General features: G+C 44.8%; 3 protein-coding genes and 2 long non-coding RNA genes across 11 annotated transcripts; 3 read left to right on the top strand and 2 right to left on the bottom strand.

Moving 5' to 3' along the window:
* Window positions 1-48,098: 48,098 nt before the first annotated feature.
* LOC121140460 lies at window positions 48,099-53,985 on the bottom strand. The gene is made up of 3 exons (XR_005877300.1): window positions 52,161-53,985; window positions 51,474-51,647; window positions 48,099-48,157 (listed from the first exon to the last, which is right to left on the bottom strand). It is a non-coding gene; the product is annotated as an uncharacterized LOC121140460 (long non-coding RNA).
* Window positions 53,986-54,105: 120 nt separating this feature from the next.
* Window positions 54,106-211,940, top strand: LOC101841231. 6 transcript variants are annotated; one of them, XM_013122672.3, is made up of 6 exons: window positions 54,111-54,208; window positions 88,409-88,460; window positions 126,699-126,941; window positions 149,584-149,695; window positions 151,054-151,148; window positions 210,087-211,940. In XM_013122672.3, the coding sequence occupies exons 3-6, from the start codon at window positions 126,721-126,723 to the stop codon at window positions 210,463-210,465; spliced, it is 807 nt and encodes a 268-aa protein (XP_012978126.1). In that variant the 5' UTR covers window positions 54,111-54,208; window positions 88,409-88,460; window positions 126,699-126,720; the 3' UTR covers window positions 210,466-211,940. The 6 variants fall into 6 exon arrangements, with proteins under 6 accessions (XP_012978120.1, XP_012978126.1, XP_040601884.1 ...); XM_013122666.3 differs by lacking the exon at window positions 88,409-88,460 and having other exon boundaries at window positions 54,106-54,208; XM_040745949.1 differs by lacking the exons at window positions 54,111-54,208; window positions 88,409-88,460 and adding an exon at window positions 56,018-56,261.
* Window positions 211,941-217,330: 5,390 nt separating this feature from the next.
* On the bottom strand, window positions 217,331-230,288 carry Rcn1 (reticulocalbin 1). 2 transcript variants are annotated; one of them, XM_005064819.4, is made up of 6 exons: window positions 229,862-230,288; window positions 225,515-225,708; window positions 224,442-224,620; window positions 222,987-223,047; window positions 219,202-219,401; window positions 217,331-218,445 (listed from the first exon to the last, which is right to left on the bottom strand). In XM_005064819.4, exons 1-6 carry the CDS (start codon window positions 230,095-230,097, stop codon window positions 218,338-218,340), a joined length of 978 nt encoding a protein of 325 aa, XP_005064876.1. In that variant the 5' UTR covers window positions 230,098-230,288; the 3' UTR covers window positions 217,331-218,337. The 2 variants fall into 2 exon arrangements, with proteins under 2 accessions (XP_005064876.1, XP_040601886.1); XM_040745952.1 differs by lacking the exon at window positions 229,862-230,288 and adding an exon at window positions 229,237-229,645.
* LOC121140461 (ATP synthase subunit f, mitochondrial-like) lies at window positions 220,729-221,162 on the top strand. The gene has a single exon (XM_040745953.1). It carries the CDS (start codon window positions 220,729-220,731, stop codon window positions 220,981-220,983), a length of 255 nt encoding a protein of 84 aa, XP_040601887.1. The 3' UTR covers window positions 220,984-221,162.
* A 10,317-nt stretch (window positions 230,289-240,605) lies between the features above and the next one.
* LOC110342854 lies at window positions 240,606-257,150 on the top strand. The gene is made up of 4 exons (XR_005877301.1): window positions 240,606-240,650; window positions 252,354-252,523; window positions 253,675-253,759; window positions 256,122-257,150. It is a non-coding gene; the product is annotated as an uncharacterized LOC110342854 (long non-coding RNA).
* Window positions 257,151-288,358: the final 31,208 nt, after the last annotated feature.

The raw sequence follows: 288,358 nt of genomic DNA on the forward strand, positions 1-288,358 counted from the left end.
GCAGGTGGGAAACTGCTTAGACTCCCCAGGGCAGCTGAGCGCTAAAGCCGAGAGCTCCACTCTCTGTGACCTGAAAACCCTCTTTCTGGTTCTGGTGGATGGTTTTCGATGTCAGGACATGCATTTGTTCAGCCTCTCTCAGCTCCATTATCTTAGATCTTGCATGCATTCCAGGTCTCACTTCTTCATTTAGAAGGATCTTGAGCACAAAGGAGCTTAGCCTCGGAGACTCTTTGCAGCTCAAAGTCAGAACGGCCTAAAAGCAGGGTCTGGAGGCCCCTCTTCTTCTGCATCTGGCTCTTGCATCACTGTTAATTATAGCGAGTGTGGTGACTCACATGTATCAGCCGTTTTTATCTTTTCCTGCCAGAAGACAGCGTTTCTCTGGAGAAGCTCAGGACAAGCATGGCAGACATAAGTGAGTCAGAGAGCGAGTTTCACAACAAAAATCCAACCACATTGTTCCTACTGCGCAGGGCAGGCCAGAGGCTCAATGACTGCAGAATGATCTGGGTTCAAATCCTATGTCTGCAAGTTTTTTTTTTATGAGAAAGCAATAGCCCCTTCCTGACATGAGCACGGGACAAATGAAAACACAATCTAGCACATACAAAGGCTTCTGTGAATTTTCCAGAACTATGGCCCATGAACTCACCTGTTGATTTCCTACATCTCCCATTCTTTGCATGCAGTCTCTGGGCATGCCCACAGGTCAGCCCTGAAAAATGACAGAATGTCATTTCCCCTATACCTCGAACCGCAGTGATGATTTGCAACAACTGGGCTTTCTGCCAGCTTCACCACACAGACCACATCTGCTGGTTTTGTGTCTTTTGCAAAGCACCCCGTTGACACTGTGTTTCTGAGACCTGTGGTGCTGACATACTGCAGGCTGTCAGGAGGTAGCTGGTGGGTGGTGGTCAATGGGTGCTCCCTGGGGTCAGATCTGGGGGCTGGTCAAAGTGCACATTTTTCCATCTTGTTTTCCTCTAGTGAGTGGCTCCACACTTCTAGCCTCCCCGGTCCTCTTGGCTGGATCTTTCAACACCGTTCCAAGTGTCCTGAACTCTCTCATCTCTGAATTTCTCTAGAATTCAGAGTATTCATCATTAAAGAGTGTCCTGTGGAGTTGTGGTACTTTCCCGTATTCTGTTTTGATCTGTATAGGGCAATCTTGTAAGGTAGACAGGAAATACGCCCTCATTTTGTAGATGAAGACACAGAGTGACCGTGCATAGCTGAGGGATGATTTAATCTTGCCTCTTAATATCCATTTCCCATTGGAACATTCTTGGTGACCATAAGCCTCATTCTGCCCCTTTGGTCATGTCTGTCGGTTGTATCTTCCCAACTAGGATGTGACCTTCTAAGTGGTTGCCCCTTCCCCTTCCCTGTTCTACTCCTGTGATGGATTCCCAGCTTTAACATTCGTAGAGCCACCTGACCAGTTTGCTGAGGTACAGGCTGTGTTGTCGAAGCTCTAGCAGACAGCATGAGCATCTACATTCTGACTGTCTCTTGGGATGACCCCTGCCATGGAGGACTCTGGACAGTATGCATGTAACAAAGACCTATAAGGTGGGATCAACGAATACTTATTGAAAGGGACTCAAAACTGACTGGTGAGACCCACACTTGACAATACTAAGGTCCACTGAACCGTGCTAACCCTTGGTCATGGTGGTGGTCCACGGTGCCATTTTGGTAGTATGTAGGGTTGAGGGTCAGAAGAATCCTCCAGAAGGCACCAGAGAAGCTGCCCACACTAGCCCAGGAAAACACCTTCCACCAGGAAGTTACTTTTCATGCCTAGTCACTCCATGGCATCTAGTTGACAGTCCCAGCATCTTCTACATTCATCCAAAACTGACATGTCAGCTCTGTCACAGCAATGGCCAACTCCTTGGTACCAACCTCTGTGTTAGTCACTTTTCAATAGTTGGGATAAAATACTCTGACCAAGGCAACTTACAAAAGAAAGTTCTGGGTAGACTACCCCTGGCCTCGAGGAGGAAGCATGGTCCGGCCCAGCACCTTGATGGACTGAATGTGACACGGAGACCCACACACAAATAGCCCAGGGCCCTGAGGAGGAAACACGGCCTGCCTGGTGCCTTGTGGTGCGGAGTAGATGGACACTATTACATGCTGAGCAAAAGAATGGGGTGGCGTGGTAGAGGAAGACAGAATGGTTCATGTCCTGTGGACCAGGGGTGTCTGAAGAGATGAAAGCACTGGGTGTAAGGATTCCGGCATTACGCTGGCCTGCCCCTGTCACCTGGCAGAATGCACCCAGCCCAGGGTTCCATGAGTACTAGTCTGCACCAGGTGCAAAGGACCCCTTTAAAAGGCAGACCCCTGCCCACTTATGCTCCCTTGCTCTCTTTCTGGCTCTTCTCTCTCTCTTACTGCTCTGGTCTCCCTCTTCTCTTCTGTCCTCCCTCTGTATCTCTGTCTCTTTACCTTTTCTCTCTTTCCTTCCCCCTCCCTTCCTTTTGTAACACAGCTTCTCACTCAGTCTCTGTCTGCTTGGCCTGTTTGTCGATCCCCCCCACCCCTTGGTCACCCTCCCCAGCCATGGAATCCGCCATGGCGCCACCCCCAAAACAGGACCACCTGCCAGCTTCACCACACAGACCACATCTGCTGGTTTTGTGTCTTTTGCAAAGCACCCCGTTGACACTGTGTTTCTGAGACCTGTGGTGCTGACATACTGCAGGCTGTCAGGAGGTAGCTGGTGGGTGGTGGTCAATGGGTGCTCCCTGGGGTCAGATCTGGGGGCTGGTCAAAGTGCACATTTTTCCATCTTGTTTTCCTCTAGTGAGTGGCTCCACACTTCTAGCCTCCCCGGTCCTCTTGGCTGGATCTTTCAACACCGTTCCAAGTGCTGCAAGGAAGCATCATGGCCAATAAACAAGTTGGGGAGACAGGGTCTACTTGGCTTACACTTCCAGATCACTGTTCATCATTGAAGGAAGTCAGGACAGAAACTCAAACAAGGCAGGAACTGGAGGCAGGAGCTGATGAAGAGGTTGTAGGGGAATGCTGCTTACTGGCTTACTCAGCCTGCCTTTTTTTTTGACAAGATTTCTCTGTGTAGACCCAGGTGTCCTGGAACTCATTCTGCAGACTAGGCTGGCCTCGAACTCACAGAGATTTTCCTGCCTCTGTCCCCTGGGTGCTGGGATTAAAAGGATGTGCCACCACCATCAGGCCAACAGCCCACTTCTTTATAGCATCCAAGATTACCAACTCAGGGATGGCACCACACACAATAGACTGGGCCCTCCCCCCTCAATAACTAATTAAGAAAATGCCTTACAGCTGGATCTTATGGAGGCATTTTCTCAATTAAGGTCCTGTCCATTCAGATAACTCTAGTTTTTGTGTCAAGTTGACCTAAGACTAGCCGGCACAAGGGCTTTCAAATAAGGAATGGCTTTGCTCCTCCAGGAGCTTATTAGCCATGCCTTGGGTAATCAAAGGTAAACTGGCGGACTAACACCAGAGATGCAGCCAAACAGCCCGCCATGCCCAAGACACCCATCTGCTCTGCCAAAGAACTTTCTATCCCTGAACGCCAGTGCTCTCCAGCTTTGAGGCAGCCTGGTATAGGAGAAGGGAGCCACTTTCACCAGAGAGAGTTGTCACCGGCTAAGAGTGGAGAATGGGTACAGAGCTGTAGAACTTCTGTGTCCATCCGCCTTACGGAATTAGCTACCTGAGGAGGCCTTTCTCTTGGAAGTATCTGAGCTTGTAGGAATCTGAGATGAATGCAAACAAACTACGGGAAAAACAAAGCTTGAAGACAAAGTAAAGGTCTCTGCTCTTTTCACTGATGTCTGTTCTTCTGGTAATCACTTATCAAGGGATTGGAATCTGTATAAATATTTATTTGACAGAATCTTGCTGAGGTCGACATATGAAGACAAATTTAAGAGGAGGCGGCTCAGTCGGTAAGATACCTGTTGTATATGCATAAGGATCTGAATTCAGATCCCAGAGCCCACATAAAAAGCCAGGAGTGGGGAGGGGGACTGTGATTAGTAAGTAAAATGACTAAAAAATTAAAATAAAAGGAAAGGGATGGAAAGGCTAAATTTGATATCTGAAATTAGGCTGTGTCAGCACCTTACACACACACACACACACACACACATACACACACACAGAGTCAGAAGTGTCAGCACACCTCTGCACTCAGTACTAGAGGCAGAGGCAGGAGGATTCTCAGAGCTCTCTGGTGAATCAGGCTACTCGGTTGATGAGCACCGGGCTTAATGAGAGATCATGACTCAAACATAAGGTAGAGAACCACAGGGACAGACACTCACCATCGACCTCTGGCTCCTCATGCATCTATACTCACATGCACAGGGCACACACAAAAACACATATAATGAAAACACATTTTATGATGATGGTCTCAAGCCTGCTAGGATTTTCCATCGACACAGAAGCTGTGCTGAGAAAAGTAGCTACTTCTGTGGAAGGTGCTGGGTTTTTCTGTTTTGGGGTCAGAATCTTGGTTGTTAGTTCTTAGATGGGTTTCAAGAGAGAGAGAGACAGAACAAAGGAAGGGTGGAGTCTCAGAAGGCTGGAAATCCCCAGAACAGCTCACAGGAGGCCTTACATAGCAATTCTGGAGGTCAGGGTTTCCATAGATTCCCAGATAGGGGCAGGTTGCAAGGGTTAGGGAGTGGGAGACAAGGGAGCCCCTGAAGTTAGGGCTCTGCAGGGTAAGGCTGGTAAATACAGGCTGAAAATCAGGCCGTCATCAGGAAGCTTTGGGCAGATCCTGTAGACAGGCATAAGCGGTGAGAGCAGACCAGACACCGAATGTGCACCGAGGAGACACTGACTGATTTTCATGGAGCAGGGGAGGGTTGAAGGGTGGCCCAGGGGGAACGGGGCTGAGATAAATGTCAGGGGGTGATGGTTGGAACAAGTGGATTTCCTTTCTTGCATCATCCCAGGAGTACTGGTGAGGCTGACAGTGGTGGAGAAGGATGGTCTGACATGAGGGACTCTGAGGTCCACTGAGAGGACAGGCGGACTCCTGGGGGAGGGATGGAGGGGGTAGAAAGAGGAAGATGAGACCAGGAGGAAAGATGAGACAGATGAGGAATGAAGTGTGGATGTCAGGGCGGTCTGACAAGGCCCGACCCCTGTATGAACCTGGACCTGCACCGCTAGCACCACCCCCAGGACTCGAGTAGGGGATGCTTAAGGGACACAGGGGAACAACTTCACACATCCACAGCCGAAACTCCGTGCACACCAGTGCCATTGCACGAGCATGCTCTAAGAGTGATTGCCATTTTCTACAGGAAGAAACTGAGGTTTTAAGCACCTCACCCCAAGGCATTCAGCTTTGCCCATGGTACAGTGGAGACTTTAGCCTAACTGACCCATGACTGGCTCTTACCTCTTACCCTGCTCTTTCCCCTGACCTCAGGGCTTTCTGGACATCCGGCCATAGGAGTTGGACTGTGCCTTGCCCACTTACACTGGAGACACCCATTACTTTCCCAGAGACAGCAGGCATAGCTGACAAAATGTTCATAGAGCCTGTTTGCTTAAGACGTTTATTCAGTATCAGAGCTCATGAACTAACAAGAGTATGATGTTACCTAGGTATTGAGAAAGGGAGGAAACTGAGAAACACAATGGAAAAGTTCAGGGTCCATGATCACTTTTAGAGCATCTGACTTTCCTGGAGAGATCTACATCAGATGGAGATGACTGGGAGGAAGCTGTTTGTAACTAGTGATGGCTGGGGGGTGGGTTGGGGTGGTAGGATCACCTGGGTGTGTCACCAAGGGTAGAATTGCCCCTCTTTTTAGAAGGCAACCTCCATTTTTGTAAGGTTTAGCTAAGTTTTTACATTCCATACCAGAAAGGCTGGGTTTGGAGAATAATTAATGAAGACAATTAAAGTTGGTCTCTGGCTTCCACTCACAACTGCACACACATGCATCCCACCCACATGCACACATGTGTACAGGCATGCACAAGAACACATCCAAATAAATAGTGAAGGTCTGGAGCCTTCAGAGATATATCCTGCCCTTGCTTCTGAGCTCTTTTGATGTAATAGCCTATAGTGTACTTTATCTTTCAATGAGGGCACAGCTTTCCTTCTATCTTGCACCCCAACAAACCTCTGCCCTAGCAAGGGAAGAAGCAGAGAATCGTCTGGTAAAAACGTCATGGTGATGTTGTGGCAAGAGAGAGGACAGCAAGTCAATCTAGAAGAATCTGCACTTGCCTCCGCCCCAAAACCAGCTGTGAGGAGGAGTTTATTTCTTCTTATGGATGATAAACATGCTCTGAATTCACTGGTGTTGAGCGGGCTGTGGTGGTCTTATCAGGGAAGGCCAAGTTTGGTTATTGACAAGCTTGCCCTGCCAAAAAGTAATCTCCCATGAATAGGGAGTTGTTTGTAGAAACCTGGGAAACTTATGGGCAACTACACCACTGATACCCACCCCCAGCAATTGTTAACCACTCATATATCCTCAGGGAGGAGCCTCATATGCCTCATAAGGCACCTTATGGTCTGTCTCACTGTCCTTGTGATCCTTCCCCTCTTCCACAGAGGACCATTATTGGGCCCTGTTTTGTGAAGTTCTGGTGTGAGTGCTCGTAACTGCTTTGTTTCTAAGATAGCAACAGCCATGCCGTGTTTCCAGAATAGAGTTACACAGCACTCAACCCTTTCCTCTGGCTCTTACATCCTGTCCCCTCCTTTCAAGATAATTCCTGAACTTTGGAGGGGTGCTAAGATATATAATTATACTTATTTTCTCTCATTATTTTTACTATTGGACTGCTATGTCACAGCAACAGAACTTTGATTAGTTGAGTCTGCGGTAACAATCACCCACTGCAAAAGAAGCTTCTCTAACCAAGGCCAACATCAGCCCATAACCTACAGGCATAAATGTAAGTAGTTAGAAGGCAATTCGACAGTCGTATTATATCTAATTAATAAAACAAAAGCAGTGGTTTCCATACTAGTGCCTATGACCTTCACAATCACAAGTTTTTGTTTATCTCACAATACTAAATGTGAGTTCCTTTATGTGACTTGGGCCTTAAACCCAATTAGAAAACATTTGTACCCATAACAGTCATACCACTATTACACCAGTGGACACATCTTGCTTGTCATGCTGTTGACATTAGCAGGCTATCTTCATAGCTTAACAGTAAATCCATAGATAGCCTTAGATGCAATAACCTATGATAGTGGTCTTTATCATTCAACGAGTAGCTTTTAGGAGCCTGCATAGTTCCTTTGGCAGGAAGGGTGAATCCTTTTTCCAATTTCTTTATGTACTCCAACCAGAGTATGTGGTGACTTCAGCAATAGGAATAAGTAATAGGGTCTTAGCATTTAGTTTTGGCATGCAACTAACAGTGGTGGCACTAGCTTTCATTGTGTCAGGGGCTTTAGAGGCATTCCTGGACCACAGCTTATAGGGATGTAACTTGCCCTTGACATGATTTCTGGGAGGATCTTTTTCCTTCCAATGCTATCATGCTATCTTCATTTAAACTCTTAAAGTGTTGTTGTAACAGTTAAGGTATAGACTGTTGCAAGCTTTTTTCTCAATAACTTTATTAAGTGTCATAATCTGCCTCACCCAAAAATAAAACTCCCAAAAGACTTCATAGTTGTGCCTGGCTTTTCACCCTGTGCACACAGCCATCTTTGCTCCTTTTGGTACACGCAAACATCTTTCTCATGTGTCTCTGCATCTGTAAGACACTCAAAAGTCAGCACTATATAATGAGACCTCTTGAGTGTAGGTAGGAGCTCTGAAAGCATATTCAAGTTGGTTTGGGGAGTGGTAGACAAAAAGATATTTTCTGAAAGTTAACAAGGAATTGGTTTAGGGCTTTGGGAGCTAAAATATATTTTCTGAAAGTTAACAAGGTCTACTAAAGCATGAAAAGATCCTACCACTTGTATCAATTATTTCCTCAAAGGGTAATGTCCGCTAAACGTGTAGCTAGAAGGTACTACCCTACTTAATTCTATGATCCATGGTCATTGTACGTGAGCCATCCAACTCCCTCATCCTGGCATGCTACTTTGGGCTATCATGTATCTCCCCACTCAAGGGCTAGGGGGTGCACCTTGTTTTGCTTTTCCCAGTCTGGGGCCAATGGGAATAGGGCCATGCTTTCTCCTGCACCTGCTGCTCGAATCTCTAGGACTAAGAGGCTCTCAGACTCTGCTGCAGCCATTACTTCTCAGTCAGTCAAATCTGGGTGCTGAAAATGCCTGGGGCTGAGTGAACCAACTCAGTGCACTTAGTAGTCAGTGTGCTTCTTGCCAGCAGAAATGTACGCAGTATACTACCTGGGATGATTGTTGCCTATCCTGGGACAAGCCAAATTCCCTTCTCTTGCACCATCCTAGCTCCATTCCACTGATGAAGCTGTCTCTGAAGCTTCTAAGGGCTGCCTGGACCCAACATACCCATACACTAGAGGGATCAGTAGATTGCTGGGTTTGGTTGCCCTGCACTGCCCTCAAGTGCAGACAACCCTCACTATCCAGTTAGGGAAAGTGGCTTGGGTGGTTCTCACTGATGAGAAACACAGGGACCATCACCTGTGCCTCTTGCACCCTTCTTGCGAATTGCTGTTCAGGCTTTATTACCTTTCCACATCTCCCAAATACTTGGCTTCTTATCATTTGTTTTCCCTCCGAGCTCTAGCTATACCCAAATATTGCCATGTTTGCTTTTTCATAGCCAGGTAGGCCCCCTTATCTCTTCTTGATTACTGTAGCATTTTATAAACCCGATTGACATTCTGGTTCAAGTCATTCCAGACCCTCTCCTACCTCATAAAGATTATGACCCTCTGAGGAGCTTGGCAAAGTCACCAAAGCCCCTGTCAGTTCCCAGGGTCCCTGCTGAATTAACTTCCCTTTTAACTGTCGAGTGAACACAGTCCTATCCAACCTGGTTAGTGGGGTATCAAACACTGCCTCCCTCAATCCCAGGTCCCTCATTGTATTAGCTACCTTTTCTCATTGACTTGACAAACTACATGACAAAGGCAACTTAAGAAAGGGAGGGGGAGCTCTTGGACCCCAGACTGATGGGTGTGTGGAAAGCATAGGACTGACCCAGACCCCCTGAATGTGGGTGTCAGTGAGGAGCCCTAGGCAATCTATGGGGCCTTGGGTGGTATTTATCCCTAGCGTACAAATAGACTTTGAGTGCCCATCCCACAATGAGGTATGCTCTCTCAGCCTGGACTCTGGAAGGAGGGCCTAGTACCTGCTCTGGATGAAATGACAGACTCTGGAGATCCACCATAGAGGGCTTCACCCTTCCTGGGGATCGGAGTGGAGATTGGGTAGGAGACTGGGGGTCCTGGTGAGGAGGGATGGGAAGGAGGGTAGGGAGAGGGAGCTGGGATTGACATGTGAAACAAACTTGTTTCTAACTTAAATAAAAAAAAAGTGGGGGAAGGAAAGGGAGGACTTATGTTGGCTTTAGTTAGAGAGGATCCAGGTCAGCAAGGTGAGAAAGACATAGTGCTCAGAGTGTGAGGTTAAATGGGGGCAAAGTGCCTCTCATTGTCTTTGACACAAAAGGGAAAGTTAGGTATACACCAGGACTTTCACTTGTTACCACCCCAAATATAGGTGTAATCCAGTATGGTGTGCTGTGGGAGCCTCTTGACCTTTCCTGGGCACCTTCCACCATAGCTGGAGGGCAAAAGGACCAGGCAGGATGGCTCAGGCAGGACAAGTACTTGGCCCTGGTGGGGCTCATGTTCCTTTCCTGCCTTCCTTCTGCATTCCTTGATGATCCTGTGGGGCAGAACACGCACCCCCGTGCATGTTTGGTACCATGCCCCAAAGCCCCGGATGCTCTCCCAGAAGCAGATATGTGTCGGTTCCAACCACTTGGAGGAATTCATTAGGACATTCTGTGATACGGTGCTGAAACCAGGGGCTTGCTCTGCTGGGCAAATCTCATCCCTGTTGAACTTCTGCAGCTGATAAAGGCAGGGTCTGCTGGCAGAATTCATTTTTCACTGGGCCATCTGCATCCAGTCAAGCATAACTTGTCTTTCTGAAAAAGCTACTCGGCAGCCTCAACCCAGTACAACCTCTTCCCGACGGATCGGGCACTGCTCCTGGTGCAGGGTCAGGAGGGCTTTACGGTGTCAACAAACCGGAGTCATCGTAATATACATGGGAGCATTGAAGTGGCTGGGTGTTTATGTGGCTGATGCCCTGTTGCTTTTTATCAGCTCGAGTTATTGTCAACGAAGCTCCGTGTTAGCTCGTCTATAAATCTTGTGAGCAGTGTTTTTATTTTCTGAATTTTGCCATTGCGGTTATCAGCTTTTATCACCTGTTTATGTAGAGCCCATTACTACTCTTTTCAGCTGTCTTGTTTCCCTCCTTTCTCATCCACTGTTCTCTTTCCCCTGGTCCTCCACTTCTCTCTTGCAGGTTAGAATTCCCCAGTTGAGGCCACTGGTGTGGAGTTTTACATTGTTATCCAGGAAGTCCATGATTGAGGACCATACAACATTGCCATCGACAAAGTTCTTGCTTGAGAACCATACAATCTAGTTGCAAAACATAAACAAAACCAAAACCAAACAAAACCCCAAAAGCTTTGCAACCTGTTCCCTCATAATGTTTAAAGTAAGCTTATGAGTTTGTCTTGGACCACATTCATAGCTGTTCTTGGGGAGCATGAGGTCCATGGGCTACAGGTTGAAACTATCATAGTCTGCTCTCAAACCCAGAGCTTGGGGCATGCTAAGCAAGTACTTAGTCTTTAACCTGCACCCTCAGCTCTGAGTCCTGTCCTTCTGATGCGCAAGTTCTCTTGGCAGATCCTGAGGGACATCCCACAGGACACTCTCTTTGCTTGCAGCCCTACATACAGAGGCTTTAGGAGGATACAGAAGATGAACCAACTATTGGTCATAAAATCCACCTCTGCCACCTGGTTGGATGGCCATAAAGTCAATACCTAGAACAGTGCTCCAGGTGCTCATAGGACATGCTGTCCAAGTTGAGAGTGACTGAGAAGCCTCTGTCCCTTGATGTGATCAGCTGCTGTCCATAACACCCATGGTATCATTGACTAGGGCCCCCATCTTTATGGCCATGTGTAGCCCCTTAGTCCCATGTACAAATGCGGTAGCCAGAGTCGTTTCAGCTCCTCAGTTCTTCTAGTGGGGCTCGGACCATGTGGACCTTTAAGCCATGTCCTCTGCCTACATTTCTTTGTTGAATCCTATATAGAGCACATTTGTCAGGTGAAGGCACTAGTCAGTGACCATGTGGGGAGAGGACACACACTGTATCTGTACTACCACAGGCTCTAGGCTCTTTGCATCTGAAAAGAGAAGGCTGTAAAAGAGCTGACTTCATAGCTTTCTGGGGGAATGCATTTAAGGTGTTGAGCAAATGGAAGTGCTGACTCTCATTTTGAACTCATTCTCATCTTAGGAAAGGTGGGGAACCAATCCTCAGGAAAGATCATTAATATTGGGAGATGGTTTGGACCTTATTAGGGATTCACATGGCTGTGTTCCCCCAGGGATTGGCCTTGAGTCAGGGCAGGGCTTGTTTCTGGGAATATGGAAGCTGCTACATGCTGCCTTCACCACAACCTCCAGGGGATTGGAGCCCTCAGAGTCGATGGGGTGCATATACATCATGCACAAAACTGGCTGCCTTGAGCCAAAAACAAATACAAGACAAGACTCAAAGCTGAGATTTCAGGTCCTTCTAAAGTGAAATGAAGCATTTTAGCAGATAAGACAAAGCTGGGGAAGTTGGCAAAAATCAAACAGCCTCAAAATGAATGTGTTTGGAACACAGTATTGACCATATGTAAAGTATATAAAAACACTGAAAAAATTTATGGGGTGATTTTTCTCCCTTGGTTTTTCCCTGTGTTTATCTTGGCCATTGTCTCAATGACGTTTGACAGTTCTTGACCATTGAAAATCTTCCTGTAGGTGCTGGCCTCATTTTTTTTGTTTGTTTGGTTTTTGTCCTTAATTTTATCTGAACCATGCAGAATGAGAAGAGTGAGTAGAAGCAGTCTTGACCACTCCTCTGTCTTCAGTGGTATCTTTACACTCACTCCTAGTTAGTGAAACAGAAGAGTGAAAAAGAAAATTCTTTGAGCCAAGCAGTCCTGGTTTGTGTCCAGATCTGCCACAGTCATGCAATCCTCAGTAAGTCACTTAGCCTCTTGAAATCTCATCCAAAACGGAAATAATCATAGTACCTGTCTGCATCCATCTGGATCCAATCAGGAGACAGAAGCCACACAGAGAAGGCTTGATCCAAAGCTATATTAAAATATAACAGGTGATTAACCATAAGATGTGAGGATAACTTGTCCCAAGAAGGACAACTGGAATGTGGAGGACTCCCTTCAAGCTAGGGTTCATACTGGGCTGTAAAAGGCATGATCACAGCTCACTTGGCGGACAAATTTTTGGGGTTGTCTGGGCCAGCGCTGATCCAGGGTCCTGGGCACAGGAAGCAAAAGTGAGTGGATTCAGGCAGTTGCAATGTTGAGAATCTGCTTCCTGGCAGGGAGACACCTGGTCTAGGATCATAGCACTAGTGTAAAGGGCATCATGGGAGGTGGTTCAGTTGATAGAGTCAGAAGCATGAGGACCATTGATTTTGATCTCGAACCCGTATTTTCAGAATAAGCCAAGCATAGTGACACACATTTGCAACCCCAGCTTTGAGGAGATGAGGTAGGCCTGGGCCTCAGTGGTCAGCCAGTCTAGTGTAATTGGTGAGATTCAAGTCAGTGTGTGTGTGTGTGTGTGTGTGTGTGTGTGTGTGTGTGTGTGTGTGTGTGTGTGTGTGTGTGTGTGTGAAGTGTACTGCTGTACCAGACAGGCAGCAATGTGGTCTCTGGGTTTCAGCCAACACTGAGAGGTTGCTCAGTGCCTGGGCATTCTGGGAGTCTGGATGGCCTCACTTAAGCAGAGGGAGGTTCATAAAGTGACAGAAGGAAGCAAGCACATCAAAAACCATGCCCTCTTTCTCTAGCGCCCTCTGTTGACATAGTGTAGCATTGCCTGCTCCTTTGTGACGAAAGTGTAATTCAGAACCGGTTCGGAAGCAACAGCCCACAGATGAGAGGCTGTGAATTGACTGACTGAGCCATGGCTTCATAGAACTCTGTGGGAGACTAGGTGGAGGATTCCAGATAGAGTCTTTAGCACAATGCCCACTAATATTCCAGACATGGAGTCTGTTCTCTTGACTACTTCTAGGGTATATCAATCCACATTTCTAAAGGGTGTACTGAGGTTTTTAACTCAGGTGCATTTTATATGGAATAATGAGAAAGACTTCATCCCCAAATTGTGAGAATAATTAAGTTATAGGAGCCCATTCAAAGCTACCTGCTCCATCCTCAGTTTTCAGATAAAGTCCAGGAAGGCAAAAGACATTAGCCATGGTCATCAGTGACCTTGGTACATCTGACAGTGACTCAGCAACACCTTTATCCTACTCTTTCCATCACCAAATAATTTAAATTAATCCTACCCAACTGGGGGGGCTGTATAACAAGTTGAACCAATTAAAGTAAAATAACATAGATTCAATAAATTACCCACTATAACAATATTGGTTTATTTTGGGGATAACAGCTATAACTTTTAGGGACACTGTTTCCTACTCTACAGGAAAAATAATTCTCTTTGTAAACTTAAAACACCTTTCACAAAACAATTGTAACATTTTCCCTGATGAAATATAAAATAGAATGTTTCCACACGTTTGTGTTTGCATTTTAGTCTTTTCAGACATGTTAGAGAGCACGCTGGGTTGGTGGCTTATAAGTACTGCAAGTTTATTTCCCATGATTCCAGGGGAATTCAAGTCCAAGATCAAGATTTAGCCAGATTTGGCACCTGGAGAGCGGCAAAATAATTTTCATAACAAAAAATTCTTTTTTCCTTTTCTTTTTTTTTCATTAAAAATTTTTGGTTTCATTTTATATTCTAACCACAGTTCTTGCTCCCACCCCTCCTCCTGCCCCTTTACCTCCTTCCACCACCACCCCCAACTCCCCCAGCCCTTCCCCAGTCCACTCCTCCTCACAGGTGAGGGCTCCCATGAAGAGTCAACACAGTCTGGCACAGTAGGTTGGGGCAGGGTCAGGCCCCTCTCCCACGCGTTATGACTGAGCATGCCATCCCACCATGGGGCATGGACTCCAACAAGCTAGCTCATGTGCAGGTTTGTGTCTTGGTCCTACTGTCAGGGGCCCTCAGCTTCACCACTGCCTCCCACATACGGAGGGCCTAGTTCAGTCCCCTGGAGTCTCCACAGTTGTCAATCTAGAGTTCATGAGTTCCCACGAGCTTGGTTCAGCTGTCTCTGCAGATTTCTCCATCATGATTTTGCCCTCCCTTGCCCATGTATTCCCTCCTCCCTCTCCTTGACTGGATTTTCAGAGCTAGGCCTGGTTCTTGGTTGTGGACCTCTGTGTCTGGTTCCATCAATTACTGGATGAAGGCTCTATGATGACAGTTGGGATATTCATGAATCTGATTACAGGAGCAGTTTGGGCACCCTCTCCACTATTGCGAGGAGTCTTAGCTGGAGTCCTCCTTGTGGATTCTTGTGAGTTACCTCAGCACCACATTTCTCCCTAAGCCCACAGTGTCTCTCTCTATTAAGATGTCTCTCTTCCACTGCATCCCTCCCTGCCCCGGCAATCCTGTTCCCTCCTGTTCTTATCTCCCCTCCCCTCCCCCTTACTCTCCCCGGTCCCCAGTTTGACCCATAGATCTCATCTAATTTCCCTTCCCAGGATGATCCATATGTCCCTCTTAGGGTCCTCCTTGTTATATAGCTTCTCTGGAGCTGTGGATTGTAGTCTGGTTATCCTTTGTTTTACCTCTAATAGCCACTTATGAGTGAATTTCCTTTCCTTTCATTTCCTTTCCTTTCTTTTCTTTAAGACAGGATTTCTCTGTGTAGCCTTGGCTGTCCTGAAACTTGCTCTGTAGATCAGGCTGGCCTTGAACTCATAGATTTGTCTGCCTCTGCCTCCTGAATACTGAGATTAAATGCATTTACCACCACCTCCCTGCCATAATAAGAAATTTCTAAAAGTCAAATACAAACTTCAGAAGCACTCTTTCCCCCATTTGAGATAATTAGTTTATGAACTAATATATTGTTCATAAAACTCACAGTCCTCTTTCCCCAGCCTTCCAAGTGTGGGCATCACAGGCATGTGCCACCACCACCTGCTGCCAGTAGCATTCTCTGTCTGTCTGTCTGTCTATCTAAAACTAATTACATTTTTCTTGTATGTATATATATGTTTTGCTTGTGTATATTTCTGTATACCACATGCTTGTCTAGTGCCCAATGAAACCAGAAGAGGGCATCAGGTTCCCTGTAACAGGAGTTTCAGACAGTTGTGAGGCACCATGTGGTGCTGGGAATCAAACTCTGGTGTTTTGGAAGAGCAGCCAGTGTTCTTAACTGCTTAGCCATTTCTCTAGCCTCTAATACTGTCAACTATTTATTGACTACTGCTCAACATTATTTACAACAAAATAAGACACACACAGTCAGATATTAGATAACATTCTAATATAATAAAGTTATTTTCCTGGCTTCTGTTGACCTAGTAACCCAAATGTTGAAAAGATGCAGCCTATCAGTAAGGTGAGACAGGGCAAATCAGAAACATTCAGACTGATAATTTACAATACCAAATTTCACTTAATAGCACTCTTAATGTAATAGACATGAAGCAGTTCTCCAGGTGGAGGCATACTAGGATGTCACTTGTCACCATTGCTATTTAAAAAAGGTAGTTAGGAGTGCTGGTGACAACTCCTCAGAAAATTAGAAACAAGAGATGCTGTTGTAATAGAAGATGCAAACCTACCAAAGTTCTCAGACAGACCAAAGAAGGCAAGAGAAACACATCTGGAATGTCAGCCCTTTGTAGTTCTCATAGTAGACATCTGGTTGATCTAAGGAAGGGACCTAAGAGGGTCTAGTGAAAAAAACGCGTCTTATACCCTCAAATACAAGAAGATCCATTAGAATGGGTGTTGCCTTATGTATTATTTCTGAAACAGTATATACACACATGAAGGTATGCATTTCATATGCTGATATAGTTTCCATTTTAACAGATGCACATGTACATATATGTGCAAAATAATTTTACACGAGAAAAAGCTAACATTGCCTCAGTGTTCAAAAGTATGCTCATCTATACTAATAATTGTGTTTATTATTATATTTTTATCTTCAAGAGCACACTTACACAAACACAAAGTGTCCCAAAGTTTGCTTTAGTTTTTAAAAACAAATATCCAATTTAGTGCAGTGAAAAAAATCAATACATCATCTAAAATTGAGGGGTCATTTCAGAAGAGGGGAAGAAAGATTTTAAGAGTCAGAGAGACAGGGAATTTGTTGTGAGACTGTCTTCTAGGACTATCAGAAGCTGTACCCATAAAGTTTCACCAACATAACTCCTTAGATACAGGCTGAATAAGGACAATAATAGACATGATAAAGTCGATGAGGGAAATCCATGGGGCCTCAACCCTACACAAAGAACCACAAGCAACTAAAGAATTCTGAGGCAGGGGAATTGTCTTTTACGGAGAAGAGCATACCAAGTGGTTATCCAATACAAAGTGGTCAGCACTGAAAACACACATACAAGTAATACAATACAGATTGATCAGGTCATATTTACGTATTTAGGAGTATATATGTATATATATAATAACAATTAAAGAAAAAAGAAACTATGAATTTGAAAGAGAGAAAGGAGGGATATGTGGAAAGGTTTGGAAGGAAAAAAGGGAAAAGGGATATAACTATATTAGAATCTCAAAAAATGAAATAGATATTTTTTAAAGCCCATTATGTTAGGGGCTAGAGAGATGGTTCCATGGTTAAGAGCACTTACTCCTCTTGCAGAGGACCCACATTAGTTCCTGACACCCACGTGGTAGCTCACAACTGTCTGTAACTCCAGTGCCAAGGGCTCTGATGCCCTCCTCTGGTCTATGTGGGCACTGCAGTGTGTGCTGCACATACATAAATGCAGGCAAAACACTCATACACAAATAGAAATAAATACATCTAAAAAACCCAATACGTTAGTTTTCCATGAGCTTCCAAATAATTCTTGTAAGTTATTTATAGAGCTAGCACAGTGCATAAATTTTTGACTAGTGTTTGATTTTATTTAAAAATGGATTTTACTCTCTTTAACATTTAAAGGCATATTTATACACAACACATTCACATTGCTTTTAACACTCTACTTATCTGATTCAACAAAGAAAAACTTTCTGAGGACTGCAATAATTCTTTTCAACCCAGTAAACTCATAAATATGCTGTCTCAAGCCTTCTTCAAGCTTGTATATAAATTTAATCAGAGTCCAACTTAAATACTACTGTGAGCATTAGCCATTCATTATATTTTTTAAAAGAGTTGTAAGATTTGCCTGCCAATTCTAATGAGATAAATTCTTTGAATGCTATACTCAACATGACAAATGGGTACAGACACCATGGCCTGCAAATAGTAATATTTGTGTTTAATTTTCCTACCATTCTTTTATTTCTGTATTAAAAAGTCCTCTAGGTTGTAGGACTAGGGGCATGCAGGACATTTCTTTAGGAGATGATTCCACTATCTAATACTTTGGGGTCACCTTTGACTCCAGTTGCTCTGGGTGCTGGGGGACCCATTGAGTTATACTTCTGGCTGGTATTTCAGGCTGTCCAGATGCACAGTAGCCTTACAGTCAAGTCTTCACACTGTCAACTCTGCATTTACTTGACGCTAAAGAAAATTTGATGTTTCTGGTGTAGTTCTGAAGGTGTAGTTACCATGATTTAAATCCTACATCTTTTTCAGATTTCCCAGTCTACTTACCAACAGATAAAAGGTGTCAAAATAACACAGGACCGACTGCATTTTGGAGAGTTCTCATTTCATTGTCTGAGCTTATTCTCACTGATTCCTGTGAGATCCTATCCTCAGTGGAGACCAGAAGGGCTTTGAAATACTGTGAATACTTAGAGGCTTATCTTCCTTGAATCCCCCTTTTCTCTTATGACATTTCTACCCTCAGGATGATCATATTTAAAAGAAATGAATGGCCTCTGGTACTTCACAAGTCATAAAACTTTCTTCTACCAAATGGTACTTCTCCCCAGGAAAATTAGTTCTCTCTCAAGGCACACGTATTAATATTAGAGCATGAGCAGAAATTGCCCTGGGTTCATAGGTACCACATTCCCTCTTGAGGAGGCATGGGGCCTCTCTTTAATGACAGGGAGAGGCTGAGATCAGAAGGAAGAGAAGACTCATGTGGTTGCTGTTGAGGAAGATTTTTCCCCACCTGCCACACTCTCTCTGCTTCCTTTCAAAATGTACAGACTTAGAGCTGGAGAGATGGAGCGGTGGCTAAGAACACACCGCTGCTTCAAAAGACAAGTTCAGTTCCCAGCCCATGCCGGGCAGCTTACCACTGCCGGCAACTCCAGTTTGTGTGTGCACACATGCACAAATAATAATATTTTAAAAATACTAGTTTGGAGCTAACTCCAGAAGCCAGCCAAATTTCCCTCCTGATTCTCGCAGAGACATTGGGGAGTCTGTCTAGAAGTGCCTCGATGCTTCCTGGAACTGTAGAAGCAACTGGACTTAGGGTAGCTCCCTGCCATCCCTCTCCCCTGACATGATTTTAATCTAAAATATCTCCAACAGTTCCATGTTTTGAAAGCTCAGTTCCCAGTATGTGGTGCCCTTAGGATGTGGGGTTTGGTTCGCAGAAATGGATCTCTAGAGGCCTGTCTTTGAGGGTTATACCAACTCTGGGTTCTGGTGTAGCTCTCTCTGCTTCCTGGTCTGCCATGGTGTGTAGAGTCATTGCCTCTTGTTTTTGCTAATGGAGCAATTGTATCACCATGCCTTCCTTACACGATAAACTGAAACATAAATCAGAATAAATATTACTTCACTTAAGTCTTTTCTGTCAGATATTTGGTCACAGTAATGCAGAGTAACTAACTGGTGTCCCCAGAGCCACAGGGAAACAAGAGAGTCTATAGAGAAGTAACAGTACTGGCCCTCTTTTGAACAGGCTGACTTGTTACCCATAGGAGACTGAAGTGGAGATGCCCAGGAGTCATTGGCTCATTATCCATGTCTGGTGTTTTTGTGTATTGTGGGGTAATCTTTTTGTACACTGTGAAGATGTAATGGGAGAGGGGTAAAATCCACATGGAAGAATGTAGATTAATAGAAGCAGGCTAAGTTGTAAGACCTAGATGGGACAAGCCTAAGCTAAAGACCAAGTTTCATAATGAATAATAAGTCTCCATGTCATTATTTGGGGACTGGCAACTGACAAGAACATCTAACAACACATGACACCCAACTTCTTGCCTTGTGTATCCACAAAAGTCCTGAGAAAGATGGAAAAAAGATTCTGGGGCTGGGCGCGCAGGTGTGGGGAGAGCTGCGGGTTGGCTCTGTGAGGACTGACATCTTTCCTGTGTAGGCAGGTCCTCTCAATGCCTGGAGCAGCCTCAGGAAGATTGATCAAGTCGGTGATGGGTGGGGAAGGAGTCCCTAGGAAGACCCAAGTTCACCTGAAGCTGGGCACGCCAAAGGGTGGGGTCTGGAAGGACTGATGCCTTTCCTGTGTGGGCGGTTCCTCTGGATGCCAGGAGCGCCCCCGGAAGATTGAGGGAATGGGTGGTGGGTTGGGGAAGTGTCCCCGGAGGACCCAAGTTCACCTGAAGCTGGGCATGCCAAAGGGTGGGGTCTGGAAGGACTGATTCCTTTCCTGTGTGGCGGATCATCTGGATGCCAGGAGCCGGCCAATGGAAGATTCGGAAAAAAAATTCTGAATATACAGTAATATGAGGTTTCTTGACCTTGGTCTCTCAGGTAGGCCCTATGCTTGATGCCTTTTACCTGATCAAACAGAGAACAGAAAACAATCTTTAGATGACTTGTGCACATCATACATTCTATACTTGTATTAATGCAGATGTGTGTGTGTGTGTATGTGCGTGTGTGTTACCTTTAAAAGTTTATGTGTTTTCAGAAAAAAAAAGACCAGACACAAATGAAGACAAGTAACCCAGGTGATCCAGCCTCTCAGAACACCTCTGTTACAGTTTTGTCAACAATCTGTATCTTGAACAACTTCAAAGCTGCTAGCTGAGATGGTTCAGACTTATAGACTACTCTAGCCAAGACTTTAGATAACTTCTACACTGACCCATCATACAGAGACTGAACAAATAATAATACAGCTAGCTCTCCCAGGACTTGACCATTATCCCAATTTTCTCAGGGTTCCCTAAAGATTCCATTTCCCCCAAGACAACAGGAAGCGCTGTAGAGAACATGATGCTCGAATTTCCACGAGGTGGAGTAGTAGTCTTTGGTCATTTGGCGAGTTATGGATGTTTGTCATTGTTTAGGAGGATTGGTTGCAAGTTGTTATTGGTCATGGTCAGTGAAAAAACCTAAACAAAGGAGATTAGATTCAGAGATCTCATTCTGAAAAGAAAAAAGGGAGGATATAGGATTGATAAGAAAAGAGTAGATAATTTAATCTACTTTTAATCTAGAAAGCAGCTACTAGTCTTAAATATTTTACATTGCTATAGGTTTTTGTATATTCATACAAATTTGAGGTTATTTTTCAATTATATATATGTGTGTGTGTGTGTGTGTGTGTGTGTGTGTGTATGTGCGTGTTTCTACTCTTGTTAAATGTGCTGCATAGGTACAATACCTTAAACAAGAGTAGAAACACACACACATATTTATGGCCCTTGAAAACTATTATTATAAACTAGGATAATTAAGAAATGCAGTTTAGTAGTCATCTATGCCGCGGGCAGACCCAGTCAGGGCCCCTCAACCCAGGGAGAATCAGGGATCCAGTACTCAGGTGGGCAAAGAGTCGGCAAGTGGCAAATACACAAACACAAGAGAGTGCTGAATCTGAGTGTAATTTCTCAACGCATGTATCAGACATTTATAATCATTACATGAGGAAGTAAAAAAGTTAATTTTGCACATATATCAAGGTACATTGAAGTCAGCAAAATCGACACATAAGGTATACCATAAGACTAAAAGTTCAAAATAAAAAAGTTAATTTTGTATACATGTCAAGATACAATGAAACCAGCAAAATCTGCACATAAGGCACATCGTGAGACTAGAAATTTAAAATAGAAAATCAAATACATAAGAACTGGCAGTAGCCAGATAGTGGTTATAACATAATAACATTAGCTTTGTCTGAGATCAACCTAGTTTTAGAATTACTTCCCCTGTCTTATGGGCATATGCCCCAGCCATAGTCCCAATTCTTGGTCCAGTGCTTAACCCACCATTGGCATGTCTTTTTTTTTTTTTTTGGTTTTTTGAGACAGGATTTCTCTGAGGCTTTGGAGGCTGTCCTGGAACTAGCTCTTGTAGACCAGGCTGGCCTCGAACTCACAGAGATCCGCCTGCCTCTGCCTCCCAAGTGCTGGGATTAAAGGCGTGCGCCACCAACGCCCGGCTTGGCATGTCTTTTTTAAAAAGATTTATTATTTATTATGAATACAACATACTGCCTCCATGTCTGTCTGCATGCCAAGAGGGCACCAGATCTCATTATAGATGGCTCTGAGCCACTATGTGCATGCTAGGAATTGAACTCAGGACCTCTGGAAGAGCCATCAGTGCTCTTAACCTCTGAGCCATCTCTCCAGCCCTGGCCTGTCTTTTCTAACTTTTTGATTATACTATTTTGTTGTGTCTTGGATAATAGACACCAGGGGGGTCTCATTCTAGCAAGCCTTTCCATGAAATTCAGGGTGTAGTAGAGCACATGTTCTCCTCCTATATTTATCCACATATTATCTTTTTCATCATAGATTTTAGTATAAGGAAGGGGAGCTACTGTTGTCCTAAACATTTGGAGAAATTCCCTACTTACTAGAGGAGCCCACCATTGGCCCCTGATTTTGTCAGTTCTGTTTCTGGCAAGGAAGTTGGAACATCAGTGGTGGCCAGAGGAGGAATATTCAATTTTACTGGCCCTTTAATCAAATTGGACCCTTGAGCCATACTTATTCCTACAAAAATAATTAATACCAAAAAGATAAGGTACAGAAGCATCCACTGGTTATTGTTAGAACAAATCTGGAACACATCCTTGATATGGGACACTAGGGACCTCCAGGAGACCAGTTTCCATGAACCTTTTGTCTCAGGCCTGCAACCAAGTTTTTAGGCTTGGAGTGGTTGTGGCACATCTATAACAATCAAACTTGTAGTCATGTTAGGTATGTTTTCAAGGTTAAACAGATATATTTTAGAAAGATGGGTGGTCTTCAAACACTTCAGAGATCTACAGAATATGGCATTTAAGATGTTTTTAATAGCAGAAGGCTTTTCATGACAGTAAGACATGTCTGCTCCTGACAGAACCAATTAACTTCAAAAAAGGATTATGGGCATTGAAGAACCTGGATATGGAGTTTGCTTTCAAAGTGGCAAAGCTAGCCATTTGGGCAAGAAACTGCCCTTGCCTCAGCTGCTTACAGTATGCTATCTAAACTGAATAAGCAGGACACAAAAGAAAGTGACTGCTGAACTTTGCTAAGACAAGGTATAACAGTTCTTCAAACTTCCTGCTTCACAAAAAGTCTATCAAATATTATAGGCCAAAGATGGATATGCCAACATTGCAGGGAAACCTTGGGTGACTGCCCAGGAAGCCAGCTGTTCCTGTCATTTCTATAGTTTCAGAAGTTGCTTTCTCTGCACTTCCTGTTTACTCAGGTAATATTATATCCTTGGATCTCTGATGGGGGTGAAGACTAGATACTTATAGTCACAGATTTCATTAATTATGATAGAAGTAAATTAGGAGTAACGCGTTGGTTTCACAAAGATAGGATAAATAATAGAGTAGGTTCTCTGAATTTGCCAAATACAAATGGACTGGGCATTGTGAATGTAATTCTTACCTGCTAACTATTTTGTTGTATTTAGTTTTACGATGTTAGAGGTAAAAACCCTTTTAATTAGACAAAAAGGGGGAAATGTTGTGGGATAATCTTTTTGCACACTGTAAAGCTATGTCTGTGCCTAAGATGCCTTCTGATTGGCTTAATAAAGAGCTGAATTACCATTAGCGAGGCAGGAGAGAATAGGGTCTTCTGGGGAAAGAAAGGACACTAGAAGAGAGGTGAAGATGCCAGTGAGATGCAGAACAGTATAGAGTGGGAGAGAGGTAAAAACCACATGGTAGAACGTAGATTAATAGAAACAGGTTAATTTGAGTTATAAGAGCTAGATGGGACAAGCCTAAACTAAAGGCCAAGCTTTCATAATGAATAAGAAGTTTCTATGTCATTATTTAGAGATTGGCAGCTAACAAGAAGTCCCTGCAACACTTGTTAGTATGAAATCCATGGGGAATTTTTAATCTAGTGATTGGTGCATAGTAAATGCTTATAAAATCTGAGCATATTCAGCATAGCAGTCACCCTGTTCCCCGCCCCTATTTTCTCATCCCCTCACCCAACATCTAAACAATAACCCACTCCTGATTATCATAACTCTAAATCTAAATCCCTTACCAGCACCTCTACCTGTGTGCAGTCATCGAACCCTATTATCTTTCTCTGGATCATTGTCATAACTCATGACTGTTCCCTTTATCACCAGTCTTACCCCATCAAAGCTATGTTGGCCCAGAAGCCAAGAGTGACTTTTCCAAAATGCAAAATATTCCACTAGATACCCACAGTTCTCAGAATAAAGGCACAGTTCCCCAGGTTTATGGGGTCCCTGCCACCCAACCCTTTCCTTGTAGCCTTTCTCAACCACTCTCAGCTCCAGACCTGAATCTGCTTCCTGTAACCTTTAAGCTTTGGTCTAGCCTCCATCTGAATCCCTTTTTCTATAGCCTCCACCACCAGCCTGCTTGCTGTCAGCCCAGTGAGAAACATTTTGGACTGCTGATTTCTAAAATTACAGCATGACAAATTTTTGTTTGTTTTATATCACATGGTTATTGGTTGTAGTAGCAATAGGAAGCTCATACATCCCTTGTGGGTTTTGCTCATCTCTCTTATTACCCAGAACAGTTATTGGCTCAATAATATGTGACAGGCTAAACTTCTTTGAAAGATTAACCTATTTTCCACTTAGAAGTCTGTTTTACCCATTCTCACTCCCATAGCTAGTCTCTGAAATTTTTACTCAGAAGAGATACGGTGAGAATAAGTGGTAACATAGTCTTTCTTTGGGGTTTTTAGACATTTCAGGGTATAGTTATTTGCTATGTGTCCATGGTTGGGTCAATGGAAGATTGCACATATATGACACAGACCTTCTAAGTTTACAATGAGGCTGAAAACTTCCTGTTGCCTAGTGATGTCATAGACATTCTAAAGTCACAGCAAAGTGCATTGGTCCTGTGTTCTTGATGATGTTGGTGTAAACGAAGCTACTAGGCTTCAAGCTGTGTAAAAGTCTACTACATATAACAGTACTTAGTGCTTGATAATGATCATAAAGTGACAGTGTTGATGGGTTATGTAACTTACTATAATTAGGATATTTTATAATGTATTTTTTATGCTTAGAAACTAATATTGAATAAAACAGTGTTGTTTTACCAGCAGGATGTCTACATTGTGTTCACCACATCTCTTGATGATCAAGTAGTCATGTTGAGCAACTGATTGCACCGTTTGTGTAAGTGTGCCCTCTAGAATATTCCTCAGTCACCAAGTTGCCTAGTATGTTTCTCAAAAAGTATCTGTGATCTTAAGCAACCTGTGACTATACTTCTTTGCCATTGAGTGAAGTATAGCTGTCAAAGATTCTGTATCATTCCCTAGGCAGCCTGTCTGCTCTGTTGATTATTTCCTTGCTGTAAAACTTTCATGCCATTTAGTGTTTGTTTTACGAAATTATTGGTTGATAATTCCCTTTCCTAATATGAGTGTCTTTCTTTATCTCTTCTGACTGATTTGAGGTCTACTTTATCAAGTATGGACCTTTTTATTCATGGTCTGTTTCCTTGGCAGTAGATCTTTGGCATGCAGATTTTGGGCACCTTTGCTAGTTAAGTGTGTTTCTTGGAGACAAGCATATTTCCTTTTTTCTTAAGTATTTATTTGTTTTTGTGAGTGTTTTACCTCGATGTATGTGTGTGTGTGTGCTATGTGTATCCAGGCCTGCAAAGGACAGAATTAGAACTGGAGTTACAGATGGTTGTGAACTATCTTTTGGATAGTGGGAACTGAATCTAGGTCCTCTGCAAGTACAGAAAATGATCTTAACTGCTGAGTCATTGCTGCAGCCCTGGTTTTTGGGTTTACTTGCTTGTTTTTATTAGTTTTAACTAAGATAATTTGTGTCTTTAATAGTGATGTAAGTGCTTTTTACAGTTAAGGCTACTATTTTTTTTTTTTTCGAGACAGGGTTTCTCTGTGGCTTTGGAGGCTGTCCTGGAACTAGCTCTTGTAGACCAGGCTGGCCTCGAACTCACAGAGATCCGCCTGCCTCTGCCTCCCAAGTGCTGGGATTAAAGGCGTGCGCCACCGAAAGAGACTATTTCCTATGACTTTGTCAGGAGATTAGGTGGATTGTTGACACTTCCTCCCCTCACTCTCTCTTTGGGGTGTTTTCAGATTTGGTGCGTTGGACACCATTGATTCTTTCCCAGCTCTTCTTTGTTTATCTGTTCCTTTCATGGAGTGTACTCTCTCAAGTGTTCGCTTGGATGCATTCTTTTATTTTTTTCTCCCTTGATAATATTCCCTTAATATTTTTTCTGGTCATCATGAGTTGCTGAAATTTGGGTTTATCTTTAAATAATCCTTATTGCTTCACCAATTCTGAAAGATTGCTTTGCTGGGTATAGCAATCTTGGTTGGAAATAATTTACTTTCAGGGCTTCAAATGCATAATTCCATGATTTTTCTGGCATTAGACATTGTTGGTAGAAGATCTTAAGCTAATCTGATATTCCTGCTTCTTTCTATGAGTTGGCATTCTTCCCCTCACAGACTTTAATTAAATATACATATATATGTATATATATATATATCTTAATTATGCTGTCTCATGGAGAAATTCTTCCCTGGTAATGTCTATTTAATATTCTAAATGCTGTTTGTGTTTGAACGTCAACCTGCTTCTCTAGGTTTGGGAAATTTTCTGCTATAATTTCATTGAGTAATTTGTCTATTCCTCTTGGCTTTTATCTCAGCTCCCTCGACCCAACGGATTCTAAGTTTTGGTCTTGAATGTATCCCAGGCTTCTTGGGAGTACTGATGGTATTCACATCTGATAATACTATTGTCTTGATTTTGTCCTCCATTTTGGAAATGTGCTCTTCTGTGTGGCTTTGTCTGTTGATGATGCTTTCTGGTACAGTTTTGTTGGGCTGATGATTTCTTTCATCTACAGAATTTCTGTTTGGTTATTTTTCAGGGTTTCAATTTCTTTACTTATCTTTTCTTCATATCTTGGATTGCTCCATTCACTTGGGAAATTGTCTTGCTGAGCTTTTGAATAGATTTTCTTTGTTTATATGTTTATTTTGTCATTATTTTTTTTCAAAAGCAGTATTCTGAATTCTTTCTTGGACATTTTGACTGTCTGGCTTTGGTTTTCATTTTCAGGGAGCTGGGTTATGTTAAGGAGTTATGGTGATTCTTAACTTTTTTGTGTTTTGCTATTTTTTTACAGAACTATGTTGGGATGAGTGTGTTGTCCAGGTTTAACTTCCCATTTTTCCACCTCTGTTTGGTATTTGTCCTGTTTTCTATAGGTCTTTCCAGAGAGTTATCTTCATTAGGAATTTTGCTTCACACAGCCACTAAAGAGAAATGAAATGATGCTTCCTGGGTTTTCCCTAGTTGTAGGAGACTCTTTGCTTCCCTTGTGTCTTGTTATGGTTTAGAGACTGGCATTGGGACACTGGTTGGAGAAGGTGTGATTTATATATTTTTCAGAGGAAATGGTATCAGTGGTTAAGTAGGGAAACAAAGAAGGAACAGTGAAAGGAAAGAAGAGTGGTATAGTGTGAGTGAGAAGGTATGAAGGTTGGGGTTTGACACGCAGGAAGGTTATGATCGTTTTTTGTGGGTGTAAAAAACTGGAGGGCAGTCATCAAGGTCTATTCTTTTGAGATAGAGATTAAGGTACTGTGTCTTAGCAATAAATGAACAAAATTGCAAATAGTTATAAAAAATAACCAGTTAGAAAGAAAAACTAGAAAACACTAGAAAAAAGACTAAGCATTTGAAAATATATAGAATGAAAGTATGCATGCAAACCCACCAACCAATAAACAAAAATGGGTGGTGCCCTGACAAATGACATATTGGTTTAATTTTTTTTACCTGAGTGGGATGTTGAGGTTCCTCCTTCAGCGGGGTTGTTATTTGTATTAGTTTTAACAGGAGGAGAAAGGACCACCAATGATGTAAGTCATTCAGCCAGATTAGACCTGCATGTCATTTGAAATTAGGACCTTCTAGTGGAGTTTCCTGGCTTGGATTCCTTGCCCTCTTGGCCATATGCAGACCAACTCCTTGTGAGTGAGGGACTGAACTTTCCACAGGCAAGCTTGCTTTGGTCTACACTCTGACTGGACGCAAAGTCCTGTGCACCTGAGCGCCTTCTTGTGCTGACAGAGAGCTGTATTTTAGCCCACTGTGCTCCCTTTTAGCAACCCAGGGATGGTGGAGAGGGGAGGGTTGCTTTCTTTGGCTGGCAAGCTAGTGTTTGCTTTTTGTAGCCTTAATTCTAGTGTAGCTCAATAGCTCACATGCTTCCTTGTTCTGGGGTTTTCAATAGTCAAGGGTTCCCTCTGAGACCCCAGGAGTGGTGACTGTGTGAAATTCAGTCACAGAGCTTCATGGCCAAAGGGTGGCCGAGGTGATGCCTCCTGGGCTCAGGGACAGCTGCTGCTATAAAAACATGGATAGTGTGTCTGGGGTGCTGGTGTGCAACTCCATCACCTTAGCTAACTGTCCCTGAGACAGGGGTTCCTTAAAGGAAGAAACTCTCTTCGATGACACCCAAGGCTGCTCTGGAGAGCTCCTAAGCCTGCAGGCAATGTCGAGGGTAGCTGAAGTGGTGGGTGCTGAGTCACATAACAGAGGAAGGCCACTGTTCACAGACATTTTATCAGTGAGTGTGGCCATAGTGACGAAGCTTGGCTGGACAGTGCAGCGATCCCAGACCCTCTGCTAGGCTCAGTGTGATCCAGTTGCTCACATGTGGTTTCTAACTATCATCGTATCTGCAAATCCTAATTTTTATAAAAATTATTTAAATTCATAAATACAGAATACTATGGTTTGAGTTGCTGCCTGCTTTACTCTGTGTAGCAGTGTGTGTGGGTTTGTAAAATTTTTATTAGTAGTATGTGTGTGTGTGAATGGGTGTGGGTATGTCAGAGGTCAACTTTGCAGGATCTGTTCTCTTCTACCTTTGCAAAGGTCAAACTCAGGTCATCAAGTCTGCATCATTGGACTGACTGCAAGCACCTTCACCCTCTGAGCCGTCTCTCCTGTGTGTGTGTGTGTGTGTGTTTTCAAAATTTTTATACACGGGGACTTGCACTACTGTTCTTTACCATAGTAAGTGGTAAAAGCAGAAATGATAGGCTGGTCCTAAGAGTGCCCCTGTGGAGTCAAGCATGTATGTAAATGTCAGGTTTCATGTAGATTTTTTTCTGTGTTGGGAATAGCAATATAGAAATACAAATAGAAAAAAAAACCCTAACAAATTTGAGAAGGTGGAAGGCAGATTTTTTTGTTTGTTTTCCCAAGGGTCAGGGAACAAGAAAGTCTGGGACTGGTTGCTTAATGGGTTTAGATTTCTTTTAGTGTTTACAACGTTGCCTTGGTCATAGATAAAGGTGAAGGTTTTCCAACATTACAAGCTAACTAACAGCCCACTAAACTATATACCTACTTTATTGTGTATGTGGTTATTTGCCGTGCTAGGGAATGAATCGAAGAACTTGCTAATGTTGGGCAGACACACCACCACTGAGCTACACCCCCAATCCCACTTACATTCTGTTGATTGCTGAATTTTATGTTACAGAGATTTTACTTCATCAAGAGAAATCCAGAAGACTGAATGGAAAAGGGGTAGAGCCAGAAGATGAGTGAAGAGCTTCTTACAATGAGCCAGTGGTAGGGATGGTGACCAGGTAAAGTCTAGAGACAACTTAAAACAGACAAGGAGGTCCTCTGGGTCCTTTCCGAGGCTCAAAGACCCAGTGAGCTTGCTTTGTGCTTCTTGGGGCCCTGGAAGTTACTTTCAGCTCTGGGTGGGACTAACTTTGGTAACCTGGGAATTCCCTATCTTAAGGCCAATGTTGAGGCTGAGAATGGCCACATTGACCAGGGTGCTATGGGCCATAGACTTCATGCCTGGGACAGTGTGCTGGGAGTCACATTTTCCCTGATGAAGGATTACACCCCACTTAAGAGTGAATAGCTTGCTAAGTCTCTCTATAAACTGTTTTCTTCTCTCCCATCAATAAACACTGCTTTTCAAGAGAGTTGAAGGCTCTTAACAGGTCTTAATTGTTCACAACAGTTACTAAGACCCACTTGGTCAAGCTTTCCCTGACTTAGCAGCTGTCCAAAAAGTGAGAAATTTATGATTTGAGAGCAATTTCATTTTTTCTGCCTGAACCACACAATAATTTGTGGGAATTAGCTACCTGATAAGATAAGGGCTCAGGGTGGGGTGACGTGGCCGGGGAGAGGAGAGGGCATTCAATGCCCTTCAGTGTTCCAAGGAGGGCTGTGGAATTTTTGGAGCCTCTCTAGACACACTGCAGGGACCATTAAAGGATTAACCGGCCCTGCCAGAGCGGTTATGCGCTGTGAGGTTAGTAAATCACCGGGGCCAGGTCATTATCCTGGGAATTAGCTCAAGCTGTATCCGCAGAGACACCAGCTATCAATCGGAGTCACAAGAGAGAGGCCAAAACCGGAGGCTGAACTCGGGTCTTTGCAGGCCCGAGACTTCCAGGTCACAGGCAACAGTCTTGTTTTCCTCTTTTTTTGGCACCAGCTACCTCCAGCATCTTAACTGCCCTGTTTTTATCAGCACATTTTTGTAGGGGCCAACCACTGTAAGTTTGTTCCTTCTCACCAAATTGTGCCTGGTTCCTTTAGAGGAACAAATTGCCCAAACAAAAGAGACAACAAGCATTTGTTGGATAAAAAGAAAGTTTTCTTCTCTGGCATTTGTTAATGCAGGGTGTGTGTGTGTGTGTGTGTGTGTGTGTGTGTGTGTGTGTGTGTGTGTGTGTTCCTTTTTGTTTTCTTTGTGTGTGGTTTTCCTGTTCTATTTGGTAGAGGTAGGGAGGGGGAGTGTTATTTCAATGAAGCATAAAACTATTTTAAAAAAACCCAACTAATCCATCTGGCCTATGGAATATAGGGGTTCTTGACAAAGGCAATAAGTGGAAATAAAAAATGCATTTGAATTGCTCGTGTTTCATTCCCAGATGCCCAGGCAAACAGCAGCAAACCTTTCCCCCACGACCTTCTTGGAGACATTTATTAATTATGCTGCCGAGTGAGGCTCCATTTGAGAAATCTGTCTGTAAGTCCTCATGGAGTTTGATCGCCATCTGAAAGAGAGATTCTGCAGAAAGAGAGGATTTTGTGTTCCCGGTTTAAGGGCCCTAAGGCTCCAGTGTGGTAGGAGTGCTAACAGATGAGGTGGAGGTACTCAGCTTGATTCAATCAAGTGAGCTGCTACCAAGCCACGGTCCTGAGGGCCTCAGGACCAGCAGCTTGCCTGATAAATGAGATGATGAACAAGCCCACAGGGAGGGGGAGTTGAGTCTGGTGGTTAAGAGTCAGGACCTCCACAGACCCACAGCCTGTATGAAATCCATTTTTCCTCTGTAATTGTGCACGAGCCACTTGGTGTCTGGAGCCTCTAATCCCACCATCATAAATGAGGACAATAATGGTCTTTTCTCTTTAGGGTGGCAATGTGGTTTGATTCTGAAATGCCCCTCATAGACTCAGGTGTTGAATGGTTGGTCTCTAGCTTGTAGTGCTAGTTAGTGCTTGTGTGTGCTTGTGTGTGTGTGTGTGTGTGTGTGTGTGTGTGTGTGTGTGTGTGTGTGTGTGTGTGCATGGGTGTGGATTAATGTTGGAGCCAAAGGTCAGCATCAGGTGTTGTTACTCAGACACCCTTCATCTACTTTTTTGTTGTTGTTGTTTTGTTTTCAGGCAGGGTCACCAGCCTGGAGCTCACTAGGTAGGCTAAGCTGTCTAACTAGGAAGCCCATGAGCCTCTATTCCCTAGGGTTGGGATTATAGCTTGCCCCACTAAGTCTGGCTTTTTTAGATGGCCTTTAGAGATTGAACTGAGGGTCTCATGCTCAGGTGTCAAGCGCCTCATGGAGTGAGCCATTTCGAAGGCTGTGGAATACTTAGGATACAGGACCTGACTGGCCAGGGTAAGTCACTAGAGGTAGGAGTTGGAAGGTCATGTCTTTCCCTAGCTCCAGAATCCCCAATTTTGCTTTCTGATCCTCCAGAATGTGAGCCAGCTGCTGCATCCTCTTTCCTCTATGAAGTAAGATATTCCCAGTATCCCTTCTGCTCCATGATGAACTGAAACCTCTTTGAAAGCATGAGCTTTCAAAGGGTCAGAGGGTCACTCCAGTTTGTGGGAGTCAGAAGAAAGAGTGTTTGTAAGGCATTTGCAGAAGAACTTGGCACAGGGCCTTCTGCATCAAGACCATGCCAATTGGTTACTGTTATTTTTGTTTTCTTGAAAGGAATGTCCCAGATAAACCCTGAATTCTGCTTGGAGACACCTTCTTGTGTATTGGTGGATTGTACTTTGTTATGGGGAAGAACATGGGACTTGGGCTCAGAAGACCTATTTTTTAGTATCTTTTCCTCCATGGATGCACTGAGTGAGCTTGTCCTCCTGGAGCTTCAGTTTCTTTAACTATGGAGAGGAGACATTCATCAAGAGCTTACTAACGCATCAGGAAGTTCAAATGAGATGAGTGGTTCATGACTTGGGAGACTGTCCTGAGTAGACTAAGAAGGACTCTGTTAACTCACATGGGCTTGGATCTTAAGAACTGCATCATAAGTTTGGAACACAGTAAGTTGTGGAGACGTTTGATACACCTGATCAACCATACATTGTAACTTCTCTACACATGGTGCAATAGAGGAAACAGTTGTTTCCTTCCTTGATCACATGACTACCTAGAGCCCACATTCACCAGAAAGGATCACACTTCATGTTGCCAGCCTTGGAAGAGATTCAAACTCAAAAGTGGCTTCCCCTGAGTAGGAACTGCTTTTGTGGGATCATCAAGTCAAAACCCCACAATTCTAGTGGTAGTCAAAGCATGTAATAATGAAGTAGCATGGACTATTGATTTCATGACTTGCCCCATACGCCCTGACAGACTTGGTCCCAAGGAGAAACTAGGAACAAAAGATGGGAAAGATAGGAGGATTCTTTTTTTTTTTTTTGGTTTTATGAGAGAGGGTTTCTTTGTATTGTTTTGGAGGCTGTCGGTCCAGCCTGGCCTCGAACTCACAGAGATCTGCCTGCCTCTGCATCCCGAGTGCTGGGATTAAAGGCGTGCGCCACCACCGCCCGGCCCAGATAGGAGGATTCTTAACTCCATCAATGCCTTTTACTTTCTGATGGTGGGATAAATGTATAACCCCCACTCACAGACATAAACTAGATTTTTGCAGATTATTCTTGTGTGGCAACAGATCTTTTCATGCCACTGCAATCTCACTAATAATAATAAACATCATTCCTTCTTCTGTCTCCCTTAGAATAGCAGTTCTGAAGAGTGAGGATTAACCTGCAAACACTTGGATCTCAAGAGGATGGGCTACGTCTACAGTGGATGGACGGTTCCCCAAATCTAGAGGGAAATAAAGCAGTAGCTGGCCCAGGCCTTCTCTCAGCTCATCCCAAACTTTCAGACACCCTTGTTAAATTGCTAATGTGAAATATTAGTCTAATGAGGACTTTTATGAAATGGTTTTTAAATGCTAAGTACCTTGAACATAGCAACTCACGATAATGCAATAACCTGGTCAGTAGATCTCATTGTCCCTCTCTCTGCTCTGTAAATGTTGCAGCAGCTTTGGAGCAGAAAGGAAACAAAGAAAACTGGCAAAGGCAGTCCAGGATGTACCTCAGAAGAGTTACATCACAGTTGAGCCTTCCTTAATGAACTATGTAATGTGCTAAGTTGTGTATTCTACCCCAAATCCCATCTTTAAGGCAGCAAGTGATTTCTAAATGGAAAATGCTTTATTTACTGCATTTTCAAGGTTCTTTCACCACATCAGCAGGAAGCAACTTTGGGTCAGAAAGAGATCTTTGTTTGGCATATAATATACCCAATTTATCTTCCTTCTGTGAGGATTCGTATACATATGAACAGAAATACCCTAACATAATACTTTCCCATTAAAGTAGGCCCAGGTGTGGGACAATCAAGTCTGTGTTCATTATTACTATTTTCTGTCTCAGCTCTATTTCTTTATGAAAAGGGGGTGATCTGGGCTGGTACTATTACTAGTCTGCAAGCAGAGTTTGCTTAAAGTGTGTCCTGTAGTTGAGCTAGTCAGGATGGATTCCAATTTGACCCAAAAATCAGAGGAGACCACCTGATATGGCCAATGTGGTCTCTTCTCATTATAGACAGACTTTATCAGAAATATATTTCCAGATTCTTCCTGGTCTATAGATAATCTCTTATAAATTCATCAGCTTTATGTCTACTGAGCCCCTAGCTGTATCCCATGTGACATTTTTCTGCCCTTTCTTTTCTATATCCTCCTTAAAGTAGCTGGTCTCTGTCAAGAACAAGTGTCTGTCCAGAAATGACAAATACATTCTCTGATTCATATGTTACCATTACTTGTAATTTTTTAAAGATTTAATTTCTTAAGAAAATCACTATTACACAAATAACGAGTTTGCTAGGTAAAATAATGATAGAACTGGGGAGCTGGCTCAGTGGCAGAGAGTGCCTGCTGCTCTGAGAGAGGAGTCTGGTTCAGTTTCCATCATCCACATGATGGCTCACAGCTGCCTGAAACCACAGTTTTAAGGGGTCCAATGTCCTCTTCTGGCCTTGCCCGGCTCCTGTACACATGTGTACACTTAAACCCATTCGGGCACACATGTATACACATTAAAAACACATCAATCTTTTTATAAAAAGTCTAACATAATTTAAAACTATATATAAGATAAAAGGTAAACACTACTCTTACCCTTTCAGATATCAAATGTTCATTTCTAGGTAACATTTCAAAGCCAAGACAAATCATGCTCTATAGACTATCTGCTATTTTTTTCATTTAAAAGTACCTTGGATAAATTTCCACAAACATAAATTTTAAAGCAGGAAACTGGGGTCCAAGAATCCCTAGGGGGACCCATCGATGGACTTGAGTTCATGCACCCTGGAATTTTATGTGAATACACATGTGAGCATTTTCTAATGTTCATGGCATGTGTCGAGCTCAGAGGGCTCCATCAACCCCAAAGCACATAAGCAAAATTCCCCCAACTTTGTGTGCAAGGCTTTTGGGACTGACAGCTCTGAAATCATAGCTCAAACCATCAGTTGGATTGCTACCATGATATATTAGTCTAATGATGGCTTTTATGAAATTGCCTCTAAACACTAAGTACCTTTGAGCATAGAAACTCACCCTAACTCAGTGATTTGTTCAGTAGACCACATTGTACCTCTCTTTGCTCTGTAAATTTTGCAGCAACCTTGGGCCAAAAGCAGTAAAATCTGACCTGGGAAAATCTTTGGAGTAACAGCCCTGCTTGCTATTCCTGGGCTCTCTGGGCCATGAGGCTGTGTGAGCTTACATTCAAAGCAAATGGGGAGAGGGAAAGAGTGAGAAAAGAGTAAGAGATTGCCCTTAGATAAGAGCCCTCTGCAGAGGAGTGGTTAGAAGCCTTAAAAATCTATGCATTTGTGTGTGAGGGCATGGAGGACACCCTCAGGTGTCAGTCCTCCATTCCACCTTGTCTGAGGCAGGATCTTTTTGTCACTCACTGATGTTGTGTGTGCCAGGCTATCTGTTACATGAGCATTAGTGGGTTCTGCTGTCTCTGCCTCCCCATGGGAATGCTGTGACTGCAGGTGCACACTACTGGGCCAACTCTGGGTTCTGGGGACTCAATTCAGGTCCTCACATTTGTGCAGCAAGCACTTTACCCACTGAGACATCTCCCCAGACCTGCTATTCAAATGTAAAGTCTCAGCTTTTGGGTATTTGTCTCCTGTACCCAAAGCCCAGTTGATGATCTTTCCAAGCTGTCTCAGCACTCTCCTCTTCAACTTCATCACCACTAGATGTGATCTTGCTAATTCTGGTGTCTCCATCCATATAGTCCCCACCAGTACTTCTCATAATGTTGAAATCCACCACTGGTTTTGGCTGTCATCGGAGAGATGAGTGGCTAAAAGCAAGACACTGGAGTCAGTTAATAGAACACAGGGATGTTGTACTGAACAACTGGGACCTAGGGTTGGACTTTCTCCATGCTTTTTTGTTATTGTTGTTTCTAAACGCCCTCGATTAACCACAAGTCCAAGGCAGAGAGACAGAACAATTCCTGCTTGGAAGCTGCAAGTCAGGCCTGCAGCATCTCAGCCCATAACCAGCCACTCACCCCGGCATTTAAGATGATAACAATGACAAACATTTTCTCCATGCCCTGATTACAGAATGGGACAAGGCTGCTTTTAATTTTTAATCTCACCCGCATTTTAAGATGACAACATGCATCAGCATGGGCTATGATGTGATTTTAGCCTCTGACAGAGTGGAAGAAATTGAGACGAGACACAAAACAGCTGCTATGATGTTCCTTGGTCTACTGACCCTGCTCCTACCCCAAACAAGCAGCAGCCTGTCCTTTTGGCCTGTCCCGAAGCCTGAAGCTAGGTAAGGAGCCAAGGCTCTCGAGGGAGAAGGACCCCCATCCCCGCCCCATCCCCTCCTGAACACAGCCATGTTGTTTCTTGGACTCATAAATCCTGAGCTAGTATTTGATCCCACAAAGTAAGATTGTGGTTATCTGAGTGGATGGCCCTGTCATGGGGCCTGTAGACAAACCGCAGCCAGGCTGGGCTAGGCTGGATCATTAGTCACTGGGACAGAAGTTCTGCACCGGGTCAACCCAAGGGCCAGTCGTGCTCTGGCCTCAGACAGGGCCCCAGGAGGACAGCTCATTACTGTCCTCAGGAACTCAAAGTCAAGCCTTCTCATTCTTTGGGGAAGTGGTGGTGGGGGAGGTAGGTGAATAAATAAATCTCTTGAATCTGCCTGCGGTATTGCTCAAACTCTTATACGCATAGAATTATTCTAGAAGAAGTGTGATAAATGCAGATTATCAACCCCATCTCCAGAGATCCTCATTCCTGGATCTTGTTCCAAGTTGACCCTTCAACAGTCTTAAAACTGTCTGTGCCATCTCCTAACATTGGTTTCATGCTGTCTAGCCAGCTCTTCTCTCGGCTCCAACTCTACCTACCAGCCCTGACTCTTTGTAGGAGGCTGGGAGACAGGGAGAAAAGAGGAGGTTTGTAGAGACCTGGCCTAATTCAGTGTCTACATTCCTGCTTTAGGGGACAGAAGACAAAATGTACCAGGCTGAGAAGGGCAAGCCTAGAACCCCTGGGCCTGCCACTAAGAAACAGGTCAGTTCATCTGGTGACTTATGACCAGCAACAGCGGCTGCCATTAACTGAGCACTCGTGTGAGGGGTTATGAGGATGAGTGTCTTCTACCAAAGGCAATGGTCCTTCGTGGAATTTTCAGATGACGTAGTAAGTGGCTAATGACGCGAGCCTGTCCTCACTGTCAGGAGAGCCATGGATACTGTATTCCCTGTCTTGGGCTGGGTTGATGGTTTAGTCAGAAAGAACTTGCTGTGTAAGCATGAGGTTTGGAGTTGGATTCCCAGAACTCACATGAAAGCTGAGAATGGTGGTGTGTACACTGTGGAGGCGGAGACAGGAGGATCCCTGGGCTTGCTAGCCCGCTAGACTTTCCCATTTGCTAAGCTCTAGGCGCTGAGACCTGATGTTAAAAAGCAAAGTGGGACTGTGTGTACTGATGATTTTAATTCCCAGTCTGGGGGGACAGAGGCAGACAGCTTCATGAGTTTAAGGCTAGCCTGGTCTGCTGTTCCAGGTGAGTCAGAATAGAGTGAGATCTTGCTTCAAAACAAAACAAAATAACAAAAGCAAAGTGGGTGATGCTTGAGGAATGATGTCTGAGGTTGTCCTATGGTTGTCACACATATGTGTACACACACATGCGCACCATGTGCCTGAACACATACGTGTACACACTGAAAAATAAATAAAATATCCTGCTTCCTGTAGTGAGGTCCAGTACTAATGGTATCTGTGATGGATTCTGTGTCATCTTTTCAAAGTGGAGCTTACTTCTCTCCTGAGGAGACTAAAGTTAGTGACTTCTTCCTGGTGAAGAGAGCACAGCAGAGGGGACAGCATGTTAATTCTAAGATTCCATGTAAAAGTCACTATAGTGGGCTGGACAGTGGTGGGGCACACCTTTATTTTCTGCACTTGGGAGGCAGAGGCAGGGAGATCTCTGTGTTTGAGGTCAGTCTGGTCTACAGAGTGAGTCCTAGAACAGCCAGAGCTATACAGAGAAACCTTGTCTTGGTAGGGGTGGGGGGTGACACTCGCTGTATCTTCCATTTTCTGAGCAGCCCTGAAGAGGCCCACACAGTCAGGAGTGAGGTCCTTGCCAAGTGAAGCATGACAGAATTTGATAGTTCATAGCTCTGCTGACAGGTTCCTGTTACACAGTAAGAATACCGGTGTTTCAGTTAAACTGCTCAAAAACCACACAAAATAATAAACATTGGTTGTTTGATAATGCCAAGTTTAGGGCAATTTTCCAGGCAGTGATAGATGGCAAACACGGCCATGTCTGGGAGCTTAGACCTGCAGATCTCAAGCCTTGTCTGCATGCATGGGATCAGCACTGGGGCAAGCTCTCAAGATGGCTTCATTGTGTGTACGTTTCTTAAAGGAATGCTATAAACCACTCTACTCACAGTCAAGGATAGAGACATAAACTCTTGCATCTCCTGGGTAGAGCCTTTTAGACTAGCTTATGTGTGCCGCCCCTCTTTCTCACTCTGCAAGAGAAGCCTGCAGCCTCTGCCTAGGCTCTCCTTCCTGGCTACCATGTTGTTTGAGCATCCCTTCCTCCATCCAGGTCTCCTTGCAGTAACATTTGCTGTTGCTCACTTTCTAGGTCCTGGGATGCCTGATAGGGTCTATTCCTGGCTCAGTCATCCTCTTTTTGGCCTGTTCTCTCCAGCTACAGACTAGAGTCCTGGGGGTGACTGGGGAACAACACAGGATAGTGAACATGTGGGCAGGAGGAAGTTCCAGTAGACATTTCCAAGTTCTGTTTCTGATTAATCTCCATTGTGTGGGGTGGAAATTTTTTTTTGCAACCAAATGAACTATTCTGCTTTGCAAGACATAGCATGGGTTTTATACCTAGACCATTGACACGCTGCTGCATCTGCATTCTACTCTCTTTGCAGAAGGCTGACTTCTATGTATCCCGTCTTTCTGGCTGAAGCATCACCTCCTCTGGAGAGCCACCCTAGATGCCACACATTAGCACTCTTCCTCATACTCTACCATTCAGTAAGTACTGGTTTGTTTCTCTTCCCCTCTAGACTACAGACACTGCTGAGTGGGGACACTCATTCATTGTTCCGTTTGCCTGAGAGTCTGAATGAATGGGTAAATAATGAACCGATGATTTCTGAACCCTCAACAGCACCCAGTCCTGGAGTGTGTCCAGTATAGGGTTTTGGAGTGAACCAGTGTCTGGGGCTTATTTCCCTGGAGAGGTGCTGAAGGTGATAAGGTTCTTGAAAGAGGAAGGAAGACCCTTGGGTGTTTCTCGATACCCTGAGACCCTACTGTGTGTGTCTCTGTCCCTCCCTCTTACATCAGCTCAGCACACACCCACTGGCAGCAGCTCATTGCTTCTCTCGCTTGATAAATAGAACTGAACTTTCTGGCCTGAGAGGTACTGCCTTGTTGATTCAAAAGCTAGTAACAGTGACCCCAGCCCAGAAACATTTCCTGGGATCAAATGACCAGCTCCTCTCGTCACTCATCAATCTGCACCCGGCCAAATGTCCAAACGTCCACTTACTCTAGGACTTACTACCTGAGCCCTAACCCGAAGGCCCCCAGGCCAGGGGATGCCTGAGTAATTTACTATCAACCTCATTTCCCAAGGCTGTAATTTAGAATGGCTCGCTGTTTGAGGCAAAACAAAGCAGTATTTTGGTTCACTAAGGGTTTAGAGTAGTGCTGCTTTCCTGAAATAAAAATAATAATCTCATACTGAAACTTTTTTAACATTCATTTCTTACCCAGGGGACATTTAAAAAACCTATATAACCATTAATATCTCTAGACTTACAAATACAACCTCAAAAAAAGGTGAATAACCGAGTCTGCATTGTCCTCAAGCGGGGAATGCAGTGTCCCTAGGAATGTTAATAAATATAACAGCAGTGGAATTTACTATCACTGATTATTTCAGCCATAATTGTTTTAGTCAATTATTTACTACTAATTATCATGTTAATATGAAATATAAATTAACATCTCATTACTGAGTGTTTAGGTTCAGTGTTTTGTTAGTGTTTATTTGAGTGTTTGATACTGGAGCTTAGTTGTTTACGAAGATAATTTGATTAAATTGTCACAGCAGGGGTAGAGATGTGGCTCAGGGGTGGAACACTTGCCTATCATATGCAAGGTCTTGGGTTCTGTTCTCAAGACAAACAAACAAAAACGCAAGCAAACAAACCATCATACTAATTTTGTAGGTTATGTGTCATGGTCATGAGTTGCTCAGTGACATGAATTCATTTTGAGACCTAGGTCTTCAGTCAGTTTTGACATACAGTGAACACGATGGATCCAAGCTTGCATGGTATAGCCTATTGTATCCCTAGGTGTTGTAGTGTGTGCTCCGCTACATGTTATGTGGCACAGCTGTACTAGCACACTCATTGGATGAGTGCAGATGTTGAATTTTAGAGAAGAGAAATGACATGCCCAGGGTTGTAAAGCAGGTGCACAGTAGGGTCCTCAGTCTATTCTTGATCAACATGCCTGCTAAGCTAACATTCTTACTGGCTAATCTCTGAAGGCTAGGACCACAGCCATGAGCCACTGCCAGTGAGAGCATTTCCCAGCTCAGTTCCAGCATGCAACAGAGTGAGTTGCTACAAGAGGACAGTCCTGCTAGGCCACTCAACCTAATGCTCTTTCTTGTTCTCTGTTCTGCCTCAAACATGAAGAAAAGACACCATGAGTTCTACAGCAGAATCGATTTCCCCGTCTTTCCCAAGGCTTCTCATTTCCCGGAGCCTGTTTTCCGCAGCCCCTTCGCAATCACAGCGTCCCTTTACCGAGTAGGAAATACAAGTGAAGTGTACATTGAGCCTCAGACTCTCTACACACCCCGGTGAGAAAGACACTGTTTCCTCTGGTTTCAGGAGAACCGGATGGGACCGAGAAGATTGGTGCAATTTGGTTAGGGAATATAATGTGAGTTTGGAACTTACATCCAATACTGAGTTTAACCACCATGATGTTTCACAGCTGCAATGTGACATAAGAAATACACTATTCATCCACTTCATACATTCAATTCACTCATGTCTCAGAGTTGTATATAAGTCACCACAATCAAATTTAGAGACACTCATTGCCCAGAAATCCTAAATACCTTGTCATGTCTAGTTCAATTTCACCACCTTCTTCAGTCCCAAGTTGATTAGGTAAGCTACCTTCTGTTTCTATAGATTTTAATATTCTGGGATGTTCACATACATGGAATCATGTCACATGTAGTTTTTGTTGTTGGCTTTTTATGTTTTGTTCTTGACATTTGTGTGTGTGTGTGTGTGTGTGTGTGTGTGTGTGTGTGTGTGTGTGTGTGTGTGAAGAGTCTCATGTAGCCCGGGTGGCTTTGAATTTGGTGTATAGTAGAGGACAATTTAGAATTTCTGATCCTTCTGCCTCCATTTCCTGAGTGCTGGGATTACAGACATGTTCACACAGATTCAGATGGTGCTGAAGATTGATTGAGTGAAGGGCTTTGTGTAGGTTAGAGAATCTCTGTACCAACCCCGCCACATGCCCAGCTTCTTTCACTTAGCACAAGAACTCCAGAGGTGATCCGTGTGAAGCATCTACCGGCACTTTATTCCTTCTTCTTTCCCAACTTATGCCACACCTCCAATTACACATTTTATGTATTTGTGCATCTGTTGGTAGACCTTTGGATTGTTTCTGATGCTACTTCCCGTACACAATTGACCTCAAGGGGAAGTTCTGAAAAGCACACAGAAATCAGTCAAGAAGTGTCCTCAGGCTGTAAAGTGCTCTACAAGTAGGAGGTAGCAGTTTTCATTGAGCTGATAGCTGCAGCTAGGGCAAGGTGGTTTGTGTTTGTTTGCTTGTTTCCAATGAGGACGGCACATCACAGAGCAGTAGCTGGAAATGTAACTCTGGGATAAGCTGTGCGTGTTCTGCATGTTCTTATCTCCCCAGTGCCTCCTTGGCCTGCCATTCTGTGATAAAAGTTTCTATCCCGACCTTTATTTTATTTTACTTTATTATTATTATTTTTCTTTGCTGTAAAACAAATGATAGCAAGTGACTCTTTAAGGGAATGTTTTTATTCAGAGTGATTCAAAAGTCTGGCATTTGGCTTTTATGGAAAACAGGCCCATCTTCTACCACTAAACTAGGAAATTGTTGACTGGAAATAATCTTACTAAACCAATTAAAAAACTCTTCATGGAGCTTTCTGCTCAGCAGTCCAGCAGTCCATATATCTTTTGGATAGCAAAGGAGGCTAATCCTGCATGTTACTAAGGCGCCCACTGTGTCTATTTGGTAAACACACATAGATGAATTTGAGAAGAAAGCCAGGGCAGCTAGTGAACTCACATCCTCTTTTCTGTCTTACCCTGAGATGAAATGAACCAGAAGTGGGAGATTATGTTCTTTCCCCCTCTTAATTTAGCTAAGTAGGAACCGTGTCAAGTAAGTCCCCGTAAAGAGCTACGTGTTGCATGAACATCCCTCATCCAGGATGAACTGTGGGTCACGTTCTTCTGAAGCCAGCCTGAAGGCAATGCAAAAACACCTCTGTAAAATCCTGCATGGTTTTTTAGCAAAAGGCAGCCTCCACCTTCTGCCAGGGCCTCTCCGCAGTTCAGCAGATTTCCGAGTGTCAGCTTAACTCCCATTGGACATGGAGACAGTCACACTGAGACTGTGTAGGAGACTGGGAGAGGACTCCAGCGGGTGGCCGCTGAGCAGAAAGGGGCATTGCCTTAGGTCAAGCAAGCAGAAAAGCTAAGAGGACCAGGAAATAGTAATTGCTAATGTGTTTCACACTTACTGCATGCTACAAGCATGCTATCACTCTATACATACTTTGTCACACTAGTTTAAGCTACGTTTCTATTTTGAAATGTAAAGTCCTTTAAGATGGACTTTATTTCCTTAAGTCACATCTTTTGCTAGTGACAGAATCTAAGCTAAGTTCTGTGCTAGACCACGTCTCATAATCAAATGGAAATCACTCTATCCAGGATGACCTATAACTAAAAACAGGTATGGTTTTCCAAAAGGAAAATAAAGGCTAATTTTCTCTTCATGTGTTAGATAATTGAGCTCTGAAACATGAGTGCTGACTGTGAGAGGACAAGAATGTTACATTTTTGTAACATTCTGAAATGTCCTTGGGATGAGCATGTGCCTTACTGGGGCCTTGGAGAGGCTGAATGCGAGAGACTTCTGTCTTCCACACCCTTACCCCAGTCACAGCTAGTACCCCTTTCTCTATCCCTTTCCAATGGCTCACTCTGGTTACAATTGTGTCCTACACTGTGTCCTGGATCTGATGTGGGTTGACTTAGAAGTTACAGAGGTAAGTGTTTCTCACGCTGATAAAATGACTACAGACATTATCTAGTCTGACTCCCTGTACTGACTGGTTTTGTATATCAACTAGACATAAACTGGAAGGAGCCTCAGTTGAGGAAACGCCTCCATGAGGTCCAACTGGAAGGCATTGTCTCAATTAGTGATCAGTAGGGGAGGGCGCAGCCCATGGTGGGGGGTGCCATCACTGTGCTGGTGGTCCTGGGTTCTATAAGAAAGCAGACTGAGACAAGCAGGGGGAGAATGCCAGTAGCAGCTCCCCTACATGCCCTCTGCATCAGCTCCTGCCTCCAGGTTCCGGCCCAGCTTACGTTCCTGTTTGGATTTCTACAATGATGACCATGATCCGGAAGTGTAGGCCCAAGAAACGCTTTCCTCCCCAACTTGCTTTTTGGTCATGGTGTTTCATCGCAGCAATAGAAACCCTAAGACACTACCAATTTACAGGTGAGGGAAGCAGCCCCTGAGAAGTGATCACCCAGACTCACAGAACCGGCCTTCCTGGGTGTGACTGTTCTGTTACTTGAGGACCCATGAAGGAAGTTGAAGTCGATAGAGTCTCCCAAAGCCAGGGAAGACAGCCAGTCAATAATGGGAATTCCATAGTGCTGCTGTTTTTACTGTTTTGTTGTTAGGCTTCCATTCATTGGAGACTTTCAACTTAACACTATTGATTCAAATTTCTTCCTTAAATACATCTACATTTATTTCTAACATGTAGACCTGAGCTGTTAAGAAAATGACAGTACAGATGATTCATAAAAGTGACAAAAATCTTGATTGTGGTCAACAAATAGCTAAAAGCAGGAGACATGGCTATCACTCATTTGCATGCTAGAGAGTGGGCCCTTCTCTACTTTAAGAAGGGTCACCTTAAGGTAAGCATCTTCTTATGCCCCTTATCTCCCCCACTCCCACACTTGCTGTTTTCTCTGGACCATGCCCTTTTTTCTGTCCCTGTCACTCCTATAGTGACCTCTGAGTTTCCCTCTCTTTGCCCCGTGGATGCTGACACTAAAGGAAGGTTCCAGATAACTCTTGGGGAATTCCTTCATCCCAAAGGGTGATGACTCACCCTGACTTCAGTGAGTGAGTGAAAAACGCTCCATGGTTCCGTGGGCGAGGCTGGCATGGATGCTTTGCATCTTGGGAGCCTACTGGCGTTTGTGCCTGGAAGGAATCCTTTCCTTTCCTTTCCCTTACTCTCAGCATCTCCATTGTTAAAATCGTTGTCCCTGCAGCCCCCAAATCTAGTCCAACTTGTCTGTTTTCTATAGATCTCCACTTATCTCCCCTCTGAGGGGAGATGGGCTGAAGAAAACAGGCAGAAGGGGAACGGAAACTGCCTGGGAAGTGGGAGTTTCCTGGTTTGAGAAGAGAAAAAGATGCGTGCAGACAATGGATTCCCCACCTCGTAGGACTGCTGTGTGTTTGAATTAAGATAAATATGCACTCACATCTGACCACAGTACCCAGCATGCAGTGTGTGCCTGAGCAAGCAGCTCACCTTATCGTCTGCAGAAGAGACACTAGCTTCTGCCGACAGGAGACCCCGTGGGAGGCTCAGGCTTCATCTGGGTCAGTGGTGGCGGTGGCGGAGTCATTCCTCAGACTGGCCTTTCTCTGGGTCAGACTGGACAGCAGTCCTTTCCTTTCCTCTGGGACTGACTGGGGATAGAGAGAGCAGTCAGAAAAATAACACCAAGAAGAGAGTGATGGGGCTGGGGGCCCTTGGGTGGAGGGGAAAAAATGATGAGGGACCGGTCAAAGGTCAGGAAATCAATTTCTTTCTCCTTACAGATCTATAAGTTTAAAGGCTTGTAAAGGTCACTGTTGTCCTTTTAAAGTACCTCCAGGATTTACATCCTGAATAGCACTTGCTCTCCTCCATGGTAAACATGAAGATCCAATTAGTTTTCCCTATAATTCAAAGAGATCGGAGCAACAGGGGCCTTTCCGGTTGGGAGTGACTTTGGCTATAAAGTTTCTTGCTCTGCTATCCTGAGGATGAACTTTAATCCGTATCTTATCTCCTGCTTGAAAATGAACATCCCTTCTCTTCTTATCAGAGTGGTTCTGCTTTCTTTTTCAGCCCCCGCCCCCTTTCCTTTGGAGTCTTGGCCATAGTCCTTTTGGCAATTAGGACAAATTCTTTTTGCTCGCTTATTTACTGCACTCAGTTACCTTAAGAATTTTCTCTCTGACTTGCCTCCAGGAGGCATTTTAAGGTCCTGTCATCTCAGAATGTTGCTGGAACAGTTTTCTGGGCCCTGCCGTTAAGTCTTCTACAGTGATGGGAAATAGTGATCAGTAAATAGTTCTTTTAAATAGTACCCTTGACCTGAGATGAAGTCACCTACCCAGCGGATTCATGAATCCTGGGGAGTGGGGGTCTCCTCTGTCTCACTGCTTCTTCCTCCACATTGTCTAATCTGACCTGGCCTTTCCAGGGAGATGGAGGATGGAGGTTAGCTTTCTCCTGTTGCGGGCATTGGAGCTGATGCACTGTCACAAACAGGGTTGGTTCTAGATTCCTGGGATGGAGATCCTTCACTCCCTTTACTGGGAGATCTTTCACACCTTTACTGGGAAAGCCTGAGAACCTGGATGTTTCTGAAAGGCAGGGTGGGTGTAGCAGGCCATCTCTATGTGGATTAAGGTGTTCTGGGGGCTATCTTGGAAATCTGGAGAGATTTTTTTTTCTTCTATCTCTTTACCAAAAGAAGAGGGATGGGCTTTCACCAGATGGCACTTCAGCCATTATTTGGAAGATTTAGCAGGGTGAGGGACAATTAAGGGGGGGTCTTAGAAATAAAAACCAGCATTATTTGCTAAATGTTTCCCATGAACAAGTCATGTTAGCTATATAGACATCCCATTTGATTTCAGAGCCTCCTTATGAGACAGACACTTTAGTGGCCTCTATTTTGTGTATATACACAGGTCATCTTGTTCCAAGTCCAAGCAAGCAGAGGTAGGGCACATTACATATGACAGTTTTGCACATGTGTTGTGTCCAGCTTAGATGAGAAGAGGATGCATACACAATCACACACATCCCCAACATGGCTGAGATAGTGAGAGAAAAGCGTTTATGTTTCTTTCTGCCTCTTAAAGATCTCCATTCACTTTTCCTCTTAGCGTATTGCCTACCTGTCCAGAAGGAAAGTGTCTTATAAAGTCAGATCAACTTCTGAAGTTGCGAATAACAGAAAACCTAAGTCAAACTGACTTTACTACAGGACACGTATGCGCTGGGGAAAGGGCTCAACGGGGAAGGAACTTTCCATGCAAGTGTAACGACCCATGTTTGCATCCCTAAAACTCATGTAAAGAGTTGGGAGCAGTGGCTCATGCCTGTGTATGTTTGTGTGTGAGGAGGGTGTGGAGATAGGTGGATCCCTAAACTTTGTTTACTGGCCAGCCAGTCTAGCCAGTCTGTGGGCTCCAGGCATAGTGAAGAGATTCTGCCCTAAAAATAAGGTTAACGGGAAAAGGTGAAGAGCTATAGAGGAAGACACCTAACATCATTCTCTGGTTACCACATGTGCTCACAAACACACATGAACACCACACACCAAAAGAGGAAAAAAATAAAGGGGTTTTACAGGTTCATCCACTGCAAGAACAAAGCTAAGCTGACCCAGCATCTCAGAGATTTCATCACTCTTCTTTAACTTTCCTGTAGCCTCGTGGTATCAACTTGGTCTAAAGGCTAACTCGCCTGCTTGTGGAAAAATGGCTACAGTTGTTCTAGGATTCACGTTTGCATCATCAAAAATGGTGAGAGAGGGACCAGAGGGGAGGCTCAGGGATTAAGAGTGCTTCCTGCTCTCCCAGAGGATCTGAGTTTTGTTTCCAATACCCAGGCGACTCACAACTGCTTGTAACTCCAGCTCCCTGGAATCCAGTGCTACCTTCTGATCTCCAGTCACTGTGTACATGCACACACACCCACACATATAAAAAAAACCTTAAAAATGGTGAGAGAACATTTCTTTCCCAGCATTCATAAAAGAATCCAAAGATTTACTCTTGCTGGACAACTTGAGTTGGAGACAACCCAATCCACATTCAAGGTCAGGGAAATAGAATTTATTGACTGTCTTAAACCAACCAGTGATTGTCTCTGAAAATATGGGCAGGATATATTTCCATTGGCTACACTGGATGTATCAGGATACCCTACTGAAAATCTGAGTGGTCAGGAAGGAGAAAGTATAGCAGTGCTTACTGGGCACATAATTTACATCTTTGAATTATTTATGCATAAAATATATGTTTGACTAAAAGTAATAGAATGCTTAGTGACTGTAATACAAGGGTTTATTAGCCTCCCAACAAGAAATGTGAAGACAGACCATTCCAGTTGGTGCATTAGTTTCTTGATGCCTGACTTTTTTTATTTAGAAACAATGTTATTTTACATATCAATCCCCCTTCCCTCTCCCTCCCATCCTCCCTTGCCCCCCATTGAATCCCCCAACCCACCCTCCACCCACTCCCCAAGGATAATGAGGCCTTCCATGGGGGATCATCAAAGTCTGTTACATCATTTGGGGGAGGTCCTAGACCCTTCTCTGGTATCTGGGCTGAAATAGTATTCCTCCATAGGGAATAGGCTCCCAAAGTCCATTTGTGCACTAGGGATAAATACTGGTTCCACTATTAGATGTCCCATAGACTGCCCAGGCCTCCTAACTGGGACCCACATTCAGAGGGCTTGGTTTGGTCCAATGATGGTTCCCCAGCTTTACAACTGGGGTCCCTGTGCTCTCACTAGGTCAGGTCAGTTGTTTCTGTGGGTTTCTCCATCACAATCTTGACTCCTTTGCTCATTCCTCCTCCCTCTCTACAACTGGATTTCAGGAGTATGGCTTAGCTGTGGGTGCCTGCTTCTGTTTCTGCTTCCATCGGCTACTGGATGAAGGCTCTAGGATGGAAATTAAGGTAGTCATCAATCTCATTATAGGGAAAGGGCGTCAAAGGCGGCCTCTCTACTACTGCCTACATTCTTAGTTGGGGTATTGTTTATAGATCTCTGAACATTTCCCTAGTGCCAGATTTCTCTTTAAACCTATACTGGCTCCCTCTATTAAGGTATCTCTTTTCTTGTTCTCCTCTATCCCTCCCGACTCAGTCTTCCTGATCCTTCTCATTCTCCTCCCCCTCCTCTTCTCCCCTTCTCTTTTTCCTACCCCCTCCCCTCCATGCTCCCAATTTTCTCAGGAGTTCTTGTCCCTTTCCCCTTCTTCAGGGGACCGTGTATTTTTCTCTTAGGGTCTCACTTTGGAAATCAGTATGGTAGTTTCTCAGGAAAATGGGAATCAGTCAACCTCAAGACCCAGCAATTCCTTGCCGGGTGTTGGTGGCGCACGCCTTTAGTCCCAGCACTCGGGAGGCAGAGGCAGGCGGATCTCTGTGAGTTCGAGGCCAGGCTGGACCGACAGCCTCCAAAACAGAGAAACCCTGTCTCATAAAACCAAAAAAAAAAAAAAAGATCCAGCAATTCCACTCTTGGGCATATACCCAAAGGATGCACATTCATACAACAAGGACATATGTTCAACTATGTTCATAGCAGCGTTGTTTGTAATAGCCAGAACCTGTAAGCAACCTAGATGCCCTTAAAACGAAGAATGGATGGGGGAAAATGTGGTAGTTTACACATGAAGTATTACTCAGTGGAAAAAAAACAATGAAATCTTGAAATTTGCAGGCAAATGGATGGAACTGGAAGAAACAATCCTGAGTGAGGTAATCCAACCACAGAAAGACAAGGATGATGTGTACTCACTCATATGGATATTGGACATAGAGCAAAGGACTACCCGCCTACAATCCTCACCACCAGATGCCTGACTTCTTATACTCAGAACCTCAGAAATAGTCACAAATGGCCACAAGAGATCCAGATACAATCTGTTCAAATGAAGTTTAAACAAGAAGGAGGCAGGGAGGCTAGAAACAAAATAGCTCTCTTCCTATACATCCTCCAGCTCATGAGGGTGGGGGAATCTTTTCCCCAAAAGCCATAGATAATATGACAGTTACTAGCTGCAGAGGATAGTGGGAAAATTAATACTGAAAATTTTTGGGTGTACTAGAAATTGGCAGGGAAACAGTGGGTTGAGAATGGCCTTGTGTAGCCGTCAACGAGGTCATGCTTTTATAATTTTGTGCTAAAGATTTAGAAACTAATGTGTTGAGATTTTGCTAATGTCTATTGAAGACAATTTACAGGGTGTGACTGAAAGTCTTTTTAGCAAACATCAGACTCATGAATAGCCTTCATCCACGTATTACTAACTTTTCTATTGTGATAAAATGCTGCAACCAGAAGAGTATTATGGAAGAAACTTATGCTAACTTTTGGTTCTAGAGGGGTAAGGAGTCCATCATGTTGGGGAAGCATGGCAGCAAGCTGCAGACATATTGTGGCAGGGAAGCTGAGAGATTACATCTTTAAATGCAAACAGGAAGGAGAGAGAGAGAGAGGATAAGTAGAAGTGGAGTGATGCTATAAACCTCACAGGCTACCCCAGAAACATTATTCTTTCAGCAAGATCACATCTCCTAGATCTCACCAAACAGGGCCACCATCTGGGGACCAAGTGTTCAGGTACCAAAGCCTTCCCATTCAAACTCCCACAACCCGCGTTCTTTTGTGCTGCAATAGACATACGTCTGTGTTTGTGCAGGTGCATGAGGAAGCGTGGGGAAATCAGGTGCTCTCCTCTATGGCGTTCCATCCTGTTTTTTGAGACAAGGTCTTTTGCTGAACCCAGAGCTCTTTGATTTGGCAAGATTAACTGGCCAGTGAGCTCCAGGAGTCCTCCTGTCTCTGTGTCCCCCGAGCTAGGATTAGAGGCAAGTGCCGCCACATCCAGCTTTATATGAGTGTTCCAGGGATTTGAACTCAGGTCCTCATGCTTGAGCAGTGAGCACTTTACTGATGGATCCATTTCCCCAGCCCCCATGCTGTCTTTAATACATGCTCAGTGCAGTATTGTATGAGTGTTGACATCAGTGAGAAGTTTATCAAAGGCAACCTCAGCAATCAGCCTGCTTCCCATTTTCAGCACTAGCTGAACACCTCCCACTTAATTAAAACTCAGATGTCTAAAAGAGGCCTTAGGAAAAAATGGAAATTCCAATAAGGACTGTCAATTAATCAGAATTTTTTTTCTAGATGGTAAAAAAATATTTCCCTACCAATTAATTGCCTAATCCTCAGGGCTCTAAACTCAGTCTCTAATACACCATCACTCAATAAATTGCAGCAAATATCAGCAAAATATCTCTGGCTTATTTGAAGACTGGGGCAATGAGGCCAAGAAAGTGACTCAGTAGATTAGGGGGATCTCAGAGTGACGGATGCTGAGAACAATCTGATCTCTCTCTCTCTCTCTCTCTCTCTCTCTCTCTCTCTCTCTCACACACACACACACACACACACACACACACACGTGTTTAGTTTTGAGCTATTGCAACTTTGAGAATTTTTTTCCCTCTCCATTCTGACTGCCTTTGAAAAATCACATAAGCCAAGTTTTCACTACAGTTGGAAGCAGACTCTGTTAGAAGAAAGAGGCCAATGGCTGGGGAAACTGTGACAAATGAAGCTGCTGGGAGAAAATGAAAACTTCAGCCCCTTGGAGAGCAGAGATACCGGAGGACTTGTGCAGTTTGGCCAGGCTGGGATGGTGCAGACTTACATCTTGGTACTGACTCACAACCAACATTTCATGGCGTGTTAGCATTTACGAGGCATTTTTGCTCACATTGCCAATTGGCCTGGGTTCTCATAAATCTCCACTAGAGTGCATTTGCTATGTACAATTGTAGTGGGATGTAATATGTATTATTTTTGGCAGTCCGGCAGTTTCTCCCCCATCTTCCCTTTTCTGGAAGGTGACTCAGGCCCGGCCAATAATAGTACCCGTTCACCTGAACGCACAGGGACCTGCTGGCATGTCTCCCCGGAACTGTGATATATAGTCGTGTAGTTACCCACCCACCTCATCACCACTCCGGCATGTAAAACTGTAATTAAAGAGCAGTGCTGTAGAGCATCATAGAGCAGGAGAACTCAGTGACTCTTTTAGGACCAGGATCAATCTTTGCCTAAAACCAGATTAATAGGCCAGCCTGTAAATTCTGCCGCTGTCTTAGGCTGCTTGAGTAGAGCATCTGTCGTTTGCATGGAAGAACCCTCACTGATACCTGGCACACAAGCTAGAACTCACCTTCCCAGCTTCTGCTTGGATTGAGTCTTGCTGGAGGCTCCCTGAAGACTCTTTCCAACAGCTGTGCCCCTCACTGACGGGAGCTAACAGCACGGTGAGGAAAACAAATCCAAGTGTATCTCCTAGCCTTTCAGGAAGAGTTTGGCTTTTCTTCTTACAATTTGAAATACATTCCTGTAGACAAGTAATGTAAGCAGTGGCCCCATAAGCAACCTCACAAAATGTGAGAATGAGAGCAGAGTTTAAGAGTGGCGGCATGCAGGAAACTGGTTCAAGAGAGGAGAAAGCAAGTTTGATCGAGGGAGTGGACATTGAAGTAGGTTGTTTTCGGGGCTACTTGGAAGAGGAGTATGTTTCTAAAAATTTTTTTAAGAATATAATACCAAATCTTTGTGCATCCCCATGGTGATACCAAACTTACCCATCCACATGGCAATACCAAATATATGTACCCACATGGGTCAGATTGCTTTGGAAGGTTTATCCAAAAAAAAAAAAAAAAAAAAAAGCAAGTTTGGAACTGCCTGCTCAACATCCTGTTTCCAGGAGGCAATGATTTTGAAGTATTCTGGGGTGTTTGTTTGTTTGTTTTTTTAATACATCTATCTAACCCACATCTTGACTTTTCCCTTGAGTTTTGTCTTAAGAATTCCCATTAAGTGACACAGAGTTCCCCATTGATCTTACCTGCTCACCTTGGTGCCCAGTGCTCGCCCTGTCTTCTTGTTCAAACTTCGGGTTGCATTGACTGATTGTGTGTGTGTTTGAGCATGTACCCACTTGTGTACCATGGGCTGTCTTCAGGAGCAGGGGTTCTTTCTTTCACATGTGGGTTCCAGCTTGCACGGACGTCTTTCTTTGTCTGCTGGGCCATCTTTCCAGCTCCCACTTCTTTAAAAAGTGACTGGTTATGTTAATCGTATAGGTTTTATTTCCCTATGACATTTCCACACAGGTACATAATGTGTTTTGAGCATATTTCTTCCCATCCCCCCTTTTATGTCCCTTCTTCTTGATGCAATTTTGTTATAAAATTGGTGGGATCACTAGTTACTATCTCACTATCATGACTAGGTGTATTAAATTAATCACTGAGGGTGCAATGTTAAAGATGACCAAGATGGCCCTTCCTGTCCCAAGTCTAGTCTGCCCAGGAATAGCATACTTAGGTTCCATTTACTTGCTTAGGCTTTTATGCAACTGTTCTTTTTAGCCCTATGTTCCCTCTCAGTTGGCTGCCGGGCTTAGGCCAAACCACTATGCTTTTATTTGGTTGGAGATGCATTTCCCCAAACCCTCATCATGGCAGTCTGGGAGGGCTGCTGTCCATTTCCACTGCACAGCTGCCCCATGGTGTCCAATCTCACCATTGTCCTGAGAATCCTTTCTGCATTGTGGTTGAGCTGGGCTTCATTCTTCCCAAGCCCCAAGTTCCCTCTTTCTTGGTTCACTCTCACAGGTAGTCAAATTACTTCTCCTCTAGTATTTTTCTTCGTTTTGGTGAAATACAGTAAAACATTTGCCATTTAACCATTCTTAAGAAACTCATTGATTCTGAGATGCCCCACAAACCAGACATCCTGTAGAGATGCCTTGGGGATTCTTTGTGAATTTGGAAGTTTAATAAAAGCTCACCAGATTTTTCTGTGTAGTTTGGGAGTCACCATATTCCTAGAGTAAGCACCCATTATACTTATAAAAGCTGTGTTGACTGAGAGAAAAGGAGAAGGAAAATAGACCAGGCCGGAATGTCTGTCTCAGAATGACAGACAGCTTAAGATTAGTGGAAAGTACACCATATAATCCACCTACTTAACCGTGAAGATGTGCTTAGAGTATTATACAGTGGGAAATAACACTAGCATAAATTTGTATGAAGGAATTCATGACTCTGAAATGAGGCACGTTCATTCGGGGGCCAAACTTAATAGATAGCGTCCCTCCATCCTCTTTTTTTAAAAAAATACATCTTTACACTGCTGAGAGCTTTCTTGGAGGACCCCACAAGGAAAAACAGGCGCTATGTCAGCAAAGCCAAATAGTGGGTCAGGCCTAGTGATTTTCAAAGCACAGTGAAATTTCACAAAGCAAGTGGATTTCTGCACCTCATTTCTCTTAATCCAGTGTGTCAGCTTTAGTGTAGGTTTTAAATCCTGACCCGATTCCAAGGACTCCTAGGAAGCCTGATGCCATAGGTGATCCATGGACCACAGTTTGAGAATCTTGTTTAAACAGAGTTTTGTCCCAGATCGCTGGGGTTGTGTGGATCTGAAATTTCTACCGTTACAGTTCACTAGATATAGGCATAAAGGCTGAAAACAGTTTTTATTCGGCAGTCAGAGCACCAAATCCGGAAGGTGCTTGGTGACTGCTTGTGGTGGTTTCTATGGTTAGATTTTACGGATGCTGGAGCTTTCTAACCTTGATTGGCCTGCTGCCTTTTTCTGAGGACATTAGAAATCCATGTGCCTCCTTCGGAAAGCAAGTGCTGTCAGGGGTAGAATGTTACATAGAGCCTGGGAATTAAAACCTGAAGTTAGGGAAAATGAAAAACAAAAACCAAACACAGGCCGACCTTGCTCTTTGACCCAAGCAGTAGAAATCGGTTCAGAATCCCCAGAGGCAGTCGGGAAGAAGGCAGGGCAACGCCGCCCAGGCCGCCACGTCACCTGCAACCTGACCCCACCGGGGCCAGCCCCAGTCCTCTGAGGAGCGAGCGACGAGGGGCGCTGAGGGTAAGCGGTGTAGACCCGGGTGGTGATGTCCCTGGCGGTGTAGATCCGGGCTCTGCAGAGCCAGAACCGTTGTGTCGCTGCTAACTCCCCGGGGAGTCCGGCTCCTGCCGCGTCCCTCCAGGGCGCTTGCCTCGTGACCCGCCTGGACTGGGGTTCAGGTTGGGCTGGGCACCTTCCCTTCTGCATTTTCTCTTCCACTTCGGCAAGCGCTGTGGCTTTGGGTCCTTGCACTGTGCATGGATGCCGCCGGTGCGTGGGTAGTGGGCGCTTGCCCCTTGTCTCCAGAAGGCCATTCGCCAGCGTCAGCAGTCACCCTTGTTTGGCCTGCTCTCCCATAGCCAGGCCAGGATGGCTGTCTGCTTCTCCCAGACCCAGCTCAGGGATCGCCTCTAGGAAACACACCGGAAGGGGGAGCTCTGGGTCACATGAAGGTTTTTGTGTCCCTAAAGGCCCGCCTTCCGTGCACCTGGTTTTAATAAGTGCCTAGGGAGAAATATGGCCAGGGTCCTGAAGCATCCCCAAGAAATTCTGTCCACAGGAAGAAAGAGACTTGAACCGGACTGAACGTGTGCAGACTCACGCACGGAGATGGTGCACTTTTCAACTTTAAGTGTTGCCTAGAATGAGTGTAGATTGCAGCGGTGTTCGATTCGTTAACGTAGAAGACGAGGAGACTGCACAATTGTGCACGACGTATCTCCCCCTTTCCAGTTCTATCATACAAAAAAGGCACATGGGGGGGGGCAACTACCTCTTCCTATACTCCCCCTCCTTAACCACAGGCACGTTTACACAGTTGCTACTAGAGATACTTTGCATTTCCTTTTCAAATCTGGAACTGGGGGCTTAAATTACAGCCCCAAAGAAGAGAAGCCTTCTTAGAAGTTCTGAGGAAAAGATCGCTCCATGCAGATCTGACGGGAAGTCAGAGAGGCTTTCTGGCTTTTAGCCTATGTCATAAAAAGTTTAAAGGAGACAGGACATGAAAGGCTTTCAGGAAGAGCCTTATGTGTAAATATAAGATGTATAAATATGAGTTCCATATATGTCCACACATTTCTGTTGCACCGTGCTTAAATTCACACTCTGATCATTGCAATCATAAGAAAGTAACTCTTAACCCTACTATGTCCTAGAATTTTGAGACCATTCAATTTCCATACAAATTTTCCTAAACCCTTAGTCGACATTTTCCCTTACTCGGTCTTGCACTTCTGTTCGCGCTGTCTTGAATATCTTTCCCTTGTTTTCCTACCCTTAGCCCCTCCCTTTTCAGACCCGGCTCACATACTCATTTCCCTGACCTCATGAAATAACATTGCAGCTCCGTCCACCGTTTGGAGATTATTGACTATCTCCTCAAAATGAATAAATACATAGATAGATAAATAATAACTGTAGAGGGTTCCAGAGTAGGGGCCAGTTTTCTTTGCCATTCCGTTGGAGACCATCTGTACTCCCACTGCCTACCAGGGTGAAGGGTTTACAACGTGGAGTGCAGCCGGGAGGAAGCCTTTCTGTTCCCTGTCTGTGTTTCTTGCCCTTTTCCCCAGCGTAGTTCGGGCACAATTGCTCTCTCATCTGTTGGCCTTTCTTAGGGTCTCATCTACAACATTCCGTTCTCACCCCAGGACCTGGAGGCCGTTGGGGATTCGCGTGACTTCTGCTGGTTCTGGACTAGAGAGTAACTGAGGCTCTCTCCCACAGGCTTGGGGACAGCCAGCCACTCACCAGCACTGTGACCCTTTAGCACCTCCTGCATTTGGCCGTTCATGGGAGGCTCCGAGGCTGGTGCATGGTGGGAGCTGCTTGTGAAAGATGTTCTGTTTGTGTTGGATTCCAGGCGCAGGGAATAATTAGGGGAGTGACATGCTGTTGAAGCCGAGGCTTTTCCTTGTGGGTTGGGCTACACGGCTGCAGTCTGGCCTGCCTGCTGGCAGAGACCATGGATTCCTTCGTGGCTCTGAGGAACCGAGGGCTGGAGGTAGGGGAAGAAACCTTGGAATTTCCCATGGTTCCTTTTGGACCGATGGCTGTTGAGAACCCCTAGAAGGTACTGATGCAAAGTGTCTGATCCTCCAGGCGGCTCAGGGCTGCGAGGGTCTTCCGGGGCCCCTAGCCAAAGCCTTATTTCAAGTCAGTGTTTAGAGATAACAGCGCTGAAAGAACCAGATGTTCTGGGAAATGCCAGTAGCCAGCTAAGGAAAAAGCTGTTTCTTAGACTGTCCAGCCCAGCACCCGGCGTATGGTGGCTGTTTAATAAATGCTCTTTGAAGCAGGAAGCGTGTTTCCAGCCTGGCTGTGTCAGTGTTCTGCTCACATCAGGTTTCATAATACAGACCCAGGAGGCTAACTGCCTGGATCCACAGCCCGTTGGCGTCACTTCCAAGCTGCGCCTGTGGGTGGGTATCAGTGGTGGCGCTGAGGTCCACAGGGTGCATCGCACATATCAGAAAGCTGTGTCTTACACAAAACACTTGGAGCAGGGCATGGCATGTGGTAACAGGGTAAGTCACAAAGAATAAGCACAAAACAGAGACAGTGAAGGTTACCTCATGAGGGAGAGGGCATGGGATCAGGAAGGTCTCATTAGATATTTAACAGACAAGTATTTTCATAAACAGATTGAGTATGAGGCTTCATTGCGTTATTATTTATTCATATATAAACCTTATCTATGTTTGTAAACATTTTAGCATTTGCTTGATATGTAGTAAAAACATGGAAACTGCACTCCCCATCTCATATGCTCCCTTTGAGTACTCTTAAGACCATGGAGGCATTAACTTGTGCCACCGGTTTTATTCTTGCCTGACCTCATAATGAAGTGCTATTATTACTTCCGGTTAACAGGTGGGAAAACAGGCTTAATAGTTTGTCCAATCACAGGATTTCTCTGAGCCTCTAAAGAGAATGTATCCTCCTCTGGCATTTCCTAGGGTGACAATGGAAACCCATCTCTCTTCCTCATACATTCTCAAGACACAGGTGGGAAATGTCCTCACAGATGAGGTCTACTGGTAAGGAGAAAGCCCAGAGCTCTGCATTTGAAGCCATTCTCTTCAGCAACTGTAGCCAGGATGCCCCCCCACCCCCAAGGACAAGCCCAGGATGCTGGTTTTGAGTGTCAAGGTTGGAGTCTGCCTTTGTCTTCCTGTTGTTATGCTAGGTCCCAGGTCATCGTAGATTTGTAGTCTATGGAAGCATAGTTCCCACTTTGAAAGGGGGATGAGTGAGAGCTTCACATGTGTGCTTGAAGAGCTGGGACATTACTGGGACTTCTTTCTAAAGGATACATGCTACTCTTTTAAAGGCCTGGAGAAGGCTGCTGAGGCCCTCTTTCTGTTTATTCTTGGTGCTCTGCTACTACTCCTGTTGGAACATTGTTTCTTTAAAGTAGAGTCTTTGTGTTTAGAGATATCATGTATGATATTTAACACTAGATCATCCAAACGAACTCATCTCCAGCACTCTAGGGAACATTCAAGGACACGATTCTAGTAAAATCAAAGGCTCCCCATATCAAAAAGACGTTCCTGTGATTTTTAAAACCTAACATAATATAACATTTGTCATTTAAAACAATCGTGGGTGTTCAGTGGTAATAAGGAAACAAGCATTGTTGTGCTACAATCACCGTCAGGACTGTCCATCTCACAGACTCCCTCCGCCTTGCAAAGCCGAAACTCCGAACTCATTAACCAGCAACTTCCTGTTGCTTCCTTCCGCCAGTCATGGTCATTCTATCTCTCTGCATAACTTGACTGATCTGTATATGGTATATGAACCTTACAAACACACACGCTTCTGCACCTGGCTGGTTTCCTCTAGCTCGTTGTCGTCATGGTTCAGCTGTGTTACATATCAGAGCCTCCTTTTTCAGGCTGTGCTGTGCTCCATTCTGTAGATACACCATCCATTACTCATTCACCTCCCATAGACACTTGGGCTTCAGCCTCCCTGTGATCCTAAGTGCTCCAGCTCCTGCCTGGACCAGCCTTCCACACATGATGAGGATTCCTCATGGATCTGTGCTAATTGGGTCTGAGTTGATAGAAAAATGACAAACGCTTTCTCTGAACCAAGAGGTAAAACTGAGTGTTTAATTCCACTTTGAAGTGGCCATGGGTGGCTGCAGAGACTCTGTGGGAGGAGCTAGGCAGTGACTCCTGGCAGAACTCCCGTTTAGTTCTGCAGGGAAAAGGGCTATCTTAGGGGGCAGCAGTTCCACGCTGGGGCCCTGTGCAGTCCAGGTCTTGGCAAGGCCTCAGGTATTTGGGTCCAGAGGTTGAAGAGTCAGTTAGACTAGTTGGAAATCCAGGCCTGGATTACACAGAGGAGGATTTTATTTGCTTCCCAGAAACATCCTGATTTGGGGCTACTGTCAGGCCATAACTGAAGAGAGCACAGATTAGGAAAAGGGTTTAGTGGAAGGGTACCTTCCCATCCAGTTGCTTTTGAAGCTCATATTTGATATTTGATACCTTCAAGGCTGTTTTATAAGTAGACACTTGCTACTTTCTGTTCCAGGAGACTAGTTTTGTCTTCTGTTCTCATGGGTTCCCACACTGTACAGAGGCTCTACAGGCCCCGCAGGAAACACCCAGACGTGCCGACAGGTCTTTACAATGTTGGAGGAAAACAGCTGTACTCGACATCTCCATGTGGGATGCCCATGAACTATTGGCCCCGAGCAGTTCATAGTTTCAAAGTGAGGTTGTGCTGCATGCCTGTCTGCGACATCATGTCTTTGGGATGCTTGGTTTTCAGTGGTTGCCTGATAAGCATCGAGTTCCTTGTAAAAATCAGTGGAATAAGAAACAGAGGGGACATGGGGGAGTTTCCTGTACTTTGATTGGCACAGTGGTGATATGGGTATGTGTGAGTATATTAAGGTTCCTTGGGTTATAAAAGAAAGAAAAATTGGAGTAGTAGTATTATTGATTGTTCAGTGCCCAGGAAGTAATTGTGGTCAGTGAAGAACAGAATAAAAACACTACTTGGGAACTTTTATATGTACTAATTTTCAAGCAGCTCCTAAATTGTTAAGACACTGATACTTAATTCGTTGACTTAACAAATAGAACCAATAGTATTCTTTTATCCCAGAGCTGTCATGCAATTACTGACATAGTAAAGATACTATGTACAAAGAACATTTGGGAATCTGCTTTAGTCTATCAGAAAATACTCCAAATATTGTATTTACTTTTAAGTGCATCCATCCTGGGATTGGAGATGGGATGGCAAGAGAAACACTTTGCTTGAAGACTTTCTAAAGTAAATAGCTGTGGTGGCTGTGTTAACGATAAACTTGACACACGTTAGAATTGCCAGGAAGAGAGGGCGGCTCAGTGAGGGATTGTTGGGTTGTGCCTGTGAGCATGTGGGTGGAATCTGGATTCTGTTAGTTGTGGAGGAAGACACACCCACTGTGAGTGTTACCTCCTCGGGCAGGGGCATCCCACGCTGTCTAGAGGAAGCCAGCTGAGCATCAGCTGCAGTCCTCTTCATCAGCCAAGAACATAATAACTGCTATAACTTGGTGGATATTTCTCAGAATCTTAGATTAGATACTTTATCAAACTTGGTTAATACATACTTCACTTGGTTTGTTGATTTTAAAATTTTGCTGTTTTAGAGTTGACTTCCCTGTCAGTGTGTATACATAGTCATATGTAACAAATATTCGTACTTAACTTTAAATAAACATCTTGTAGGAAGAAAAGACTCAACTCAAACCTTTGTTACTAGTTGTAGATTGTACCAACAGTGGCCCAACTCTGCCCTCTTGTGGCAAAATGTGATAATTAATTAACCTTTTTCTGCAATGTGTGAGGAAGAATGTAGAATGGGATCATTTTTAGGAGCTTGTAGTTGATGAGGAGATGCGAGGCATCCATAAATATGTGAATAAATAAAAGAAAATGAACGTAGTTAGTGTCATGAGAGCCACAGTTAAAATCCCGTGTTGTCCTGATGATTTAAGGGCAGGTCACATGGCAGCAGCAGCAGTGGCATCAGACATTATTGATTGTTTATGACCCAGGAAGTGCTCTTTGCATTTTTCACTGGAAGAATTTACCTCTTGTGGGTCTTTAAGCACTGGTAGGATTTGGTCCTAGAGGGTTGAGAGATGGAAGAATGGAGGGAAGGGACAATGCTGGACAGACTTAACTGCTTGCAAGAGCGAGGGTGTAAGCATCTGCACAGAAAGGAGCAGGCCTTACAAATTGCTGCGGGGTGGAGTGGCAATGGCATCAATTCCCACGCCGAAAACCTGACCTTAATTCTGTTGTCAGGCAGTGAGAATCGGAGATCAAGCTTTTTGACGGGCAGTAATTAGATCAGAGCTGGACTTTCAGAATATTGCTTAAGCAGCGTGAAAGATGGGAGTGTCAAATAGAGGGACTGGGTAGGAGTATACAGCAGTAGTCCAGCTGGGCTATAATACAGCTCTGAAGGGGAAAGCGAGATGAATCTGAACGTAGGATGTCAGTGACGACAGCTTTATTGCTCTTGGAAAGCCACATTAATGTTTAGTGAGCTTGAGTGGGGATCTGATAGCCCCACAGGCTTGAGTTACCTCAGCTCTACAGAACTTTCACCCATGGTCACGTGCTGTCTTCCCGTCATCTCTAAGAAAATCGCTGTCTTAAGGGCACCATGTAGCACACATTATTTAGCCTCCTGTGTGGGATGTTTCCCCAGGGATCTGGAACCTTGGCAGCTACTCTAATCTGTAAAAACAGGCAGGACATTTGATCCCTGTTGAAAGGCCAAGGAGTGATCCAGTTACAATTCTCTTCTCTTCCCTGAGATGGTAGCTGGAAAACGGAGTAATATGTTTCTCCTTTCCCAGTATGAATAGCAGCAGGGCTTTCACTGGCCAGGAACATGTGACAGGATTTGGATCCCACGGGTGGCAGGGAACTGACCGTGTGTGGTGGCGGTTTTAAAAGGGGCGTAGTTTTATGAGACAATTGGAGTTCAGTGTGCCTTCCCAAACAGTCACGTTCCAGGGTTAATTTACAGATGCTTCTTAGTATACTGAACACCTAGAGTAGTGACACACAAAGCTAGACCTGCTGTTCTCCAGAACCTTCTTGATGGCGTCAACCAGGCCCCAAGGATGCGGTAGGCACTGCTGGATTGCAAACAGGAAACCTAAGTCTCCGTGAAGCTTGTAATGAACGCTGTCTTCCTCCCAGCTCCTGTGGTCTGCCTTACCAGGCCTCAGAGTGGAGCCACAATGGCGTGGGTAGAAGTAACTCCATGCATTGTGTCTTTCTCAGGAACCATCACATTCTCTGCCCCAATGGTGCTTTCAGGGACTGCTCCTGGAGAAGTTGCCTTGGGTTATAATGCATTCAAAAGATAACTAGCTAGGACAAGAAAGGATACATCTAGAGCATCTAGGATTTGGGAGGATTTTCACGGCTTTTTACCTCTGAATGTCAGAGAATGTTTTCCTGCTCATGGGCAAAGAGGTGTGACTGAATACCATATATAATAAAGTGAGTTTTGAGTTTGTGGATCACTAATTAACATGCTTGAGTTATCTCCGACTTCACTGGAACCATAATTCAAAGCTGATTTGGCATTAGTACACGGCGGTGTCATATTTCAAGCCCTATCAGATCTGAGTTATGTACTTTATCACTTTTTAACTGTTTAAACGATGCCCCTGTTAATAGGTTCTATGCTATTACATCAACAGGCAGATGGCTGGGATGGTTCACGTCTAGTTGAGTTTTCATGGCTAACTGGGCACACATGTACTACATTTCCCCCTCTACTTGGAAGTAAAGTGTTTTACTAAACATGAGAAGTTTTTTTTTCAATACAAGGCATCCCATTTTCATCTGCTTAAGCAGTTTTAAAAACATGCATCATTTTTCAACGTTATATCTTAACATGTTAACTGTTCCTGCTTTTAAAGAACAGATTTCTTTCAGTGGCTTAAATGAGAATTCACAGAAATCATAGCCTTTTAATTAAAAGCAATATGTTTCCATGCCATATACTCTGAATAATTTCCAGTGACCCAAAGAAGAACACATTTCTGGGCTGGAAGTGTGCTTGTGGGACCCGACCCTTCAGAAGTCTGGTAGAAATGCCTTAACGGAGAATCTGAAACAGGAAAAAAATAAATAAAAAGACTGTCAGGACAGTTTTCAGCTTAAATAGTGTGGGCAGTAAAATCGTGGGATGCCAGGGTTGGTTGCTGCACCTCCAAACGCTAGCATGTACATCCGACTTTCACTTTGAAGTTGTAAAGACAGCCCAGGAAGGTTGGATATTTTGAACCTGAAACTAGCACAAGTCATTATGTTTCAAAACAAGTACTAGGGGTCTGAGTAGCAAACTAAACAAAAGTCTCAAATGTTTTCAACTGGAAGGACCCTTGACAATCTTTGTTGTCCAGTCATTACAGAGGCAGCTGTTGGGAAACAGAAACCAAAGACTCATTGGGCAGAAAAAAAAAAGACTTAGGGCACCGGAAGGAAGACAATTTGTATTTTTAATCACGGCCCGGCTCTTCGCTAGCTAGTCACCAGGCACACCAGCTAATCTCTCCCTGTTTCTGTTTCCTCAGTTATTCTGACGGTGACCGTATGGACTTTAACCAACTCACAAAGCTTTCGTGAGGACCCTAATGACTGCATTCGTGTGTATAGATGGCTCTCTTTTCATGATTTGCATCCTTTTAATTATCCATTTTTGCAGTTAAAAAACATTAAGGCATCACACAAATCAAAGTGTGTGTGTGTGTGTGTGTGTGCACGTGCGCGCACAAGCTCGTGCGTGTAGCTATGCGTGTGCCTGTGCGTATGAGTGTAGAGGCCAGAGGTCTTGTTGTTGTTTTGGAATTGATTTTTTTTAATTTTTAAATTTAAATTAGAAACAAGGTTGCTTCACATGTCTATCCCAGGTCCCTCCCTTCCTTCCCCTCATCCCCCCACCCTCTCAACAACCCCATCATCCCCCCTCCCCCAATCCCCACTCCTTTCCCCAGGGAGGGTGAGACCCTCCATGGGAGTGTCCATAGTCTGTCATTTATTTCATCCAAGGCAGGGCGTAGGCCCTCCCCCAAGAGTTCAGGATGAGAGTGCATCTCTCATTGTGGGATGGGCACCCAAAGTCCATTTGTATGCCAGGGATAAATACTGATCTACTACCCAAGGCCCATAGATTGCCTAGGCCTCCTCACTGACACCCACATTCAGGGGGTCTTGATCAGTCCCATGCTGGATTCCCAGCCATCAGTCTGAGGTTCAAGGGCTACCCCTTGTTCATGTTTCTGTGGGTTAAACAAGCCTGTCTTGACCCCTATGCTCATCAGTCCTCTCTCTATGTCACTGGGTTCCTTGAGTTCAACTCAGTGTTTAGCTGTGGGTGTCTGCCTCTGCGTCTATCAGCCATTGAATGAAGGTTCTGTTTCCCAGGCTCTCTGGCAGTGGGATTGTAGGCTGGCACTCCCCGGCTCCATGTCTAAAATCCATATATGAGTGAGTACATACCATGTTTGTCTTTTTGTGATTGGGTTACCTCACTCAGGATGGCTTCTTCTGGTGCCTTCCATTTGCCTGCAAATTAGTTGGCTCTCTGCCTTACCTTTGCAAGACAGGGTCCACCACTAACTCCGCAGTTTACCAATCTGTCTAGACCAGCCTGTAAGCAGGCTGTGGGGATCTACCTGTCTTAGTCACTCAGTGCTGGGGTCCCAGGGTGGACAGCCACATTCAGCTTTTATGTGAGTGCCACGGATCCCAAAGGGTCGTGACCCAGGTTAAGAACCATTGCCAAACAGCCTGTTCCACTAGTTAGATAGCACTGTCCCCCAGGGAAGGAAACACCGTGGGTAGTGCTGACTGACCGATGGACTGGCTGACTAAATGAATGGTCCTCTTTGCTCTACTTTCCCTTTCTCCCCCAGAGAATTGGGCCAAAAATAAAACTGAACTTGTGGCTTGTGATTGTTTAGGGATTTTAACCAAGTGCAGTGTGCTGGAACCCCTCCAAGTCTGAGCTGTGTGCATGAACACAGTCTATTCTGATAAGGGTCCCAGCTCTGCGTGTGTGCGCAAGGTGTTGGTGGGATTTCTCCTGTGATGGTTGGATTGGCCGCTAGAACCCCCTTGTAAACACATCTCAAAGCCAAAGACACTTCCTTTCTTCCCATCTCTGCTTCCCACCGCCCAGGGTCTCATTCTGCCACCTCCCTGACACATCTCCAATATCCGATGAAGGGTAATCCAGGAAGCCAAGAGGGGAGGCTTCCTGTGCAGGGAGGGGGAGAAATTGCTAAATTCTCCCTTTCTTTCAAGAAAGGAAGGTGGATTTTAGGTTCCTGTCCTCTACATCTGCTGGTTAGTGGGCTCCGATATGACCTGACTATCAGAGCTTAGATGAGAATGGCTTGGCATGCAGGGGAGAGAGGTGGTGACTTGTAACTCAGCTGAGACTGACAAACCATGAGCTAACAAGCAATAAATGGTGGTGACCTGGTGGAGAGAGTGCCTGAGACCCACTGTTGCAGAGGATGGGACATTTGGCATTATACTGTCAAAAGTAGTGTAGTTGAGGATGGAGCAGGGGACAGATGCTGAGGTAGGATTTCTGACCCCATTTTCTTTAGCCACAAATAAGTTAGGTTTTACCCAGAGATACCAGACTTCAAGGTGTGATTACTTGAGGCCAAAAGAGGGTTTCCTCCTAATTCACCCCCTTATCCCCTGAGATAGGTAAACTGAAGTTCATCCTGGAGAAGTGATGAGTCCCAGGTCACTGAACTATGAGTGGCAAGGTTAGGACCCAGGCTATTTAGTTCCGCACCTCGTTCTAAAGAGGTGGGTAGAGCTAGCTTCATCAATCTGACATTCACTTATTGAGCACCTACTGGATACAGTGGTGCAGCCCGTTTCCTCCCCTCCCTCATCCCCCTCCCCTCCCCTCCCCTCTCCTCTCCGTTCCCTTCTTTTTCTCTCTTTCCTCTTCCTGAAAGGTTGATGCAGCCATGATACCCATTTGGTGCCTTAATGGCCGGAAAACCTAACAGCCAGCAAGGGCTTTCTTGGGTTACCCTAGCAAGAGATCTCTGCAAGTCAAACACTATTAACTTTAATGAAGCAGCTTTGATGACCGGGAAGAGACAGCTGACACCGTATTTCCTTAACAATAAACCACTTTGACAGATGAAAACAAACAGGCTCAAGATAACATATAGCGTTTCAGGGACCAGGCAGAACAGCACCAATAATGAGCAAAGACGGATGTGAGCACGCTTCACTCGAAAGCAGTGTTTCTCCATCTGTCCTGGAAACTTGTAAATGGTGGGGCTGTCCCAGACCTGCTGCCGGGAGGGATTTCTAAAGAATTCCAGTTTCATGAAGGGGCTCCTGGGAGACTCTAATGTAGCCATTGGATCTGAGTGTTGCCCGTGTCCTTTCCCAGTTTTGGATCTCTGGCTGCATTTCCTGCCAGAGTGTGACCCTGCCTGCTGCTGCTCCGTTGTGGACTGAACTTCTCAACTCCCAGAACCATCCAGGGGCTTGTGATTGCTGGGCAATGGAGTTGCTGGGGTTTAGCTCTGTCTTTACAATTCCTAATCTGTAACTCGGCCTAACCCAGACATGAAAACAGCAGAGCCAGTCAGGGCTAGGCTAGGTTTAGTGCTAACGTCCCTTGGAGGCTGCAGAGTAGAGACAGTGTGTGGATTCGCCTTACTTGGGCACCATCAATTAAATGCATACTTCAGCTACACAATGATGACTGACAATTAAAAAAAATTATTTCAGTTCTTTATCAAGCCAGGTCAATTACAAAAGCCCTGTGTTATATGCTTTCCTTGGGGGTTGCTCTTGTGTGTGTGGTGGGAGGCGGGGGAAAGGATTGTACAAACTGTGCTTTTGAACTCTTGAAGAAGTTTGTACATGCATTTTGCTTCTGAACTCCACAGCCTTCTTACAGAGCTAGTTTTTCTATGGTGCTACTGGTTAGTTAACCTGGGATCACATGTGTATTAGACATCAATCGTGACTGAATGGATTTCAAGGCCCTGAAGGTGGGGGGGGGGGGGCAGACACAGAGACAGGGAGTGGGGGGGTAATGGGTAGTGACTACAGAGCAGGATCCCACCCTAAATTGCTTGCAGAAATGCATTAGTAATTCCAGGGTCCTTGTTCAATCAAAATGCCATGGTTTTGACTCAGAGGGGTCTTTTTTTTTTTTTAGCAAGATGCTTAGTAAGTTATCCACTCTCCTGCTTTCATAGGTGTAAACTTATTTATATTACGTAGGCACTTGTGCAAACATTTCTTTCGAATGTTATCCTTTAGAAATGTATTGACTGCGTATGCATGTGTGCAGGCACCCGAGTGCCACGGTGTACATGTGCATCTCAGAGAACATCCAAGAGTCAGTCCTTGCCTTCCACTGTGAGTTCTCAGGCTCGGACTCAGGTCACCGTGGCTGTGCGGCCAGCACCTTTACCCAGGGAGCTCTCTCACTGCCTCTTATTTTATCCTTAAAAGACACACTAGGCTAGGATCGTGGGTGCTTTTGTTACCGTGTGACAAGTCAGGTAACGAGGCATTGAAACATTCACTCACATTTCCTTCCCCAAGGTCACACGGCTAGTTAACTGTCATCCCAGAGTCCTGCTGTACCCCGCTGCTCTGGGTTTTGTTGTGAGCAGTGATCCCAGAGAAATAGCAGGACGAAGAGAGCCCTTGAGTTGACCAGCCCCATGGACAACAAGAAGACAGTAGCAGTACTTACTCTGCATCCCAGCTCTGTCCTGGTGTCTATCCACGTGATCTCCTGCCGCCGCGACAGCCATATTGTCAGGCTCAAGGAGTTCTAATCTGCATGCCGTCACTGACACATGTTTAGAAAGAGCTGTTTAACATCTCTGGGCCTCAGTTTCCTTATCAGTAAAAAGTGGCAGTCATAATTCCTTCGAAAGCAGGTTGTGAAGATGAACAAGATAATGCAGGGAGAAGGTCTGTTCTTTAGAGGGGACTCCAGCAAAATGACTATTTTATTATGATGAGGTAAGCTATTGCTATCTTTGCTTTACAGACAAGAAAACAGAGCTCAGAAATTGGCCAGAACCACATACTAAATGGATAAACTGGATTCACTCACATACCCCAGTCATCACTATTTTCAATCCCTGGAACCTCGTTCTTAGCCAGGAGCAGTGAGCTCCTCCCCATCTGGGTCATGGATAGACACTGACTAAAAAGTCCAGGCAGTCCAAACCCCCAATTGAGATAAAGAGATGTCGAAAACACACGGAGCATCAGAAACTGCATTGTGAATTTTGACATTGGATCTTTCCCAGGGATAGTCATTGGCAAGATGTCTGTCCCAATGCTGGGCAGTGGCAGGAAGCCACCACACCCAGTAAGCCAGGCCATCCCAAGACTGAAGAGCAGGCAGGCAGCTACAGTGTGCTGCGCAGCATTTAATCAATCCCACGAGAGCGCCAGCATCTGAGGATGAAGCTGGCTTTGCATTGGTTGGTTTTGCCCTGCTGCAGCCTGAGAGGCAGATGGTTCTGAACTCACACAAAGTAGGCTGGGCTAAGCTAGGGGGCTAGGCAGGTCGTGTGTGTTAATTGCATCTTTGGCTGGTGTTTTCGCCTGTGACAGATTTATCGGGCTGTAACCTCACAGCGAGCTGAGGGACTTCTATAACTAAACTCAGAGCTCTTAAACGGGTCACCCCACGATTTCATCCCAGCCTCTTAGTGACTCTTGGAGGCAGTTTAACCCTCCTAGTCTCACCTTTGAGCAGGTTGGGAACTCGGGGCCTCGTGGAGCTTTAGCTGAGGCTGTGTGAAAGCTCTTGTTGCACTCTGCCTGGAACTCTCAACTCCCACGCATGAAATGAAGGTAGACATTCCCATTGGCCTTTCCCACACCTTTGGCTGACATCAGATCTCTGTCTGATGTGACTTGTAATTAGCTGCAGCCTTGTATGCAGGTCACCGGATGGGGGACAGGGGCGGGTGACGACTCAGGGGCACTCTCTCAAGAACACACTCTCTTATTGCAATATGAGAAAGTCTTTAGAGACCTGGCAGCCCAGGACCAGCTCCCAGGGACCCATTTGGATTTCCACACTATCGTAGTTGTCCTCAAGATGCTTTCGCCCTGGCTGCCCCGGACTGACAACAGACATTACACCGAGCATTATGAGTGTGGGTGGAGAAGGAGGGATGCGTTAGATCCAGAGCTGCTGCTCCGGGTTTCCTGTGTTTTCTCATCTTCCATCTGTACATGCAGGTGACGTCACAGAACAGCCAACAGCAGAGCTGTAAGAGAAAACATTCACTGACTGAGAGCAGAGCATGCCCTGTGCAGAAGGGAAGTCCTCCTGGGGTTGTTTTTGAGGCAGGAGGATGCTGGGAGTGCTTGATATCTCTGAGCGCCACTCTGCGCCATGGAGCAGCCCCTTTGTGGTGTGCCTTTTATCAACAGTGACGTGCGCCTGGCTTTCACATTTCATATCCTTCGAAGGCCTTGGCTAATTCGCTTTATATGGATTTTGGTGCAGGGGACAATCACGGGCTTTCTACTCTTCTGTCACGGTAATTACTGTTTGCTACTCCAAGTGTCCTGGAAGCTGGGCTGAGTTAGCAGTTATGAATTGCAAAGCATCTCAAAGCACTGCCCTCTAGTGGTGCACTGGAAAACATACACATTACAGGGTTGGGCTGAGAGGTGTTTAAGTGCAAACCGATTTAAACAGAATGGGTAAATGACTAGGATGAAGGCTGAGGAGTTAGGTAGTGCTTGCTATGCAAGCATGAGGACCTGAGTTCAAATCTCTAGAACCCACATAAAAAACCAGGTGTGGTCATATGTACCTGTAACCCCAGCACTGTGGGGGCAGAGACAGGAGGGTCACTAGATCTTGATGGATGGTAGTCTAGCTCCAGGTTTGGTGAGTATGCCACACATATCCCCCCCCCCCCCCACACACTAAAATTTATTTTAGAGAGAGCAGGATGACTTGGGAAAACAGAGCTCCTAATCCTTATAGCAGAGTGTCCCCCTTTTAAATAATATCTTGTATTTGTTCTTTGACAATTTCGTATGTGTATACAATGTACCCTGAACACACCCACTCCAACCCCTCCCTCTGAAACTCTTCAGTTCACTCCCTCCCGCTCTCCTATTCCTCCCTCTTCTTTTCGTAACCCACTGAGCCCAGTTACTCTGCTGGAATGTTGGCTTACCTTGTTGGAGTGCCTCATCTCTACCTCTGTCCCGTCTCCCTGGTCACTTGGGCACCATCTAGAGTCCAATTCAGACTGTTCTCATAAAAAGTGAATCAACACAGGTCCCCCAAAAGCAAACTGAATTCTGGGCTTTGCGTTCTTCCTCAGACTGTGCCTTTAGACCCCTCAACTGTCGAGATGTTTGTTCTGCTGGCTCACTGCTAGCTCACAAGTGACCTGAGGCCTGCTACCAAGCCTCTTTGCTGTACAACGCGTCCCACTGGCATTTCTCACTCTGTAGCTAGTATTCTATGTGGGGAAGAAAAACACCCAAGTGATGTGGAGGTGAAATTGCTGTTCATAGCACACGCACCTAAAGATCTGGCTTCCCCATTTCTTCAAAGTGAGGACCAGTCTTAATTTAATACGGTAAGTTGAACTGTGTGCTCTCTCCCGTAAGACTTTAACTTTACCCTTAAGTTGACTCTTGCCTACCCTGTGACCTTGCACCCTAATTTTTCCGTTTACTTCCTGGACTGCATTTGAAGTGTCTATAAATCACCTCTTAGGTCAGCCCTTTCCTTGAGATGAATAATATTTGTATTCTTGTCGTGCAACACGGTTTTTACAATGATGCCAATTTATTATTTTTTGGCAGTCTAGACTTTCACTGTGTTTTGCTTTCATTTTTCTTTTTCAGCTCAGCCTTGTACGCACAGAGAGTCTCTTAGCCTTGGTGATGATGATCCCTTTAAAGAACAAACTTTTCGCTTCCTAAGGCATACTCAAAAAATGGCAAGCGTGAAGGTCTAGGTGGGATGACTCAGTCTGATGTGGTCTCGGAGCAGAACTGGGTCCAGTCAGGGACTGCTACGTGGAGGAACAGCCAAAAGGGAGACAGGAGCCCTTTGAATAGATTGTCACCTGGTTCTTAGGGTGGCCGTGAGCAGGTTTATTGCCCCCACCCCCAATGGAGGGCCCTGCTTTAATTCAGATCACACACTCTAATGATCTCATGGTCTTTGATTCCTTTCCAGGGACTTTCAGGTTGCTTGTGGAAAAGTCAGCGAAGCAGAAACCAGGTCTGATGACCTTGTCCCTGAGGGAGGGAATTCAGCATTGAGAAGGAGGGAGAACAGATAGGACTTTTACTTCAATGTTATCTTCTAAGAACTTAGCTTTTCATAAGAGCCCAGTTCCCGTGGTACCATTCCTCCCCCTTATGGAAAACCACGCAGCTGTTGCTTGTACCCACAGTTTGCTTGTATCTTTATGGTATCACTCTGTGTCTAGTGTTCTCTGTTGGAGGTCTTGGAGTTCATTGACTTATGCCCTTCATCCAGCGCTTGCCCGGGGACTCAGCAGAATTTACACATTAGGGTCTTCAGAATGTTGAGTAACTCATGAAATGTCCACCACATGGCCCATGTTGACTGTGGGTAGGCTCAACAAGTGACAGAGGCAGGCCCCTGAAACCAGGTGACTTCCTTGGGTGACTGAACAAGTCAGATATGCTTTTGAAGCCTTGCAGTTATTTCAAAATAAGAAGTGTAGACTGAGGATTGAGGCCATGCCCACAAAGTCTTTAGCAATAGTGTTCGATGAATGTCAGTTATTCCAGGGGACTGAAGGTCCATTTAGAGGACCAGTGTGGGTCATGCAGACTGAGTCAGAAAAGACTGAGCTGGGTCCCCTACTTCATGCAAAGCTGAGTGGTTCCGGAAACCTCACAGGACTGTCTCAGCTCAAATTCAAGGTTGTTGGGAGGCTTGTATTAGATACAAGGTGTCCTAGATGTGGCACCTGGAACTCAACATGTTAGCTGATTCCCCATGCTCTAGATCTCCTACAGTGTTAGATCTTGACTCCAGGAAGCCTCTCAATCAAGTTTCCGTGGCAAAGGTAAACAAAGAAAAGAAGTCCTCTTAGATGGACACCCTCCCTCCAAGTGCACGCCAAACATGTAAGGCTTCCCTTCAAGACTGAGGAAATGGCTAAGTTATTAGTTATTTTTTTCTGATTGCTGTGATAAAATACACTGACAAAAGGAACTTAAGGCAGAGAAGGCTTATTTTGATTCACACTTCATGGTAAATGGTTGAGAAGTCGTAGGGGAGTGTGAGGTAGCTGGTCTCATTTGCATTCAGTCAGCAAGCAAAGAATGATTGACATTAGAACTCAGCTCACTCTCTACAGTTGCAGTCCAGGATCCTAGCCCAGGGAATGGTGCCACCCATGGTGGTTCCAGCTTCAATTAACCTAATTAAGATTACCCTTTGCAGGCACGCCCAGAGGCTTGTCTCCCTGTGATTCTAGATCTCATCAAGTTGATCACTAAGATTAATCCTTACAGTAGGTAGAGTACTTGCAGTGTAAGCTTTGGGACCTGAGTTCAAATCCCCAGAACCCACATAAAGCCAGGTGCAATAATGTGCGTTTGTATCCCCAGTGTTCTATGTGAGAGGGAAGTGGAGACAGGGGACTGTTGGGAAGCTCAGGGACCATCAGGAGACTGTCTCAAACAGGTGGGCATAAGGAGAGAAGTGACACCTGAATTGTCCTACGACATCCACAAAGTCCCATGTCATACAGGGTCCACCCAAGTATTGCGACACTCGGGCACCAGCTCACATTCTTTACCTTTCTCTCTCCTCTCCTCTCCCCTCCTCTCCTGTCCTCCCCTTCCTCCTCCCCTTCCCCCTCCCCTCATCTCTCTTCTCTCCTCCTGCTTCCCCCAACAAAATTTAAAACAAAACCTCAAACAAAAAATGTGCATTTCCTTTCAGAAATCAAAACTCCAGAAGCCTTTGGTTCAACAGTGTAAATATGCTGTGTTTCAAAGTTTTAAAAAATGCACTCATTGTTGCAAAATAATAAATGGAAAGTTCTCCTAATCTGTTCCAGTAGAATAAAATACCCGGATTGGGAAGTGGTGCATATTGCTGGTGCAGTTCTTTTGGGACACCAAGTGCTTTGGATGTCAGCAATGCTGTAGACTTTCCCGCTGTCTTTGCCTCACAGCCTATGCCCATTAGACTGCTGGGAAGACCTCTCCTCAATCTCTCTCTCTCTCTCTCTCTCTCACCCCCTCTCTCTCTCTCTCTCTCTCACCCCCTCTCTCTCTCCTCTCTCTCTCACCCCCTCTCTCTCCTCTCTCTCTCTCTCCTCTCTCTCACCCCCTCTCTCTCCTCTCTCTCTCTCTCCTCTCTCTCACCCCCTCTCTCCTCTCTCTCTCACCCCCTCTCTCTTTTCTCTCCCTCTCCCTCTCCCTCTCTCTCTCTCTCTCCCCTCTCTCCTTTCTCTCCCCCTCTCTCCTCTCTCTTCTCTCTTTCTCTCTCCTCTCTCCCCCTCTCTCCTCTCTCTCTCTCTCTCTCTCTCTCTCTCTCTCTCTCTCTCTCTCTCTCTCTCTCTCTCTCTCTCTCTCTCCTCTTTCTCTTTCTCTCAGCTTGAATTCCCTAGAGGATTATGTTTCTTTTGTAAATGAAGAAGGAGGAAGCTTCTGACTGTTGCTTTCTGATGGGTGGTGAGGCAGGAAAAGGAGCCCAGTGTCCTAGCAGCCCTGTGGGGGCTCATTGAGCCCCGGCAAGTCTCTGAGGAGCAGTGACACCCTTCCCGGTGTGAGCGGCCTGCTAGCTGCTTATACATGCAAGCTTGATTTATAATCACAGTCGGACAGCATCTGAGTCTAATTACCTGGGTATATGAAAGTTCAGGAGATCTCAACCAAGTTAGCCATTCAGGGATGCATTTTACCAGAAGCAGATGGGAAAAATAAAACACTTTAGTTTATGAGTATTTTTCTATTCGGGGGAAGGAGAAAGAACAAAAAGAGTTGCCAAATTGATCCTTGTCAAGCGCTAATTAAATATTATTCATGATTAATTTTGATGTTGATGTATTCAGTGTTTTAACAGTGTCATAAATATCTGGAAGAATGAAATAACTCACTTTGTGTAGTGTAATAAATCATACACACTTCTGTCCCCATGTGGTCTCCTGAGCCAGCCGGATTATTGTTTTTAAAAATAATACACTTGTTAGTGACTTTTCTGGAATGTTCTTCGTGGATGTGAGGAAATACTTTCCTAGTCGTACTTTGAAGTTGCCATTTCATCTGCTTAAAACACTTTTATAATTATAAAAAAATCATAAACCTATTGATTGTTGCTGTGTCATTAACGGGTAAAGGTGAGAGAGGATCTACTTTTGGAAATCCGGGTGGGTGTGAGGAGAGGCAGGTGGGCAAGGACATAAACGAACCAGGACCAGCCTTGAATGATTGATTCTTGAAGCATGGTGATAGACCCATGGGAACTTACTGTAAGATCCCCAACTTTGGGGCATTTTTTGTGATTTTCTATAATTCGTATTTGAATAGTATTTTGTGAGAAGGAGCTCAGGGCTATTCCTTGAAAAAAAATATGCTAGCTAGCCCTCATTGTAAGCATGTATTATTAATCATGATAGAATACATAGTGAGTCCAGTTTGGGGTTAATGACTAATGGTGGTGATGAAAATTATGATAGTAGCTCTTATTTAATTGAATGTCACCAGTAGGCACTACCTAAGGCTTATCTTTTACATTCTCATGTTTTCTCTAAGGCCTGTGTGTAGCTCAGGGGTAGGGTACTTGCCTGGCATGACCAAGGCCCTGGGTTCAATACCTAGTACTGGGACAATGAAAGATTGTTTGTTATATAGGCTATAGATAAGTTAAATATTTTGTTCTTAGTTTGAAGATGAGGAAACAGAAATTTAGGAAGATAAAATTATTTGATAAAATCAGCCACTCAATGGCAAAATGAGGTCTCTGATGTTCCAAGGTAAATCCTCTAATTTTCACTTAAAAAGAGACAACATGTACTTACATGGTTGGGCTGGAGTCACACATTTAAGTAATTTGAACAGGAAGGAGACTTAGAGATGTTGTAGTCCAAAGATGCTAAGTAGATGATCTGCCTGCTTTTGCCTATATGCCTATGGAGGCAGACATTACTTGTTAAAATGTGGCATTTAGACTGATCCAAAATTCTATTCAACATAGTGTCTGACATAGCTCACATGGCTAAGAGTTGGCATCTGGCAAAAATCAACCCATTATTTCTCTCTAATTTTCTTCCTATCAAGACAACCACATCCCAGAGAAATCCACAGTTTACTCAGCGTCTCATCGATGGTCTTGAACTAAGTTCTCATGGCTCTTGATATAGGTTCTAGGCTTCTTCTGTCCGATCTTCTTCCATGTGTTCATATACATTGACAGAAGCTTTTTGGAACTATGCAGTATCAATATTGGGTATTTATGAGATGGGTAACAACATTGCCAGCTCTCAGATATTCTAGATCAAACCAGGTCAGTTCTCAGAAGCATCTGTTAGTTTCCTAAAGCAGCAGCAAAGCCCTAGGCTGAATTTAGTCAAACAGCTACATCCACAGGCCCCGCAGCCCCTAGCAACAGAAGTCTACAGTCCCCAGTTTTTTCCCTCAGGGACGCATGTGGAAGGCTCTGTTCTGTCCAGCCTAGAAGGATGACATAAAGCAGGCAGACAAAGCTGCCCCTCACCAGCCTCACTGTCCCCCACTTGGTGGACTTGGAAACCACTCAGCTGACCCCCGGCATTCCTTCTCCCAAAGGACATCTAGATTCAGACTTCTCACAGGATCTTAGGTCCCTGTCTCCTTTTCGGGAGATGTTTGGGTTCTTACATGACTATGACCCACATTATTTACCTTGGTGTCAGAAATCCTACCTACAGAATGTGTGCTTTCTCTGAATCTTAAGTTCTTTGGAGACTTTGTGGATGGGTTTCTGTCTTCCCCAAGAGACCAAGAAACAAGGCAGGAATTTCTAGTGGAATTTGTGTCTTTAAAAAAAATATCTGTGAATTAAGCAGATAATAGAAAGCTATGTAATTTGTGTGACAAGTGACAGCTAGTGTGAAAATAACTCACCCATGTCCTGTTACGAATCTGCATCATTATGCTGGGTACAGTCGTGTGTCACCAATAGACCATTAAGATGGAGTTGCCAGTATTTTCGTAGGTAAAGGGGTAATTATTTTTGCTGTTTGTTTCTAATGTCTTAATTGTCAGTGAAGAACATTAGGGCAAAGGATTATTTCACACAAAGACACAGATCAAATGCGTGGGAGGCAGAGTGGCCTAGACCAGGGGCTGATAAAAAACTGTTAATGTGAAGAAACTGCTAGTGTGAGTGAGCTTCAGGTTGGGAGCTGCATAAGCTTCCTTTGATTGGCACTTCAAATAGAATACTTGCATGGGGAGAGTGGATGGAGACAAGGGAGCAGCAGTGGACAGTTTGCCTTTGGAGGAACTCAATTCCCTGAGATGCTGTGCGTGTACCAGTGACTTCAAGTGATTTACATCTTGTTTTGGTTTCTTTTCTAAGCTATGTAGCAGTGGGAAGATGGCAGAGTACCTGCCACACAAGCATGAGTACCCAAGTTAAGGTCTGTGTGGATCCCTGAACTGACCTGCCATCCAGTCTAACCAAGTGGTGGGCTCTTGTTTGGGTAAAAGATCCATTTCAAAAATCAAAGTGGAGAGCAATGGAAGGACTCACCTAGTGTCACTTACGGAATCTGTACATGTATTTGCATGAATGTATGCACATGCACACACACCACACACACACAAACACACACCACACATACCACACACATACACATACCACATACACTACACACACACCATATACAGTCCACATACACACCCCACATACACACACACCACACATACAATACACACACCATACACACCACACACATATACCACACATACCACACACATATATCACACATACCACACACACATACCACACACTACACACACCATACACCATGTACACACACACACATACCACACACTACACACACCATACACCATGCAGACACACGCACACACACACACACACATACCACACGCGCACACACACACACACATACCACACGCACACACACTCACTCGCATGCATACATGCACATCAGTTAAACATTCCTATTAAGGTTGCTAAGGAAAGGCTATGATGGCATACTAAATCCATTACTAAATCCATTTAGCTTCAATTGTGATTAAACTAGATATTTGTGCTTATGAACAGTAAGTTAAGAAAAAAAGAGATAAGGAAATAAAGGTAGCAGTGAAACAGGGCAAAAGGAGACAGTGCTACACATATGAACGATGTTCAGAGGACATGGGCTGAAGGTTCCCCCAAGGCCTCCTGGAGATGGCTGGAGATGGCCCATGTCTATACAAAGCGTGGACTGTAAGTCATCACAGCAATGGGAGAACTTCAGTGAGTTTAGAGATAAGCTCCATCCACTTATGGGCAGAACCTGCCATCCACTTCCTCTCTCTCTTTTGATAGGAACCCTTGCCTTTCACATCTGTAAATGGTGATCTGAGTTACTTTCCAGCCTTGATTCCAGGAGATTGGAACTGGCTTGCTTTAAGTGGGATGCAGTTCTGATTCTCTTAGGAAGGTCATTAATAATGTAAACCTCCTACCTGTGAGTGTGTGTATGCTTGTCAGTGTGTTCATATGTGTGGGGGCAGAGAACAAGCCCAGCTACCATTTCTCAGATACTATTCACTTATTTACCTTTTCTTTTTTTTGACACAGGACCTCTCATCAGGCCGAAACTTGCCCAGTATGCTAGCTAACCACTATCTCCTCCCCAGCACTAGAATTGTAAGCACAGGTCACCATGTCAGCTTTTGTATGTTGGTTTGAGGATTGATCACAAGTCCCCTCTTACAAGCACTTTCCTTATAGAACTATCCCAACTTTCTCTCTTAGCATGGACAAAGTGGCTTCTATAGAAGAACCACACTCATTCAGAATGACAATTTGACTGTGAAAGCAAACCCAAGTGTCATTTCTCCTCCATCCTACTTAGGATCTTTGGGGCAGTGTGATATCCTGTATGCAGCATGGGGAGAGGGTCACATGATGAGGTGAAGAGAACTCTGGAGTCAACTCTTAGAAAAAGAGAAGGGACTGGCCAATAAGACAGGATGGGGAGTCAGAGACTGCGGCTTAAGTGTAGACCCAGAGAGGAAAAGAGCATGACTGATGTCTCGGAAGTGGTCGTGGTGCTGCCAGATACACAGCTGTGCAGTCAGGGTTCAGTGCTGAGTGAGGGCTGAAGTCGGAGAGCAGGGCCAGCCCATGAAGGGTTTGGTAGGCCTCACTGGAGTGCACTTTTGGCAAGTCTTTGCCCACTAGGATGAAGCAAACTTTGATATTGAGAATTGTGGCAAACACTGGCTTTGGGGTGTATTTGCCTCATGTAAAGGGATGGCCTCTCAATCTCTAATTGCTCAGTCAGCTTTCTCTTGAGTCTTCCTGAATTTCCTGACCAGAAGAACCTCCACAGTCTGAGATGATGGTAATGATGACAGTGATGGTGATTTTGTTTTGTTTCTGAGACAAGGTTTCCTGTGGTCCAGGTTGGCCTCAAACTCTCTATGTAGCCAGGGATGACCTCAAGCTCCGGATCCTCCTGTCTCCATTTTCCAGGTGCTGTGATTACAGGCACAGCTACAGCCCGTGATTATAAACACAGTGTGCCCTGACTCTGGGAGTGGGGAGTGATGGATGACTAACCTTGGATGACCTCTGATGCTGAGTCACAGTTAGGCTGGCGTGAAAGCTGAATCCCCACTCTGAACTTTTCTCCTTGGAATTGGATGCAGGCATCCCAAAAGACTGTCTTCCTAGATTTAAAAATATGTGTGCTTCTTCCTGCAAAAACCCGTCACTTTGTAGCTGTTTACCCAGAGCTTGAGAACTACAGTGTGTAAGCAAGCTGTTTGTTCTTTATGATCACTGTAGACACAGCCACTGCCAGTCTGTGAAAGCGCAACGTTAGCACAAGAAGCAGGGTTGAGCCAGCAGCCAGAGGCCGGCTCAAGGCTTTCTGGAAGAGTTGATACTTTATGGGTAGAAGATAAAGAGAGCCCAAGAGCACACACAGTATCTTTCCTGATAAATACAGCTATTTAAAACTATGGTAACAAAACCCTGCCATCTGCTCCAGCCTTGAAACAAAACAAAGGCCACTTCTTTTGCCCCTTCTAGACATCAACCACTTCTCATTTTATTTATCTGTTTTACGTATGTGGATGTTTTGTCTGCATGTACATTTGCACACTAAAAGAGGGCATCTGGTCCTATGGAGCTACAATTATAGACAGTTGTGAGCCACCAAGTGGGTGCTGAGAATCGAACCCAGGGCCTCTGGGAGAGCAGCCAGTGCTCTTAACCACTGAGCCATCTCCCGAGTAGTCCCATTTTAAACTTTGCATTTGGTGCTGCCCACTAGAAGAGTTAAAAATGAAAATAGACTATCTGGTAGAACCTTCTTGGGCTGTCCAAAGTCATGATGTAGCATCCTTGCTAGCTGAAGACTGTGTGTCTTTCTCTGCTGTAAGTGGAGTGATAATACACCTCCTTAGAAGAATTTTCTGGGGGAAGGGGCTAAATTGAAAGAAGGTAGCAGCACTCTTGGCAAGTATTCGATGAACAACGACTATAGATATCATCAGATGGATGTGTTTGGGGTCAGTATGGCTGCCCTCCCTAAACATAGTGATGCTCACAGCTTACACAGAAGAGTTTAGTGAAGCTGATGCATTTTGCTGGAAGGAGAGTGAGTGGGGATGTGGAGCTGAGTGTCAGAACAGTTGCCTGGTTTGGCTGAGGTCTTGGTGTTACCCAGTGGGACAGGCCCACAGACACCAGTCTTCGTCCACTGCCTGGTTGCTTCGTTTTTACACCAGGGACACCTCTGAGAGACATCCTCAGAAAGAGTGCACCTTCTTCCCACGAGAGAACTGCCTCTTTCAGTGAACCCACTTACTGTCAACAACCTGTGTCCTGACACGAGACTGCTAGGATACACTTGGTTTCCTGGTATAGGACTTAGCAGGCAGGGAACTACTGATGGGAACAGCCAGGAGGGGCTGTCACTGATTTCTGACAGTTCCCGGAAATCCCAAAGCCAGTAGCTGTCTCGTGTGAGCTTCTTGCTGAATTGAAAAGATTGTTACTATCAGCTTGGAAAGTGGGGATAGCAAGAACTTTGGGGATGTCCTGCCACCTTCTGTGTGGTTAACAGTTGGTGTGTGGAGTGGGCTTGGTACCATTGATGTTCCCACCTTCCTGACCATTCCTCCTCAGGGCACAACCTCTGGCAGGTTTGTGGGGTCCCTCTAGTTTATAGGACCAGGTTACCCCTGCAAAGACTCTGACCTCATGACTTTCAGCTCCCTTCTTGTTAGAATGGGCCTCAAGTCCCACTTTGCATTACAGCTTAAATGCCACCCATTTGAGTCCTCAGAGCTCTTTTACAGCAGCTGAAGGCCTCTAGTGTAAGCTGCTTTCCCAAGTGTCCTGGGGCAGGAAACTTGCTCTCATAGTACTAACATCTCCTACCTGTGACGAAGTGGCCACCACAAGTCACAGCCAACGTGTCATGTGGTTTAAACAGAAGCTTAGGCACAAGTTAGAAGAACTGAGAGGACCATTCAACATGAAACGAAATTTGCTAGGTTGTGGAAAAATGCATGCACGTTTTTCCTCCTTTGTAAGCATTACTTTCTTGGCAATATTAGGGATTATAAATCTTATATAAGTGGTTTCTGGGGCTGGGAATGTGGTTTGGTGATTTAAAGGATTGCCGTGCAAACCTGACTAACTCAGATCCCAGCACCCATATTAAGAACAAGTTGGAGATGGTGGCATGCCCCTGAAATTCCAGTGCTCTAACGTGAGGTTGGATGTGGACACAGCCAAGGCTATAGCAGTGAGATGGGTGTGCACACAGGAGACACAGCTAGCCTGGAGTGTGCAGTGCAGGAGCAGAACCAGGAAGAGAGACCCTGCCTCAAACAACTGGAAGGTGAGAACAGACTCCTGAAAGTTGTCTCTGACAGCCACACATACACGGCCACACACGTATACACCACACACACACACACACACACACACTACACACACACCACACATACCACACCACACACACACACATACCACACCACACACACTACACACACACACACACACTACACACACACTACACACACCACACACACACATGCACACACACCGCGTATACCACATACACTACACATGCACCACACACACACACACAGACCATACACCCACAATATACCATACACACACACAGACATCACACACCACATACAAACACCACCCACACCACACACATATCACACATATACCATACACACCACACACACTACAGATCACACACAGCACGTGCACCACATACACCACACACACACCACACATGCACCACACACTTCAAACCATACACACACAAAATAACAAAAATTTAAAAATGCCCCAAAACAAATGAGTGAAAAAACCAGTTTTGATAGATTGTCTTTTCATGAAGGCAAAAATTCTTATTGAAAAGTATGATTTAAAAATTTTTTTCAAGAACTATTTTCAAGTGGATGGTTTCTAAGAGGTCAGAGTTCTTAGGTCTGGTTTGAGGGCAGAAACTGAAGGAGACAAAAAACAACGCACAGCAAAAAGGTAGAATCCTGGCGTGACTTAAAGTCTGTGTCTAGGTCGTAGACCCAGCGGCCTCCATTACAGAGTGAGGCAAGAGTTAGCTCTTGGGTGAGTCTTGGCTTGGCAAATTCTCTTAAGTCAGCTGCCTGTGTGGGGTGATTTTTCTGGAACTTACCCTAGTGTGGGAGATGAGCCAGGGTGGGGGGTGCGGTGGAGGATAATCTGCTATTATGAAATGAGAGGAAGTCCAGGTCCTTGCCAAGGCTTAGTTATTCCAGTCTGGCAGGGTCATCATCAACTGGGCTGTCTTTGGTGCCCTCTGATGTCATCTTGCTGGCTTCTTTCTCTCCAGAGGCTGGTGGCTCACTCTAGTCATGCTCCTTGACCAAAGCCATTCCCTCTTTGTGCAAGTTCAAACTCCCTTCCCATTCAAATTGCTCTCTTCCGTGTGTGTGGTGTGTGTGTGGGGGTGTATAACGGTTTTATCAAAATTCAATCTGCGTGCCAGTCAAATTGTTCCTCATACCCACATGAAATATACGATTATGTGGTCTTTAGTATGTTCATGTCTTTAGTGTAGCCAGTCAGCTTAGAACATTTTCACCCTGAAAAGAAACCCTGGTTGCTTTACTTCTTCTAGATAATCTATATAAACGGAGTCGGGAACTATATTATCTTGTGGTTGCTTCTTTTCACTCTGCATGGAGTTGCCAAGGTTCTTCTGCATCGTAACATGTTTCAGCGCCTCGTTCCTTTTTGTGGTCAAAGTAATATTTCACTGTGCTGGAATCCCGCATTAGAACTGGCAGGACCAGTTTGGAATGGCGTTGCCAGGCATTTGTGTATGGATTTTGTGCACCTTTTTTGATTTCATCTCTTTTGGGAGCACACCTAGTTGTGGAATCGTGCTGGATCACATGCTAACTTTCTGAGGAACTCTTAGACCATTTTTGCAAAGCGGGCACACCAGCAGTGAAGCATCGTCTGTCTTCTCTCTCTTGTCAACACTTGTTGCTCTCATTGGCAAAACTTAGGCCCACCCTACTGAGAGTGTAAAGGAATCTCACTTCCTTCTCAGGGAATATTCTTCCATTGTTAATTTTAAGTTGGCTTCCAAAATATGTAATCTGTCTTATTTCATCCTCCTAGGGAATATTTTTTTAAAGATTAAGATACATTACTAATTTTTTGCTATAGAAAGATGAGATATGCTGTTCAGTAAATCCCTAAGAATCCTTTCCATACAATTGCTTTGTCAATGAGAACTTTATAGACATAGTGGAACCACTGAATGGATTCAGGAAGAAGTTACCTTTACACAAGAGGAGCCCTGACAGCTCCCTCCTCTTAGAGGTGAGGTCAGGGTTTAACATCTGTTTATCCTCAGATTTTCTCTTTTATGACACCAGCAGCCCACTGAAAATGACTGCAACAGAATGAAGATCTCTGCCACCAATTAGACATAGACTGTGGCCCTGGGGTTGGCGTATAAGATGACCCTAGGGTTGGCATATAAGATGGCCCTGAGATTGAGGTATAAGATGGTCTTGGGTCCCTCACACTGGGACCTAAGGAGTTCTTGACATGGTGCTGAAAGAGGTATGCATTTAAAATCTTGCTTAAGAACATTGACTTCCATTATTAGACTTAGGAAATGAGGAAAATTACAGTACATGGTGTGGAGTCATCTCTGTAAGAGGCCCAATATATTTTTTAAACACTTTTTGAACATAACCAGCTGATTAAGGGTTGACAACTTCTTTTCAAATTGTCACAAAACTCATTGGAAACCATTGCTTTGTGGATGAAATATGAACTATCTTAATAATGCTGGCATCTGTGGCATCCTTATTGGTGGCTGTGTTCAACAGTCCTTGTTTTTATTCAATAATAGGAGATAATGATTTCATATTGGTTCTTTTACATGGATTATTCCCTTTAATTCCCACAGCTACCTTACAGGGTATGATTACCACTACCCATGTCTTACAGATCAAACAAACGACAGCTCCCAGACTTAGCCGTAAGGGGGTGAATGAACCATCTGCCCAGGGTTTGAATGCACCAGTCTGGCCAAGGAGTCTGGACTACCGACATGATAATTAGGGGCCAGGGAGTTGGCTCAGCTGATAAACTGTTTTCTGTCCAAGCCTGAGGACCTGAGTTCAGATTCCTCTCCTATAATCCCAGAGCTGGGAGAGTGGAGACAGGAGGATTCCCAACGCTTGGAGTTAGCCTGTCTAGTCATATTGTTGAGTTCCAGACTCAGTGAGAGAGCTTGTCACCCAAAATAAGATGGAGAGTGATTGAACAAGACCAAAGACACCCAATGCCAACCTCTAGCCTCTACATACATGTGTACATGCATGTACACAGATGAACATATACACATATATACACACAGACTAAACACAGACCCCCCACCCCACCTCCAAACACCAAACAAAAACCCCTGGCAGTTATGGAGATCAGGGGCCCAGTAAGATTGAGGATAGGCTTGTTGATCTGGCCCCCTGTACTTGAGGATGCAAGGCAAGCCTTATGTCCTTATGTCCCTTATCCTAGATCGCTGGTTCTGTTTTCTTTTAGTTGCACAGGCTTGCCTCGGGTCAGGTTACCCTCTCTATCCTTCCATCCTCACCATTTTGGGGAGGGTGTTCAGAATGAAGTGAGACACCTCACGTGTGCAATACTTTCTCAGCCAGTGCACTGGAATCCCAAAGCCAAGCTCACTTTTCAGAATGAAGTGAGACGCCTCACGTGTGCAATACCTTCTCAGCGAGTGCACTGGAATCCAAGTTTACTTTTCCCCACTCCCCTTTCTCTGCACCTCAGGAAAAGGCCGTGAAAGCCATTCAGGACTGCAGAGAGCGCAGTGGGCTCCTGAGGAGAGTGGGGCTGCTACCTCTGGCATGGGAACCCCTGGGGAGGTGAGGAACAGATCTGTGGGTGGTCCAGAACACCAGCGGGGCACAGCTTTCTGTTGCCACAGATGGCCCAGCTCTATACCAGCTTTCTTCTAGAAATTCTCTTAGGGCAAATGCTATTGTCGTAAGCCGGTAATTAATTACATTCTGTTCTGATTACCTTTCAGTGATGTGGGCGTTAGGGGCTGCCTTGAGTCCCTTTAGAACAAGGCTGGCATCCCTATTAAACAGATGATTTTGCAGGCTTAGAGAGGTGAGAGAAAACAGTTGGCCTCATGACCCAAAAGTCAGAGTCATGACTGAGTGCAAGGATTATTTTCTTTATACTCTGAAGCTTAGCATCCCAGGTCCAGCACTTGCCTGTGTGTGGGTCCCTGGGGCCTGGGGTGGCAGCTCTGCAGATGAAGGAAGAAGGCCACGCTGCAGTCGGGGTGGTTGGAACTCTAGGAGAAGGTCTGTTTTAGGTGATGGCTTCCCTACGGAGACTCGTCAGTGTCATACTTGCTGACTTTGTGCCGCAACTCTGGTCCCTCCCCCGGCCCCCCAGGGACTGAAGTGAGAGAGTAAACATGTCTAAGCAGTGTTCCTACAGACGTATAATGTCTTTAGTGGCTAGGACTCCGTCTTAGGGCCAGAGCCTTTCACCTACTGCACGCGTAAGAGGCCCGCCTTCGTTTATAGCAAGGAAGCTTCTCCGCCTGTTTTCCAGGCTCGGAGGGAGGATGGTGCCCAGTCTGGTAAACACTGCAGTAGTGGCTGCAGCCCTTCTCCTGCCTCTTCCCTTCCTATGCAGCCCTATGCCCTGCTTGCCATCTACCCTTCTTGAGACCCTGGCATTTTAAGGAAAACACATTCAGAAAGTGCACGGATTCTTTCACTGTTTGTTTGAGGGTCTTCAGGCTCCAGATTCTCTTCGGGACAGGGTCTCCCAAGGCTGTGTTCACGAACCTCTCTGGGGCCAGAGTTGCCCTATCAATTCTTTATTAAGAACAGTCATTTTTTATTTATAATGCCTGTGGGTTCATTAAAAATTCCTATAGGGGATACCAGCAAAGCTTTTATCCAGTTTTTTAAAAATCTGGTTGTTAGAGTAGACATGAATATTTTAAAAGTGAGAAAGAACAGAGCCTTCAGTGAATTTAATTTGTTCTGGAATCTAAGTGACAGGCTTAACAGGGGTGCCCAGTAATTCAGTAATTCAGTCCTGATAGTGAAGTAAGGGATACAATTAAATGGACCAGGGAGCTTTCTGGAAGGGCCACAGGGGGATTCTTTTGGCTCCAGGACCTTTTTTTTCCTTGTAAGATCTAGCATAGCCACAGGCAGCGTCCAGACCCAGTTATGCTCCCAGGAAGCCAAGAGAGTGTATTTACAGGATCTATTTTTAACATTTATGGAATTCTTCCCCCCCAGCTGCTGGTCTTGTTAGATTATGTACAAAACCATGGATAAGCCAGCTCACTGCAGTCCATCACCTGTGTGCCTTTAATGTTGATTACAAGTGTACAGTTCCTCAATGTAGTTTAAACAATGTCCACTTGGGGGAGCTTTATGATTAAAGTTAAAATCCACAATCCACACCCCCCTCTCTCTCGTTCTCTCTCTCTTTCACATTCCTTCCTCCCTCTAGATTCTGAGGTTGTTCTTGCCTTTTTAAAAAGCTCCTTCCCTCCCAACTGAAGTAGTTTATAGGCGAAAATAAAGAGCGGTGCTGACTCCCTGGTGTTTCTTGCAAGAGAGTTTGGCACACAGATGCAGACTGCAGCACAAAGTTAGATAAATGCACATCCCAAAGCATCAGAAAAAGAAACCCACCCTTGAAATTTTATAAATACGGCCAATGTCAGGCAAAGATAAAAACCATAAAATCAGATGTGCGCGCAGGGAATTAGAGGATAACATTTCCCAGGGTGCCCGGCGTGGAGCTCTCCATCACCTTCTCTCTCTGAAGTAGGTGGGACACAGAGGTCTAATGAAGGACAGTCCACTGCTGCCTGGGCACAAGTCCAGGTTCCAGATGGTCTTTGGGGTCTACCACATTTGGACAGTTTTGACATCATAGGAAGCTAGTTTGGGTTCCTAATTAGAACATTTGCTAGGGAGTATTGCCACACTATGGATGCATTATTAACCTATTCTACTATGGGATAAAATGAAACCAATTATGATCCCACTTACACAAGATCATCTATGGGTGTACACCTGCCCTCAGAGAGAGGAGAGAGAGGAGAGAGAGAGAGAGAGAGAGAGAGAGAGAGAGAGAGAGAGAGGGAGAGGGAGAGAGAGAGAGAGAGAAAGAGAGAAAGAGAGAGAGAGAGGGAGAGGGAGAGGGAGAGAGAGAGAGAGAGGGAGAGAGAGAGAGAGAGAGAGAGAGAGGGAGAGAGAGAGAGAGGGAGAGAGGGGGAGGGAGGGAGGGAGGGAGAGGGAGAGAGGGAGGAAGGGAGGGAGGGAAAGCACTTGCTGATGCCCACCTACCCTCAGAGAGTAATTTACACAGAAGAATGGCCTGGCTGTTGTCAACAACTCAACCCCCTTCTGTTTACTTGACCTGTGACTGGCAGGAATTTTCTTTTAACATCTTTATATCATTATGGCTCTGCCATCTCATCCAAACATCCTTCTCATTTTCTCTTAGCCTAGGAAGGGAAGAACAGCTCCCTGCTCTGTGGGCATAGGGCGTGCCTGTGTGAGTAGCTGCTGGTGTCCTCTTGCACACCAAGCCCTCCACTGAGCATGCTTAGTTCTACCTGGCTCCATTTCTCACTGATGGCTGACCCATGTCTACACAGCATCACACTCCCTGTTACTATCTGTTCCACGGGGGTGAGTCTCAGGAATCCCCTCCAGTGCAGACTAACCCCTTGCTCCAGCCCTTGGTCACTGCTGTCGTTAGTCTTGCACTGTCTGTCCAATGGAGGAGAGACACTGCTTCCTCCAGAGCCATGCTGCTTTTACTGTGGAGACAATGTTTCCAAGAGAAAACTCTCTCTCTGTGCTTCTCTCTGTCTGTCTTTGTCTTTCTCTGTCTGTCTCTCTGTCTGTCTCTCTGTCTGTCTCTGTCTGTCTGTCTCTCTCCCCTGTTCCCATTTTCACATTATTTTCTGTCCTTGTGCTTTAGTTATTTTTCAACCTTTTTCTTTTAGCTATGCACTTTTTTTTAAAGAACCCTATTGTATGCCCAGCCCAATTGCACCTGGATCCAAAGAGTTGTACACATCTCATTTTCTACTATGGCCACCAGAGTCTGTCCCAGTCCACTTGGCGATTGCACTGGCTGCTTTCCCACCGACAGGTGGGGTCTGTCTCAGCTTGGGGCCTGAGAGTCTACCTCAGTCCATTTGGGCTTTCACCTAAGGCCTCCACATGCAGAAGTTGCTTGGCTTCCTCAAGGGTGAGAGACATGGGAGCTCAGGGACACACTGAAGGCCACCTGCTCCACTGGCAGCAGGGGTTACTCCCCCCAGGTGCTCGGGTGAACCCCAGAATTGCGGGTGCAAAGGCTGATACTTTTCTATGTTCTGATGTCTGCTAGAAAACTCCCAGTCACCAGTGTTATCCAGAGTGGCCGGTCGTACGTAATGGAGTCATTCCTCTCTTGTCCTTCAGGCAGGCCAATGTCAGCTTTTAAAACTTCTGTAGCAAGGCAACATCGCCCAGGATTGCTGCTGCACAAGAACACTGGAATGATGCCTCGTTTCCAATTACTGTGCTCACACTCCATACTCTGACTGGCTTTGTGCTGGGCACTTAAGACACACTGTCTCTTCCAATAGTCCGGAAGTCCTCACTGGCCAGGTTAGATTGCCCTCTTGAAGGAATGAGAACTTCAGGAGGTTGACGTTTGTTCATCAGAGCCAACACCAGGGGGCGCCATTCACACTGTGTGTTGGGCAGTTCAAGTGGTGTCCTCAGCCACAGTAGTACTCACTGTAGGAGGTGGCAGAGCTGAGGTTTTGAACTCCAGAGCCTGAGTATTTTACTTTATGAGGCTCGACGTGGCCCTCGGCTTCCCTAGTCTGATGCTGACCTGTCCACCCTGCTCTGTCCTTATTCCCCCACCTTCCTAACTTGCCCTGCCATCCACTTCAAGGAACGTACTAACTGTTCTAGAAAAGATCTTGGAATATACCGGAGACATTTTTTTTCTGGAATGCTTGCTCTTACTTTGTAAGTCCATTCTCTGTGTGAGATCTAATTGTGGGGTGCTTGTAGCATTATCAGGAAAAAATACATTTCTACAAACATGCAGCCACAATTTGGATTTCATACTTCACATTTGCTTCAAATGCCCCTTTACCTCTTAAAACTTTTATTTATGTAGTGTGCATATGTACGCGTGTGTGCATGAACGTGTGTGTGTGTGTGTCTGTCTGTCTATCTGTCTGTCTGTCTCTGTGTAGTGGGAAGCAGGGGTGTATGCAGAGGCTGGAGGATGGCTGATAAGACTCAGTTCTCTCCTTCCACCGTGTAGGTTCCGTTACCGGACTCAGGTCTCCTGGCTTGACAGCAAGTGCTCTCGCATGGTAAGCCATCTTGCTAGCCCTCTTCTGTCTCCCTTGTAAACAAAGAGGATGGACTCGAAGCCTTGCCACCTCCCTTCTTTCTTCTGCCTGAAGATGTATTTTGCATGTGCCCCCATGCCGTCTGTGCTTGTCTGCTCTCTCTGTGTGACAGGGTCTCCTTTCAGCTTGGCCTTCAGTCTTGGTCTGCTGTTGCAATGCGTCTTTCTCCTTCCACAGATTGCTTTTCTAGATGCACACATTTTGACATATGTAAACATGTGTCATAAGCCTGGAGAGATACACACTGCTGGGGGCAGGGATGCTTGGGTGGGAAGGGCGTTGTGGCCTTTTCAGCCAAGAGGAAAAGAATATGGGCTTAAAGATAGGAGTGAGGTGTGCAAATAGAATGGGGATGAGTGCATGCAAGTGTGTGTGTGCGCGCGCGCATGCCTGTGTGTGCGTATGTGTGCGTGCGTGTGTGTATGTGTGCGCGCACACACACGCATGAGTGTGTTCTCTCTACGGAGGGGAGAAGGGCAGAGGGAGTGACCTGTCTGTAGACTGGAGAACACGCTGCATGTTGTGGGCACTGTAAGAGGCACAGTATACTTGGAAGGTGGAAATGGAGGGGTGGGGTGATTAGAAACGAGGCCGGGAACAGTGCCGGGCATTTGGCTGTCATGATTATTTGTTGAATCAATGAATGAATAAAAGCTTTTAGTGTTACAAATGCAATCATGAGGCAAGCCTTTAATTAACTGGAATGCTCAAGGCATTGTTGCTTGTAATTAGTAGGGCTCCCCAAACCTCTGGTTCCAGGAGTTGTCCCCAAGCATTTGAGGGAATATGGGAGTCACACTTCATCTCAGCACTCAGTTCAGTCTTTGCAAAGGGAGGCGCTTTCGTGGCTCTTAAGCAAAAAGCGAGAATGTCAGAGGTTATTCCTGAAGACTAGGCAGCTGTTGGGGCTGGTGTAGAATGAGCCAAATGGAATTGAGTCGAAGACATGGTGTTGTAATGTAAGCTGTTCTTAGGTGGGTTTACTTTCATAGAGGTTCTATTACTAATTCAGTTTTTCATTGTTCCAACTCAGTAGCTTCATGTTTTCTTTACCAAATGGATCTGTGCTGGTTCAGGAGATCTGGGCATTTGGCTCCTTATGCTGCCCCAGTGCTAGCGTGCACACGGTGCAGTGGAGGTTGAGGGAGGAGCAATGGAATCTGACAAACAGAATAATTAGTAGTACCTTAATATATACTGTGTGTGTGTGTGTGTGTGTGTGCGCGCGCGCGTGCGCACAAGCTCCTATGTGACTATGTCTGCTTGGGATGTTGTAGTTATGAGGCTGAGGACAAGGTCTGCCTTAATCATGTCCAAGGCTAGTTCCACAAACGCTGGTGCTACCAGGCTAGCTCATTCCCTGGTAATTATTGCTAATTTCCCCCTGGCTGACCTGACGATCCATAGCTAACTTCTCAAAGCAAACATGCAATCTGATGCGGCCTAAGTAGTCGCCGTTCTTCATGTGTCACAAACTCAACTGGCACTGCTGGTACAGCCTCTTGTGAACCCTCAAGGTTCTTTTCCTCTCCCAAACGCCGGCCTTTGTGGTACTGCAGGGGTGGAGCTGGAAGAAGGCAGAAATGGGGTCCCTCTGTAGCAATGGGGACAGTTTCCTTTATCCCAGTCTGGGAGCTGCTGTGGTTTTGGGGGTGGAAGAGAGGACATTAAGTGAAGACAGGGCAATTCTATCTTTGAATCAACCAGGGGGATTTGCTGGGGCTGGGCAGAGATGTATTTTACCATCCTGGATTCAGATTCATGAAGTGTCTTTCTGTGGAATCCCTGTTGCAAATGATATTTATATTTTCAGAGTCACCCACAAAATTGTATTTGACTAAGATTGTAATAGAGGGAGAAACAGATTATAAATCTGCAAAGGGCGATATGTGTCAAATTATCTTTCCTCCCAGTGGGCCTTTTCCCCATCAGACAAATGCACAAGGAAGACTAAACGGGCCCACCCGGCTGAAGCTGGATCTGGCTTCACATCTGAGTCTTGACCCTCAAAATTCGCCTTAGGTTTGCGCCTGTAACCATGCTACTATGCTGTCACCAACCCCTCACCTGAGGAGCTGCTATTCATTCGTACTGCTCAATCAGGGATGGACTACTGTCAATTAGAGGGGGTTCAGCAACACGAAGGAAGGAAAAGAATAGTTGTGAAAACAGGTTGGTCATATCAGGGTTACTGAGGAAGTGTAAAACCCAGTTAAAAAACAAACAACCCCCCCAAGAAAAACCCAATCTAGAACTATTCAGGGGCCCTTGGGTGGTTCACCTGAGGTGTGAATATTCAAAAGCCATTTCAGAGGTCCGTGACCTGAGCAGTACGGCAAAGCTCTGAACTGGGTCATCTGGCTTGGACACCACTCTGGCTGCAGCTGGGGGCTGCCGACTGTGCAGACAGTATCATTTTTCTAGCACAAGGCTGGAAGCAGATCCAGACGTGGAGGGGATTTCCAAAGAGAAGCTTGCTCTCCACACACTGTTTCGTATCTTTTTAAAAATGTGTCTCGTTTAACGTAGATGTCTCCACAGTTCCCTTCTCCCAGCGCTTCAGCCTCACTTCCGGTCTCAGTGGAAGGAGCAGATATGAGGCAGTGAGGCATGTGTGTTTTCCTTGTGGAAAGATGTGCTCTAAAGTTAAATGATCCTCGTACAGGAACGGCCACAGCCGGCTTCCTCGGGATGGAACCGTAGCGTGGCTGAGCTGTGTGCTTTGGTGACGCTGACACGTGGTCCTCTGCCCTCAGGGGATATTGGTTTCTTGTTAACAGTAAGAGCAGTAGTTTCTAGGTCACGAAGGAAATAGTGGTGAGGGAGAAGATGGAATGTGACTGGGAGAAAAAAAGATTTTGAGGGAGAGGGAGAGAGAGAGATTCTAAGGATTGCTGATGGCATTCTATTCTAAGTCACATGAATGAGGACATTGAGTGTGAACTCCACAGCTTGTCTCAGAAGTTGAGAGCATTTAAAAAAATTTTTTTCTTCAAAATGACATCATTATCATGCAATCATTTGAATAAATTAAACTGGCCAAAATAATAATCCCTGGGTAAGGTAAGTAAGCCAAGTGACAAAGGAAGCTACAACGAGTGACAATAGCATAGCCACTTTAACCTCAGGGTGTCCCTTTGCTGTGTCACTGTAATAATGTTGGATTACTTTCTCCAGATCTCATTTTGGTATTTATTTCCAGTCTTTTATGCAACTGGTTTACAAAGACAACCCAAAGTCCCCTGATTGCTCCCTTTTGCCTCCGGGGATGCTTCCAAGGTTCCAATAGGACCACAGGAACATGTGCTCTTTGCTGTCCTTTGCCCAGAGTTGACACGCTGCTTGACTGCACTGGTGTGCTGTGGTAAGCACTGTGGCATTCAGTCTGGCTCCCATGGGGTACAATGAGGGGGTATGCACGCCTCTTTCAAACCTGAGACCCCATCAGACAGCCCTCACCTTTTGTCTGAAACCATTAGAGGTGTAGCCTTGAGGTCCTGCTCATTTAGAGAAACTGTGGGGTGGCCCCTTTCTTTGCCACCCTCCCCACCCTCGCACTGGCTGCTGGAGTTTCGCATGAAGTAATTGAGCAAGTGAAATACCAAGTGTATAAAGGGTGGCATTATCAAAGTGAATGAACGAACGCTTACCTAGCAGAACTATAAGACATGGAAAAATAGGGAGACAAGTTAATGATCTAGAAATTGTATAGCTTTGCTGTCTTAGAATCACGGCAAATGGAACACATGGCATTGGGTCATTTTTGCATTGATATGAAAAGAAAATGAGTTGATTTTTACAAATAAATGGAGTTTGTGTTTCTATTTGTTATTCATGACTGTAATGTTTACTTCTCCTGGAATAGAAATATGTCACCTAAATATTAAATATGGGGAAAGATTTTTTTCTGCTATTAATGAAGATTTTTTTTCTTCACATGCTGGGCCCTCATCTACATTAATACATATGTTCTGCTTCTCATTTAATTTGCTGTGACTTTGTCTGATGAGGCAGTGAATAGAGATTTGGGAAGGAGGAGGACGAGGAGGAAGAATTGTGAAAGACAAACATGAAAAGATTATTTGTGGGAGAGTTAAAAGTTTAGATCAAGGCCTTGCATCAAAAATGCTTTATTTTCCCATAGGTTTGCAGCAGTGGTATTCCCAATCCACTATTTTGAGAATTAGAGTAACTCAGAGATTCTATAACTTGCTATTAAAAATTTACCCTGTTGATTGTTGGCATCATAGTGGATCTTCCTTCCTTCCTTCCTTCCTTCCTCCCTTCCTCCCTCCCTTCCTCCCTTCCTTCCTTCCTTCCCTCCCTCCCTCCTCCTTTCCTCCCTCCCTCCCTCCTTCCCCCCCTCCCATAGTCCCTTCTCACAACAGAAGTCCTCTTTTCCTTCTAGACACCCCACACCCACTCTCAGCTCATGTCACCCAAGGCTGGCTTTTCAGAGTTCCCAGCTGTTAAGTGAGCAGTGAGCTTGTGTCTGAGGTTAAGACAGTGCATGTCAATCATAAGACTTTTGAGACAAAGGATTCTTAAAATGGTGGTAATTGCTTCCATGTGGCAATGGTCTAAATCTGGAGTCAGGGTGTGGGGGTATAGCTCAGGAGTAGAGTACTTACCCAGCAATGCACAAGGCCCTAGGTTCAATCCCCAGTACCAGAAAACAGGACAGACCAAAACAAAAACTGCAGATCACTCAGAAGATCTGAACAAGGAATGTGGGGAGATTCCTGACCATGCTGCCTGAACGACCATGCCCAAAGTCATATTAGCTCTATATTTGAGGTTCTTACTTTCTCCTTCAAGTTACCCTAACTCATTTCTTCTTCCCATGGTTGAAGGAATTCTGGCTAATATGAGCATCCTTATCTTTCCCAGGAAGCATTTGTTCAACACTTGGAACATTCATAATAACTGCTTCAAAGGTGTTTCATGCATACCTATACCAGATACAAAGACTTAGCTAAAGCACCTAACCCTGAGGGAAGCTTCATGCCCAGCAGAAAACTGGTGTTCATGGAAAGTTAGATGTGAAAGGATGCCCTGTATCAGTCTCCCATCCAGTAAAGGGCTACCACTCGCCCCACACGCCAGTGATCACTCTGTGCTCAAGGATTTCAAGCTGTAGTGATGCTTCCATTTCCTAGTCTGACTCTCAGAATAGACTTCGAGTTCCTGTATAGTTCTCCACCATGCCAGGGAGCTCACGGTTTCCTAAACCAGTGCACTCTAGATTAAGGAGGTCCTGAGGCCCTGGAGCACTGCCGTTTCATTGTGCTAGAATGTGATTTAGTTTTACCTTGGGTGTTGACCCGAATTCAGTGCAGAGTCCTGTAGATCAGAGCATCTTCTACATTACAGAGCTTCTGAAAGCCCAGTGTCAGCAGTTTCTCCCCCTTCTCTGCTCTCAGGGGAACAGCATAGCCCCTCTTCTCATCCTTTACAGAATGGGGGTATTTAGGTGACAGTGGTGGCTCTCACTTCATATACTTTCTTAGAAAATGCCCCCTTTTAGCTGTAGGAACACTGACTTGCCTTCTTTTGCTCTCCCTGAATACTTAAACTGAATTATATCGTAGGACTCTCATTGCCCACATTTCTGATTTGTGAAGTGATAAATACTTGCTGTGAACCAGTATTATCCTTTTCTTTCTCTTATACTTTTATTCTTCCCAAATAATTCTTAAGCCAGGCCTGGGCTTGAGTTTTGATGGCCTGAATCTGGGTTAGGATTTCATGTGTATCCACGACGTGTTATTTTGCCCATGTGTTTTGTGCCTCATTAGGATATTCATTATGTAGAAGGATGAAAGAAGAAGCTAAAAAAACAAAAATGGAAAACGAGTCACCTTTGCCTGGGCCACTGAAAGAGCCCATTGACTAAATAAGAAGTCCCGTTTTATCAGGTGAAAATGGCATCTGCTGTTGATAAGATGAAAAGAGCGACAGAAATAGACATAAAGAAGTGTGGAGAGAGGTAGGACTGGTATTAGATCTCCATAAAACCAGAGCAGATTTACATCTGCATTTACTTCAGGGTCTCCTTGCCTAGCGGCTGCTCTCTATGGTGCCTCTCTGTCTAGGTGTCTACCTTCCAGGCAGAAAGCAGGAAGGACACCTACTGTTCATCCCAGCCAAGTGGGCTCCCTGGGTGCTACTCCCTGTCCCTGCCTGCAAGGATCATTGGATGGAACTAGCCATGAGGAGTTCTGGGGTGTGTCATTTTGTTCTGGATACCAGTGTAACCAGCCAGAAATGGAATTTCTAAGAAAGCAGGGAATATGGAGAAGCCACCAGCCATGTTTGTGGAAGGCATTACTGGAATATTGTCTTTCTGACCTTGGAGTAATCCTAAGACTTACTTAGCTTGGACATCATCTCTCCCCACTTTTAGATGGCCTTTGGTTCCAGTTACGCTCTGCATGCCAGAGTTAAAATGCAGTTGTCAGTCCTGCTTGTACCCTCCTGGCTGTTGACATTATGAGTTCATCTGATGGGTTTTGCAGGAACAAAGAGGAGAACTACTGGACTCCAGCATATTTGTGAGTTCAACTGAACCTCCTTGTTAACTGGCAGAAATGAGTTCTGGTATTTCCCTGCTTAACAGAAACTGTGAGGAAAATTAAACTTTGTACAACTTTTATATGGACAGTTCTTGATTTGTGGATTTCGGATAAGCACAAATTTCAGTTAAATAAAACAGATCTTCTACAATACATTTTAAATTTCAGTCTCCATGAGTGTCAAACATGAAAATGCTACTGCTAGCTTTACAGGTCACAGCAACTATGTAAATAGGAAATGCATGTATCCAGTTACTGAATGGGTCACTTCCTCTGAAGTTTTTGGAAATGGTCACTGTGCATCTGTTACTCAGTTGATAAGCAGGGAACAAAATGTGCCCTTGTTTCTCTATGATAGATTCAAGTGGCACTATATGTACATGGAAAATTGGATAAGGTAATGGGGTGGAGAAAGAGGAGATGGAAAGAAAGTACAAAAAGGAAATGAAAATCACAATGTGCTCTTAACTTAAAATAAAACAAAGCAGACTGAGCTGAACTCAAGAAAGCCAGTATCAGAGAGGGAGGACTGATGATCAAAGGGATTAAGACTGGGCTGGTTGAACCCCCAGAAACAGCTGACCAGACAAAGGTTAACTCTTGAATCCCAGGCATCAGCCTGGGAATCCAGCATGGGACTGATCAAGACCCCCTGAATCTGGGTGTCAGTGAGGAGGCCTAGGTAATCTATTGAGCCTTGGACAGCAGATCAGTACCCATCCCAAGTATACACACGGTCTCTGGACTCCCATAGAACAATGTGAGGTGCACTCTCACCCTGAACTCTTGGGGAAGGGTCTAGGCCCTGCCCTATATGAAATGACAGACTATGGACACCCCCATGGAGGGCCTCACCCTCCCTGGGGGAATGAGGGGATAACGGGGGGGGGATGGGGGGAGGGCACGGGAGGAGGGGAGGGAAAGGGAGAGGGACTTGTGAAGCAACCTTGTTTCTTATCTAAATTTAAAATGGAAAATAAAAAATATTAATAAAAAAACTGAAAAAAAATAAAACAAAGCAGAAGGAGAGAAAATGTTGAAAATGAAGTAATAATTGAACATGAATGGAGTTCTGGAGTGTTGTGGAGAAGTTTTCTTCAATCTGAAACATTCTACCCTGGAGGGAACTTCTTTAAGCCTCAAGAGATAAACAATATTTAAAAGGTTAGGACATAACACTCATAAGTCTCAGGAAGTTCCTGAAACTTAGAAAATTCACAAGACCTTCCATCACCTCCTTACCACCAGCAGCAGCAACACCACCAGGTTATATATATAAGCAGTAAAAATTTCTGGAGAGAAGAGACTCTCCAATGAGCTGAGATGTCTGAAAGTCATGTAGGGAGCTCCAGGGATGCGGCTTCCATGAGTTGTCCACCATCTTGGGTGGGTTATTTTTTTAATGACTCATCATGATCTATAAGTAACTCCTCAACCATAATCCTGTAGTTAACTCCAATAAACTCTGAGTCACTAAGATAGACTTTGGTGGAATTTTTGCTTTGGTTTGGTGAACATACATTTGTTCATGACTCCCCTGGAGAAATCACACAACCTAGAAGAAATTGCAGGTCATGGGAATATTGACACAACTGCCTTTTGGGAGCCCTGTAGTCATTAGAGAATAGTCAAGGCAAATTTATTGACACCAAGAAGAAAGTGGTTGTAATGAAAGAGTAAGATTATTATAGTTGAAAGCAACTTTGGCAAAATTCTTCGCATTAAAGGAATTTTTGGAGATATCTTGACTTTGAAAGGAATATGACCCAAACTTAGGCCTGTGACAAGCTGCCAAGTCATGGGAGAAAGGTGCCTTGCTCCATGTTGCAAGTTATATGAGGGCAACAAGAAAATTACTCTCCAAGCTAGATAAAAACATTTACAAGTGACTCAAGCATTCCATTCACAATGCTTATAATATTAAACAAGTAAACATTAGTTGTAATTTTTATTTTTCTATATATTTAAGAGCAAGGAAAAATTTTAATGTTTTGATCTTTCTAAGAGTCAATGAATAATTACAGTATTTCCCATTAGTTATTAAGATAGTTTTACAGTTTCTACCAATGTGGCCATTTTTTTGTAGTTTGGAACACAGCAGAGTTCCTGAATCCTGCTTTCATTAGAAAATGGAGACTGTTCTTCTCCCTCTTGATGACTCTAGGCTGGCATTAACCCTATCCCTAATCAATATAATGTGGTAGAAGGGAGGTGACAGATTTTGTATTCTTCCTCTTGGGACATTTTTCCTCTGGGTGAGTTCAAGTCTCCACTTCACTGTGCTTTGGAATGGATTCTTAAGTAGTGAACTGCCCACTTCAGTAGGAAAGGTATTCACTGGACAAATATGGGATTGCTTGTAAGATCTGAGGCAAAGCAGAAGGTCTCTAGCAGGAGCTGCTCAACAGTCTTAGCTGGTGCCACCTCCACAGGGAGAATCTCAGGGCTGATTTCTGTTCTTAGGCTGGTTGGCTAGTGGTGTCCTAAGGGGAGAAAATGTAGATAGGTTGAATGTCTATCCTGAGATTCATGAGATGAGACTCGGGTAGAAGAAAGCTTCAGGTTCCCCACAAATTTTGTATTTTGGGGAACTTATTTCCACTACCAGATCATATACAGATACACTCCCTGAGGAAAGCAAGATGCTGAGAAAGAGAAGACAGTGACTGTGGATTGTCTCCAAAATAACAGCTGTGCACCAGAGTAGCTTCTCTTCTCTGATGAAGATTTTAGAATGCACACACACACACACTACACACACACCACATACCCTGCCCACAAATTTCATAGTAAATAAATTGTAGGAAATAAATGGAGTTTTATAATCACAGATGAGGCATATAATCCAATGTATAAGAGACATTGAGTCTTTGACTCAGGGAAGGATAAAGGTTAAAAGGACTTTAGGTCTAAGTCCTCATTTTACAGATTAGATGAACAGGAAAAGGGTAAATTGAAATCATGACAAAACCCAATACTAGAACATGGATCATTGTGAGAAAAACAATCGAACCAAGTTAGCTGGATCTGGAAGGGATGAAGAAATGGACGTAGTGCGTTGGAAATGTAATTTTTCTTTTTGGGGTATTCTGTCATATTCTGGTAAGGAAGATTCTTTATGGTTCCTCCCCAACTGTGCACATTGACCTCCTTGCCTTCTCTTCAGACTCCAGTATAGCATCTCTTTTCCAGTTCTAAATGCATCCAAGGTTACGTGCCAGACAGTACTACTGTGGAACAGCCGAACACTGAGAAAATGCAGGTATCTCTCTGAAGTCTAGAGCAAGACTCAGTCAACACTCAAACTCTCTGAAGTCTCCAGTAGACTGCTTAGACTTCATTCTGAGTGGTCATGGCACCTGAGAAGATATAGCCAGTTAGAGAAGCTGGAGCTCTGTTGGAATATGGCTATACCCCAGAGATAACACGTTGTTATTAATGAAAATCCATTACAAGAGATGAAAAGGGGAGCAATGGGAAAGGACACATTACACTAAAACAGCCAGCGGGGCTGCGGAGACGGCTCTGGGGGTAAGAGCACTAGCAGAGGACCCAGTGTCTGTCCCCAGAACCCTCATCAGGAGACTCCCAGGAACTTCACTTCCAGGGAATTTGAGTCCCTCTTCTGACCTCCAAAGGCACATGTATCACCCCCCCATATATATATATATATATATATATATATATATATATATATATAATTAAAAAATAAACCTTTACAAAGCAACAAAGTCAGTAGGGGGTACTATGGTTTACCAGATGCATGTTTGTTTTTGTTTTTGTTGTTGTTGTTTTTTTTGGTTTTTCAAGATAGGGTTTCTCTGTATTGTTTTTTGGAAGCTGTCCTGGAACTTGCTCTGTAGACCAGGCTGGCCTCGAACTCACAGAGATCCGCCTGCCTCTGCCTCCCGAGTGCTGGGATTAAAGGCGTGTGCCACCAACGCCCGGCTCAGATGTAGGTTTGTTTTAATGCTACAAGCAAGTTTTCCAAAGAGCACTGGGAAAGATGTAGGCATCTTTCCCTTAGCTCTGTTCTCTTTAGTCACTCAGTTCCGTGGGGTTAGCTGTTGACACCCTAAGGGTTTTCTTGTTTCCACTCCTCACATCTCAGAATTTTCTGTCCTAGTAGTAAATTTTTTTTTTGTCATCCTTGAAGACACTTTGGCAAGTAAATTATTTTTCTCTCTCTAGTTGTTTTACACATTATCCGTTATTTTAAAATTGCTAATGACCTAGTTTTTTGTTTCTTATGTATTCCTTATATTAAAATGTGGGTGAACAGAGATGACAGAGGGCTGGGGCATGGGGGAGGGCAGAGAAACTCTTGGCTCAAATATGTTACAGTGGTATCTAACACAGGATATATTGATTTAAAAAATAAAAATACTTAAAAAGTGACCCTTGTACTGAAGATGCCAACTTTGCTCACTCTAAGGCTTGCTGTATGTAGGCTGTTTGATGTGAATGAATAAAATCAGGATTTGTGACTTTAAAGGTTCCATCCTGGGAAATGTGGGAATCACAGTTGTCAGGGACTGCTTTGTGGAGGTTTTTTTCCTATGTTTTTTGAAAGACATGGGTTTTGATGTCTCTGCCATGGTTTTGCCTTCTCTAGGAATAATAGCCAGGGTTGCCGTTATTTGTGATAGTAGAGGCTGCAGAATGGGTTTTGGCTTCAAGGTAAAGGTTTTGGCAGATCCGACTCCATCTCATTGGTTACAAAGCTCTCTTGGAAGGCATGCAATTATTCAGCTTGCACAGCACAATTAAGTAAACAATTCATCTGGCTCTCCATTGATCCTCCCGTGCAGAGGGATGGGGTGGCTTGGGAGATTGCAAATGGGAGCAGTAGCCTTTTCCCTGGACGTAGGTGGTTTGGAGCCATTTGTTAGGGTAGTGACCACATAGTGCCTCCATCCGATGGCTGGGCGGTGACCCATGGGAAACAGACCGGGATTTTGAGGCCCATGGAGAGGCAGTTACATCTCTGCATCCAGGATCCCAGCTGTCAGAAATATGTGAGGATTATACTGATATGATTCCATTCAGCAGGTGCTTTAGTGAACGTCTGTCTTAACCCTCTTCATGGCAAAGTGAGCTCCCGTGTCTCTTCAGGGCTCTGAGGGAAGTTCTGCTCCGTGCCGGGGCTTTAGCACACCTAGCCTGCTTACAGGTTTTAGGTATCTTTAGCTTAGTGTTCTCTCCATTCTTGCTCACATTTGTGACTGTCAGCTACACTGTATTTGTTCATTGCAAATGGCTTGAGGAAATCTAGAACTTGATTTCGGGATTCTATCTACTATAAATCATGGCACAGTCTGTTGTCTCAGGTTGGATGGGGTTTCTTATAAATAAAACACTTGTGCTTATAAACAGAAAAGCTGTTTAGCAGCCTGGAGAGAACGTTCAGTGGCTAAGAGCACTGGTTGCTTTTCTAGAGTGCCTAGTTTCAGTTACTAGCACCCGCAAAGTGGCTCACAACCACCTGTAACTCCAGTTCCAGGGAATCTAATGCCCTCTTCTGGCCCCCACTGGCACTAGGCATGTAAGTGGTACATAGACATACATGCAGGCAAAACACCCATATGCAAAAATAAAAATAAAGAAATCTTTTTAAAAGAGTGCTTTTCAGGCTATGACATTTCTTGACCTGAGTACGGCATGCTGCATTGACTGGTCCACTGAGATCCTTCCAACACTTGTTTTTTTTTTATCTTAAAACAGGATTGAACAATCATTTCCTCTATGTACTCTTTCACACACACACTCACAAATTTAATAATTTGCTCTTTTTCTAGTTGGAAAAAGTAATCTGGACCCAAATTTATTTAAGATAGATACCTTTTCAGAACTTATTAAAGGTGTATGTGAGGATACACACACACATTCCTAAGCTGTCATAGTTAATTATGAACTTATAATATTTTAGTAAGTTGCCACTTGGCTAGGAATTCTTTGAAGATTCAACACTATTACTATTTGGGAATGTAAAAAAAATCTTAGTAAAATGGCTAATATAGGGCTTGGAAGATGGCTTAATGGATATATAGTTTGTTGTGTAGAGTGAGGAGTGTAATCTACAGCCTAGCACCAAGACAGATGATACCTGGAGAAAGCTAACTAGCTAGACCCTGCCTCAGTAAACAAAATGGAGATGGCTTGAATAAGACACCTAACATCAACACACATGGGAACATGCAGACACATATAGACATACCACACACACACATGTGTGGCTTGAAAGAAAATAGCCCCTAAAGAGAGTGGCACTCTAGGAGGCGTGGTCTTGTGGGAGGAAGTATGTCACTGTGGAGGTGGGCTTTGAGGTCTCATATATGCTCAAGATGCTGCCCTGTGTGTCAGACCACTTACTGTTGCCCACACAAGATATGGAACTTTCAACTCTCTCTCCAGTACCATGCCTGCCTGCATGCCACCATGTCCTACCATGATGATAATGGATTGAACCTCTGACTGTGAGCAAGCCACCACAATTAAATGTTTTCCTTTATAAGAATTGCCATGGTCGTGGTGTCTCTTCACAGCAATAGAAACCCTATCTGAGACACATATGCAATGGGTAGTAAGTTCCTCTTTAGAAACTGAAAAGCTGTAGCAAGCCCAGGCTTTGGGAAGTCTAGGTTCTTCTTTGCACCAACCCATATATCTCTAATACTTAGCTTAGGTCTAAGGGTTTTCCTGAAGATTGGATATTGCCATCGTTTATATCTGAAATGTCCCTCAAAGACTCGTGTATTAAAGGTTCAGCCCTCAGGATGGCACTGTTAGGAGGTGGCAGAAAATCCCAAAGTGAGGCCTAGTAGAAGTTTTAGAACGCCGGGGGCATGGCTTTGAAGGGAACTGGGAGATGGCAGTTGCTTTCTCTTTGTTTTTTGTTCCTGAGGCAAGCATATCTGTTTACCCAGATGCATGCACTACCTCAACCCGGCCCAAGGGTAATAGAGCCCTTTGTCTAGGTTCTCCAAACTGATCTCAAACAACGTTTTCCCTGTTCATGTTGACTACGGCAGGTGTGTGACCTAGAAACTACTAACATGCATGCCTCTTGGTAAGGACACCACCTGGGTCTGAGATCCCTGGATTCTGATTTGCTGATGTTAAGCAATGTCTTCAGTGGCTGCTACGTCTGATTTTTATATGGATCCTAGGGTTCTGAACTTTGGACCTCATATTTTCATGGCAACTCCCCAGCCTGGCACCACTGCTCTTCCTTTTATACTTATGTGCTGCTGGGCAGGTGAACCTGTTAGCTGATCAGTGTGGTAGAAGCTGGGAGGGTGCGATGCTCTATAGCTCCAGCTGTGCTGCACGTGCCTATGTTTGTGGAGGACTAAAGAGGTGGCGGCCCTCTAGGGAAGCCCGTGATTGGCTGATTTGAACAATGCGCTAGAGTATCACCTTGGAGCACCTCAGGTCAGCGTGAGCCCACCAGTTGAGTCAGTCCAGGGGCTGGCGTGGGCTGTGAAGGCAATGCTGGAAGAAGTGTTGGCAGGTGAACTGGTAGAGGATACAGGTGGCTTTTTAGGAGCGAGGGCAATTTCTGTAAAAGCAATACTCACCTACTTGGAGTTGGTCATGATGACTTTTTTTTTAATTCTAAAGCTGATCATTCTGAGCTGGAGAGATGGATGGATCTGTGGATAAAAGTGCTTTGTACTGAAGCTGACCACTTGAGTTCATGGATTCACACAGTGGAAAAAGGGAACTAATTCTTGTGTGTCCTCTGACCTTCATATGCGCCTGTGCATACACACACTCACACACACACACCCTCAATATGATCATGCACTTTTATTTTCTTAGGGGTTCACATAGTAGTAGAACATTATGTTAAAAATACTTTAAAATCCCTTTGATTTCTTTGTAGCGAAGTCAGATGCCCTGGAGAAAGACAATAGTGAAATGGTAGGCTTGACTTTCCATCTTTTTCCGTTCCCTCTTCTGTCCAGCCTGCCAGTTCCTTGTCTGTGGACAAAGTCCCCACATGCAAATCCAGAGGTGATTTGGGAAGGTAGAGATGGTGAATGCCTTCCTTTACTTGAGACATAATGAAATGCCAAGGGTTTCCTTATGTTGTCACTCAATTAAGGTTTATTACATAAACTGTAAGGTGTCACTTGAATAGCAAACTGAATAGAAGAGTTAAGTCGGATCTTTCTGTTGACAAGAAAATTATCCATTCCCTCTTAGAAACTCACCAGTGGATTACAGAAACCTAGTGGGACGTTACTTCAGCTCTTTTGGAGCAGGCTATGCTAATTCTTTTTGCAAATTATTTTAGAAGAATCTTGTCGGGGATTATAGACTGATTCACTGACTCATGGGGCAGCTGATTTGACTTTTATCTTCCAATATTGGCAGTAAATGTTTTTTATTTCACTTAGTGGACAAAGCCCTTGTAAACTTAGTTTCTGTGGCACACAACTTTCTGAACAGTCATGTATTTTACAATGAGGGGTGCAATGAGTGTTTGGGAAAAGTATTATCCAAATTGAACTAGTCTGGATGTGAGAATGTGAAATCAAAGAAGAGGAGTAATTAGTCTCTCCAAACTTCACATTTGCAAGTGCCCCGGACCCCAGGAACTGCCTTGCTGTTAAGAAGAAAGCATTTGGGACTAGAGAGATGGCTCAGCAGGTAAAGGCACACGCTTCCAATCTCTAGGCCTTGGGTTCAGACCCCAGGACCCACATTAGAAGGACAGAACAGACTTCCCAAAGTTGCCCTGTAATCACAAATTCAGCATGGCGTGCCTCTGGGTGTGTGTCATTTTGGTGGCTATCCATGGCATGCCCCCCAGGGGGTAAGGAGTGGGAGGTGGGGAGAAAGCATTTTGATGGTTATCTTAAAGCAACCAAAATTAATCCTGGCTTTAAAGCTCACAGACTGGCATCTTCAACTAGCACAGGCTGCCCATAAGTTTAGGAAGAAGTGGTTCGTTTTCAAGCCAGATTGTTTTCTTTGTCTGAATATGTGTGAAAGCCATTTCTAGCTTATATAAAATTGGCCTTCTGACATAAGCAAATGTATTTATAAAGCATGGAGATAGACGTCTATAAGAAAGTCTTCAAAGCTGTGTCTTCCTGGAAAATGGAATGCAGTCTAACGTGTTTCTGTGAGATGAGTACCAATTTGAAAGAAATATTTTACATAGATTTCTTTCTGAATTTGTGTCAAAACGGCTTTGTAAAGGAGAGTTAAAGGTAAATGTTAGTAGATGGAGGAGCAGGCAGCTTCTGGTACTGAAATGTCATTTGAAATGGGAACATTAGGACTAAAATATGATGTTTTACATTTCTCTTTTCACCTGTTACCTCTTTCTGAATTCATAGTCTATACATTTCTTTTTAATGTTGAAAGGGAGCTGGGATTGGATTTCTAGTATGCAGTGGAGAGGCTTATGCAATGAGATCTATAACCATAAAATGGGAATATTTACATTTTAATACAGATTTCATTGTTATTTACAGCTTAGGAAAGTGGTGCCACTATGAACTAAATAATGGTATTATTTGAACTGAATTAAAGCTTATTTTGAGTAGTCCAAGTTTGTTTATCTTCAACAACATAATTTGAGATTAAAATTCCCTCCCCTCGTTGTCCTCCCCACCCCTATCTCCCTTTGTCCCTCTCTCCATCGCTATCAGGCTCTCTCGAAATAATTCATACAAAATGTGTTCTTCAGTTTGCATTAGACTGCCACTCATCTTCTCCAGGGGATGCAGGGAGGAGGGGAAGAAAATACTAAAATAGCCATTGATGCACGCATTCTCTCTGCCCAGTTGTCACGCCGCTTCACGCGCATCTATGTCAGTTGGCAGAACCGCCTTCGAACCAGGGAACCCTTGCCTCCGTTTGGCCAGTGACTAGCTGTTTGATTTCAGCTGGCTAGCTTTTCTGAGTCACACCATCCTTATGTATCCATTTGGTCGGAGGTGACCAACAAGACCTTCTCTTGGTCCTCTCTATACGATACGGTTTCTTGGGCCTCTTTGTGGGAACAGCTTACCACAGTTTACTTCCTACACAGCTTACTATTAGTGAGCAGTTCCATCTATATCTGACAGAATTAAAAAAAGTAGAAACTAGGCTGTGAAGAATTTTCCTCTAGGAAACTGAGAAGCTGCTTCCACAGTCTTGGAGAAGTCACAGTGAAGTCCACTGCCTTCCAGGGTCTTAATCCAGGCTCACAGAGGCTGTGTCTGTCTGTCTCTCTGCTTCCCTCCTTCTATTACTACCCCAGCCGGTCTCACTTGTCATTTACTCAGTTGTTCTTGTCTCTGTTGACAGTGACATGACCACGCAGGCCATCACCATGCACGAGTGACGTTCCCCTTATAATGGCTCCCCACCTGCTGTCAAGCCCTCTCCATGGTTTTCAGAATAGCTTTCTACTTCTATGATAGAAACAGACGTCTTCTGATGACTCTCCCCACCTCACACTGTATTCCAGTTATAGCCGCCTCCTTCAGATCCCTCTGGCATACCAAACTGTCCCTCTTGCCAGGAAACACCCTGATCTCTATCTAGAACAGGTCCTCTCTTGCTTTCATGTGCATAAACTTTCTCCTCCTGCACAGCTCTTCCCATCGCCTCTCCAGATCATCCCGATCAAGAAATTCTCCCTCTTGTTCTCTTTCCCTTTATCTATTTCTATTTCCTTGGCACCCACTGAAGGTTGTCAAGTATGAAGACAAACCTTTCTAAGATTTAGTTGTGCGGAGATGGAGCCCCATGTCGATGTAACTGGGCTTCACTCAGCTCATGGATCCTTGGGGCTGAGTGACGACTAGGTTAAACTGCTTTCAAGCTAATTGACACAGGGGCTGGAGGAAAAGTGTCACAAGTTCATAATGAATCCAGATATCTCTGGGTTTTTCAAATCCCTGTTGGATACATGTCCTGATAACAGAAATGCTCCCCATACTTCTCCTCGGCTTTTTCCTCAGGGAAATTAAAATTGAGCTGAGGGGCTCATGCTGGTTAGTTTTTGTCAACTTGATACAAGCTAGGCTCATCTGGGAAAAGAGACTCAACTGAGAAACTGCCTCTGTAAAATTGACCTGCAGGCAAGTTTGGGGAGCCATTTTCTTGATTAATGGTTGATGTGGGAGGGCCCAGACCACTGTGGGTGGTACTATCCTTAGGCAGGTGGTCCTAGGAGGAATAGGAAAGCCTCGGGAACATACCTGTAAACAGCTTTCCTCCTTGCCTTCTGCTTTAGTTCCTGCCCCCAGGTATCTTCCTTGAATTCTTGCCAGGACTACTTTCACGATGGACCATAAGCTGTAGGATCAGATAAACCCTTTCCTCCCTAGTTGCTTTAGGTCATGGTGTTTAGCATAGAAATGGAAAGCTAACTAAGACAGTGCTGGTGCATATTCTGAGCATCAGGAGAGGGGTGTCTAATTTGTGCCATTGTCTGTCATCAGTGGTCCTGGTTGAAGTGTATTGGGTTTGAAAAGCCTTCCTCTCCCAAATTCTGACTTATTGAAATCTAAGACAAAGGATGAAGGCACATGAAGACCAAAATAGCTTGACTCTCATTAGTAAAGCTGATATTAGACAATGCGTGTTATATCTGCAGGCAAGTGGATTTGCTCATCACTGCTCCAACCTGCAAAAATGTTCCTAAAATAGTCTCTCCAACAGCAAATGCTGAAATTGTTCTAATTAGAAAAGAACAATGGCTGTCTTAATCTTTATTCTCCATGTGTCTCCAGTTGAGGCAGAGGAGCTTGGGCCTAGCTTTGGTGAAATTTTCCAATACAATTTAGTTATCTATCTATCTATCTAGTTATTATTACTATATAAAATACTCTTATCATCTGTGTACTTAGGAGACTGAAGCAAGAGGAGAGCATCCTGGGCTGTACAGCAAGACCCTGTCACAATAAAGAAGCCAACAAATAAATTAAATGTATGCCATGGAATTTGGCATATAATGAAATGTTAGCTATTATTAAGCATTCAGTTATAACACAAATACTGGATGTTCTGCACACACATAGCAATATCCAAGGTAATAAATACTTCTTTGCAACTGTTCTCCAACTCTTTAAAATCTAGCCCCTTGTATTTTTCTGAGTTTTTTTTTATAGCTCAGTAGGCAACATGGCTAGGAGAGTGTGCCTTTTGCTCATACTTGTTGCTTGTGGAGACTTGATTTTTAGCAGATTTCACCCAAGATCCTTCTCCACACCCTCCATGTTTGGAGCAGCCATGCTCACATCCTCATAGCATGGGGAAGGAATAGAAGTTCAGTGTGACCAGGAAGATTTGCAGTGTCGTCAAAATGGTCGTGGAGCCAGCTGTTGGGCAAAGGGGGCCTTCTTGCTCTCTTGATCCTCTACTTCGTGGAAAGACAAGGAAGTGGTGAATGTGGGCATTCAACTAGGTTCTTCTGAGAACACTGTAACAAATCTAACTGATCCAAAAGTAGAGAAAGCCTGCCATTTTGGGAATTATACATCAAAAATATATTAGGGCAGAGCAAAAAAAAAATCCATGCAAAGTAATGGACGCACTGGGTACTTTAATTTTTCAGTGGCCCCGAGGCACCATTATCTACTTTTTTTCTGGGAAATCACTCATCATGCAGCTATTGGGGGAAAGGGAGCACTCTGGCCCCCTTTCTGGGAGCAGTCCAATGCAGTATGGATATTAATTAAATTTATTAAACAAATAACACACCGACTCGGGGAAGCAGGGGTCCATCTGCCAGCGCCGCAGACAGATCTCTGTGGAGACGTGGACTGAATGGTAGTTACAGTGAAGTTGCCTAGCTCAGCAGATGGGCTCTTGTCTCCAGTGGGGGAGATTTGGTGGCGGTCCAACAACTCTTTTCCCCCTCCAGGTTTTTGTTCCTTGCAACTGTGATTGAAGAAGCCCTTCTCTGTCTTTTCCCAGCCTGAGCCTTCCTCCCACCCACCCCTCCCCTCTTCGTTTATGTGAGCAATGTTCAAATCTGAGTGATTTGTTCAAGAACCAAGTCCCGGCTGACCTCATTTTGTGTATGTGCCACAAAGCTCATGCAGAAAATAATTAGGAAGATGTAATCCCATTGACTTTACATCCACTTGTGTACACTGCTGCAGTCCAGCCTCATGTCCTGGAATAAACGCTCTGGGTCACTTTGAATTTGTCCTGAGTCCCCATCCTCTGCCCTGGGAAGTTTATGTAATTCTGAGGTGTAGACGTGCATTAGTCTTATTATGTTCCTTTTTGACCTCTGTGACTTTTAAACTGTACGTGTGTGGGTGCGTGCGTGTGTGCATGCGTGCGTGCGTGCGTGCGTGCGTGCGTGTGTGTGTGTGTGTGTGTGTAAGGGTTACTCATCAGATTCTGATGGCAAAGTGTCTGTCTAGTGCTGTCCTTCCGCTGCCAACGACGGTGGTTTGCTCTGTGTTGTAGAAATGCACTCTCCCACCTTCTGTCCACGTCTCTGTAGAAAAGATGGTGAACTCATCTATACTGCCTTTAGTTCTTAGTGCTTCTCAGAATTTGGTATAGTTTTAACCCAGAGTCCATTCAGGTAGAATTTAGGTTAATATAAACCTTACAATCACTCTGCCTCCCTCCTCAAACTACTGCCAAGAGCATTTTGCAGAAGATCCCTCGTCTCTGGCAATGTTGTTTTACCTGGGACCATTGCCTCCCACAGGGAGCCTCACAACCTTTCGATGAATCTGTGTGTTCTATTGATGGCAAAAAAACTGGACTAAATAGATACCCACCTTGGGATGAGTCCTGAAATATCCTTGCCTTAGAGAGATAGGTCTGTTTCTGGCCAACCTACCAGTGGACATATTTGCCAGGCATAAAGAAAGTCTTCCAATCCAAATGGTCTCCCTCCCTCTCCAGCAAACCCACTGTGCTCTGCCAGCAGAGGCCTCAGCTGCTACAGAACCCAGAGATAAGAATGGATGGATCCAGAATTATGACTTTTCCCAAGGTGTTGAGCTTTAGGGAAATAGAGGCCAAACCTATAATCCTGGTTCTAAGCACTAACAGATGAACCCATTTATTGAAACATAGCAGAGTCTTAGCTGGCAAGCCTGTACAGAGTCTGGGCTGGCAAGATGGTTCAGTGGTTACAGCTCCTGCTGTGGAAGTGTGAGGACCCTAGGAACCCAGATCCCTAGGAACCCAGAAAAATCTCCGTGGCTGTAGGACTAGTCTATAATTCCAGCCTCAGAAGGCAGAGACAGGATTTTCAGAAATACTAAACGTATCGGCTAGCTCTGGGTTTGATTGTGAGACCCTGACTCAATGCAAAAGATGGAAAATCCATTGAGGATGATTCTTAACATCAACCTGGGGTCTCCACATGCACACTCACACGCATGCAAAAATACACACACACACAGAGAGAGAGAGAGAGAGAGAGAGAGAGAGAGAGAGAGAGAGAGAGAGAGAGAGAGAGAGAGAGAGAGAGGAGAATGATCAGCTCATTTTTGCTGTAACGAACATCATCAGCCAAACCTTTCCTTGAAGTTGGTCTGTGCTTTTGGAACCCAACTGAAAACGGAATCTCACTGGGTTTTAGCTGCTGTTGTCAGTGCCTCCCTGGCCATACAGCAACCCCACTTCCCTGAAAGTCACACAGATGTTAATACCATGGCGAACTTTCAGAACCCAGGGCTGGTTCTCCCATGGGAGCCCTGCCATAGGTTATTGTTACTAAGTCAACATTGTTCCACAGTTTTTGATGGAACTGAAAGGGTCTCTGCTCAAAAGATGGCCGTGGATAGTTGCTGAAAAATATCTGTTTACCTTTGAAACATAGGTGAGCTGCCAATTTATTTCCCTAATTTGTTGGAAGTCAGGGTCTCCAGTAGGCGGAGGGTAAACTGCATTTGGAATTCATAGGCTATTTACTACACTGTCTACACTGTGCTTCTTCCACCCTGGTGTACCTGCCTTAATTTTGCTCTCTGATTTAAATCACAGTCTAGTTGCTCTGGCATCTCAATTTAGGGGAAGATTGGGCGTTGTTTTTCAAAGGGAATTTGCAAGCATTTCACTCTTGTCTGAAAACAGAGTGTGGCTTCTTTTCCAAAGAAAAGCTCAGAAGTTACACATAAATCCTGAGGTTTTTATTCGTAGCAGAATGTTTCCAAGCTGCGTGTTCACACATTAGTGTAAAAGGGTGAAACAGAGAAGGCAGGAAACAACCCACCAGACAGTGCGCATATTTCAGACCGGCTCCCAGTGCTTGCCTGTCTGCTTGAACACATTGTGTTGACTCTACAGCTTCAAATTCGTGACAGTGTGGGACTAAAAGATCCAAAAAAGCTTTTGATCTCAAACAAAAGTTAATACTATTTTGTAGGAAACCAGAGAATACTTTGGAAAATTCAGTGTATTTTTAAATTTGCTCAAAGAGGTAAGGTGCATTTTTAGATGTTGTCTTTCCTTTTGCTTCAAGGACTTGGGTGCAAACTCTCTCTCTCTCTCTCTCCCTCACTGTGTGTGTGTGTGTGTGTGTGTGTGTGTGTGTGTGTGTGTGTGTGAGTGTGTGTGTGGTGTTTGTGCTTCAGCTTCAGACTGAGGAATCTCATAGTTTGTTTCTGGAGGTGCAGATAATGACACGGTAGTTCATCTTACTGCTATCACTGTCTCCATTTCTATCTAGCGTCTCTTCAGACTCACAGAGTTAATGATAACTAGTTGCTACTGCTTGAGCTCTTACAATCTGCCAACCCTCAAGTTAAGCATTTTATATACACCATGACATTTAGTTTTCACAGCATATTAATATTCTCATTTTAAAGATGAAGAAATTTATGCTCAGGCATGTTAAATAACTTGCTGGAAAATCCCATCTAATTAATTGAAACTAATCTAATCTAAAGTCATATCTAACCGTCAGGCTTGGATTTGAAGCCCAGACAGCTAACTCTAGAATGCTTTCCTTAAGTTTCCCTACTCTTAAGTCATCCTATATACACTTATTTGTGATTTATAACTTACTTAGATCTGAGTGGAAGCTATAGACTCTTCAAGTAAAAGTGAACATAAAATAGCATAGTTTAAAACCAAATAAAAAGATAACCATGTGGGGCTTTCCAGTTTTTGAAAACTGCCCTGATGACTTCTCTAATTTTTCACTCTAAGTCAGACTTGCCAGTTTCATTCACTGTTGCAGGAATGCTGGGCCTTGACAATGAAAGAGCCTTTCTTATTACTGTTGTGTTTCTGGTGCTGAGTAGCTGTTAGTGTCAAGGATGTATTGAATAACCGAGCCAGAGAAGATGCAGCTGAATGTATGGGCTGTAGGAGGTGGAGCAGGCTCATGCAGGTCTAATATGGGGTCCTCCTGGATGACATTTACAACTTACTACTTTGCAAGAGGCAGAGAAGTGATAGAAAGAGAGAATAATTAGTTTCCTTATCCTTACTCCCTGGTATAATACTTTGCAATTGTTAGCATACCATTGTAAGCCACCTGGAATGCCTTTGGGGGCTGGCATTCCATATGAATAGACTTACTATATATTTATATAGATGCATATGCATATGTGTCTAAAATTATAGATTAATTTGCTCCTTTTCTTTCTGCTGACACTGAGCTTAGATGGGAAGAGGCCTGGGCTTCCTCTTCCTGTGTGCCATGGAAGCTGACATGGGCAGAGTGTTGGGACTCTTGTGTACCATTGGGGCTGAGATGGACAGAGTGTTGGGACTCTTGTGTACCATTGGACCTGAGATGGGGAGAGTGTTGGGACTCTTGTGTACCATTGGGGCTGAGATGGGGAGAGTGTTGGGACTCTTGTGTACCATTGCAGCTGAGATGGGCTGAGTGTTGGGACTCTTGTGTACCATTGGGGCTGAGATGGGGAGAGTGTTGGGACTCTTGTGTACCATTGCAGCTGAGATGGGGAGAGTGTTGGGACTCTTGTGTACCATTGGACCTGAGATGGGCAGAGTGTTGGGACTCTTGTGTACCATTGCAGCTGAGATGGGGAGAGTGTTGGGACTCTTGTATACCATTGCAGCTGAGATGGGGAGAGTGTTGGGACTCTTGTGTACCATTGGGGCTCAGATGGGGAGATGGTTAGGCCTCCTGTGTGCCATGGGAACCATCTTTGATGCAATTGGATGCTCTTTATTGTCCCAGGGACTGTAGTTTCTATGCCCTTACCGTGCTGACCATTTGAAGTTTAAAGCATTGCAACTGTCCTGGTGTGTCTCCAAGTGAGGCAGGAAGAACAGAAACAACCTTGCCATGTTTATGGCAAAGACTTTCACATGCACTCACAGCTAAAGAGTCGCATGTATCACAATGCATGTAGTATTTCTCTCATCAGTGAAGACTTTTGGTTTTTATCAGACATTCCCCATCCTGCTTTTGTACAGTTGACAATGCAATTTGCACCTGAATTAAAAATTGTACATTAACCACTCCTGTTTACAGCAGGGAAGCAGGTTCAGGGTGACTAAGTGACTTTCCCTTCTTTTATTTACTTCTCCTGTAGTCTCTTCATTTTGTGTTTGTTTCTAAGTCTCAGGGTTTTGTCTTTTCTTTTACTAGTTGATCCCACTGTGTTCTGATTAGATGACCCTGGGTGACTTATACTAAAAAAGTAATTTGTTTCTCAATGTCCTGGAGGTTGAGAACTCAAAGATCAAAGTACCAGGTTAGGAGTCTGCTAAGGGTCTGATTTCTGCTTCCCAAGATGGTGTCCTACATGCTACATCTTCTAGAAGAGTAATGTGGACATTGCTCCTAATTTGATTAAAAATGGAAAAGAAAAGATAAGGAGCCCACATATAGGAGCCAGGCATTAAAGTCACTCCCTAGGATGGAACTTCTGTGACTTAAACATCTCTTCTAGGTCCCAAAAATCACCTCCCCAGGAACCAGTTTACTTAACACCAACAAAGTCCACTTATTATAATAATTATGATAACCACTTAAAATGCACACATTCCAAAGATTCCCATATTCCATTTAATAGCAACGGCAGTTTATAAAGCAATTCATTTTCTTCTTATGACAAATAAGCTGAATGGGAAATGTCAGGGAGGAAACTAAGTTAGAAAAGCTAGACACTCAAAGACGAAAGTAAAAACAAACAAACAAACAAACCGAACTCCAAACTAAAAGGCTCAACATGCTTTCTCCCTTACATGCCGTCATCAAAAGAGTAATTAACAGGCATCCATGGTCTTTCTAGCACTTGGGAGGCAGAGGCAGGGGGATTAGAAGCTTAAGGTCATCCTTGGCTACACAGCAAGTTTGAGGTCAGCCTGGGCAACATGAAGCCCTGTCCCAAATAAACAAAGAACAACTGATGCATGTCAACAATTCCCTGGGTAGAGCCCTTCAGATAGGGAATCACAGTGGGTCCAAGGGTCATTGTGCTCTCTGGACCATGCTCCTAGCCTCTTTTGTGTGTGATGGTGGCAGAGTTGGAACCCAGGACCTAGAGCCTGCTAGGCAATATTCCAACACAGAGCACCAAGCCCTCTTCTGCTTTGCTTTAATTTTTTACAAATTTATACAATTATTGTTCATTATTATATCTAGATATAATGCACTTTGATCATATTGCCCCATTATCTGCTCTCATTTCTTTCCCTTCCCGCTGTAACCATTTTTTCCCAACAAGTCCTCCTCCTCCTTGGATGTCTTTTTTGTGTATCCTATTACATTTAATTATGGTTGCCTATGCAAGCATGCGTGGGAGGTTATGTGCTGGATCAAGTGTAATTTACCATATTGAGGAGTATGACCCACACTCTCTACTACTATTAACTGCTTCTTTGAAGAGCAGGCCTCGGGAACACTACTTCATGGCAGAATGCTGGTAGGCCCAGCCTTGTGCAATCTTACATAGATTGTCACTGCTGCTGTGAGCTCAAGTGAGCAACAGCCACATCATGCCCAGAAACTGGCATTCCTCAGGACTCCTCTCCAGTTCATACCTTCTTTCTGCCCCTTCTTCTGTGATGTTCCATTGGATTAAGAGGCCTTAGTTACTTTGTTGTTACTGCTGTGATAAAATACTTGACAGGAACAGCTTAAGAAGGAAGAGTTTATTTTGCATCACAGTGAAATCCTAACAGCAGCATCTTAAGGCAGCTGGTCATATTGCACCCACAGTCAAGAAAAAGGGATCCATGAACTTATTCTCAGATCACTTTTTCTTTAGGCACAATTGAGGATCTCAGCCCAGGGCATGGTGCTGCCCACTGTGGGCTGGCCTTCTGACTTCAGTCAACCTAACCAAGGTAATTCTCCACAGGCATGCCAAGAGACCCTTCTTCCAGGTAATCCTAGATCTCAACCAGATGCCGATTGAGACTGACGATTGCAGGGGTGATGGAGTGGTCCCATTTAGGGCTGAGCACTGAAGAGTCACTTCTTGTCTCTGCAGTTATAACTCTGAAGAGCCAGACCAGTTATGAGTCTGAAAAAGAGGTTGAAGGCCTCACTTCTTGACTCTAAATAGTGCCACTGCTATAGAAAACAGCTCCTCAGAAAGTACAAGCAGAGCTGCCATGGCACCAGGTATATGTCCATAGGAGGTGAAATCCATTTGTTGGAGAGATAGCTTGATAAAAGCTAGAGCTTTCTTGGAAGAGGGAACTTCAGTTGAGAAAAAGCCTAAATCTGGCCTGTAAGCAAGTCTGTGGAGGGTTTTCTTGATTCATGGTTGGTGTAGAAGAACTTGGTACACTGTGAGAGGTGCCAGCCCTGGGCATGTGGTCTTGGGTTGTATAAGAAATCAGCCTGAGCAAGTCATGAGGAGTGAGTCAGTAATCAGTACTCTTCCATGACCTCTTTTTCAGTTTCTGCCACCAAGTTCCTGCCTTGAGTTCCTGTCCTTATTACCCTTAGAGACAGGTTAGAAAGTGTAAGCTAAAGTAAACCCTTCCCCCCTCAGTCTAGTTTCGGTCAGTGTTTTATCAACAGAAATGTAACTAGGACAATGAATATATATTTGTGTGTGTGTTATACACATGCATGTATACATGTGTATATTATACATGTATGTATATATTCATGTATGTTTATGTATTCTTTGTATATATTCATTGTTCTAGTTATGTTTCTGTTGATAAAACACCTACTAAAATGAGATTATATATGTATGTGGTTAATATTTATATATGAATATTATTCAACTATAAAGGAAATACATTTTGTCATATGCAGCTACACAGTTGTAACTTAATATTACATTAAGTGAAGTGAAATATGTAAAGAAATACATTCTTAGATATGGAAGCTAAAATGTTGGTCTGATAGAGCAGAGCCTGGTTAGTGTAGGCAGAGACAGAAAGAGGCTGATGATGATTACAGTTAGTAGAGAGGATCTTGATTGTTCCTAACACAAAGACATGCATTCAGTAATACATATGCCATCTGCCATCTAATTACTACATAGTGCATACCTGTATCAAGGTGTAACACTGGGCCTCATAAGTATGTATAAGTATGTGCCATTGAAATGCGATTTTAAGAAAGGTCCCAGCTCTTAATACTTCTTGAATGGCAATTGAATTTCCATGGGAGTATGGCAAGGGTAAGCATTCAGACCATAGCAGAGGGGAGTTTACAATCCTTTACCGTGGGTAGGGGTTGTTGTAAAATACCACAAACTTTAATGGATATCTCCTATAAAACCTTTACACTGAAATTATTTCCTTTTCCATCATCTTGGTGGACTATGTGGACAACAGGGAAAAGATCCCATCTGAAGCACCATCCAGAAGCTCAGTTGTCTTCTTTCTTGTTTTGAGTCATTGGCAGCCTAAGAAAACCATGAAAAGAGATATGACACGTGTAATACTTATACATAGGTGCAAGAGCACTATGCATGACTCTGCCATCAGGAACGAGGAACCATGCCTTGCAAGGCATCAGCAATCCCTTCTGCTGTTGTCTGTCCTGAAATTCTAAGCAACTTCTTTAAAAATGTCTATTTCTTTTGTCCCAAGATTCCAGGCGACTGCTTAAAAATGTCTGGGGATTATCATCCTTGTACTCAGTGGTCTAGTTCTTTATACAACATAGGACAGGACAATGGACCTTGTTGGACTGAGCATCCTGGATCAAGTGTTGTAGCACTGTGGGAAAAGGCTAATTTCTGTGCACCGTGCAGCAAGGTGTAAGAAAAGTGGGTTGATTCTTGGCTGGCCCTCCCCTGCCCTGGTCAGGCTTTGCAACACAAGAAGTTTCTTGTGCCTTCTGTCTAGGAAGATAAAAACCCGAGGGAGCAATCAGCAGGCAAATGTCTACCTTCGACCAGGGCATTGTTTCACCTTTCCTGTAAGCTCATGTGGATCAGAGCTGCTGTCCCTAGGTAGGGGTGACTTTCCGAGCAAGAAAGAAGTCCTGACTCGCATCATAGCTGTGGCCTTTTTTGGTCTCACAACTGTGTCCTTGTCCTTGCTTTGAACTGAAGTACCACCACATGTTCTGGTTCAATACTCTAGAATTTTATTCCTTCAACTTGCTTGTTTAAATTGAATTAAATTTTGGATATGTTTACTGTATGTAACATATCTTGATGTCTAATACTTTATTCTAAAACTCAACAATACACTCACTCACTCATCACATACCTTTGAATGCCTGGTAGGACCAAAGAATGCTGTATGTAGTCTTTTGGTAAACCTTCCTAATTCTGGGGCCACAGAACCCACCAGACCAACATCTCCTAAGAAGGCTATTCTTTATGGGGTAGACAGACAGTAAAATAAATGCAGCAAATAAGTGGACTTTGTAGATTATACAATTAACAGGGACATTGGAGGAGTAAGATGGGCACCTTTCTGTGAAGAGTTGGCCATTAAACACGGAGGTCCAGATTAGAACCAATTGAGGAGGCCAAGGGCAAGTCCAAGGTGAGGGTGTACCAGCTTTCTCCACATGGCATCTTGCAATTCCTCATTTGTATTTCAGTCTTCCTCCTTAAGCTGGGTGTTCCCCGGGGAAACAATGAAGTGAATTGCTTGTTTTTCTCATTTTGTACTACTATAGGACCTGGCAGAAATAGTACGATTGTTTTGTTTGTTAGGGGAAAAAAAAAAAAGAAGAATCTCTTCACAGTCCCTGGAGTCACACAATCAGTCACTTCAGTGTCCTCCCATTTTCAATAGTGGTTTTCTTTATTTGCCACAGATAATTGGTGATTTTCGAAGTGTGGGATGTATCAAAAAACTATTCACAATAATTTGGTGATGAAAACTTGGGAGGCAAAAAGAAAATGCTTGCAGTCCCAACCAGCATATCACTTAATTCAAAACTGGCAAATTGGGCTGGAGAGATTATTGAGCAAGTTAAGAGTGCATATGGCTTTTCAGAGGACCCAAGTTTGATTCCCAGCTTACAACCTCCTGAAACCCTGGCTTCGGGGGATCAGGTACATCTTCCCTCTGTAGACTCACTCTCTCTCTCTCTCTCTCTCTCTCTCTCTCTCTCTCTCTCTCTCTCTCTCTCTCTCTCTCTCTGTCTCTCTCTTGCTCCCTCCCTCCCTCTCTCTCACACATACACAGGAATAATTTAAAATACAACAAATCTATAATTTAAAAATATTGGCAATTTATGTATTAGTATCTATAACATGTGGCTTAACACTGACACAATCACAAAGGAGAAATCTGGATGTCCTATCAGAAGAGAATTATATCCCAGATAGCAGTGTTTTAATTGGACATGACCTCAGGAAATAAGTTTACCCATTATATATTACCCACTCCTAAATACATAGATAAATGCCTTTAAAATGAAGCTTAAAAAAACAAAATCCAGCCAGGCATTGGTGGTGCACTCCTTTAATCCCAACACTCAAGAGGCAGAGGTAGGTGGATCTCTGTGAGTTCAAGGCCAGCCTGGTCTACAAGAGCTAGTTCCAGGACAACCTCCAAAGACACAGAGAAACCCTGTCTTGAAAAACCAATAAAAAATCCTTAGACTGAGAACACCAAGCACAGTAGAATCCACTAGGAAGTGAGCAACCTAGCAGACTGAATTTTCTCCTCTTCCTTCACAATTCCTTTGTCTGCTACACTGTGAGTACAGAAGGATGATGAGATTATCAGCAGCTTGGTCAAGAAATTGACCCAAACAATTGAATTTATTTGGAAGACTTTTAACTATGGACTCCAACACGAACACTTTTTCTTACTGCAATTGTAAACTTTAGCTGAACTTTCGAATGCACTCATGGTAGATACTGCTTACTGCCTGCGCAATACCCACTCATTTCTCTGTGTTCAGATATCACAGAATAAAATGGAAGAAGAGCAGGTCCTCAAAACGCCTGTATGTCTAGGGTGTCATTCATGCCAGCCTTGGTTCTGAATCCTGGTAATGGGCTAGGTATTGTGCTAGCTGCTTTCCACACATCATCTCACAGTGCGTTCATGACAGCAGAGCCGGTGTTACTTCCCCCATGACTGACTCATTTACAAAATCTAAAGACATGGAGACTTCCATCCCTGTTCCCTTAGAGACGAGGAGGTGGGGTTAGGATTTGTACTTCTGATACTTCTCCACCCTAAGAGAGATGGTTCAGTGCTTAGGAGCACTTGCTGCTGCTCTTCCAGAGGTCCTAGTTCAGTTCCCAACACACACACCAGGTACCTCACAATCATCTGCAACCCCAGTGCCAGGGGGATCTGATGTGCATGCTCCAACACACACACACACACACACACACACACACACACACATACACACACACACACACAAGTGCACACGCGTACACACACACATGGTACATATACATAGGCACACATGTATAGGTTCTTAACTTCCAAGCTTTGCATGCTGTTTCAGGGTGCAACTGTGCTATGCTTACAGTTTGGTTAATGAAAGACAGCCATTTTCCTATTCAACAAAGCTAAGGGCAGTTTGAGTTACCAGAAGACACAGGTAGATGTTTTCCTTTAGTGCCTGTGTTAGATGAAATGCTTAACAAAAACAACTTCAATGGGGAGGGATATGTGGTTTTGAGGGTGTCGTTCCATTGTGCTGGGTAGGGAGTGGTGAGGCAAGCAGGTCATATCATGCCTGACCCTGGAGCAGAGAAAAAGGATGCTGGCACTCAAGATGCTGGCTTTCTTGTATCTTCCTCTTCAATTTGGTGGGATCCCAACCCATGGGATGGTGTTGCTCACACCTACAGTCAGTCTTCCTCTGGAGTTAAACTTTTCTGGAAACATCCTTCCAGATATATATGGTACCAGTCTTCTAAGTGATTCTAAGCCCATTAGATAGACAGCAAGGATTAAACATCACAGTATCTAAGGACTGTTGACATCATCTGTGAGCTTGCTCAGGCAGCACCCACCAAATGAACTCAGTCGGTAGCAGACTTCTGTCTTGTTATTTTGCTGTTCATTCAAATGAACCTTAATAAAACTCCATGTACTCACTTAAATACTGGCTTCTCAGGGAAAGCAAGAAATGGGTTATGTTTAATTAATTTTCTCTGCTCCTCTGTGGTGGGAATTTGGGTCACGAGGAGCATAATTTGTGCACCAAAGATCCAGAGTAATTTCCTAAAGTTCTAGTTTCAAGTAAATGCATTTGATAGTAAAAATGGGCAGAGAGATTTGAGAGCCAGAGGATCAGGGAGTGTGCGGTGAGACTGTCTCCTAGGAATGTCAGAAGCTACACCCATAAAGTGTCACCAACATGGCTGTGTGAGCAGGAGCAGAGCAAGGACAACAGTAGGCATGCTAGCACGGATGCTGGGCAGGGCGGCAGGGGTGTGGGAGGGAAGGCCAGCGTTGGAGGCCTAACTCTAACAAAGGACTATAGGGAATGATGGAATGCTAAGAGTTGGAGGGAAGGGAAGGTGAAAATAATGTATTTGTATGATAATCTCAAGAAACAAAATAAATGACTTCCAAAGTGAATTTATAAAATAAATCAATGAAATGACTAACCCTTTGAGTCATAATCGCATTTAGGGTAGCTAAAAGTTCAGACTATGCTTGTTAACATCTTTTTTCCTGGAGCTGAAATCAGATATTTTGGGGGCATGGTATTAGTTAGTTCAGGCTCCTTCAGGATACACTTATAGTAGATCAATGCTGTAAATCAAAAGCCCAAACCAGCTGGTAGTTCTAAAAGTACCAGACCTTTAGCCTGGCTGACTAAGCTGAACTCTAGCAGGAATCACTTGGCCACTCACTTTTCTCTGGTCCTAGTCTGGCTCCCTTGTTGACAAGACGACATCTGCATCTTGGTTTCTGTCTTCACAAGGGACTGAGTGACGTAGTTACATTGTATATGCACATTCATTATTGCTTCTAAAAAGGGGGTACCCCCTCACCCCATAATCCGTCTTCACCCCATTAGCAAACAGACAGCAGTTGGCATTGAAAACTTCTATTGTGAGCTGAACGTGGCCTCTGTTTATTTAACAGTTCTGGTTCCATCAAAGTGTAAAACACACTGGTGGGGCCCTTTTAATTTTTCTGTTAGAGCTTTAATTCAACTATAAAGACAATTCAAGTGAGAAACTTCAGCTCGCTGATTTCGTTCTTTGAGTCATTGCACTGTAATTAGCTGAGCTGGGTTTTAAATGCAGCAAGAGAACATCTTTCTTGTCTGTTTATGTCAGAAAAAATGGTTAATGAGCACTTATCAAAAAGATGAACATTTTTTCATTAAATTAAGTAACATCAAAACAGACTTATAATGTACTATTATGTTTCAGCTTGGAAGAAATTGGGTAAAATAGCTCATATCTTCACAGCTGCCCAAGAATGTCTCTGCACGGTGGGATCCGCCTCCCTTCTTCCTCTGCCTCCACGCCCGCCCCATGCACCTAGACTTCAGCAAAGCGCCAGTCAGTGATAACTTTCTGCGTGACCAAGGGTCTCAAAGGCACAGTCTCAAAGGGTTTGGAATGACCTTAAGATTGTCTGTAGCATACGAATGGCTGGGAAGCAGGTGTCATCACTGGTAGTTATTGCATTACTGCACCATTCCTTGTGACTTGATAATACAGACCCATCTGATTGCTCTTTAAGAATGGCTCCTCTTCATTTCCCCCAGGCACCAGTCAGAATTCCACCCAGAACACTCAGTCTCTGCCTTTTTTCGTATGGAGACTTTTGAGTGTCTATGTGGATGGAATTAGCTGATGTTTTAACAAGATACAATGACAGAGTCTGATTTCTTAAGAAGATTTATAGCAAAACTGCAAACTTATAAGAACCTTCTCAGTGGGAATGGTGGTGCACACCTTTAATCTCAGCATTTGGGGGAGCCAGAGGCAGATGGGTCTCTGTGAGTTCAAGGCCAGCCTGGTCTACAAAGCAAGTTCCAGGACAGCCAGGGCTGTTACTCAGAGAAATCCTGTCTTGAAAAACCAAACCAAACCAAACCAAAAGAACCTTCTTACTTAAAAATTCACTTTATTTTTATCTGGATGCATGCATGTGTGCACAAGGGTAGGGGTCCTTGAGATCAGAGTGGGTGTTGGATTCTATGGAACTGGAATTGCAGGAGGCTGGGAGTCACTCAATGTGGGTACTGAGACTAAAACTCAGGTCCTCTGCAAGAGCAGCGAGTGCTCCTAACCACTGAGTCGTCTCTCCATCCCAGAACTTTCTCACTTTAAAGTGTATCTTGGATGACAGGCTATTTTTTTTTAAATTCCACATCTCAAGTTTGAGTCAGTTTGTAGTGGTCTATGAGCATGTTCATGGAGAATTGTCTCGCCTGATGATTGATGTGAGCGAGTCCAGCCCACTGTGAGTGACACCATCCTTTCACAATGGCTCTATAAGAAAGCTAGCTGAGTAAGTCAGAGGGGACAAGCCAGTTACCAGCATTCCTCTGAAGCTTAGACCCTAGTATGTTCCTTACAGAAGCTTGACCTGCGGTGACTACACTTGATGATGGAGTGTGACCTGGAAGTAAACTGAATAAACATTCTTCCCCTCGAGTATTTTCTGGTCAGTGTTTTGCCAACACAATGGAGAAGCAAACTGGGAGGCACATGTACTGTTAAATTTATTCTATGTATCTGATGAGTTTGGTTTTAGACCTTCTTGGTCAGGTTTCAGTATACTAATGAAGATGATACTGTTTGCCTTTTGAGAAGTATCTTCCCAGGGTATAGAGTTCTAGATTTGCAACCATTTTCACCCTTGGAAGGTGGCATGTTTTTGCCTTGTGTTCTCATTGGAGAGGTCTTCTTGTCATTGCTTTGAAGGTCTTTCACTTTGTACTTGATGTTTATGTGACCCAGACTGAACCGTTAGGAGTCCCCATGTAGCTCCTATGAGCTTTTGTGACGGCCAGCAGCATTTTGGGGCATTTCTGAATGTGTGGGCATAATAGTGTTCAGTGATCATCTTTTGCCCTCTCTGATCTAATACTGGGATCTGCCGTTCTTTGAAGCCTTTGGTTTTAGGGGGTGGAGGATAATGGTACTTAGAAATTAAAGTTTGGATACTAGGTGCTTCTGGACAGCCCCTGTGTCTGTACTCAATGCATCTAGGATTGGTGAAACTATTTTTGCAGTCTCTCCCCCATGCTCACAAATTCAATCTAATGCTAGAAAGTTGATTTTAATCTTCCTTTTTAATGTATTTATTTTTTAAGATTATTTTGTTTATTGCATATGTGTGAGCTTATGTGAAAGTGTGCTACATGGAATATACAGGTGTCTATGGAAGCCAGAAGACAGTGTCAGACAGAGCCCATAGAGCTGGAGTTACAGGAAGTTGTGAACTGCCCAACGTGGTGCTGGGAACTGAACTTGGGTCCTATGAAAGAGCAGTAAATCCCCCTAACCACCAAACCATTGCCCCAGCCTCTCTGCACAGTATTTTTAAAATCCTTTCTCTAGGTCAGTAATCTGGTTCACACCGTTACCACTGCTTCTCCTCATTTAAGTTAAAATTCATAAGAAGCTGATGCAGAATTATTAGCTCTATTGCTATAAAAGTTAATAACCTTAATGTTCAATATTTGTTAACTGGTCTTTTTGTCTCTAGATAGAGAGTGTTTAGTCAAAAGTGCCCACTTTGTGTGATTTTTAAAATTTAATTTGAAAAATCATTGAGTTCATTTGTTTCTGTGTATGTTTCATTTATGATTTTATATCATTTCCTATTAATATCATCATCATCCCCAAGCCAAAATGATCCCTAAAATACCAGCAGAAATGTATGTTGCATTCCATCCCCCGCCACCACTATGCTAATGTGCCTTCCTGAATGTGTTTGTAAGTATAAGTAAAGATATGCATTTGCATCTTATCGCCCCATAGTTCCTTTTAAATATAAAAGAACCATTTTATAGATGTGGGGAATAAATAGGTTCAAGAAATCAATACCACACCGTTCTCACATTGGCCTTTTTTCTTTGTATATGCTGATGGTTTTCCTAGGGACATTTTCATACATGAATACCGTATACTTTGACACTCTCCTGCTCTCCTCTCATTATTATCTTTCCCCGTCTCACATTTACTTTCATGTACTATATGCATATTTTACATATCTCTATAAAATCTATGATTCCAAGAGAAAACATGCAGTATTTTTCTTTCTGAATCTGGTTTCTTTCTCTTGGCTTGATAATCTCCAGTTGCATTCATTTTCCTACAATAGAGGTGATTTCATTCTTCTTTATGGTTGAATGTAACACATTTCTTTATTCATTCGTCCTTTCACAGACACCCAGGCTGGTTCCGTAGCTTGCCTGTTGTGAGTAGGGCTGCAATAAACACCGATGTGAAGTACCTCTTCGGGCCTATTCTCAGGAGTGGTATAGCTGGGTTTTTTTTTTCCTTTCCACACTGATTTCCACAATGTGTGAACTAATTACTAATTTACATGCCTCCCAGTGTTGTATAGGGTTCCCTTATCTCTACATATCCCCAACATTTGTTGCTATTTTCTTTCTTTTTTCTTTTCGTTCTTTATTTATTTTGAGACAGGGTTCCTCTATGTAGCTTTGAAGCCTCTCCTGGCATTAACTCTGTAGACCAGGCTGACATCAAACTCACAGAGATTCACCTGTCCCTGCCTCCTGAGTGCTGGGATAAAAGGCGAGTGCCACCATCGCCTAGCCTGTTGTTATGTTCTTAATGGTAGTCATTCTGACTGGGGAAAGAGAGAGAATCTGGGTGTGGTTTAAATTTGCATCCCTGCTAAGAATGTTGAACAATTTTTCATATGTTTTTTGGTCATGTGTACTTTATCTTTTGAGAACTATCTGTTCATCTCATTATCCCGTTTATTAAATGGATTATTTGGTTTCTTGATAGTCTTTTGAGTTTTATATATTCTATACATCTTTGTGAGTATTCCATAACTTATTCAACTCAATATGTGTAGGTGGGTGATAATGAGTTCTCTAGACACAAGATAATGATAAATGGGTGTTTTATTGGGGAACAACTTACACAGATATAATAAAGAACCGCCACATAAATAAAGAGCCCTGCCTCATGCTTCCCTCTTCCCGGTTCTATCCCCAGCTGAAGCCACGCCTAAAGGGGTGTGGCCACTAACACTAATACGATGGCAAGGAAGAAACTGCTACAAATATGTAGCTAAGGATGACCTCGAACTTCTGATCCTCCTGCCTCCATCTCTTAGTACTAGGATGCCCATCAAGCCTGCTTTATGTCATGCTGGTCATGAAACCCAGGGCTTTGTATATTCTAGGCAGACACTCTTCCAACTTAGCTACATCCCAGCCCTTGTGGGCTTTTCAATTGGGTTTTAAAAATCTTTTTATTATGTAGGTTGTCAAAGTTCTTCATGCATTTGGAGTACCCTGTCTTTTCACCCAGTGGCTTTTGTCCTAATCCTTAGAAACCTTGAAAGCTGATTTTTGTACTGTTAGCACCTTAAGATTCCTAGTTTCTTCTTAAAGCTTCAGCCTCATGACCATCGTGCTTCCTGCTGGGTTGGTTCTCTTATCACTCAATGAGCTCATGCCTCATTTCGTGCCTTAATAGGAACTGTGTTCAGTCTCCTCTTTCTGAAGCTCGCCCTCCTGCTGGATGCCGCTGGCTCTTCCATATTTGCTTCTAGCGTAGCAAAAACATCACAGATTTGGGCCAGAGCTCAGTGGTACAGTGTTTTCAGAGCATGGTTAAAGTTCAGGGCTCTGTCTCTTGGACAGCAAGGAATGGACAAACAAGCAAATGAATGCCACACGTTCTAGCTTGCCGTTATGCCTTCTGTTTTTGTGAGACCCTAATAGAACTGTCAGTGGCTAATGGCACTAGGGTGTATCACCCTGTCCCTAGGCTGTAGTCTGTAAAGTCTACCTTGATCGGTTCCTAATAGCTTTCAGCAGCTGTTCTGTGACATCTTCTCACATCCACAGAAGGTTATTCTGATCTGAGTTACTCCATCATTGTAGTAGTAGCAGTCATCTTTCCACTTAGCACATTTCATTAAATTTATATGGAAATGAGAGAACACAGTCAAATTGACAAAGCATTTTACAATTGACAGGGAAATTGGCTTGCTCATGCATTGCTAGGGAGGGGACAAATTGGTACCGTCTTTCCAGAGGGTATTAATTTATATCAAAATCCTTAACAATTCATTTGTCCTTTGGCCCAGCAATTTTGCTTGTAGGAATTTATCCTAAGGAAATAATGGTGAATACATATAAAGATTTATTTAAAAAGATTTCCATCTCATGGCCCAAACTGGAATCAAAACACTAAATATGCATCGATGTGGGACGTGATAAATTCTGGTGCATCAATGCAATGAGATATAATGGAATTTAATGCTACCACAGAGGCAGATGAATATGTAAACACATTAGTGGTCTATTGTTCAGTAAAGAGCTCAACACAACACATACAGTGGGATCCTATTTTAAAATGCACACTCAGATCTACAAGACTGAAATAGCACCCATGGAAACGTTTGTTAACAATGGGTATTGTTGCATTCTTTTCCTTTTGTAAAAGTGTGTTGAATGTTTTTCTGTAAGATATAATTTCTTTAAAATTTTATTATGCTTTTCTTTTGAAAACTTACAGTCTTCAGACCCTCTTGATAATAGGGAACATTTTATTTTAGACTGATGGACTGAGCTGTGTTTTTATACTCAAGTACTTTATAGATGTCATTAGATTTTTATGTTATTAAAAAATACTTTGTAGAACAAAACTCCATACAAACACAATTAAAAACCCCTTCTTTTAAAATTCACTCAAAGGCTTTGCCTCTGTATTATGTGACAAAACAGTTTTAGTAAAAGAGCCCTTTATTTAAAAAAAAATACGTGTGTGTGTGTGTGTGTGTGTGTGTTTGTGTGTTTGTGTGTGTGTGTTTGCGTGCATACTCTATGTGTGGATGCCAGAGGACAACTTTGGGGGAATCCATTTTCATACTCTTCTTTTACCATGTGGTTCAGGGGATTGAATTCTGCTTGCTAGCCTTGTCATCAATCACCTCTCTCCACTGAGCCATCCTCCTGGCCCTAAGAATCCTTTAAGAAAGTAACTAGAGTTTATGGTAAGGATTTGGATTTATTGTGGAAGATTCATTTCCAGTGTTCAAAATTGTATGCAGTTGCCTAAAACTAAGATGAGCATTCTCACAGACATTGTATCCATGGTTTCTTTTTTCCTTGAAGGGATTCTGAAGCAGCAATCACTATGATTCCTCAGGCATGGAGGCTACTTCCTAGAAATGCCACCCATTCCTTATCTACGTTATCAACCAAGCAGAGAGCCGAAGATCACAATCGGCAGCTGGAGGCCTATGGGTACTTCTTACCCATCCAGACCAGGTGGCAGGACAATGACCAGTATGGCCACGTGAACAATGCTGTGTACTACAGCTACTTCGACACCATCATCAACCACTACTTAATCAGGTGGGCATGAGTGTCACTTTGCCCTTGCTGTGTGCTTTGCTTGGGTCTTGGAGTAGAGCATTTCTCTGCTCTGCACCTCTCTTGTGGAACAGCCTGGATACCGGGCTTTTCAAAGAACAGAAGGCTGGACCTGAGATTGAGGAATGTGCTACCCTGCCCCTCCCGGGTCTCAGGTGTTCACGTATCTTGGTCCTTTGCACTAACTTGTCAGCAAATGTGTTTATTTGAAGCTCAAATAAACACCTACATAACAAACCACATGATGTTCAGATGCTGGGCAACTTGAGCAGATATTAACATCAACCCTCAAGGCCTTTTTGTGAGAGAAGCAGCTGCCTCCCCCTTGGAGGATGCGTGGTAGGGGGGAGGAGAGATGTAAAGTTGTTTATTATATCCTCTGGATGCCTTGATGACTTGATTGCCATCTGATCAGCATGCTTACAGGAGCGGTTTGCAGATTTTTGGTTAATTTAATTGTTTATTGGAGAGACTCTGTCCCACAGAGAAAGCTGCATGAATTCTATCTTTGTCTTGCAGTGAGCTACACAGTTTTGGAAAAATACCTGTTTAACCTTATTGAGACTTCTATACAAATAACACATTTATTGAGAGCTTCCTCCGTGCCCGGTACTGTGATGCATCTCACTCAGTTTCTCATTTACTCTCACTGGGAGAGGGAGGGAGAGAGAGAAAGAGAGAGAGAGAGAGAGAGAGAGACAGAGACAGAGACAGAGACAGAGACAGAGACACAGAGAGACAGAGACAGAGAGAGACAGAGACAGAGACACAGAGAGAGAGACAGAGACAGAGAGAGAGAGAGAGAGAGAGAGAGAGAGAGAGAGAGAGAGAGAGAGAGAGAGAGAGAGAGAGAGAGCTGTCAGTGTGTCCCGTGCCTCCCAGCCTTTGGAGGATCCCTGGAGCGTGGCACCAGCACGTCCTTGCTCACAACCCTTCTTTGGGGCTTTCATAGGGAGACCAGACATTATTGCCCTTCCTGAGAGCCACCTTTAGCTATCGGATTACACAATATCTCCATCACTTCCTCCAAAGAAACCCCATACCTTTTAGCAACCTCACCTTCTGGCAGCCATTAATCTGCATCCTGTCTCTCTGGATTTGCCTCTTTGGGACTTTGTTGTATGAGGGCCATTGTGTGAGTGATTTTGGCATGGTGTTTGCCGGTCCGTCTGTTTATAACCTCTCCCAGCACTTCATTCCTGAAGACGACGTGTGATATGCCGCATTTTGTTCATTCACTCGTCGGGTGACAGTTATTTAGAATGTTCACATTTGGCCGCTGTAGTGAACAGCTCTGCTGTCAGCATTTTGTGTAATTTTTTGTGTGTGCAGGCCTTTTTCGGTGCTACTGGATACACACTTAAAGTGGGATTTCTAGGTGGTATGGTACCTCCCTGTGTGATGATCTGAGGAGCTTCAGATGTGTTTGTATTCACTTTGTGTGAGCACAGCATGAAGGTTCCGGCTTTTCCGCGTCATCACCAATGATTATTATTACTGTTTTTTTTAATAGCAGCCATCCTGTTGTATGTGAACTGCTGTTGCATTTTCATTTGGGTCCTAGTTTCCGGTGACTGTTGATACCAAGCATCTTCTCACTGAGTCTATCTGCCTTGGGAATATGTATGTTCACATCTTTTGCTTCCTTTGGTTGGGTGGATTTTTGGTTGTTGTTTTTGCTTTATTTTGCTTTGATTTGGGGGGTGGGTGTTGTAACAGTTCTTTTTATATATCATATATTCTTATATATACATATATGTGTGTAATCTTTTCTTTCACATTGAGTTTTCTTTTCACTTTTTTTTTCTCTTTTGATTAATAGAAGTTTTATGTTGAATGACCTGGTGAGAAATTTTAGAATAGCAAACCCTGTGCTGTCTAGTTTCTGTCCTTCCTCCCTTCTCAGTTGCAAAGGACTCCTATTCAGATTACAGAGTTCCATGCTGGGAAACTTAGGGTTCTCCTCTTTGCAAGAGGCTATACAGAATACCTTTCATTTAGAGTCCTCCCCATCTTTCTCTCATGTGAGTGTTTATGTTTGTGTCTGTGCACACGTGGAGGTCATAGACCATCATCTTGGGGTCTTCCTCAATCTTTCCCCACCTTTCTCTTTGGAATGGGGCCTCTCCCTGAGCGTAGAGCTCATTAGTTTCTCTAGACTTTCCAACCAGCTAACCCCAGGGATCCTCCTGTCTCAGCTTCCCCAGTGCTGAGATTACCAGTGTGTGCCACCATGACTGACTGTTTTCTATGGGTGCTGGGGATCTGAACTTGGGTCCTCATTCTTGCCTGGAAAGTACTTAGCTGAACCTCTTCCAACCCCTGGCAAACTATCTGTTTTCTAGTATAGACTGTGTGCATTACACTTTAAAATCCATAGCAAATGGTAAAGATACTTGAGGTAATTTCCTGTCATTTGTCAAATAGAGAAATCAATGGCTATTGTCCAGCTTGTTCAATGCCACACACTCTTAGGAATGAGTCGGCATTAGGTCGTTCTTGGGTCGATGCTTGGGTTACCTCAGTGTCATTGTGACTTAGCAATGCTTGGCTTCTGTGGCTTTTAAATGTCTCCCATTTGCAGAGGGCCATCTGGAAGGACCTTGTGCAGTTAGTGAGAGTTGTGTGGAGGAGATTGTGTCTGTGTTATCCAGTTTGTTACAATGGACACCCCAAGGTCCTCTCAGCTAGTTCTGGGGTGCAGATTCAGATCAGTAGCTTATAAGGGAGAATTTCTGCCAGAATAATGTCTTGTCTCAGGTAGAACCCTAGGTGTTCCTTAACGTTGACTTTCTAGTGGTGACAGGACCCCGACTGTTGGACCTAGGGACATTCCTGCCTCTGCTTTGGTAAAGAAGATGGATTTACCTTTAAATACTTAGTAAGAGACGGAGCTGGGAGATGAATCAATCAGTAAAGTGCTTGCTGAATAAGCGTGGGGACCTGAGTTCAGATCCCCAGCACCCAATAAAGCTGCACTCATACAGGTGCCTGCACACGAAACATGGTTTCCTAAGGGAACTCTGCGCTTCCGTAGGACTGACCGTCAAGAGCAACACCAGCACCACATGAATGAGGAACCAAGAGAAAAGGATGACACTGCTTCATTTTTCAGGGCAAGACAGTGAGAGGAAGAGGGTGTTGCCAGGCAAGGCACCGAGCCTGGCAGCAGCGCAGCTCCTGTGCAGGCATTCCAAAGGTGGTGTGCTCTGCGCATGCGTGGAACGCTCGTGGCCTTATCAGCAACACCCTTGCCTGAAACGTTCTTGCAGTAAGGAGGCTTATTCCAAGAGAGGGCATCGGGCAGATGTGGAGGGAGAAAGACGATAGCACAGGCCACAGTCTGCCCCGAGTTCCCATCACTTTGACACATGGAAGGGGTTAAGTCACTCTTGAACAGTTTATCGCTCATCAATTGTAATTAAATGTGTTTATATTAAATTATGTTTTGTAATTAATGTAAAATCCTTTAGCCTATGCCGTTATTAGAACCAGATGCTGAAGTACCAACAATATTTCAACATGACTGTACTGCCTCGCCAGCTGTCTGACTGTAATTACTTTAATCTCAGCTTGTTATCTAATTATCACCTTTGTAAAGGGAAAAGTACTCTCTAATGCTTCCTGATTGTTTCAGATGATGATGAAGAGCGGGGAACAGCTGTCAGAGATCGGGCCCTGCTTATCACAGTGGAGGAACTTACCCCGAAGTGTATTCAGGGCCAAACTGTGGAGGAAGGCATGCCAGGCGAGAGCTGGGGACTGGCCAGTGGGGGGACAGGTGGTGTGCGGTTAAGTGTACAACCCTGTGGATGAACGGCGAGGTGACACCCGCTCTTCCAGCAATGCCTGGGGTGGGTTGGGGTGGGGAGAGACAGGGTTCTCAGTCATTAGAGACTCAGTTCCTTGCTGACAGCGGTTTTACCGTCCTGAGGACTGCACCAGTTAAGTGTGGGAAACCCTGAACATGGCATTGACAATACGCACATAGTTGGTAAATTTTGACTGCTCACCCTTAAAAACAGCCACTTGTGAGCTGGGTGGGGAGATGACTCGTCAGGTAAAGCATGCCCAGCAAAGCCCAAGCACAAATGAAACAAATCTGTTAGCATTTGTAATCCCAGTGCTGGGAGGCAAAGATCCCTAAGTCTTCCCCGCCAGAGTCTAGGCATCCCTGAGCTCCAGGTTCAGTGAGAGACCCTGCCTCAAAAGATAAGATGGAGAGTGATGGAGGAAGAGCTGAGACATCACATATGCGCGCGCACACACACACACACACACACAGAGAGAGAGAGAGAGAGAGAGACAGAGACAGAGACAGAGACAGAGAGACGGAGAGACAGAGAGGAGTCATTTGGGTTTTCTCCACTTGGACTTTATTCTTGACAGTCAAATTTGAAACAATTTAAGTGGAGCAACTTGACATTGTCAATTTGTTTTCTAAACTATGTTTAAGTTTGTCCTTCAGTCTATGCTGTTATTAGAGCTGAGGCTGAAATGTACTTCTGCACTATTTACTTAGTTCATCAAAGCAGCCAAGAGTGTGAGCATGGGCAGGGAAGTTGGGGAGCCACTGAGGAACTTCATCTCTCTTGGTTTTAGAGTCCCCTCTGTTATTTGCATGTCACCCCTGGGTGAGGCAACCCATCTATTCCTAAGTGACCATTAGGGTAGGGTTGCCCAGGATGTCTCCTAAGTCGTCAGTGCTTATTTGTGCTTTACTCCTGGGAGCTGCACCGTCGGAGTTAGCGAGGACTGGGTGCCAGTGCTCTTAGCAAGAAAGCTGCTAGGTATGAGGAATGAGGTGGGTCAGGTGGGGCTGAGTGGAGGTTAGACCCTTAGGTTAGTTAGATTCTCATTGCTGAGATGAGGCTAGACCACTAGCCAGGTGTGAGGCTATTAGTCTTTTAAAGTCAAGAATAGGAAACCTTTTTAAAAGTGGGTAGACATCTTACCTTAGAAGGGAGAGAGGGAACTGGGGCAGGGGAGGGAAGAAGGGAGAATAGAAGACAATAAAGGAGAAAATCAGCACAAAGAGTCCAGAGCAGACCTCTGCATGGAGACGAGTGCGGCCCCAAGAGGAACACAGGAGCGCTGGCCACTGTAGAGTTGCCTTGACTGTTATTCAGACACACCTTTGCCAATAGCTGTCTGACCTCAGCCTCAGGATTTTCAGTTCATCTCAAAGATTATTTTATAGTGCCCTATGACAAGTATGATAGTTCACTGTAATGACCACAGAGATGGTCAGGGCAGACGCTAGAGCAGATGTCCCAAAGTCGGACAAGATGAATGGTATGGCGGGGTCAGCAATTCCCAAGGCATCTTTTCTAGCAGCTATGGATGTGACATCTGAAATGTGTCAATTAAGGTCCTGGCAGCAAAATACAATCCTCTCAACATGGAGATTTGTTGGACCCTCTGCTGACCAGTTTGTGACTAGGAGCTTACCTCTTGTTCCCCTCCTTCCAATTAAGCCAGAATGCAAGTTCCTGTTATCCGCCCATCCTTATTGCCCAAGGGTCCTGTGAGCGTGAACCTCTGACCTTGATAGTTTTCCACTGTGTCAGCTAACTGGCCCTTGCTCGAATCCTTGAGAAGTTTTCCACCTTTTGGGTACTACAGAGATTTGGTGACACGGGTGTTGGAAGGAATTAAAGAGCAAGAGGGGGGATAGCAGGTTGTGCAGAGATTAGCATCTATAAGTGTTCTTGCATCTAGGGCTGGAGACTGACACAGAATGTCTAGGAGTAGGGAAAACAGAAGACCAGGTGATGTTAAGATACTGGAGCACCGAGGACAAGGCCAAGATGCCAAAGGCTCAGGCTGGGTGGGATGGAGAAAACTGTTCAAGCTGTTGTAAGCTGTGGCAGAGGGTGGCCAACATCTCTCAGGGACGGAAGAGTTCATTGGGAGGAAAGAGCCCTTTTCTCTTCCTCTTGCCCTCTAACCATCCAGGAACGCCTCCCAGGAAACCAAACTGGAAGCCAGCTAGGAAGGGAGTCATGTTCTGGGGCTCCCAGAGTCAAAGCAGAATATGGAGACATGGGTCCTGGCTGGGATCAGGCAGGGCATGTCAGGCCAGTGGCACAAGGTGGCCTTGGATGCTGCAGTTTCCTCTATGCACAGCCCTGTAGCACCCTGGGGAGTGTCCTTTAGTCACAAGAAGGAATGCCCATCTCTCTGCCTTGGCCGACTCCTGCCTCTGCTCATGCTTTGGGCTGCCCTCACCCTCCCCTCACTATTGCTTTATTTGAGTCCTCTCCTTTCCTTTCTTCAGTCTGACACGTGGGAAGGAGAGTGAACAGGTAGCCTGTTGTTGATTTAATTTGGATCCATTTTCCTAGCATGGCACATGGATTAATTACATCTATTTTATTTTACTTGGTAGCAGAATGGAAACAAATGAAAGAAAATCTGCTTTACTTTGCCTACAGGGAGCAGCACTGCCTAACCACGGTTGGTATCAGACATGCCATCTGCTCCTTGCTCTTTTGTTAGCTTTGTGGCTCAAGGCATGTGTTCGTTCTCTGCCTTGGTTTCCTCGATGGATTAAATAGAGTCAATAGAGTGGGATCTTCACTGGTGATAACCAGAGTTGTTGGTGATGAACCAGTCTGACCACATCCTAGCATGACTTGTGGCTCAAGCAAGTTGAGTGGCTTACCGTTCTGTGACAACCTGAAAGATGCAAGGTGGTAGGGTGGGGTGGGGTGGGGCTTAGGAATGTTTGAGTGAGCAGCTCATCTTTCTGAGTCTTTCGGGAGGGAGATGAGTGGATAAACATGATGTCTAACTGGAATAGTGTTTGCAGATCCCTTTACTGTGGCTGCAGATGCAGTGAGTGATCAGAGTGGAGACTGTTAAATAATTGCCATACTTTAGACTGTGATTTGTCCCCCAAAGTTTCATCTTAAAAGGGGTGAGGTGCTGGGGCCTTTAAAAAGAGGGGTCCAACATGTTCTCCCACTTCCTAACTTGATGTAGGACTTCTGCAAATGCTCCAATTCGACGTGGTGCCACTGCTCACCATGATGTCCCCACCAGACTGATGATGTCATAATGCCATGACCTTGACTCTTCAGAACTGTGAACTAAATGAAGTTATTTTTCTTATAAAGTTATCCAGCCTTGAGTATTTCATTATAGCAATGAAAAATGGGTTAGTTAACATAGTCCCACTGGATGATGTACCCCACTTCTCAGAGTAGTCTTTGGAGAGCACCTTGAGGGGACAGTTCCCCAACACTGCAGCTCTGGTATCATGTTCAAAAGTTATCTACATAGCATCCTATGCAGAAAACAAGAAAGCCACCTTGGGAAGCCAGTGTGCCCCATGACAGGCACCAGAATGCTGTACTCATGCATGCAAAAGCTGTTGTTGGCCTGAGGACTACTGTGCTCAGCCATCGTAGCTGCCTGTCTATGCTGCCAGCTTACTGGGTTCTCATACCAGAGAACCATGAAGCAGACTTTGGGGAGAAATCAGGGTCCTACCAGTGGCAGCTTAGCAGAAGGTAGATAAATATGAGAGCAGCAGAAAGCAAGAATAACTGTAGTCTTGGAAGAAAATTGTGTGGTCTTGGGATCCTGGAATGCCCAACAGTGAAGAGGATGGCCTTGGTAGCAGGAGTTTCTATGGTTCATGAGAAGAAAATGAGCATGATGAACTCGATCCTTTCACTGGAAGATATGTGCCATGCTCTACTGATACTCTTCATTATGCCATCTTTGGTACTTGAACAAGAGAAAGCACACAGTTGTGTGGTGGTTAATTTTTAATTGTCATCTTGTCACGGCCAAGAATCACCTGGGACAAATATCTTGAATGAAGAATTGTCTGGATCAGGTTGACCTATGGTTGTGGCTGAGGGGGATTTACTTGATTGTCAATGGATGTAGAAAAATCCAGCCTACTGTGGGTGGCACCATTCCCTAGGCAGGGGGTCTTGAGCAGTCTGAGAGAGAAGAAAGCTTGCATGGATTCACTTCTCTCTGCTTTGACTGGATGTGATGTGAGTATCTGCTTCAAGTTCCTTCCATTGTGACTCCCCTGCAGTGATGGGCTGTCACCTGGAATTGTGAGCTGAAACAAACCCTTTTATTGCAGCAACAGAAATGACACTAGGGCAAGCACAGACATAATAGAGATGTCTTCTGTTGCCTCGTGTTCTACTATGTTCTTCATCTTCCCTTCCTTGCCTGCAATGGGAAGTGATGTATAGTTCCACAACTGCCACAGCCTTCCTTAAACTATTCCAAATACTGAAATATTCTTGCCCCTGGTCTTTAGTGGTGTGGCTCATTCCAGCCTTATGTGACCTCCCAGCTGCCTTCCCTCAAAGAGGATTTTGCCCAATCTCTGGCTTTGCACAGGACCCTAGATATTCTACGTCAGGGACCCACACATTCCTTTCATCTTTCAAACAGAAACTAAAGATCTCAGACCCCATTCCAACAAGTAAGTTTGAGCATGTCCAGCCAGCTTTCTCTTGTCACTCCCTACTTCTTCCACTTTATCTGCACACTTACATTTCTTTCTAGTTTAAGCCAGTGTTTCAGCTAATTCAGCATGGATTCTTACGTGGAATTCTTATGTGTCTTGGCAATTTTTCCTGCAGTGGTGGCAGCCACCCTAATCTGAGCTTCTCCGGCTTGGAACTGCCGTGTCTTAGCCCCGATTCTGGCACCCAGCTCCCAACTCCCAGCAGAAATGGAACTAGATCCCCTGGGGTGGTATGCTGTGGATAGAGAGTGAGGACCTATGAGAGGGAGATCGCAGGTCTGAGAGTCAACACGACATGAGTTGCAAGAGTGCAAGCAAGAAATGAGATGTCCTCTGGGGATCCCGAAGCAGCCTGCAGAGTGCCTCTCTTGGCCAAGACTGCCCTATGAAACATTTTCTTTTGTTCCTCTGACCTTTCAGTCACCAACACTCAAAGAGGGTTTGTGCCTCAAGAGTGTGAGGGTGTGAGACTCTCCAAGCAGTGATTTGTAAACCCCTCCCACCATGCTGGGAGAGATACCCAGGGCTGGAGGCAAAGAAATTTCTCTGCCTCTAAAGTGAGGTGCTTATGACAGCTCAGGCCAAGCAGAGCAGGCTGGGTGCCACTGGATGGCAAGATAACAGGAGAGATGGATCACATCCATAAGTGCTCACTGGTAATTGCGCACACACACACACACACACACACACACACACACGCACACCATAAAATAGAAATGCTAGTAGAACTTCCCTTGAAGGGTCTATGATGAGCTCCTCAGAAAAGGGTCAATTCATCATGCTCAAATGTCAGTTAACAATATGTACTTAGTAACCTGGCCCCATTAAAGGGTTTGCCAATTGCTAAAAAGGTTTTTTTGCAGTTCACACTTGTATCTTTTTTTTTGAGATACACTCATTCCAAATTAAACTTAGATTGCCTACCAAATATAACACGCTTAAACAAATGTTTTCTTGGAAATAGAAAACGAAGAAAGTAAAAATAAGGGAAGTAACAGAAGAAACTCACCCAAGGCTGTTTCTGCAATGAAGTATGGAGTTGATCTCTGGACTTTCAGACAACAAAGAAACCGAGGGAACCAGATGGGCATCATAATTCTCATATCGTAAAAGAAAGCATATTATTTCTTCCAAAGAAGAAGACTCTCCCCTTTTATGTCAGATTCTGATAGAAACATAAAGGTAATGTACGACAGAATTTCGAGTAATGTAACCGGAAGAACGGAAGGGGCCTGGAGTGACCTTTGTCTGTTTGGTGCCTGTCCAGTGTCCAGTTCATGTGAACACATGAATGGTGGTATTTTCATCAGGCAGACTCCATGCAGCCAGGACCCTCCTCATGGCTGGGGACAGATGTGAATCAGGTCAGCCACCTGCCCTCTTTTCGGGACTCTCTTTGCTGTTTCTCCACTCAAGACTTGGTGAGCAAATTCTTTCTGTAGCCCCCCTGCCATAGGATCAAGTCAGTGCCAGGCTGTTTTCCTGAGGCCCTCAGCCAAGGTGAGGTGCTTCGGGATCTTTCAGACAGAATAGCATGTCACAAGGCGCCATCTTTATGTCTCCTGCTGGGCAGTGTCTCCGACACCCCCTACAGAAACACACTTCTCACCAGGGCACTTGTGTCTCAGGGACTGAGTTAACATATAGGTACCAGCCAGTGTGAAGGTCTCAGTTAAAAATATTGCGATCTGCCTCCCCGAGCCCAGGGAAATCTCATTATGTATAAAGTAATCCCATTGGTGGGTGCATTCTAACCCACAGACTGCGGAATCTACAGATAGAGTTCGCCTGGGAAGTCGGGCTGTCAGATTAATACATTGTGCGAAAATTGGGGCCGGAGGTCACCAGACTCTCGATACACAAATCTCCCTCTCTCCCTCTGAGAATCTCATTTCAGTCAGACTATCAGTTAGATTAGAGAGACCCTAATTATCCCACTGAAATTAAATTACTTTATGTTAGGGCGATATAATGAACAGCCATAAAAAGGATATACACAACCAATCACCTGATTATTCACAGCAAGACCAGAGCATACACTAAAAGGACCTCGCTGATTATTGCCAGCTAGTCTGTGTCACACACAAAAAAGGACAAGCGCAAGAGAAGACTGGGATTCCTATGTTGCAGGGACAGGTGTGAGACTCCTGTTGTGCTCTTGGGATGACCTGCTAAGAGGCTCTTCCCAGGGGCACCGCCCCCCAGGGGTCGCTACAAGGACAAGAGGGAAGCACTACCCACTGCTGTTTGGATTTATTTAGCCATCTCCCCTAGGGCCTCGGTGCTTGCAGCAGGAGTGCCCGTGGCCCTGAATGTGTTCAGCTGGGATCTTCACAGTTAAGACAAGCAAATGGGTGTGACCAGGGTATTTGTCCTCCACACAAATGCTGGCCTCTATACAAGTTTGTCCTTGTTAAAGTCAACAGCGCTGGGTGCTGCAATTGATGATCCTCGGAGCCCAGTGACTTCACACAGCAGGAACTTATTTCTTGTTCCAGTCTTGGGCTGGCCCAGGTCAGTGGGTTTCGGGAGAGCACTCTGTTCCATGCTATGCGTCACTCAACAAGCTCCCTCAGAGCTCGCCCCATCAGGTCAGGTTTCTCAGCAGCAAGGCTGCCAGCGCTTTGTGTCTGGCTGATTCTTGATGTGGAGGGGTTGATATGTTCCTTGTAGGATGTTTGACTCCGTTGGTCTCTAATCGGGAGAGAGTAGTGGCACTTCTTCCCTTGTGAGACATCTAAAAGTGTCTCCAGACATTGACAGTGGTTCCCAGGAAAGGGGAACAGAATGGCCCTGGTGGAGAGCCAGTGCTCTGAATCCATGGGAGTCTTCTTCATGCATTAGGGAGGTAGGAGACACAGCGAGGAGGATTTGACAGAGAAATGACACCTCTATTCCTACTCACCCTCTGCAGGACCCTCTGCATGGCCTCCTGTAAGTGAACAGGTACCTGGGAACTTATGTCCCCAAGGGGAGAATGAATCTGTATGCTGATCAAGTAGCATGATCTCAGACAAGATTAAGCTAGGATCCATAGGAACCTGAGGTCTAAGTCTTCCCTCTACCTGATATAACATTGCACCACTAGCTGCAAACTTGGGTGACCACCTGACCTTGTCTTTTCATCTTTCCATTTTCTTTCACCCTTGCATCTAAGGCACATGTGCCCTACCTTCAATTTGTGCAAAGTCCTGATATGCAGCTAAAGACCCTAACCCATGGGACTGGAGAGATGGCTCAACAGTTAAGATTGCATGCTGCTCTGGCAGAGGACCCAAGGTCATTTCCCAACACCTATGCTGGGAAGCTCACAACTGTCCATAACTCCAGCTCCACAAGAATCTGACACCACCTTCTGGCACCTGCACTCACATGCACACACCACACACAGACACACAAACATACACATGCTTTAGAAGATAAAACGGACCTTTAAAACAAAACAAAACAAAACAACCCCCCAAACCAGTCCATGCTGATGTGGTTCAAGGATGCTGGCGGGTTCATATATGCAGCTCCTTCATGAGCATAATTAAGGATGTGTATCATGTTTAAAGTTATAATCAGAGTAAAAGATGGGCTTGTGAGATCCTCCAACCCATTGGTTGAAGGACAAGGGGCAGAGGCTCTGATGAACCATACCTGAGCAGTATAGACTGCTTGGCATAGAGAAAACATTGATAACAATTGAAATGTTATATTATGTATGATGTTGGGACGATATGGACTGATTAATGAATATCAATTAATAAACAAGCACAGTTATTTTTTTTCAGCCACACTTTTCCTAAAGTTAGGAATTGTTTACTTAGTGTGTCTACAATATTTATCAGAGATTTAATTATCTAAATTTATGTATTATTTTGAGCATAACATTATTTACATGTCATAAATATTTGCTTAAAAATATTCAAGCACAGTTATTTTTAAGTGAATAAATTGCCACAAAATAGGAGGCCTTTTCCTGGGCTGTCCTCAGACAGGTGGGTCCCTTGAGTGGCCAGCCCTCATCCACATCATAGTGCAGAATCACTGACTGTACATTAAATTGTATGATTTTTTAAAGCCCACACTTAAACTTCTCTCATAGGCAGGAGGAAAGTTTGAATGTAGAAAGAGTGGGGGAAGAGACTGACAGCCCCAGTACTGGAACTGGTAGTGTAAGTCCGATATTGTCAGGCTGTTGTCTGGGTTGATGGTCCATTTGCTAGAGAGGTCATAGGGTGTGCCTCCTGACTGCCCAATGTGCTCCTCTGGTGACATCACTCCTTAATTTGAACTGGTATTATGTAATAGTATCAGGGGAACGAGTTAGGGTAGCAGATTGGTGACCTGAATAGCCAATGTTATTGCATCATTGGCTCTGTGATTCTGGGTTGTAGGGCAGGCACTGTTTTCAACACCTTACTTTTTTTAAATAGGTCTTTGGCAAACAACTCATGGTCCTCTCTAATATAGCATCCATGATGCAGCCATAGAGCTGTTGTTCAGTCACTCCCTCTCCACCGTACACTTTCCATGACATGAAATTTACACATAAGGACAAAATTCCTTTGTTTCCCCTGTGAAGCTCAGCTTCAGGCTTTCTGAATTATGAAGCTTCCTCTATCTCAGTGTTTCTCAACCTTCCTAATGCTGTGTATGACCCTTTAATACAGTTCCTCATGTTGTGGTGACCCCCAACCTTAACATTATTTAGTTGCTAAATCATAACTTTAATTTTGCTACTGTTATTAATCATAATGTAGATATCTGATAGGCAGGATATCTGATATAAGACCCCCAAAGGGGTTGCGATCACAGGTTGAGAACTGCTACTCTATCTGGACCCTGTTCCTTGTTTACATTACACTTCCTGGCCCTCTAGGTTCCGTCCATGCTGTGTCCCCAGTTTCCAATGCATTGCTTTCTCTGTCCTGCATTTCTCGGTTCTGAGCTCAAATACGCCTTCCACAAATACCAACCATGTCTAATCCCCTTCTGTGCTTCCTGAGACCTCCTGAGTGAGTACAAGTCAGAAGTTATTTTCATATTCCTTGTGTTAGCTAAATTCAAATACCTGGGTTCCACAATTTGACTGTAAGCAAATTGAGAACATGACTGATAGTCATGCATGTTGCTGCTAATACATTATTTCTGGAATAAGTTTTTGTTATCTGGAAATGGCAGTCAGTCAGGCTTTCCATTGATTTCATCATGGATCTGCTGACCCATTGGAAACATGGTTCCCACGGTGTCTGAGTGAGGCCTGAGAATTCTCAGGCGCTCTGTAAAAATGTGGGTGGCATAAAGCATACTCCATCATCTGAGCAGCATATCTCCTCCATCATCTGGGCAGCATATCTCCTCCATTATCTGTATAGCATATCTCTGTCATCTGGGCAGCATATATCCTCCATTATCTGTTTTTTGTTTTGTTTTGTTTTGTTTTTTGGTCATTTCTACTGGAAATCTTGCTATGGTCTGAAACATTAGTGTTTTTTTTTATTAAAAAGTGTGTATTGAGTGTTGTATAACTTCCTGGGGAGATGTGAACATCTATTTAGCTCATACATAGCACCAATGACTGGCCAAAGAAATGACTGCATTCAAGTCTAGCTTGGTGAACCAATGAGCTAACTGGAGTTACTTCTAGGACCATGGGTGACTCAAACATAGATGCATGACTGCAAAGTCCACCCCAGCCTGGAGGATGACTCACAAAAGCTGCGTCCCTGGAGCTCCCTGCACAACTTCAGGTTGTGCTCCGGGAAGGGTCTCCATGCCCTGGCAATGGCAAACTGCTTATGTAACCTTGAGGAGGGGCTTTCAAGTCTAGTAATTTCTAACTTTCCTGAGCGTGTGAGTTCAGAATCCACCTAAGTCTTAAGAATCTCCTTCCTCCCTCCATGACAGAGTGTTCCCACTTGGAGATCAGTTTGCAGCTGGTAACCCCAGTAGCTGCAGGACAAAGCAGATTGTAGGTAAATAGCCATGGATGGAGGAAGAGAGGACACTATTAATGTGGTGTTTCTCTGTGTTAAGATGTGTCAGTCAGGCAACTGAGCCCCAGGAATGCTTTAGCCTCTTAGGATTCATGGCATGTGCCACTTTTCAGCTCTCAACAGAGTGAGGTATGAAGTCATTTCCAAAGCAGCATCTATGAAATTCCATTACAGGGGGCTTTTCAATTTGAGGGGAAAGACCTTTGCTGAAACTAATTTGCAGCTGCTTTAATCACGGAGCTCAGACGGCACAGGCTGTCCTCATTGCTGTGGCTGAAAGGGTTCAGACTGGTCCTGTAGACTAGCTCCTGCCCCCCCCCTCACTCCTGGCTTCCTTCTGTACTTCTTGGACCTTCTCTCATTTTTGCAACATTTTTTTAGATGAAAAGTAATTATTTTCATCCCTCCTAGTGAATGCAAAAGTCTTGTACTCAGACAGCCTTTGCAGATGATGCTGTAAATCAAAGCAAACAGGGTGTGTCCCTGGAGATTATCTTGGGGTATCTCTGCCTGCCTCTCCGGACTCTCTGGATACTTCTGGGTTCTTTTATTCCTTTTACTCACTGGGATTTTTCTGGACCCAAAGAAGGGCAGCTAGGAACCACAGAAAGTAGCAAATACTTAGTTGGAAATCAAAGAAGTATATTTAATCTTACTTCCCCTATTTTCTAAATTTAGTCCCTTGACAATTTAAAAAATAATCCCTTATGTGTCTGTGTGTTTGTGCGCACGCAAGCAAAACAGCAAGCTAAGCAAGCGTGAGGGTGCCAGTAAGCTGTGTCTTTCCATGGTTCTGCTTCAGTCTGCCTTAAATTCCTGCCCTGACGCCCTCCATGCTGGACTGAAGCTGGAAAATGAAATAAACTGTGATTATCACAGCAACAGAATCAAACTAGGGCATGCCTGTAACCCCAGCGCTAGGGAGGCAGAGACAGGAGGATCCTAGGGGACCACAGGTTAGCTAGTCTGGCTGAAATGGTCAGCTTCAGGTTCTGTGAAAAGCCCCTGTGTCAAATACTAAAGTGGAGACATACAGAAAATACCCAACGCTAACCTCTGGCAGTCAAGTGTGCATAAACCATACACATGCACATTAATTTTTAACTTGCCTACAGGACAATCTGATTGAGGTCATTTTTCAACTGAAGTTTCCTCTTTCCAGATGACTCTGGTTTGTGTTCAGTTGACCAAAAAGAAAAAGAAAAAGAACCAACACAAGGTGTGCGTCACCATGCCCAGCTTTTACATTGGTGTTGAGGGTCTGAATTCAGGTACTCTCAGACTTGTGTAACAATCCCTTTACCTGCTGAACTGTCTCTCTGGCTCTGACAACTTCATGAAGATTTTTTGGATCCCCCTTCCCCCGTTTACCAGATGAAGGTGATGAACACGTCACTGAGGTTTAGAAGGAAGACCAGAGAGGGTACAAGTGTGAGGAAGCATTTAGGCTCCACTTAAAGATTTGGGGTTGTTTGGGAGCTGGTGGTATTAGTTTACCCAAGGTATTATTGAGAAGCAGTTGTCTCAGTCAAAATACAGCTGCTTGAAACCCTTTTGTGGAGGAAGTCTGTGGCCCCTAAGATTGGCTATGAAGAAAGAAAGATTTAGAAGGAGCTGGATACCTACTAAGTCATGTTGAGCCTTCTACGATTAGCACAGACTTATCAGATAACCTTTGGTTTTCTTGGAGAGAAGAAAGAGACACGATGACAAGTAGGCTTATAGTTGGGAAATTCTGGGGCAGGCTTTGGGGACCAGGTGATTATGAATAATTTTTTAGTGTGGTGCTCTCGAACAGTGTTCAACACAGATGTCATAAAATAGGCACGAAGTCATACAGCAGGTCCTGGAGGAACGACTTTTGCTTAGCAATTTCTAGCTACTCATTTTTCCTATCAGAAATTCAGAAATGGAACACACGTCTCCTGACTACAGGTGACTCTTCACCCACATCACAGAAGCAGGGCATATCCGATCACTTGTTTTCCTAGTCTCCTTTGCTTCAAGGATACAGATGAGTGGCCTGGTCTCTACCGATGCACCTTCCCCACAGTATGAAATAATTGCTGACAGAGTCAACTAAGACCTGTGCAGAGTCCACCTGGGTGGGAGTTGCAGGCCAGTTGCAGCTGTATCGCACTGGCAATGGAGAGCCTCATTCCAGCATATCTGAGGATAGTGAACTTGGCTGCCGTGGTTGGTTGAAAGGACTGTGATGTGACTCTCAGTCACATCTCCTCTCACCGCACCTGAATCATAAACTCATAAAAAGGGGAACAAGAATAGAATACTTAATTTAAAAATGATTTTCATGTCTTTCTGGGTCTGGGTTACCTCACTCAGGATGGTGTTTTTCTAGTTCCATCCATTTGTCTGTACTCACCTTAAGTGGGTATTAGACACAAAACAGAGGATAACCAGCTTGCATTCCACAGCCCCAGAGAAGCTAGGTAACAAGGAGAACCCTAAGAGAGACATACATGGGTCACCTGGTGAGGGGAAATAGACAAGATCTCCTGAGAAAATTGGGAGCTTTGGCATGCTAGGGGGGGCATGGAAGGAGAGAAGGGGGGGCGGGGAGGAGAACATGAGAACATGAGGGAATGGGATGGTTGAGATGGGGGAAGGACAGAGAGGGACAGCAAGCAAAGAGATACCTTAATTGAGGGAGTAATTATTACCTGACCGTAAGGAAATTCCCAAGAATCCACGAGGATGACCCCAGCTAAGACCTTAAGCATCAGCGGAGAGGGTGCCTGAACTGACCTTCCCCTGTAATCAGATTGATTGATGACTACCTGTATTACCATCATAGAATCTCCATCCTGCAACTGATGGAGGCAGATGTGGAGGTCCACAGCTAAGCACTGGGCGGAGCTCCCAGAGTTCAGTTGAAAAGAGGGAGGAGTGATAATATGAGCAAAAGGGTCAAGACCATTTTGGGGATACCCACAGAAACAGCTAACCTGAGCTTACTGACTCTGGACTGACAGTGGGGGCGGGGAACCTGCATAGGACCAAAGTAGGCCCTCTGAATGTGGCTGACAGTTGTGTGGCTTAGGCAGTCTGTGGGGTCGCTGGCAGTGGAACCAGGATTCATCCCTAGTGCTTGAACTGGCTTTTTGGAGGCCATTCTCTTTGGAGGGATGCCTTACTCAGCCTAGATATAGGGAGGGGTGCTTGGTTCTGCCTCAAAGTGATGTGCCAGACTTTGTTGACTCCCCATGGGAAGCCTCATCCTCTCTGAGGAGTGGATGGGGGTGGTGGTGTAGGGAGAAGCTGGGGAGAGCAGGAGGAGGTGAGGGAGTAGGAACTGGGATTGGTATGCAAAATGAGAAAAGATTGCTCTAGAACAAAAAAAGATAAAAAATGATTTTTATGTATATGGGTGTTTTGCCTAAGTGAGTGTATATGCACCGTGAGCCCATGGAGGCCAGAAGAGGGGAACAGATCACCTGGCTCTGCAGTTACAGATGGCTTTGAGCCATGTGTAGGTGCTGGGAACTGAACCTTGGTCCTCTGGAAGAGCAGCCAGTGCTCTTAACTGCTAAGTCATCTCTCTAGCCCTCAAGCACCTTCCCAATGAGCATCTCCAGGTATCTGCATCTACAGAATCATGACTTCTAGATTGAGGATGCTGATGATGGGCTCCAATCCTAGCTCAGCCAGTGAGCTGTGTCACTCAGAAAAATGTGCTTAGCATCTCAAGGCTTCTATTTCTTTGTCTTTGGAGTGGGTGTAGGAATGACCTCACCTATGAGGCTGTTCTAAGACTTCAGTGAAGTGGGAGCAATAAGCAAAATAAGGAAGGAGTGATGTGGTTGGTGATCAGGTGATCAGTTGAGAGAGAGAGAGACAAAGAGAGGGGGTAGAGAGGGAGGGAGAGAGAGAGAGAGAGAGAGAGAGAGAGAGAGAGAGAGAGAGAGAGAGAGAGAGAGAACCATGTGGCTGTGGGGCTGAGGACTGGACTTCTCAATATGACTGTCATCAGACACTAGCTGGTTCTCTTTTAGTGCCAGGTTGGAGCACAATTCTTGCAGGAAGGGCCATTTCTGGAGAGAGTTTCTTGAAGGGAAGGAGGGATGAGACCCAAAACAAAGCAGACTTGACCTGGGGCCACAGAGATGTCTTGGGTACCTCCTTACACACTTCAGTCAGGGAGAACTTTGAAGACAGACAGGCCAGAATCTATCCTGGAGTTCTTCTTGCTTTTTGGAGAGTTAATTGCTTGGGATGCTTTATTTAATGCATTAGGGTGTATGTGTACACACACCTCAAACTCATGTGTACATGTTATGTATGTGTGTGTGCACCTCTCTCTTCTCTCTCTCACAGCATGGGGATGGGTGGGGAGGAAGGATCCATCACAGGCTTGGAATAAAGTAGTCTCCATTTAAACCCCAGCTGCCATGCTTGCTAGCTGCCTAGCTTTTGAGAAGTGAGTAAAAAACATTTCAGAGCCTCCATTTCCTCTAAAAATTGGGACATGCATAGAATAACAGCAATGGGGGTTCTTGGAAATACCAAATTAGAGGATACATGGAAATCACAATCCCTGGCAGGTAGTAGGTGCTCAATAAATTGTAGCTACCATTATTATTCAGCCTGATAATTGACAACTTAATCATCATTATGACCACCTCCATCATCATCTGTCTCTCTCCCTCCTTAAACTTTACTTATTGATTAAATTAAAATGCTCACGCAATTCCAAAGGTACTTTTGCATTTCAAATATGTCTCTATTTGAAGCCAGTCTGTCTTTTGCTTTCCAGGCCTGGCAGGCAGCTTGGAGTCTAGAGGGGAAGTTGTGGGTGTTGCTTTTCCATGGGAAGCCACCTGTCCATCCTTTTGTATTCTCCTCGGAGAAATCTGTTGTTCTGGTTGGGATTTTCCTCACATGGTGGTTTGACTGCCTAAATGAAGCCAGGTTTCTTTGTGTCTGACTGTCCACTGGTTCCAGGGATCAGCACAGAGGTCGAACAGCTTGTCTCCAGCAGGGGATGGTGGAGTGTCTGCTGATGGCCTCTTCATCATGAGAACAACACCGTCTGTCTCTGCACTCCATGAATGTGTGCTCTCGTGTGTGCACAACTGTGCAATCATAACCTTTCCCCAGGGCCTGATCGGAATCTCGCCCCTCGATTTGAGACACTGCATAGCTCTGTGTCACAGATGCAGTCAAAATCCCTGCCCTGCCTGGGCTATCTTGGGAACATTTCAGTTCACTCAAAGAAGGTTGTAAGTAGCAGCAGGTGAGATTTCCAGAGACTCAGTAAGCAACCCATAGCTTCTTCGAGGTTTGAGCAGCCCTGGCTAAGGAGGCTGACTGGTATGGGGACTATACATGCAGACTATTCAGTCAGGCATTGTCAACTGTGACCCATAGTGACTGTGTCACTTTGGATAAGTTGTCTCATCGAGTCCCAGCTTCTGCCTGTCATATGAATTCTGGTGATGGTGGAAAGAGAGTCACTGGTTGGGTGTGTGTGGAGTGTCTTGAACTAGCAAAACCTATGTTGATTCACCTTGATATTGTGCAGGACAGGACCAGCAGGGAGCTCTGATAATTCCCTTAAGCCTTACTTCTCTGAGCCTCAGTTTTCTCGTTTGGAAATTGGAGTTTAACACTGAGATTGCTCTGAAAACCAAGTGAGGAGATGCATAAACTTCCTCACACATGGTAGGAAGTAAACCGACAGTAGCTCCTCTGTCCCCTTAGGAGGGAGATTTGTCAGGGGTGGGCAGGGGCAGAAAGAGTTACCCCACGTGTGTGGAGTTGCAGTTGTAATCACAGAGTGTATCTGCTGACCTCCCTGTACTGTGCTGTGTGCACTGACTCTGGGCGTAGGAAGCCTGCAGTGATTGGTACTTATCTTCACAAAGTAGATGAAGAGCACTTCCACTCTGGCACTCCTCCAGGGTTCAGGTAGGAACATGTTTGCCATCTCTCGAGGGAGACTCTTCTTTGATTCTGCCTCAGATCCCTGAATTCTCCTGGGTTACCTCTACAATAATCAGAGTAGGAGTAGACTCCAGGGTCCTCTCTTCTGCTAGTCCCCTTGAGGAAATTAAACAGACATAAAGAATGAGGAGGCAAATGAATGCCTCAGGAATGAAGAGAAAATGTTCTACCCCTATCCCTTCTGTCATACTTGGGACCCCCACCCCCCCACACACCCTCTCTGCATGCCAGCTGTCTGGACTTTCATTAGTTTCTGGGAAAGCTAATTCTCTGCAGTCCAAAACTATTAGGGTTTACTGTCAAAAGGCGATCCATATTGTGCAAGTATTAGTTAACGTGTGATTTCCAGCCATCTATTCTGCCTGGTGGGGAACTCTCCAGAAAGCCTGTTGCAACTAAAGCCTGGGGAGGGAGCACTCAGCTGGTCTAACCATGCTCTATGTGTGCATGTGCTGTTTTTAGCAAGACTCCTAGGAGCTCATACTTCCTGGTGGTGTCATTTCCCAGCGCTAACTCTGAGCCTCCATGGTCACTGAGACCCATTTAATGGGATGATTCTGTACACTTGAATTACGCTGGATATCCTGGATGCATACAGAAGGAGGGCAAGACAGACAATATGTCCTCAAAGAAGGAGTGGGAGGGTGCACCTTTGACGCTAATACCCTCACTCTATCCTTCGCTTCACCCAGTCGCCCCATGACGAGGTAACCAAATGTTATTGCCAGTACAGGGACATATGAAGAGTGAATTTTCTATCAATACTTGTATCTGGACAACAAAATAAGCTGATCCAGAAGCTCATGCTTGGTTTAGCACTATACAATATGCAGCACTTATTTAGTGCTGGAGCCAATACATAGCATCTAGTACTTTTCTCACAGGACTTAGTAATAATAATGCCCTTGCTTGGCATTAAGACCCGAGGAGAGAGCAGGGGAGATGGAGATGGCTCAGGGTTAACAGTGCTTGCTGCTCTTCCAGGGGTACCTAGTTAGATTCTTAGCATCTACATCAGGGTGGTTCAAAACAGCCTGTAACTACAGTTCTAGAGGTATCCAATGTTTCTACTGGCACCTACATTTATGTGGACATAACCACACACAGACACATCTAGATAAAATCTTTTTTAAGACATATTTAAATGCTTAGTAAGTCTAGACAGGTTCATGAATGGAGGCCTTCTGTTGGTCAAGGTTCTCAGAGAAATTGGACCAGTAAGATAAATAGATGAGTAGATAGTTTAGTGGAATAGGCTCATGTAATTATGGAACTGATAAATAGATTATACAAGATAGATAGATAGATGATAGAGAGATAGTAGGTAAGTGATGGACTTGGTTTATTTAATTACAGAGATGATAGATACATACTACATACATACATCAATAGATAAATTGTTTGTGTGGTAATTATGGATGTGATAGTTAAACAGCAGGGGGATAAATAACTGACAGAAGCAATTTCTGAAATTATAGATGTTGAGGAGTCTCAAGATGTGCATTGATTGGGAAGATCAGGAAAGCCAGTAGTGTGACTCTATGTGCTTCCAAAAACAGAAAAACCAAGTCACAACTGCTTTGTGCCAGGGCTTCTGTTATAAATATTGGAGTGTGAAGGCCTAAGAATCTAGATTTATGGTGGTCAACAGCAAAGAGATACAGGTGTCTCAACTCTAGAAGAGAGAGAAATTACTTGCACTTTTGTTCACATGGACCTCAGCAAATGCCTGGTATCTGCCAACATTGAATAAAAACATATCTTGTTGACTTAGCTCATTGAGGCTAATGCCATTTTTCCTGGGAACATCCCTGTAAACATATGCAAAAATGATGCATAGCTAGCTCCCTGGGCATCTCTTAGTCCATTCAAGTTAACCCAAGATAGTAAGCATCACAGGGCTCTCTTCTCTTAAACATTTGCTAAGATAGTCTTCTTCACGTTGCTAGTTAGACAAACAAGAACTGATGAAGTCACAAGCTTAGGTTTTGACCTAGACATCAGGTAGACTGATACCTGTCAAAACATGATGTATTCTGGGTCATGTAGCCCAGCTGCAGTGGATGTGAAATAAATCCCTCCCAGTGCTGTGCTGGGCTAGAATGAGGTTGCCTAGCAACAGCGAGCATTTGTTGAGCAAAATGATTGAAGAAACTTTTCTTGCTTGCAGGACCCTAGAAACTGTCCAAAAATCTCCAAGAAGTTCATCAATTTCCATAAAATCAACACAAGTTGAATGGGCGGCTAAACATTCCCTCTCGCATTTTTGGAGAACAGTTTTTGTAAGTGGCATTTTGTTTCAAAGTCTTGTCCATCCATCAATCCTTGTCCATCCTTCTGTTGCCTTCCCAAGTCAGTGGTGCCCCTTCCCAGCCCACCTGGCACCAGATGTTGTCAGCCACCACGGTGTGTCCTGTGTCCTCCGAGTGGCAGAATGCAAAATCTCAGGCGACGTTCACCTGGAAGCGCTTAGCCCTCAACAGCTGCAACCCCTTGATTACCTTGCCTGCCTCGGCAGCTCCGGGCTGCCACCGTATCAATTGCTTGTCAATTCAGTTTAGCAATGACTTTGACTGACTGGGATGAGGGGAGTGGAAGAGGGGTGTAGGCGAATGGTTAAAATTAATTGCTACATAGCAAAAAAATTGAAAGATAATTATTCCTGCTTTCCTGTCAGTGCTTGAGGGTAGATGACCTCATTAACTTGCAGCTTGTACACAATTCAATTACTAGGAGATGGGAAATACATTTTTAATTACCTCAGTGGCCTGCATACCATTCATCTCCATTTGCATGGCTTTTAATTTTTTTTAAAACTGTTGTGCTTTGAAGAAGAGGCATAATCTCAGAAAGGTGGCCACAAAGGCCAGCCCCTTGCCCTTATTATTCCTGCTTAAGTTAGGATGGTAAATGTATGTGATTAACCCTTCTATGCCAGGTGAGCTGCAAGGAAGCCTTTGCTCTAATAATGTGTCTTTAATTAGCTTGTGGTATTGAAAATTCCCAACTCCTAGTGAGAGGGAATTAAGGAGGATAAAATTGTATATTTGGTTTCCAATCACTGAAAGAAGAAATTAGAAGCTATGGAAATCAGGATGGTGTGTTGATAGCAATTTCCATGTGGACCCCAAGGGAGAACTCTTCTGATCTTATCTTGAGGTTTGTTCAAGTTTCTCTGATTGAGTTAAATGGTAGGCTCCACTGTTTTTAGTGTATCCTTTGTTTTCATTTGTTTGTTTTAATTCTGAGCTAAATTTGGAAAACTGCCGGTGGTGTAAGTAGTCTTGCCATTTTTGATAACAGCTTTTGTAAATAACATTTGGTTTCAAAGTCTTGTCCATCCATCAATCCTTATCCATCCATCTGCTGGCTTCCCGAGTCAGCTGTGCCTACCCTTTCTGCGTGTGCAGAAACCCTGTGTGAGTGTTGGCTGTTACTACCCTCACCATCAGTTGCATTCTGGAATGTAACAGTTACCCCTTCTGCACTTTGAATCACACACCCCGAAGTGCCCAGAGTCTGGATTCCCAAAGTCTCTGAAATACGGGAGATGGAACACCCTCTGGACAAAGCAGTCTATACTGGCCGTTCTCCTACTTCACACAGTCACACAGCTCAGGACAGATTGCTTTCCCTTCAGGACCTGAAGGGTCAGGTGTGTACACCTGTGATGAAGTTTTCACCTCTGCATGTGGGGCTAGAGGGAGGAGTCCTATCTGCAAAGGAAGCTTATTTGTGAGTATGAACCCTACAGATATTCACCGATTATGATAATGATAGTCATGTGTCTTATATAGTAAGATTAACAAATTTGTAAAATGTGTTCTTAAAGTATGGATGACTCAGGTGTGTGTGTGTGTGTACATGTGTGTTCATGAACGTGCAGGTACACATACTTGTACAGAGGTCAACCACAGGTATACTTTCTCAGGATGCTGTTTTGGTTGTTTTTGAGCTCTAGGTTTCTCACTGGAATTCAAGAATTCAGCTAGTTGGGCTGGTCAATGAGCACCAGCGCTTTACCTTTCTGTCTCTGTCTCCCAAGTGCTGTGAACACAGTAGCTTTTTCCATGTATACTGGGAAGTGAACTCTAATTCTATCCTTGCACAACAAGCCCTTCACTGATCCCAGCCTGGATGACCTTAGCACTGACTCACTATTACATGTATCTACATGCCATAATCCAAACATTGTGCCTCACCCATGCAGGAAATAGCCCAATAAGACAAGAGCGCTGGTGTGAAGTCTGCTGGTGTCAGATTTGCAAAGATGCTTCCACACTGCTTCCCCCCTACCTCCCTCATTGGCGGTCATGGTTCAAGGACTGACTGAACTCTGACCGAAGGGTGAGCATAAACCGTGCTGTTTTTGTAGTGCCCATGATCACCATTGGAGCTGGGTGTTCATTCAGTAGTGACAGTGGCATATGCATGTAGCAGCATGTCAAGCAAGCACACACTGCTGGAAAGATGCGTGGTTAATATTTTTCAAGGGTTGAGGATTGTTTCTGATGCAGAAAGTTGCTTTTACCTTCTAGCTCATGTCCTAAGGGAGTTCCTAAATTTCAGGTGTGATCTTGGTGGCCTATTTAAAAGGCAAGTCCAAAGTTCAAAGCATCTTAAAGAAAATGGGGACTAAGACATGTTTTTGACACTATTTAGCATGGTTATCATGTAATTTAAAACTATAAATTCCAACCATAATGTTCCTGTCAGAATGTTTTCCTGTGACATATATAGACTGCAAATCATTATTTTATATAACTTCATTGATGATGATTTGGGTGTAGATGTGATTTGTTTTTACACAGTACATCTTTTCTTGTACATATTTTATGAAGCATACACATTAAATCTATTTCTAGATGCAGTTTTCTTTTAGTCTGATCTTAGAGAATAAACTTCTCTTAGCTTCTCATACTATTGAAAAACCACCTCATGTATATGTTAGCTATTAGTAAATTCCTGTCTAAATACTGCTGGTAAATATTAAATGTCACACTATCTGAGTCAATAAAAGATACTTGGTTTGTGGTAGTAATAACATGCTCAAAAAGGCTGAAATGCTGCTCTTCCTGGGGTTCATTCATTGGGAATCCCTGAAGATTTTTCTAAATAATTCTCGGATTAAAGTGTGGTAGGGTTTTCCCTTAGATCTATCTAAGCAATGCACTTTAAACATTCAACAACTAACTCTACAGGGAAAATGCTTTGTTATAGTTTTTGCTGATATGAAGGATTCGAAGCTTACAACTTACAACTAAAATGAAAATATATAACATATGCTACTGTAAATCTGTTGTCAGTTGATGACCACAAAAGGCTTTCATTGAGTTTTGTGTACCTGTAAGTAGCCTGTGGTCAAGCATTAGTAAATGTTTGATTTCAATCAGATTCAGCAGAAAGGTTTCTCTCTTCACAACATGAATGACACAAGAACTATCAGAACGTTATTCATTTGCTTCCTTAGTGAAATGCATAATAATAAAAAAAGGTGGTCCCTCTGGTATTCACTATGTAATAGCTGCAAAAAAAGAAAGAAAAGAAAAAGAAAAACGAAAAAAGAAAGGATGGCCCCATTTTAAGTTTCATCAACATATTACATTTTCCTCCTTACTTTTTGAAGTCTGGGCAATCAACAAAACAATAAATCAAGTGCCGTGTGTGTGGTGTTTGCCATTTGCACTGTGCGAATATTCTGCCATGGCCAGTTCTGAGGTACCAGTGAGATGAGGATGCAGAGGCGGGAAGGCATCGCACAGTGCAGTTGCACTCCACACAGGCATAAAAGAGCACAGTCAATAGCACAGAAGTGAATTAAGAAGTAAGAAGTTGTGAGTACTCTACTGCCTTTGCTTCTTAATTTTAATATTGTCTTAGTGAAGCATAATTGACAACTATCGCAGTGACAAAAGACCATGACCAAGGCAACTTATAAAATAAAGCATTCAATTCGGGGACCATGAATCCAGAGGGTTAGAGTTCGTAACTGCCACGGTGGGGGATGTGACAGCAGATAGGCAGGCGCTAGAGCAGCAGCTGAGAGCTTACGTCTGGTCCACAAGCATGAGGTGCAGAGAGCTAACCAGGAATGGTGTGAGCTTTTGACACCTCAAAGTCCACCCCCAGTGACACAACTCCTCTAAAAAGACCATGCCTCCTAATCCTTCCTAAACAGTTCCACCAACCAGCTAAAGACCAAACATTCAAATATATGAGCCTATGGGGACCATTCTCATACAAATCACCACACTGAGGAAAATAAATAAGAAGGCTTGTGGTAGGATCAGAGATAACCAAGCTAGACAGATATCAGGAAAGATGGGGCACTGGTCAGTGATGGCAGACCAGCTGGTCCCTCAGAAGCACTTGAGGGACAAATGTGAGACACTACTGTCCTATCTCTTATTCTTGCTTCTAATACAGTTAATTGTGACAGGATAAACTACAAGTAAGTATGGTTTCTAACAACAAGCTGAGGAGAATAACTCAGACAACTGAATTGATGAGGAACTACATGGGAAGTAACCAAGATTGATGGCCGCTACGTCTTGGTGACTGTGATACCACAGCAAATCTCTAAGTGAGCATGTCATGTGAGAACAAAGAAAACTTAGTATAAGATACACTTGTATACCTGATACCTTCAAGGTCAGAAGGAAGAAACTCTGTCCACGTGACTAACAAGGGGCCAGTGATGGACAGAAGGTGATTTGGATCATTCCTAACATAAGTAGAGCATGATTCTTAGCTGGACCATGGGGTCATGCATAGGGCATGCACCCCCCACCTATTAGTTCAGCCATTGTATCCCAGAGAACTAACTAATCTCATTGTAATCGCGTCTGCCTTTTGCCTATAAAAACCCTTCAACGAAGGAGCTAAATGGCTCTTCCCTCTCCCCCACATCCACACACTTTCTCTCAGGAGTTTCACTTTTCCTCAACTTCTCACTTTTCTGTAATTCTTCTTAATAGAGCTTCTTCCTGCTTCCTATATTCCTCGGGGAGTGTGTCTTTGATTTCAGTGTTATGAGGTAATGAACTTGGGGCCACTATCTCTGCTGGCCTTTGGTGACCACTGTAGGCCCAACACCTTAGGGCCTCTTTTATCTATGTCACAGGGCATTCAAACTCCCATCTTGACACCAGTTCTTTCCTGCTCTAACATTCTTTGGTTGAGGGAGTGAACCCCAGGTAGATGCATGTGGGCTCCATTGCCCCTGAGGGGTGCTTATTGGACTCTTATTATTTTTATTTTAAAGCTTGTTTTTTACAATGTATTTATTTATATTTTATGTGTCTGACTATTTTGTCTGCATATGCGTCTGTGTGGCACATGTGTGCAGTGCCCCTGGGGGCTAGAAAAGAGGCTTAGATTCCTTGAAACTGGTTGTGGCCACTGTGCGGATGCTGGAAGTCAAGCCTAGGTCCTCTGGAAGAGCAGCCAGCGCTCTTAACCCCTGAGGCACCCCTCCAGCCCTTTATTTTTAAGCGTTTTAGCCTTTCCTTCTGGCTTAACGATCACCTCCTCAGGCCCTGTGTTTCAGCCACTTTGTCTCTTCAGGGAATCATGTGTCCCTTTCAGTGGACTTTCTAGAAGTGGCTTGGTGCTGTGGAAGCTTTGGAATCCAAACCCCTATATTCAGATTATGCCTACATTAGAGTGGACAAGTCACACTTCATGCCTCAGATTCTTTATCAACAAAGCCACCCTATCAGAGTCACAAGACTGTTTTGAGAAGGAAATTAAAAAAGGATAGACAGTGTTTTAAAAATATGAATATTACTTCAACATTTAATGATGTTTCAAATATATTTATATGTTTTCCTTTTGAGCCGAAAGAGAATCTTTGGTCTAACCTGAGGAGGGTAGAGGTTGGGGAAGGGGACCCAGATGGCTGAGAGGAGATGAGGCTATACCAGGGTGATCTGAAAACAGTGCTTTGAATGCAAACACTGTGGATGGTTACTATTCTGGAAAGATTCATTAATCATAGATTTAATAAATAGTTATTACAATGTAAAATCTATGAACAACTAAATTATTACACCCTATTATTTTAACATAATGTAAACAATTACATGATATCATGTTGTACAATACAGTTATATCTTTGATTTGTAAAAAAAAAAAAAGTCCCTAATTCAGTAGTAACAGAGATGGGCTTAATACAGTGGAATTCAGGGCTACAGAAATGGCTCAGTCCTGAGTTTAGTTCCCAGCACTCACATGGACAGGTCACAGCAGCTTGTAACTCCTGCTCCAGGGGATCCAAGTCCCTCTTATGGCCTCCATGGGCACCTGCCTATGTGTTACACACATATAGACACCCACACATGTACACATAAAAATAATGAGTCTTGAAAAAACTGTGGAATGCTTCCTCATGTGTGTGTTTTCATTTAGCCAAGATTAAATAAAAATCAACCGTATGGATGTTGCTGAAGACCCCAGGAAATAGACACGGTGCCACCACAGCTGGGAGAGGAAAACTAATGTTAAGTATGTCTTTTTGGAACCAGCATGCTCTTTTTCAGAATTTATCCTTAGGAAATGATCATTTTCCTAAGCTGTAATTTAGAGTGCTTTTTACTTAGCATTGCTTGTGATTATGAAAAATGTGGAACAGTTTCTGGGTCCAACACAGTAGGAGAATGGTTAAGTAAAATTTGATTTTCTAATACTGTATTTCCATTAAGGATTGTGGGATAAACTTACATTTTTTTTTTACAAAGGATGATTGTGGGAAGCAAAAAGAGCAGGTTGTAAAATGACATCTACAGTGTGATTCTCAGTTGTTTAAAAGAATATATGGGTTAGGAGGTGTGTGGGTGTGCATGCCTGTGCAAATAGTGATAACTCATTACAAGTTTAGTGGTGAGTGCATTAGTTACTTTTCTATTGCTGTAACAAGAAGGGAGAGTTTGTTGGGCTTACAGTGTCAGAGAGTGAGCCCATGGCCTTCATGATGGGGAGCATGGCAGCAGGCAGGCAGGCAGGCGTGGTGCTGGAGCAGCGGGTAAGAGTTTACATCCAGAGAGAGAGAGAGAGAGAAAGAGAGAGAGAGAGAGGGAGGGAGGGAGGGAGGGAGGGAGGGAGGGAGGGAGGGAGGGAGGGAGAGAGAGAGAGGAGAGCCTCTAAAACCTCAAGCCCACCCCTAGTGACAAGCTTCCCACAACAAGGCCATACCTCCCAATCCTTTCAAATAGTGTCACTCCCTGGTGATCAAGCATTCAAATATCCATGAGCCCACGGGGGACATTCTCATTCAAACCGCCACACCAAGGCAGCTTGTGGAAGGAAGAGTTTATTTGGGCTTCCATTTCCAGAGGGAGACTCCACAATGACGGAGAGGCATGGCTGGCTCTGGACACTGAGTGGTCACATCTTCAACGGTAAACATGCAGTGGAGTCTGTGGGCTGGAAGTGCTGCCAGGCTCGCAACTCTCAAAGCCGGCATCCAGTGACAGCTCCTCCTCCAGCAAGCCTCTCCTGCCTGAACCTCCCCAAACAGCACCACCACTGGTGACAGCGTTTAACCATGTGAACCCATAGGGCCCTTTCTCGTTCAAACCACGCAGCATGAGACTTTAGACGATATACTTAATTTTATCTCCCTTCTTAAACCTCCACCCTTCCCTCCTTCCTCCGCCTCTCCCTCCTCTCCAAGACAAAAGCTCGCTATTTAGCCCAGGCTGGCTGAGAACTTACAATCCTCCTGCCTCAGCCTGCCAGGTGCTGGGACAACAGGCATCATCATCACACTTGGCTAGAGGACGTACTTTTCAATACCTCCATGATATGCAAACTGTTTCACAATAAATATGAGCTACTTTTTTATAATCAGAAGAAAAGAATCTAAGTGTTCCCTCTAATGTATTAAAGACAGGGGGAGTACTGTTTGCAGAGAAAATGGCATATGGGAATAATGAAGACAAAACGGTCTGGTCTCAGAGCTACAGCGAAGCTGGGAGATACACAGGGGCATGCAGTTGTGAGAGAGGTGATTCATCCCAGCTATGTGTGACAGGCGGGTGCTACACAAAGGAACGGTGACATTTGAACTCAGTGTTCAAGAATGAGCATGAGTGAGGTGGGAAAGACGTCCTGATTGATATGATTGATAGAGGTCATGGTGCATGGCTGCACCTGAGGTGGATGTCTCTTTCTATAAGTAGGCACTCGGAGTTCTCTCAGATGGGAGGGCTTACTTTGATCTGTTCTGTGTTGAAAGCCTGTGAGAACCTAAATCTACATCATTCCAACGCTTAGTGAGGCTCCTTGTGCTGGTCTGGGAATTACAGTGTTTCTGGGAGCGTGACCTCATGGTAGGTGTTAGATTCTGTTATAAATGTGCTTTTTAGAAATCATGTCATAAAGCAACACAATTAGTGGCTTCAGTGTGGAGACCATGAATATACATGTAAGTTGTAATGAAAGAAATGACAGTTATAACAGTATGTGAGCATAATACTTGCCTGGATTTAATTCTGCATTAGCAGCATATGAAGATTCAAAAGTGATGGCTCTCAAATAACTTAGGTGGAAATGAAGATGAAGTTTTTTGGGAAAATGATTCAATAAACACAAGTGTTACAAAAAAGGCATTATAAAAAAATCATTCCTTAAAGTGGAAGAAGCATTTCTAAATAACTAAATATAATCTTATACATATAAAGCAATCTAAATGCATATATGTAACTAAAAATAATTAGGTATTATTAATAAACATTTCTCTATCCCTAAACTTTTCTCCCCCTTCTTCTCGGGGCAAATGGGACTTTGGCATTTAGGGGTTTGCCTTGTATTGAGACAAAATGGCGTTTCCTGGGTTTAGTGTACATAGTATCTGTTATCTGTTTCAACTTGGCTTACAATAGTGACCAATAATAACAAAAGCTATGACTCTACCCGGTATGAAATGTGTGGTGTGTATTTCCTGTCTTTTCAACTTGTTCTTTATGCCTCATGATAATGTCATGTATTAGCTTGGTGTAGGGTTGCTATAGGAAAATACTATGTGCCAAATGGCTTAAGAACAACAGAAATTTGTCACCTCACAGTCCAGAAGTCCTGAGATCAAGATGTTAGCAGGGCTATTGGTTCCTCCTGAGGGCTGTGGAGGCAGGCCTGCTGTGTGCTTTCCCATGGGTTTCTAGGAGTTTGCTAGCATTCTGGCTTGTGGAGCAGTGCCCCCCCCCACATCTTCCCATGGTTTTCTCCCTGTGTGCGACTATGCCAAATTCCTAATTTTTGTGAGTACATTTCTCATATGAGAGAAGGACTCATATAATGATGCCATTTAAAAGCAGCTGCCTCTGCAAAGACCCTATTTCCACATGAGGCAATGGTTCCAGATGCTAAGGACTTGGATGTCAACGTGTGATCAGGGTGCAGGGCAGCCGCAGGGCTAGAACCCTGACAGCATTGCGCATCGCGATGAGAAGACAGACTGAAAATTGTACAACTAGAACGTGGTAATGGCTCAGAGCTGAACTCGTTGATGTCTGCATCGGGCCCTCGCCTAGTTCTGCACCAGCACGCTGCTGTCCCATGTCTGTGGTGGACTTGCAGAAACTCTGCTTCATGGATGCTCTCTCTGCAGCCATAGGGGATGCTAGGCTTCATCTGAAGAGTTGATGCTACAAGTAAACTCTTTCATCCCAATAGCTTTCTGCCCAGTTGTGGACCAGAGAACAAGCTGGAATGCTTTCATGTCTGTGCTTCATTTTCAACTTTAGGAAACCCAGTAGCTAAACTCAAGGTCTCTCTTCTTTGTTCATTTACTATTGTATTAAGCACTTGCAATAGGTAAGTGATGCTGAAAAAAATATAAAAAAAGACAGGATGCCGACTCTTGTTCCTGTTACTAGTCGGGAGTGTGCAAATCCAAATTAAAATTTAAATAAGTGAGCATGCCTTAGCTTGAAACTAAAGTCAGACCTTTTGACTTTTAGTTAATTTTAGGGGTGTAAGTCCACCCTGTTCCCAGAACATTAGGGTTTCCTCTGTGTCTGTGGTGCTTTGTCAAAGAACAGAGGGTTTGGAGAGGAAATCACAGCACCAGTCAATAGAATCTTATTCATTGTAAAAGTGAAAGGGCTGGTGACCTTGCATGGCTGTCACTGAAGGCCTCATTTCATTTCATTCCTGCAACAACTGGATGCTCAGCGTTACTTACTCTCTCATTCACAGGAAGAAACTGTGGAGCTAAAACAAAGGACAAGCCATCCCTGCATCCCACATATGGTTTCAGACCATCCTCTCCAGGCATGGAGCATGGTTGGTGACGAGCCTGCCATACCTGAGATGTGATCTGGAGACATACACCCACCACTAGAGCACACGTCCTTAACCAACATGGAACCAAGAAAGAGGGAGAAAAAGTATCCAGGTTAGGAAAATGCCCAAGTAGGACCATATGAAGTGTAACCTCATGGACTAGATTGTAAAACATCCTCAGACCGACCAGCATAGCACAGGCTTGTCCCCCATCGCTGCAGTACTGGGAAGCTATAACCCAAGACCCACATAATGCTGTCGGTGGGGTTCAGAAAGCCCCACCCTGCAGAAGACATGGTCACATTTTCACTAGTCAGAGTAGGATGGAAGGCTGGGGTTTGTTTGCTGCCAACTGTTGATTGCCTTCGACTCTAATTAGCATTGTTATAAAGCTTGGAGCCCACAGTGCTACAGTGCATCAGGGAAATAAGGTTAAGTCACCTTATTTCCATTAGGATATTACCATTATAATTATCATCCCCAAATCATATTTCTTTCTACCTTTCTTATGATTTTAGCACAGTGTTTCTCGACCTTTTGAAAGTCTTTGTGGTGGTAGATTGTAGAATGTTTAGCACATTCCTAGCCGCTACCTGCTGCATTCCAGGAACACATGCTCTAGCAGTGGCCAAAATACCTCCTGTCTTTGCCAAATGTCCCCTGGGGGCATAATTGCTCTCCAGGGGTGGTTATGAGAATTACAGCTCTAGTATTATAGTGCTTTGCATTAGAAAACTAGACACCCGGCCAACATTGAGTGGGTAGGTGACAGAAGACACAAGACCCACCAGCATGTGAGTGGAGTCATGCTGGGAGATCCCTCTACCAGGAGATGCAGGGCATGGGGTAGAAAAGAAGAGCACCAGCAGGAATGTTCCCCACCCACGGGGCCCCCAGGTTCCATATGTAGAAGAGAAACAAAAGAGAGAGCAGACCCTGTCAGCTTGGAGGGGGGTTGGGGGATGGGGGTGGGGAGGTGGGAGGGGTCTCTCCCGCTACAAATACACAGGTGGAGGCAGTAGAGAAACTCAGTTTTCTAAAGCATTCTGTGCTTCTTGTCTGGATTGTGAGTCATGTCCAGAGATGGGCAGGGATCTTCAGGAGTCACCATCATCCTTGACCCAAGGCCTCTGCTTCGGTACCTAGAGTTTGAGAGCATGACCTCTCTCCTCCAGGAACAAAGTGGATGCCACTCCTCTAGTATAGCAAGCTGCTTCCTCCAAAGTGAGACACTCCCTCCCAGAGCAAGAGGGAGGCTCCCATGATCCAGGAAGTTAAAGAAGCTAAAAGGTCCAGGAAGCTCCAAAACATAGAGAATTCCCAAGGCCCCTCCCCAAAGTTACACATAAGCAGTAGATAGAAGGAAGGGAGTCTCCCAGGTCTGAAAGCTGGGCAGAGAATTACAGAGACGTATTGTGTGTGAGTCATCATCCATGCTAGCACAGGCTTTTCCAAGACACGTATGCCTTTGAGTCACTTTTATCTCATCCATGTTCCTGGATGTAACCCAAATAAACTTACTGGCTCACCAGACACACCTGACCATTAGCAGGTCTTTGGTTTGTCTGTGTCCTGTGTAAAGTGAAGAGAAGTTTGAGGGGGTCTATTCACACCTCCTCGGAAAAAAGAGTCATACCTTTCTTGTTCTCTGCATTGGTGTGTGTGTGTAGAGAGAGAGAGAGAGAGAGAGAGAGAGAGAGAGAGAGAGAGAGAGAGAGAGAGAGAGAGAGAGAGAGAGAGAGAGAGACTCTTGCTCCTGGGTTTCCTTGATGTTGTCTGCAGTTTTCTGTCCATATACTAGAGGGAGACGGAGTCTGATTGTCTTAACTAGTTGCTATTATCCTTGCTAAACAGTCTTCTTGACAGCTATTTCATATGTCCGGGGCTACCTAGCATCTGACTGATTTTGAGCTAGGTGTCCAGTCACCATCCAGTCTGTGGCTCTGTCTTGCCTTGGATTCTTCCCCCATTAAGAAGTGTCATAGTGACTAAAACCATGGTTGACACATTTGAATTCTACACTGAACAGTGATTTGTGGGCTGTGAAAAACCAAAGCAACCCTTCAGCATGGGAGGAAAAAGTCTCAGTGCATATCCTGGCTGGTCAGCTTCTGATAGTCACGCAGGCAATGAAGTAACAGTTGGTATTTGAATCCAGGTAGTCTGACTCATTTGCTACTAGGCTATGCTTGACCAATCGTAAGACATTCTCTGACAGACATGAACAGGGTTACGAGGCTTCTAAAGAATCTCCATTTCTCCATGGAGAGACAAAATGTATTTTAAATTCCAAACATGTGATCCAGAGTCATGGAATGAAAATAGTGCAAGATGCCAAATAAATCTTGTGCAGTCTCTGCCTCGTTTGGCATAGTGTTTGAAGCAGATTGTTTTCCTTTATATTACCGTGTGATGTGTTAGTGTTCCGACATTCACTTATGCTGTCTCAAACATACTGTGAATTCCTTAAGAGCTACTTTCTCAACCTGAACTGCTTCGTGCTATGGTCTAACCAAACCCACATGACCCCATTAACTAAAACCCCCAGCATCTTTGATTCATTTGTTCCAGTTGCAGATACTGTAAATGTACTGAGCATCTATTGTGCTCAGAACTTTCATCTAGTCTTCTATGAAAGCAAATGCATGCAATGACAGGCAGAACAAAGAGGTTAAGATGTGAACTATGTGTTGTGGCAATGCTGCAGACGGAGGGATCATTTCTGCCTGGAAAGAAGGGAATAATCTATCTGAATTCAAGGAACAAGAACACATTGGGAAGGAAGACCAGGCACTTGCAAGCAACGAGAAAACCAAGTGAACTGGGGCTAAATTGTTAGAGGATCTTCAGTGACGGCTGAAGGCATTTAAATATTTCCTGCAGGCAGTCAGAGAGCTACAGAAAGAATCTGTGCAGGACGGTGATAGACTCTGCTTGTTTTCTAGGAAGAAAACTGGCCCCAGTGTGAAGGTGACTGGGACGGACAGCTGCATGCTGGGAGGGCATCTCTTAGGAGGCTACTTCACTGAATGATGAGGTGTTCCTACACAGCAGAGTGGAAGAGGGAATGGGCTGGCCGGGTAGAAGTGTCTGACTGTGTGAATGAGACCAACATGTCTGTCTGTGGCAATGGGAATGGATGAACTTAATGAGGGAGGGGCTTCCATCAAGATGGGTTTGCAATGATGAAAAGCAGTAGATTGGACCATTGTTCTTCCTCCAACCTAGCTCTTCCCAGTAGAAGCACATGCTACAAACAATCAATTTCATTCATCCTGTCTTTTGAAAAGTACGTGTTAAAGACCTCACTACAGGACAAAGAGAATTCTACCAATGCCAAAGGCAGAAGTGGGGAAGCAGTTGGCAGTAGGGGCTGTGTGAGCAGTTCTGGATAAAGATATTTGAAGAAGCAAGTTCAGATGTGGGGAGAGACATGATTCAGAAACGTGGAAGATGTGGCCAGGCAAAATAGGAAGGCTTCACGTAGTAAGTTCACTGATGAGAACTTGACAATAGCAGATGTGAAGACCTTTCTGGGTACCCCAGGAGCATCCCAGGATCATGTTCCTCCTTTACCTGAGCCTGGTCCTGGAACTAGTATCCCTGCACACAGTCCACCATTTTCCTTTATTGCAATTCAGTGCTCAAAACTGTTGGGCTCTACTCTGGACTGGCAACATGTGGAGCCAGACATACAAAGGTTAATTCACACCCAGGCTCTGGAAGAGTCAACAGCCTCTTGAGGGCTACACAAGAGGAATAAGAGATAAAACCCAAAGGAGGGTATTGTTAACTCATCCTGGAGCCAGCTGTGGATGTGGTTCTGTGGTCTTGATAATATCAAAGTGCTAATTGGAGAATGTGGAATAGAGCAGACCAGACTGAGGGACACACTTCAGGCACGGGCTGCAACACAAGCGAAAGGCATTAGCCTTGTGACTGTCACGGGGACAGGAAGAGAGAGCATGGGAGAGAGGAACTGTTTCAGTGTCACATATGAATCTGAGCCGTGTTGTAGTGCTAAAGAGGCAGTGGGACAGGCGTGGCTACATGTGAGCTTGAGACTCCAGGGTGGAAGGAGATGGGTAGTGAGGGAGCACAGGAGGCCATTGTGACAGCCTAGACAAAGGCAACTGGAGGCTGCCTTTCTGGTGCTTGGTTAGAAGTAGCTATTGAGAAGGCGAGGCTTTGAGTTTGGTGATGGCAGGGGGTCTGAAAAGGTGACTGTGGCCCAAGTCACACATGGTTGGTAGATAGCTCTCTGTGTTCCCGGCCCATTTTATTTCTCCTTAGGGTGCAAAAGTCTCACAGCGGCCACTCATTAGACTAACGACCATTCTGCCCTGTCCCTTACAGAGCTGAATAGCCTCTCCCAAGCATACAACCTGAACAAAAGCCGGCTTGTTAAACTGCCACATGAAAGGGGATTTCATTTCCATTTCACAAATCAAACTTGCAATTTCAGGAGGGCTAGGTTTCAGCTTATGCCTGGCTGAGCCATCGGGACTAACTTTTGTAGCGATAAAGAGGGCAGCCATTCAGGACCGGCCCCATCCGAGGAAGCATTTAACAGGACGGTATTTTGAGGGAAAATGGTGTGGAGGGTGGAGTGAGGGAGATGTCAAAAATCAGGAACAAAAAAGCTCAGGCACAACTCCAAGCCTGGCTGAGGGCTTGCCAGGAAGCCAGGTGCTGCTGCTGGAAGCCACTCTATGTGCTTGGCATTGCCTTCTGTCATGGCGGCTGCTTCCTGTCTGTGCTGGGAGAGCCATCTCCCCACGGGTGTGTGTTATAGCAACGAACATGGAGAAGCTTGCTGAGGTGGGGGCAGGAGAGAGGAAGGAGAAAGAGAGAATGAGAGAGAGAGAGAGAGAGAGAGAGAGAGAGCGCACTAGTGAGAACTCTCTAGGGACTCACACAAGAGGTGGCCTGACTTCTCCGAGAGAGAGAGAGAGAGAGAGAGAGAGAGAGAGAGAGAGAGAGAGAGAGAGAGAGAGAGAGAGAGAGAGAGAGAGAGAGAGCACTGTGAGAACTCTCTAGGGACTCACAGAAGAGATGGCCTGACTTCTCCGTTTCTCCTGTCATTCACTTCACCCACTCGGTTCCTCCCTGGAAAGGAGCACTATATTGTAAGGCCTGGAGAAATCCCCTGCCACTGCCCAGCCTCGGCGTTGAGCCTCTGGAGCCTGTCAGGGACGCCTTCTAAACCCTGGGCTGAGTGTGAAGCCCTGTCTTAGAACAGAGCACACAGCCAGGCTTCCTGCAAAGGTTGTTCCTTGTGTCTCACAGCTGCTGTTGGGTCTCTCTTGTCACTGTGAAGAGGGGAAATGTGGCTCTTGTCTCACCCACAAGTGTTCAGCCCCACCTGTGCAAGCTCCTCAACTGTGGGTCCCAGGAACAGGGCTCCAGGTTAGCCAGGGCCCTCGAGGCTCATTCTCCCTAAACCCTGGTGATGTTTAATCCAAGCCAGGGCAATTGACTAGTAATGGACTAAAACTCTACCCGTAAATAGTCAGCAGACCCTGGGCACTGCAGAGAGTGGGAAGGGCACAGTGCAAGACACTGTACTAGCCACAGAGCAGTGCGACTTAGCCCTTAACTAAGCTCGTGGCTAAGGACAAGTTGTCCATAACTCTAAAACCCTCTAATGACATTTTTAAAAAGAAGAGTCAATGTCCCTGCTCATGAGTTTGATGTGAGCGTTATGTGTGACAGCTGATTAGCTATGTGTCCAGTGCCCCATGCAGACTGCTAAGAGGCAGCTGCTGTTTTACTTACTTCAGCATTGCCTTGACAACAATATCTGACAGACACAGCTTAAGGGAGGAGACATTTATTTTGACTCAGAATTCCTGGCGGTTTCAGTCCATCATGATGGGGATAGTATGGCGGAAAGGCACATCGAATGGTGGAGGCAACGTGGGAGAAGCCGTTCTCGACAGAGCATGGCAGGAACTGGGGAGCAGGCATCACCTGCAAAGGTCCACACCTAGGGATCACCTCCTGCAGGATCCACAGCCTCCTCCAAAAGCACCATCAGCCAGGGAACAAGCATTCAGAACACACACCTGCCAGGGGCAATTCAGAGTCAGACAACAGATATCGTTATGAAAGTGCCAGAAGACCAGAGATGGGCTCTAAGGATGCTTTGCCAGGAGGATGACATAATAGATCTGAATCCTAAAGACAACAAGTTGAGAAGAGTCAGGGAAGGGCAGGGAGAGGTGGCTGGAAACTCAATTTTTGGGGAGGGCTATAGAGAAAAACAAAACCCTACCCTGCCCAGAATCATCGTGGCACTCACTGACCAGTCCCAAGATGGACACGACTAGGCATTCTCCAAAGGACCTTGGGCGTAAATGATTTCCAGTTTGGTTATGGTTTTTTGAGGTGGGGGTGGCTACTGTGTTTGTAAAATAATGAAAAGGACCAAACTGTCACAAAAGCAGATTCAGGCTTGTAATCTGCATTAGACATAATTACATTTCTGAAATATAAAAGGAAATATTTGTGATCTGCAGAGAGGAGGCCCTGCACACAAAGACAGGTCTCTCTGGGTTCTCTGCCCCATTAAGTGACAATTATGGTACCCGTGTTAAACATCTTCAAAGTGAAATAACTTACCACAGCACTGCCGCTAATGCTTGAAATAATGGCACGGCCTCCTCAGTTGAATGGATGTCAGCATTTATGATTTTAATAATAGCACATAAGAGCCCAGAGGAATCTCAGAACTATTTGCCTGCTTTCTTTGCCACTCCAACTTAGAAATTTTGAGTGTTTTTCTTTCTCTTTCTCCAATATAACTGTGTCCACCGCTGCAAAAGTAGATATGACCACAGAGTGCAGAAAATCCAAAGTAACAGGGCTTAAACATGATTGTGATGTTTATCATATAAGAAGTCCAGAGGCATGTAGGTAGCGCTGCTACGATGTTTATCACACAAGAAGTCCAGAAGCATGCGGGTAGCGCTGCTACGATGTTTATCATATAAGAAGTCCAGAGGCGGTCAGGTAGCGCTGCTACGATGTTACCATATAAGAAGTCCAGAGGCGTGCGGGTAGCGCTGCTATGATGTTTATCATATAAGAAGTCCAGAGGCTGAAGCGCTGCTACGATGTTTATCATATAAGAAGTCCAGAGGCGGTCAGGTAGCGCTGCTACGATGTTACCATATAAGAAGTCCAGAGGCATGCGGGTAGCGCTGCTACGATGTTTATCATATAAGAAGTCCAGAGGCGGTCAGGTAGCGCTGCTACGATGTTTACCATATAAGTCCAGGGACATGCAGGTAGCGCTGCTACGATGTTTATCACATAAGAAGTCCAGAGGCGTGCGGGCAGCGCTGCTCCGACCCGAGCAGAGCTTCCTGAGTCCTCCTCCCACACCGGTCCATGATACGGCTTCCTCTCCTCTGCCCCAGAAGCAGAGAAATTTTGTAGGCCGTGTCCCCAGAGTTCCTTTACCTGGGAACTGTTTCCTAGCTGGATTCCCAGGAGGGGAAACCCCACTCCCACTAAACATCCAGGTGTTCAGAGTAATGGGGTGGGTCAGGTACCGAAGCAGCAACCTGGGGTGTGGAGAGAAGGAGGGGATCGCTGCCCGAAACCCCAGGATGGGATTGCACACAGCTCCGCGCTTACACTGGTGGAAAATGACAAACAGCAGTAGCTCGTTGCCCCTTTGCTTTTTCTCAAAGCAGAACTCTTCGATTGTTAGAACGTGTAGACAGGGTTACACTTAAAAGTCACCATGATTCCCTTAGTGATAACACTAAGCATCTTGTTGACTTTTCATTGTGTGTTCACACGCATACGTGTGCTTCTAAGGACAGTGGGATTAGATGGTGGCTACTGTTTTATCCTATGCTCTTTGGACTTGATGTTATAGAATGAACATTTTCTGTATTGAAAAATTCAGGTGTGGTATTTGGGACTAGTTAACACAAACCAGATTAACTGTCGATCTATTGTTGAGTGTGTTTCTGACTTTTCACGAGTCAATACTGTGATTAATGTCTTTAGAGTTAAGTCTCTAAACACGTCTGTAATTATTTACTCGGTGTAAACAGATAGGGTCCTAGGAATGTGGATGCCTTGAGGACTTTTGGCTAATATGCTGGCATCTCCAGCAATGTCAATCAGAGGTCTCTGGGTGTCCAGATTAGATCCCCAGGGCAGCCATGTTGTGTCCGGTAGGTTTATCACTGCTTCAGCTCCTAGCCCCTCACTCTGTGGTGATAGTGGGGTCTGCAGGTGCATGCTATGTGATAAGAAGTCATGCAGCAATGAGATGAGGGAGGTGACCTATCATGTGACTCCCCAAACCGTATGACACAATAGGCCCTTCAGTCAAGTGTGTGAGCCAGCCACACTCGCAGAAGAGCCGGCTAATCCAGGTGAGGAAAACCTGAGCTGCTTCCTGCTGGTCTGAGCCCTAAGCTACTGTTGCCACCCAGCTCCCAGAAACATCACCAGAAGTGCCAGCTTGGCCCACAATGTCGCGGGTTCACTACCGAAATGGCGTCACCACTTTCACAGACCTCTGATGTCAGAGGCACTTTCTGAAGACCTCTGCACCTTCTGCTGAACTGTCACTACGTGTGGTGACAGCCCCTTCCTCAGTGACCTTTCTCTAAATAACCACACATCAGCTGCTCACGGTTAGCTTGAGGAGGGGAACGTGTCTATCCAGTCAAACGTGTGCTATTTAAGCACATCAGATAATGAGCAATAGATATGGAAGGGCATTTAGCATTTTCCCTTTGTCTGCTAGGAAGCTCAGAATTAGACTTGTTTTGTGGATGTGGTGATTTCCTTACCCTTTCCTGTTTTCTTTCTCATTATATTTTGAATCTTTATTACTTTGATATGTTTGAGTAACATAAAGCTGCCTAGGGTGCATGCTTGCATGGGATTGATTTGAGTGTCCTGTGACTAAGCCTTAAATGAAACAATTCCATCTTGCTGGGAAAGCAGAACTTACTGAGCTTTTCCATGCAGCCTAGAAGCCTCTCCCCGTCCTTTTGGCCTGGCTCGCTGTGCCACCTAGTCTGACTTCCCATCAGTCCACCCCGGCCAGCTGCCTCAGGAAGCCACTCTCTGAGCTCCTCTGCCTCTGTTCCCCGGCCCTTTTGGCTTGAGATGTTTTCTATCCTTTCTATATTTCAAAGCTTTGTGGTAAATAATCAATTCAAACCAGCACCGAGTCTCTCTTTCTGTAATTCTAAAAACCCATTAAATTATATTGTTGGGAGAAAACAATGGCCGTGCTAATCATGCCCTGTGCATGCGCATCTTAATTTCCCCAGAGGCCTGAATATGAATTTTTACTAACATGTTAATTTTGTGTGTTAATCAGTAGCTGTAGGCCGAATGAATGGATTGACTATGTAAAACTGTTTGATATTGAAACAACTCCTTTTGACCCCCTCAAATTGGCTTCATTCCCCTAAAGACGGTTAAAGTTAATTAAGCACTCAATAGGTTTATGGTGTTTAAATTAAAATATATTACTCCTCATTGTGTAGTCATCAAGTGAGAAAGACATCCTCCTCCTGGCTGCCTGGCTGGCTAATGGGCTTATCAAAATTCATGATGTAATAAGAAGGCCGACAAGTGCATGAGAGAGAGTCTGGCTGTCACTCAAGGAAAAACACTGACCACCTTTGCCCACTAGAGGGCAGAAAAAAGCCACAAATGGTCGCACTGGAGCTGGAGTTTGCGGGATGGAAGGGTAGCCAGTCCCCTGTAGGCCTGTTTCTGGCATTTGTAAACAAAACATTCTGTGGCCATCCCCACCCCCACCCACTGCAGAGCTCTGTCCCAGTCTCCCCTCTTTCCCTTCCTCTCTGATTATATGTTACCCCACTCTATCTCCTTGGACGCCTTTGTGACTATAAGCTGACGGGAGAGTGTTGGGGAGATGGTTCCAGGGTTAAGAGGACTTGCTGGTCTTGCAGAGGACCTCATTCAGTTCCCAGCACCCACCTCAGGTGCCTCACAGTTCCGGGGTGTCTGATGCTGTCTTCTGACCTCCAGGGGCGCCTTACACACACATAGTGCACATGTATATACACAGGCCTGCACACATACATACAAAACAGAAGGACACATGAAAGCTGTCACTGTGCTTCTCAGGGGCTGGGGTTTAACCTGCCTGGTTGGCTTTTCCATCCTGGGGAGGAGGTTGCCATGCAGAGCTACCACTGGAACCGACAAAAATACCCACTGTGCATGGAACATCATCGCAGGCCCTGCTGGCTGACCAGAGCTCTGCACACTGCCAGACCTTCCTCTGTCCAGCAAATGGGGCGGTTACCTGTGGTCACTCTTAGAAATGGTACTGTTAAGGAGGCTATTAGAGGTCTCAGAGAATTCTGGTTAATACTTCTGTGGCTCATTTTTCTTAGACTTGCTTTGAGAAAAGTATACTTTTATCTAGTTCCTAAGTTTGCATCTCTTGTGTGTGTGTGGGGGTGTCCTTTAAAGGATCAGTATTCATGAAAGTCAGACAACAGGAGGCCAGGGTGATGACAGGATGATTAAACAGACCCAATACAAGCGGAGCTGGAAGGCCACCGGGTTCTAAGGGTCTGTGTCTAAAGAGACAGAACTAGCAACACACCCAAAAAAGCCGCCCACATGGACGAGCGCCGCAGATCCCTGCCATCATCCATCTGAATTAGAAGGAAGAGCACAGGCTTTGAGTTTGAAAGCATTCCGTTGGGAAGAGGATGGCCCCATGACTAAGACAGAAGAACTCAGGAAGGAGGATCACAGAGCTCCGGGTTTATTGTTGGCCCGGAAGGTTTCCATCGGAGCTTCACACAGGTTTTTGTCTTCAGCTGGTCAGAGAAGAGGATGTGAGGGTCAGTGAGGTCAGCCACACAGTGAGAGGCAGAAATAAGCCTCGGCTCTGCTCTTCAGATGGAGACTGGAGGGCCCTGTCTGCGCGATGGTAAGGGCTCAAACTAGAGCTGCAGTGGGGTCTGGCTTGTGCCCACACTCTGGGTGACCTGAGAAGAGCCTTCAAGGTGCAAGGAAGCAAAGGGACCAGAGGCAGCATGGCCGCAGGAAGAGAAGACCACGCTGAGCCTGCGGGGAGGCCTCCACTGCAGATGGAGGTGGGGGCCGGAAGCCCCCTCTAGACCCTGCCTCAGCAGGGATCCAGGGACCTGCCCTGAACAGTTTTCATTTGGGCATTGGAAATCTCATTCCAGGCCTTGAGGAAACTGAGTCACACAACTCCAGCAAAGCAGCCAGGAGTTTGCTCTGCAAATCTTAGAGCCCAGCTGGGAAAGGGCCACTGGGAAATGATTGACCAGGGGGTGTGAATGCCGGACAATCGTTACCACTAACACATGTGCTCAGGGTCGGTCCTCTTGGTGGCTTTCTTTCTGATTGAGTCCCACGGAGTCCTTTGACCACAAAGACAGACAGGGCCATCTCATTCACTGGGCTCACATGCCACCATCCCCCCAACGCACCCTCTCTTTCCTCAAGTTAACCAGTAACTGGCCTTTTTTCTGCCCTGCTTCTGAACGAGGAGTCTCCCAGGCTGCTGTCTCTGAAAGCACTTCTGACGTATGTTTCCTTTCTCTCGGTCAATAAAATGTCCCTTTGTGTCCCCGCACTTCCCACTGCCACCGGGAAAGTACCAACCTGCTTGCTTTTCTCTGTACACTGACAGGGCTCTAGACATCCCTCTCTAGTCACTTCCCTGGCCATCAAATGGCGCAGGAGGCTTGGGGCTCCTCTGACAAGTTGTGCTTGCTGGCGATTCTCTGGGGAAGGCAGAAGTGGGAATGATTGCATCCGAAGTTTGTTAGTTATTCGTTTCTGCAGTTTTCTTCCTTTGTGCGCCCCTCCCCCCACGCACCACCCGCCCCACCAAAAGCTCACAGAAGGACCCATAAACAGCAGAAAGCCTACTGAACCAATTGGCTGGAAAAGAAATGACAATCGGAATCTCACGACGTCAAGCCTTCACAGCACCCACTTAAGCTAAACAGATGTACAACGTTCTAGCAGAGAATTAAATGTATGATTTGCTACAGGATTTTTCTACACAAACTTTGCTTTTAATTTTTATTACATTCCATACCTTATACACTCCCTTCAAAACCAATACTGGTCTGATCACATCTTCCCCACATGGGTCAGAGGTGCCATTAGGAAAGGCCAAATTCAGGGCTGTGGGACTAGAGGACCCTCAGTCTGCAGCTTAGGCAAGCTCTGATATAGCACCCTTCCTGTGTCATCCCTCCTAATTTGTGTTCTTAATTGACAGCTTGTTAACAGTTCATTAGGAACACTGAAAACCATGTGGCAAAAACAGATCTATCTAGCAGAGAGTATTCAGTCCTTCTTGTTTATTTTTTTTTAAATCAACGGGAACAAAACAGTGAAGCCAAAACAACCCTCAGCCACCTTTGAAAATGAGGTTCTTCCGTTCCTGGATGCTGAACTCACTCTCGGCTGGGCCTTTGATCTGGCAGACTGAGAACCCACGGGCTTGTGATGGACATCACAAGGGTCCTCGCGGCAGCACAGGAATGCTCATCCATCCGTGAAGACAGATGGACCACCTTCGAGGCCCTGGGGACTGGGACTGGCAGAATGCCTCTGATCTTCCCAGCCCTCCCACGCACCCCATGTCTCCAGAGACCTTTGTGGCAACTGCAGGTGAAGCCAGTTGCAGGGTAACATCCACGGCTTGCCCTGCAGGGAACTCGCGGCCCCATCTTCTCAGCCCTCTGCTCCCTTTGCTGCTCCATCTGCTGGGTGGGACAGCATCATGCTGTGGTTGCTGGGGAGTCACAGAGTGCCTCTTGTGATTTCTCCATCCCCGTCCTGGGAAGACCCGGGTTGAGCTGCTGGAGTCACTGCTTTCTCATGGTTGTCTTTAAGCATTGCATTCTCAACCACTCCCTCGCCCCACCACCTCCTACTTCTCACTTCAGTTCCAGCCCTTCAGAAGACTTGCAGAACTCATCAAAAGACCTTACATGTTGTGATTACGTTGGCTTCTATGGCGTGAATTTCGCTGCATCCAGTATACCAAGTACCTACTTTGTCCTGGGTGGCATGTACACACTAGTGAATAGAATAGACCAGCACAGGCTCTGCCTTTGTAGATGGCAATGATTATTAATTACAGTCATTGTTAAAGATTATAAACTTGGGGAGAATGGTCCATCTTTTAGATAAATGTGGTATCTTAGAGACACTGAGGAACATACTCCAGGACCAAGAATTACTCTTTTTCTCAGCGTATATCACTGGCTTCATTAACCCTCAAGTCCTCTGTGCACACGGGACAGGCCTGTCACCAGAAGAAGCTTAAGAAAAAAATAGTTTAAAGGACATTTCACAGAAATTCGACATCCCAAGCTTCTGGAAGTCATCTTGCTAAACGTCGAAGGATATGTGCAGCCTCATCCTCATCAACCTTTACTCGAACAATCTTTGTGTTAATCATCTGATGAGCTTGCTCCATAAAAGTCTGTCTGCAGTTTGTAACTTTGATGGGGCATTGATGTTTTCATATCTCTGGTTGATGTGCAGGCTTCTGCTAGAGCAGTCTAGGGGACTCCTCCTGGGAAGGGTGGTGTACAAGGCGGGCATTGTGACAGTTCTTTGGACTGACTGAAATTAATTTGGGATGACATGGTTGAAGCTACTAGACAATTTAGCACTTTCCTAGTTGGATACCCATACGCCAGGCAAGATAAAGAAACAAGCTTGGACATGTCATATTGATTGTGGTGGACCCTTGTCAGGGTCTCTCAGGTACCTACCCCCAGCTATTTATAAACCTGGATTTTTCCTTCACAGTAATCACTCTTCTTCAGATTTGGCTGTATAGTTTGGCTGGAGTTAACCTCTCCCCTAGCTCCTCAGGTGGCCTAGGCCAATTAGAGACACTAACAATCACTTGCAATGATTGGTTTAGAGATGCACATGTGACCCAGTATTGGCCAATAGCAGAATGTGAACCCAAGGGTTTGTGGGAAGCTAATGGAACAGGCGCTATTGTCTTGTACTAGATGAGAGCTCTGTGGTGCTGAAGCTGCCTTGAATCTTGCACCTCTTTTAAATAAATGTGGTATTTTAAAGTGCCTTTATGGTGACTTCCTCAGCTTTCTGTCTCAACGTTCCAGATCTGGAGGCTGATACGGTGCCCATTCCCCTTGCCCATGATCCCAGCTAATTGGAACTAGTGTTTCAGTCACTTGCAATTAAAGACTCCGTAACTGCTAACTTGATGAAATGTAAAGTGAAAACCCATTACAACCAGTAGGTCAGGGATTAGTGACAGATGGGATTAGCCAGACACACCTGTGGAAGCATTTGGGTAGGACTGCACGGGTGACAGAGCCAACCGATTCTTTTCAACCCTCTAATAAGTATGGACAGCAGCCCCCTGGCTAGTGGTGCTCTGTGGATCTTGTAGGCCAGGATGCTGCCCCACTCTCACACAGGTCATGCTGCATGATTTTGAGCTTGTTCCTGGACTGGCATAGAACAGTCCGCCCATCTGTATTAAAGGGCAGCCGGAGGCAGAAGGCCCGCAAGCGACTTGGACCACTCTCCCCTGGGTAAGGCAGCAATTCTGAGTCTGAACTTGGCTTTCCCTGGAGGGATAAGTAGAAGTACTGGGAACATGACAATTCACTGAAGCCTTGAGTGCCGCCTGGTTTAGTAAGCAGCCAGCAGCCCCCTATGGACGCTATTAGTGTGAATTGAGAGGTTCAGGAAAGGACAACTCCATCACACATGATCATCCGAAAGACGTGTCTAACTAAAAATATTTGAGGTGGATTGGGTTAAAGAAAATATGTTATTCATGTTAATTGTACCTATTTCCACTTTCACTGCTGAGGCTAGTAATATAGAAAAGGTACATTGCGCAGCATACGGTGGCTCCCATTATATTTTTAACTGCATTGCACCCCCTAGAGGACCAATATCATATTTTCCTTGCTTTGCCTCTGGCTTAGAGAGAGTTTCCCACTTTGTGTTTTGAATAATAAATCATGACTTGAAATGGCCATTAAGAGCCCTATTGTCACTCACCCATGGCCCATATTTCTGCTGTGGGTGAGGGGCCTTGATATAGAGTTTGTATACTACTGTGCTGGGTTCTGAGGAAGGCCACAGCCTTGTGAGTAAATGGATATTTCCCTTCAAGAAGGTGACCTTCCTGGGGACAAAATCCAGAAAAGAGGTGGCATCAAATGAGTAGAGGGTGGGAGGCAGTCCTTGCTAGACTGAAGGGGGATTTCTCTCTTCCTCCAGGCTTCATCTCTTCGGATCTGCACAGAGAAGGTACTAAATGTGTCCAAGGACACTTCTAGAATGTTTGAGAGATACAGCTTCTGAGGTTGGGGGGAGGTGAGGAAAGAGATTCGGAGCCAGGTTGACGATAGGAGAGAGAGTTAAACTCATAGCCTGGGCTGGCTGGCATGTGTCACTCTCTGAATGTCCATGGGCACAGCCTGGTCTGCAGGTTGCTGCCAGTCTTGATTGGGCTGGGGATCCTTGTTTAAGTCTGACTGACCAGTGTGGTCACTGCTGTAGTGCTCTGTGAGCCCCGACTGACCAGTGTGGTCACCGCTGTAGAGCTCTGTGCGCCCTGGCTGTACCTCAGTGCAGACGCTTGCTTAGCAGATCAGAGTCTGCTGCTTTGGCAGCTGCTTTTTAAATAATCTGCCTCTGAGGTGTGCCTGATGCACACCAAGGTGATGAAATCATCAAGCAATCAGGTGGTAAGGACAGACATTCTCTAGCCTGGATTCACTCAATATGTTTTGCATCTAGGCCCAATGCTAGGACTAGTCTAGGGCATTCCATGACACATCCCACTGGGGACTGGGATGTCTTCTATGCCTTAGCCTAGTGAACTCCATTTCCACTTTAGGTGTTGCAACTATTTGCTGATACATTCGTCAGTGACTCTATGCCCTCTGCCATGCTGTGTACTTCTGAAGGTCAGGGTTCACAAAGCCCTGGCATAGTGTCTGACACAATGTGCCAAGGTAGGTAGGCAGGCAGGTAGGTAGATAGATAGATAGGCAGACATACACACATATATACATACAGACAGACAGACATTTGCAATGCTGGGGACTGAACCCAAGGTTGTATGCATGCATGTACACAAAACACACATATATACATACAGACAGACAGACATTTGCAATGCTGGGGTCTGAACCCAAGGTTGTATGCATGCATGTACACAAAACACACATATATACATACAGACAGACAGACATTTGCAATGCTGGGGTCTGAACCCAAGGTTGTATGCATGCATGTACACAAACGGTCTATCACTAAACTATACCCTCAGCCCTCAAAATGTTTTTTAAGAAGATGAGCAGGTTAAGACATTGAAGTAGGTAGACATGCAGGCATTTAGACATATAGACATTCTTAGGCATCACTCTTTGCTAGCCAGTAGACTGTTCAGTCTCCTTCGGCCTATTTAGAAAATGATCATCCCCCAAAGCCTTTTTTCTTTCATTCATCATTTGGGGCAATTTGTTTGCATCAGGTTCTTAGCTGGGTGCTGGGATTCGAGAATGTAAAGTGCTGAGCTTTGTCAAGTGTATGTGCACAGCGTGTACACCTCTGCATGTGCATCTATATGCATGAATACCCCTCTTGTCCTGACTGCTCCCGACCCTCTGCTTAGTTCTTAGTGAAGAAATATTGACTTCCTGCCTCCTTGGGAAGACTGAAGAAAATGTGTATGTAAACACATTTTCCTTGCCCAATCCTGAAATGAAGTCAATGTCAGCTGAATTCAAGATGCTGTGTTTGTGCCTGCCATCCTGTTGGAATGGCCGCTGAGCACAGGTGGGGGCTTCACTTGGCTGGGTTGTCCAGACCTGCCTGCATTTTTAAAGCTTGACGTGCACAGATGACTGGTCCACATCACAATCACCAGGGCTGGGGTGCTGCATCCTGTCCCCCAAGAATCTGAATGAATCTCCTATCTTCTTTGCAGCCTCAAGGCCAAGGAATGGATGGCATGGGTTATCTTTTGAGAAGAAGTAATTAAAACAAACTGAGTGATTCTCAGTTGATATTGTAAATCACCAGCTTCCCAGGATGGCAATGTCCCCAGGTTTCTGGATGGAGAAACTGTAGGTGTGGACCTGGGTGTGACAGGCTTCATTTGTTTGAGAACTTAAAGGAAGTAAGCGCTCGATACTTACTTTAAAAGTGCATTTCAAGTTTGACATTTTCTACAAATTACTTCCGAAGCTAAACAATTCAACATGGCTTGTCAGGGAAAGCCTGGGCATCATGGATGTCTTAATCAGTGTCCTGGTAGTGCTCCCAGCACCAAAATTTCCAGAAACTATGAGCAAGAGCCAGGTGTTTACTTCCCGAGGAGAGATGTTGGAACTTGTAGCTTTCTGGTTCACTGGTAACGCTCACCAAATCAAGAGCTTTAGGGATGACACTAAGAAAGATTGACAGTTTAATAAGAAATTGCATCGATTCCCAAGATCAAATCAACTGCTTCTGTCATTTTTTCATTCATGCCCACAGACCTAAAATCAACCCCAAATTCACTTTAGAGGCTCATTCTTCTCTTGCCCAGGACTGTCGGTCTTCCGTGATTTGCTGTTTTAGCCTCTGTCCATTTCCTATCCAATCTGTCAGTTTCCAGCTTTGCGACTGGGTGGACACACTTTTCCACCCTCGGAGAAATCCCACTGAAAGCCGCAACATGCCTTTCTGATATAAATGACACTGTCTTCCTGTCTCTGATTTGTGGCCTCAGAATTCTCCCTTCTCCCCAGTTGATGCTGTGATCTCACCCCGGTGAAGTCTTCTCTTCTTGGAAGCTGTGCACTACCCTCATTAGGGCCCAGAACTAGATGTGATGAGCTCAGCGCCTGCCATGAAGTGTTTTCTCGATTTGGGAGCCTATGCTGTTTAATGATCTGTGAGTTGGTGCACGTGTGTGGATGCTGTGGCTAGAACCTAGGGCCTCGTGCATGATAGACGAGGGCTCTACCACTGAGCTAAGCCCCTTCCTGTCCGTCCTCCTGTTGTTTTCTTTTTTTTTACGAGGCAGGGTTTCTCTGTATTGTTTCGGAGGCTATCGGTCTAGCCCAGCCTCGAACTCACAGAGATCCACCTGCCTCTGCCTCCCAAGTGCTGGGATTAAAGGCGTGCGCCACCAACTCCCGGCTGCCCCACTTCTTTTTTGACAAGGGAAAAATTATATGTGACCAGCCTTACTTTGTAGTATTAACAAGACTGTCTCAACATGTATCTGAACAACAGCAGCCCGGGTGTGTGCCTTGCTGCACTGTCCTGAGGGCTCTGGGGAGAGCTGTTTATGCTTTCAATGCATGGGGTTCCATCTGTGCTACCCAGAGGCAGCTTTCGTGTTTTTATGCATTTAGGAGGCCCTGTGTACAGAAAAGAATAAAAATATTACATCCAAAATATTGGAGGGAGCCCCACTAATGAAGTTCCCCAAGTTAGGCTTATGCAACCTCATGTAAGGCAGTGTCTTCTCTCCCAAGGATGAGCTATGTGAGATGCAGAAAGATCTGAGGTCCTACATGGACACGTTAAGCCCGAGGCTGGTGGTTCCTCCTCTCCAGTGACTGTGCACTTGGCAGAAAACCGGGAAGAATTCTCAAAGATGAATTTGAGAATGAACACCAAGATACTCTCTAATTATAATTTGTGTTTCATTACACTGTGCAAAATGTCAGTGCTAAAATCATTTTAAGTTAATAAAAATGCCAAGAAGTGCTACAGAATTTGTTTTCCATGTGCAATTTAGCATCCTTCTTTAGATGCCATCTGTGGTCTTTCTGAATAACTTGCGAAGTATTCATAATATAACACGGTATTTTTACCCTGGAGCGTGACTTCAGGGTCATTGTGATCTTTAGAATACTGACAATGTTTCTGTAGAGGACAGAACATAACTTTCTGTGAATTCTTATGATATCATAAATAGCAGAAAGCTGATTTTTGAAAATATCTGTTCAAACTCTAGTTTTCAAATGCCTAATTTGACTGTTTTAATCTTCATGCTTATATTGGCAAGTTAATTACCATCAGCATCTTTTAAACTACTTTTAAATTTTGGATTGTATATTTATCTTCAAGAACACTCTTTGAGAACAGTCATATGTGGATTCTAGAGTCTGAAGCGTTGGTTTTACTTTGGTTACCATTGAAGAATTTTAAGAGTAATACTCATTTTTCTCTTTGCTACATGCTCATGGTAGGGCATTTTGCTAAAGCCCTGAAATATTAATTTGGCCTTTAGGTCAGTGCTGGGCCCAGCTGGTAGAGAACTATAAAATGATGTCCCCCACTTCCTTTCTTCCTTTGGACATCTCTTCACGGACTTGACTTTACGTGGACCCCACTGAACAGCAGTGGCTCCAGCCTGGAAAACGTGCTCCAGGCTGCCTGTTTACAGCCATTGTAATGTACTCATTGGGATAATGAGTCATCATGGAGCAAATAACATTTCAGGTGGATTTAATACCTAATACCTGGTTCTCAGAATCACAGGGGCACAAAAACCCGGCCGCTAAGGTAGTGTTTCATCTTGGTATGGAGGGCTGTGATTCTAGATATAAATCTCTGTGTAGACCCACATGCTCAAATCTAGATGTCCGTCAGGACTTCATTCAGAGTGAGTAAACACTAATGTAAAGCTACAAAGAGCTAGGGTAAAAAGATAAGCCTTTCAGGCTTAATGTAGCATCAGAACAGTTCCCCAGGCTGGCAGGTAGCAAGAGGGACATTAGATAACGTGAGAAGAATTAAGCCCTCAGGAGGGTGGGGCCCTGGGGGTTGGAGGGTACTTTAAATAGTAGAGGACAGCTGCTATTTTGACCTCTATGTGTCACCGTCTTCATTTAAGAGGGGGAAAAGGGTAGATAAAATTACCACGGGGTGGGAAGATGACTGTTAGCAAAATGAGTGCTAGGTAAGTATGGCACCTGAGTTAGGTTCTCCAGGTCAATATAGAAAGCCAAGTGTGGTGGCATGGAATTCATTTGTAAGTCCAGCTCTGAGGAGGCAGAGACAGGTGGATCTTGAGGCTGGCTGGCCAGGGATCTCACCATCACCGCCACCACCACATACATGAACAGGCACACACATCCACACAATAAATTCTTGCAGATGTCCCTGGGACAAGACATCAGCGCTCCTGCTCCAGATAACAGACGCTTGAAACGTTCCCAGCCAGGAGTGAGACACATGCCCGCGTTCACACAGGCACAGAGAGGCTGCACAAGCATCCACGTCACAGTTACGCTTGCAGGACACTCTGGCACCCCTGTGCCTGGCCCTGGCCCACACGCCCCCCAAGTATCCTTCCACGGGCCGTTTTGCAGGTTCAGTCAGGCCTTGGGGATTCCCTAGAGCACTTCTGTTCTTCAGGGCCTGGCTCACAGTACCAGACACCAGAGGGAAGTCAGGCTGAGAGAAGAGCGCCTAACTGGCTCAGGTTTCAGCGGTTTCCCTGGTCACCTGGCACTGACACTGGGGCCTTCGGTGAGGAATTTTCTGGTGTGACAGCACAAGGTGGAGGCAACCACTTAACCACACTGCAGCTGGAAGGCAAAGAGCATGCAAGAGGTCTTGATATCCCTCCGTCCCCCTGGGACATTCTCCAGAATGATCTGACTTCATTCTACTAGACCCCAGGACCCAACATACGAGCCTTTGGGAGATAGTCACCACCCAGGCTTCAAACTACAAAAACTGACATGTTAGATGGTTAGAAAGAACAGGGACAGTTCTGCCATCAGAGGGGGAGTCGAGTTTCCTTGTATAAATCCAAACACCTTGGCCTAGAGATGGTGGGGGGCGGGACTGAAGGGGTTGTGAGAGACCCACATGTGGACAGATGCATGATAAATAGATCTGTTTCTTTCTTTTCCCTGTGTACTCTCTAAGGCTGTGTGCAGAGCTGAGAGCTGATAGTTTATTAACTACATTTTCTAAATGAAGGGCAACCTAAGGAGTGGTTTTCTACCCAAAACAGACACTGAAGATGCAGAATTGCTCAGGGGTCAGGAACTGACCTTACTATCTTCATCTTTCCAACTAAGCTGGAGATGGCTGCCAGGCTGAGGGGGTGGTGGTGACTGGCAAGAATGCTTTATAACTAATTGCAGCCTCCAAACTGCAGTTCTCATACAGTACCACCCAAAGGAATCGACAACTCAGGAGTCTTTCCAGTTGATCCCTCCCTCCACCCCCCTCTCTCTGTGTGTGCATGTATGTGTGTGTTGGGGTCTGGTGTGTGTATATATATGTATTGTATGTACATATGTGTGCATGAGCACACACATGAGTTCATTCTATAGGCCAGAAGAAACCATCATGTGTCTTCCTCTGTCACTCTAGGCTCTATTTACTTGGGAGAGGGCCTTTCATTGAGCCTGAAGTTCACCCTTTCAGTGAAGCTGGCCAATGAACTCTGTCTGCGCCCAACCTCAGCAGAGGTTACAGGTACATGTGGCAGTGCTCATCTTTTCTTGTTTTCTTTCTTTTTTATGTCGGTGCTGGGGGCTAGAGCTCAGGTTCGTCTGTGTGCTTTCGCAGCAAGCCTCCTTAACCCACTGAACATCTCCCCAGCTCCTCTAGTTAATGTTCAACAGCGCTCAGTGGGTGCGAGGTGAAGATTCAACTCTTTGTTTGTAGTTAGACCATTTAAAGTTCTTCATGCTAAATGGTGTCTTTAGTACTGGCAGGGCGCCTTTTTCCATGTAGCTTCCTCTAACCGGTAAGCCAGATGGGAATCCAGCACATGGTGTTTTTATACCCAAAGTAAGTGGGCGTTTTGCAAGGCTTAAATAGGTGGGAGGGTGCTCTTTGCACCATTTTAAAAATCGTATAAGCTTGCGAACTTTGGGAAGCACATCACTGGCCTCCAGAGGTTGCTAGTGGTTATTATTTTTTGTTTGCTCAACATGAAGAGAGCTAATCCTTTGTCCAGCACACCACATCATGTGTGTCTCCTCCCCTTGGCATTAGGGTATTAGTCCTCACCACAATGTATCGTTATTAGCACTTTTTCCAGTTTTCATGGTGTGTGTTTTAATAAGAGAAGGGGATTTTCTGATGATTAGGAAGGAAAATAGAGCGAGAAAAGTTCTTATTGCATAAAATGATTCTTTGTGTATGGAAAGAGGATTCTCTGAGGATTAATTGGGAAAAAACAAACAGGAGGTAAATGTCCTAGATGTTTACAGGTTCAGCATTCCACAAGTGACTGGGAATCAGGCCTCCCTGGCAGGCTCGGGTGGCTAATTGCTGCAATACCACAATACCGAAATGCCATTTTCCCCAGGGACCCGCATCCGCACCGGGATAATGCTTACCCTGGGAGAAGTGGCACTGTGGGGACTCAGCGTAATTTGCTGATATGATATCAAAAATAGCATTAAGGTAATTACATTTGGCACTTGTAATATTTCACAGGCAATAATACAGTAGAAATTGTACTTTCTATTTTTTATTTTTAGTAACCTGGTCATTTAAAAATTTTTAAATGGAATTGTGTTGAATGTGATACATTCAGTGGATTGTTGTTTCTTAAATGTATGGTCAATTTATAAATGCATAAATGCAACCATTATTTCAACTATCTGGCCAGAGTTAAAAGACTGCAAGTAGTAAATGGGAACTGTTTCAATGGGCATAAGAATCTTTTTTAAATCTTTTAAATTAATAATAGCAGAAAAATGAAAAAGAGATAAGGGCCTCTGCTGCCAGCTTGTAATAGTGGAAGCATTGTTTGCAGAGACCAAAGATGGGGGAATCCCGACTCCCCTCTTCCCCTTTGCTGTGTGAGCCCCTGAGAGTTGTCAAAGCTCTGGTAGCTACTGCTTCAAACAATGCTGCATGAACTGGTCTCTTTCAGGCAACCACACTTACAATGTTATGGTTTTAATGATAATTCAAAATATTCTCTTTTTCCTGTCTTCTTCCAGCATTACTGAGGATCGAACCCAGGGCCTTGTGCATGCCAGGCAAACAGTCTACAACTGTAGCCACATAGTGTATAACATTTTCAGGGTCATTAAGGAAGAATCCAGTGTTTTACTGAGGTGTTTGAGTTTTTTGTTTGTTTGTTTTGTTTGAGAACAGTATTTGTTTTTTCTCATTGCAATCACAGAGGGCTGATGTAACCAAAGGAACGTATTTCTTTTGCTCATGGTTTCAGTCTGTCATGGCAAAGGATATGACATAACAGCTCATGTCACAGTCAGACAGGAAACGGGGGAGACAGAAAGCCCAGGACAAGATATAGCTTCAAGGACACACCCCTGGTGACTTATTGTCTCAAGTTAGGCCCCACATTCTTAAGTTTCTAGTACCTTCCTGGACAGCATCGTCAGCTGGGAACCATTGAGTGAACCTCAATGGGTGGGACTCATCACAGCCAAACCAGGAAGAGAATATAACAGCTCCCTAAATATTGGCGCTTATATTATATTTTACTTTTATGAGGATTCATTTTACAGCATCTGATATTTTTATCTAGAAAAGAAATAAAATGAGAAGATAAATGCTTAGATAATCGACTGACCTCATTAAGAGGTTATCTTGTGATAAACCGGCTCAGTAACTTCATGTATTAGCCCCAAATTGCTGTCCCAAATGTATATTCACAAGAAATAATTATTAGCCAGGTGGTGATGGCACACGACTTTAATTCCAGCACTCAGGAGACAGAGACAGGTGGATCTCTGTAAGTTCGAGGGCAGCCTGATCTACAGAGCGAGTTCCAGGCCAGTCAAGACTGCACAGAGAGACACTGTCTTGAAACCAAAGAAACAAAAAAGAAAGAAAGAAATTATTAAATAGGAAACCAAAGAGGTACAAAAGGTATAGCTTAGCAAGAAATGTCCATGGGCCAGAAAAGCAACATGAGTCCTTTGGCCAGCAACTTTGGGGTAGCAGCTGACAGTGGCCATCAAAGGTACATCTCTGGGAGAAGACAAGAATCCACAGTGCTCACCCAGATACACTCTGCTGCAGAAATAGTGCTGGAGTGCAGCCCCTGGACCTATGAAGACAGGCTGAGCATTTCTAGCCACTCCTAGAGGTAGCATGATAAAGTTTATCACCATCAGGACTCTAGGCACATGAGACAAGATTATTTCATGAGCCGTGGCTGCCCTGGTTTTGTAGGATGTTTCTCACCATCCCTGGCCCTACCCAATGGTTGTTTGTCAGGTTCCAAACACTGTGATAAAATGCCTGAGAAAAACAACTCGAGAGAAGGAAAGGTATATTTTGGTTCACAGCTTCAGAGGTTTAGTCCATTATCCCTCAGCCCTGTCGCTTTGGTCTGGGTGACACCCATCACCATGGTGGGAAGCACACAGTAGAGAAAAGCTGCTCTCCTCATGGGGGCCGGGAAGCAAAGAGAAAAAGAAAGGGGGCTAGGAATAAGACATACCTTTACTGACCTACTACTCTAAACAGGCCCCACGGGCTTGGTATCCTCTTGATCCAGTCACCTCCCAGAGCAAAGCAGCCCTGACCAGGCCTGCTGGGCCCTTTTCTATTGCTGTGGTGAGGTACCATGGTCAAGGTAACTTACAGAAGGGTTCATTTGGGGCTTACAGTTTTGGAGGATGAGTCCATCATGGCAGAGAGCGTGGCAGCAGGCAGGCATGGTGCTGGAGCCTTCAGCTGAGAGCTCACATCTCGATCCACAGGCACAAGACAGAGAGAGCTAACTAGGAATGGCTCGTGCTTTTGAAACTTCAAAGCCACCCCCAGTGACACACCTCCTCCAGCAAGGCCATACATTCTAATCCTTTCCAAATAATTCCAGGGACTAGAGACAAAGTACTCAAATATATGAGCCAATGGGGGACCGTTCTCCTTCAAACTATCACAAGGCCGTTAGATTCAAATTGGAACAAGTTGCAACAATCAGACCTCTCAGACAGCTCTCCTCTAGGGTACAGTCAGAGACTCAGGGTACAGTCAGAGACTCACGTCTCTGCCATGGGTGACTAGATCAGTGGTTTTTCCCTGCCAGACATGGACAGAGCTCTGAAATGTCTCTGGAGAACAGACTGCAGGACATCATCACAGAATTCTTTGCGAAGCTGTCAAGCAGGAAAAGGAAGCCAGCAATGGCAGGCGAGTGGACAAGTGAAATGATACCCAATTAGAATCCTCAAAAACAAAGAAAAGATAGTGCCCAACCAGGGGAAATCAATAGGCTAAGCATTTGAAGAACTAGTGGACTGGAAGATAGTAATGAATTCACCCAGCATGCAGCACAAATAGAGAGAATGTTAACTCAAATACAGTGGTAGAGACTCTCTTTTTAAAAGTTGAGGTACAGAAACAAGGTCAGGGTCTCCAACAAAGGAAGTGGAACAGTAAACAGCAGCTGACAAGAATGAAGACAGACATGAACCTTTAGATGGAGATGCATGCCAAACCCAAAGAAGTGACAAAGAAAAATTCACAACTACACATGTCACAGTGAAAGTTTAGAGCATTGGGCTAGGGACATAGCTCCATTGGCAGGGTGCTCACTGAGTGTCTTAGGTAGGGTTTCTATTGGTGTAAAGAGACTCCACGACAATGCCAACTCTTATAAAGGGAAAACATTTAATCTGGGTGGTGACATACAGTTCAGAGGTTTAGCCCATTATCATCATGGTTCAACATGGTAGCATGCAGGCACATCTTTACTGGAGCTGAGAGTCCTACTTCTTGATAGGCTGGCAACAGGAAGTGGAAGTGGTCTGAGACACTGAGCATGGCTTGAGCATATGAGACCTCAAAGCCCACCTCCACAACTTCTCCCAACAAGACCACACCTATTAATAGTGCCTTTGGGGGCCATTTTTTTCAAACTACCACACTGTCCCTAATGCCACATTTTTAATAAAAAAATCTTTAGTGCATAAAGTATCATTACTCTTAAGCAACATTAAAGGCCAGCAGATACCAAAGGGTGGAGGGAAAGTCACCGTCAACCTTGAATTTTCTAGTCCAACAAAACTATTTCAAAGTGAGGTCCTGTGAACTTTTGTTAAGTAGTAAATACTTTGCACCTTGTGGCTATATAGTCATTTTCACACACTAAGATTTACGTTATATTGGGGAGGAATATAGCAATATTGAGTAATTTGAAAGAGTCTCCCATGCAAATACTGTATACAATTAAATAGGTTAAAATAATATGGAAGAAAGAATAGAAATATACTCTATAGTTTTCAAACCAACAGTATAAACCCAGTGGTTCACAAACTCCTCTTAAACTTCATTTCCAAGGAATCTGATGCCCTCTTCTGGACTTGGCAGGCAGTTGCATGCATATGGTACACAAACTCACACAGGCACATACACACATAGACAGTAAATTAAATAAATAATTGCTTTAAAAAAGAAAAGGAATAATAAGTCAAGAAATGAGTCATCTGGAAAAACACATAAAAAAGAAGACATAAATAACTCAGTATCTCAAGAAGTTGGACAAATCCATTAAATGTCAAACACTATTACATTAGATCAAAATAAAATACCACAATGCCCAGATAAATATTGCCACAGAACTTTCCTAAAGGGCTAGCTATAGCAACTGGGTTAGAAATGACAGAGCTGATTTTTTCTACACTGTAGCTAGCAGCCTGTTCCTGTGGAAGATTTATCTTGGGGTTAAATTCATGTAAGTCAGTTGCCAATTTTTGATGGTTGATACACAATTCTATGATGTTATGATGTTGCAAACCTGAGAAATGTTCAGTACTGAGGTTCTTCATTGAACTCTGAATCTTGATCTTTCCCTGGGCTAGTAATTGGTAGTCCAGTCCTCTCTCAAGATTCTGGAGAGCAGCATGCCAGGCTATCTCCTAACTGAACAGCTGGCACTCTGAAGTGTGCTGTTTGCTGAGCCAGGATCTTTGGGAGGTTAGGTGCATCTATTCCATTTTAAACTTGGTGGTGTTTTCAGTTTATAGGCAGGTAATCAGAACATAATTCCACTCTAAGTCAATGACTGTCTCTAGTCCCTTCCACAAACTGATAGCTCAGAAGGAAACATTGGATTGGAACAGACCTAAGGTGTTTCAACTCGAAGTTTCCAAGATTTAATGTTCCCACACACGTGTGATATCTTTGTAGGCAGGGTTTTTGACAGCTCTTGGGTACATGGAGGATTCAGGATACTGGCTATTACTGACCATTTGATGAAGGATTGGATTGCTGTTTGGACAGCTAGCATCTGCAGTACAATCCCACAGTCCATGCTGTCACTGGGCTGTGCTAAGGAGCCCTATCCAGGTGAACAGATGCTGTTCCTGCCATCCGCTTATGGGTCACATGGAGACTGGCCTGTATGAGGCAGCAGAGGACCTTTTACTCCTAATATGTTATGAAAGTTTGATCAGAGTGGGAATTTTCTGTCACGGGTGATTAGCATCAGCTCAGACTAATATTCACTTACTGTAATTCAGTATGAAAAGTGTCAACACAAGAACATGTTGTGATGAGATGGAGAAAGATGGCAGAATGATGCTAAACACAAGTTCTCATGGCTACCCACCTCCCCAGCTCGTCTTAACAAAAGTCACGCTGAAAGCAGGTATGGTGGTACAAACCTGTTATGCTAACACTCCTGAGGCTGCAGCAAGAGAATTTTGTCCCGAAGGCTACCCTGGACTTTCTAGTAAGAACCTATCTTAAAACAAGCCAACAGAGGTTGGGGAGATTGCTCAGTGCTTAAGAATACATGTTGCTGTCAAGTCAGTAGCAGCAGTGTCACCTGGAAACAGGATAGAGATGTATGGCCAACTGGTTCTGAAACTGGAGGAGGAGCCCAGCAGGCAGTGCTTGTGTGATCAAGCCTCCTCTCACCTGCCTGGGCTGCTGAGAACCCCATTGGAAGGGACAATGCTCAAAATTCAACTCTTCTCCCTGCCCCTGCCCCTGGCCAGCTCTCTCTGTGTGTTCACCTACCCTACCTCTGGTTTTCTCCTTTCCCCCTTCCCCTCACAACATGTATTCAACTCGTGTGGAGAGGACACTGCATGTATCTGGGACGACCCTGCTCACGTGGGGGGGAGCTTTATAATTTTTTAAGATTTTGTTTTTATTCCTGGGTTTGTGCATGTGAGTGCCGTGCCCACAGGTGTCAGAAGGGAGTGTCAGACCCCATCCCCGATGCTGGAGGTGTAAGTGATTGTGTGCCACCAGATGTGGGTGCTGGGAACCCAACTCAGGTCCTCTGCAAGAAAGAACACGCCACACTCTTAACCAACAAGCCACCCCTCCAGCCCTAAGAAATACTGTAATTTTATCAAGGCTGTTGGAAATATTTTAAAGTTCCATAGAAACTATCCCAAGTTGTTTTCTTAGTATCAAGAGCAAGAAGTGTGTGTGTGTGTGCGTGTGTGTGTGTGTGTGTGTGTGTGTGTGTGTGTGTGTGTGTTGGGGGGTGTTTAAATAGTATTATCTATCTACAAAAACACTCTGGCCCAATCTCTGTACTTCCAAGTTTTAATGCTTTGCTATTTTCTCCACTGTTCTCTCCAAGATTAACCTGGCAATAACATAGGTTTCCATTATCCTATAGATCAGATGTTTGGGGTTAGTTGATCATGGCTCTCACATGGTGTCACTGTTGAGTCACAGTGTATGTGTAATATGTAATGTGTAATGGGTGACGTAAGAAAGAACTCAGTTCTCTTATGTTGCAGCCCGGAGTGGCAAAGCCTGAATTACATTCAGCACAGTGTTCAGAAGAAACCAGAAGGAGAGCGATGTCCCATCCAGACAGGGAGTATTCTGGGAAAGGAGGAAGGAGTGTTGAGTCTGAGATAAGGTTCCGATAGGAAGCACCTCCCAGAGGCAGATGGTTTTGTATCCACCCAGTTTAAGAGGCAAGGAAAGAGGGGTGCCATTCATAGTTTTCAGTCATCACGAGGGAAGCATTCTAATGCTATCTCGATTGTGACTGAAGTGGAACCCTGGGATGCCCCTCACAGGCTCATGTGTCCCCAGCACTTTGTTCCCAGCTTGGGGCACTGTTTTGAAGGCTGTGGGACCTGTAGGAGGCAGGGCCTGAGTGGGAAGATGGTTGAAGAATGTAGTCCAGCCTTGATTCCCTCTGAAAAGTGGAAAGCAGTGGGTGTCAACTACCATGGACAGAGTTGCTCCTGTGCCAAATGTATCCACTTGATAAACAGCTCTCCAAAATCACAAGCTTGTAGGAGGAAGCCTGTATGCCACCATTAACCATGTGACTTACTAGAGGCGCATACAGATGAGGTAATAAAAGAGCGGTTTACCACACCGATAACCACACCCACTTTAAGCATGACTGAAGATGTACACGGACGGACGTAAAGACGTATACGTACGTAGGCGGTGAACTACGTCACTAGCCAGGCCCCCTTTTGGGCATGGCTAAGGGGTGTTACGGGGTGGGGGAGGCATAAAAGACTGCACAAAGGACTGGGTTACTTGTTTGGTATCTTGTGAGTAATTTCTACAATAAATACTTAGTTTTACTTTCAGTGTGTCGCTTATCGTTACAGCATCATTTGGAGCATCACAAGCTCACGTCAATCTTCCCAACTTTGAATTGTTTCAGTCCAGTACTCTGCTTACTGGGCTGAAGAAAAGCATTCACGACTGTAAGGGAGCACTGTCTCACATAAACGTAGAAATGAGACAGCTTTCTCAAATTTCTACAAGCCGCCATACATGCCTCCCCCGAGAACTGTTGATTCCTCCATCCAGACCTAATTTATGAACTGGACTTTGAATACGACACAGCTAAACATAATGGGTCTTTAAAGTCACCCTTATAAGAATAGACAGGTTGTTGGTTTATCTCTGATGAGGAGGAAAATAAAAGAGTATGAAGGGGGAAAATTCCTTTTCAAGTTTTATAATTACAATGTGAAAATTCAGTTAATTTCTTTTATCATAGCAAGTCATTAAAGACTGAAGTAGGCCCCCAGCCTTTTGTTCCAGGCACAGTCCCCCAGAGGGTTAGTGCTCTGTCATCCAAATGGGCCTGATTGCAGCAGGGAACCTCTATCTTCAGATTACTGCTCTCCGTCATTAGCATTGTGTTATCTGGCTCTTCAGACTGATTTTTAATTTTTATGCTTGCAATTAGAAATGATTTACAGGGACATTCATCGCTGGACCTGTCCTGAGTCATTAAATTCACCTAGGTTGAGTAGCCTGATGTGCACCTGAAATGAACCAAATCAGTGACATTATCTTACTGGGCTTTTCGGAGGTTTTAGAATTCAAGGAGGGGGCTCCATTCTCCCTCTTAACTCCTGGGCTTAATGGGAAAAATATTTTTAACTGATAAAAGAGCTAATTAGCCAAGGCTAAGAGGTGCACACTAATTGTGCCGTATATCTTGTAGGGTGAGTTTGATCATGGTTTGGAGGACTGGAGGGAGGAAGGGAGAAGACCCAAGTGGAGATAGTTTGGTTGTGTTTTACCTCTCACAATACAGCTCTAGAAACATGTCCTGTGTTTATCGAGAGCACCTACTATGTGCCAGATAGTTTGGTTGTGTTTTACCTCTCACAATCCAGCTCTAGAAACATGTCCTGTGTTTATTGAGAGCACCTACTATGTGCCAGATAGTTTGGTTGTGTTTTACCTCTCACAATCCAGCTCTAGAAACATGTCCTGTGTTTATCGAGAGCACCTACTATGTGCCAAAACGAAAGTTCTCATGGTGGTCCTCTCTGTGGTCTGTGTTGTGTTGCTCTGATGCTAAGAATGGGGAATTCCTCTGGCTAGGCCTGATGATGCAGAGACTAAGCAGTGCTCTCTTGCTCTGATGATGAAGGCTGCTGCCTTCCTGTGCCACTAAGGAGGTAGGATGTTGTTCTTACTCTGCTTCTGTCTGTTCATTGTACCTCTTTTGTCTTGCTGGCTTCCCCTGCTCCTTTGTTTTTCAGACGGGACTGGATAGCCACTCCGTCCCTGTCTGCCCATCACCTTCCACAGCCTGGCAACAGTCTCCACTCTTCTCTGGAATTCTCTACGGGACAGCGTGGTTTCTTATTAGTCAGTGGGCTGTCTGCCTTTGAGTCAGAAATATGTCCCCTGTGGCCAGAAAGGACACAGGTCATGGACAGAACAAATAGTGTCAGGGAAATGATTATCTGTCTGGTGCATTTTAAGACAAGTGTGATTGGACACAGTGCCGAAGCTGATGGAGGTCAAGTTGTTTGTTAGAGATCAACTGCCAGGTGGCGGAGACAGGAGCGGGAACAGGTGTAACTAACTCCATTCTCATGCCTTCTGCCTGGTGTGCAGATTCTGTAACAACTTTGCTGTTCGTTGTACAGATGTGTGAGCAGAGGACACTCAACACTCAGGCTGATTGCTAGCGAATCTGATTGGGGATCCCATGACGGTTGGGGCAGTATAAATAATACCATCCTCCATCTAAGTCTGGTGCTTTTTCTGTGTTTAGCTTCATTTAAATAGTACATCTCACAGCCAATATCAATGATGAAAGAGAAGACATCTTGTTCCATTTTGAGCTTTGGAAAGAACCCAAAGACTATATGATTGAAAGGTCAACTAAATATTTTGAAGGCTTTAAATTAACACTAGAGCCCATGAGGAGAAGGGAGCAGAAGTCAGTCTGTTCCTCACTGCCAAAGGATGGAAACCTGGGTCTCTGTTTACTCCCTCTAGCAGGTGTCAGCTGTATGTGTGAGCAAACTACTTGACTGTCTTGGTCATTGTTCCTTCCTCTGTGAGATGAGGGAAATAGTGTTGCCAGGACCAGAACAGAATGTGTGTACTAAGTAGAGCTTCATACACACAAGTATCATCCCATGATTGAAGGGCAGATGACAAGAACCTTGTCCAGGCCATCGTGTTAACAGTTATTCTAGGGCTAAGAATTCTCTGGAAAACACAAGCAATTAAAGAACTATAGCTTTTGCTTTTTTCAGCAACCATTCCCTCCATTCAATAAAACCACACTCCATTACTGTCAATCCAGTGCCACCCAGGCCTACGAAAGTGTTAGACCCATCTACTTGACCTCCCTGATTGGACCAAAAATGGACACATGAGAGCTGGAGCTCTGCTTTCTTGGGGGAGTGTGAAGCTACAAAGACTTGAGTGACTTCTATTGAGGCTCCTGACTACTTCAACAGAAAGCCACCAGGACAATGGGATGGAGAGCTAAAGAGGAATCAGGACTTCAATCCTTAGCTACCTTGGCACTGCACTTGAACATGATTGACAGGAGCCAGAGCCTCCCCTTTCTCCTTAAGCTTTTAAACTGGACTTTCTATCACTTGAAAATGGGAGAGTCTTAGGAGAAACAGAGACTCAGTTTCTCCAATTCAGATACATGGATGATAAGGAACAATCCAGATTTCAGTGATGCCTATTCCTCAGTCAAAGCCATTTGGCCATCACAGGCCAACTGTCCCGTTGTCTGTTTCTGCTTGTTACTGGCCTTCCAGAAACTAGGCACACTACATTCTTTTCTCCCTCCCTCCCTCCCTGCCTCCCTCCCTGCCTCCCTCCCTGCCTCCCTCCCTCCCTCCCTCCCTCTCTCCCTCCCTCCCTCTCTCTTGTGTGTGTTATATATTCATATATGCAGGCCTGTAAGCACGTGGAGAGCAAAGACAGACATGAGTGTCTTGACCTCTCATTCTCCACTTTATCCCTTTGAGACAGTATCTCTCACTAAATCTGGTACTCCCTTGGTGGCCAGCAAGCTTCAGTAATCCTTCTGTCTCCACCCCACACAGCATTCTCATGGCCACAGCCAGCTCTTTAGGTGGGTGCTGGGATCTGAACTCAGGTCCTCCTGCTTGTGCAGTGAAGGCTCTTCCCCAGAGTCGTTTCTCCAGACCTGGGGTTACCGTGTGAATGCAGACTTGGAGTGCCTCCCAGCTGGCTCGCATCATTCTCAGCTGTGGCACTGCCCCCCATTGGAATGTGTGCCCCACCTCCATCACAAACCACTCAGCTGTCTTCTATATGTGCTCACACTCATACGTGCTCATCAGGACAAACAGCCTCTGGTGTGCTTGCTGTCACAGACCCAACTCAGGAAGTCCCCCCTCCCTCCACAAATGTCCAAGTGTCTTCCCTCGGTGACATCCGTAACCAATACTTGTATGTGTTCCCCCTTTCAGCCTCCCATTCCCTCAGGCCTGTCTGGCCTTACCCTGATCATCAACTCTGCAATTTCTCCCATTTTCGTCTGATGTTTCAATGATCACCGCCCCCTCCCCCTCAACACACACCGTGTTCTTCTGCACCAAACACACTGTCTTACATGAGCCAGCCTTGAGGATAACCTCTTCAGCTGACCAGAATTTAGCCTGGAGTTTCATGCCATGAACAATGAGCAACTCGACTCAAGTGCAGCCTGTTTTCTCATCAACACAATGGAGATGTCTTAGGCTTCCCTCACCGTTCCCCAACCCCCAACAGGCCTATCAGGAGATTCAGATACACTTGGCTTGGGAATTCCGCAACAATGCCCTTTTCTCAAATACATTTACATCTACTATTCTGCACCAAGACCAAGTGTCTCCCGAGGAGTGGTGTTCAGGGAAATGTTTTGAACAGCCAGCATCCATGTACATGCATGCAGTCAATATGGATTTCACTAATAACAAAAGATACTTGGCACACAGTTTGCAAATGGTAATGAAACCTACAATCCTGTGTATTGTAAATTCCATACAGCTAATTGGTTTTCAGAGAACACTGTGAGGAATTTGGGCTGAATTCTTTTACCTTTAGCCAAGCTTCAGCAGCAGTTGACATATGATGCATCTCTGGCATGGAATGTCGGTTGCCATTTTTGTCTGTGCTAATGAATGAAAACTGTGTGGTGGGCTTTAAAACCTAAGTTTTTAAGGGCCAGGGAAACAGCCCAGTTGGTAAAGTGCTTGCTTTGCAAGCGTGAGGACCTAGGCTCTCTCATCAGAACCTGTGTAAAAAGAGCTAAGTGTGCACACACACTGGGGAAGCAGAGACCGGTGGGTCTATGAGGTCCATTGGCCGGCCAGCTCATCTTCACAAGAATTTTTAAAATTCATTTTATGTATATGGGTGTTTTACCTGCATGTATGTCTGTGTACCATGTGCATGCCTGGTGCCTGCAGAAGCCAGAAGAGGGCTCTGGATTTCCCGTAACTGGAGTTTCAGAGGGTTGTGAACTTCAATATGAGTGTATGGAACTGAACACAGGCGTTGGTGGCGCACGCCTTTAATCCCAGCACTCAGGAGGCAGAGGCAGGCGGATCTGTGAGTCTGAAGCCAGCCTGGTCTACAGAGTGAGTGCCAGCTACAGCTCTTAACAGCTCAGCCATTTCTCCAGCCCAGCAGTCAGCCCATCTTAATTGTCAAGTTCCAAGCCACTGAGAGATCTGCTCCACAGCAACAAAAGGTGGAAAGTACCTAAGCAGGGACAGCCGGTGCTATCAGCTAGTCTTATGGTCTCCACAAGGACACCTGCACATACACAAATACACATGCTGACGTAACGGGGATACTGGGGGACAATATCTTTTACGTTATACCATCCATGCTACAGGCCAGATGAGCACTCACATCTAATCTGCATTTTAAGCATGTTCTTGGGTCTTTGGCTGAGAGGTCAACAAATGATGACACTAAGCTCTGACCTGCACCTGTTTCTGTAGGTGACGTTCACTGGACTTTGCATGCCTGCTCTCTTAGGCATGGGTGCGCAGTTGTGACAGAGACTGTATGAGCCACAGAGCCTGCAACATTCAATACCTGATTTTCTATAAGAGATGTCTGCTGCTTCCTTCTCTGTCGCTACAATCATTAAAACACTAAGTTAACTGGTCAATCAAAAGCACTTAGTTGCAACGATTCCTGATTTCCATGCTGGTGTCAATTATTGCCATCATGGCCAAGTTCAAGTTGGGAACTGAAGGGCAGGAAGGGCTTTGCAGCATATAACGGTCTCACTGTGTAAGAACAATAGATCCAAATTATTGCAGAGTATGTACAGGTTAAAGATGTAGTGAAACAGTGGCTGGAGAGATGGCTCAGTGGTTAAGAACACTGACTGCTCTTTCAGAGGCAGAGGACACAGATTCAATTCCCAGCACCTATACAGCAATCTCAACTATTTGTAACACCAGTTCCAAGGGATCCAATGCCATCTGTTGGAACTCAGTGGGTACCAGGTCTGCACACATGCAGGCAAAATACCTATACACATCAAATAAAGATAAATGAATCTGTTGTAATTTGCAGAAAAACAATAAGGAATAATGAGTTTTGGGTGTTTATGACTGTCACTTATTTCATTTTTATGGGTATGTAATTTAGTTTTTAGTAGTGGTTAATCAATAACACGTTGGTAAAAGTTTTGAAAACATTATTATATTTTGGGTCCTATTATAATTAGGTCCTGTGAATACAGATTTTTTTCCTGGGGGAAATAAGAACCATTTTTCTACCACAGACAAAGGCATAGTTGTTGATTCTGTTAGAGATGGAATGGCAGCAGGGTGTGGGAGAGAGGCCAAAAGCAGACAGAGAGCCAAGGAGCAGACTAGACCTCTTGAAAGAGAATTCTACTGGAAGAGACTCCACCCAGATTCTGAGCAGAGCGAGACTTGGGCTACTGTAGCACAAATAATAAAAACTCAGAGACAGATATTGGGGTTCAAGCAGAAGATCAGAAAAGCAAAGCAGCCAAACACTAGCTCTTACCTCTACCTCAGACCAAATTGGGAGATCCCATCTCCACAAATCGTCAAAATGCAATCTCCAAACTGCACTGCTCCTCAGACTGCCTAGACTGCAGACTGAATACACTGCACTCCTGTCTCCACTCGCCTTGTATTCCTCTCTAGTGCTGGGATCAAAGGTATGCACTACCACTGCCCAGATTCTAGAGCTAACGGGATTAGGGCTGCTGGGATTAAAGGTGTGTGCCACCACTGCCTGACCTGTATGACCGACTGGTGTGGCTAGCTTTGCACTCTGATGGTCAGGTAAGTTTTATTTATTAGATCACAAACAAAATATCACCACAGGCTGCTGTTGCTTCAAGCTAGCCAAACTTCAGTTCTCTGTCATAATGTAAATAAGCCTCAAAAGCTGACCACAGCCGCAGGTGGCACACACTCGCCATCCCAACACTTAGAAGACAGAGACTGAGTTTGAGGCCAGCCTGGGCTATGTGAAGAACTCCAGGCTAGCCTGAGTATATAGTGAGACCTGTCTGGAAGACCCACTTTTAATTGGGATCTTTTGAGGTGGGAAACTCCACCTTTAATCCAGACCACGCCTCCTTCCAGCATATAAAGAAATGGTAGAAGGGAACTTCTCTTTTGTCTGCTTGCTCTCGTTCTTGCCGGCAAGTCCATTCACTCCTTCACTGATTAGAGCCTGCTTCTTCAGGATTCCAGCACATACTGAAGACCAGATGAGACACCCAGTCTGGAGGACTTAATAACTACTGGGTTCTTTGGACCTTTGTTGGACTAGCTGGACCATAGTTTCAAGCCATTCTAATAACACACACACACACACACACACACACACACACACACACACACACACACACACTTTCATTCTATCAGTTCCATTCCCCTAGAAAACCCTGACCAATACAAGACCTGCCCAGTGCTACAGAAGATAGAGAATAAGGGGACTATGGGGCAAAGGGCGTGAATGCAAGACGCCATTAATCATAGCCATTAAAGGCTCTACACATAACTCCAAACAATCCTGCCTCTGGTTCTGGCTTCCTCTGTGCCATCTCTTCAAGCCTCACAAGCCATTTGGGCCTTTGGGGTCTCTTTTCTTTGAGATTGTAAATTTGGCTTCTTTCCTTACCAAGTCTGGCTGAGGATGAACCATCCAGGGAAGGTCTGTTAGGATAATGCAGACGCTGGAGGCGAATGCATTTGGAATCTTATTATTTCAAGGGCGTGTGACTCACTGTGTTAACGTTTCCAGAAGCATCCTCCTCTCCAAGTTTCTTCTTTGCTCCTTGGAGACCACAGTCTCCTGGTTCTCCTCCCACCTCCTGGTCCTCCTCATCTTGGTGCACCTGCTTTAGCTTGACTCTTCCTCAAAGCAGACCCAACCCCCACCCTCAAAAGGCCAAGTTTTATAGAGAAGAATAATAACAGTTTCCTACCGCAAGGAGGGGCTGTCCCAGAAGCAGGCTTGATGCAGAGGGTTGGGATAGGCCATCTGTTTGGGGGGTGTCTTGGACACACCCGGAGAAGAGTAGGAGGTAAGGTGGGAAAGTGAGCAAAGCCAGCACAGAGTCTATGAGTGAGACTGTCCCTGCTGAGAGCACCTGGGGGCAGCCCCGATCGGGTCTCCATGGGCTGGTGTGGAGTACACATCAGTTGTCCCGTGAGAGGCCAAGGAAGCCGTGACAGTTATTCAGTCATGACTGAGGACTTGCACAAGCCTTAATTTGGTGGAAGCCCCTCAGACAGTGTCTTAGTCCATCTGTGTTGCAGTGACAAAAATATCCGAAGCTCAGAATTCGTAAAGAAATGAGGCTCCTTATTACTCACGATTCTGGTAGCTGAACAGTCTGAACCATATGATGTCTGGTACCTGGTGAGCTTCCGCCGCCATCTTGGCTACATCACAGTGTTGCAGAAAAGGGGAACAGTCAAGCAGTCACTTGGAGAAGAGAGCACATGATGAGCCAGGAGACCACAGATGGGAGGGGCAGACTCCCACTCAACAGCTCCCTCTGGGGGTGCCAATCTTTCTGGGTGTTTAGCAGCCACCTTGTAGGTGACACCCCTGAAGCTAGCTAACTACCCTTTCTTTCCTGCCCTAGGCTCTCTGTAAGAAATTCAACTTCTCTTATTCCCACTCCTTAGTTCAAGTAGGACTCCGCGAGCTAGGCTCCAGGGAGGCATGATCGGACAGCTCGGGGCCCTTTACTGTGGTGATTGGCTTGGGGTTGGACACATGACTCAGTCTGGCCAATCAGAGTACCTCACTCTCTGTTTTCAGGGCTGCCAATCCTTTGGCAAGCTGCCTCCAGGAGGGCATGGAGTTGGAAGGCTTCTCGCGTCTGGTACCTAGCCCTAGCTCCAGACGCTTAGTGACTTTCTGTTGAATAAATGAACATAAAATATTACTCGACAAGTCTGAATACTGGATGTTCTAATAATTAATGCACCGAGAATTTTAAAAGTATTTAATCATATGAGTGGATTAAAAATGTTCCCTAAATGCTTTTCTAAAAAATTACCACTTGCACCATTAACAAGATTTCAGAGCCAACCAGCCCTGCAGAGGAAGATTCAGTAATCAAATCCAAGAGTGGAATTCCAGGCTGGTGAGACTTAACCTTATTTGGACAGATGTAGAACAGACTCCATGGCCTATCTTGTCAGTGCCATGAGCCTTTTAAAGGGAATCCAGGGAGGGCCATTGGTTAATTATGTTAAGTTATTCCCTAATCCTGGTCCTGAGTGGATTCCAGAAATAACAGGCCCTGACATCATGGGAAGTTGCACCTTCTACTGGGCCTGCTCTCTTCACTAAGTCTCTCTTGGGTGGATTTGAAAGGCATTTGAGTCTGGCTGCCCAGCTAAATGATTCACTCTGCTCATATGGCGAAAGCTCCTCAATTGCCTTAGCTTTAGATACACTCTCCCACCCCCCACTCCCTCCACCCTACCCCCACCCGTGCCCCACCTCTGCCCTGTGGACCTTACCAGACTTTTTCATAGTGCCCACTGCCTTCTGGCCTTTAAAAGTATGAAGTTACTTTGACATTTGAAAAGTATTATGTCATTCATTTTTTTCATCCACTCAAGCTCATGTATGTAAAACTAGTTTCTTCAAATCTCTCTTCACCCAATCCTTTCTTTTCTCCCACTAAAGTATTTTTATGGGAAAAAAACCCTAGTTTTATGAATTTGCCAGCATAACATGTTCATTTTCAAAAAAATTCAATAAAATTTAGAAAAGGATAAAGAGAAAATGTGTGTGCTAGTTAGATTTTTGTTTTCTTTTGTTTTTGGTCAGCTTGACATAAACTGGAGTCATTTTGTTGTGCCCAAATTCTGAACCCCAAAATCACCAAGAGACCTGTTCCAATGCAAAAGCAAAGACTCTTGTATTGCTTAATGAGTTAACTGTCTTAACTCGGTTCCCTCATTCATCCAACACAGCAGTTGGTGTGAGAAGGACCTGAAGGGACCTCAAGGCAGAGAATTTATTGGGGGAGAACAAGGGGAGTATCTAGGGGTACACAACCATCTCTGGATTGGTGTACTTCCAGACTTGGGCAACCCGTCCTGTGTTGATTGATCAACTGGTTGTTATGGTCTATAGGCCCTCCCAACATGGTTGCCTTGCTCTGTTATCCTAAAGCACATCCAGAGTCCAGCAGCTAACTTCTGATTGGTTCCTTGCCACATGGAAGGTATCTGACCTCCTAGTGACTGAGGCAAGTCCAGCAAGGTCAGACATGGGCTGAGTCACAGGCCTACATCTTACTGGGTCTTTTCTGCAGCCTGTCATGGCTGCCAAAGCAGGGGACTGGGTGAGGGTCTGGTCCCTTCAATTTGGGAAGACAGAACCTCAACTGAGAAGATGTCTGTATTAGATTAGCCTACAGGCAAGTCTGTGGGGCACTTTTTAATTAATAGTTGATGTGAGAGGTGTGGGCACTGTCACACCTAGGCAGGTGGCTGTGTTGTGTTTTAACAGGCAAGCTGAGCAAGCCATGAAGAACAAGCTGGTTAGCAGTGTTCCTCCACGGCCTTTGCTTCAGCTTCCGCCTCCTCCACGGCCTTTGCTTCAGCTTCCGCCTCCTCCACGGCCTTTGCTTCAGCTTCCGCCTCCAAGTCCTTCCTTGAGTCTCTGCCCTGTCTTCCTTTCTTGCCAGGCTATAAACTGAAAGGAGAAATAAACCCTTTCCTCCTTAGGTTCCTTTCAGCCACGTGATTATTACAGCAATAGCAAGCAAACTAGAACATTGTTACTAAAGCCAAAGAGACTACCTTCACTAAGAGATCCATACATTTGCTGTTCACATCTTAGTCCATTTCTCCCCCAAATGTTTTGTTTTTCTTTAAAATATCTCCATGGATGTGTAACTTGCTTTTAAAAAGCCACACTGTGGGAGCTAAAAAAAAAAAAACACAAAAGCAGTTCTGAAGTATGGCTGCCCCTTGTTCATGTTCACAGGCGTGCACAGACATAGGTCAATGTGCATGTGGGGGCCAGCAGCCAACATCAGGCGTCGCCTTCAACACTTCCCGACCTAGAGCTCACAGATCTGGCTAGACTGACTGGCCAGCGAGCCCCAAGGCACCTCGGTCTTCAAGTCTCCAGTGCTGGGATTACAGATGGACAGCACAGCATCTAGTATACGTGGTGCTGAGCATCTGTACTCAGGTTCTCATGCTTGTAGGACAAGCATTTGACTGCACCATCTCTCCAGCTCCTCCAAAAACATCTTTCTAAAGGCTCCTCTGCCTCCTCCAGTTCTGCCCTCAGCGTCCAGTTCGGGTATACAGGGGATTCTAAACAGCGGCAACTTCTGCCTTTGTTTGTGCCTGATTGGCTCCTTAGCCGCCTGCCCGAATGCCTTGGCAGGGAGGCTTCCCCAGACGCACGTGACCGTCTATGCTCACCCTTCTCAGTGGGCCCAGGACAGTGACCAGGTCCCCGGCATGCTTCATTTTAAGGACTCTGGTCGCTTCCTAATGCCTTAGTGAGCAGCCCCAGCAAAGGCAGAGAGCACAACAGCTACGAGCGCCATCAGCACTTGCATGCAAGCCTCTCCAGCCACAGCGCCTATCCTGCAGCTGTATTCAATGACAGATTCTGCTTCTCAGCGTCCAAAAAATCAGACTGCTGCAGTCTACACGTACTCCGGCTGATGGTGTTTTCCTGTTAATTGAGCATCATGTCATGGGCTTCCTGTTTTCACTCAAGATGTTTTAATGAATTTGTTTTACTCTTTCAATTCTCAAAAAAAAATTCCATTCCTTAGTCTTCTGAACATAGATTTGGATTTTTTGTTTTTTGGGTTTTTTTTTTTGCTTGTTATATATTGTGCCTGTAGAGACACGTTGGATTACCTTGTCATTTTGACACTGATTTACCAGAATGAACTTCCTGGGAGAATGTGGTTGCAGAGAAACGGTTCTGCTCTCAGAGCAGATAATTTCCATTATTTTGATTTTCCCCAGTCTGGGACCTTATTGAATACACACTAAAAACTGCAGTAGCTCTGGTCTGCAGCCAGCTGGGAGTGCACATATCCCTAATGTAAACGATTGCTCACTTGTTTGGAGCTAGGCAACTTGGTTTAGAAATATCATTTTTTTATTTTTTATATTGGTATATTGCCGAGTACCAAGATAAACATAGCTTGGACTAAAGGCTTATTTAGATATTTGCTCAATCTCACATCTTGCTAGACTTTAGTTTTGAGAAATTTTTCTTGCTACCACTGAGATCATTTGTCCTGTAAATAGAGCCAAAATATGCTCAAGAGCAACACGAAACTAATCAAAGGAAGAAAAATAAAAACAAAAACAGCCAGTGCACTTGAGGTCCTGCTTGCTTAAAATACGAGGCTGTCAGAAAGCATCAGGCTCCATTTTCATCTTCACGGCCTCCCATCCCTTTTGGAAGTAAAGCGGCCTCCATACATTGCACATAAGTTTACTTATCTGTATGGTCATTTCCCTTAGCTGTGGAATAATGTTCTGGAAGAACTTGACCACATTACACAATGGGATAAGAGCCTAGGAACAGCCAGGCAGAATGCTGGGCTACTGAAGCAGGCCTACCAAGTCACAACTCTTTATGGTCTGGGCATGTGCTCTCCCTGTGACATAACTGTCACAGGACTGTCAGCTCTGACTTCTGTCAGAGGAAGGCGGCTAGCCAAGAAAAGCCCAGATTTCTTTCTTCTCATCCCTCCTTGAATCTCCCTGGAAGCGACACTTTAGTGTCTACTGTTTCCGTCCATTGCGTCTTTGGTTTTCTACACTGCCTTTGCCTCCACCCAGCCTGCACCAGTCCATTTCTGGAGTTCTGGTCAGGAAGTGCAAACATCACTACTTTCCTCCCACAGAATAGTCCTATTCTGCTAGGACACAGTGGAGTTTGTACATGGTAGGTGATGGGGAAGTCCTGTGTATATGTCAATAAAGCACTGTTGGTCAATAGGTAAGCAAGATAGGTGGGACTAGGGGTTGAGGAGGATTCTGGGAAAGAGAGACATGGCAGAGACAATGTAGCCCGCCAGAGAAGTAAGATGTCCGAATCCTTTCTCCGGTAAGAGAAATACTTAGATTAACAATTATGGGGTAAATACTTAAATCAGAGATAGCCATAAGAAACCAAGCAAACGGCCAACAGCTTCATAATTAATATAGCCTCTTGTGTGTTTATTTGGGACTGATGGGGCTCTGGAACCAGGCTGGCAGGTAGGCTGCACACAACAGGTAGGGTCCTGCCTTCCTCCCCCAGTAACCCATCACCATCCTCCCATCCCATCTTATGGTCCAGCTTTACCTACCTCTTTTGGGCACTTCAAAAACTCTATGGCCCACTTGTCTCATTCCAAGCCAGGCCCCTTTATTGCAGCACCTCATACAACTGTATATATTGCTTTCTTACAAAGAACTCTTTGTTTGCAATGAAGTGTTCACCATCTCTTTGATTATTGTAGGACCCACCAGAGAAGAAAACTTGTTTTTCACCAGCAGCAAACACCAGGGCATGGTTAAGTTAGTAAAGGCTAAGCAGCCACACTTACGTTATCAACTATTAATATCTCCATGCCACAAATAGATTATGCTTGAGTCTTTGCCACCAAGGACCCAAGCTGAACCTCCTGAGTAAATTCCTACTAACAGTGCAGTAAATGCTCATTAATTCTATTGTATTTCCTATGCAAATTGCCTCGGTTTAAGAGTTTACATTTAACAGTACCTGGTAACTGGTCCTATTGTCTTTTGTCTTTGAGTTTGTACAAAGCCCTGGGCTGAGTTCCCAATGTTATGCCCAGATTACGGAGTACCCCCAAAACCAACAAGGAGACGGAATCCCGTATGTAAAAACAAAGAGCCTTTATTCAACTTCAAACTTGAATTCTCCACATGTCCAACACACTGGCATGGTCAGAGAGCCTCGAGCTCAGTTGAGGTGGGTTTTTTTGTTTTTGGTTTTGGTTTTGGTTTTGGTTTTTACGAGACAGGGTTTCTCTGTATTGTTTTGGAGGTTGTCGGTCCAGCCCGGCCTCGAACTCACAGAGATCCACCTGCCTCTGCCTCCCGAGTGCTGGGATTAAAGGCGTGCGCCACCACCGCCCGGCTGAGGTGGAGTTTTAATCATAGCAGAGGTTGGGGTTCAGGACCCCTGATTGACTGACATTTGTGCTGGGGTAAGGGGTAGCAGGTGATCTATTTACAGTGGTTGAAGTATTAGGAATTTCCTTTGGAACCTTAGGTGGTTTCCCCTTGGATGGTCCATTCCTGGGTGGTGCCTGGGTGGTCTTAGTTTGTGGTCCTGAAACCAGGTATTGCCTGAGGGTAATCTGAAACTCAGGCCTCTGTTGAGCTTGTCATGGCTGGGCCCTACACCCAGTTCTACAACAAACAACAACAACCAATAAATTAAAAGGAGCGGGCTTTTAACTGGTATGGCATTGTACAACTTTAGTCCCAGCACTTGGGGGGAAGAGGCAGGTGAATATCTATGAGTTCAAGGTATACATGGAGAATTCCACTTCACCCAAGGCCCACTGTGACAAATTACTAGACATGGCCGACATAGGGACTATTAGTCTGCCTGGGCTTTGTGGACAAGATTCACAAATGCTTGATAGACAACTCATTATTCATGGAGAGCCATAAGTAGTGTTGTGCCTGTTGTGCCCAGACTCTGAACCTCCCCAAACCATCACAAGACCAGAACTGACACAAAAGCAAAGAGTCTTTTTTTGTTGTTTTGTTTTGTTTTTTGAGACAGGGTTTCTCTGTGGCTTTGTAGGTTGTCCTGGAACTAGCTCTTGTAGACCAGGCTGGTCTCGAACTCACAGAGATCAGCCTGCCTCTGCCTCCTGAGTGCTGGGACTAAAGGCATGTGCCACCACTGCCCAGTGCAAAGAGTCCTTTTAATTAATAAGCTTTGGGTTTTTGTTTGTTTGTTTTTGTTTGTTCAAGACAGGGTTTCTCTGTATTGTTTTGGAGGCTGTCCCGGAACTTGCTCAGCAGTTAACTGGAGTTAATTCGGAACCTCGGTCCATCTGACACAGCAGGTGGAGCAGGAGGGAACCGATCAACAGTGGGGCAGGGCATATATTGGGGGAGACCTAGGGGAGTGTCTGGGGGTCTGCTGGTTGCACAGCAACAGTCTCAGGACTGGTGCACCTCCGGGCTTGGGCAATCTGTCCTGAACTGATTGGTCAGCTGCAGCTGCAGAAAGGTTGCTGCATTAGAGGCTCTCCCAGGGCAGTTGCTCTGCCTGCATTCCACTATTACATCCAGAGCCCGCCAGCTAACTTCTGAGTGGTTCCTTACCACGTGAAGGGCATCTGGCTTCCTAGTGATTAGGGCATGGTCAGAGGCCTACATCTTGCTGGGTCTTTTCTGCAGCCTGTCATGACTGCCAAAGCAGAGGGCTAGGTAAGGGTCCGGGCCCTTCAGCAGTATATTCTTAAATGCCAGCGGGGCAGTCTCTAGAGGCTGACAGTCCTGCAGATCCTGTGGGATGCTCCCTGAGGATGAAGCCCTGTGTGGGCTCCCACTGCCAAACCTGTGTTTAGTTGGGGGAGGAGGAGGATGGGCTTCCTGCCATCTTCCTGCCCCGGCACTCCAGGTGACTGACCATAGGTTATAGCCTGTTCTCTGTGAATTACAGCAAGTGACATAAATAGCTGCACTCATCTGAAAGGTGTAGCAGTGCCATCTGCCCGAGGGCCTCCCACTACCTGACAGGCTCATGTTCTGGAGGTCTGTGTCCTCAGATAAACCAACAGCCATGTAGGCAGGGCTTCCTCTGAGGGACTCAGGCAGAACCTAGTGATGAGTTCACTGAAGGAGACAGGAACTTGGAGGAGAGGGGAGTGAGTGAGAATGACCCAGTTGCTAGGCCAGGTAAAGTCTGAGCAGGATTGTGGGCAGTTCTCATCTGACTCTGAGCGTCAAATACCTCAGAGACTCTTTGTTCCTCAAGCCAAGGCAGGGATGAGTCTTGGGGTAAAGTGGTGAGCCATCCCTCTGAAAGGCGTGGGGCAAAGGTACTAGACCCTTTCTATCTGAGTGTCTGAGTGGGTTTGCCTCCTCATCTGGGTCATTTCCTTATCTGAGTGTGTCGAACCTGATTTGCATAGACTCCTGCAGCCTGCAGGGGTGCCTGGAACCTTCCTTGCATGCTCCTCAGGAGGTCAGACAGGATGTGGGGGATCTGTGCATTTCAGGGGCTCTGCAGGAGATTGCTATTTGCATCAGGGTTGAAAGCCCCAGTCAGAGCTGGCTGACCCATCCCCAAAGGTTCTTTCAACTCAAGCATCCCAATGTCTAAAGTGTGCTGAGGCAGGCCTAAGAAAACACGGAAGATTAGCATTCAGCTCATGTGAATCTCACTTCCAGCATGACTTCCGTCATCAACTGAGAATGATCTTATGGAAAGCTGGGTCTCTGGGTCACAAGACAATATCCCCTCTCATACTTGATGATCACTGGAGGCTTGAAGGACAAAACCAGGCAGGCACACCAATCTGTCTGCCTAACACCTTCCAGAACTCTGAATTTGTCTGGAGTCAGACAGGCACTTGCTTTCTAGTTCCCCACAGACATACCACTCTGTACTACAGCCAGCCCTGATCCTCTCTCTATGTTACCTGCCTGAACTGGATTCCATTAAGCACACAGCCTTGAGTTTCTCCCAGGAAGCACTTGAATATGGGTCTGGAGCTCAAAAGACAGGTTTGGCTAGAGATGGTTGCTGAAAGAAACAGGGAACACTAGGCAATGATTCATACCAGGTCTCAGTCCCTCAGCTCAGCCTCCTCAGCCACCTGACTCACCTTCTTTCCTCACCAGCACCCAGCATTGCCAGTCACCATTCCCTCCTGCCACAGATGCAGTCATCAGTCCCTTGCAGAAGCCTGGGAGTCTCTCTCATTCTGTCGCTGGACGTAATATAAAAATCTCTTGAGTTCATCATACTGTTTTCTGTCTTCTCTGTGGCCACTCTGGTCCAAGTCACCAGCATCTTTGCCAGGAGGGTAGGGTTCCTTGTTGCTCTCTCTGCAGACATCATTGTCTTCCGTAGAAGCCCGTTCCACTCGGAAACCATTGATCATTTCACCAGACCATCCCCATCTTGCCTTTCCTTTGCATACACACACTCCCTTCCCATTGTTCGGGATACAGGCCAAGCTTATTCACAAAACCCTTCCCGGTCTGGCTCCTGTCTCCCCTGTAGTCTATATTCCAGCTGATGGGAACCTCTGCTGTCTCCACCAGTGACTTTTCTCCCTCTGGCCTCTAATACATGCCATTTTCCACAGAAGGCTTTTCTTTCTATTGGTCACTTGAGTGACTCCTGTATCTTTTTAACATCTCATTTCAAGCTGTCATGTTTCTGAAAAACATCCCTATTTCCCAAGATGAAGTAGGTCGCCCTGCTCTGACCTGGCAGAACCCCTTTACTTAGCCTGGTACTGAGTTTTTCACAGCACACTGGGGTTGAATCTGGTCACTGATTTTGCTTGAGACTGACGCTGTATGTAGAAGTGTTCCCTCTCTAGCTTGTTTGCTTTTCCTCTTCTTCATCTAGGAGATGCTAGGGATGTAACAGGTGCACAGCTAACATTCGTTGAAGATGGAAATATAATGCACAGGAAAGAGGAAGGTAAGAATAGAAGGAGAAAGCAGGACTTTCTTCTGCAACCAAAAGAGGACAAGAAAACATCTTGCCAAGGGAAGGGCAATAGCCTATAGAAAGGTTTGATTTTTTGAGGACTTAACAACTTTAAAAAGTGCCCTTACATATATAAATTTTGAGAAAAAGAAAAGCAACAATAGAAAAGCTTCTCCCTGGGAGCCTACGGCTACTACCAATCCATCGAGCCTGGTGTTTGAGACTTTGAACATGGTGTGTGCTCTTTCAAGGTGATGACATTGCTCTGAAGTCACAGAAATGATTGCAGTGAAAGGGTTATGGCTCTTAGTGGGTTGGCCACACTGAAACACACACACACACACACACACACATATACACACATACACACATGCAAGCAAGCACACACACACTCACACCACACACACACACATACACACACACACACAAGCACACACTGTGGAGCTAAGGGAGGTGGGTGGTTTTGAGAGGAGTTAGATAGATTAGTTGAGTTATTATCAAAATACATTGTATTAACTTCTCCAATAATTAAAAACCTTTTTTTTAAAAAAAATGTACTCCATCCACTGACCTTAGATGCAAGTTTTTTATTTTTTATTTTTTTGTCACTTTCACCATCCAAAATTTTGGGATGGGGGGGCAGTGTTGTGAACTTGCATCAAGAGAGCCCAGAGTTTGGAGCCAAGCCCAGCACTGCTGAATGCAAATCACTCTGTAAGGGGTGGGGCAGCAGAGGGGGACAAATGCTGCCTTGCAGAGTAGTTTGGAAAACTGAAGGCAGGGAGCCCAGACTTGCCATATCCCAGGTGCTCAGTAGCTGCTGAGTTTAAATGTGGCATGATTCAATTATTTAAGAGCATCCAGGCTGTGCTCACACGCAAATAAGGAGCTCATGAAATATTTCTGTCCTGGAGGGAAGAGATACTGTTTCTCTGCTGTCAGCTCTCTAACAGAGAGGGGAATGTGGCCCAGCATAGAGAACTACCAAGTCGCTCTGGAACCGAAGAGGGGATCTGATTCTCAGTGGATCTTGGAGACTGAGCACAAAGCAAGATTCTTCTCAGTTAGCCTCTCCCTCTGCAATGCTGTGGATGTTTGTGTCATCCTGGATGCCTGCATTGAAACTTAATCTTCAGTATGAGGGACTCTAGAGATGGGGCCCATGGAGCTGATAGGGGCAGAGCCTCATGAATAGAATGAATGCCCTAGACCTGGGAGAACTCCTTCACTCATGCCCTGCACCACATCAAAGGTGTCTGTGAGGTAGTAAGTAGACTCTCACCAGACACCAATCTGTTGCATCTTGTCTCTTAGATGCTCCCATGTCAGAACTAAATGAAATGAACTTCTGTGTTTATGAGCCACCTAGGCTATGACACTGTTGGAACTGTCCTGAACAGACTATGGCATGGTATTCCTGAGGAAGATACATAGAGGACAGCCAGTGACAAGACCAAAGAGCCTCATTTAGATCTCTGAATCCTTTTTTTCTTACATTCAGTCATTTAAAAACATTTTCTCTTTTCAAAAGGAAATTGTGTTCAATACGCATCCATACAAGCTAAAAGAAAAAGAAAGAGTTGTAAATCTTAGATATCACTGAAAACGGTCTGCTGTTCATCCTTTCAAAGTTTTTTCTAGGCAATCTGGACACATACTATGTTCTTATGCAACAAATGAGGTCACCCAGGATGGCACAGAACAACTGTTCTGTAAGGGTTTTTCCCATTGGACAGCTTTCCATGTGGGAAAGTAAAAAGTATCCAAGTTTTCCCTGGGTGACAGGGTGGACAACAAGTCGCTCACAGGGCCTTCTCTGAAACTTGGAGTTGTCTTTTGTCTCTCCACCTCCAGTGAACAATTTTAGAGTAAAACCTTTACACATCCCATAATTGTTCCTACAGTCCTCACGTTCATTCTTTGCAAGTAAGGGCAGTAAGGAAATGTGTAAATTATGATGCAAAGGTCTTCAGCAGGAGGGAGGGGCTGAAACTCAGCACAAAGCTTTTCCTTCCCATTCTGTGTGACCTTGACAGTTTGTTTGTTTGTTTTTAGTTCTTCGAGAATTTTGATCAATGATCATGCTCACTCTTCCTCCCCTTCTTGCCAGATTCCTTTCCCCCTTCCCTTCCCACCAAGTTTGTACCTTTCTTTCCCCTCTAGACAGCCCAATTTGCGGAGCCCAAACATCTTGGATGTGTGGCCTTCCATTGGAACATGGTATCTTATCAAGGACTACATCTTTAGAGAAAATGGACTCTTTATTTCTCAGCAGCTAACTATTGGCAATAGGGTCTCTGTGGGAGATAGAACTTCATGCTGACTCCCCTCTCTATGTTGGAATTTGGTCCTTCAAGTACTATGACAAGTGTTACTTCATTTCTTGTCACCAAGCAAAAACTGAGTGCGATGCAGCCCCCCCCCCCCCCCGTTCTTAAAAAGATCAAAGTCTAGAGGCAGAGATACAAGATACAGCAACTTCGTGTAATGTGTTTTCTCTCTCGTTTAGTGCAGAAAAACCTAACACTTGATGAGAAGAAAAACAGGTGCGAAGGTTACTTCTGATTGTAAAACTGGCACAATCTGGGAAGACAGTCTCAATGGGACTGTCTAGATCAGTTTGTCCTATGAGCATGTCTGTAGGGGGGGTTGATGTTAGAAGACCCAGCCCACTGTGGGTGGCACCATTCCCTGGGCATGTAAATGCAGAACTGTGTAAGTATAGAGCTGAGCACTGGCAAGCATGCATGCATTCATTTCTCTCTATTCTTGACTATGGATGTGACTATTTCAAGTTCTTGCTGCCTTATCTGCCTTGTTGAGATGGACTGTAACCTGGAGTTATGAGCTAAAACCTTCCTAGGTTGCTTTTTGTGAACGTTGTGTTATCACAACTAGTAACGTTGACAGAATTATATTAAAGTAGCCTATGTTTAGTGAGATCATTATATCTAGGAACTATGGTATATTAAATGATAAACATTCATCTCTTTTAAAAAGAGGTCTCATTTTTATCTATGTATATACTTATATGTGGGTATATGCACATGAACGTTGTGACTATGGAGGCCAGAAGAGGGCATCAAATACCTTGGAGCTGGAGTAACAGGCCACCTGACATGGGAGCTGGGAAGCAAATTTGGGTCTTCTAGAACATGTGGGTCTTCTAGAAGAACATGTGCTTTTAACCCCTGAGCCATCTCTCCTGCCCTAAACATTGGTCTTTTGATGCTCATAGTCAGACTATGAAGGCTACGGTCACGGGCATTACATCGTTGTAGACTGAGATAGAGGGAAGTTAAATAACTTGTCCAAAGGAATTCAGGTAGGAAGCACTGGAACTGGGGTTACCAAGTGGCTGAACACACAGCCTTTGGATTAGGAGATGGTATCAGTGTTGTGGTAACCTGGAGTAAACACTGTGATTTCACTTTCTAGGTACTGTGGCCTGAAAACCAGCCTGCTGACATCCCCCCTGGTGGGGTTCATGGTGGCCAATCAGTGCAAGTACCACACACCCATTGGCTTCCCTCAGATCCCAGTGGCTGCCCTGGCTGTGGAGAAAGTGGGTCGCTCCAGTGTATGTTACCAACTGGCTCTGTTTCCTCCTAAACCCACCAAGGAGCCGCCTTCGGTTGATCACCGTGACCTCACAGATGGTTTTTTCCTAGGCCACCCTAAATTAGCACAGTTTGACACTCTGGCATGTACCACAGGGTCTTCAGTCCATGTCTTTGTGAACCCAGCCACTAGGAAACCAGAGAGCCTTCCAGAAGACTTCAGGAACAGTCTCCAGAAACTAATGAGTCCAGCATAGTTTGTCTAACACTCTACATGGAATTCATCACGCCATAAGATGGCATTTAGGTTGTTCCCTGTGTATTTTTCCTTTTTAAGTCCTTAGCGTATATTTTTGCCCTTAAAATGCCTGTCAGTTCCTTAAACAATTTTATAACAAAGTCACCTAAAGTCATAGTGGAATACCTCCTGTAGCCAAGCACTTTACACAATTTATCACACAGAGCAGCTCACAGCTATGCAAGAGGGAGGCACTATCCTAACCCTTTCTGAGGAGTGGATAGTGAGGTTTCAGACAAGTCATTTGTCTCTATGAAACCAGCATACTTCAAGCTCATACTCTTAACCTTGGCACTGATGTCTGCTCCGTCCATGCGGCCCTCAACCTTAAGCAAACCCAGGGCCGTGAAGGTGGCCCTTTCCACATAACAGCACTCACTACCTGCAGACCAGTTTCTCTATATCCAGTGACATTCCTTACTTCTTTGCTAATGTATTACCAGCCAGGTTGCCTATGTCCCATGGTTTGGCTTCATTAATCCAATTTGACTCATTACATACCCTTAGCTTTTTTTCAGTAAATAGACACCTGATGTTTTTGTTTTTGTCAATGTGAACTGTGGTACTCGAAAAATCACCTTCCTTTTTCATATATCTTGAAGAGAAGGTCTCTCATGCCCTTTCCCAGTTGGATTCCTAAATGCTTTTTAAGCAAATAGAGACTCTTAGCTGTGGAGTTGAGTTCCAAATCCCTGCTACCAGTATGATATACACAAAGACCACATGCTAGCCCTTTGTCATTAAAGCTATTTAGTTTTGCCTAGGTATATGTAAGGGTTTTAAAAACACTTCAGATAAGAATTCTAAAACTTGGAAAGCTATTTTCCAGCAAACTGGGGTGTACAGGCATTGATCTGCCTGGTTTCTGGCTCTGGACCACTCCTGTTGCTCCTTGGAGGCAGCTCTCGGTATCAGAGCATTGCTTTATTCCTGGAGGGTCTCCCTTGTGAGTTGTTTCCTCACACTTTATAACCACTCTCAGAGGTGGGTATTCTTATTCTTATTTCACTGAACAATCAGGATAGACTAAAAAGAAAGGTCTCTCATTAGTCTGGGCCTCACCCATTCTTCTGTCGGGCCAGTGAGCCTCTGAGCCCCACCTGCTTCTGCCTCTCAGTGCTGGGATTACAAAGTGTGGCGGTCTGAGTGAGAATGGTCCCTATTGGCTCATAGATTTGAATACTTAGTCACCAGGAAGTGGAACTGTCTGAGGCAATGTAAGAGATATATCATGCAGAGTGGTCTTTGAAGTTTAAAGTGCCCACACCAGGCACTGCGTTCTCCTCTCTGCCTGCTGCCTGAGGACCAGGATAGGAAGTAAAGCTCTCAGCTACTTCTCTAGCCCGACGCCTGCCTGCTGCCACTCTCCCCATTATGATGATCGTGGGCCCGTCCTCTGTAAACAAGCCCCCAAATAAATGTTTTCTTCTAAAAGTTGCCTTAGTCGTGGTGTCTCTTCATAGCAATAGAACACAACTAAGACACAAGCCCACATCCTTCCCCCGGCAGTTTTTAAGGGTTTGGATTCAGGACCTTGTGTTTATGAGGCAAACTCTTTATTGTCTCCTCTCCCCGGCCCTGGGCCCATCTTTCTGTCACACCAATTCTTCATCTCATCCCAGTGGTCCCGAGTTTCTATGTTACCGTGTTCTGCCACCAGTTTTTAAATAGTGTAGTGACTGTAGTGTCTTTCAGTGAGAGGCCCTTAAGTCCGCGTCTATGCAATACAATGGTGAAGAGAAGAGTGTACCCTTGGCAAGCCCTGAGTTGTCTCCTGAATTTCCTCCATGCAGGAAAACAGCTTGTCTTAGGTAACCCAGGACAACCCTGATTGTCCTAGTGTCGTGACAGACCCTCCCCTCACAACTATGGACCCTAGAATGGGAACAAAATTGAAAAAGCAGGCTATGGCTCACTCTACTATGTTTCTTCATACCAGTGGGCATCAAATAGTTAGTCTGCTTGCTTTTTTATCACAAACACACCAATCTGGATCACTTATAAAGCATTCTCACTATTCTGGAGGCTGAGAAACCCAAGATCAAGGCACTGGCTGCTATGCCATCTGTGGGGCCGCCTTCTGCTTCCTCGTGGTACCTTGTGTGTCCTCACATCAGGAGAGCTGGCGGCTGGCTGCTCCCCTTTTATCTTGTCTCTGTGGGCACTGATCCTTTCACTTAACCATCCTCTAAGGAGCCCACCTTTAATGACATCATATTAGGTCTTCAGTTTAACCATCCTCTAAGGAGCCCACCTTTAATGACATCATATTAGGTCTTCAGTTTAACCATCCTCTAAGGAGCCCACCTTTAATGACATCATATTAGGTCTTCAGTTTAACCATCCTCTAAGGAGCCCACCTTTAATGACATCATATTAGGTCTCCAGTTTCAGTGCATGCATTTTAGGGGGACACACACAAACCACAGCAGCCTGGGAGGAGACCCCACTGGCTAATTTTGCAAAGTGGAGGTGCATATGCCTGTCATTCTGCCCACCTTTGGAAGATGTATTTGAGATGCGCTCTGGGGTCATTTGGGCATGAATTCTGGGTCCTATGGAGAGTTGGAATGTAGCCTCAAAAGGCAGCATTGACCCCAAGTCAGCAAAATTCCCTTGGGTCATGGACCCCTTCATCCTGTGAGAAGCACAGCCAGAGCAAGAATGGAGTGGATTTGTCTAAAGTCCAGGGTGGGCAGAAAAATGGCTCAGGATATGGGGAGATACTGGCAAAAGTTTCTCAACCCGGATACTCACACAGCCATCTCTTTACTGAGCTGTGTGAATCGAGGCACTACTTCCCTTTGTAGTTCCCGGATTTGTGAAATGGGGACAACAGTGCCATGATGATGAGTCCTGCTCACCAAGGTAGGCAGCAGGATTGCCCTTCCCTGGAGACAGTGGGCAGCATTTTCCCAGGAGAACTAACATGCTATGTGTGCCCACTACACACTTCAAGGTAGACAAATATACAATGGTTACTTTTCTCTTCCATGTTTCTGTAGTGAATCAGACACCATTTTCTGTTATGTGAGAAAAATTAACGGTAAATAAGGAGCAAGGGATGCTGGCATATGTTGGACCTAGAGTGTCCCCTGGAACTCACCAGAATTGAGTCGGAAGAGTTTCCTTGGAAACAGCCTCAGGACTAGGTAAATTCCAGGAGCCGAAGTACGCTGACATGCTTTCCAGCGTGAGCCAAAGCCAAGAACATCACACCACTCACTGGCTTTTAGTGGGCAATCCTAGCACTCTGAACTCACTTTAAGACTGCAGATAGAGCCAAGTCTCAATTGCATGTTCTTGTAGGAAGCTAGGATGTTATTATAAAGGTGACTAAATAAATCCAGAGCCTTAAAAAGAAATCGCTGGCTGTTCACTGCTTTACAAGATGTGCTGAGCTTCGGGCAGCTCTTGTTACGGGGCACTTCTGAGCAGGGATGACTCCCGTGCTCCCTAACAGGAGACTAGCTGTGTTAATCCGAGCAGGTGAAGAAAGCCCACAGACAGTGGGGCTTTTCTAAGTGCCTTTTGTTACACTCGAGTTCATTTGAAAACCTACAGTAAGAGACGAGGTACAAAATGTGTGTTCATGTTCTGCTTGGACAGAATATGGCTCCTAGCAATTAATGCTCTCAGTCACATTAAGCATTAAATAATGCCTTGTGACATTACAGTATTGCCCATTACAAATCAATTTTGTAGTGTTTATTCATAATAAGACTTGAAATGTTACCTAGAAACGAAATATGTTTTCCTTAAAACAGTCAGACCTTATTAGAAATCCGGGGTTTTACAAATCACCATGTTAACAGTTATGTCCCCTGGCTAAGGTTTTCTTTCTTTAAATAGTGTTAAATTCAGCCTCAGACGCTCCAGTCTCTGTGTATTAGTCTTCTTGTGTGCACTGGCTTGAAAGGAAAATCTTAATGCGCCAAATGTACCTAGTGTCCTACTATGCACAACCTAATAAATCAGCCATTTGCAGGGAAAAATAATGAGCACTTTGTAAAACTGCGATGACTGGATCTGGGTTGCACAATGACATTGTCATTTTGCTGAAGTTGGGGTTTCTAACCCTTCAAGAAGAAAAAAGGGTTATCAACTATTGGGTGTGATGACATAGCACTAGCACTTTACGAGAGGAAGGCAGCGCTGGGCACACACCTTTAATCCCAGCACTCGGGAGGCAGAGGCAGCCGGATCTCTGTGAGTTCGAGGCCAGCCTGGTCTGTTGAGTGAGTTCCAGGACAATCTCCAAAGCAATACAGAGAAACCCTGTCTCAAAAACTAAAAAAGATAAAATAAAAAAATAAAAAAGCCGGGTACAGTGGTGCACGCCTGTCGTCCCAGCTACTCGGGAGGCAGAGACAAGAGGATTGATTGAGTCCAGGAGTTCTGGGCTGTAGTGAGCTATGCAGATCGGGTTTCTGCACTAAGTTCGGCATCAAGGTGGTGACCTCCCAGGAATGGGGAAGAGGTGAGGTGGGGGGGGCACCAGGTTGCCTAAGGAGGAGTGAACCAGCCCAGGTCAGAAAGGAGCAGATCAAAACTCTCATGCTGATCAGGAGAGGAAGGCAGGCAGATCACAAATTGAACTCAGGGTCAGACTGGGCGGCATAGTGAGACATGGAGGAAGGCAGGAAGGCAGGGAGGGTAGCAGGGAGGGAGGGAGGGAGGGAGGGAAAGAAGGGAAAGGGAGAAGATGTGTCAGACAGTTTTATGTGGACTTGCCAACAAGCTAGAGTCATTTGGGAAGAGAGAGGGGAAAATGTCCCAACAGACAGGCTGTGGTGCATTGTCTTGACTGATGCGGGAGGGTGGTCCTGGGTATTATAAGAAAGCCAGGAAAGGGAGAGGAGGGCAGGGGAGGGGAGGGAGAACAAAGAGGAAGGGAACAAGAGAGAGAAGGGAGGGGAGAGAAAGGAAGTGAGTCAGCAGGAGAAACAGCCTATTTCTAGTTGAGAAGAGTTAGAAGCGTCTAGCCATACAATCATATACCAATGGGAGCAAAAAGATGTAGAAAATACACGAGAACTCAATGCTAAATCGCTGAGATTTTTGGCAATTAGACTTCAATTTGAGCCCCGGTGTGCGGACTCCACTATTTCAGGTCCTCAGGAGCAATGTGACAGACCACTGTTCTCAGTGTGCTTCGTGTCTGAGCTTGGAGGGCTGTGCAAGCAAGGTAATGTCTGCTGGTTCAGTAAGTAGGCTGCCCTCACCCCTCAACCCCTAGAGCCTTACATGGAAGACTCCCAAGATGACCCAAAAGAGAAGTCCTTGTAAAGGACGCACCACTGAGGAAGATGGCCAGGAAGGGAAGAAGTCTGCTTGAAGACAGAGGCAGTGACACAACAGAGCAAAAGCTGCAGAACCCCGAGTCACCGAAGCCAGAAGAAATGGGGAGTCTGCACTGGTTCTTTGGAAGGCTCTTTGTACGTGTGTGTTCCGTGCGTGCAGGAGTGCGTGTGGTGGCCACAGGACAACCTCCACTGCCACCCCTTAGGCACCGTGTGCACCTGTGTTGTGAGACAGGTTCTCTCACTTGCCGGGAACTCACCAAGTAGGTTAGGCTGGCTGCCGGCAAGCCAGGGCTCTGCTTCCTAACACTGAGGTAAGAGCATGTGCCAGCCTGCATTTAAAAACAAATACCAGGTGCAAACACTATCAGCTGGGTCGACTCTACCTGCCTGACACTTTCACCTCTGACTGTGGCCTCCAGCACCAGGAGGGTTAAGTTTCTGTCCCAGCAATCCAGTCTGTCATGGTAGTCTGGGCTACAGAAAACAGACACACACACACACACACACACACACACACACACACACACACACACACACACACAGAGTTCTAATAAACACCAAGACATGAAACATACCAGGACGTGGTAAGGAGCCAGTTGGGGCTTTTAAATGTGGAGTCTGAAAGGCCTCATTGAGAGAGAACCATACTTGTTACCCAGGAATGTGGGAGATGGGGACAGGGTCCATGTCCTGAATCTGAGGGGGCAGGAGGTGCAAAGGGCCTGATCTGGGACGGATCTTGGTGCTGTAAGATGTCATCCTCAGAGCCAAACATCCTCCATCTTCACGAGATCAGCTATTCCTACTCAGGAGAGTCTGTGAGGATTCCTGGAAGGCGGAGAGGGTCAGTGGGCCCTCGCCTGAGTATCCGGCAGCTCTTCTGGTCACGTGTATGCAATTCTGCCCTAACCTAAGTGAAATGTGGCCTTGCAGTTTGGGTCTTTGTGGCTGCGAGGAAGCTATGTGGTCCATGCTGGGTAAAGATTCTGCAGCGTGGCTGGTCTTGACAGTACCACTTCATCTATGCTGTGGATACAAACTCAGTAGGCCCTTTGCTTCCCCACGGTGAACTCTGGTGGAACCACACTTTGGTTTCTCATTAGGACATTGTTCATCTCACCCAGGGAGGGAATCTTAGCAACACTTAAATGTGCTTCAGGACAGCAAAGTCAGTGGGGATGGAGTATGGAGTGAAGGGTGGGAAGGGGGGAGTAAATGGACAGTGCTCAGGGGGAGACAGGGCTGGATCCTGTCAGGCAGGCCTCACAGGTGATGGTCAGAGGTCTGGATTTTCCAGTTAAAACCTGTCTCAGAAAGATGCTACTGTGAAAATGACAGCAAGTTCCCTAAATGCAGAGAATGGCATGACGCACACAGTGATGAAATCAGCAACTACAGATATATTTGAACTTTCTGATAACCTAATACATGTCAATCTGACCCATGGTCACCTATTACTGTTTAATTCAAGAAGCCACACTTTCTTTGATGTCAAATACCACAAGACACACGGGAAAATCCTCAAGGGTATCCTTTATTCCATTCACCTCCTGTTCAATTCCTGAGGTGGAATTTCATCTGTAAATTGTTACTCCAGCTAGTTTGGTCAGTGGCTTAGATTATCACCTTGTCCTGCTTCCTTGGCATAAGCTGTGCTGGAAGCAGGCTCAAAGATTCAGTACTCAACAAGCAATAAATGCCACTACGTCTGGATTCCCTAGACCTGCAAAGCCTCACACCCAGGAAAGAACTGTGTTTCTATTCTCTATTTCAAACACCAGACCCGCTCATTAACATGAAAAAAATTCTCAAGTATAGTTAGAGTGTTGACCATGGTCATACAGTTTTGCATATACCTGGCATTCATCTCTAAAATTCCTTTCTTGTTCACATTATCTTTTTTGATTGCTTTTTAGTATAAAAACAAAAAAACCAAAGATGTGGGATTACTGTGCACATTAGCAGGCCCATACAGAAAACAACACACAAGAGTTTATATACCATTTACAGTAACAGCTCAAAATATAAAGCATTTGAAATACCATGCCTGCTCCAAGGTTAGCCGACCTAGGACAATACAACATTGACTTCTTCAGACTTTTCCTTCACCACTGTTTAACAGTGGCAACAATACAGCCCCGAATCTAATAGTTCAAATACGATCAGTCACTCTGCATGGTGTGCCCCACCCCAGCAACAGAAGCCTCTCACATTCTTCCCCTTCCTTTAAAGAGTGGGGGGGAGGTGGGACTTCAAAACCATGTCGTAGCAACCATGTTGTAACAATGTATCCCCTCAGAGAACTGCAGTTGCCAAGATTTTAATGTGCTTCGGGGGAAATCCTACTGGAATAAACAGCAATGGCTATTTTCCAGTAAATATGGAATGAAAGCTAATTTTTACCCCAATCTGAGGAAGAATCTCAGTGCTTAGGGACACAACTGCTGTACACCTGACAACTGTAGCAACCACCCAGAACACCTGAAGAATGTCCCCACAGTCGGCCACAACAGGATGGGCGTCTTTCAGAGTTCATCGTGGTTTTTGGTAAGGTCTTCCCCGTAATTGGTAGCCTGGCTTCCCACAAACATGTTCCAGTTGTCTAGAATCTCCTCCTTGGTTAGCATCTCATCCTGTGGGAAGACAGAAGAGCTGTCAGGGGTGCTGGGAGCGCTATGCCTACCCCTCGGCATCCTGCCTGCTTTGTTCCACTGATCTGCAGAGTTACAAACAGCACACTTAACAGCCCAGCAGCTTCGGTGCTGCCTCCCGTCTCCTGTGACTGCCATGCTAAACTCGGAGCCAGTCTGTGAAAGCTGTGCTACGGTGCCTCAGGCAGGTCCCGAGAACCCAGAAGACGGCCTCTACAAGCAACGCGGGCATTCCCAGAACCGGCTAGAGCAATCCCACTTCCCTTTCATGGCCTCGTATGTAACATGTGGGCCTGCCAAGCTCAGTGATAGGGCAAGTGACAATGTCAGATGAGGCAAGAATTTTGTCTTAATCTTACTTACTTAGATTCTAACAAATTACTTTTACTATAAGTACTAGGGACGGAACCCAGAGTCTGACTCACGACAGCCCAGTGCTCTCGAGCTATAAACACTCCCAGACCCTAAGTACTCAGATACTTATTTCAAAGATGTTAATGTTTTAACATCCCACCTCAGAGGTCATGACTTAGTAATTTTAGTCCATAGCCCAGGAAAGATGAAGCCTAAGTTGCTCACTGTAGCTGTCACTGTACAGGCGTAAGTAATGTTCAGGTTTCTACTGGAGGGTGCAGGCACACAGCCAAATGGAGCCAACGTTATCGCTAACAAGGCAAACAAACGTAATCTTGAACAAACCACTTCCTGTCAATCAATGGCTCTGAGTGTGGAAGCTACCTTGTTTTTGTCTGACTCGTAAACCAGGTGCCGGGCCTCAGCCTGTGCGTGGTCATAGTCCTGAGGGAGGATCCAGTGGCGAATTTCATCCTTGTCTAGCTTCCCATCCTTGTTCAGATCTCGGAAATCATTGAACTGCTCCCGTTCGGACAAAACCCAGTCTGGCTCAGGGCCGTTGTCCTCGTGGGAAAACATGTCCGCTAGAAGGCAAAGCTGTTCTCAGTTACAGAAGACAAAAAACTTGAGGTTTTGGAAGGGTGACGACCCATGGAGAGTGCTAAATCACAGGCGGGTGCAGAGCTGAGGAAGGGCCACCCATCTACGCGTGATAGACACCACGAGGTGCCACAGGAAATCATGGTTAGAAGCCAGAAGATGAGCCCTGGGATATCTTCGTTCAGCGTCTGAGCCCAAAGCTTGTAAAATGGAGATAATAATGGCTAACACCATGTCTATGAAAACCAACGGGCTGCTTCTGGGAGAAACTCTATTCCATAAGCCTCTATTCCGATCGGCACTAGAAAGGTGAAAGCAAACAAAACAATACTGGGTACTTTCGCAGCCCAGATACATTAGAAGTGACCTGTATACATTTTCCTTTCAATCCCTTTACATCACCTGAAGTAGCTGCTGCTCTCCCATTTTACAAATGAACGTGATGTGAAGATGCAACCCACTGCTTGTTTGAACTGAGGCTGCACAGGGCCATAGCAGGCTTGCTGCCAACCCTCGTATCCCCTATGATTACTATTCCAGCCTGCCTCATTTTCAGAGGGCTTTCTTTTATTTTATTCACCCCTCTAACAATTACTATAAGCTGGACCATTATCTTAATTTTATAAAATGCCAGGAAAAAGGAGGAAGGGAACATTCGTACACTGCTTTTCGTTTGTTGTGTGCTTTTGTTTTGGGACAGGGTTTCACTATATACCCAGGCTAGCCTGGAACTCACTCTAGAGGTCAGACTGCCTGGAATTCTGAGACTGGCCTGCCTCTGCCTGCCAAGCGCTGGGATTAAAGGTGTGTTCTACTATGCCCAGCTCTCATACACTGTCTTGTTATTGTCTACTTACATATACTCCATGTGTGGTTTCCCCTTGATGGAAACACAATTTTGAAACCTTAAGTAGAAAAAAAATTCAAAACAGAAGAAAAAAAACAAACAAAGCTCTTTTTGATAAGATTTCAGTGTAGAAAAAAAGCTTTTGGTTATAAAGTTTCAATTTGGGAAAAAATATAATAATATTTCTAAGTAGAAAAAAAGCTCTTTGTATAAAGTTTCAATATAAAGGGAAAGTCAGTTATGAGCATGAGCAGACACTTGAAGGAAGCAGGAAAAGAAGAAAAGCCACAAGGTAGCTCTCCATGCGTTAACCCCAGCACTCAGGAGGCAGAGGCAGACAGATCTCTGAGTCCCAGGTCAGACTGGTCTACAGAGCGAGTTCTGCGTAACAAAAACCTATAAAACGACTCCCTTCCCAGCAGCCCTCCAGCACGGCTAGGTATGCAGACCCCAGGACTGCAAAAATGGCGTTGCTCGTGCCACTGAAGAAGCAGCTCATGAAGGTTAAACTTGGAGAGCTGCCAAGCTGGATACTGATGCGGAATTCCACCCCCAATAGCACCGTGGGAGCTTTTCAGAGAGGTTACGGCTGGTATTACAACAAGCACATCAATGCATGGAAAGGCCGCATCTCTGGAATTAACATGGTACTGGCAGCCTATGTGGTTTTCAGCTGCTGCATTTCTTACCAGGAACTCAAACATGAGCGGCAATGCTAGTTCCACTGAAGAAGGGTCACTATGGCCGGCTCTGCACAGCTGAGCACAACCGCCTGCCCCATGACCATCCGTGAAGAATTCAACTGGGGCTGAATCTTCAAATCCTGACTAAGAACAAGTGGCTAACAAAAGGTGACTGACCGGTGTCTGTATGTGTGTGTGCATGTTCCTGCGCACCCTGTGTGTGGTGGTCAAAGGTTTAGGTCAGGTGCCTTCATCAATTATTTCACCTTTTACTTTGAGACATGGTCTCTCTTAATGCACCAGTAGTTCGTTGGTTGCTGAGACTGGCTGGTCATCGAGCCCCAGGGTCCTGCTCTCTCTACCTTCTAAGTGCTGGGTGCGTGCCACAGCTCCAAACGTTTTACGTGGATGCTGGAGATCTGAACTCCCGATCTTCATGATTTCACAACAAGCACCACATTAACTGAGCAAATGCCCACCCCTGCACACTGATGTTGAGAAAGGGCTGTCACATTAACTGGTTTGAGCTTCATTCAACCCTGCAGGGATGGATGCTGTTTGTCCTCGTGTAACAGGAGAAAACTGATGCAGACAGGAATTCCTGAAGTCTCTCAGGGTCACACAGTCAGCGGGTGGGAAAGCCAGGGCTCCTAATCCCAATACCCTTCCAGTATACCACACTAGCAACTCCTTGGTTTGCCTAAAGTAAGAGCAGCCCAGAAATAAGTTCCACTGCCTGACAAGTTCATACATAAAGTCTTTCTCACCACTGGCTGCAGAATACCTTCCCCCCTCCACACAGTGCACACAATGAAATGTGTCTTTTAGTCAAAGCCACTCAGAATTTTGCCTCTGGTGGGCACCATCTCAAGGCAGAGTTCAGGAGGGTCATCAAGAGTCTACACTGTTAATCAAAAGCACCACATTGTTTGTTGTTTATGAGGAAGCCTTTCTCTCTGTCCAATTCAATCACTGCTGTCATGGTGACAGGTCTGAGGCTCTAAACGCTCCGTTTCCTTATGGACCTCTCAAGAGAAAGCTCCACCGCTTGCTCCGATGAGGTCCCTATTAGCATCCTCATTGTACAAAGCTACAGTCACTAAGATCACTTTAATTACCGAGGCAAAGAGCTACCTGGCTGTTACCCATGGCAGACAAGGAAGTGTTCAGTCCCAGGACCACGAATGACTTTTCACAATCAAAGGTGCTTGTTCTTACACATGGTACAAAATCATACAACCACAAACCAGAGGATGAGGCAACTTGGGCTCAGTATTACAATCTAAAGATAAGCAACTGCATCTGTTAGATACATTCACAAAGTTTTCCATCTCTACCCAGAAGTCAGTACCTAATCAAGCGATTCCTCCAGCTTTTACTTGAGACAGGAAAGAGGGCTCATACAAGATGATAGTCTGAGGTTAAGCCACGTGCCACAGTGGTACGGTCAGTGGGGATCATATGGAAATTTCCATGTTGACTGCAGATTTTTGTGCTTGGGGACTACTGGCTATTGTAGATCTGAGTTTCAGTCAGGCAATTCTGCCTGATGTTTCTCAAAGAAAATGCCAAATATGGTACTCCCAGCCAGAAGATGGGATGAGGCTCTAATAAGGGAGGATGAGTGGCTCTAACAAGGGACAACTGTGCAGACCTCAGAAAGGTTTACCTCTCTGACAAGGACCTGCCTGTAACTGGCAAATGACCACCCAGTCTGAGCTAGGCTAGCTGACCTACATCTAATTTTAGTCTTCTTCTCCCCCTCTATTTTAGTCTCCATGTACATTCGTGGCTCTCCAATACCACTTCCAAGGCAGTGTGACAAAGAGCACCCCTGAGCCCTGTGGTACTGGCTCCTGGCTGTCCTTTTGCTTTTTTTCCTCCTGGGGGAACTGTAATTACTCCCTTTGCACCAACAGGGCTGAAGGGCCCCCTGTACTGGGAGCTCCCTGCAGCGGGGCCACCAGATTGTGGGTGGGAGTCGGTGGAGAAGAATGCTGCCCAGTGTAGGGAGCTGAGCCACCGCCGCCAGCACTCACCAATGTACTCGTCCTGGTCCACAAAGCCATCCCCATTCTTGTCGATGTCCTCCAGCGTTTCCTAGGGAGCAATGGGGAAACACAGGATGGCCACATGCTTGAAGCAAGTCCAAGGCTCCCACTGCCCTCTTAGTCTGGCTTTTATGGCCAAACACTTGGTGACTCATGCCTCATTTCTCTTAGCTCCCCGGGCAGCCCATTACATTAAAAAAAAAAACAGGTGGTGGTTGGTATCCCCATATCATGTCTCCAGAACTTCAAGGGCAGAACCCTTTCTTATGAAAGTATTCTACTCTAATTAGTTATATTTGACTTTTAGTTATTTTCCCCTCCAGCATCAGTAACTTAGTGAATTACTGTCCATTGACTGAGCAACTCAAGAACATCCCAAGTCAAAGAAAACAGCATGAGTCCAGAGCACCAATCTTGCTTGAAGGCAAACAATTCCCCAGTGGCAAATTCCATCTCCACTGTCCTCTAGAAAACTAGTTATCCCTAAATGGATGTGGGGTGATAAAGAGAAATGATTCTTGGACTACTGCCCAGTCCTTGGTGTCATGGTAGTCTTGAGGCAAGAATGGACTCTGTCATTGGTTGGGTATCTCAGATACTCAGAGCTATTTAAGAACAAAATCTTTCCCCAACAGCTTCCCAGCAGTTGGAACTGACTCTGTCCAGGAAATAGGTGACGACATTTATTTAAATGTCATGAAAAACAAAGACACGTGGGTCTCAATGGACACTATGGAACGCAATGACACGCAGAGGCTTGACAAGCATCGACCCGATTATAAGCCTGACATCAGAGGCCTGCTCGCTAGAGACCACTGCTGAAGTAACAGCCTTTCTAGGCACAAATTCACTTAAGGTGTACAGGTTTTCTATTCCTTTCAAGCTGAAACAAACAAACCAAAAAAGGAAAATAGAAAAGAATTCCAGCAACAAAAAAATGAGCAGAGTTCAGTTAGCTGCTCACTAAGCCATCAGCTTTCTGAGAGCCTGTGTAAATGGTTCTCTCAGCCTCTGCAGATCTAAGCAGGTACATACATCTTTTTTTCCCCCTGGCCTGAATACTGAGGACTGGCTATCACATTTCTTCATTCTGTCTCTGTCCTTTGTTTGCCCCGTGACTGCTCCCAGGATGACCCTGAAGCTCTAAGATGGCAGAACTGAATACACAGGCAGCCTGGGTACCATCTAGTGTTGAGAGGGGATCTGTCTGGGACTAGCCTTCGAGACTAACTCTGTGCAAGTAAGGAACAGGCTTGCTTTGTGTTGAATGGTTTCAGCTGGGGTATTTGTTACTGCAGCTAGCTTATCCTGACTATTCCTGGGCAGACAGAGATTTGACATATTCATCTTCAGTTCTTCCCCAATTCCCAGCAGGCTGAAAGAGTCTCTCTTTTGGAAAGGGACAAGGTGAGGGGACAAGGTCTGTGTTTCCCCTGCTCTCACCAAAACTACAATTTCCTTCATATGTTCAAACTCCTCTGGGTGCAGAAAGGCAGTGAACTCCTCCCGAGTAGCTGTCAGGTCGCCATCAAGGTCTGAAGCCTTAAACCTTCTCTCATCCCGTGGCAGCATCTTTTTAAAGGTGTGATGATCAGAACTATCTTGGAACTCAGCGGGGTTTCCTGCAGGGTGTACAGGGCAATGACCAACCTTTGTAAGAGAGACCTTTTGTTCCAGATCGCTAGCTCTTCACACACAAAAGATCTTGACCTCCCGCTGGGTTCTCTAATGCCCTTTGCATCTCCCTTCCCTCCAAGGCATCCCATAACCATAGCCTTAGTGCCCACTAGGGGCTTTACAGCAAACAGAGGGTCACAGGCTTTGGACCACACAATTTCAGAGCTCTATTTACAGATTTCTGCATTCATCACATCACTTTTTGGTCTAAAACCTAAGAGGATTCCTTATGTGTTCTAGAATATCTTGTTTAAACGCCTCTGCTGGCTTTCAGGCTCTCTGAATCTGGCTTTGATTATCTTCCTTTCTCCCCAAGCCTGTCTCCCTACTGCCCACCAGGCATGTGGAAGGTCTGCACCATACTTCTCTAACCTATTAATCCAGCCCAGCCCACCATGCATGCATTTCTGTGCCTCTGCCCCTCCAACTCTGCCTCCTTCCTCACAGTCTCTCCATCTCTCCAAAGTGACATCCACTCTTCAAAACCCAGTTTCCAAAGCCCCCTTCCCATGAAGTGCTCCCTCATGATGGTTCCAGTATACTTCATCCTTACTATCCAACTGCAGCAGCAATCTGAAACTGACAGAAGCAAATTTTCTTTCTCCTTTCTTCTCTGTGTGCATCTCTGAAAGCTAAGTTTAAGCTGGGCTATGACCTGAGACACCTTCTCCTTGTCAGTCAAAGGAGGCAACCTGGTACATTCTTAGTAGGCAGAGGAGGATGTTACACAACAGGTTTCACTTTGAAGGTTGTGACATCTGGCTGAAAGGGGGTAGCCATGAAGACAGAGTCTCCTGAGCCTGTTCCCCGCTGCGCAATCTCCACTGTGCACCTCTTACCTAAGTAGTAGCCATAGGTAGCCTGCTTGTATTCTTCCCAGGAGATCCTTTCGTCTTTGTCCCGATCATAATCCTTCCAGACTTTAGCGACATTATCATAGATGTATCTTTTCTGTACCCGTTTGATCCAAACTTTCAGTTCCTCGGTGGTGACGAGACCGTCTCCATCACTGTCAATTCTATCAACAATTTTCCTGTAGTTCAAAAAAAAACCAAAAACTAATAATAATGACAATAACATAAAACAAAAAATATCCCTCAAGGCCATAATCAAGACTTGTTGGTCTTGGTCCAGCAATTTCCAGTCTTAGATGTTATAAAATACAGATTCAGTCAATCAGTGATGTAACGGCCCTTCGATTCAGCGAAGGGTCTTAAGGTTCATCCTTTGCAAGAATGATATGTTTTCTCCTCCCTGGAACCAGGGCCAGTGGCAGACATCCTGAAACCCAGATATGAACTCTGAATTCTCAGATTAGGACTTTGGAGACTGTCATTACCAACTGATGAGAACTGACCTGGAAGACAAAACGTATTGTGTTCCCCAATGTAGTCTAATTCCCTCACTTTAAAGAAAACCAAGGTCCAGGGAAGTGAAATGACGTTTCCAAGAGGATACAGCCAGTATTAGGTAGAGCTGGGTTGAGTACATACTCTTTTTAGCTTGGGGTTTGAGGCAACAACAGGGAATTCTATGTTAATCAGAGAATGAGGGAGTTGTTTTCCATCCTACCACCTTGGACTCAAGGATCTGAAACTTAAGAAGCCCGAGGCAACCAATTCTGTCAGGTAAAGTGACCTTTTTCAGAAACCTGGCCCTCTGGCAGCTGGAGGACCTCAGCACCCCTGCTATTGGGTACAGACCACTGTGCCCACTTGGGCCTGGGTCCCAGGAATTTCCAACTGGACTTTACTGAGGCATACTAAGCACTAGTCCTGGGAAAAATTCAGTCTAGAAATTCACCATCTGTCCATCTCTGAGTAAACAGTCCCTAGCTAGGAAAGCCATCTCTATGGGAAACCCCTGAACACCCACAAGTTAGCGCCCATGTTTAACAGAGGTTTTCACACACCTGGGATTAGGAAAGCCATCTCTATAGGAACCCCTGAACACCCACAAGTTAGTGCCCATGTTTAACACAGGTTTCACACACATAAATGAGGTCATATGGGCCAGCAACAACTCAGATTCTTTCTTTGGGGCTGGGATTCTATCAACCCCAGTGATAAATTTTCTTGTTAGTAGCAGTTCTGATTAACAGTCAGTACTGATTAGTTAAAAATGGGACTGAATCCCTTACTTCCTTATATAGTTCAAAATGTAACTCATAACTTTTGGTGGGAAAGGTAAAGAAGTGTGTAGGGGAGCATGGATGAACAAAGTCAGCATCTCCTACCCCAACCCAGCTCACTTCTCTGGAACCTGTGGACATTATTAACAACTTAAAGTGTCCCTTCAAACACAGTTTTAACAGATCTGGAACAAAGACTAAATCTCATGCATCTGCAGGCTTCCCTGGGGAAGACTTAGCCAGACACTGCAGAATTCATCCTATATTGTGCAGACAGACACTGTTCCAATCCTGAGGACACACTGGCAACATTGCCCATTGGTTACCCAACACCACTGAGAAGGAGAACCCTAGGCCAGCAATGACATGAAACCATGTAACCCTGCTTTGAAGAAAGAATAGCATTTAATTTATACTAATCAACACCCAGGGCATAGCTCAGTCCAATACACAGCAAGAACTGTTTACTGGAGTTATGAGTGATCTTGACCTCTTTTGAAAGGTCACAAGAGGAAGATCCTGAGGAAGGAAATGGAATGTAGATAGACCCTGCATGCTTTAGTCAGCACATGTAGATCTTCGTCCTGACTTTGGTCCGTATTTTCTGGGGGATCGCAGCCAGTCTCTGAACCTCACTTTCCCCATTTAAGAGGAAACACCCAAGTGACAAGAAATGTGTTAGGAACAAAGGAGGAGGGTGCCTTTCCTCACTCAGGACAACAATGTCAGTCAAGCGTGGAAGAAAAATTCCAATTCTCAGCAAAAAATGTTAAATGCATAAAGCCTCCAGGAAGGGCCTAGAGCAAATGGAGTTCCCCGCCAGCCAAGAGAAACCAGAGACTGGGTGGTCACTCCCAACTGTGGAAAGCAATTTATATTTTCTAAGATTGTATGAAACTATTGCAACTGTATGCAGCCTGTTGCTCACATCCCAACCCTTCAGAGATCTTAATGATGACATGTATTTCCAATAGATGGCAAGTGACAGACACAAAGTTGCCTGGGTCTAGCCGAATTCCTCCTTCAGCAGCCAGGACTTGGAAGGAGGCAACTAATCACACTTAGTCCCAGGCTAGACCAATCATTTCTAAAAGTCCTAGCTCAGTTCTGGCCCATATTACCTTAGAAGGGAAGGGTTCAGGCCAGGGACCCAGATGTTATTCTTGGTTCCTTCCTCAACATGGGGTCAAGCCAAGTGCTGCCACATCTGTCTGCATCTTTCCTGTCCTAACACCCAGACAGACTGAACGTCACCTAGCTTCTGCCAGGACTCCCTATCCGCCATGGTTACACTCTCCACTCTACTGTCAGGCTGGCTTTCCCAACGTTTGTGAACCAGGACTCCTTGGTTCACACAGATAACGTCTCTACCTCCTTGAGGTCCTTCCCTCTGCCTTTATTTTCCCTCCTCTTCTACCCCCCATTTCCTCTTCTCAGCACCCACCCTGCCTCACAAGAGTTCAAAACCCTGATAAACAAGTTGGCCCCTTGCTTCAGGAACACCTTCCGGTGACTATATACGAATCAACCTTTGAATCATCTCACCTGTAAGACCCAAGCACCTCTCTCCAACCTGTAAACATAGGGACGGTTTACTGTGTTATCAACACAGCAATCCTGAAATCACTGGCGTGTCCTCGCATGGGATGGCCAGCACCCTGAGACCTAGAACCCAAGGGTTCATCTTTGTACTTGCCAGATGTCAAACAGAGTAGCCACACAAGGATCAAACCCAGGGCATTCCATTAACACTCACAGCTGCCACTTAAGCTAACCACCCTGATGAAGAAATTAAATGAAGCCAGAGGTCCCAAGCTTAGTGTTTCTAGTTCCTAACTCTTCCCCCCTCCTCCTTTCTGAAACAATGCAAAATGGCTGCAATCAGGGCCCCAGAATAAATCAGTCTCCAGGGCCTCAATGCATACAACAGAGTGAGTTATCAATGGCCCCTATTGTTAAGTGCCTAACAAGAAGAGAAAGTACTTCCCTGCCAAATGAAGATAGTGTTTGGAGGTGACTTTGAAGTCCAAAGGTCTTTTTATCACAACAGGCAGATGTTGCACCTACATAAAAGGTATCATTTATCCTGTTCCACTGAATACTCAGGCCTATCTGTAGCACAGAGAAGGCTGTGTTCTTTTCAATAGTAGCAGAACAGGAAGATCCTCCACCCCCAGGAGCCAGGTTCTGGAAGCTCGAGGGGTCCACGGGCAGGAGTGCTGTATTCCTACTCACCTCCACCTGGCCTTCACTACTAGCTCCTCTAAAAGGTTTTCGGGTAACTGCTCCCCTGGAGAGCAGGGGAGGAGTATTGAGATGATGCCCACGTTTATTTCCCAATTCCAAGTTAGGCTCACAATGCACTACCATAGCCACTCTGCAGCCTTTTTTGCCCCAAACAACCAGTTGCCAAAAAACTGAGTGCCTCACCCGTAATGCTGGAAGCAAAAGCCCCAGGAATCAGTTTCCATCTCTGGGCATCCTCCCTCGTGTACTAGCTCCAATTACCCCTTTAAAAATCTGATTTCTGTGTCTCTACATGAGACTTCTGGGATGACTGGTCAGAGAAGAACATCTTGCCCTGACCCAGAGACAGGCCAAGAAATAAGCCTCTCCCTGCGACTGCCCCCTTCATTCATCTGCTTGATCTTGAGACGCTTTTAAGAAGTCTCAAGCACCTCTCTCTAGGGCTAAGGCTGTGGGAAAGAACTGGGGTACTAAAAGGCCACAGCCAACAAACTCTGGCTCACTCTCCTGTCTCTTCTGATGCAACCTAGAGGAGGGGGCGGGCCCTCAAGCTCTCGGCTCCCGCAGCCGCTGCCACGTTCTCGCCTCCCCGTGGGAAGCTATCCCTGCCGGGGCGTGGCGACGACCCCCACGCGGGGTCTGGGCGCCCGTTAAGAACTTTGTGCCGCTGAGCCTGGCTGCGGCCTCGGCGCTGTGACCAACTGTAACGATTTCGCTTTCGCTTTGCTCCGGAGGTCCCGCGTGGCTCCCTCTGAGGTTGCCGTGGGCCCCTGCGTGGTCCCCCGCGCGGCGTGGGCCGCGGTCTCACCCCAGCCTCTCCTTGCTCTCGTCCGGGCTTAGCTGATCGAATGTCTTGGAGTCCTCCTTGCCCAGGAAGGCCTCGTGATCGTACTGGAAGCTCTGGTTGTCCTCGGGCGGTCGCTCGCCCAGCTCCGAGTCGGGCCGCACTACGCGCTCCTTGCGCACAGTGGGTTTGGCCCGCAGCGTCAGCGCCAGCGCCAGCAGCAGCCCCAGGGCGAGTCCCAGGCGGCCACCGCGCGCCATGGTCGCGAGCAGAGAAAGGTGGCGGGGCAGTAGGGATTCTCAGCGCCGTGGCCACTGTCCCCTCCCCAGCGAGGGGCGCGCCCGACTGGCGCGGGGGAGGCTCGGGCCGCCCCACTCACGCGCCCATTGGCCGCGGCGCTGCTGGGGGAGGCCGGGGCCGCGGAGCCACGTCGCCTGCCTGGGTGGTGGGCGCCTGGCTCGGGTTTCGCCCTCGGCCCCTCCCAGAGATCTCGGTGCGAGGGGCGGGCCCAGACGAAAGGGGCTGCGGACTAGAGGGCTCTCTGAGCGACCGGAAAGAAGTTCTTTGTAAAAAAAAAAAAAAAAAAAAAAAAAGCAACAGATGTTCGGTCGGTGTGTTAGCTCTTCCTCCAGCTTAGAGAAGCAGTGCTCCTACTCAACTTCCAGATGAGAGCCCGAACCTCAGCCCCAGGCTTGGGCAGAGATGGGCACTTAAACCCAATTCAACTCCAGTTAACACAGTTTGCAGTGTGATTACAAGCACAAAGAGTCTGGAAGGAGGCCAGGATGGGCGTGGTCCCCTAGGTTAGAGAGGAAGGTAGTCTCAACATCCAGGAGATAAGGACTGTGGGAGGGGACCCGTGAGAAAGAAGTCCTTTCTAGCTCCTATAGGGAGAGAGACAGAAAGGCTTCCCAAAAGAAACAATTATCAGATTATAATGTTTTGGTTTTTGACAGTTGTCAAGTCATTTTACAAACCCACTACTTGACTTAAATCCCATCAGCATACTAAATTCGAAATAATGATGATACCAATCAGATATGGTCTGTATTATATAACTTTCTAAATGACAGAAATGTTCTCTACATGGGCTGTCCTATATGTAGTGGCCATTGAATACTCGTCACAGAGCCAGTCCAAAGTCATTAGTTGAGTTTAAATAGCCACGTGTGGCTAGTGGCTGTCATATTGATGGTGTAGGTTTGAACTTTTTATTTTCACACACACACATACACACACACACACACACACAAAATGCATGTAGGGCTGTTGGCATTGGGGGATTCCATTAAAGTGTCAGAGGGTCATCGGATCTTCTAAAGCAACCTATGACCTTTGGGGTCATACATCAGATACTTACATTGGGATTCATAACAGTAGCAAAATTACAGCTATGAAGCAGCAACAAAATAATTTTATGGTTGGCTACGGCAGCTTTAGAAAGTTTGAGAACTCTGCTCTAAAAAAGTTGCAGGAAACTGTGGTTGGAGAAGTCTCCCCCACCTCCAGCCCTAAAAGGTATAGTATCATCCATTTTCTGTTCACCTCTCTCACCATAGTATCATCCATTTTTCTGTTCACCTCTCTCACTGTCGTAACGTTCTCAAGTAAAGGTTATTGACCTGTGTTCCTTGCCCTCGCAATAAGGAAGTCAGGACATCATAGCATAAATGCAGGAACGTTTCTATAAAGACAGTTTCCAGTTAACAAATTAAGACAAATGAAGAACAAGACAGCCCATGGTTCTCCAGAGTGTGTGCAACATACTGGATGGAGAAGGGAGGGCTTCCTGGAGTGAGGACTTACAGAAATGGAGAACAAAGGTAAGTAGGGTGAGCCAGGCAGGGGATGTGGCTATGGGAGAGGTCCTATGTTAGCAGGCAGGGGATGTGGCTATGGGAGAGGTCCTATGTTAGCAGGCAGGGGACAGTGGTGTTGGAAGTAACGCTCTGGGACCTTGTACAACCCTCTCCATTTGTCAGACCTGGTGCGCAGAGGGGGGTGGTGTCCACTATTTGATAGATCCAGTGTTCCTCTGTTGATTTTCCATTGGGGTGGGATAAGAAGTGCTATATTTGAAACTAGAGATGTCTCAACTGTTGGTATGAACTTTCAGCAAAGGAAACACCTTACTTTGGGTATGAAGCTCTCCCTTGACTGTTAGCTTGGTGGGAATCAAATAAGAGGCACACCTCTGGGCGTGTCTGGGAAGCATTTCCAAGAGATGTTAACAGGAAAGATTCCCTCAGACTGGTCAGCTCTCAGATGTGGAGCTGAGGGGGAAAGCTGTGATGTTTGCCACCTTCACTTCATGCTGGTGAGTGTTGCCACTGCCGTCAGACTCCAGCTTCTTCAGGCTTCCAAGGTTAACTGAAGACCAGTGACTCTCCAGGCATCTTCTGACCCTAGATTAGGGCTGGGCAGCTATCAGACCCTCAGCCTCTCCAGCACACAGATGGCCACTGATGGACTAGCCAGCTCCTATCCTATTAGCCAATCTAATAATCCTCTTTTACAATACTTAGCTGTTTTGGAATATTTTTTTACACTGTGAAGACGTGTCTTTGCCAAGGCACCTTCTGATTGGTTTAATAAAGAGCTCAGTGGGCAATAGCTAGGCAGGAAGAGGTTAGGAGGCAGAGTAGATTCTGGGAAGAGAAAGGTGGAAAAGCCAGGAGACACAGAGAGGAACCAGGAGTCACATGATGGAAAAGAGGTAGCACTTTGTGATAAAGTGTAGATTAATATAAACAGGTTAATTTAAGTTAAAGAGCTAGCTAGGAACAAGCCTAAGCTATAGGCAGAGCTCCCATAATTAATAAGAAGTCTCTGTGCTATTATTTTGGAGCTGGCTGGCAGGACAGAAAAAGACTGGTTACACTTATGTTTTCTGCTGCTTCTTTTCCCTGAGAGAACCCTGACTAGTGAATGTCTCCGACACAAATGTCTTGAGGTAAGTGGCTTCGTGTCCTCTGTGTTCACACGGCAAATGGGAAATGAATTGAGTGGGGAAGGAAGAAGCGCTTGGAAAGGGAATGGGAGAGTGAGTGGAGACTGGGGACAGGATGCTGACTCATGGCGACCTCTGCTGTGGCCTGGCTGGGCTCACAGGCTTTGAACCAGGATGTCAGGAATGAAGGTGGCATATCTTTACCCTTGCTGCTGCTAGGCTTCCTGTCACACACTAGGGGCTTCCCACAGATTGTTACAAGGGCAGACTTTCTTCCCTGTGGGAATTACCCGCCATGCTGCGAATCCGGAAGCATTTGGATAATTTCCCCTAGAGTTTGCCTGCATTCTCTTCCTGCACCGTTTTTAGCCTTCCCTGGAGAATGAAGGAGTCCCCCCAACCAGATGGTCAGGAAAAGGGATGACAGGAGCTGAGGTGCCCCGCTAAGTGATAGCTTTCTTTCATTTTTAAAGCTCACGTTTTAGTTCTCCCCTGAGCTTATATGGGGAGACTGATGAAGCACATTTCCACCTCCATCCTTGATGAGGCAGAGGAGCCAAAAACAGGAGGAGCCATGCAGCTGGGGGCTAAACCAATGCAAAGGGAAGACAGTCCCAAACTGGTCAGTTGATAGGCTAGGTATGCTGGTCTGCCGCGAGTAATACCACCCAAACTCAGACTAAAAGTTAATAAAACTAAGAAAACACTATTACTTTATGCATCAAAAAGCCTTAAAAAAAAAAAAAAAACCTTTGTGAGGGCCCCTTTGGTTGGCATCCTGCCTGTGGTTAGATGCAGTGTAGTTCTCCTGTCTGTAGCGTCCTGCTTTACATGGGTTCCTAACTCAGGTCCTCATAGCTTGTTGGGAAAGCATTTTAGCCCCTGAGCCACATCCTCAGACCTCAAAAAGTCTTGAGTTAAATCAACTTCAGACTGGCTCATGCAAATGATTCATGGCATCATCAAGAAACCAGGTCTGAAAGCTTTTTGGTTTTCCTCCAGTAGCAAAGAAAAGGTTTCTGCCTGACTTTCCCACCAGACCCCCTCTCACATCTCATTGGCCAGAATGGTATGGAAATTCCATCATGGGTTAGATCAGTCAAAATTGACTCCATTGGAGCTGGGAAAAATACCCAGAATCCTCAGAAGTCCATCCTCGGGGTTCTGTCAGGAAAGAACAAGCCAGATGGTTAGAAACATCACACGGATTTGTAGTTAACTGCTGTGTTTAAAGGTTATTTCCTCATCTCCACCTTCCTGCCTCTCCACCGATCAGAGTCAGGCGCAGCTCACATGTCGTTTATTCCATGATGCTTTCCCTTAGATCTCAGCTCAGAATCAATAACTTCTGATCTAAAATGCCCAGAGCCTTTGCATCTCACACATAACTTTTTTACAGTCTGATTTGTACTAATGAATTCATTTCCATTTCTCCTAAGTCAAGTTCCCTAAGAGGAATGATCCTATATGATTCCTGTCCATATGCATAAATCCAGGGAGTATATCATTTACTGCCTTCTCATTGAAGTTAATCACAATACAAAAGCTTGCCGCCTGGCTGGGGACCATATTCTTTTGGTTCACTACTGCATAGTCACTATCTAGCAAATACCTGGCCCATAGTAGGTGCCCTGGTTACAACTGAGTGCTTAATAAAAATACTATGTCTACCATCTTTTGCTTCTGGTTAAGACAGAGTAAGGTAGAAACTGTATTTATGCTGTCTCCTTTTCAACACACACACATACACACACACACACACACACACACACACACACACACACACACACCAGAGAGCATCAGGCAATGAAAGACGACACTGGGCATAATCAAGGTAAATCTCAGCTTATTGCCTTCAGCAGAATTTCCAGATGTGGTACAGGAATGAGAACAGAGGTGAACCCAGAGTGACTAAGTATTGCTTGGGCAGTCATACTAGCAAGGAGAGAGCTACAGAAGATAACACCTTAGACCTGAAGCTAGTCTCCATTCAGTGTCCAAAGCACTGGCAAATGCTTGTACTCAAAGCTTCGAGTTTGGAAGAAACAATGAGTATGAGGCCCAGAACCTGTTCCCACTAGTCAGACCAGAAAAACACATGATTAATCGGCCACTGGGTGGAACGTTCACCAATGTCTTGCCTCCGAGGTGAGCAATAATCAGCCTTAGACTCACCATTGCTCCCCAGATGATTAACACCCAAAATATAAAAGCAAAATGTGAAAGATACGACTGTTGCAAGTAACTTGACTTCTTCAAAGAGAAAATCTTTAAGAAAACTTATCTGTATAGAATACAGAAAATACAAGGGGAAGGGGTCCTCAACCTTTCTAATGCTGTGATCCTTTAATACACTTTCTTGTATTTTGGTGACCCCCCTATAATATTATTTTTGTTGCTACTTTATAACTGTAATTTCGCTACTATTATGAATCATGATGTAAATATCTGTGTTTTCCAAAGGTCTTAGGAGACCCCTGTAAAGGCTCATTTGTCCCCTAAAGGGGTTATAACCCACAGTTTGAGAATCACTGCAAAATTCACAGTTTCTAACTTCCAATCAAAGATATAACAGAGAGATAAGTATGGTGGCACATGCCTTTAATCCCATCCTTAGGAAGGCAGAAGCAGGCAAATCTCAGTGAGTTCTAGGTCATCCTGGTCTACATAGTAGGACAACCAGGGCTATATAGAAAGACCCTTTCTCTCTTGTTTTTTAAAGATCTATTTATTTATTGATTATGTACACAGTGTTCTACATGCGTGGATGCCTGCAGGCTAGAAGAGGGCACCAGATCTCATTGTCGATGGCTGTGAGCCACCATGTGGTTGCTGGGAATTGAACTCAGGACCTCTGGAAGAGCAAACAGTGCTCTTAACCTCTGAGCCATCTCTGGAGCCCCAGAGATCCTTTCTCAAACAAAAAATAAATAAATAAACAAGAAGAAAGAAGGAAGGAAGGAAGGAAGGAAGGAAGAAAAGGCTTTATGTCAAAGAAATGAAGCACTTCTGAAATGCACAAAAGGATGCGACAGCTAGTAAGTGCAGAAAAGCAGAAGGCTGGTGCACTGGAAAGAAGAATACCAAGATGAACACATTCCAACCTGGGTCCCCAGAGTCAGGAGGAAAGCAAGCCTCATCTGAAGGGTAAGCCAAGCAGCCCAGTGACGAGAGGAAGGCTCACCCACAGGACAAGCCCACAGGTCCCTATGCCACAGTCCAGTTTCAGGCCTTGATTAGATAGACATTTCCACTAGGGTGGGTCACCAATGGAGAAGAATCTCCTAGCTCAGAAGATTGTGGCAGGGCCCCTTCTTGAGAGGGAATCTTTGTTAATTTGAGCTATATGAGGGCCTGAGAACAGAATAGTCACAAAGTTAGAGTAATTTAACCTGCTACATCCACCTGATGAGATACAGCCTTTGGAAACAGTTGTGGAGAGTGGGAGGGTCAAGCAGATATGTTGTGTGTGCGGGATAGTAATGTTCCAGGAATTAGCAAATCCCACTCCATAATAATTTTAAATGCAGATGACTTCAATTCTCTAATAAAAAGACATAGCCTAGATGATTGGAATAAAAAAACATGATCCAACTGTCGGTTGTCTCCTAGAAACATGCTTCACTGGCAAAGACACCTATAGGATGAGAGTCTAAGGACAAAAATCAGTACATTTACAAGCAAACTGAAGCTAAAACATAGCTGGCATAGCATTTTAATATTTTATAAAGTAGATTTCAAGGTAAAATTAGTCAGAAGAGGCAAAGAAAATGATTGCTTACTATGGAAGGGGATAATTTATCAAGAAGATATAACAATTATTAGCATATGTTCCAAATATTAAGTCTCTCTCTCCCCCTTTCTCTTCCTCTCTCTCTCTCTCACACACACACAAACAAATAATGGGCATAAAAGGTGAGTTAGGCCCTGCTACAATAATAGTAAGTGACTTTGATATTCTTCTCCCATCTGTAGAGATGTCATTCAAACTGTAGAGTTAAACTATATCACAGACATATACTAAATATCTCATTTAGCAGATACAGAGTATACATTTTTCTCAATATCCTATGGTACATTCTCTAAAACAGATCACACCCTAGGTCATATAAGAAGTTTTTAAAAATACAAAAGAATTGAAGTACTTTCTTGTATTTTATCAGACCATAGTGGAGTAAGATTGGAAATCAGTAGTAAGAGAAACTGCACAAATACCGTTGAATGGCCAGTGAGTGAGTCATGGAATAAATCAGAGAAAAAAGTTTAAAACCCTAGAATTAGATGAAAATGAAATCACAGCTCATTAGAACACTTGAAATAAAGCTAAATTAGTTCTAAGAGGAAAGTTTGTGGCTGTGGCGGCTTGTGTTAAAAAATCAGACAGAACTCAAATAAATAACCTAATGGTATTACCCCAAAGGATCAGAAAAATAATAAGTCAATCTAAAAAGTAGTAGATGGAGACAGATTAATAAAGATTGAGACAGAAGTTAATGAAATGAAGACTAAAAGAACAACATGTAGAATCAATTGAAAGGTTAATTCTTGGAAAACATGAGTAATATTGACAAACTTGTAGCCAAGGTAGTTAAAAGAAATTGAAAGAGGACCCAAATTAATAAAAGTAGAGATCAAAAGAAGGATTTCACAGCTGGGCATTGGTGGCGCACACCTTTAATCCCAGCACCCAGGCGGCAGAGGCAGGCAGATCTCTGAGTTCGAGACCAGCCTGGTCTAAAGAGTGAGTTCCAGGACAGGCTCCAAAACAATACAGAGAAATCCTGCCTTGAAAAAGAGAGAGAGAGAGAGAGAGAGAGAGAGAGAGAGAGAGAGAGAGAGAGAGAGAAGGGTTTCACAAAATATTCTAATGTTGTTTACAATAAATAGTTCAGCATATACAGCCTGTCTATTAACAGACGAACAGATAAACTGCAGTGTGAACAATGTATTTTAAGCTACAATAAAGAATGAAATGTTAAGATTCAGAAAAATGAATGAAATAGTATTACAATATTACAAGAGTAAAGCCAGACATAGAGGAAAAGGTCATAGTTTCCTCTCAAACACAGAATCTATATTTAAATATTGGTGAGTGGGGGAGGACATGAAGGTTTCTAAAGACAGACACAACAAAGAAGAACAATGGAATATGTATGTATGTATGTATATAGTGTTTGGGGGAGGAAGGGGCCGAGCATGGGGAAGCATGAAGGAAGGGTTGAATAAGAGCAGACTGTAATGAAATATATGTATGAAAATATTGTACTGAAACACACCTTGTGTACTAATAAAAATATAATACTAAAAACAAATCCAAACATAAATAAGGAAATGATTCCAAATGAAGCACGTGAACAAAAGTGAACACAGATGATGACAGATCTCTGGGACAGTCTCAAAGTATACATATGTCATTCCAGTTCATGAGGAGAAGGGAAAGTTACTTAAGGAAAGAAGGGTCCAAGTTATTCGAACTGGATTAGAAATACATGCTACAGACTGAAGAAGTTCAACACTCCCTAGCACAAAATATTTGAAGACAACTTTGTTAAAGCATAAAACTTAATATACATATTATATATGATAAAGGGGAGATCTCAAAAGCAGCCATATATGAGCAGCAGCAGTAGTGGGAGAATAAAATCTGAATGTGGGCTGGAGTGATGGCTCAGCAGTTAAGAGTCCTCGCTGCTTTTCCAGAGGACCCAGGTTCAATTCCCAGAACCTACTTCAGGGGGCTCACAACTGTCTATAACTCCAGCTCTAGGAAATTCAATGCCTCTGGCTTCTGTGTACCTGTACCTGCACTCGTGTACACTTACCCACATGAAAACACACACACACACACACACACACACACACTTCATTAAAAAGAATAGAAATGAATCTTTAATTAGAAAATATGAATGTAGGATATACTTATAAGCTGAGGCTCAAACAAGGGAGAGATCTGCTTGCTTTTATCTAGGATTTATTACAATGAAGGTGTGTGTTGCCTAAGGAGACAGATAAAAAGAAAAGGGGAAAGAGAATGAAGGAAGGAGGGAGAGAGGGAGGAAGGAAGGGAGGGAGGGAAGAAGGAAGGAAGGAAAGAAATTTGCTTTAAGAAGGATTAAGGGGTTAGGTACCCTTGACCTGCTCTGGGGAATTGCGTTACTCATTCTGGATATATGAAATTTAGAACCTGTTAATACACTATTAGAAAAGCTCCTTTGTTTGCCCAGAGGTCCTCACTAAATCCTGTAGGTAGCAAGATAAGGACTATTGTACTTAGTTTTGCCCCATAGACCAGAAATCAGTTTCCCCAACTCTTTAGTTCCCTATGAATGGAGCTGGGGAGATAGGGCTCCCCTAACCTCTAAGGATGATGCAAAGCCGCCTCCATCCTGAGGGCTTCTCTTTGCAGGGTCACCCACAGTCCTTAGTGAAGTTTGGAAGGGACGATGCTACCACATCCTCTGTACAGGATGTTCCAAAAACAACTGACAACCACACTGTCAGCAAGAGGCACTAGAAATTCATTCAGGACTATTATTAAATGGGGGATTTATTTTTATTTTTGTGTCTGTCTTAATACATGTAAGTTCATACAAGGGTACCCAAAGACAATAAGGAGACATTGAATCTCCTGAAGCTGTGAGAGGCTGACAGTAGGTTCTGGGAACCCAACTAGGGTCCTCTGCTGGAACAGGAATTGCTCTTAATCACTGAGCCATCTCTCCAGCCCTTAGAACTGATCTTCATAAGCAAAAGAGTCATCAGGCAAGGTTTGTTCTTTGGGAAGACTTTCCTTTCTTTGAAAAATAATTCACATGGCACATGATCCTATAGATTAATGGCAAAAGCAAACAAAAATGCAAACTATCCCAAACTCTGCCACCTAAACATAACTATTGTTGGCATCTCCTCTATCATACTGGTGCATTCTTATGCAAATATGTAAGTGTATGATTGTGAACACAGTGCTGTACTATAGACATCCTGCTGCAACCTGCTTCCCATTGCCTCTGCTATTTGTCAGTCTACTGTGAAGGATCCAGTCATTATACATCTACATCAGCATTCTGAGGCAGTATAATACCGCACCATCCTCTAATTGTCAGGAATATGAACAGTGATTGTTGCTCACTGGTGTACTAATGTCTTAAGTGAGCAAACAAGAATGGGTGAACAAGAACTTAGTGAGCTCACGTTTGCAGGCTTTCTGCTGACCTGAGCTGGGCTGTCTCACACGAGGCAGCGAGCTGCCAGCTGCCTGAGTAATCCTCACTTTGCCTGTGCTTACTCACAGGCCCTGGGCTGGCTGCTTGTTGACTCCAGGGAAAAGGTTACAGCTGAGACAACTGGAACGAGATGACTGTTCTAGTGACCTCTCCCGGGAACTAGCTGGGGCCCATGCTCGTGACCATTCAGAGGAGCCAGAGCCAGCAGCCATGTGCAAGCATTTTTGCCAGCATTTGCCAGGTGCCAAGTGTAGTGTAGACTTGTGGGTACAGACAAGGGCTGAGAGCTGAGGAATGTTTTCCCCCCAGTAAACTCCTGTATAAATGCTTTCCGTTGTTATTCGGTTATTCTGTGATACAAATTTCTAAATGTGAAATTACTGGGTCAAAGGGATATCCTTTTTTGAGGACCCTGAAGATAAACTGTCAAACTGCCATGGAAAAAGATAAATCAATGAACATTCTAATTCAAGTTGAAAAGCCGTTTTCTGTTGGGGAAGTCTTATGCTAATAAAGCACTGTCTGGCCAATAGGAATCTAGATAGGTGGGGCTAGGAATCCAGGAGGATTCTGGGTAGGAGAAACACAGGAGAGTCAACATGTGACGCCATGGGGGTAGGACGCTGGGAACTATTCTCCGGTAAGAAACATACTTAGATTAACAATTATGGGGTAATTACTTAAGGCAGAGCTAGCCAGTAAGAGACAAACAAGGCCAACAGCTTCATAATTAATATAGCCTCCTGTGTGTTTATTTGGGACTCATGCGGATCTAGAACCAGGTGGGCGGAACGGCTCCTCACAAAGAAAAAGCTTCTCTTAACATAATGGTGATCAGGAGTGGGATCATGAATTTCCACGTAGAATGACAAAAGCTTTAAAGGAATTTTAGAAACAGAAGAACGGAGAGAAGCACAGATTTTGGTAGCAGCATTTTCTCAGGTTTGCTCTGTTTTGCTAGCCACAAGCCGAGATTCACGTGGCTCGTTTACCGGAGTCTTCCTGACTCAGCATAAAAAGAAAAAAAAAAAAAACCAGCAAGGTTATTTTAAGAGACTCTGCTAACGATTGAAAGGGGTGTTCGTACAGCTGGAAGTGGCAGCTTTTGCTGGAGGTCAGCATGGACTGAGGCGGTAAGCTGCAATCACGCTTACGCCCGCCATCTTGAAACGGCAGTTTAAAACAGTCGCGGTTTTACAGATAAGACACGTGGCCAGAAAAACATAAAGATTTACAGTAAAGTCAGACTTGGATAAAGAAAAACCTCTAAAGGTTTACAGTGTGTTTAAAAAATATACGTGAGATTGAGAGAGAAAATCAAACGGCAAAGTGGTAAATAAATACAAAAGCCGGCGTTGTGGTGGCGCACGCCGGTAGGATTGCTCCAGAGGCAGAGGCAGGCAGGTTTCCAAAGAGAAACCCTGTCTCAGAGAAAAATAAATAAAAGTGAAAGAAATAAAGTATTAATAGATAAATAAATAAGCCACGTAAAGATGGAAAATACACAGAGAGTCTGGATACTGTATGCTATTATGTTTTTCAGTTTTTTGATTGCTAAGGAAGGAACAAATGCTAAAGTACACTTGATTATAAATGCTGCTGAATTAATCCAACTTCTATCTTTTGAAAATGCCTTGACTTCAAAATTTAAGTACAAGGATATGTTACTCGGAAAAGGAGTTTTAATTTATGTTTCCACAGAACATAAAAAGCTGAGGATTTCTTCCAGACTTCTGTGGTTTGACGAACCAAGACCCCCGGAAGTAGTGGACCAGGTGTTCCAACTATTGAGACAGCTAAGATGATGCAGCTTTACAGACCCCGAAAATACGGACTTATACAGGTTTCTGAGTTTTGTCATGATCCCCATGGTATGAACAGCGCCCCCTTCCAGCAGGAAGCAGTTTGGAATGAGCGACGTCCTAATTCCCATCTTGTTTATAAATCTTTGTTTTCATTTAAATGGGATTGTTTATAATTGGCTAGTGATCACAGCCAATCCTTTTAATGGTAAAAAAGGGAATTATGATATAGGAATTGTTTTTCATTTATTGATACAAATTCAAGGTCAATTTTGTGATATGTATATTTCTCCTCTTGATTAAGTATTGTGCTTATACTGATCTTTTAAAATGTAATGCGTAATTAAATACAGATTATAGATAGTTACTTATAATAGTCAGAATTTATAGTTAGGTAAGTTAGGTTTTCTATATATACAGAAAAATATTTGAGATAGATAAACAGTCTTCAAACCTCTCAAAGACCTTCAGAAAATGGCATTTAAAATGGTTTAGGGCTTTTCTTGACAATGAGAAATGTCTGCTCCTGGCAGCACCAATTACATCTGAGAGGAAGATGGGCATCGAAGAAACTTGTTATGGAGTTTGCTTTCAACATGGCAAGATTAGCCATTTGGGCAAGAAACTGCTCTTGCCTGTACTGCTTGACTCTTGTTGTATAATCTGGACATGCAGGACCCACAGGAAAGTGACTGCTGAACTCAGTCTTACAGGGTTGCTGCTTCATGGAAGAGTCTAGGAGACGTTCTGCAGGACACAGAGAAATGACTGACAGACTGCCAGCGCAGATGGACAGTTTGAAATTTCCTGCTTTGCTGAGAAGTGTTCCAGACACATTGTGGCCTATGGGCTGAAGATGGATACCCCAACGTTACAGAGGAACTTCGGGTGACTGTCCAGGCAGTAAGATGTCTCTGTCAATCCTAGTGTTTATATATTATCCTTCTGTGGTCTTTGATGGAGTTGAAGACAGATAGTTATAGTTTTCCTTAGTTATGATAAAAGATAAGTTACATATAGAACTTTGAACTCACAAGGATGGTATGGATGATATTTTCTTTAAATCTTGCTAAAATATTGTAACTATGTTCTTATTTGATAACTGTTCTGTTATATACAATTTGACTGTGTTAAAGTTAAGACCTTTCTTTTTGTTTAAACAGAAAAGAGGAGATGTTGGGGAAGTCTTATGCTAATAAAGCACTGTCTGGCCAATAGGAATCTAGATAGGTGGGGCTAGGAATCCAGGAGGATTCTGGGTAGGAGAAACACAGGAGAGTCAACATGTGACACCATGGGGGTAGGACGCTGGGAACTATTCTCCGGTAAGAAACATACTTAGATTAACAATTATGGGGTAATTACTTAAGGCAGAGCTAGCCAGTAAGAGACAAACAAGGCCAACAGCTTCATAATTAATATAGCCTCCTGTGTGTTTATTTGGGACTCATGCGGATCTAGAACCAGGTGGGCGGAACGGCTCCTCACAAAGACAAAGCTTCTCTTAACAGTTTTCCTTTATTTATGATGTATCATAACATATGGACTTAGAGTTGCACTTAAGTTGGAGGGTGTACACCGAAGATTCACAGATAAGTGTTGGGGAAGTCCTGTTATTTGCCTGTGCATTTGTCAATAAAGTACTGTCTGGCCAATAGAAAACCTAGATAGGAGGGACTAGGAGTCGAGGAGGATTCTGGGAAGGGGAAACAAGAGAGTCAACATGTGACGCCATGGGGGTAGGAAGCCTGGAACTATTCTCCGGTAAGAGACATACTTAGATTAACAATTATGGGGTAATTACTTAAGGCAGAGCTAGCCAGTAAGAGACAAACAAGGCCAACAGCTTCATAATTAATATAGCCTCCTGTGTGTTTATTTGGGACTCATGCGGATCTAGAACCAGGCTGGCGCGGCAGAGCCCAGGCGACTGGCGGGGGATAAACCAAAGCGGCTAGCAAAAGAAAAAGATTCTCGTAACAGATAAGAAGAGGAAAACCAGGGTATCTTGTAGGGGCAGGGCCTGGAGAGATGCCCAGCAGTTAAAAGCCATCCTGCTTTCACAGAGGACACAAGTTCGGATGCCCCCAGCATCCACATCAGATGGTTTACATCTGCCTAGACCTCCAGCTCCAGGAGAAATCCAGTGCTGCTGCCCAACTTGCCCAGACACATGCACATGTAATTCATTGGTTCACCAAGATGGATGCTAACGGTATCTGTACTTGGTTTGCTGTGGATTCCCTGTCTGGGGTAAGCAGATGTATGTGCTGCATCTCACTAAGAAAAGTTTTGTCACACAGCATGTGTGAATGTGAATTCATTATACTCCATCTTCAGATACATTTGAACTTTTCTATTTTGAAAGTTATATTGAAATTTATTTTAATGTTATCAAGGATTTATGCACAAAATTACTTTAACATTAAATAGCAGTAACCAACTACAGAGTATGTCATCACTGATGTAATGGTTCTTCTTCTGGGATGTTGGAGAGAATTCCTATAGTCATTTGTTATTCTAATGAGACTGTAAAGAGACAGAGCCAAAGAAATGGGTTCAATTGGGAAGGGGGTGTGAACACACAGAAAAAGTCTCTAACACTGTGGGGTGCCAAGGAGATGGGTGGAATCCAGAGTCAAGGTGTCAACATCTAAAGCAGGAGGAAATTCCCATTTGATAGCCTCTAAATCCCCAGAGAATTAAGAGTGAGGCCCAATGTGAGAAACTAGGGGATGGGCAATTCGGAAACTATTGTTTCAAGAAGTTTGACAGTTGAAAGGTGAGGGGATGGAATTTACCAGAGGAACTCTGTGAACTGCAAAAGCTAGAGTGCTCCTGAAGGGAAGTGTCAGCGCCCTGGAGCCGGACACACGGAGAACCATGGAAGGCAAATGCATCAGGCTGAGAGGAAGAGGAGGCTTTGTGAGAAGTTGGCTGAAGAATGGTATTTTTTTACAGCCAGCTGTTGGGAGGGACCTGACAGCAGGTGTCTGCATGTTTAACTCTAGAGATTGGAATCCAGTAGTGGGGATGGTTGGACTCACTGTGACAACGCTGTCCTGGTGATCGATGGGAAGTGAGAGGAGGTTGCCCCCTTTTGTGTCTTGTGGGCAAGCATGCAGACTGACAGCTGAGCAGGGAGCTGTGGATCTTTCAGGAGGTCATGGACCTTTCTTGTCTTGACTATCCCAGCTCTGGGGTCTAGTATGTCCAATATGGTCCTCTTCCTGGAAACCTGGGTGGGGCACAGACACTTCACATCCAAGGACTATAACCAGAGGGGAGCAGATTGTGGTTGATTTTTGAATTTATGATTCTAGAAATAAAAATTTAGTTTTCAGAAGTCAGCCAACCAGCTAGTCAGCACTGCTAAGGTGGCACACTTGGGCTGACTGTTTTCATTCTCACTTAGACTTCCTTCCTACTGCGTGTGAGGTAGCACGCTCCGGCAAAGCCTGGGTAATGCCTACTGATAAAGCAATTGCCTTCGTTTCCCAACAGGACTTACTGAAGTGAGTTTATTTGCAGAAAGAGCAGGGACAGTGGTTTTTGTAGCTTAGGCCTGGAAAAATACTGCTCCCACCCCTTTGCCCAGTCCTAGTCTACTCATGATTTTAAACTGCTGCTAAATCTGAAGGACTCTGAGTCTGGGATGTGCTAGAATGATCTGTGATAGCTCAGCTTGTTTGTCCGTTTATCTACCATCTAGACAGAGCTTACCTCATATTCTTCCTCTCTTGCAATTTCAGCTATCAACTGTGAGTTGCCTGGATGTCAGAGAATAGAGCATGCTGTGGGTCGGCAGATGCAAGGTGGATGGAGAGAACAGTTGTCTCTGCTTCTCTGATTTGAATCTGAAGTGGCAGAAAAAAGATGCTTGGGGAAGGAAGCCAGGCTGAGCAAAGGTCACTGGTCACATGGCCACAGTCTGGAGGTCGGGGGTGAGGCTGGCTTGCTCTGGGCCATTGGGTTGAGGGGGTGAGCAGAGGAGCTCTGAGTATCACCTGAGGAGATGCAGAGGCATCTGAATGAGCCATTTAAGTCTGACCAACAGGCCCAGTGATGTGGGGGTGGGGGAAGGGTGCTCACAGAGGTGTGAAGAGAGGAACAGAACCAGGGGAGGAGGACTTTGCTTTGAACTAACACGAGTACCTCCTTGTATCTTGCCTTGTGCCCTGAGATGGGTCTTCAAGCATTTGCTTTCAGTCAATAGCATCACAGCTGCATTTTTCCAATCTAGATCGTTGGGGTCTATCAGGTCTTCCTGTCAGTGTGAGACCTCCAGCCTTCCCTTGTAACTCCTCCACTAAGGTAGGATGGTCTTTCTAGAACACAGGAATCAGGACACCTCACTCCACCCCCAGCAGAAATCTTTCAATGGCTTCTTGTTGTTCCCAGGACAAAGGTGAATTCTTTTATTCATTTCTTTAGTTAAAATATTACTATATCACTTTCCTCCTTCCCTATCATTCCTCCAGTCCCTCCCACGACCCTTTGCTCCAACTTCTTCCATGCTCCCCTACTCTCAAATGGATATCTTCATTTTCTTGCTATCGCTACATGTATGTATGTATGTATGTATGTATGTGTGTGTGTATAAATATGAAAACATATATAAACGTGACTTGTTTTTATCATTTGCATGTATTTATGGCCTCAGGGCTTATCATCTTGTATTGAATAACCAGTTAGGGTGCTCATCCTTGGGAGAGGCTAATTTTCTCTTTCTCAGCAGTCATTAGTTGCCTGTGATTCTTTGTATAGGGTGGGATGCTGTGGGATGTCTTTTTCTTCCTTCCCCATTAACATGTCCATTGGTATTGTCATTTTTCTGGTCATGTTTATGCAAGCCTTTCACATCAGAACCCTTGGTCCTCTGATTCTTACAGTCTTTCTGCCACCCTTTCTGCAATGTCCACCAATCAGACAACATGTACACACAAGGACTTCCCCCATGACTGGGGCTTTCATGTCCAAACTTGCCATCTCTAGTCATGGCCATGTGAAATCTTTTCATGCCTCTAAAAGGTCTTATTTCCCTACACACACACACACACACACACACACACACACAGGTGTATGACAGTATCCTCCTGGTTGTATCTGCCTCCTCACCCGGGGTAATCCCAGAACATCAGAGCTGTCCAGCAAGGTATCCGAAAATGCTAGTGATGGGTAGGGGCAGAAGAAATACTGACCCCATTCTATAGATAAATTGAGGTTCAGAGTGGGATTCTATAATCTGTCCATGGCCTCTCAGGGTCACAGCCCAGAATCCACATCAGGGTTGTTGATTTCCTGGGAAAACTTTTCTCATCTTTTTTGTAGCTTCAGAAGGAAACCATCAAGAAAAAAGGCACTGCTCAGTGTCTCCAACTCTGCTGGTCACTCAGAAAGTTCTCAGAAGGGCCACCATGGGAATGAGTGTGACACTACATGAAACAGCTCAGATGTATCAGTAAGGGATGTCATATACCAGAGTATTATCTGGCTTAGGGATCGCAAGGAGCTAGGAATCTAAATGAAACATTTTCAGAAGCAACTTGAACATTTATTCCACTGAACGTATTATTCAAACACAATCCTCTGTGCTCTCAACACCGGGGATCTGGATACCTGTGTTCATCGCTGGGTCTTCACTACAGTGAATAGTTTCTGCCTACCTTTCTTTTTTCCCCCTTTGACTGACTGGAAAAGCCACATTTCGGAATGATGGATATTGTTCATTTAACTCTAGCATTTACTTTCCCCTAACTAGTGCTGTGTTGATGATTGATCAGACTTCTCCCCCATTTAGCACCCATGTAAAACATTGCAAAAGATTGGCTCTGCGGCTTGGAGAGCGTTTTTTGTAGCAATCTGTTCAAGCTGCAGCAGGCATGCCGAGTGGCATGGAAGCTCTTAATGAAACGGCAGCAGATATTAGGATTTTATGGACTGGAAAACAGTACAAATCAAAGCGCTTTGCTTACTGTTTATCTGTTTAGAAACGTTTTTATTTTCTAAACCCAGCAATGCTCGTCTTTTTCATGCAGCATTTTAGTTGGGCTCTTTACATATTGATTTTCCCGTTCAGTGGTGTGCCATGATGAAGCTGGAACACTCTGCCTAGGAGATGAGTGAGCACACGAACAGGGCAATTGCTGTATGCTCTCATTTCCAGGATCCTCCACTAAGGGGGAGAGAGAGATCGGGGCTCACTGTGCAGAAACAGGACATCCCTGCGTCAGGACTTTCCCCTGTGTGGGTTTCCCCTTGGGCCAGTAGGCTGGTCCTCTTGTAATAGGAGACTCTTAGCGTTGACACACAAAGTAGCATTTTCTCTTTAAATGCTGAAGGTAATACAATAGACAAGGAAGGCTCCAGCAAAACCCAAACCCATCAGATGGTTTGCCCGGGGGTCCAGGAAGTATTTTCTATGACAGGCCAGATAAAATTCATAAACAGTTTTGTAAGTCAATTGTTGGTCTAGTCACATACCGTTTCTATCAAAATTCATGGCAATAGATAATGCCTCAGTATTATGTGTGGCCATGTTGCAGTAAAGCTATCTTTACCAAAACAAACAAGGAGAAAGACACAGTTGGAACTCCCTATCTGTGGGTTCCACTGAGCATGGGTAGGTGGAGTGTGCCTGTATTGAACATGGTTGGGTTTGTTTTTCCTTGTCTCTATTCCCTATGTAATGTAATAACATAGCAACATTTAGGATAACATTATCTTATTAGGTACCACAGGCTGATTCATACAGTGGACTTAAAGTATATGCAAGAGTAAACATGTTCCATGTAAATATGATCCCATTTTATGTCAGGGACGTGAACATGTAAGGTTTTGGATATCTGAAGGGACTCTAGAAGCAGTACTCTTTGGATAATGGCAGACAACTCTTATTTTGTTTGTGGGGTATATTTGCTAATCCCCAGTTTAAACTAAAAGATGAGGACTTTGGTTCTGTGCTCTGACTTTTCCCTGAAACACCTCTCCCCCCACAACAGGTCTATGATCTATTTCAGGGCAGGGAGATGTAGGATCAGTGCTTTTGTTTGTATGATTAGGAAAGACAAATTCTTTTCCTGGCAGAGCCAAAGTCAGGAGCTGGCAGCCACCTGGGAATGCAGGAGCCCTCCCAGAGGCAGACCCATGTTCAGTTAACACGAGGGAGAGCAGGCCACATGGGGTTAGAAAACCCATGGTGTATACTGCTGTCAAGCTGCCCCTGGAATAACACCTCTGTCTCTGTTATGTAAGTCGATCTGAGCCCTCTCTTTTTGCACCAAGGTTGATTGTTTGCTTCCAGCAACCAAAAGAATCCTGGCTAAGAGAGAAAAATCTAGATTTACGTCCAGAATCGGGTCTTCCTACTCCACAGGCAGCTTCATCTGCTGATGAAATTCTTCTATTGCCAAGCCATGTAAGAAACCCCAGCTTCTCTGTGTGCATGGTTATTTTCACGTGTGCATGTGGCTGCATCCATGCACAATTTTAATGCTAGCATACATTTTTCTCAGATGCAGAAAAAAGTCTTTCTTTCTCAAATACCTGCATAACACAGACCTCACTTGTCACAAAGACAGCAACTTCCTAGGTAATTACATAGGTCTGTGAAGATAACCATAGCAACCTGGCAGGCTCTGAGGCATGATGTCATGTAGGTCGCCCTGACTGGAGAGACACTGATGTTAATTTAGTCTCTGCCTAGGTCCTGGTTACTTTTGTTTGCTTCAACTGCTCTTTTTAGACAACATCCCCTGCTAGTAAGTGATTGCCAAATTTTTAATTTTATGGACCAATAAAATTTCCAGAGAAGCTACATAGAGTTGTCAGTTTCTTTTTTAAGTTTATTTTGCTAAGTGAGATCATTTCACAAAAGGTAAAACAATCAACCAGCTATCAACAGAGTTCCATCATTGAAATAAATACATGGCTTTAGGGACTGGCTGGACATTGGGGCACATCCAGAACCTCCATGTAAGGGATACACAGTGCCTGAACGCAGTCCACACTTCAAGCCACGCTCCCTGCAAACACAGGCTGTGTCCACCTGGGTGAAGAAATACATTTGCCTTTACACAAAGGGATTTCCTGCTGGCCATGTAGCCATAGGGTCACGCCTGACTAGAAGACACAACCTTTGTAGCCCACGCAAAATTCATTTTAAGCTGGCAATGGTCCTGCACCGTATTATTCTGCTTTCAAAAATGTCACTAGGGCTGGGCTTTAACCAGCGCCTGACAATTATACATGTGTGCTCCATGGATGCTACATGCTATGGGAGCATCACCATACCCATTCCTGGTCTGCAAGCTGTCAGTAGAAAACCACAAGGGCAGCCCACAGCAAACTGAAATCATACTGAATGGAATGTTCTTGCCTTACTGGTACTCACACGAAAGGGAGCAAGATCTTCAAAGTCTCCTCTGCTTATTCCCCCATGGGGACAGCCAGGAAACCAGCCTGTGCAAGGTCTGCTATGTGTCAGGTAAGACACTACATGCTAAAGATGAGCTAATCTAATTCAGCTCTAAATGCCATCCATCATGAACTGTCCACTTTGTCTTTGTGACAGGGCTCTTACTGACCTGGCGTTAGCTTCTTAGGCTAGACTGGCTGGCCCAGAAGTTGCAGGAGTCCTCCTGCCTCTATCCTCCCAGTGCTAGGTTTAAAATCACATACCTCTATGCTTGACTTCTTGTTTGTTTTGTTTTTCCAGACAGGACTTCTCAGTGTAACAGCTCCGGCTGTCCTAGAACTCGATTTGTACAGTAGACCCGCCTCTGCCTCCCAAATTCTGGAATTAAAGGCATCAAGCCTTGCTTGACTTATTTATATGGCTTCTGAGGAACAGATTTTAGGTCCCATTCTGTACAGTGAGCACTGAGCTATGTTCCCAGCCCCAAATGTTTTCTATTCCTCTAAAAGTCCAGCTTCTTTTGCCAACCTTGTCTGTGCTTTCGCAGCTGCCCTGCTCAGTGCTCTCATTTCTTCATAGCTTAATGCTTACAGGTGCTTCTGTAAAGGGGCAATAACTTTGTAAGTATGTGGGCAAGTTGTGGTCCCAAAGGGTCTGTGATCTGGGCTTGCCTGAGAGTCCCCCCACTTTTGTTTGTTTTTTTGGTTTGTTTTTTTGAGACAGAGCTTCTCTGTGTAGCCCTGGTTATCCTGGAACTCGCTCTGTAGCCCAGCCTGGCCTTGAACTCAGAGACCCACCTGCCTCTGCCTCTGCCTCTGCCTCCCAGAGCTGGAATTAAAGGTGCACATGCACCACCACCAGCACTCGGGGAACATTCCTCTTCATTAGTCTCAGCTGAGTCATCTTGGCATGAACACAGCAAAGGTATATGAAATGGTGGGAAGCTGAGTAGCTCCTGCTGCATCCTGACATGCACCTGATGTCCTGTGCATGCTGTCTTGGAAATGCTACACTTGACGGCTTGACTAAATTGGTGGCCTTCATAGGGACGATAGATGCTTAGATGTCATGGAGACATTCTAGTGGCCACCTGACTTTTCATCCTTGGATCTTAGCATTTCTGAATAGTCCTTGCTAACCCAATATTTCACTGGAATTGAATTCTTAAAAACTACTCCTTTAAAGTGACAACCTCCAATGTTCAGCCTTGGCTAAGAACTGTGTGTGTGTGGGGGGGTTGGCAATGTGCAGAGCACTTTTCTTTTGTATACTGAGTTCCACTTTCTGCCTTGCCTGCCCTGTACATCCTGTAGGACCTGGAACCCTGCATTGGGTCCCCTTGACCTCTGGGCACAAACACATATACATACTTAAGCAAGCTTACTTCCCCCCAACAAACATGTACAACAAAAGGCATACTACATTTAGTTTTGTTTACATGGCTTTCAAAAACCATGCAAGCTCTATTTCAATTTTAGGAGTAAAAAATAATGGTTATCCTGGGGGCGATGGTGAGGAAGAAACCCAAGAGGGGCCATATGGGTTACTGATTGTGTGTGGCTTTTGACTGGAGAGTCATTTACAAGATGATTTGTGAAACTTTATATAGCGTGTGTGTTTGTACGTGTGTGTGTGTGTGTGTGTGTGTGTGTGTGAAAAAGGAAGAGCCAATATTAAAATGGCACTGGAATGGAGACTGGAGAAAGCAGGAATTGTGTACACAGACATTCATCACTTATTCTTTTAACTCTTCTGTAGGTTTGAAGTTTTCAAAAGAAAAAAATGGAAAAATATAAAAGGGATTTACTAGATAAGTGTTTACTGGAAGTGGCTAATATAGTTCTTATCAGCAGAGGCCCCTTAAGCATTCATAAAGCATCCACGTTGATACCTGCTGTCATGAAACAACTTGGACCATCGAGATCCCTGAACACAAACTGGGTACCTCATCTGGAACTCTTATCACACTGGCAGTCTATTACCATGGTGAAGACACCCTGCTGTGCTGAGCATGTCAACTGTGGCGTAGCATCCCCAGGCTGCACTTCTGGGGTTCTGACTTCTCAGGAGTCTGTCGTGTGGGATTGGCCTCATGATGCTCACTGCTGTTGGTTTCTATCTACAGAAGCTGTGTGAGACAACATGTCCCTGAGGGCCAGGACTGGAGTCAGTTCTTCCAAGTACACACTCTTTGGGAAAGGAAAGGAAGAAAAAACTTGAACTGCTTCTTATGTTTTCAACCCAAGGCATAGGTAGAGCGGTCCTGGAAGAGCGGGCCAGAAGGTGGCTCCGTGGGTAAGATGCTTCCTTCACAAATTCAAGGATCTAAGTTTAAATCCCAGCGCCTGTGTAAAGAATTGGATACAGCAGCACGTGAACCTGTAACTCCAGGGCTGAGAGGGTTGGGGACAGGAGGACAATTGGGGCTGCTGGCTGCCAGTTGAGCTCCAGGCCCAATGAAAGATGTGGTCTCAAAGGAGTAAGATAGGGAGTGAAACAGCAGTAATGCAGAACTATTAAGCCACACAAATAGGGATGTCCTAGGATATTTTATTGAGGGAGAAATCACTTACGTGAGAAGCCAAGAAAGCTGAGAACCAAAGGTCCAGAACTCAAAAGAGAGAGCGTTTTCTCCCCCCTAGCTCTAGGTACCTGTGACCACACCCAAACTGGCGTGGCCAGCGCTACAGGTACATAGATCTCTTCCTACATCTTCCTCTGGCCTCTGCATGTGCACTCAGGCACACAAACCTGCACATATACCATGAACATCACACACACACACACACACACACACACACACACACACACACACACACCACAAGGGGGCAGAGACACACACAGACATATATATGCCTCTCTCTCTATATATATATATATGTGTGTGTGTGTGTGTGTGTGTGTGTGTGTGTGTGTGTGTATGTATGTATGTATATACAGAGATACACACAGAGAGAGAGAGACAAACAGAGAGAGAGACACACACACAGAGTATCCCAGAGGAGAGCAGACAAAGGAAAAAAGATGAATTATTTGTTTTTTTCCATCTGGCCAGCACAGAAAACCCACTGTAGAGTTGGGGCATTCAACACTAGAAGGTCAAATCTAGAAAATCTCTATGCCTCTTCCCATTTTCATCCCCAAACCTGATAAGCCTTCAAGGGATACCAGTACCATGACCTCTTGGGATCTTGGATCTGGGGAAGACAGAGAATATGACGCCAATTCTCCAGCCTTGCCCTGCCTCCTGCAGCAATGCTGCGTGGCCCTCTCCAACACAGAACTGTCACATAACAGGTGCTCAAACACTTTGCTGACCAGTAGATGAGCCATAGAGAGAAAACTCTGAAGGAGCGAAGGGAGCAGTTTTGTGGAGAGATTCTCCAGGATGAGCACAGAGCACACTGGCAGAGACATCAGGTTTCTCAACTAAAGTGTCTTTGTAGACAGAGACGATCTGCAGAGGTGCTGTGGGTGTCTGATGATTTCAGAGAGCAGACTGGTGTCCGAGCCTGTGAGAGCTCTCCAGAGGTGAGTGTGGTAGTGCGGGGTCGGGGGAGGGGGCGAAGAGCCAATTGCAATTGCTATTGTGAATCCTGTTTTGTTCTCTTAGCATCTCATGATGGGCTGGAAGGGAGGTTGGGCTTAATAGTACTTGTTTCTTTTGCAGAGAGCCCAGGCTTAGTCCCTATAACCTGTGTTAGGAAGCCCATGACAAAGTTAACTGCAGTTCCAGTGGCTCTGACTCCCTCTTCTGTTTTCCACAGGCACCTGCACTCATGTACATCTTTCTACATGTACATAATTTAAAATAAAATACATCTTTTTAAAATCTCACATTGAGGCCAAATCAAATGCCAGATGCTATACCAAACACTTTAAATGTATAATTCCACTAAGTTCTCACAAATGAATTACACGCCTCATTTTACAAACAGGTGGCTGCTGGGAGTGGGGATGAGGGTGGGGGTGGAGACATGGTTCTGTCCTTGAAGTATTTGCCCTGAAAGCAGGAGGATCTGAGTTTGACCCTGAGAACCCATATAACTGGGCATGTGGTGTGGTATTGTAATCCCAGTTCTGGGGAGGTGAAGATAGGCAGATACCTGGGCCTTGCTGTCCAGCCAACCGAGCCTAATCAGTGAGTACCAGCCAGTGAAAGGCCCTGTATTTGGGTGGATGGCTCCTGAGGAGTGATGCCTATTGTGGACCTCTGGTCTCCAAACACATCCACACACAAATGTGCACATATATGTGTGCACATACCATGAAGACAAAAGTGAGGTGTCTAATTCTTGAGGAGGCATCATGCCTATGTGTAGTGATTACTTTATGTGTCAACCTGACTGGGCTACTCAATGTCCACAAATTTCATGGGTCAGTATTCTGGCTGTTTCTGTGAGCGTGTTTCTGGATGAGACTGTGTGATGGTTTGGATGAGAATAGCGTGGGCCCTGGTTGGTGGAACTGTTTGGGAAGGATTAGGAGGTGTGGCCTTGTTGGAGGTGGTGTGTCACTTGGCTTTGAGGTTTCAAAAGCCTATGACATTCCCAATTAGCTCTGTTTCTCTGACTTGTGGTTGTTGTCTCAACATGTAAGCTCTCAGCTACTTCTCTAGTCCATGCCTGCCTGCTGTCATGCCCCCTGCCATGATGATAACCCTCTGAAACTGTAAAATCCAATGAACTCCTCCTCCTCACCCTCCTCCTCCTCCTCCTCCTCCTCCTCCTCCTCCTCCTCCAAGACAGGGTTTCTCTGTGTAGCTTTGGAGCCTGTCCCGGCACTCTTTCTGCAGACCAGGCTGGCCTTAAACTCACATAGATCCACCTGCCTCCCAAGTGCTGGGATTAAGGGCATGTGCCACCACCACCCTGCTAAACTCTTTCTTCTATAAATTGCTTTGATCATGGTGTCTTAGCTCAACATTAGAAAAGTAGCTAACACAGATCACCATTAAAATCAGTAGACTAAGCAAAGACAACTGCTTCCTTCAGTGCGGCTGGGTCTCATACAACTGTTTGAAGACACAAAGAGAACACAGAGGGAGAGTTTGTCCCTACGCTCAGCTAACTTTGGGCTGGGACACTGGTTCTCTCTAGCTTTGGACAGGCAGATACCAGCATAAGTGGTATCTCTCCTCACTGCTTTCCTGTATTCCTGCTTACTGAATGCAGATCTTGGGGTTTACCTTGCTTAACTTCATGAGTCAAGTCTAGATAGAGGGAAGGATGAGTTACATGGTTGAGTGGATGGACAGATGGATGGATGGTATTGGTTTCTGTTTCTCTAAGAACCCAGTTTACATCACTGAAATCACATCATCACGTGATAGACCTATCTTTTTGGCTCGCTACCCACCATTCTGAGATTCCCCACTTTCTGTAGCTGGTAGGATTCACCTTCTACTATGGTGATGTAAAAGCCAAATGCTCCACTTCCATTATATAGCCAGAACACAGGTGTTGCACGTAAATCTTGCTGCATAGAACTAAGGGGGCTTTCCTGCAGAACACTGGGTATTGGGAGCAATCATTGTTATTTAGAACCTCTTGTAAATATTGTCAGTCTTTTTTAAGAATAATCCAGCCGGGCGTTGGTGGCACACGCCTTTAATCCCGGCACTCGGGAGGCAGAGGCAGGTGTATATCTGTGAGTTCTAGGCCTAGGCCTGCAGAGTGAGTTCTGGGACAGCCAAGGCTACACAGAGAAAATCTGTCTTAATAAACCAAAACAAAAACAAACAAAATTTTATTACAACCCCATATCATTTACAAATAGTCAAATGAAATCCAAAATTATGTCATCTGTTTATTTATGCCAATATCTAGCCATTCACCCAAATAACTTTCTATCCTTCCACCCTCCTCCATCCATCATCCACCCTTTCATCCAGGTATCAATCTGCCTAGAACACTGTGGTCAGAAATGTTCTTGTCTTCCCTGCATGCTGTGGCCCGACTAAAGGACAACAATGAGCATGAGTGTGGCAGATCCTCTGAGATGTTCTACAAGAAAAGCAAAACAAGACAAAAGCAAAAGAAACAGGACAAAATTAGGCATTCTCCCATTATTTAGCCCTGTCTTGAGCATCCATTTTAACAGTAACATATATTGCTACCCACATGACCGTCAAACAACTGCTAAGACCCCACACGTATTCTAAAACACTGGTTGTCTCCTTTGAAGGCAGCATGTGCTATTCTACAGAACCAAAGAAGAGCCTCAGGCCCACACAGGCCACCCAGACCTGCCTTGCAGATATTTATAGACTGGTTGGTGTTAACTTCTACACAGACAATGCATTTCTGACCTTGCCCTACTGTTGATGACTTCTAAGTTCTAGGAACATCGGGACTGGCCCATCACCCTGCTTGAGCTAACCATATTTGACACAAGCAATCCCATTCACGGTGGCCCCGTGCCCTTGCTTACACCAGTCACAATCCAGGAAGTAATGTCGTGCTTGGGTTTTAGCATAAACTTCAAATCACATGCACACTAACACTACTTCACAAGCTAGAAATTACCACGTCTGGCTCATTGACATTTACTTCTGGGGACCATTTCAATCAGATTAATCCTTTCATCTAAATAATTTTCCACTCACTTCACAGCATCAAAACTCACCAACCCATTCTCTACTGATGCTCCCGACCTCCCTTCCTGTAGACGGTGAGACAAGATTAATTATTACCTGGAGTTGTACACACTATACCCTTATTGGCATTCAAGGAAATCCAAATAGCAGCAACATCTACCTTAGCAGGGTGTGAGGAAGAGAAGAAAGAGCAGGAAAGATGGAGAGACAACCGACTCTCCATTTATGAGCTGGCTGCTGGAGAAAGGGATCCGACTAACACACAGGGGCTCATGTGTTAATTGGAGGCAGCTTCTGCAGCAGAACAAATACCCCGGGCATTTAGTGACTGATGACAATAAAGATTTGCTTTTTGTTCACATGTGTGTATCCATACACTAGGGAGTGTGTGCCACGTGTGTGAGGGTGTCCATGGAGGTCAGGAAAGCACTGGATCCTTAGGGAAAGGACTGGAGTTACAGGCAGTTGTGAGCTGCCTGACATGGGTGCTGGGAATGGGACTCAGGTCCTCTGGAAGAGCAGTGAGTGAAATTAACGACTGAGTCATCTCTCCAGCCCCAACAACAAAGATTTATTCCTCATTAATATTACACGCCCTCCCTGGGCCAGCCCAGGGTCTTAAGTTGGACAGTCAGAAAATAGAACAGACTCTGGGACATTGCCAGGCGTACTGACAGAGAGGACAGCATGTGAATGATACGTTTCCATATCACTTGTGACCTCATCATTTCTGCTCACCAGTCATTGCCTGTTTGTGAGGTCTGTCTATCACAAACCTGCTAATAGCAAAGACCAGAGCTGGAAAAACAAACAAACAAACAAAAACACCAAAAGAAAACCAAAAACTTTTTCTCTTAACCCAGGTAATCCTGGAGACCCCAAAGGCTTCAATATAGGCAGGCAGAACCTTTCCTACAGCAGAGAACTAGCCAAATTCACATTTTGCACATAAGGAGATATCCCTAATTCACACTCTACAATAAGGAGATATCTTAATACACACTCTGAGAGATAGCCCTCATTCACATTCTACACATAGGGAAATATCCCCAATTTACATTCTGCAATAGGGAGATATACCAATTCACGCTCTGCACACAGATATTCCCAATTCACACTCTGCACATATGCAGATGGTTCCAATTCACACTCTTCATATAAGGAGGTATCCCCAATTCACACTCTGCACATATGCAGATGTTCCCAATTTACACTCTGCACATATGCAGATGTTCCCAATTCACACTCTTCATATAAGGAGATATCCCCAATTCACACTCTGCACATAGGGAGATATTCCCAATTCACACTCTGCACATATGCAGATGTTCCCAATTCACACTCTTCATATAAGGAGATATCCCCAATTCACACTCTGCACATAGGGAGATATTCCCAATTCACACTCTGCACATAGGGAGATATTCCCAATTCACACACTGTACTCAGGGAGATAACCCCAACCCACACTCTGCACATAAGGAGGTACCCCTGCCTGAAACCTACCACACTCTAGGCAAGCGTGGCCAAATGCTCCTTCCTGGCACAGGCCAGGTGAGAGGGGCTGGGTTTAAAGTCTCCTCATTACCTGCCAGAACAGCATACTGAACTGCAGCTGGGATACAAGAAGGGGAACCTAAGTGTCTGAGGCCGTCTTTGAGAGGTTCTGAGCATTATGATGAGGAGCATGATTTCTCTCTAGACTGTGGGCTTCAGCAGACTTTCTGGAGCCTCGACTGTTAAAGGGGATTTTTAATAGTGCCTGCTTCATAGCCATGTCTGGGAATTAACTAAACTAATGCTTATGAAGCAGTTTGCATAGTGCTGGACGTGCACTGAGACTCTCGCTGGTGCTCACTCCTAGTAGTACTGTTATGCTCTGGGGCCTTCTGCATGATCTCAAGATGGAACATTTTATCCCCAATAAAGATGCTGGAGAAAAAGAACATCGACTTAGAAACTGGGACATTTGGATTTAAATCTTTCTGGGGAGAGGGGTGCTTATATTTATTCATAGCATTGTTTTCTCAGTGTGACCTTCATGACTCTGAACCTGTCTCCCGTGTCTTAGTTTGCTTCCTATTGCAGTCATAAAACACCATAACCAAAAACAACTTGGAAAAGAAAAGGTTCGTTTGGCGTGTATGTCCCAATCACATAACTGAGGAAGTCAGGGCAGGAACTCAAGTGGGGCAGGAAGCTGGAGGCAGGAACTGACGCAGAGGCCATGGAGGGATGGTGCTTGCTGACTTGTTCGGCTTCTGCTCAGCTAGCTTCTTGCAATCCCAGCAGTAGCTGTCCTAGGTGGCACAGCTCACAGTGGACTAGGCCTTCCTCCATCAATCCACACTGGAGGCAATGTCCCAAAGTCATGTTCATAGGGCAACCATGGGTGCTGCGGAGCAATATTATTTTGTACACGATGAATATGTATTACTCTCATAGTCTAATAAAGAGCTGACTGGCCCATAGCTGGATGGGTAGAGGGTGGTGGGTAAACCAGACAAGAGGATGCTGGGACGAAGGGCAGAGTCATGGGAGTCAGAGGAGACACCAGCAGATGCAGAGGGAAGCAAGATGGGCATGCTGTACTGAGAAAAGGTACCTAGCCATGAGGCAAAGTGAAGATTAAAAAAGATGAGATAGTTTAAACATAAGAGTTAGCTAATAACAAGTGTGAGCTATCAGTTGAGCATTTGTAATTAATATAAGCATCTGTGTGGTTTCTTGGGACTGGTGGCTGGAAAAGAAAAGTCTGCCTACACATACAAAAGTCCCCAATTGAGATTCCCTCTCATCCTGTGTATGTCAAGTTGACAAACCAGAATAGCTATCACGCCTTGCTAATAAAGTGGAACACAAACACCCACTAACCAGATGCTGATGAAGGCGAAAGGGATGAGAAACACAGGAACTGATTTGGAAAGTGATAGGGTACCCCGAAATGTGAAGAATTCTAACTGTGGAGCCAGCCAAGAGGGCTCTGCATGCAGCACTCTGTGACCTCTTCTAAAGTTGCTACATGTCAGCAGATGACTCCAGTTCAACCCTTACCCAAGCTAACTACTAATTTAGACTTAAACTGCTCCCAACTCACAATTAGAATTCAAGCCCTGGAACTCCATTAGAGATGCATAAGGCTACATTTTCCTTCAGTGAAATTAATCAGCTGCAAATGATTAAATTACTATATATAGTGGGAAGCACAACAAAGCTGTAATTTTTATATAAATTCCAGAATGTTCCATTATTTTCCTTCAGTGCTGACACTGGATTCTTCCCTCCACAGTTGCTTTGTCTTCTGTAAAATAAAAATTTAAAAACCCATTGCTCTTCAAGAATCTCAAAGTTCAATATTTAATATGATTAATGTTTACAGTTTGTTGTGGGCTTGTCTGCTAATTGTGGCGTTAAACCACACCCCCTTCATCATCTTTGGGGAATGAGGGATGTTGATTCAGAAGACTGTGGGAGAAAGCATCAATTAAAATTCAGCTTCATTGAGCACATGAGTCTTTTCTGTTGTTTGTTTGTGGTGTCCCACGTCTCTGGAGGCAATACTTGCCCTAGCTGCCCCTCTAACTGCAAGAATAGATTGAGGTTCTGGAAGTTTCTCTGCAAGGACGTAGCTAGCCTGTGGTGAAGTTACAGCCTGGCTCAACTAGCAAGTATGTGTGAGTGGGTGGCTGGAGTGAGGGAAGGAAGAATGAGGGAGGGGGGAGGGAAGAGAAGGGAGGGGGAGAAGCCCAGAGAGCTTGATCTTGGTGACTTGGTGATCTTGCTCTTCTGGGGAATTCAATGAACAGATGGGGAGAGGTGTGGGCTTAGGGTAGGACTTGGACTACCCAAGGAGTGACCACTGTTTAGGTTTTACACAGTAGACACCTCACCTGGTTACTACTTGATCAGAGTGCTGAGTGAGAATCACAAAATGCGGCATTATCACCCACTGTGCCAGGCACTGGCGTGGTTGAACTCTTTGGGTCTTAGCATTCTAATGTACAAGACACAAATAATCACCTCTCCTGGGGAGATTAAGGAGGTTGATGAGCTTTGTGAGTGGCTGGATGCTCTTCAGATTCAAGAGCTATTGTTTTTGAGTGGCAAATATCCCTGTAACTTCCATAGCTCAGCAGGTCATTCAGGTCCCTCATCACAACCTCTGCAACCTTTCAGGGAGGAGTTTCCCTGAAGAAAATCTAGAAAATCTGCTGACCAAGAACTCTGAGCCTCCCACGTCCTCATTGCCATCAATGCTCAGAGCTCTACTGTGTTAGTGGCTTTAAGGTCACATCATCCAGACCGCAACTATAGAGTAAGATGTCATGTGTAGGCAGAGTTTTCCTGTCCCAACCTCATGCTCCCAAGTAAACTGGGAGTCGTTTCCCAAGTAGCTGACTTGGAGACTTAATAAAAGTTGTCAATGCTTGGCCAATAACTCAGGCTTATTACTCTTTGGGTCTTAGCATTCTAATGTACTTACTTACAGGCTTATTACTGTACAGGCTTATTACTAACTGGCTCTTAATAAGTTATCCCATATTCCTTACTTATACTCTGACACATGGCAGTACCTTTATTAACATGGCATGTTTGTCTCCTGCTCCCTTTGTATCTGGTGGTGACTCTCAATTTGGCTTCTTTATCCTGTTCAGTTACTGGCCGGTCAGTTTCTTTATCCAAGCAATCACAATGACAAATCTTTTTTGTTTTTTGTTTTATTTTGTTTTTGTTTTTTTCAAAACAGGGTTTCTCTGTGGCTTTGGAGGTTGTCCTGGAACTAGCTCTTTTAGACCAGGCTGGTCTCGAACTCACAGAGATCCGCCTGCCTCTGCGGATTAGAGGCATGTGTGACCACGGCCTGGCTTCAGTGACAAATCTTCACAGTGTACAAAGGGATTATTCCTCTTCCCACTCTTGACAGTTGTGAACGATATCTCCCTTACTCTCTAGGGATTCTGAAATGATGTGTGGACAAACCATCCTTCCCATCTCTCTCGGCATCTCCATGTGTCCACAGCCCCTGCCAAAGGCTGTGAGCATCAGCTTTCAAGTCTGTCTCTCTCACTCCTCCCCCTCGCCTTTCTCACGAATCCTGTCCAGATTCATGACTATCCCTTTCACCAAGAGCTTGGGGTCCATAACCCTGTTTTGGGGTGCACACAGCTGGCATGTTCCTACCCCAAGAGCTCACAACTTAGGAGCTATCTGCTCATATCCCTCTTAGCTTCACCAAGCCTACTTTATAACATCCTTACATGCTGCTGGCCTCTTTTTCCATTCTCACAGGGAAGAAGCTCTCTAGGGTGTTCAGGAAGTAAGGCCCGTGAATATCTTAACTTCCACCAGCTGCCCAAGAGTAGGTACCAACCATTGCCATTTTTATGTTGAGTGGTCCTCCCAGAATTAGGAGGGCCTGTGAACTAAAGCACACATTCTCTGCGGACTAAGGGAGATGTGTTTAGAAAAGGGGCCGTTCACTCTGCCCACCAGATAAAAGGACTCACAGATGGGGGTAGGATTGACCCGGATAGTGTGACTCGGAGCTTCTGTTTAGCCAGGGTCTATCATCAGGTTATTAAATATGGTGACACTTCAGTAGCGCTTGGTTAGCAGCCACTACCAAAGGGCCCTCTGTGTCCCTGACGCCAGCTCCTGCCTTGGGTCATGAGGACTCCATGACACCCCAACCAAAGGGGCTATCCAAAGGCTGCTCCAGCACTGGGACAATTTGGTTTTGCCTGTACTCCTGCCCAGCTGGCCGGTTAATTTGAAGATCTCCTGATGCCTCAGGCTAACCAATCTCGTAGATGTCTTCCAGATAGCCACTTCAAAGGTCTCAAAAAGCACACTGGGACTTTTCAGAAGGGATTTCAGAGCCAAAGTCTCATCAGTTGACAACTGCCCTTAATGAGATGTCTTTCCAGTCTGGGATCTCCAGCCTGGACATCCATACTTCACCTTCCTCTTTATGCTTTTGGAAGAGAAGGCCACCTGGCACGCCACCACTGCTGCTCATGGCCAGGAACTGTGCTCAGTATGACAGATGTGGACACAATGGCACAGAGGGTTTGGGTAAGGAAGAGGCAGGGACAAGGCTGAATGTAGGTGTAGTAAACACGCACGCATGAGCGCAAACACACATACGCATGCACACACATACGCATGAACGCACACACACATACACACACACAAACGCGCACACACAGGCACGTGCATCAAACTGTCTGGTTGCAGTCCCGTATGGGGAGCTCTTTGCTGTTGCTGTTGTTTTTTATGTTATTCTCACTATTGTGATGGTTGGGAAATGTGTGTATGAGAGAGGAAAGGAGACAGAACAGATGACAGAGGCAGAGATGGGGGCAGAGAGGAGAGGAGAGCTACCAGACAGAGGGAGGCATTCCTGCCGTTTTATGTGGTTCCTTATCTGCACTGGTTTTCTTTCTCCAAAGATTTAATTTACGTTTGATTATGTGTCTGTGTAGGGGAATGTGCATGTAGGTTCAGGTGTCTAAGGAGCCCAGAAGAGGGAGTCAGATCCCTGAGAGCTGGAGTTACAGGCAGTGTGACCCACTTGAAGTGGGTGTTGAGAACTGAGTTCAGGTCATCCACAAGAGCAGCAAGTGCTGTTAACCTCTGAGCCATGCCTCCAACCCCTGGTCCTTTGCATTGCCCGAGAGTGACAGCTATTGTGTGCCAGGGCTGGGAGTCCATTAGTCAGAGCCTACACTCTGAGTGTCACTTGCAGCCAGTGCTCAGCTGAGGCATCCGATCACAATGAAGGGAAAATGGTGTAGGAATCAGAAAGTAAAGGCTGTCTGATACAGGCAGGTGGGCTCTGCCAGCTTCTCTCTGCAGATGAGATGTCACTATCCTTCAGCCCCACCTCCTCCCTCCCCCTCCCTTACCTTTCTTCCTTCCTGCGTCCTCCCCCCTTCCTTCCCTCTTTCCTTACCCTTCCTCCCTTCCGTTATCCCTCCCTTCTCTTTGGGGCCATGCTTTTCCTTCCTCCTCCTCCCTCTCTTCTTCCCCCATCACCATGGAAAAAGGCTTTGGAGACCTACTGAAATTGTATTGTTTTCGGCCTCTTGTTTGGAATGTTTTTCTTGGGGACAGACAAATTTAAGATTTGAAACAAAACTGAAATGATAGTGTAAGTGTGGTTTTCCTGAGTTTCCCTTTCTGCCGGCTAAGGCTGTGAGCAGGCCATTCCCCGAGGTGTGCGAGTCTGTGTACCCTGTCGCTGGCAGGGTGCGTTGCAGACTGAGCCTCTCTCTTCAGTTTCTGGTAGGCCGGTCACCTGGCTTTCAGGCCTCCACACTCCCCACTTTGATTGACCAAAACGCCCATCCGCTCTGTGCCGGACATCCTTCTTAAAAGTCCCCGGCACAGAGCCCACCAAGAGGAAGGATAGGTTCCTGGGCCTACCCTCGCTTTTGAGCTCGAAAAGCTTTTTCACCACCAGGTCTTGGTGACGCTGGAGATGCAATTCAATCCAGAAATGCTCGACAGAAAGGTTAATTCGAATTTTGATTCTCGCCAAATAACAGAATTAGCGAGAGAAAAGGTATATCCATCAGTTGTCACTGTGTTTCCCAAACATTGTTTATGCTGCTGTGTGAAGCAGTGAACCACGGGGCTAGCGATTTGAGGGTAGAGAGAGTCTGAGTTTCAGCGTTTCCTTCCAAGCGCCCTTCCTCACCCGGGAGCATGCCTTTCCTCCGCCATATGCCGCGGACCAGGACTCAGGCAGACAGTAAAGCACCCTGAGATTCTGCAGGCTATGGAGTGAACAGCTGCCAGGATGGCGGGCATTGCCATTGCGCCACCTGCTGGAAGACCGAAGAAACACTCAGACTTAAGGTTAGGCAATAATCATGCAATTGTGATTATTTTCAATAATTCTCATATTATTAGAAATGTTTCACAGGCTTGTTTAAGACAAGCTATAAGCTTTATATAAGTGAATAACATTACCTATAATTTTCCATCCAGAGATGACCATGTTCCTGTCTTGTCTCATATACAAAGAATTTAGAGGTTTGCTTTTTAAAATGTAATGTCTTACATATTTTTCAAGTTATTAATTATAACATGTAGATGACTTTAGTTTAACGGTGCTGAGATCTCTTTACTATAATTGTAGGGTATCCATGCACCTGTTAGCCAGGGCTCTGTGGTTCTAATTTCCACTATCTCGCTTGTAGTTTGTCCTCATAGAAGAAGCCCTACAGATTCCCATGTGAACGCTGATCTCTCTCTGCAACTGATGACAGAGCACTGCACTCTGGAGTGGATAAAACAAGGGGAAAGAGATAGGACCTAGTTCTCCACCAGTGTCTACGGTACAGTTAGAGAAAGCTGGTGCCCCCCAGTGTCTACACAGTCAGAAAAAGCTAGTACCCTCTAGTGAATACATAATTTTAAAAAGTTAGTGCCCTCCAGTGTCTACACAGAAAAAAAATCTAGTGCCCTCCAATGTCTACACAGAAAACAAAGCTAGTGCCCCCCAGTGTCTACACAGTCAGAAAAAGCTAGTACCCTCTAGTGAATACATAATTTTAAAAAGTTAGTGCCCTCCAGTGTCTACACAGAAAAAAAATCTAGTGCCCTCCAATGTCTACACAGAAAACAAAGCTAGTGCCCCCCAGTGTCTACACAGTCAGAAAAAGCTAGTACCCTCTAGTGAATACATAATTTTAAAAAGTTAGTGCCCTCCAGTGTCTACACAGAAAAAAAATCTAATGCTCTCCAATGTTTACACAGAAAACAAACAAACAAAAAAACTAGTGCCCTCCAGGATCTACACAGTCAGAAAAAGCTAATACCCTCTAGTGAATACATAATTTAAAAAAGTTAGTGCCCTCCAGTGTCTACACAGAAAAAAAAACTAGTGCTCTCCAATGTCTACACAGAAAACAAACAAACAAAAAAAGGTAGTGCCCTCCAGGATCTACACAGTCAGAAAAAGCTAGTACTCTCTAGTGAATACATAATTTAAAACAGTTAGTGCCCTCCAATGTCTACACAGAAAACAAACAAACAAAAAAAAACTAGTGCCCTCCAATGTTTACACAGTAAAAAACAAACAAAAAAACTAGTGCCCTCCAGTGTATACACAGTCAGAAAAAGCTAGTACCCTCTAGTGAATACATAATTTAAAAAAAGTTAGTGCCCTCCAGTGTCTACACAGAAAAAAAAATCTAGTGCCCTCCAATGTCTACACAGAAAAAAAAAGAGCTAGAGCCCCCCAGTGTCTACATGGTAAAAAGAAAAGTCAACAATCCTGGCCACCTGCTCGGACCTGGCCTTGCTCCTTACACAGAAAAGCTGGCACGAGCTGTTCCGGGGATCCCCAAGGACACCACCAAACCCTTCCAAGGCTGTAGCACCTTTCCTTTCCAATTTTCACCAGACTCCTTCTTAGAACACCAAGCTTGGAGGGGAAAAGTCATTAGCTAGTGGAGCCCCATACCCGCTGGGTGTGGATGTCAGAGAAGAAAACAGTCTCTTCCACTTCTCAACAAATGGGAGGATCTGGCGATGTGAGTTTGTGTTCCCACACACAACCCTCTTCTGGGGCTCAGTGGGATGCTCAGGGTGGGCCCTCTCGGGTCCCCCGGCCACATCTCCTCGGCCTTTCCAGTGATCTCCCTGCAACAGACGACACACTGGCGGCCACATCGTAAGGTGCTGGTGTCAGGGCTCCCCAGGAGCGATAACGAAGGAAGAACAGAAAGGCGCACGAATGGAGGTGTTGCAGGGATCTGTACTCTGCAAGCCGTGCATTGTTTAAAGTGAGCTAACTATACATTGTGAAGTATAGTCTGATTTTTGTGGAGGTTTCCCCAACTGGATTCTCACCTAAATATCATTTTCTACATTTTCAACACTTGAAAATAGTAAAAATAAGACACATTTCCTAGAAATGATTAGAATAGGGAAGGTAGTACAAATTTTGTGTTTTTTGGCCAGGGTCATTTTAAAATGTTTATTTGTTTTAAAAGATTTTAAAACTTTTTATGTGTATGTGTGCGCATGCTACATGTGTGCAGGCGCCTGTAAAGGCTAGAAGAGACTGTTGGATGCCCTAGACCTGTAGTTACAGGTGGTTATGAACTGTCTCATGTGGGTGCTGGGAGCCAAACTTGGGTCCTCTGGGAGAACAGCAAGTCTGAACCATCTCTCCAGCTCCCAGGGCTCCTTTTTAAACTATGTTAGGTATTGGATTCTCAAATCAGAATGCCTTAGAGGCTCCTCATTAGACACTGATGTCTTTAAACAGCTTGCTGGCAGAATCACGCCCAGGGAGACGGGTCCTCTGGGGAGGCGCTAACAGACTCACCTTTCTATGGGGCTCAACTGGAGCGCATAAATAGGGGACGGGGTGGCACGAAGTACAGCACATGGCCTCGCTTGACCTAAGGTCTTAAGTAAGCCTGGTTTCAGTAGAGTATGAACATGTGTGTGCATGCCTGCACATGTGTGTGAGCACATGCGACAGTGACGCTCAAGCTTAAGTGTGAGCCAGAATCACTTTCAGGGCTTGATAAACGTGGCTTCTAGTAAGTCAGCTCTGGGTGGGACCTAGGAATTTGCATTTCTAGCAAGTTCCTGGGAGGCTGACACTGCTGTCCTCATGGACCGCCTGGGTATAAAATAGAAATAGAGATTAACATCTGCTCTTTCCAGAATGTTGTTCAATGTGTAAAGGCATTTGATGCAATTCGTTTTCACTGAACCCCACCCATGGTTATTGCATAATGTAGGTAAGAAACTATTGTGGATCCATTTGCTATTCTGACAGAAGAACTGGGGCTCAGGAAGAAAATGGCTTACCAAGTTCACAATTACAGCTTGCAAGAAATGAAACCTAGCTCCCCTACCTTTACATTGCTCTATGCTTTCTTGGATGAACGTGAAACTCAGTAGTAAGGAAGAGAGAAATAGGGTATGTGTGTCGAGGTGGGAGGGGAATGAGGGGAGGATGGGGTGGGACAGAAGAAGGAGAGAGGACCTAAAACAAAAACCCTGAAAGGAGAACAGTTTAGAAAGTCAGCTGTGGCCTTGGTACTGGCCAGACCTGAATTCCGTTCTTTTCTGCTGCTCTGCAGTCCTTGAACTTCAGGATACTCTTAAACATCTCTAATGTACAATTGCAAAACATGCTGCTAAGCTTCTCCAACAGGACTATTGTGATTAATTAGTGAGATAGTGTGTTAGCTATTACAGTTTGGGTAAGAAGTGACCCTCCTGGAGGCTCCCAGGTGACAGAGTGGTGAGGAGTTAGGAGGACACTGGCCTCTTCAATAGATTAACACAGTGATGCCTGCATAACTGGATAGGCTATTAGCAATCGGAGCCTCACTGGGGGAAGTGAATGGCTGGGTGTGCCTTCAAGGAGCAGGTCTTACCTCTAGATTATTCCTCTCACCTGGTCACCATGATGTGAATATCATACCTCTAGATTATTCCTCTCACCTGGCCACCATGATGTGAATATCATACCTCTAGATTATTTCTCTCACCTGGCCACCATGATGTGAATATCATACCTCTAGATTATTCCTCTCACCTGGCCACCATGATGTGAATATCATACCTCTAGATTATTCCTCTCACCTGGCCACCATGATGTGAATATCATACCTCTAGATTATTCCTCTCACCTGGCCACCATGATGTGAATATCATACCTCTAGATTATTCCTCTCACCTGGCCACCATGATGTGAATATCATACCTCTAGATTATTCCTCTCACCTGGCCACCATGATGTGAATATCATACCTCTAGATTATTCCTCTCACCTGGCCACCATGATGTGAATATCATACCTCTAGATTATTCCTCTCACCTGGCCACCATGATGTGAATATCATACCTCTAGATTATTCCTCTCACCTGGCCACCATGATGTGAATATCATACCTCTAGATTATTCCTCTCACCTGGCCACCATGATGTGAATATCATACCTCTAGATTATTCCTCTCACCTGGCCACCATGATGTGAATATCATACCTCTAGATTATTCCTCTCACCTGGCCACCATGATGTGAATATCATACCTCTAGATTATTCCTCTCACCTGGCCACCATGATGTGAATATCATACCTCTAGATTATTCCTCTCACCTGGCCACCATGATGTGAATATCATACCTCTAGATTATTCCTCTCACCTGGCCACCATGATGTGAATATCATACCCTTTGGACATGGTTTTTTTTGCTTTAGCACAGGCCAGCTGACTATAGACGGAAGTCTCCAAAACTGTGATCCCAAATAAATCTTTGTTTTTTAAAACTGTTTTTCTCATGTATTTTGTCACACAATGAACACAACCTTAATCAAGATCCTGGCCCATAGCAAAACTGTTAGCTGTTTAACCTCACCAAGTCCCTGTAACCCTTCAGAATTAAATGCTGCATCTGTGATAGGAGGACTAAGTCGAAGTAACAGGTGAACTCTTTAGGTGCCTCATAAAACAAAAGCTTAGTTTCCCCTCCCATGACAATTTGAAGTGAATTCTTTAAGGCTGGATTCTCAGGTTGTTGGCAGACAGCTCTTGTGTACAGAGACATTCAAGGCTCAAGCTGATAGTCTCTACTCCAGCCATCCAGCTAAGAAGAGGCAAAGAGGGAGTAAGTGAGGCAGGGATGATTCCTCCCCCACCACATATACACTAGCACCAGGAGAAACATAAAGACCAGTGTACCGATTGCTGAAAAACAATGCATTCTGTAATCCCAGCACTGAAGAAGCTGAGGTAGAGAGATTACAAGATCAGGGCCCACCTGGGCTCCGCAGTGAGAACTCTGGTTAAGAAACAAGGAAGAAAACGAGAGAGAAAGAAGAGTGCTGTGGAATAACCCTTCTGTCACTATGACTGGTTTAATAAACAAGCTGACTGGCCAATAGGTGGGAAAGCCAAACTGAGAATGATGGGATGAGGGAGGGCAGAGTCAGAGGAGTTTCCAGTCAGATGGAAGATGAGTTGGGCACACAAAATGGAATAGAGACAGAAGTCACAAGCCTCAGGGCAGCACATAGATTAATTGAAATGGAATAAGTTGTAAGAACTAGTTAGTAATAAGCCTGAGCTATTGGCAGAGCATTTATAATTAACATAAGCCTCAGTGTGTTTATTTGAGAATGACTGCAAGACAGGAAAACTTTGCCAACAGAAAAGAAAGAGGGAAAGGGTTGTGTAGGAGTTTCTCCAAGATTGTTATTCATCAGTGGCAATACAAACCCCACTGCAGCTAGAGCATATCAGGGCAAAATAAAACAATACAGAAACACAGGCACCCAATGTTATTGCTGACCCATCAATGCATAACTGTCTCTCATTTATCTCTGTGCCAAGAAGCAGTAGCCTGTGAACTGTTAGGGTCATCTCAAATTCCATGATAGACAGGAAGAAATGTAGTCGTGCACCAGAAATAACTGTAGAGCTACAGAAGAGTTCTTGATACCATGGTGCATGTGTGTAATCCTAGCCCTTGGGATCACTGCAAGGTCAGTCTGGGCTATATAGTAAGACTCTGTTTCAAAAAACTAAACAGACTTAAAAGAAAGCAATTTGAATTAGTTAAAGTCTGCTCTTATGTTCAACAGAAAGGAGAATACCAAAAACCTGGAGATGAGATGTCAGCAAGGCTGATGACTTCCTCATCTGCTATTGCAGTTATGTGAGCATGTGCAGAGGCTCTTGTATCCTGAGGCTGGCAGGAACTTCATACCCACCTAACCATTGGCCAAACCTTTCCAAATCTCTGTAAGTCTTTGGGTGCTCTTACGTAGAGTTTAGACTTCATGAGGGTAATAGGAAACCATCTGAAGTACTTGAACTGTAGAATATGGTGACTGTTATTGAGGGAGAAGGATGGATAGATTGACACACTAGAGGCAAGGACATGGTTAGAAGACTGCTTATAGCCAGTAGTAGGTGCTCAGTGTATGCCAAATGAATGGCTTTGGTGAAAAACAATGACCTACATCTTAGGGTTTCTATTGCTGAGAAGAGACACTATGACCACCACAACTCTTATAAAGGAAAACATTTCATTGGAGCTGGTTTACAGTCTCAGAGGCTTAGTCCATCATCATCATGGTGGGACATGACATAGTACATGCTGACATGGTTCTGGAGAAAGAGCTGAGAGTTCTACATCTTGATCCAGAGAGCAGAAGGAGACTGCTACACAAGGTATAGCTTGAGCATGTAAGACCTCAAAGCCCACCTCCACAGTGACATATTTCCTCCAACAAGGCCACACTTCCTAATACTGCCACTCCCTGTGGGTCAAGTATTCAAACACATGAGTCTATGGGGACATTCCTATTCAAACCACCACAGCCTTTAAGAGTAGACAGACAGGATGCTAAGGTTCTTGGGGATACATTCAGTCAACATCCCATGCTTGGGAATAGTATACATCAAATCTAAGATGGTGGTTACCTCCAGGGACAAGGAAAGGGCTATTATTGGTCACAGCTAATGAGCACACAGGTATTCACTGAACTATCTTTATGTGTGTAGCTGTGTAAGCAGGTGCACATGCATGTGTGTGTGTGTGCTGAGGCATTTGGTCACTGTCAGGTATCTTCCTCAATCACCAATATATCATTTTTTGTTAAAAATATATTTAGCTTTTTACTATGAAAATTGTATCTTTTGTAAGACTGAAATATCTCATAACAAAAGTGATACAAGATGTTTTTGAGGAAGACTAGAAGGGGTTGTGCAGAGATCTTTGCACTTCCTCAGAGACAATTCACTGAAACAAAGGAGACTGTGGTGGAGGGAGAGCTCTGAGCGCAGGGAAGCTACGGGACAAAGAGGAGTCTTTAGCTGCCTGCAGCCACCTTTGCATGCCTTGCCTCATCTGTCCCTTCAGTGTCTGTGCAAACTGGCCTCTCCCAAGCAGAGAGAGAATCGCTGGTAAACCAGTCCATTTGTTCTGATCCTCCCACCCCAGAAAACATATCAGCAGTGGCCATGGTAGTAGTCACATGTACCACCCCCAAATAACCGAGTTCCCTGTGTGAATGCTTTTAAAATATAAAATGAAGATGCTGGCCTTTTGTCTCTGCTGGAGGCACACTCAACTCTGGCTCACCAGAGGCTTCATTCCTGAGGGCTACAGAAGCCACCTCAGACCCTTGCAAGTTTCATGGAGTTTCTTTTTCAGAGCTCAGGCTCTTAGCAGGGCAAATGCTTAGTGGAGAATGTGGTTGGGTCTGGAAAATCTCCAGCATTCTTAATTCCCTATCGTTTTGCCTGTTACAACTGTGCTATTTCTTTCCCCAAGACCACATCTCAGAATGCTGTGGAGGGCTGTTTTTGAGTGAAAATAGACTAGAGGAAATGCTCCCTGGGGAAGTGAGCACAGCAAACAAACAAACAAAAAATAAACACAATTCCTTTGGTTTGTGGATGCTGCCATGTGTCTCCCTGTGGCACTTCACAGATGATTTTAGGGGCAGACAAAGTTACTTACCTCCTATGTCCTTACCCTTTTTGTCCTTAAACATTGAACTATTCCAAACCAGCTAGAACTAGATTGTGAGAGCCTGTCTAAAAAGAAAGGAGTGAAGAGAGGCGAGAGTAGGTAGGCTGGGGGATGAAGACTAAGAGAAGAAATGGGAGAGAGGGGCCATAGTAGACTTCGGAAACGTCACGCTCCTTTTTTCTCTAGGCTCTTTTCCTAGCTGGAACGTTCTAAGGTGACTAAAGTTTGGCCTGTGAGGTTGAATCAGTGTTCTGAGAGCAATAAAGCAACCTGAGGAAAATGGCTGTCTTGTTTGAAGCACTTTTCTGGGGAGGGAGTTTAGGAAGGGAGAAAAGGCTATGACACAGGCTGAGCGAAATCTCGCAAATTCACTGTTAGAAAAGACAGCATCTTCTGAGAGGTTTTTAAGGAACCCTTTAACTTGCTGACACTTTTGCCTGGTTTAGCGTTAAAGGCCATGGGGTAGGGGATTGACTTCAAGGTACTCAATACTGGAACTTTCCATGTAGCATTACAACAACTGTATCTTCATCTCTTTTTCTCAGTACTCACGGCACAAGTGTGAATGTGCGGAGCCCCCGTCTCCGTGGCTGTTCTGCAGTGCAGCCATGCCAGAGAACACGCCTTCGGTGGCATGGCTCTGATGGGGCGGATTACTGGTTCTTTTCATTATAAAAGTATAAGAATGAGAGCAGCAACTGCCCTCTTCCCAGGTTCAACCCGATCTACCTTCCTTTTATATTTTTTTCAAAGCAAACAATCATGCTTAATTTTCATATTGTCATAATGCATCTCCATTCTTTATTTTTTGCTTTTATCCTGCGTTATAGAGAGAACATTCTCATATGGCCATGCAAATTCATTCACATTGTGTTCTTTTAATCATCTTTATTTCAAACCATTGCTCGGCTACACCAGGCTATATTTCCAATCCTTTATTCTGGGGTACATATTTTTTTTCATTGTCTTTTTCTTTTGTTTTGGTCATTATAACATGAGGATGAACTTGTAGCTAAGTGTTTGTACACATTATAATTTTATTAGACTAACTGGGAGAACTAATAGAGACTGTATGTGTGTGGGGTATATGAGTGTGTGTTTGTGTACATAGGTGGTGTGCGCATGGGTGTGGCCAGAGGTGGATGTTATGTGTCTTCCTCACTTGCTCTCCACTGTACTTTGAGATGCTCACTGAAACCGCAGCTTACCAATTTGGCAGGACCACCGGGCCAGTGAGCCCCAGAGATCCTCTTGCTTCTGCCTCCCCAGCACCGGAATTACAGGCTTGTGCCACCAATCTGGCTTTTTAGGAGAGTTCTGGGCATCTGAAGTCAGGTCTTCATGCTTATGTGACAAACACATTATGCATTATGAACTGAACCATCTCTCCACTCGGCAAGAGAATTTAACTGCAATCGCTTTTACTTTTTTTTTTCAGGTGGATGTTGATGTTATTGACATTTCATTCTCATCTGACTGGGCATCTCAGTCAGGTTTCCAGAACAATAGACTATTGTCTGATTTACATTAGACAGTAAGAGTATTTGAACATAACTGGTTCTGAAATATTCATGGGTTTTTGTTTTCATCTTCTACTATTGCAAGCAGCTAAAAACACAGCCTGGAGAAATGGCAGTTTTCTTTCAGAAAATGAATAGCTAATCTATTCTAATGAGGCTAGGTAGTTGTTTTCAATTATTACCTTCTACAAACCACTAATGAAATGAAGTCAGTGTACATCTTTAAATAACCTTTAATATTTGTACAAGTAAATACCTCCATCTACGATAATGGAAATTGCCAAAAATTTTCATTTTCTCACTGTTTAGCTCACCCACAACGGCTGTCAGCCAGCCAAGTGATAGGATGAAGGGCACAGCTAATTATTTCATGAGAAGACAGTGTTTCAAAGGTAGGGAAGGAGGGGAAGGAGGTGCAGACACTAATGAAGTTTATTATTGGAACCTGGAATGAGGATTGTGACAAGAGACAATGGTGGCAGTGACATGTAGTTAGAATGTTAAAGCTTGTGACGGCTCTGGCTGAATCGCAGGGATAGAAACATCGAGAAGTGTATACTAATGAACACCCCTACACTGAAACAGACCAGACCGCAGCTTGTCTGGCTGAAAGAGAAAAACGAAAAACAAAACAAAGGACAGCAAAGCAAGTGAACAAGCGAACAGGAACTGAGGACACAAAGAACAGCTCAGCAGTTAGTGCCTCTCCCTGCCTGTCTTTGGCAGAGCTGAGGGATGAAGTCGGCATGTTTCAATGTCTGTTCTCAACAGCATGATGGGAGAGTCCAACCACTGTCTGCTAAGGTTTGCAGGCTTCAACTGTCTCCTCAGTGATTCACAACCGTTGTTGAGGGGGAGAAAGAATAGGAAGAGAAAGAAAGAGCAAACAAGTGAGCAGGGCTTCCCACAAATAACCAGCCCTCGTGAAGGACCTCTTCAGAATTGCTCTTAATTTTCCAAATTGGTGGATGAGACACATAAGGCATCCTTTCTCTCAATGTACATACTGATAAGGATTGAAGAAATTTTCTTTTTTTAATTTCATGTACATTGATGTTTTGCCTACATGTATGGCTGTGTAAGGCTGTCAGATCCTCTGGGACTGGGATTACATACAGTTGTGAGCTGCCATGTAGGTGCTGGAAATTGAACCTGACTCCTCTGGAAGAGTAGCCGGTGCTCTTAACCATTGAGCCATCCCTCCAGCCCCACAAATATTTTTCAAATGATATTAAACAGAACGACTTATAGGGACATGTGTCAAGAGCAACAGACAGGTATGCTGATGCCTTTGAACGTCAAATCACCTGGTCTCAAAAGTTGCCTGTTGTTTCTGCCTCTTTAAAATAGACTGTCTTAATTTATGCTGGAGAGGATGTGGTGAAAGGGGACACTCCTCCATTGCTGGTGGGAGTGCCAACTTGTTCAGCCACTTTGGAAATCAGTATGGAGATTCCTCAGAAAAATGGAAATAAACCTACCACAAGACCCAGCAACTCCACTCTTAGGCATATATCCAAAAGATGCCCATTCATACAACAAAGATGTCTGTTCCACTATGTTCATAGCAGCTTTATTTGTAATAGCCAGAACTTGGAAGCAACCTAGATGTCCCTCAACCGAAGAGTGGATAGAGAAAATGTGGTACATTTACACAATGGAGTACTATTCAGCAGAAAAAAACAATGGAATCCTGAGATTTGCAGGCAAATGGATGACACTAGAAGAAACCATCCTGAGTGAGGTAACCCAGTCACAAAAAGAGAAACATGGCATGTACTCTCTCATATATGGATTTTAGACATAGATCTGGGGAGTGCCAGCCTACAATCCCATGGCCAGAGAGTCTGGGAAACAGAAACTTCAATTAGTGGCTGATCGAAGAAGAGGCAGACTCCCTCGGTTAAGTACTGAGCTGAACTCAAGAAAGCCAGTAACAGAGAGGGAGGACTGATGACCAAAGGGATTAAGACTGGGCTGGTCTAACCCCCAGAAACAGCTGACCTGACAAAGGTTAACTCTTGAATCCCAGGCATCAGCCTGGGAATCCAGCATGGGACTGATCAAGACTCCCTGAATCTGGGTGTCAGTGAGGAGGCCTAGGTAATCTATTGAGCCTTGGGCAGCAGATCAGTACCCATCCTGAGTATACACACGGACTTTGGACTCCCATCCAACAATGTGAGATGCACTCTCACCCTGAACTCTTGGGGAAGGGTCTAGGTCCTGCCCTATATGAAATGACAGACTATGGACACCCCCATGGAGGGCCTCACCCTCCCTGGGGGAATGAGGGGATAATGGGGGGATTGGGGAGAGGGCATGGGAGGAGGGGAGGGAAAGGGAGAGGGACCTGGAACTGACTTGTGAAGCAACCTTGTTTCTTATCTAAATTTAAACTGAAAAATAAATAAATAAATAAATAAAATAAAAAAATAGATTGTCTTTCTTGTGGCCATTGTAAAATCCAAGAAGGAAAAATATTGAGTGGAATTATGGAAAGTAAAAGAAATTTGAATCTGCATTCTGTGATCCTTTCAGATGTCCTAACTATAGACGAAGGATGCCTTAATGGACATGACAATGCATGGCCGTTCCTCACAACACAGCTAGACCTGCATGGTGACACATGCTTGTAATTCCAGCACTCAGGAGGCCAAGACAGGGGAAATACAATGTCCAGGCCAGTTTGGACTACATAGTGAGACCCTGCCACAAAAGAGAAATGAGAAGAAACCGAGAGCTGAATCACAAGGATAAAGAGCTACAGTGACATAGTCTCTTCTCTTTTTTTTGCATTTTTTATTAATTTATTTTTTACATTCCAATCCCAGTTTCCCCTCCTTCCTCTCTTCTTGTTTTCTCCCACACCCCCTCTCCTCCCATCTGCTCCACGGACAGGGTAAGGCCTCCCCTAGGAAGTCTACTAAGTCTGTTCCATCATCTCTTTGAGGCAGGACCAAGGCACCTCTCCATCCCCACACCCCTGTGTCTAGGCTGGGCAAGGTATCTCTCCATACAAAATGGGCTCCACTAAGCCAGTTTGTGCATTAGTGTTAGATCTTGGACCCACTGCCAGTGGCCTCATATATTGTCCCAGTTACACCATTGTCACCTATATTAAGGGAGTCTACTCAGTAAGAATGAAATTAATTCTGTTGTTATTGTGCATCTGATTTATTTTAAAATGTAGTTCTGAGGGCCTAGAAAGATGAATCAGTAGCTAAGATCACTGGCTGCTCTTCCAGAAGGCAGACAGGGTGTTGAATTCCCAGAATCCACCTGGTGCCTCACAACTGCTTTAACTCCAGTTCCAGGGTATCTGACATCCTGTTCTGACCTCTGTGAGCACCACACACACAATGCATAGACATACATGCAGGCAAAACACACCCATACACATAAAATTAAACATTGAGAAACACAAAGTAATTTTCTATTTCTAAATTAAAATCTTATACAGGTGTTAGTCATTGTTATTGTCTTCTTCCATCTTTCTGATTGAGTGATATTTGTAAACAAAATTTAATTAGATGACAGAGTACAAATAGAAAGTTTATTTGTACTAATTACCAAAAGGAAGTCATTTACTTTCTCATTCTAATTTCTTCTTTGACTTGAGGATTTCTGTTCTTGTCTGTCATAAGGGGAGGGTGGAGTTATTGTTAAAGACTGAATGAAATCTAATAAATATTGAGGCGATTTTAAAATTACTTCTTGCTTAAGAGAATTAAGTATTTCTAGCCCCCAGGAGAGGTCCTGACTGGGAGAGGGTACAAATGTGATTTATCTCAAAAATGCCCAGTCTACCCTCAGTAGATTGCCTAGGTTGGCAAGAATTAGTTTGTTTGCTTCTTAAGTAAGAAGCAAATTCTTGCGTGCATGCATGCCTGTGTGTGTGTGTGTGTGTGTGTGTGTGTGTGTGCATACAGACACATGCATCTATTTGCATGTAGGTATGCGTTCTTTTGGGTGCATGCATACACATATGTGTGGAAGTCAGAGGTCATTCTTGAGGGTTGTTCCTCAGGAACTGTTAACCTTGTTTTAGAGACAGCATCTTCCACTGTGCTTGGAGCTGGCCCATTAGGCTAAGATAGCTGCTCAGAAAGTTTCAGGGAACCTTCTGTCTCCACCTTCCCAGTGGTAGGCCATGCACTGTCATGCCATCTTTTTTACTTGAGTACAGGGACCATCTTCACACTGGTGTGGCAAGCACCTTACTAGTCCAACCATTTCCCCAGCCCCTAAAGAGCATCATTCTTGATTTTCTTGATCTCATAGATCTGCTCGCTATTGCTTGCCCTTTCCTAAGATACACCTATTCAGTGACCCATGCTTTGTTCTTTTCCTAAACAGGGACACTCTTAAACAACGAGTTTGACTTTTTCTGGGAATGTGACCAAGAAACAGAGGCTGGTAGTGAATGGTGTAAATGAGGATCCAAGATAACTGCCTCGTTGGAGAATGAAAAGAGATGGTAAGGGAAATGACGAAGAAAAAGATACAGACTAAAAAAACTGCCACAGCTAGAGTCAACTGAGAATGAATACCTCAACTAAGAAAATTATCCCACTAGATTAGCCTTGGGCAACCTGTGGTATGTTTTCTTGATTGATGTTTGTTGTGGGAGGGCCCAGTTTACTACGGGTTGTTCCATTCCTGTCCTGCTGGTCCTGGATGCTATAGGAGAGTAAGCTGAACAAGCCACAAGGAGAAAGCCAGTAAGCAGCATTCTTCTATGGTTTCTGTCTCAAATCCTGTCTCCAGGTTCCTGCCCTGCTTGAGTTCTGTCCTGCTTTCCTTTATAATAGACTGTCACCTGGAAGATGAAATAAACCCTCTCCTCCTCAAGTTGCTTGGTCATGGTAGTTTATCACAGCAATAGAAACCCTGACTGGGACAGAAAACCACAGAACAGCACAGGCAATTGGAGGCCATGTGCTCTACTGAGACAGCATGCGTGAGCCTCAGCCTTCCTGGTCCTATTCATGTGAACCAGGGCTGGAGTTTGATCCACTTGAACCAGGGCTGGAGTTTGGCTGTTGATGTGTTCACTGAAGGCTCTGAATGTTTACACTGAACGCACTCTCTTTGATCAAATTTGAATGTGTTTCTTACAAAAAAATAGAGAAAGCTACAAAATGTACAAAAAGCCACCTTCTGGGTAAGACAGCCATTGTGACCATGAACTCACAGTAGTCACAGATGCCTGCACTGGGTCTGTATAAGAATGGGCCTGTCCAGACACCCATAGCTAAACACTGAACTGAACTCCTGGAACCCAGTGACAGAGAGGGAAGAGTGATGAGCAAAGGGGTCAAGACTGGGCTGGTGAAACCCAGAGAAACAGCTGACCTGAACAAGGGGGAGATCTTGGACTCCAGACTGAGACCTGAGATGCCAACATGGGATTGATCCAGACCTCCTGAATGTGGGTGTCAGTGAGGAGACTCAGGCAATCTATGAAGTTTTGGATAGTAGATCAGTATTTATCCCTGGCACACAAATGGACTTTGGGTGCCCATCTCACAACGAGGGATGCTTTCTCAATCTGGACACTTGGGGGAGGGCCTAGGCCCTCCCCAGAATGAAATGACAAGACTCTAGAGATTCCCCCATGGAGGGCCTTACCCTCCCTGGGGAACAGAGTGGGGATTGGGTGGGGAACCTGGGGGAGCTGGTGGGGAGGAGCGGGGGGGGAGGGGCGGGAGAGGGAGCTGGGACTGGCATGGGAAGCAAGCTTGTTTCTAATTTAAATATATAATAAAAAAGTGTTTCAAAAAAGTAAAAAAAAGAAAAGAATGGGCCTGTCAACAGTCAAATGCCAGTGGAGGAGAGATTTGGTGATGGGAGCAGGATTCTACCCCTCACTGTTGAACTATCCTACTGATTGTTTCAGGCAGTGGGAAATTATGGCATTTTCTTGTGTGCCTACCAGACTCCAACGAACACTCCAATCCGATGGTCATACAGGTGGGTGGTTAAGCTAAATGGGTCACAAAAATCAACCTCAAAGTCATGAATCTGAGCAAGGGACTGGGAGAGATGGGAGGGTTAGGAGGGCTATAAGAGAGAGGACGGGGAGACAGCAATCAGAATGCATGACACACATGCATAAGAGAGTCAAAGAACAAACCCAATTAAGGCGAAGATAAAGGTGGTGCTGTAAGTATGGCCTTGTTCTTCCCTTCTGCCTTCTAGAACTGGGTTAAGAAGCAGATGATTGCCCCTGATTGACTGTGGCCAAGGAGTCCTGGCTTCCTGGTATTTGAGTTACTAAAATATTTGCTTAATTGAACTGAAATCAGTAAAGTGGATGCAGGCACTGAAAACTGCAAAGCACGTTGCTGACGGAAAGCATTGGGATTATTAATAATCTGACTAAGATTTCATGATGTCGCCATTACTCATTTTTATGTATCTGCCACGATGAATAAAGCCAAGAGAAACGGCTACGAAACACTGAAGTTTGGAGAGTTTTTGCTTCTTCGTCCAGACAACTTCAGCTTTAACCCTCTCCCAGGCAAAACAAAACCTTAGAGCGGCTCCTGTGTGAGGTCTTGCTGGTCCTGGCAGAGAAAGGGAGCTTGTTCATTTTAGCATAGAGCTGTTGGGGCTAGGGAAGGAGCAGGCATCCTACCTCAGCAAACGTCTGGATCGGACTGGAACTAGAACTGAACATGAAGCGGAAGACTGCCTACAGTGTCACAGGTCTCTGTTGGCAGCCACAGGAAGTGATAAAGCATAGAAGCCTCCTGTCACTGAAGACAGGAGGCGTCAGGCACTAAGTTGTCCAGGCCAATCAGACGATTGGTCAGTTTCACTGGTCCGTGGGATTCATGTGTGTAACTTGCAGGCCATGTAAAACAAAACAGTGAAAAAGAGAAGACACAGCCATTCAAGAATTAAACAGGGCATGGGAATAAGAACATGTAACTCTTCTTTTCATGGTGTGGTTCTCTACCAGGTCCAAACTTGCAGTGGATCTACGTTCTTGGGATGGATCTACACTCCAGCTGCAGAAATACATTACCAGGGCGTGTATACACTCAAGTGATGGCTGGCTGGGGCCGATGGCTGGCCGGGGCTGATGGCTAGCTGGGGCAGACCTGAGGTATGGTCCTCGCATCTCCTTTCAGCTCAAACTACTGCACACTGACCTGCACAGTCCAGGGTTAACTTCCCGGCCACACACAATCCCATTTGTATTTTAAAAGGCAAACACACCTGTCGGCTAGGATGGGAGGGAGGTATCTCCTTTAAAATGTCTGTAAACCTCACCCCATCTTTGCTACAACCTCCTGGGTTTTAATTACTCCCTGAGAGTAAGAGTCATCCCAGGATCCCCCGGTGACATTTTCCAGTTTCCCGTCCGCTCACTTATGAGAAACAAATGGGCTGGCTGGCCTCCCTCTAGATTGAGTTTTTCATGAAGTCATTACTTCTGTCACTGGGAGTATTTTCAAATTGAAAAATCTGAAACAATAAATGATGGTGAAGCAGTTAATAACTGTTAAGAAATCACATTTGGAAAATTGCATTTAAGCAATAACCTTTCTCCCTGTAATTAAATGACAGAAAGGTCCTGGTTTTAATTAAGTCAGCAATTTATAGTTATGAAGCTATACTTCACTATGCAGATTAGCAGATGATAGGTCACAGAACACCCTGAGTGCATTTTGAGTGGGCCTGATATGGTAATTACTCCACTGTTCAGTGGTGACCACATTGAACCGTATCTCTAGATGAAACAATTTTCTTTTCCTTGCTCCATGATGTATAACTAGGCTGAGTAAATGTACCACGAGCACTGCCTTGTGCATCTTTAAATTAAAATGGATTTTAAATGAGGGGGCATGAGCGGAGGGAGCGTGTTCAAAGAACAGAGCCAGGAGTGAATGGGCCACTAGTCAGTGCCTGCGAGCAGAGAATATATCATTGTTTTACAGGGCTTTCTATCTTGTGCCTGAATGTTTGCTGCAGATTTATGAGGAAGGAAAATGCTAATGTTAGTGTATTTATAAACATATGATGGAGGTTTCATCTATAATTTATTTGCTGGCCCTCTGCTCTGCCTTCTTGGAAAGGAAAATAAAATGCTATGTTGGACAGCCGAAAGGGTCGTTAATATGGCTTTCACATTTTATTTAACTAAGCTGGGCTCATATTACATGTTGATGATCACATTGTGAGATGTGTTCTGAAATGCTTATTGTGTCTTGTCTCCTGCCTCTCTCAGCTGGGGTTGTCACCAAACGGCTTCTAATACCCAAGATGAATCACTGATGGGGAATGGGAGAGCAGGCTGGGGAGAAGAGGAAAAGAGAAGCTCCGGAAAATCAGGAATCTTTTACTTTCACTCTTAAAGTTTCACAAGCCTCAGAACTCCCAGGGACAACTTATTTTCAGGGGTTTGGTTTTATCTCTAAAAGCCCGTGTTACTGCTCATTCATTAAAACATCGCCACCCAAACTCCAGGACAGAAGAGGGTGCCAAGAAAGAAACAGAAGCATCGAAACTCTCATCCAGGGGCCGGGGAGATGGTTCAGTGATAAAACCTGTGTCTCGGTGCTGAGGAGAGAGAGAGGGTGTGCTGGTCAGATGGTAGCCACTATGGTGAGCTCAAGGTTTAGCCAGAGATCCTGTCTCAAAAAATGAGATGGATAGTGATAGAGTAAGACAGCCAAAGTCGAATTCCGGCTTCCACAGGCATTGGCACACACATGTACACAAACACACAAGCATGTACATACACAGAGAGAGAGAGAGAGAGAGAGAGACAGAGACAGAGACAGAGACAGAGACACACAGACACAGATGCACATAGAGGCACACAGATACACACACATGGATACACACAAGAGAAAGACAGACACAGACTACACGTGCACACACACACACACACACACACACACATCAAGACAAAAACAAAAAGCAGAAACCTACAGTCAAACTGAGATCCCCCAGTGAAGCACTGGGAGCTGAGAATACAAACCTTCTCTAGCCAGAGGACTGATGAATGGCTGTCCTCCTGCAGGCAGGAGTTCTGGCAGTTCAGTTCACAAACTCGAGATCCATCCCCTCTGCCCCCACTGCACACACATGGAAAGGTACAATGAGTCGGGTTAGACATAAACTAATCAGTTGCTTCGTGCGTCACACTGATATCCAACGCCTACCCTGAAAACTGGGATTCTCCCAAGTCAAGAACTTCTCTTTTAGCTCCAGTGTAAGGGGGCTGTACCTGCAATCCTAACACTAGGGAGGATTGTGAGTTCAAGATCAGCCCAAGATACATAGGGGAACCTGGCTCAATGAAAACACAGAAACATCCTTAAAGCACACTGGATCTCCTTTTGAGGGGAGAAGACAGAAACGAATTCCATACATCTTTAAAACACACTGAATCTCCTTTCGAGGGGACAATAGAAACAGTTGTACATTCACCCTCCCTTGCACTTTTCAGAATCCTAGAAATCAAAACTGTTATAATCCCAGGAAATGGTTTATTTTATATTAAAAAGGGAAAACAAGCAGCAGAGCAGTCTAGGGAGCATCCCATGGATCTTTAATTCAAATCTTAGCTGCATGGATATGCGCACATCCCCCAAGTGGCTGGGGCTGGCCCTGAGGGCATCTGTGCTGACCGCCTTCACCCACACACCAGAGGAAATGTGTTCCTCTCAGTCCCCTCAGGTGAGCCTTGGAGTAACACAGGTTTTTCACAGCCATCTCTGACTGGAATTCTGCAGCAAGATTCTGATCTATGCTCCACAGCCACCACCCCTTCGCTACTCTGGGTCACCCCACTGGGCAATATATCATTTTCTCTATTCCCCAGAATCCTCCTGACCAAAGTCTCTGGAAGTAGCAAATGTCCTCCTGCATCTGAATTGTTTGAGATAATGAAGAGAAAACCTCACAGTTCAGTAAAAACAAAAACAAAAAACAAAACCACTTGGCAGGTCTTCAGTGGTACTCTTCTTAAAGGAGAACTGTTTGTGTTGCTACGTTGGTTACAGCCTCTTTCTCTTCCGTGTACATCTCACTGCCAACTCCTAACTTCCTGTTTGCTGCTTGACCATGCTATCTGTCCTTCTCTATGTCATACTACCCAGATGCACTGATGCACTCAGAGGAAATCATCTTCAGGACCTAAGGAAACTGTACTCCTGAGAGGTACCCTGCTGTGAGTGCTAGTAGGAATTCCCTTGGAATTCATCCATATGAGAGAGGGTCCTGCTATGGCCCAGATCCAGGGTCTGGGCTTCTGTGCCACTGGGCAGAGAGTGGTGCTAGACAGCAGAGGGAAGATAAGAGTTGTTCTCACTTGAATAAAGACTTGGGTGGGCATGTGCCTTCAGAAATGATTTCTTGTATTAAAAAATGAAATACCTTATGTGTGTGTGTCAAGGCTTGCTAGAGATTTATGTGGGGGAAAGTGAGAAAATATAAAGACTTTCTTTCTCTTTTCCAGTATTCTTTTGAAAATTCTCTCTCACTTGGGTCATCTGATGTAAAGGGAAAACATTTGTGACTGGACTCCTCAGCTAGGGGAAAGGCAGAGCATGGTCCCTTCCTCTGTCAGATATGATGAGCTTCCAACCAGCATTAAGATGCAGGCTGTCTACAAACTGGTGAATTCCAGGAGGAAACCATCACTGATCTCAAGTCCTGGCCCACATGGCTGCCTTTGACAGGTTGACACTTGCTATATTTTCTATGAGCTGTGATGGGGAGACAGAGATACTGAAAGGGATGGAGCTGGTCACAACATGGAATCCTCAGAAACGGGAGGTGGAGTCAGAGAGGAAGGAACATGGATGTACATACAGAAGCCACGTAAAATTATAGCAAAGAGCTTAAGGATAAGGCTCCAAGCCAAAAGGTACTTTCCAGTACTCCTAGGCTATGTGACATTGGAAGTCACTAAACTGTGCTTGGCTTCATCCTCTTCATCATCAAAATGAAGATAATAAAAAGGGCATTTCTTATACAGTCAGTAGGAAGACAGGATAAAATAATAGATATAGGGGCTGGAGAGATGGCTCAGCGGCCAAGAGCACTGGCTGCTCTTCCATCCTGAGTTCAATTCCCAGCAACCACATGGTGGCTCACAACCATCTAGAATAGGATCCAATGCCCTCTTCTGTCTCACAAGAATTCATATGGAGAATTCATTCATAAAATATAAACAAATAGTTTTTTAAAATCTTAAAAAAATAGGTATAAAACTCATGATGCTTTTAGAGTATCTAGATGTTAGATTCCTTAGCATGCTGGTCATACTATTTTGGAGAAATACACAAACTATTGTACGATCACACAGAGGTGAGGGTGGGCATCTGACTCAGCCTGGAGGAATGAGGGATGGCTTTTCAGAGCGCTTCCTCTAACATTAGATTAGATGGTTGATCAAGTATCAAACCAAGTTGAGGAGTAGCAGGCAATTCAAAGGCAAGCAAGATGTACCCTAGGATCCTGCTCCTGAATAACCAACCAATTTCAACTCATGTGGTCCTTACTGGTAGTGACTGGTATCAAGGTTAATGCGTTGGGTGAGCAGAAGCAAAGTTCTTGGTAGTAGTTGCTGGCAAGAAATCATTTTCAGAGCTCTCACCATCACCATGCCACATATCGGTTCCAGTGGAGTCTCCAGAGCTGAGTTCCATAGTCCCACCCAGTGGAAGAATCCTGAGCCTTCACTGACTCAACGCCTTCCTCATTCTCATAGAAAGACAACACCAGGCAACTTCCTAATGTGTAGCTGTGTAGGAATTCTCCCTAAATATTTGCCAAGTCAAAGAGAAGTTTAACTTCTTGGTCTTGTAGAATACTTCCATGAATTATTATCAAGTGGAAACGCATGTAATTAAGGTGGGTGGAAGGCGTGAATTGAATTATGATAAAACTCATGCCTACTGATGTGTTTGATGACAGAGGAGGAAATCATAAAGGGGAAGATGATGAATTTCTGTCTTTGGGAATAACTGACTTAGAATCAATGTGATGAAAAATTGTCAAGTGAGCGCAGAATGGCACAGGAGAAGGGTAAGTGTATGATGGAAATGTACTAGCTGATCACGTAACCACACTTTGAATTCTTACCCAGGGAGAGGCACCACCCAAATGGATTATTCAGTGAACAGCTATGTTCACACTACTAAGAAACTTATGGTAGCTTTTACTCATTTCCTACAGAATGAGGCTTTAAATCCAGAGCATGGCACCCAACGGACCCCAAAGCCACTCAATAACTTCATGACTTGTCTCTCTAATTCTCACTGATTGGCAGCCACCCTCACACTAAGAATGCCACTCAGCCTTTCTTAATTATGCTGTGTTCTTTCTTGACCTATCATGGGTTTCCAATGGTCTAATTCCAACCCTACTCAAGCCCCAGTCAAATATCCCTTCTTTTACTTAAACTTTTCAAAGCTAAAACTGATCTTTACCCCTCATCGCTGATGTAAACTTTTTTCTAGATAGCATACTACATGTACTAGACCCAAAATGACCATATTACAATCATTTCAAATAGATGTGCCTTACCCTTATCTTGGAAATTCTTTGAGGGTGAGAGTTGTATCTTATACATTTTTGTAAGTCTTATGTCATCTGGCACAATGCTTTGCATGATTGGTTTTAAACATCAGTTCTTTGGGCTAGAGAGATGGCTCAGAGGTTAAGAGCACTGAGTGCTCTTCCAGAGGTCCTGAGTTCAGTTTCCAACACCCACATGATGGCTCACAACCATCTGTAATGAAATCTCTGTGCTCTCTTCTGGAATGGAGGCAGAACAGTGTATACATAACAAATTAATAATTTTTTTTTAAAAATCACTTCTTTACTGAACACAATGCCTCAGGCCTGTAATCCCAGTACTTTGGTAGTCAAGGTAGGAAGATTACAATAAGTGTGAGGCTCCCCTGGCCTACATAGTAAGTTCCGGGACAGCCTCAGCCATAGAGCAGAAATCTGTCTCAGAGGACCAGAAGCAAACAAATGAAAGTTTCTGCCTTTGCTCTATTAGGCAACTCAGGACCCAGTTCTGATTCAGTCACTTCAGCTGTTCATTGTTTTCTCTGGTACAATAAATTACTACCTCTTTACATTGCACTTTTACTATTTCATTATGTTGTGCCTTTTAGGGTAAGCCACTCTAACTCCATTTTAGCTTCAGACAGCAAGAGATAAGGGCTATAAAGTTTGAGTGAGATTGTCACTGTGTGGTGAAGTGAAATGTTTTTTTTTTTTAAGACATCAGCTATCGGCGCCGCGCCATGGAAGGGAGTGCATTTGGGTCAGGTGAAGATAGCAATACTGCTTTGACTGGTGGGGCGTGTGCCTTTCCTGTCCTTTGGAGTTGCTTTGCATTTCATTGTCCCAGCAGTTCTGTGAGAACTGTACCCGACGAGAACCCTTTTGTTGTTGTTGTTGCTTGTTTTTCTAGACAGGGTTTCTCTGGGTCGCCCTGGCTGTTCTGGAACTCGCTCTGTAGACCAGGCTGGCCTCAAACTCACAGAGATGGGCCTGCCTCGAGTGCTGGGATGAAAGGTGTGCGCCACGACGGCCCGGTGATGAGAACCCTTACTAACCCCCCTTTCATCACACAGTTCCCAGTCACAACCAGAAGCAGAGCTTTCTCCTTCCCTTGGCGTGAGCATGAATATAGACAAGGTGAAGTTTGGCCAACAAATCCATCACAGACTAGTCATGGAAGCAGTACTTGCCGGTTTAAAACAAGGGAGTCAGTCACTTCTGGGGATTTTCCCAGGACCTGCTGGCAAATCAGCTTTGCAGTCTGTGGACTGTCAGTTCACGTGATCACCTTTGAACCAATCAGTGGCAGGAGAACGGAATTGACTTCAGTCAAGCAGACCCACCTGTGAGTGAAGCTAACTTCTGCATCTCAGGGGTGACAGCGATGAAAGAAGTATTGCCTGATCAATACAGGAGCACGGCGCGTAGTTCCCTAGCATCCTCCTCTAGATCAAAACCCCATCTCATCTTCTGCCTCTACCTGAGACACGGTGTTCTCTACCTATAGATCGTCTTGGCCAGTAGATTTTTCTTGTCTTCATTCTTTCCTTCCCTGTTTATTCCCCTCCCGATTTTCTTCTTTTTGTTTATGTACCAAATAACATCATCACCAGATCCTAAGCTAGACACCTGGAAGGATACCAATGTCTATCCCATGGGGAACCTACTCTGCCTTATGCAGCCCAGGGTCCCTGTGGTGTCTGTCTCAGGTGTCTTAAGGGACTTTTGGCAGATATGATGCTGGGCCATCGTGAGAGTTATGGTGCTAATCAGGAAGTTTGTTTCATTTCAAAGAGAGAGCAGCGAGGCAAGGAAGACTGATTTTTGTCCACCCAAAGCCGAAATACCACATTAAAATGCCTCCTAGCACCGAGAAAGGTTTGGCCATTAAATTTAATTAAGCTTTCTTCAGAATGGAATGCCTGGGGAGATCTATTGCACCCG

This window comes from Mesocricetus auratus, unplaced genomic scaffold (assembly GCF_017639785.1).
Source record: "Mesocricetus auratus isolate SY011 unplaced genomic scaffold, BCM_Maur_2.0 Super-Scaffold_100004, whole genome shotgun sequence".
In the NCBI taxonomy this organism is placed as follows: Eukaryota; Metazoa; Chordata; class Mammalia; order Rodentia; family Cricetidae; genus Mesocricetus; species Mesocricetus auratus.

What these genes read in the sequence shown, in the direction of transcription:
- LOC121140461 (XM_040745953.1), top strand. Translation starts at nt 220,729, where the DNA reads ATGGCGTTGCTCGTGCCACTGAAGAAGCAGCTCATGAAGGTTAAACTT.
- Rcn1 (XM_005064819.4), bottom strand. Translation starts at nt 230,097, where the DNA reads ATGGCGCGCGGTGGCCGCCTGGGACTCGCCCTGGGGCTGCTGCTGGCG. An exon ending in GAGAGCAAGGAGAGGCTGGG is followed by an intron (nt 225,709 to 229,861) that starts GTGAGACCGCGG and finishes TTTGAACTACAG; the next exon opens with GAAAATTGTTGATAGAATTG. An exon ending in TGAAGGAAATTGTAGTTTTG is followed by an intron (nt 223,048 to 224,441) that starts GTGAGAGCAGGG and finishes ATTGCTCCCTAG; the next exon opens with GAAACGCTGGAGGACATCGA.
- LOC101841231 (XM_013122666.3), top strand. Translation starts at nt 126,721, where the DNA reads ATGATTCCTCAGGCATGGAGGCTACTTCCTAGAAATGCCACCCATTCC. An exon ending in ATCAACCACTACTTAATCAG is followed by an intron (nt 126,942 to 149,583) that starts GTGGGCATGAGT and finishes TCTTGCTTGCAG; the next exon opens with GACCCTAGAAACTGTCCAAA. An exon ending in TCTGCAAAGGAAGCTTATTT is followed by an intron (nt 151,149 to 210,086) that starts GTGAGTATGAAC and finishes TTCACTTTCTAG; the next exon opens with GTACTGTGGCCTGAAAACCA.